This window comes from Meles meles, chromosome 9 (genome assembly GCF_922984935.1).
Source record: "Meles meles chromosome 9, mMelMel3.1 paternal haplotype, whole genome shotgun sequence".
NCBI classification, from domain to species: Eukaryota; Metazoa; Chordata; class Mammalia; order Carnivora; family Mustelidae; genus Meles; species Meles meles.
The window spans coordinates 12936109-13216264 of record NC_060074.1 but is presented as its reverse complement, the minus strand read 5'-3'; the positions used below and the strand labels follow the sequence as shown (position 1 = coordinate 13216264).

The 280156-nt window shown below is 40.0% G+C and overlaps 7 protein-coding genes and 1 long non-coding RNA gene across 47 annotated transcripts; 5 read left to right on the top strand and 3 right to left on the bottom strand.

The window, feature by feature from the left end:
• Nucleotides 1-10985: 10985 nt before the first annotated feature.
• CFLAR (CASP8 and FADD like apoptosis regulator) lies at nt 10986-54528 on the bottom strand. Of its 10 annotated transcripts, none has more exons than XM_046018314.1 (10): nt 54213-54516; nt 36239-36736; nt 33613-33718; nt 31943-32078; nt 31058-31143; nt 26924-26981; nt 23197-23246; nt 22376-22457; nt 13147-13657; nt 10992-11758 (listed from the first exon to the last, which is right to left on the bottom strand). In XM_046018314.1, the coding sequence occupies exons 2-10, from the start codon at nt 36517-36519 to the stop codon at nt 11620-11622; spliced, it is 1449 nt and encodes a 482-aa protein (XP_045874270.1). In that variant the 5' UTR covers nt 36520-36736; nt 54213-54516; the 3' UTR covers nt 10992-11619. The 10 variants fall into 10 exon arrangements, with proteins under 10 accessions (XP_045874278.1, XP_045874277.1, XP_045874270.1 ...); XM_046018319.1 differs by lacking the exon at nt 54213-54516 and adding an exon at nt 53543-54198; XM_046018315.1 differs by lacking the exon at nt 54213-54516 and adding an exon at nt 53102-53529.
• On the top strand, nt 22451-23142 carry LOC123950502. The gene is made up of 2 exons (XR_006820240.1): nt 22451-22567; nt 22646-23142. It is a non-coding gene; the product is annotated as an uncharacterized LOC123950502 (long non-coding RNA).
• A 25837-nt stretch (nt 54529-80365) lies between the features above and the next one.
• On the bottom strand, nt 80366-89181 carry NDUFB3 (NADH:ubiquinone oxidoreductase subunit B3). 4 transcript variants are annotated; one of them, XM_046018295.1, is made up of 4 exons: nt 89043-89100; nt 88334-88389; nt 82691-82832; nt 80366-80657 (listed from the first exon to the last, which is right to left on the bottom strand). In XM_046018295.1, exons 3-4 carry the CDS (start codon nt 82828-82830, stop codon nt 80501-80503), a joined length of 297 nt encoding a protein of 98 aa, XP_045874251.1. In that variant the 5' UTR covers nt 82831-82832; nt 88334-88389; nt 89043-89100; the 3' UTR covers nt 80366-80500. The 4 variants fall into 4 exon arrangements, with proteins under 4 accessions (XP_045874251.1, XP_045874250.1, XP_045874253.1 ...); XM_046018294.1 differs by lacking the exon at nt 88334-88389 and having other exon boundaries at nt 89043-89181; XM_046018297.1 differs by lacking the exon at nt 88334-88389 and having other exon boundaries at nt 89059-89177.
• Nucleotides 89150-164957, top strand: FAM126B (family with sequence similarity 126 member B). Of its 13 annotated transcripts, none has more exons than XM_046018289.1 (16): nt 89150-89263; nt 90251-90284; nt 90467-90532; nt 107569-107679; nt 114676-114775; nt 122686-122763; nt 123679-123780; nt 129095-129274; nt 133841-133921; nt 135704-135819; nt 140838-140933; nt 144131-144247; nt 148545-148632; nt 151784-151943; nt 152696-152863; nt 157108-164957. In XM_046018289.1, the coding sequence occupies exons 6-16, from the start codon at nt 122713-122715 to the stop codon at nt 157704-157706; spliced, it is 1758 nt and encodes a 585-aa protein (XP_045874245.1). In that variant the 5' UTR covers nt 89150-89263; nt 90251-90284; nt 90467-90532; nt 107569-107679; nt 114676-114775; nt 122686-122712; the 3' UTR covers nt 157707-164957. The 13 variants fall into 13 exon arrangements, with proteins under 13 accessions (XP_045874245.1, XP_045874240.1, XP_045874241.1 ...); XM_046018287.1 differs by lacking the exon at nt 89150-89263 and adding an exon at nt 89449-89498; XM_046018290.1 differs by lacking the exon at nt 89150-89263 and adding an exon at nt 89513-89651.
• A 6829-nt stretch (nt 164958-171786) lies between these two features.
• Nucleotides 171787-213213, top strand: ORC2 (origin recognition complex subunit 2). 2 transcript variants are annotated; one of them, XM_046019120.1, is made up of 18 exons: nt 171787-172149; nt 175216-175264; nt 176487-176590; nt 177051-177194; nt 185350-185439; nt 189807-189899; nt 190445-190476; nt 192807-192867; nt 194635-194828; nt 196432-196530; nt 199887-199996; nt 202243-202375; nt 203217-203313; nt 205753-205899; nt 207270-207441; nt 209612-209673; nt 210379-210497; nt 213076-213213. In XM_046019120.1, exons 3-18 carry the CDS (start codon nt 176494-176496, stop codon nt 213160-213162), a joined length of 1737 nt encoding a protein of 578 aa, XP_045875076.1. In that variant the 5' UTR covers nt 171787-172149; nt 175216-175264; nt 176487-176493; the 3' UTR covers nt 213163-213213. The 2 variants fall into 2 exon arrangements, with proteins under 2 accessions (XP_045875076.1, XP_045875077.1); XM_046019121.1 differs by having other exon boundaries at nt 171788-172149; nt 176487-176526.
• Nucleotides 185456-257899, bottom strand: NIF3L1 (NGG1 interacting factor 3 like 1). 10 transcript variants are annotated; one of them, XM_046019131.1, is made up of 11 exons: nt 242161-242307; nt 240367-240824; nt 239133-239295; nt 234753-234879; nt 231930-232068; nt 223761-223844; nt 218840-218973; nt 191769-191888; nt 190569-190624; nt 186622-186684; nt 185472-185660 (listed from the first exon to the last, which is right to left on the bottom strand). In XM_046019131.1, the coding sequence occupies exons 2-8, from the start codon at nt 240797-240799 to the stop codon at nt 191874-191876; spliced, it is 1095 nt and encodes a 364-aa protein (XP_045875087.1). In that variant the 5' UTR covers nt 240800-240824; nt 242161-242307; the 3' UTR covers nt 185472-185660; nt 186622-186684; nt 190569-190624; nt 191769-191873. The 10 variants fall into 10 exon arrangements, with proteins under 10 accessions (XP_045875086.1, XP_045875087.1, XP_045875088.1 ...); XM_046019130.1 differs by having other exon boundaries at nt 185456-185660; nt 190569-191888; XM_046019125.1 differs by lacking the exons at nt 185472-185660; nt 186622-186684; nt 190569-190624; nt 191769-191888; nt 242161-242307 and adding exons at nt 202314-202355; nt 203195-203287; nt 203418-203546; nt 257825-257899.
• On the top strand, nt 242417-253225 carry PPIL3 (peptidylprolyl isomerase like 3). 5 transcript variants are annotated; one of them, XM_046019135.1, is made up of 8 exons: nt 242417-242543; nt 243303-243381; nt 245090-245164; nt 246445-246538; nt 248424-248491; nt 250595-250713; nt 251064-251199; nt 252594-253225. In XM_046019135.1, exons 2-7 carry the CDS (start codon nt 243379-243381, stop codon nt 251188-251190), a joined length of 486 nt encoding a protein of 161 aa, XP_045875091.1. In that variant the 5' UTR covers nt 242417-242543; nt 243303-243378; the 3' UTR covers nt 251191-251199; nt 252594-253225. The 5 variants fall into 5 exon arrangements, with proteins under 5 accessions (XP_045875091.1, XP_045875089.1, XP_045875093.1 ...); XM_046019133.1 differs by lacking the exon at nt 252594-253225 and having other exon boundaries at nt 242418-242543; nt 251064-251484; XM_046019137.1 differs by lacking the exon at nt 252594-253225 and having other exon boundaries at nt 242421-242536; nt 251064-251484.
• A 126-nt stretch (nt 257900-258025) lies between the features above and the next one.
• CLK1 (CDC like kinase 1) lies at nt 258026-267892 on the top strand. 2 transcript variants are annotated; one of them, XM_046019272.1, is made up of 13 exons: nt 258026-258156; nt 259553-259713; nt 259951-260179; nt 261169-261259; nt 261653-261719; nt 264287-264403; nt 264492-264658; nt 265486-265580; nt 265678-265807; nt 266428-266510; nt 266952-267031; nt 267296-267386; nt 267515-267891. In XM_046019272.1, the coding sequence occupies exons 2-13, from the start codon at nt 259553-259555 to the stop codon at nt 267656-267658; spliced, it is 1455 nt and encodes a 484-aa protein (XP_045875228.1). In that variant the 5' UTR covers nt 258026-258156; the 3' UTR covers nt 267659-267891. The 2 variants fall into 2 exon arrangements, with proteins under 2 accessions (XP_045875228.1, XP_045875229.1); XM_046019273.1 differs by lacking the exons at nt 258026-258156; nt 259553-259713; nt 261169-261259 and having other exon boundaries at nt 260041-260179; nt 267515-267892.
• The last annotated feature ends 12264 nt before the right edge of the window (nt 267893-280156 follow it).

Sequence of the window (280156 nt, the reverse complement as noted above, 5' to 3'; positions counted from 1 at the left end):
TCATACACTTAAACATCGTTTGAACAGTAAATTTTATGTTATATATATTTTGCCACAATTTTTTATTAAAGATTTTTAGTTATTTATTTGAGAGAGAGAGAGAGCATGAGAGGGAAGAGGGTCAGAGGGAGAAGCAGACTCCCCTTGGAGCTGGGAGCCTCAGGTGGGACTCGATCCCGGGACTCTGGGATCATGACCTGAGTCGAAGGCAGTCGCTTAACCGACTGAGCCACCGAGGTGCCCACAATTTTTTTTTTTTTTTTTTTTGGAAAAGACAAAGACACACAAGCCCTAAGTCTTAGTCTTCTTTTCTATTTAATTCCTTGAGGCATTTCAGAAGGTAGTTTGGGAAAACTATCACTCCACACCCTGTCCGTAAAGCCACATTAGCTTTTTCAACCTTTTTTTAAATTTAATTTTATTTTCTCAGTGTTCCAAGATTCATTGTTTATGCACCACACCCAGTGCTCCATGCAATACATGCCCTCCTTAATACCCACCACCAGGCTCACCCAAACCCTCACGCCTCTCCCCTCCAAAACCTTGTTTGTTTTTCAGAGTCCACAGTCTCTCATGCTTCGTCTCCCCCTCTGATTTCTCCCACCTCACTTTTCCTTTCCTTCTCCTAACGTCCTCCGTGTTATTCCTTATCCCCCACAAGTAAGTGAAACCAAATGATAATTGACTTTCTCTGCTTGATTTATTTCACTCGTATAATCTCCAGTTCCATCCATGTTGATACAAAAGTTGGGTATTCATGCTACAGTATCAAATATGAAGCAAGCCCTTTCTAGGTGTACAGCACGAAACTGGGCACAATTAGAAAGGAAAGGTGAATAAAACACATCTGCCTTCAAATAATTATGGCTACTCCCCCTGCATGGCCCCTTCTTTTCTGATGAACCATCTATAGTCCATGTTATTAGCTCTACTCAGTAGGTGAGGAAATCAAAGTTCATGGATGCAAAGGACCTTGCCATCATCCCAAAGCTAGGAAGAGATGGGGATTCTGGGTCTCTCTGATTCCAAATCCTATGCTCTTGATCCCAAGGCTACGGACTGCCCTTACTTCTAGATGCCATGGTGTCTATCACCACCAGCCAAGAGTGTGTTGATGCGGCAATGGGGCTTCACCTAAGTGCCACGGAGTCCCCAGGAACAAGGGATGAAGATGCCTTGGGGAAGGAGCAGGAGGTATTTGAGCTAAGCTTGGAAAGTAGAAGTAGAGTAGAGACACACGAAGTAAACCTTCAACTTTTATCCTAGGACCCAGCGGAAACACTCGAACCAAGTTACAGAGGTGAGATGGTGCGCCATTTTATTTGTAGTCAATATTTCATACTTCTTCCAGTTTAGAGCACCGTAACTGAGGACACGCTGATGGTAAGTTGAGAGTGGTGGAAAAAATAGATATTTCTTACAGCACCTTTCCTGATTGGCTGCCATCAACTTGGTCTACATCAAAATCTACGCCAGTCAAAACCTTTAGAGCCTTTTACAGTGATGGGAGTCTGCCACTGCCCTGGGGACCAAAGGGAAATACTGGACTGTTTCTCTGTGGTTGCACCTTCAGAGTGCCTGGTGGTGGTGTTAGTAGGCTTGCCTGTATATCCAGGCTTTGGTCCAAGTTCTCCACCCTCTAAGTTTATAAAGGGGAACTTTATGAGTGTAGACTCGTGACCTAAAGAATGAACACAAGTGATGGGGAAGATGAGTAGATGAGTAGTATGCCAGCTGGAGAAGAGCTCTGTGCCTTGAAATTTTTAGTCCCCCTGCCCCGGGCCTGAGGTAGCAGGTTGTTTTGATTAGCCATTCCCTCCCCAACTTCCAGGCCCTCTCCCCCCACTGACGCCACACCTTATCCACACACTCCAGACCTTGCCAGAATCAGTTTCATTCTCAGTATATGGGAGCACGGTGAAGCCAAGAACGCAAGGGAAAAATATTTTTTAAAGGGGGGGGCACACCTGGGTGGCTCTGGGTTAAGCCTCTGCATTCGGCTCAGGTCATGATCCCAGGGTCCTGGGATCGAGCCCCACATCGGGCTCTCTGCTCAGCGGGGAGCCTGCTTTCCCCTCTCTCTCTGCCTGCCTCTCTGCCTACTTGTGATCTCTCTCTCTCTCTCTGGCAAATAAATAAATAAAATCTAAAAAAAAAAAAAAAAAAAAACAAAACTGAAGGGGAAGACTCTCTCTGGTAAGGATCCCAGTAGAGATGTCCAAATAGTGAACTGGCAGGAGACGGTAGTTAGACAAGTAAAGTGTGACCCATTTTGGATTCACTGTACTACCAAGTGATCTGTTTTGGTACCAAAGTGGTAAAAAAGGAAAAAAAAGAAAGAAAGAAAGAAAGAGAGAGAAAGCTGGTGAATTTCCAATATTTAATGTAGAAAAGCTGAAAAATGGAGAAACACAGAGTCACTTGTGGTCTATACCTACCTTAACATTTTAGTATATGGGGCGCCTGGGTGGCAGAGTCAGTTAAGGGTCTGGCTCTTGGTTTCAGCTCTGGTGGTGATCTCAGGGTGGTAAGATGGAGCCCTGCGTTGTGCCCCATGCCCCAAGTCGGGCTCCACACTAAGCATGGAATCTGCCTAAGACTCTCTCTCTCCTTCTCCCCTTCCCCCTCAATGCACTCTCTCTCTAAAATAAATAAATAAATCCTTCAAAAAGAATATCTTAGGGGCACCTGGGCAGCCCAGTCAGTAAGCGTCGGACTCTTGATTCCGCTCAGGTCATGAGCTCAGGGTTATGAGATGGTATGAGGCTTTGCACTCAGTGCGGAGCTTTCTCGAGATTCTTCCTCCCTCTCCCTCTGCCCTTCCCTCCACTCACGTACTCTCCCCTTCTCTCTAAAATAAATAAACAAAATCTTAAAAAAAAAAAAAGTAAAGAAAAAGAAAATTTTAATGTCTATCCTTCCACTTTTCTATCTGTATACTATTTGCCGAAAACTGAATTGAGCTGTACGATTTTCTTTTTTCACTTAATAACACTCACGTATTTTTCTCCATGTCATTAAATAGTCTTTGAAAACATGATGTATAGTGGTTAAATGATATTCTCTTCTATGGGTGTACCATATTTATTTAACCAATTTCTAATTATCAGACATTTAATATGTTTCCAAAATTTTTTGCTCTTGTGAACAATGCTGCATAGAAGATAGTTATAGATGAATCTTAGTACCTATTTATAATTATTTTCATTGGGTGAATCCAACTGTGGAATTAGTAAGCTGATCTTTAAATTCACCCTTCCCCAGCCTGTGAACCCTGAAGGTTTTTCGTCTGACTTTCTCACTTAAGTGAGTGTGGGACAAGAAGCGAGGTGAATCTCAAGTGACAAAAGCTCAAATTTCTGTGATGATATTTCCTAAAAGCCTAACAAACTAACAATACGTTGTCTAGGAAACTGAGTAGATGTGGTTAAAAGAGTAAAAAAAATTTTTTTTAGATTTTATTACTTATTTGACAGAGAGAGAGAGAGAAAGCTGGCAGAGGGAGAGGGAGAAGCAGGCTCGCCCGAGCGGGGAGCCCAGTGCAAGAACCGATCATCATGACCTGAACTGAAATCAGACACTTATGACTGAGCCACCAAGGTGCCCCAAGAGTAAAATATTTTAATGCTGTTTAAAGAAAATCAAAAATAGCTCAAAATGTGTCAGAGACCTAAATGTAAGAGCTAAAATCATATAACTCTTATAAGAAAATACAAGTAATGAATAAGAATGAATACTGTTATGCTGAAAAAATAAATAAAATGGAAAAAAAAAAAAAGAAAATACAAGTAATCCTTCATGACCTTGCATTAGGCAATAGTTTCCTACATATGATGCTGAAACTTTTAAGCAACAAAAGAAAAACAGATCAATTTTGGACATTATCAAAATATACACATTTTGTGCTAGAAAAGACCCTATCCAGAAAGTGAAAAGAAAACACCTAGAATGGAGGAAACTATTTGCAAATCTTGTATCTGATAAGAGACTAGTACTCAAAATATATAAAAAATAATTATAGGACACCTGGGTGGTTCAGTCCGTTGATCTGAGCATCTGCCTTCAAGTCAGGTCATGACTCAGGGGTCTTGGGATCAAGCCCCACATCAAGCTCCTGTACAACATACATTGGGCTCCCTGCTCAGTAGGGAGCCTGCTTCTCTCCCTCCCTTTGCCTGCCCCTCCCCTTGCTTGTGCTCTCTCTCTCGGTCAAATGAATAAATGAAAAATCTTAAAAAAAGAAAAAAAGAATTACACCAGAATAGAAAGACAATCAGTTAAAATGGGAAAGAATTTGAATAGATGTTTCTACAGTGAAGATAGCCAATATGCAACATTAGTCATTAAGGCCACGCAATCAAAACCACCATGAGATACCACTTTATACACAGTAGGGTGGTTATAATAATTAAAAAAAAAAAAAGACAAACAAAAACAGGGATGTGGAGAAATTGGTACCCTTATACGCTACTGGTGGGAATGTAAAGTGCTCCAGCCCCTTTGAAAACCAGTCTAGCAGTCCTCAAAGAGTTGAACCTGGAGTTACTATATGATCCACTAAGTCCACTGGACTTACATACACCCAAGAACCAAAAGCATACGTCCACACAGAAACTTACATGAATATTCAGAGCAGCATAATTCAAAAAGGCCAAAAAAAGTAGAAACAATCCAAATTTCCATCAGTGGATGAACGGATAAACACAACGCACTATATCCTATACAAGGGAATCTTAACCAGGCATAAAATAAAATGAAGTACTTATGTATCCTTCAACATGGATGAAACTTGAAAGCATTATGCTTAGTGGAAGAAGTCATATACAAAAGGAAACGTACTGTAGGACATGAAATAATATATCCAGAATAGATAAAGGTGTAGAGATAGAAAGTGGATTTGTGTTTGCTCAGGGGCTGGGGAGAGGGGGAGACTAGGGAATGATGGCTAACAGGTACAGAGGTTCTTTTTAGGTAGATGAAATGTTCTGAAATTAGATTGTGGTGATGTGCACAACTGTGCACATATATATATATGAATATATATTCAGTGAATATATATTGTGACTTGTACACCTTAAAAGGATCGTTTTATTAGAGATGAATTATATCTCAATGAAAAAAAGAAATGGAGATCTGGAATATGTCTGGAATATGTGATGAAATGTCACAGACAACCTTCTGATTGTTAACTGGGTGTGTCAACTTGACCGCTAAGGGATACCCAGAGAGCCAGTAAACATTATTTCCGGCTATGTCTGTAAGGATGTTTCTGGAAGGGATTAGCATTTAAATCAGTAGACTGAGTAAAGACAATCTGCCCTTGCCATTGGCAACATCTAACCCATTAACAGTCAGGAAGAATAAAACAGTAAGAAGGGCAAATTCTCTTTTTGAACTGGATTGGTCATCTTCTTCTACCTTAGGACATTAAAGCTCCTGGTTCTCTGGGCCTTTGGACTGCAGAACTTACATCAACAGCCCCTGCTCCCTTCTTCATCCCTCGCCCCATCCCCCAGCCACACTCTTACTGTGTATGCACTGGAGAATCTTGAAGGTTTCAAAGGAGGGAGGTAACAAAGCTGTTCGGGAGGTTCTTCAGGAGGCCAGGTCTGAAGGAATCATAGAATTAAGAGGCTAGAGGCAAGATTAGTGAGAAAGCTATTACCATAGTTCAATGGAGAGATAACGAAAGCTGGGGGAATTGTAATGATGGAGAGAGATGGAAAAGACATTCTGGGTACAGAACCAACCGATTTGGAAACTAGCTGAAAAAACACAGGAGAGGATGGGTCAGGGCAAAATGATATTCTGGAGGGGCTGTTGACTTCAAGTGGAGACACGGGCAGAAAGGCAGATTTGGAAAGGAGCTCTTGTTTATATTTGGAGTGTACTGAGTTTGAGGTGCCAAAAGGAAATGAAGTAGAAACATTTCCCAGGAAGTTGCAGGGTGAGATTTGAAATTGAAGCATCTAGACTAGAAATATCTTACGAGTTAGCAGCATAGGCGTAGTAGTTGAAGCTGCAAGGTTGTCAAAGAGAACATATAAAGAAAGGCATGATCGTTGTGCATATCCACATCTACAGATCTGGAGGAGAAAGATACTAAGACTTGGTCAGGGAAGTCCTTGATCAAACTCTAGGGTGGGATAGCCTGGAGAAGTAGGAAAGGGACAATGATCCCATAAAATCTATGGACTCTCCTAGTTTGGAAACTCTGGTGCAAGTCCCCCTTGGATCTTGTAGATCTGGCAGAATGATTAAGGCGAATCCAGATAGCAAGGAAGAATGGAGTAACTAGATGAAAGGAGAAAGAATATAGAGTAGTCATATGTAAGACAGTGACTCAAAAGAGAGGGACTTTATTTGATGGGGAGTCAGAGCCTGTTTTTGGACAGAAGGGTCAAAAAACACAGAGAGAGAGATTAAAGATGCAAGACAGTTGAAATAATGCTCAGGAGTTATGCTAGAAGAAGCATGAAGAAAGGGATGGGAATCCTAGGTTTGGGGCAAGAAGTCCTTACCAAATAATGAAGAAAAGATGTTACTTGTATCATCATTTAAAGAGGGAAGAATTGTAACTTAAATATGAGAGAAAGCATAGATATAGACATGACTACTTGAATGAAAAGAAAGAACAGTGTTAAATATTATGACATTTATGTTTAAAATAAATACATTAAGGGTGTTTATATATTACACAAATTGGACCCTTTTACAATATGTAATTTTTATTTCATGTTTTAAGTCACACGTTGTGCTTTGTATACAAAGAAACAAATAATATAATTGTATTGATTTCAAACTCTCTACAGGTTACCTATATCAGATATATTGGTGTATTCAATATAAAGCTCTAAATATAAGGATCAAAATAAAAGAATGAATACAGGCAAAGACTTTACACCTTTCACAACAAGCAACTAAAAATGATGAGGCTTAACTGCAAAACTCTAAAACTTCTGGTTAATAACATAGGAAAGGGGTGCCTGGGTGGTTCAGTGGTTAGTGGTCTGACTTTGGCTCAGGTCATGATGTCAGCATCCTGCGACCTGGCCCCATCTTGGGCTTCATGCCCAGCAAGGAGTCTGCTTGTGATCTGCACCGACACCCTCCACCGGCTTATGGGCAAGCACACGCACATGCTCTCTCTACCTCTCGAATAAATAAATAAAATCTTAAAAAGAAATAACATAGTGTGACCTTGGGTTTGTATGTTAAACATACAGGTAGCTCGGGATGATTTTTGAAATACACACTAAAAGCACAATCCAAGAAAAACAAACAAATGAAAGCAACTGTAATTTGAGTATCATTAAAATTATAAATTTCTACCATAGACTGGGAGAAAATATTTGTAAAACATATCTGATGAAGGACTTACATCCAAAATATACATTCTTTTTTTTAAAAAAAGATTTTATTCATTTATTTGACAGAGATAGAGAGAGAGCACACACGCACGCACAGCAATACAATAGAGGAAATGGAGAAGCAGACTCCTGACTGAGCACGGAGACTGATGTGGGACTCCATCCCTGGAATCAGGATCGGAGCCAAAAGCAGTGGTTTAACCAACTGAGACATCTAGGCATTCTATATAAAAAACACCTAAAATTCACCAAGAAGAGGGCTGCTTTGGTGGCTCAGTTGGTTAAGCATCCAGCTCTTGGTTTTGGTTCAGGTCATGATCTCTGGGTCATGAGACCAAGCCCCAAGATCGTCTCTGTGCTCAGCAGGGAGCCTGCTAAAAGATTCTCTCCCTCTCCCTCTGCCCCTCCCCCTGTTCTCTCTCTCTATCTCTCTCTTTCTGCCTCTCTCAAATAAACAAATCTTAAGGAAAAAAAAAAAAACCCTCACCAGTAAGAAAACAAATAACACAGTTTAAAAATGGGCAAAAGATTTGAACAGACATCTCAACAAAGAAGATATACAGATATCAAATAAGGATATAAAAGAGATACTCACTATCATGCCATTAGGTAATCAAAAATTAAAGCGTGTTATCACTATACATCTATTAAAATGGCTAAAATCCAAACCACTAACAGTATCAAACACTGGCAAGGATGTGAAGCAATCGGCACTCTGCAAAATGATGTAGCCACTTGGGAATATAGTCTTGTGTTACTTCCAGAATTAAAGATAAGCCAACAATTCAACAATTTTTCTCCTAGATATTTACCCAAATGAGCTGGCCACTTATATCCACACAAAAATGAACACACAAAAGTTATCACACCCTTTTTCACAATGCCAAAACTTAGAAGCAACCAAGATGCATGTTAAACATACAGGTAGCTCAGATTTTAAGTGTGCATATATTTTTAAACAATAATTGGAAAATTTAAATCATCTGGACAATTTGTTTACACTCATAATATGTATAAACATTATAAATATTTTAATCCTATAATAATGCATCAGTGGACTGTGTTAGGTTGAAAGAAATATAATTTCCCTCTCACATAAAAATCCAGACTCTGTCCTCATCCAAGGAGGCTCCTTCCTGCTCACCACTTAGCTATCCCTACAGTGTAGCCCTTATCCTCACAGTTCAAGATGGAAGCTAAGGCTCCAGTCATCACATTCACATTCTAGTCAGCAAGACAGAGGAAGGGATGAAAAGGTGATGGACAATAAACAACTGCCTTTTGAAAATTTTAATTCTAATATAGTTAATATACAGCATTCTATTACCTTCAGGTATACAATATAGGGATTCAACAATTCCGTCTATTACTCAGGGCTCATCATGATAAGTGTACTATTAATTCCCATCACCTATTTCACCCATTCCCCCCCTTGCCTCCCCTCTGGTAGCCATCAGTTTGTTTTCTGTATTTAAGCGTCTGTTTGCCTCTTTTTTTCTTTTTTTTTTAATTTTATTATTATTTTTTAAGATTTTATCTATTTATTTGACAAAGATGACAAGTAGGCAGAGAGGCAGGCAGAGAGAGAGAGGAGGAAGCTGGCTCCCCGCCGAGCAGGACCCTGGAGTCATGAGCCGAAGGCAGAGGCTCAACCCACTGAGCCACCCAGGTGCCCCTGCCTCTCTTTTTCTTTGTTCATTTGTTTTGTTTCTTAAATTCCACATATGAGTGAAATCATATGATATTTGTCTTTCTCTGACATATAGTGTTTTATTCGTTTCAGTGGTAGAATTTAGTGATTGGTTGGTTGCATAGAACACCCAGTGCTCATTTCATCATGTGTCCTCCTTAATACCCATCATCCAGTTACCTCATCCCCTCACTTTCCTCCCCTCCAGCAACGCTCAGTTTGTTTCCTAGAATTTAGCGTCTCTCGTGGTTTGTCTTCCTCTCTGTTTCCATCTTATTCTCCCTCCCCATCCCCTATGTTCATCTGTTTCGTTTCTTCAGTTCCACGTGAGTGAAATCATATATTTGTCTTTCTCTGACTTACTTCACTTAGCACGATACCCTCTAGTTTCATCCATGTCTTTGTAAATGGCAAGATTTCATTGGTTTTGGTGGCTGGATAATATTCCATTGTGTGTGTGTGTATCAGATATATGTGAGATAGATATATATACATATATCTCACATCTTCGTCATCCATTCATCTGTCAATGGACATCTGGGCTCTTTCTGTGTTTTGGCTATTGTGGACATTGCTGCTAGAAACACTGGAGTGCATATGCCCCCATGAATCACCATGTTTGTATCCTTTGGGAAAATACCCAGGAGTGCAATTTCTGGGTCGTAGGGTAGCTCTATATTTAACTTTTTGAGGAATCTCCACACTGTCTTCAAGAGTGGCTGCACTTCTTCTCTTTTTGATTTCAGCCATTCTGACCCATATGAGTTGACATGTCATTTGGTTTTGATTTGTATTTTCCTGGTGATGAGTGATGTTGAGCATCTTTTCATGTATCTGTTGGCTTCTTCCTTGTCTTCTTTGGAGAAATGTCTCTTTGTGTATTCTGCCCATTTTTAGTCAGATTGGTTTTTGGCTCTTGAGTAGTATAAGTTCTTTATATATTTTGGATATTAACCCTTTATCAAACATGTCATTTGCAAATATCTTCTCCCATTCTGCAGGTTGTCTTTTATTTTCTTGACTGTTTCCTTTGCTGTGTAGAAACTTTTTAGTCTAATGTAGTTCCAGTAGTTTATTTTTGCTTTTGTTTCCCTTGACTCAGGAGACACATCTAGAAAAATGTTGCTACAGCTGATGTCAGAGAAATTAGGCCTGTGCTCTCTTCTAGGATTTCTATGGTTTCTGGTCTCACACTTAGAACCTTAATCCATTCTGAGTTTGTGTTTGTGTACAGTGTAAGAAAGTGGTCCAGTTTCATTCTTTTGCATGTAGCTGGCTAGTTTTCCCACCACCATTTGTTGAAGAGACTGTCTTTTTACCATTGGATATTGTTTTCACGGAGCTCTTTTGCAGGGAGAGGATTAAATGAGATAATCCATGCAATTTACATAATGAGCTAATAACAGCTCAATGCAAGCTTTTATTATTTAGAAATGTAATTTTAAGGGTTATGTAAAATACCGGCCAGTAAATATATCATCATTACTATACCCTTATTACTGAGTACTTGGTGAATTTTCAATTAGGGGCTATTATAAGATTTGAAATATTTTGCTACCTTAACACATACAGATACACCCAACTTAACACCAAGTCAAAAATATAAAACTAAGGGGCGCCTGGGTGGCTCAGTGGGTTAAAGCCTCTGCCTTCGGCTCAGGTCATGATCCCAGGGTCCTGGGGTCGAGCCCCGCATCAGGCTCTCTGCCTACTTGTGATCTCTCTGTCAAATAAATAAATAAAATCTTTAAAATATATATATATATACATAAAAATAAATATGTTTTCTAAAAACTTTAAATGCAATTTTATTTTTTTATTTTTATTTTTATTATTTTTTTTTTTAAAGATTTTATTTATTTATTTGACAGAGAGATCACAAGTAGGCAGAGAGGCAGACAGAGAGAGAGGAAAGGAAGCAGGCTCTCTGCTGGGCAGAGAGCCCGATGTGGGGCTCGATCCCAGGACCCCGGGATCACGACCCGAGCCGAAGGCAGAGGCTTTAACCCACTGAGCCAGCCAGGTGCCCTAAATGCAATTTTAAATAATGGTTGCCTTTCATGTCATCCCACCAAACGTGAGAAAGAAAAATGTATGTGGTTAGCCGTGAACTAGAACTGGAGTCCTAGACAGACCGACAATGTCCAATTACAAAGACAGGGCTATGCACTGAATGTTCGTATCCTTCACTAAATTTATAGTACTAGAAGTATTATAGTGGTAGATGTGTGACTACAACCCTATCTCCACGGCTCTGGTTTACTTAATGGCACGAAGGAAGGCAACATAATCCTGAGGCGCCCAACTCAACCAGCATTTGGTTTTTCAAGTGTCACAGCCATTTCCTTCCTAACACGGGCTTCAGATGCTTTCAGCAAGAGACCAAAGCCTTCCACCCAGAGGCTTTCGTTCAAACACGCCTCCCCGATCGCAGTCCTCACAGTGGCTCATTTCGGCACATACAGGACCTCATGTTCCCCACACGACACATACCCTCGCTTGAGAACTACTTCTGGCCTAGTGGTGGAGACGGTGGGAATAGGAAAGGCTTTGGGCTGTTCATTCGCAAGAGAGGATGAGTTTCTTTCTCAGCGTGTGCTGCAACCAGACAGAGTACCTCTCCTTAGCAGACGCTCTGCTGTTCCAATCATACACGCTGCCGTTGAGTTCAATGTGGAGTTCTAGGAGCGGGCGTCTTCTGGAGGGAACAAGAAAGGCAAAAATTAATGCCATGCAAATGTCAAAGAGGAGACAGGTCGCCATTAGGTTGAAAGAAGCCAACAGAGGTACCAGTGCATTGAAACTGTTCCTTTTTTAAACGCTCTATGAGCTGCTTAGTGAGTGATCCAAACCAGCCGGCAGCAGTCTGGGCCAATGACCACAGTCCCCTCACCCAAGGGACAACTGACTCTTATCCTAGAGACACGCCAGCCGGATGATAACACACCTGGATCCCCTACGCAGAAGCAGGTTGGATGCCAAGAACACCGCTGGCATACGGAAGGCTGAGTCATTTCTACTACAGTCCCTTCCTCGCTGCTGTGACCGAGCAGGGAGGGAGGCGGGTGTCACAGGCCATGGAAATAATCTTCTTAAATGAAAACCAGATCACCAAGGTTTCCCTTAGAAAAGTATTCTTGGCAATCAACATCAGATATGTCTGTGTAAGAGTTGCCGAGGTGGGGAGTCAGGTATCGGTTTCCATCCCTGAAACTGTCAAGACAGGGAAAGAAAAGAGCATGCGGTGTCGGGCAGAATTCGCAGACACAGGCACTCTCGTGCAGAGCAGGTGTCCTAGAGGGCAATCTGATGAGATTGAAAGGCATCCCAGCCTTTCAAAATGCATGTCGTTTGACACAGCAATTCTTCTTCTGGGAATTTTCCTCAAGAAAACAGTACAGATAAGCACAAATACTGAGCCACAAAGATACTGAATGCTTTCCTTTTATGGAAGCAAGACACCTCCCAGTGACCAAAAATGGGTCAAGTATGCCATAGCCTTCTTCTGGACTGTTCCATGGACATTAAAATGATGTTGTCAGATACTGACATGTAAAATGCATGTGATGTACTGTTACACCAACTAAAGGCAGGTTATAAAGTAATAGTAGATGATGATTCCATTCTGGTTTGAAAAACATTTAGATATGATTATGCAGGTATCCGAGAAAGATCTGGAAGGCAATACACCAAGATGTGGCTAACAGAAATTGATTCTAATAAGTAGGACTATCACTGCTTGTTATAGTCTGCTTTTGGCATTTAAATTTCATGGGTTTGTTTTTTTTTTTCCAGTAAGGAGAATGTACTGCTTTTGTAATAATAATTTTTCAAAAAAAACAATTAAAAATTTATTTACTTTGAAGAACAAGATCCAAACTACAAGCTGCCTAGCAAGTGACCTCCTGGAGCACAAAGCATTCATAAAACATGTCTCCTCCTAAGGCATCCCCAGGAGGGAATGAAAAATCCTTTCCTCCCTGAAGAGAAGAGCATCAAACGTGGCACAGCGGTCGTCTCCATCATGGCAACAAGAAAAGAGACAAGTGGTCCAGGGATGGGCCACAACCCACCCAGGTGGCTCACCTTTCTTTCCCCAGTTTCTGGGAGAGGCACTGCAGGTACAACGATGGAGAGCTGGAGGACCGTTCCAACAGGGACACGTCCGCCTTGCACAGGCTCCAGAGGAAGTCAGCTTCTCGGTGAATGGTGGACGGCCTAGGCTGCTTGGCTTTCGATTCCAGGTTGTTGACCGCCGGTCCATCCACTTCCAGCAAGCTGCTGTTGTCCAGCGGGTCCTCTGACTCCACATAGTTCTGAATAAAAAAGACCTTTGGCTTCCCTAAGAGAGAAGGGCACACGTCTCCCATGAACATCCTCCTGATCTGATCCAGAGGGAACCCTGAGTTTGTCCGATCCACGCCAAACACACTGTGGGAGCCACCTCGGCTCACCAGGACGCACACAAAGCTGTCGTAGTCTCGGTGTTGAGGCATGCAGGCAACTCGGCGAAGGACCTGGATTATATCGTCCACACTCAGATACAAGAAAGACTGAACTTCATAGCCCAGGGAAATAAAGGTGTCCCGAAGAAATGCTGAATAAAATAAACAAACACACACAGAAAACAACACGAGGGTGAGAAAAGTTTAAGAGGCACCAGGTAGCAATTCTAATAAACACAGTCGATCTCCACTACATAACTCATTTCTGCTTTTGTGCCATAATTTTGAGGTTTTGAGGGAACCTGAGCTCGGGGCAGGAAGAAATCAACCTGAAACACACGACCTTCAAGTCCTAGGTTCTCAGTTACAATCTGTCCCTTGCTGGAGGCTAGCTCCACATCTGGCCACGGGCACGGACTGAGCCCACTTCTAGTCCAATGCAACCAAAGGGGACCAAAAATTTTTCTCTTCCACCAAAACAAAGCTTGGATTTTTCAAAAAAGCTCTTTCTTAAACTAACACACAACTATGTAGGAAATGGATGCGTTTGCAGAGCGTAGATCCAAATCTAGATCCAAACGGCTGCAGAGAGGACGGCCCGGGTCACAAGTTCCCTCACGTCCACAGGCTGTGGGCTGATTCAGAGGCCTTTACATCTAAGCTGCGACCATTTCCAGACTCTCCAGTTCCTCTCATGACCTGCTTCCTAGTGTTTCCTCTGACTGAGCAGTGGGAGCCCTTAGCCAAGATTCCCTCTGGTGCCCCCAAGAATTCCTCTCCTACTTTCCAGGAATCCCGGATTCACGTTGCCTGCAGGAAGATTGAAAGGCAGTGGAAAAGGCAGACTTTATGCCAGACAAGCCTGCCTTCTAACACTGACCTTTCCACACCTGTGGGCTGCGTGACTTTAAAGAAGTGACATTGAATGGAGGTGACAATACCCACCTTGTGAGCACGCGGGGAGGATTAGATGAGATAATACAAATAAAGCTCCTGGGCTCTATTCCCTTTTTTAAAAAATCTTGTTTCCATTTTCTAGAAATTTCTATAGCCTACCCAGTTCATTTCTTTGCCATCTGCTCAGCTTGCCTTCATCAGAGAAATAAATACAATCTCCTGCCTTGTTATTTCTTTCTAACAGTAGAAACAGACATCTTTCTCTTCCTCATGAAAAATCCCACATCCCTTTGAGGAGTCCAGTAAGTTTCTGTTCCTTGTCTGAGGGATGCCTACATTTCTTCGTTCAGTTGTAGAGCAGAAAAAAAATGTTATTCCTTAAGCTAAACAGACATCTCCAATTTCAGGTTGTTACCCAAAACTCCTAGCCAACTTTTCTGGATTTCTCTCCATGTCTCATGACTCTGGTCATCCCCTTCATCCCCTGAGCTATGGTCTTCCAGAAGCCCAGCACTGCATCCAAACCAAATTAAACAACACACAAGTTAATTGGAACAGACAGAACTTCTACCCAGGAACAAAAGGGCCCCATCTCATACCAGTGCAGGCATCACAGAAAGGAGAGGTCAGTAACTCTCCTGAAATTACCACATTAACTGTCTGCCACAAATTGTCAACTCTCTGCATTAAATGGAAACAACATGATGTTGTTCAAAGACTCACAGCTTCGGGGCGCCTGGGTGGCTCAGTGGGTTAAAGCCTCTGCCTTCAGCTCAGTTCATGATCTCAGGGTCCTGGGATCGAGCCCCATATCGGGCTCTCTGCTTGGCAGGGAGCCTGCTTCCCTTCCTCTCTCTCTGCCTGCCTTTCTGCCTACTTGTGATCTCTGTCAAATAAATAAAATAAAAATCTTAAAAAAAAAAAAAAAAGACTCATAGCTTCAACCAAGAGTTTCAGCTTTCTTGCCCTACAAACTTTACCAACCCCTAATAAACTATAAAAGTGAAAGTTCGCTATTGTAATTTCTCTTCCAGCTTCTCAATAGGAAATAGGAAGAGAAAGATAGAAAAAGAAACACAGCCTTGCGTGAACAAAAAGCTGGGAAAAACAGCCACTGGACAAAGAGGAGCTCTCTTGAGTGTTCTTAATTTAATTCACCCAGCCCACGGGCAGTACCCAGGTATGTTCACATTGGGCCTAGTAGAACTGCTCCCTCAGAAGAGCTGGGGTTAATCATGGCCCCATATTTTTCATATATGGCACTTTTAAATATGTCCACAAGTTCTTTGACACTCCTTCCTTAAAAAGAGTGGAATTCCCTTCCCCTTGAATGTGGAACATGCTTGGTAACTCATTTCTTTTCTTTCTTTCTTTCTTTATTTTTTTTTTTTTGGTAACTCATTTCTAATCACTATGGCAAAAGGGATACTATGGGACTTCCAAAGCCAGATCATAAAAAGAATACAGCCTCTACCTGGCTCTTTCTCTCTTTTGAACCGCTCACTCTGGGGGGAGCCAGCTATCACATCACAAAAACACTCAAGCAGTGCTGTGGAGAGGCTCACGTGAAGAAGAACTAAGGCCTTGCACGAACTTCACAGCCACCTGAGTGAGCCTCCTGAGAGGATCCTTGGATCCCAGTCCCGCCTTCGGATGACCCCAGCTGAGATCCGACCACAATCTGCCGAGAGACTCTGGGCCAGAACAGCCCAGCTAAGCTACTCCTCAATTCCTGCTCCACACAAACTGCGAAAGATAGAAATAAATTCATACTGTGGGTTTAAGCCACTAGATTTTGGAGTAATTTGCACACATTCTTAGATAAATAATTCACCAGGTAAATCTGGAAAAGGGAATGATAATAACCGTTACTTAAGGATGCAGTTAGGGTACATACGTAAATGAGGGGGGGATTATATATCATGTAATAATGGAGACATATAAAGAAGGTGCCGATCTCCTTTAAACCCTATGATAAATAAATATTAGGAGGGACATGAAGGACAGTATCCACAGGTGGTTGGAGAACGTAATAATAGCTCGCTCATCCCCACAGGATCTCAGTGTGGTAGAAAAGGCGCTGCCCCCTGGCCTGCCCCTCAGCAGGTGTAGGCAAGCCTTCCGCACCCCGTACTGGGCTCAGCTGGAACCCAGGACCGGACAAAGAGCAACCAGACAAGGACCCCAGTTCCATCACTAGTTTCGTTCCCAAGTCTTCGCTTGAGGTCCCACATGTCATGGCGTATTCTTTCCTCCAGGGGGCAGAAGCGAGCAGGGAAACACCAGACTCCAAGTGATTGTTTACTTCTCTCAGACTGCCTGCCTGCCCTCAAAACCCTCTCCTCACTGACAGATTGCCTGCCTTACCAAAGTCCCCAAAACAAAGCCATAGTCTGTCTTGCCAAGCTGATGGGCAGGAGTCAGGGACAGAACAAGGGCTCTCCTGTGCCTTCTATCTCTTTCCCTTTTCTGGGTTCCCAGTGGGTTCTGGCGGGAGTGGGGGCTGTCACAGCAGGGAGCAGGCAGCTGCATGGGGCCAGCAAAAGAGGAACCAGTCTTGGAATCCCAAGATCTAAGTTTAAATCCTGGCTCCTGGGGCGCCTGGGTGGCTCAGTGGGTTAAGCCTCTGCCTTCGGCTCAGGTCATGGTCTCAGGGTCCTGGGATTGAGTCCCGCATCGGGCTCTCTGCTCAGCAGGGAGCCTGCTTCCCTCTCTCTCTCTCTCTCTCTGCCTGCCTCTCTGCCTACTTGTGATCTCTCTCTGTCAAAAAAATAAATAAAATCTTTAAAAAAAAAAAAAGTCCTGGCTCCTCTCCCTACGTGCTGGGTCTGAACCTTACCTGGTCCTAGAAAAACTAACTTAGGCCAACAGAGGGACTAGGAAAGGGGCAGGAATCTGACGTCTGGGGCAGAAAGTGCTTACCTCATAGAACAGGAGAAAGAAGAATAAAGAGGAGGTGAAGCCAGAAATGGGACAGTCCCCCAAAGCCAATAAAGACAGCAATTTGGAGGGACCTCAGACCAAGATGGAGCCGCCATTAAATATCCCTCCGGTAGCCCAGTCGCCTCAGAAGACACAGCATGAAGTCCTCATCGTCGAGATGTCCCATAATGTCACATCGTTCCTCTATCTTACAGGGAGGGTTGATGCTAGCTGGCATTTCCAACTTTCTTGCTTGGGCCAGCAAGAGCATGGATAGAGCCCAGTCTGATTTATAAGATCAATGGAGTAATGACAGTGGGAGCTTGAACGAACTAACTGTCTTAGTTTATTCATCTCTCATTAATGTGATTACTACTAATGCCTGTACCATGTTCTTCAAAAGGTGCCCGTGACCATCCAGGAAGATGTCTGTAAAGACACTTTGCCAGCTATGGGTCCTTACTCAAATGTAAGATATTAATTTTATTTTTTATTTTTTTTAAAGATTTTATTTATTTATTTGACAGAGAGAGAGCACAAGTAGACAGAGAGGCAGGCAGAGAGAGAGAGGAAAGCAGGCTTGCTGCTGAGCAGAGAGCCTGATGTGGGACTCGATCCCAGGACCCTGAGATCATGACCTGAGCCGAAGGCAGCGGCTTAACCCACTGAGCCACCCAGGCGCCCAAGATATTAATTTTAAAAAGAAAATGAAGACAGCCCCTCATGGAGCCTGCAGCGCCTCTCTCTCTCTTGGAAGCTTCTCCGCAGACAGGACCTCCACAGGGAAGTCTCTCTAGCCTACCCTGAAACGCGTGGGGGAGCAGTCAGAGTCTGTGTCCCATTTATCACAGAAATTGCCTTGTCATTTCCCTCAAATGAGGAAGAAGAACTTGGAAGCTGAGTTTGGAAAATAAAACTTCAGCAACTGCAGAAGTCACACTTCTCCCTTCCACCCTCCCTGGAAACCCCAGTCCTGACCCAACCCTAACTCCATAAACCTCAACTTCCCAAAAAGATGAGTTTTATGTGGCCTTGCAGTTAGGACAAGGGTTAGGGTCAGCACCAACCAGAAGGTCTGGGGGCTATTGAGATGAAATCCAAAAAAACTAAATACGGTAAAATGACACCATTCGTTTAGAATTTGTTTTCATCTAAAATGAGTTCACATTGGGGTGCTGGTTGGCTCAGTCAACAGAGCATGTGATTGTGAGTTCAAAGCCCACCTGGGGTGTAGAGTTTACTTAAAACTAAAATCTTAGGGGCGCCTGGGTGGCTCAGTGGGTTAAAGCCTCTGCCTTCGGCTCAGGTCATGATCTCAGGGTCCTGGGATCGAGCGCATCGGGCTCTCTGCTCAGCAGGGAGCCTGCTTCCTCCTCTCTCTCTGCCTGCCTCTCTGCCTACTTGTGATCTCTGTCTGTCAAATAAATAAATAAAATCTTTAAAAAAATAAAATAAAATAAAATCTTAAGGGGCGCCTGAGTGGTTCAGTTGGTTGAGTATCTGCCTTTGGCCTAGGTCATGATCTAAGGGTTCTGGGGTCGAGCCCCACATCAGGCTCCTTGCTCAGCAGGTGGTCAATTTCTCCCTCTCCCTCTGACTGCTGCTCTCCCTGCTCATGCTGTGTCTCTCTTTCTCTCTGTCAAATAAATGAATGAATAAAATCTTAAGAAAAAAATATCAAAACAAAATAAAATTAAATGAGTTTGCATTAATCTTGACACAATCTGTAAAAAGAAGTCCATTAAACCAATGTATAGAATAAGAAAGACGGAGTGCCTCATCATTCCATTTACCACTACTTAATGAGCACCTTGTACGAGCCCCGTTCTAATTATAGTAAAGCATACAAATGCGGGCACCTGGGGGGCTCAGTTGGTCAGGTCATGATCTCTGAGTCCGGGACCCAGAGCAGGGCTCCCTGCTCAGCAGGAAGCCTGCTTCTCCCTCTCCCTCTGCCTGCCACTCCCCCTGCTTGTGCTCTCTCACTCTCTTCCTGCCAAATAAAGAAAATACAATCTTAAAAATAAAAAGGGCATACAAATGAGAGCCAAGTCGGGCAGGGTATTCTTAGTGACAAGGGGAGTTAAGTTTCTTTACAGGAGGACTGCTCAGTCTTTCAGACCAATATGCAAATCTCAAAGGAGGAACAGACTATTCATCATTTCTCAAATTATCTTGACCCCCAAACTCGTGTTTTAAAAAGTTCCTCTTTCTATGTTGCAGAAACACTGTATTTCATGCTGGGAAATCAAGATGAGCCTATCAAGGAGCCTATCATCTGGGTGGCGAGCTTATAAATGGGCACAGAACAATGACTGGGATGTCACACAGTACGGTGGGGTTTTAGGTAAAAGAAGCGGTCAGAGAAGGGATCATCAGTGCAGTCCCAGACACCTGGAGATGAGACTGCGGTAAAGATATTAATTTAGGCGGGGGCCCGACAAAACAGAAGACAGGGGACACCTTCCCCGCCCCCAAGTAGGGGGATGATTATAAACAAAGACAGAAGAATGAGTGAGTTGGGAAGTGGTGGTAGAGTCAGCTTTGCCTAAGTCTGACCGACTCTGTATAAGTCTTTCATTGGTTTCCAGAGACCAATCAAGGCGTTTTAGTGGACAACCCACATTCACTCAAAATTATAAACTACCTTTTAGATATCTTCTTTGTAAGTACAAACAGTTACTAGTCATTTCTTCTGGACTAGCTTTTCTTAGCAGAAAACAGTATCAATAATAAGCCTGTCTACTGCATGTCAAAGAGGCTTGTGGCGCACCTCAGGCAGTCCCAGAGCTCTCTTCCACGTATCCGCAACTCCTTATCCACAATTCAGAAAACCCAAAAGCTCTGAAAACCTTAAGTTCTTTTCCGTGATTCATTTTGTGGCAAAACTTTTCCTGAACTGGTGAGAAGCTGTTGATAGCCTTTATTCCACTCAGGGTAACTATCCATTCGTCTTGCTGTAGAAATGGTCATGTAAGGGCTCTAAGACCTTTACAAGTATGAACTCATTCACTTCTCCCAACCTCCCCATGAGGTATCTCCTGTTAGTGAACTATTTTATAGAAGAGAAACTGAGGGGCGCCTGGGTGGTGCAGTCAGTTAAGTGTCCCACTCTTGGTTTCCACTCAAGTCATGATCTCATGGGTCATGATCCCATGGGTCATGATCTCATGGGTCATGATCCCATGGGTCATGATCTCATGGGTCATGGGATTAATCCCACAGGTCAGCCTCCACAATCAGAGGGAGTCTCCTTAAATTCACTCCCTCTGCCCCGCCCCCAACTTGTGCTCAAGCTCTCTCTCTCTCTCTCAAATTAATCTTTTAAAGAAGAAGAGAAACTGGGGTTTACAGAGGCTAGGAAAATTGTCCAAGGTTGCAAGCCAGGACATGACGGAGCCATGAGTCAAAGCCACACAGTCATATTCCAGGACCCACCTGTGACTGTGCTCCTAGTAATAGAGGAAAACATAAATACACATTCATTCCTGGTGCACAAGAGGCCTATAACTCAGCAAGGAAGTAGACACAGACACTGAGGCTTAGTCACAAATTCACAGCAGGTCATGGCGTTATGATCTCTTCATACAACAGATATACATCCTGCAGTTGGGAACTTTTTGCTAAGGAATGAAACAAAACTGATTATAATAGAAAGTGAAAGCAAATACTTTCTTTTAAAGCAGGAAGTTACTCACTGAAGAAATATTTTCTCATTCTTATACTGGTACTAATGGTTAAGAGAGAAAGGACACTTCTCTATAGCCGAGGAGACAGCATGTCTCCCATCTAACCAAAAATAGGACATGAGGAAAATGAGATCATATGTGAAATCCTGGGAAATTCAACCCAATATTTGCTAATCTGACCTTCTCTTAGATTCTCTTCCCATAGAACTCACCATGGTAACATGTTCAGTGAGCCTAAAAGACAGCTCTGACTCATTCCAAGAATCTGAAAAGCAGGAAACCTGTGGAAATGTGCTAATCAACCCTTCTGAGAGACAAATAATTAAACATGTTCTTTCACGATGAGATTCTTATTCTCTCTGACACTCCCCCGTGCCTGCTCCAGTTTGAATAGGACACCAACAGCTGAGCAAGAGAACCAGTTCCGATCCCAGCGAGAGTAACGCACAGGTAGCACAGACCAAGGCCGACCAACCAAGGCCAGGGAGGCAGAACTAAGTAAGGAACACACGGCCTCTAAGTGAACACACTTGTCTAATATTTTTAATTTTTCTCCAGAAAAGCTCTCATAATCTAGTTACACGACGTGCTGGGACATCTGGTAACGCTGGAACCAGAAAGCCTTCCGTTTTAAACCCCCACTCTGGATGCCAGGACTCCTCCTGGCTGCAGCATCCAGCATGAAAAAGCAAGACGGGGGGCGCCTGGGTGGCTCAGTGGATTAAGCCGCTGCCTTCGGCTCAGGTCATGATCTCAGGGTCCTGGGATCGAGCCCCGCATCAGGCTCTCTGCTCCACAGGGAGCCTGCTTCCTCCTCTCTCTCTGCCTGCCTCTCTGCCTGCTTGTGATCTCTCTCTCCGTCAAATAAATAAATAAAATCTTTAAAAAAAAAAAAAAGCAAGACGGGAGCTCCCTGGCTTTTAGCCAATCACACCTTTGTGCCAGAGACAACGCCATGTGCTCCCCAAATCCCTTCCTGGCACACAACCAGGCTGAGTTCTTGTCTCCTGCAGTCAGGTGAGGGCCCACGAGGGAGTTCGACCAATGGATTGTGAGTGGGAATGAGGCACCACACCTTCAGGACCGGTCTCTAAACTCTCTGGGGAGACTTTCCATGCGCTTCCTTCATCCACCACCCAGACACAGAGAATCCTGTGCAAATCCCCAAGGCTTCAGATGATGGTGTCACTGAAGGATCCCGTGGAATGAAGCTCACTCCAGCCCGATCCAGGCTGTGACATGAATGAGAAAGCACCCCTCGCCATGGAAGCCACAGACTTCCACCGCGGCTTGCTGTGAACAGCTTGTCTGGGCCGTGACCTCACTGTGGGCCTTCGGGTAACCCGCAGCATCCATCCCTACCTGCGTCGTTGCCAATGCAATCAATTATCAGGCAGATTCCCAGGGGTTTGCTCCGCATCCTGTATCTCTCCTCTGGAACGTGCTGGAAAGGAAAGCAGGGATGGTTAAAGACTCTGGACACTGCTCTGTCTCCATAAGGTCCCACTGCATACCATCGTTTCTTTTGGAATTCCTCAAACTTCCTGTCGCCAGGTGAGTCATTCAACAGACACAGCCTGAAGTGACCACAGCTGACTTTCCCATTAATTTCACATTTTTTTCTCTATTTAGGTAATGTGCCGAAGACAAGCTGTCTCAGTTTTTAATTTTAATGAAAATCACAGTCTCTTTGCACACGACTCAGCTCGGCAGGATGAAGACAATTTAAAGCCGAGAGAAAGGATGGGTCATACGTTTCCACAGTAACTTGAGGTTATACAAGTGGTATCTTTCCAAACCAGTACAAAAGGAGCCCTTCTACGGGCTCCTTATGGAAAAGGCTTTCAGCCTTTAAAAAAGAAGCCAGACCAGGTCGAGTTTCAGTGTCATTGGTTACTAATAAATTCAGCAATCACTCAGCTAAGAGGAGAACTGCCACTCTGGAATTTCCCCACATTCCAAAGTTCACGAATGCAATCCACATCAACATTTTTCTCTTTGCTCTACCCAAGCTTCTCCCTTAGGAGGAAGAGTTCCCAGGAGAGTCCCCAGGAGAACGGCACTTGCAGCGTCCTCCTCTTGTCCCAGAGAATTATTAACGGACAGATATCTTAAAGAAACCAGCTTTCTGCACAGATACTGTGCATACAATACAATACCACATCAGATCATTTATTCTGTACCCGCGGTAGGAATGCTTCTGACTCCTGGATGGACGCCTTCACTGATTCTCCTGGAGGATGAGAGAGAAATCACTTACAAAGCTGAAGGAGAACTGAGCCCACTCCCATGCTGTCTGGGTTCCTCGATTTCTCAGCTGTTCTCTTCCCTTATTTTTTTCCCCTTACTGTCTCTTCTTTGCTCAGCTCTACTCAGCCCCAAGGTTCCAAACTCACACCGAAGAATCTGACAGATAAGAAAACACAGGGGGTAGGTAGAAAAATTGCTTAAATAGCAAGGGGAAACAAAAGGTTCTCCCTTGCCTTTCTCCAGAGGAGGGCCAGGTGACTGATGAATTTTTAAAGGGATAGGGAGACTCCAATAACCTCACAACCCGACAATATCGATAGCTTTCTTCCCTGTGCTGAAACCGTGGGCAACGCCTACAGGGGACAGCCTTAGAGACTACTGAGTGGGAAAATTGTGCTTGTATTTGTCACTCATGCAACAGATGGCCGTGTTTTCTTAGTCCAGTGATATTGAGAAGTCATAAACTAAAATGGCAACGGCAAGATAGAGGACAGTGAGCCAAGCAAATGTAGATAAGCCTAAAGCCGATCATAGAAGGCAAAAAATGACTTCATTCGCTCAGAGAGGTGGAGAAACCACTAGTTTTGAAGTCATGAATGTCTGCCTCAAACCCTAGCAGCACCACTGGGGAGCTCTGTGATCTCGGGCGAGGTTCCTCTTAAAATCTCAGGGTGTTTCGCTTTGTTTTTAAATCCCTAAGATGAACATACCAACATCTACTTTATAAGATTGTTACCAAATGAGACCATCTAAAGATAAGCAAAGAAAATGTCAGTATTTGTAAGGTTTGGAGGAAATGAGTATGTTCAAGTGTGTAAGTTGAAATAGTCCTTTTGGGGGGCACCTGGCTGGCTCAGTCAGTAGAGCATGTGACTCTTGATCTTGGGGTTGTAAATTCAAGCTCCACATCAGATATAGAGATTACTTCCAAAAAAATAAAATACTTTAAAAAAGAAAGTCTTTTTATTTTTTTTTTTACGATGTTTATTTATTCATTTGAGAGAGAGAGAGCGCGCGCGCATGCAAGTAGGCAGAGCAGCAGTTGAAGGGAGAGGGAGAAGCGGGCTCTCCGCTGAGCAGGGAGCCTGATGCGGGACTTGATCTCAGGACCCTGGAATCATGACCTGAGCGGAAGGCAGACGCTTAACCGGCTGAGCCACCCAGGTGCCCCAAGAAGTGGTCTTTTTAAAACACAACTGGCAATACCTTTTACACCAACATTCTGGTTCTAGAAATTTATCCTAAGGAAATAATAGAGCAAGGATGCAAACATATCTACCGAGTAATTGTTCATAATGGCCTCAAACTAGAAAAATACTTAAAAAATCCTTCAACATGAGATGGACTAAATAAATCATGGGACGTATGATGGATACTATCCGTGTTAGGAAGGATAAGAAAGATCTTTATGTATTTGACATGAGAAGATGCAGGATATATTAAGAGAAAATGGATTACTGAATAACATGGATAATACTAATCCCACGTACTTAAAAATATGTGTGTGTGCAAATGCTTACACATGTATGCTTAAAAATAAGAGTCTAGAGATACATAAATCAAATGTTAACAGCGGTCATCTGATACTTGGGATTGAAAGGAAATTTCTCTTTTTCATTTTGTATTTAAGCAATCGGGGATTAAAAGAATAAAAAAAATAACTGTAATATGCCCATCTAGGGTTAAGGCACTTAGTAAAAGCTTAATAAATTGTAGCGATCATCATCATCATCCAATCCAGATCTATTTGGAAGTCTAAATTAGTATGAATGCTTTTTTCTTTACTAGCAAATAAACCAGATCCAGGCAAAAGCAGGTCCCTAGCTCTCTGAAGGACTACCATGGGCGCTGGGAGCCTCGCCCATCTCACCTGTGTCATTACTTTTTTTAAAAAATTTAAGTTTAATTAGCCAACATAGAGTACATTGTTAGTTTCAGACGTAGAGTTCAGTAATTCATCCGTTGCCTGTAACGCCCAGTATCATTACAATGAAGGAGAAGCCTGCATCAGGGTGCGCTACGGGAAGAACACCAATTTGTTTTTCATTCCTGTCCAAATCTACCAGGTCTCCTGCTTTCCTTTTAAACAGCTTTCGGAATGCTAATTCTTGCCACCTCACCAGTGTTTTGAGAAACATGCTGTCACTTCAGGAATAAATTCACTTCTCCGTGGCTTTTGCTGGAGAGCAGAATATTAGGTGGGGAATGACAGGCATGAGCAGTACCATCTGGTGAAATCTGGGCGAGCTTCTCAGTTTCTAGATGCAGGCAGACAGCATGGAGGCTGACTCAGAAGATTTTGGCAAGGGGCCTGCCACACAAAGAAGGTTTCCATCAGGCCACTGCTCTGCTGGAACATTCGCGATCGCCATTGCACACGGGACAAATTCCAAGCTCCTTGGGAAAGGCTGAGCCCTCCTTCCCTGCCCATGGATCCCTGACTCCTGGAGTTCTGAAGCACCCTCAGCTACAATCCAGTGTGAGACCAAGTCTCAGCCTTCACTTCAGGGAGGCCTCAAGTCACGCAAAAGAAATACACCTTTAAAAAATGCTGTTATGGGATCAAGTGCTGATGTTTAAGAGAGAAGACAGAGATCGTGTGGGTTGAAATGACTAATTTTTTACTGTATTTTTTGTTTCTTCTTAGGAGTAGAGGGATGTCATCTGTAGAGTATCTAGATTTATTAAATGAGCTCATTTAGTTAAGCGTAGCTCATTTGGTTAAGCGTCTGCTTTCAGCTCAGGTCATGATCCCAGGGTCATGGGATCAAGTCCTGTATCGGGCGGGATCTCTGCTCAACGGGGTGTCTGTTTCTCTCTCTGCCTTCCACTTCTCCTGCTGACAAGTAAATAAATAAATTCTTTTTTTTTTAAAAACTGAGCTAGGGGCCCCTGGGTAGCTCAGTTGGTTAAGCAACTGTCTTCAGCTCAGATCATGATCCCGGAGTCCCGGGATCGAGTTCCGCATCAGGCTCCCAGCTCCATGCGGAGTCTGCTTCTCCCTCTGACCGTCTCCCCTCTCATGCTCTCTCTCACTCTCTCTCTCTCAAACAAATAAATAAAACCTTAAAAAAATATATATATAAAAACTGAGCTATAAAACAATATCCTAGTAACCTTCCTTCTTCCTGTTGCCGGATATTTGATTTAACATGGTTTGTTATCATGGCTGGATTAATGTTTAACATAGCCTGGTTATAGTTCCGTTTCAGGAATAAATAGCACGTCTCTTAAAAATATAGCCAAGATGATGAAGCTGTTGGAGTAGGAGATATTTACATTCAAATGAGCTAATTCATTAAACAATTACAAGTGCCAATGGCTACATTTTAAGAATTTAACTGCTATCTATTTTGAGAGTTTAATCAGAATATGTAGATAAAGGAAATGGTCAACTCCAAAAATGCAACAATTTGTACTTGAGTTATCAAGCATTTATAAAGAATGAATATAAAGAAGGGCGCCTGGGTGGCTCAGCGGGTTAAGCCTCTGCCTTTGGGTCAGCTCATGATCTCAGTGTCAGGCTCTCTGCTCAGAGGGAAGCCTGCTTCTCTGCCTACTTGTGATCTCTCTCTCCTTCTGTCAAATAGGTGAATAAAATCTTTTTTTAAAAAAGAAAAAAGAAAAAGAAGAATGAATATAAAGAAAAATTGGCCTTACTTTGAAGGTCAAGTTGTCCCACATTGAGTCTTTGTTCTTTACTTCTCCCATTCTGGAGCTTCAAATATAAAGAATAAGGTCACATCCCCTGTTAGTTTTTTTCAGAGCCACTTTGTATCACACCTCTTTAAATATCTCCATAGAATTCTTACCCAGGAAAAAAATAAAATTATCACATTCACAGTTAAATTATCTAAAGAAGAGCTAGAATGGTTAACTCCATAAATCCCGTATTCTATTGCCAAAGAACAAGGCAACTCTTTCTTTTAAAAAACAAAAATACAGTGAACATGCAACATGCTAAATTAGCTTATTAGAATGTTTGGAAACAGCTCAATAAAGTGCGATGTTATGATATTGTAGAGTAGCTTCTAGTTAGAACAAGCTGACTGACAACAAGATCAGACTGACATTCTACCTGACCCTTTAATGCAGAGGCAAGGTATGGTCTAATTAAGAATGGGAATTCTGGGGTGCCTGGGTGGCTCAGTGGGTTAAGCCACTGACTTCGGCTCAGGTCATGATCTCAGGGTCCTGGGATCGAGTCCCGCATCGGGCTCTCTGCTCAGCAGGAGCCTGCTTCCCTCTCTCTCTCTCTCTGCCTGCCTCTCTGTCTACTTGTGACCTCTCTCTGTCAAATAAATAAATAAAATCTTTAAAAAAAAAAAAAGAATGGGAATTCTGAAGTGCTGTGGAGAATGTGGAGAAAAAGGAACCCTCAGGCATTGCTGGTGGGAATGTAAATTTGTTTAGCCTCTGTGGAAAACAGTAGGGAGGAGTTTCCTCAAAAAGTTAACAATAGGAATACTGTTTAATTTAGTAATTCCACGGCTGGGTACTTATCCAAAGAATACAAAACACTAATTCAAAAAGATACGTGTACCCCATGTTCATTGTAGCATTACTGACAAAAACCAAGACATGGAAGCAACCTAAGTAAGTGTCTATCAGTAAAGAACAAATATGGAAAATATACACATATATACACACACCATATATATGTAATATATTATAAATATTGAAATAATTACATATGGAGTAGTATATATATGTATTGGAATATTACACAGCCACAAAAAGGATGAGTCTGTACCATTTGTGACAACATGGATGGACCTAGAAAGTATTATGCTAAGTGAAATAAATAAGACTGAAAAAGACAAAAACCTTAATATGTGGAAACTTAAAAAAAAATGAATAAACAAACAAAAAGCAGAATAAGACCTATAACTATAGAGAACAAACTGATGGTGGCCAGAGGGGTAGGGGGTGGGAGGATGGGCAGAATGGTTGAAGGCTTCCAGCTACGGAGTGAATAAGTCACAGGAATAAAAAGCAGAGCCCAAGAATATGGTCAATGATATTAGCTTATATGGTGACAGATGGTTGTAGCTACACTTGTGGTAAACATAACATAATGCATAAATTTGTCAAATCACTATGCTGTATACCTGAAACTAAGGTAACATTTTTGTGAAACTATACTTTAAAAAAAAAAAAAAGGGAAGAAAAGAAAAAAGACAGTGGGGAGCTCTAGACCAGACAAACCTAGTTAGTGGCTGATTCAGCCACTAACATTGTAAGCTTAAGCAAGTTATCTAACCTCCATGTCTGTTTCTTTATCTTCAAAATGAGGATAATAATAGTAGCCATCTTATAATTTTTTGTGAAGATTAAATGTACACAAAGCACTTACCACAGTGCTAGTTATTGTTTTTCTGTAAAGTCTAGTTATTGGGTTTCTTTAATGCCTAGCTGCACATAAGCCATATGTGGGCTTGGTTCTTAAAAATCAGCTACCAAAAAAAAAAAAAAAAAATCAGACACCAAAAATAAAAACAGATATCCAAAAAAAAAAAAAAAAAAAAAAATCAGATACCAAAAAAAAAAAAAAAAAAAAACCAATTCGGAGGACTAGAATGAAATTAATCAGAAAAAGAAATATTGAACCGACCCTTTCTCTTCTCAGATGACAGGTCCTTTGTAAGGTACATGTACCACATACTGCCAACCATCTGATAGGTTCAGCTTTCAAATGACAGTTCTCCTCTGAAGCTATCCTAGCCGAAAGAGAGAAGTATACTATTCATTAAGCTGTGTCTGTAGCTGTCTTTGTGTCTAAATGAAAGAAAAACAAGTAAGTTGCTTTTATCACTAATCACAAGTGACTTAGCCAGAAGCTGACAGTACTATACAGAAAATTTGGAACCCCACGTGGATGTGCGTTCACATGAACATAGCTATTAAAGGAACATAACGTCAAATCAAAGCTCGATTTAAAAAGCATCGTGTTGCAGAGTGACCAACTTTCTTATTCTCTAATATGTTATATCATGTGTCATTTAATGCCCCTGCAATTTTTAAAGCACTTTGCATTCTTGGATGCACCTCCTAATTTTATGAGAAATTCACTGAATCCATATGCCACAGAGCCTGCAGACTAAGCAAATTAATGACCAGGGTCATGGACCAATAGAGCAAATTAAAGGAGAAATTTAAATACAGAACACTTGGGTTCCAAATAGGCTACATAGACAGTGAATTTAATTGCTTTCATCAACAAAATTGAAAGGCAGTAGTAAAAATATGGCAAGCTTGTAACCCAGAGTGGCAGCATAATTTCTATCAGATATTCGCTAGTAGGAAAAGCTCAGAAAATCTGATCTTGAATCCTAAACCAATTTTGTTTCACGACTTGGTATCATAGAGATTCAGAAGAACAAAAAGGAAGTATATTTGATTCTTTTTTAAAAAATGACAGATACACTTAAGTTATGGCATGACTGGCATGTAGCTGATTAAACTCAGCATGGTATAGAGGTAAGAACATGGGCCCGGTTTGGTGGTGCACAGAGGTGGGCAATCACCTAATGCACTTTAGGCTTAAATTTCGTTTTTTGTTCAATGAGGGGGTTGGACAGTATAATCCTCAACACCCAATTAGTTCTGAAATTCTAGTGCTCAGCGTTATCTCACAGCTCACATTCTTCATGGAACTATTTCTATTACAGGGGTAGTTAATGTTTTCCTCACACATGTTTATGAGAGCTTTTATAATTTAACCATGAAATTGCACTGCGACCTAAGCCCTAACTACAAATTCCACAGATCTTTACGAGGATGAGGCTATCCTACTAGGATTAACTTCTCAAGATAAAAAGCTAACCAAGGATAATCATGAGAATACACTGCACCACTTAATAACACAACAGTCTGAAGTTACTATGTGATATTTACGGTCACAAATCAATTACTCAGTAATAGAACTCAGAAACAAAAACACTTCTGCTGAAATTGTTAAAATAAGCACAATAATAAGCAAATGCACAGAGAGGTAAATATGAGGATATTTATTTTGAATCATTGCAGTAACAAAAGGTTGGAAATGATCTAAATATACACACCCAAGAAAGGGCTATATACATATATTGCTGTAGACATATTAGATCCATATGAACCCATTAAAAACAATGGCCAAAGAGAGGGGATCCCAAATGGTTCATTCATATGGAACAATTTCCAACAATTTTCAGCTCAGGATAATGGGCACAGTGGTCTCCCATTTGCACAAAAGAAAAAAAACAAAAGTGAAAGATGGTATGCGTAGACTATTTCTGGAGGTTTACAGAAGAAAGTGGTTCACCACAGCGGTCTCTGGGGAAAGGAACTGGGATAAGAGAAAACATACTTTGAGAATCCTTTTAATACATCTTGAAATTTTTGTTCATGAGAATGTGCTACTTACTTAAATTTAAAAAGCTAAATTTTCTAGAGAACAAATGAACAATGATTAAAAATGTTCAGCTGTACATGTGTAGGTACACACACAAGCATCGAAAAAAGACTAGAAGGAAATCTGCCAAGATATTAACAGTGATTATCTTTAGTCCTACTTTAGTTAGTAGGACAGAAGTGATTTATTTTCCGTCTCTTCTATTTCTCTGCATTTTCCAAATTCTCTCAATGAACACAGGTTGGCTTTGCAATCGTAAAAAGGTACACGTATTTTTTTAATGTATTTTTCTACCACATTTTTTTCAGACATTAAATGAAGTACACGCTATGAGAACATGCGTACTTTTATCAGCATTCTGAAACCGTTTCTGGAATTCCATACATTTGCTCCAGACTCACCCTTAAGTTACATGAAGGATCCTTAAGACTCAAATTTGGGAATGATGCCTGGAGTGCATTTGTATGACTTGTTTCAGGCCCCTGAGCTGTAAGCAGAAGAGAGGTATTAACTTAAGATGTGAAAGTTATTGTCAAATGACTATTCAACAATGGCTCAGTTCGGTCCATTATCCATCTTTCAGAAGACCCTGAACTTGATCTAACTACCTTACCAAATTCGAAAAATCAGATCAGATGGTTCCCCCACTGTCATCAGGAAAGGACTAGAAATGCTACACCAACCCTTGATATTTTATTGGGTTGCCTGGCGGGAGGGGAGGTCTGTAGACCCCTGGGTCTCAGCTATGCCCCCGAGGGCTGTGACCCTATGGTGGGAGTAGACTGCTAACAGAGCCCGCAGGGGAGGCTGAGTCTAAAAGACAACGGGGGACGGGTGGCATGAGAAAGCAGGCCACTGTGAGTCTGGTCCCATTTGTGGAGGGAACTGCAGCATGCAGGATGCCCCCCGGAGTTGGATGGGGGTCAGGCCCAACACTGGAACAAGACAGCAGGGCTTGGCACGCACTCGGAAGCCCTGCATGCCCATGATGCTGCCAGCCTGCGCAGAAAATCAGACTCCTTCCTGAAAGCCAGAATGTTAAGAACTTATTGGCAGCGTTCTGCAGAGGGCTGAGACTCTGCGATCATGGGTATGGGCTGATGAAGTCAGCAGATCTGGGATAGGAAAGCTAGGAAGGGGTATGATCTCTAGCCACAGACGAGTCGGGGCTGTGGACACTCGGGTTCTGCTCCCTCCACTCCACCAACAAATGAGTCTTTGCCAACCAAACCTCGGACGCACAGGGTACTTTCCTTAGGCCGCAGAGAGGCCAAAATCCTACTCACCTGACTGCTTGTATTTCTGGATTTTTGTCTTCAGGTCTACTCTGTGGATGTTCTTCAGGCATTTTTCTAGTAAATCCAACTGATCGGGAGCAATCAGATTTAGTTTCTCTAATTCGATCACGAGATCTAGGAAACTCTGAGAGAGCAACCAACAAGAAACAAATGTCAGGAAGGCAGACTCTGAAACCCCAAGTGCGAGTCTCAGGCTGTGTGATTTGTAGCAGCAAGAAAATGTGACAAGGGGAACCCCTTCCGTGATCTTCCGTGATCTTCTGTGATCCTAAACCAGACCTCTCTTTTACAGGCCCTCCAAGGCCAGGAGCAAACGACACTCCTAGATTTTATTGAGAAAGAGGTAGGGAGGTCTTTTGGTGGACAGCCCCTGTGGAGGTTGGGGATAGACACGTGGGCCATATTATGTCATCAAGAAATACCACGAGGGGGCAGGCCAAAAAAATAAAATCCTCCTGATGTCATTCTCTTCCAAAAGGCCTTTTATACTGAAAAACTCTAAGGGCTTTCCTAAAAAAAAGGGGAAGAAAGAAGATAGCTGGAGGCAAGTTTCTACTAGAAAAATTCCAGTGATGTAATTCTGAAGTACCTAAAATATTTTAGTCAATGCTGGACATTCCAACTCAATCTGACTCAGGAGGTATGAAGGGGTAAAATTGAAAAGTTAGGGTATAAAGCAGCTCACTTGTCCTGGACTGAAGAGATTCAGAAAGAACTGAATTTCAGAAATAGGCACCGCTTTGGGTTTTACTTCCCTTCTGTTTAACATTTGACTACTGAGGCTCTATGTTTATTTTTTTTTTTAATAACCATCAGCATGAAATTGTTATAAATGATTGGCAGATAAGTTGATGTGGGGATACCAAACAGAAGTTCTATTTTTTCATTTTCTTTCCTATTCGATGCATTTGATGACGGGGGCATCCGGCCACCCTGTCTGCCTAGATTTCAGAAACAAAACTACAATGATTAAAGAACATGAGGAAATTCTCAAGCAACACCTCACCAGAGTCCTCAAAGGCAGGTCCTTTAAGAACATATTGTCATAATCTAGAGACCAGAGACAGGACAGCCTGGCCTGTCCCTAGGCCACCAGGCTCACACAGGGCCACACGGAATTTAAACACTTTTCCAGAAATTACAACATCCCTGAGATCTTGACTGCTACTGAGCTTCCAGCCCCAAATCCCTACTTTTGCCATTCCCTGAATCCATGAGTCACTAGAACCTTCCCCCACCCCATCTCCATATGGAGCCTAATGACTTCACACTGACCTCGAGCTCGCTGAGGGGAAGCAGATGCCGTGGGAGGGCAAGACGGGAGTGGACTCGTCCTTCCCACCTGTTTGCACTCAGCACAAGCAGATGGGACTTCCTAACCCTCCCAGATGGTCTGTCAAACGGGGGAGAGAAACTGATGCCTAAATCAGGCCTCTGACTTTTATAGAAATAAGGATAAAATACAAGGATGAGAGAACACCCAGGGCCACCCTATTTCCTCTCAACTGAGAAACCAGTTCTCTTCCTATCAATGGTATTAAGGAAATAACTTCCTCTTCTCACTTCCTACCTTCACCCTCAACTTGGGCCTTCTGTTCAAGGACACCCTACCTTCTGATAGGCTCTTGGGAACATGAACCAAGAAAACGAAAGCTTACCTTATCCTTGGCTACCTTTTTCCGACCAAGATAATCCCTCATGAGGAAAAATAATGAGGACAAATCAGATTTTTCCAAATTGCCACCAATCTCTGTCATCAGCACCCTACAAACCAGACAAGTTTCTTTTTTAGTAAATTCAGATACCATCCTAGTTAAAAAAAAAAAAAGAAAGAAAGAAAGAAAGAAACAGGAGCCTATGCCTCCACTACGCCAGTAACTGGTTAAAAGGCTAGTTCAGGGGCACCTGGGTGGCTCAGTGGGTTAAGCCGCTGCCTTTGGTTCAGGTCATGATCCCAGGGTCTGGGATCGAGCCCTGCATCGGGCTCTCTGCTCAGCAGGGAGCCTGCTTCCCTTCCTCTCTCTCTGCCTGCCTCTCTGCCTACTTGTGATCTCTGTCAAATAAATAAGTAAAATCTTTTTTAAAACAAAAGGCTAGTTCAGGCCCCCATTTGACATATAGCCCCATAAAACAGAAAGCCTAGGCCACACCAGGAAGATATCTTAAGGGAACTCAAAATGGGAATTTGTCCTTCCCCTGCTTTCAATAGGAAAGAGTACCTTTCTTTCCAACTAACTGCTCTAAAAACAACTCAGAGAATGAAAACTTCCCTAAAGAATCCCCTAGTTCCCCCAGACGTTGTGATGAAATCAGTGAAGAACATAGATGACTAAGACGGAAGACAGAAATAGAATTCTAAGTGATCTCGTCTTCTCTGCTTTACAAGCTCCTGGGGGATGCCGATGCTGCAGACCCAGGGACCATACTTTGAGTTGCGAGCTTCTAAAGGAAGTCATCCCTGGATGTCCTGGCCACTCTTGAACTCGAAGGGTAAAAGGCATCTAGAGCCTGGGGATTGTGACCATACGTGTCTTGGTCTAAAGAGCTCCTCCCGAGTCAGTCACCTCTGCGCCGGTGGGAGCCACCAACACACTTCATCTGGGCTCCCAGGACACCCTGTGGTTGGCATTATTGCCTTGACATTGTCCTCACTGCTTCAGAAGGCTGTTTTCCCCATTATGCTCTCAAATTCTTTTTTTTTTTTAAGATTTTGTTTATTTATTTGACAGAGAAAGAGAGATCACAAGTAGGCAGAGAAGCAGGCAGAGGGGGAGGGGGAAGCAGGCCCCTTGCTGAGCAGAGAGCCCGATGCGGGGCTAGATCCCAGGACCCTGAGATCATGACCTGAGCCGAAGGCAGAGGCTTAACCCGCTGAGCCACCCAGGTGCCCCACGCTCTTAAATTCTTGACAATGGAAGAGGCTTCGTCCATTTGGCTCTAGTGCTTACCAAACACCTGGCATGTGTTGACCCAAAAGAAAGGCCACAGAACAGATGCATGGATGAATCTAGCATGCCAATGCCCGGTGTCTCTGCCCAGAGGCTCTGAGGAACTGTCCACACTCGCCATAGCAAGGAGGCAGGAAACGGAGAGTGCCCTAACTTGTTCACTGAAACCCAGTGCCTCCGAAAACGTGTCAAGAGCATCACTGACATCGTATGATCGTTGAAGAGAAGATGATGAAGACTAACCAGAGCAGGAATACTGAACATCTGCGTCTGGAGAGGGCCGCACAGTTCTAGAAGTACCTCACCAATTCTGTTAGTGCAACTGATCGCCATCAACAAACTTGCGAAATCGGGTTGCGTCATTTTTTTTGCTTTACACGTGGGAGAAGGGAGACCCAACCGATGTCAGAGACAGGCTCAGCCCATGTGGTCTGTCACTGGGACTTGAAACAGGCCTCTAGACCTCAAGCTGCAGACACTTCCCAAGGCCTACACCGCTTTCAGCTCTTCTTAATATTGTTCTTGATAATACACATCTTCTCCAAATAATGTGTCATTGGTACAACTGAAGGCTGTTGGTCTGGAGAGGAAGGAACCATTAATTTAAGGTTATAGGGTATCTATCTTTCTCCAGAAATGCAGCCTTTCTTATGGCTTCTGTGCTTCTGTGAACGTCCCAAGAGAGTAGAAGGTAAACAGGAGGAAGGAAAAACGGAACTAAAGAGGACTCCTGGTACTACTCCTCTCAGAACTGAGGGGGGCCTACAGCTGGTTAATTGGCAGGATGCTCGTCCCATACCCCTGAACCGCTGAGTGTCAGGGGACAAGGACCTCAGAGGACCTCACAGAAAGGGAGCCCACCCCACTAACCGCCTCAGCAGGGGAAAGACCAAAGCGACCTCAGGCGGGATCACAGAGCTCTACAAAGGTCAGGAAGATCACTGTCAGACTTGTTATTTCCTTTCTCAGAATCTGCCAGTCTGACATCACAGAAAATAAGCTAGGAAAGACCACTGCAGATCGCACATTCGGGGGACGGCAAGAATTACTACCTCTGAGTCATTCTTCTCTCTCTCATTCTGTCCATCAGGCAAACACATGCTACCCAGCCCCTCCACTTTCTTTATGATCTTCTACCCAATTACTTCAAGCAAACACGGTCTAAGAATTCGAAGACTTCAAAGGAATGAAGTAACATCATAAGGCAGTCAAATCTGTGGGTCAGGGAGGTCACAATCCCTGCATTTTCTTACTGTCCTCATTCCTCTTGTTCGTAAGCTGGGACCACCTCACTCCCTCTCACCAGGTCCAGCCTTGGGAATTGCTGATCAGTTACCTGTAGTCTGAAATAAGGCCAGGGTGCCTGAGCAGGTGGGCCTCCACTGCCCTTCTGTCCATCTTGAAGATCCGCTTGAGCAGGTCAAACCGCCTCACTCTGTAGAGCAGCTCAGCCAAGCCCATGGCAGACAGCATTCCTCGCTCACTTAAAATATCCAGAAGGTCCCTGACGTTAAGTGGAGTAATATCGGCAGCCACGTCCCGGCACAAAAAAAGCAGCATTTTCTTCTCGTCCTCATCAAGGGCCTCCTCAACCTGATGGATGACCTCAGTAGACATCGTGCACAGTGTCGTTCCCAAAAACTGCCGAAATAAAACTCCACTCTAGTCAGTAAGAGGCCGTGAGGCTGCTGACTTCATTTCTGATGGTTTTCTTCATGTCTTCCAAAATCCCTTCCAATGGAGTTCTGTGGTTAAAAAGGATTTACGTCCTTGTAGCAAAGGAACTTCTGTCTCCAATTCAAGGTCGAGGTTCTTGCTTGCTGGTCTCTCTAACCTAGCAGATTAGATATACCTTGTTAATGTCTATTTAAGGTAGACAGAAGCAACTGATTGAAACACCAAGCCAGACAAAGAAGATAACCTAAATTTTAGAGGAAGTGAAACCAGAAACAGATTATCCTCCAAAAATCCCACAGGCTTTATCAGAATTTATGAGAATGTCAAATACGGTATGAAGAAAATCACACATGAGAGTGGTTAATCACTAAATGGAATATGAATAATCTTGGTGGGAGGAGAAAGAAGAAAAAGCCCAGTGACTAAGCAGCTAAATGGACTAGAAAAACTGGTGTCACAGGGTTAACTCTCAACTGAAGTGACATGGACCAGGTAGGTTTGAACAAATACGAGTCTTGACAAGAGACCTTCTACAGGGGATCAGAACTACTCCACCCCTCCTCTCCCAGTAGTCTCCTGCTCTAAAACTCCTCCTGAGCAGAAAGAAATCTCTGCAGAGTCCAGGGTCATTTTCACAACTTCATCAGGAATGCTCACTGGACGGGGCCCCTTTAGCTGAACAAAGGCCCTTGTCAAGTTTTGATCACGGCTTCAGGCCCTGAGCCCCTGGAAGCGGCAGAGGCCCCTTAGTCTCCAACAGCGCTTCTGGCCAGCAATTATCACAGGAGTTCCTGATGGTATTAGCGGAAGGAAGGAAATAGAATGGAAACTCTACAGAAGGTTCTCGCTCCCAGGGCAGGACTTGGGTGGGAGCAATGGGAGGTAATGCCATAGATGTATTCTTAATTGTTCCATTGAAGCTCAACCTACTCTTTTTCAAAATTTAAGTTGCAAATGGCAGCCGCTGTTTATTCTAAAGTTTCATAGCAATAAATAAAATAATAAAGTTTCATTGCTATATTTTAAGTTAAATAATCTCTTGTGCTCTGAGAAAGTACCTTGTCTATTTCTATTAGAGAATATTTCAGCTTAAAAGTTTATCTTAGCGGGCGCCTGGGTGGCTCAGTGGGTTAAGTCGCTGCCTTCGGCTCAGGTCATGATCTCAGGGTCCTGGGATCGAGTCCCACATCGGGCTCTCTGCTCGGCAGGGAGCCTGCTTCCCTCTCATTCTCTCTGCCTGCCTCTCTGCCTACTTGTGATCTCTCTCTGTCGAATAAATAAATAAAAATCTTTAAAAAAAAAAAGTTTATCTTAGCAAAAAAAAAATAATAATAATAAGAGTTGCAAACAGAACCCCACTGTAAGTTGCTGTTACTACGTATTTATTTGTGTACAAGTGTATTTATGTATCTATCGAGCTATATTTAATGAAAGGAACACTGAAGCTATTTTATTTATTTATGCACAATTCTAGTCCACAATAGATTTGAGGCATCTTGTAATATCAACACTAAATACAAGAAAATTTTTCTATGAGATGAGGGGGAAAAAATAGGTTAAAAAATCATTAGGTTAGAAAGTCGAAATGGCGTGGAAAGATAGAGAAGACAAAGCAAATATGCAGGCCAGAAAGGCCTAAACAAATTTTAGCAGACTATGAATTTGTCCCTGAGTTTCCTGGCAGTCAAAGCAAAAAGTGGTATATGGGACTTAAGTAGTTCTTGCTGTCAAAGATAAAAAGACAAAATAGATTCTTAGAGTAAATACAACTTTCTAGAGATCCATAGTTCCCCATCAATGAAAATATTAATGAGCATTTTAGTGTCTGAAAGTAACAAAATCAAATTTATTTTAAATTTTATTTTACTTTTCAAAAATTTAGAAAGTATTTTATTTTAAAGTAGACCGTCTGGGTCGCCTGGGTGGCTCAGGCGTTAAGTGTCTGCCTTCAGCTCAGGTCATGATCCCCGGGTCCTGGGATCGAGCCCCTCAATCAGGCTCCCCACTCAGAGGGAAGCCTGCTTCTCCCTCTCCCACTCCCCCTGCTTGTGTTTCTCTTGCTATGTCTCTTGTCAATTAAATAAATAAATAAAATCTTAATAAATAAAGTAGATCATTCATTTATGTCTTTCACATTGGCCTTCCCACAATCAGGTTAAATGGGTGAGTTCTTCATAAAAATAGACACTTTACCTTATGTCTACTTGCTAATCAGTATTGGTGTGTCTTTGCCAATCCCATGCCCATTCATCCAAACCTCACTTCTATACAGCCATTCTGAGTAACTGGAGAAATGGAATTTACTAAATGACTGCTCAATCAAAGTAGAAAAAGTGGCCCTCAGACTACTTTTATTTTTTTTAACTCTGAAAGCTTAATAACAATTTTACACATTCCAGAGACTCTACATTCATACTTTATTCCCAGGCTAACGATAATATAAACTATTTCCATGGAAGGAGGTCAAGTACTTATTCTATGGACCCAAAGTCACAATTTTGTTAGTAGTCATTATAAATCCATGTATAAAATATTCATACCCACCAGACGGTATAAAATAAGTAAGAGGTCATTAAACACAAGAGGAATAAATGAGACATTATCCAAATTCACAAGACTTATCTGAAAAAGAATCAAAGAGAAACCAAGTGTTCAATTCCTTATTTTTATTTATTTTTTTAAAGATTTTGTTTTTTTTTTATTTGAGAGAGAGAGAGCACAAGCAGGGGCGGGGGTAGAGGGACAAGGGAGAAGCAGACTCCCGGCTGAACAGGGAGCCTATCTCCCCACAGTGGGACTCGATCCCAGGACACGGGGATCATGACCTGAGCAGAAGGCAGACACTTAACCAACTGAGCCACCCAGGCGCCCCTAATTCCCTATTTTTAAAAAGAGTAGCCACCTTTGGTGATTCATAGTCATCAATGATATAAAAATGCCGTCAAGAAGTTAACAACATTAGATAATCATTTTTTAAAAATATTATCTGCTCAAAAAAAGAAAAAATCATCTGCTCCGTTTGTTCCCTCCAACCTCAATTATACCAGGACTTTCTGCCAGTCACGCACACTCGGCAAGAGAACTGGCATGCTATCTTCCCTCTGTACTAATGGAGGTATAGTTTGGCAGCAAAGTCCAAATTACTCAGTGGTAGCATCTGGCATATTCAGAAAAAATATGAAAAGGAAAACTACCGATCCCGTGCTGAGTCAGTCCAACCTCCAGCCAAATACCAATATCCATGTCAGGGTGTTGTCAAGGCGGCTACTTATAGCTAAAGGTGGCAGGCACTTGAGAAAGGGGAGCACGGAAGGGAGAAGTAGGGCTAGGGTCCAAGGAATCACTACTGTGTTGGTGTTTCTTTCAATCCCAAACCAAGACATTCACATAAGAATCACTCTCAAAAAGGTCTCTATAAGACCTTCAGAGGCAAACTCAAAACCACCCCACAAGGCTGCTTTCATAACCCGGGCACAGAAGACATCCATTCCACAGGAGGCAAGTTCACGCTTAAAAACGTGTCATGCCCAAAAATAAAAATCACCATGGCAGTAGACAACACAAATAAATCCCCATTTGAGGAACCTACATCTGAAAGAATTTAAATAAATATGAAAACTTTCCAGAAAATAAGGGAAATTTCTGCAACAGGACAAATCAATGTTTCTGGATTCATGGCAGTTTTGTCCGTCAGGGGACATCTGATAATGACATGACACATTTTTGGTCATCAGGCCAGGGATGGTGCTGGACATCCCTCAACGTACATCCTCCACAACAAAGAATCATCCAAGTGCAGACACCAAGAGTGCCAAGATTAAGAAACCCTGCGCTAGACAATCTGAAAAAACTTGCTGTAATAGACACTCAAATCAATTTATAAATTTACTAGAAGTCCAATCAAAAACTTAAAAATAATTTGCCATGGACTGTGGCAAGCTGATTTTAAACCTAGGTGAAGGAGGAGGAGAAGGTTCAGAATAGCCAATATAAGTTGTTTTTTTTTTTTAAGATTTTATTTATTTATTTGACAGAGATCACAAGTAGGCAGAGAGGCAGGCAGAGAGAGAGGAAGGGAAGCAGACTCCTCGCTAAGCAGAGAGCCCGATTTGGGGCTCGATCCCAGGATCCTGGGATAAGGACCTGAGCCGAAGGCAGAGGCTTTAACCCACTGAGCCACCCAGGCGCTCCGCCAATACAAGTTTTAAGAACAACCAGTTGAAGGAAGTTGCCTTATCAGACATGAAGGTTTTATACAAATATAATATAGTACCGGCATACATAATATAGCAGCCAATACACAGGTGAGAACTCAGAAATCCGCCCACACACAGAGGACTGAGGGGGTCCTGCCAATCAACAGAGAAAGGACACTGACATTCAGAAATGGTGCTGGGACAACTGCTTATTCAATACATATGGGGGGAAATAGGGATCCTTTCCTCCCATCATTTATAAGTCAATTCCACTTGTATTAAAGTTCTGGATATGAAAGTCTAAATGAAAACCTATAACCTCCAATTACAAAAAGATTTTGTAAGACATAAAAAGCAGGCACCCTTTTAAAAATGAAAGAGATTTAGCACAGACAGAGAAGACAAATGCGTCCTATTTACTTAACAAAGAATTTGTATCCAGAGTAGAGACAGCATTTCTGCAGGGGCACCCAGCTGGCTCAGTCAACAGAGCATGTGGTTCTTGATCCAGGGTTGTGGGCTCGAGCCCCACATTGGGTGTAGCAATTACTTAAAAATAAAATCAGGAAGAAAGAAAGAGTGATAGAAAGAAAGAAAGGGAGGAAGAAAGAAAGAAAGAATTTCTGCAAATCAGTGAGTATAAGACAAGCAACCCAAAGAGAAAACAGGCAACAGGCACTTCCCAGAAGAAAAAAACCCAAATAGCTACTAATGATATGAAAAGATGTTTGAGCCATAAGAGCAGTCAGAGAAATGCAAATTTAAACTACAATGAGGTATTATTTCACATCAGTTAAATGCTAGTATCTGTTACCAAATGTCAAGAAATATACACTCTCCAATGTTACTGGAGGAATCATAAATCAGCACAGCTACTTTGAAGAACAATTTGGCAATATCTGATAAAGATAATAAAATGTTATAGTCTTTAATGAAACACTATACATCCCTGAAAAATGAGTGAACTAGAACTACATGGATCTCACAAACAAAACACAAAACAAAACAAATACTTTTCTGAAGCAGAAAGCAAGTTGCTAAAGTGTACATACCATATGACTAATTTACCTTAAAATCCTAAATGTGAAAATTAATAACTATATTGTTTAGCAATGTATGTGTGGTAAAAATATGAAAACACACATAGTAGGGGCACCTGGGTGGCTCAGTGGGGTAAGCCACTGCCTTCAGCTCAGGTCATGATCTCAGGGTCCTGGGATCGAGTCCCACATCAGGCTCTCTGCTCAGCGGGGAGCCTGCTTCCTCCTCTCTCTCTGCCTGCCTCTCTGCCTACTTGTGATCTCTCTCTGTCAAATAAATAAATAAAATCTTAAAAAAAAAAAAAAGAAAAGAAAACACACATAGTAATAATAAATGCTGAATTCAGAAAAGTGGTTTCCATTATAGGATGAAGAAAATATGACTAGATAAAAATGCACAGGGGAAATGACTGAATTTATAACATTTTACTTTATAAGCTGAGAAATAAGTATACAGATGTCAAAATAAATGTAACTTATACCACATTCTCTGACCACAGTACAATAAAATTTGAAAACAGGGGCACCTGGGTGGCTCAGTGGGTTAAAGCCTCTGCCTTTGGCTCAGGTCATGATCCCAGGATCCTTGGATCGAGCCCCACATCGGGCTCTCTGCTCAGCAGGGAGCCTGCTTCCCCCTCTCTCTGTCTCTGCCTGCCTCTCTGCCTGCTTGTGATCTCTGTCTGTCAAAAATAAATAAAATAAAATAAAATTTGAAAACAATAATAGGGGCATCTGGGTAGCTCAGTGGGTTAAGCCTTTGCCTTTGGCTCAGGTCATGATCCCAGGATCCTTGGATCGAGCCCCACATCGGGCTCTCTGCTCAGCAGGGAGCCTGCTTCCCCCTCTCTCTCTCTCTGCCTGCCTCTCTGCCTACTTGTGATCTCTGTCTGTCAAATAAATAAATAAAATGTTAAAAAAGAAAAGAAAAGAAAACAATAATATACCAAAGAGGAACCTTGTCATTCCCTTTTTATTTTCTTTTAAAGATTTTATTTATTTATTCGAGAGAGAGAGAGCGAACACAAGCACGGAGGGGCAGAAGGAGAGGAAGCAGCAGACTTTCTGATAAGCAGGAAGCCACACATGGGGCTTGAACCCAAGATTCTAGGGGCAAGACCTGAGCCAAGGGCAGAAGCTTAACCAACTGAGCCACCCAGACTCCCCACCCTATAGGTTTTCAAACTAAGAAATTTAACTTGTCTTTTCCACACCCAGCCTTCACCGGTTCAGTCAACAAGTATCGTATAAAGAAAATACAAGGGGCGCCTGGGTGGCTCAGTGGATTAAGCCGCTGCCTTCGGCTCAGGTCATGATCTCAGGGTCCTGGGATCGAGCCCCGCGTCGGGCTCTCTGCTCCGTGGGGAGCCTGCTTCCTCCTCTCTCTCTGCCTGCCTCTCTGCCTGCTTGTGATCTCTCTCTCTGTCAAATAAATAAATAAAATCTTTAAAAAAAAAAAAAAAAAGAAAATACAAGTGTGGGGGAGAAGAGGAGAGGCAGAGCACGTCCAAAAAAGCCTAGAGGCATCCCACAGTTATCCTCCAAAAGAATACATCAGATTTTATTTAACGCGGTTCAAAAAATGGGGCAGAGTGGGTTAGCAGGGGGTGGCAGGTAGAAAGTTCTTTAGACGTTCTGAGAAAAGAGGGTGTTTGCCACTTCCCAGCACCCCCTCCCTGAGTTGCCCAGCTCCACACTCCACTCACCTCCTCAGAAGTCACTTGCTTCACCTCCCTCCGCTGAAGGACATAGGAGTAATCCAAGCCCAACTCTTTCTTTCTTGCTTTCAAATACCCAGTCCTCCTGACTGATCAATATCCTGTCAGTTTTGTTTCACTGCTTTAAGCAGCTCACCTTCCCTCACCAGATAAAACTGGCATCTGGGTATGCTTTCTAAAATTTGTAAGCAATCCCCCTTTCCTTCCTGCCCTCACTGGAAAATTCTAGTTTGATCATTGTCTCCCTTTTCTTTTCCACACCCACACAAACTCTCCACAGTGCTTCAAACTGTCCCCAATCTTCACAGGCAAAGCAACTAAACCCAAGACCAGTTCTAGTTTCATTTCTCAAGCAGAAGTCATGGAACAGTTGCTATTTAACACCAAACAAAGACAATGTCTTCAGTATTAATATCCACGACACCGTCTAATAAAGGAGCCGTGTCAGGTTCTAGGTATTTTCAACAGAAATAAATTTAATATGGATGCCTACAAAACTGTTCCAAGGGCTGGGTAGAAAGTGTTCTTGCCTGGGCTTCTGAGAAAAGTTCCTACAGCACCCGGAAAGATCTCGTCTCAGCCGGGGCAATGGGGAGTGCACTGGAGTGCTGGGCTCACCTGCATAAAGTGACCCAGAGATCAGAAAGCAGTCGATTCCACCTGCTTCCAAATCTCCAAAGCTGGTGACCGGACACTGTAACACCGCTGCCCAAATCCCTACCTCACCACCATCACACGTTTCAACAGAGAAACTAAGAAAAGCAGTCAGCTCTTGGCCTCTACCCACTTCTGTGTACAAATCTTACCTGAGTGCACGTAGTTGGCAGAACTTAGGTCACATGCCAGCTGCAAAGGAGTCTAGGAAATGCAGTTTGTACATTTCCATCCTCTAGACAGAGATGAGAACGGGTCCTGAGCACCGGCTGACCTTAACCATCAAAGAAGGATGATCTACGCAATTCCTGTGCATGGACCCTAGGGCCTGACTCACAGCTGGCATTTCATCAGTATTTGTTGAATGAATCAATGAATAAACGGAGTTTCACAAGTTGCTACCAGATAATGACCTCACTTCCTTTCCAAGCCAGACTAGACCTAGAGCACGTGGGAACTCTCTCTGGCCAGCGTCTGCAGTGGTCTTGCCCTTTGCCTCCTGACCACCAACTCTGCAAACACCTCCAGTACAGGACTGGTCCTGGCTTGCCAGAAGTCCTGTCTGTGTTCTCAGGATACTCCTCAGTTGCCGGAGTCTCAGGATGGTTGGCTACCCCAGCATCCCACCTCGGGACGGTGAGCCTCCGCCACTCACACACTGAGAGTAGCAAGTCATGCTGAGGAGAGGGGGAAAGATCACACCAAACGCTGGTGGCCTTCAAGCTAAGCTGGCCCCTTACTACTACTCCACAATGGCTTTTACAGGACCTTGGTCAGCTCCTTCCCACCTCTGCCTAACTGCTCCAACCTTCATGGCTTTCTTGTACCTTACTGGGGCCATTTCTTAAGGGTGGAACTTGCCATTTATCAGGAGTAAGTTCCCATCATCTCCCACCTTCCCACCGTGGGGCCAGCACCTGCTGCTCCTCGCCTTGCCAGAACCATCCCCTCCCCGTGTGCCCTCCTGTCTCCATGAGCCCCTACAACTACTCTTTCAACAACCCCTCTCTACCTCCAGCTTATAAACATGTTAAGTCTCTCCTCTCTCAAAAAGAGAAATAAAATGAAAAAACAAAAACAAAAACAACAACAACAAAAAACTCTTAAGCCTGAGATCCCAAGGCCAACCACCCTTTCACGTTATTTTGATTCACATGAAGCTGGAACCTCACGAAGGAAGTCTGCACTCAGTGCCTCAACTCTCACAATTCTGATTCACTCAATATGCCCTACTGTACCCTCCCTCTCACCGTATCCCTTACAAAATGACACTCAGTACACAGCCATACTGCAACTGAGGCCGAAGAAAAATCTGTAAACTGATGCTGTGTCTATTTTAAATTTTGATAGTTTGCTTCTTGTGAATTTTTTGCATGAATGTCGATTTTTTTCAAAATACTGCTCTAAAATATTATTTGTCCTGATTACTGAGTTGAGCACCCCCTTAAATGCTGTGCCTAAGGTGAGTGCCTCGATCTGCTCGCCCTGGTGTTCCAGTCCTGCCAACAGTGCTCTTGTAGGGGACTTGGTGACCTAGTAGCCTCGTCCAAGTCACTTGGCAGTTCTCTTTTACCGAGGCACTCGATCCCATATGATGCTGCTGAGTAATCCCTACTGGAAACTTCTTTGGCTCACCTCACCACCATATCCTACTCAGTCTGTCCCTAACCTTCTCTGACTCCTCAGCACCCTCCTTCTGAAACTGTTCCCTAAATGAGGGTGTACCCTAGCATCTATCTCTCACTCGGACTTTTCTCCTGGCCCTTCTGTTTTTCCTACCTATGGTCTCATCCCTTCCAAATCAATCTTCTATCAGAATGAACTTTCTGAAGTCCATACTTGAACTAAGCCATTTTCCTAATGCAAACCTTCCAATGATTTCTCATCTCCCCTTGCAGGTTCCAATTTTCTTTGCATTCAAGCCTCTCGTGGTCCAGCACCTGCCCTCATCTCTCATTAACACACACTTTGCACATTTAGTTCCAACCTAACCTCAATACAGAGTTCTTCCCCATGCCTCTATGCCTTTGCTGGGACTACCCTCTTGCACTTACCTGTCCAGAAAAACCCTTCTCAGCTTTTAGGGCCAGCTGAAGCATCTCTTACTATGTAAAGCTTCCCTGGGAAGTGTCTACACAGACTTGGCCAGTGACTTCTTTGTATCATCACAGCATGATGGCCATACCTCCCTGGGAGCTGGCATCGGCCCCAACAGGTGACAGTAAAATGTGGTTGACCGAAGTCGGGTTTCTCAGTCTTTCTCACACAATGTCAACTTTGCCTACAAACCATCTGGTATCCAAAGCACATGACAGTCTCTGTAATCAGTAACACAGCCACCAGCATGACTGGTTCCCGTCACACCTCAACTACTCAAAGATACACTGAACCGCCCATTCTTTGTGTTGCTTCTCTACCTGAAGCAACGTCACGGGGTGGCAAGAAAACAAGCAAGGCCACAGTATGAAAGCAAATGTGACTTCCCAGGACACCACCAAACTCGGTGGTGATGGAGGACAGCCTGCCTCGCCAGCTGCAGGAAGCATCAGGCAAAGCCGTAACTTTCAGGTGCCTGGAAATCCCCACTGAGACACGAAGATCAAGTCCCTCAGAGAGTCGCCCAGGAGACTCTGAAAGGATCAGGAAGAAGGGGTTATGTGATCCTGGGCAAAAGAGGATGTAGCTGTCTCACGGGAGTTCCATGAAGTCATCCTGAACCCAAGAAAAGCCGCCTTCCTCCTCCATGCATGTAAAGAATCGGTGGAGGTGGGCTGTGCGTGTAACGATTCAAGCAGCTAATGCAATGAACCCATCTTTCCTCTTCCACCTGAGTGAGGCATTTTAAACCTAGAAGGGTACATGAAGTGCCATTTGGCATAACACCCCCCAACACACACACAGATATTTAACGTGACGTTTATAAATAATCGGTCTATAAATAATAATCATCCTGTGGCCCTTGCTACTCAAACATAGTCTAGATGACCGTGTTCCAAGGCTGAGCCATAAACACTTTCCGATTGCAGGTGTTACTGACCATTATTATGCACTGGGAGCTAAAAATAGACATTAAACCATTATTTGGCTTCACAAGCCATGCATTTCAATTGTAGCAAATTGCCCACAAACAACAGATAATCTCAATTATAAAATGACATCAAATTTGAAGATATTTTTATGAAGTTCTTTAATGGGGCTAAGTCCCATGACTCTCAGGGTAGCTCCCACAAATGGGAACATAGGATCACCTCCCATCACCTCCCTGGTTTGTAACAGTTGCATAGAGGTGGCAGAAAATGAGGGAATGAAAGAACCACAGAACAAGAAAGGATCTAGATGGAGAGGAGAGTAAGAATCATCTAATTAGATACAACAATGTAAGCAGAATCACCAAGGTCAATAAAAGTAAACCCATTCAATGCAATAGCCCACTCCATCTTTTTTTTTTTTAATTTAATTTATTTATTCATGAGAGACACACAGAGAGAGAGGCAGAGGGAGAAGCAGGTCCCCCAAGGAGCAGGGAGCCCAATGAGGGATTCGATCCTAGGATCCTGGGATCACGACCCAATCAGAAGACAGAGGCTTAACCAACTGAGCCACCTAGGCACCCAATCTTTTTTTTTAAAGCCTTTATTTATTTATTTATTTATTTATTTATTTATTTATTTGAGGGAGAGAGAGCGAGCGCGCGAGCAGGAGAAGAGGTAGAGAGAGAGGAAGAAGCAGACTCCCCATTAAACAGGGAGCCTGACACAAGGCTTGATCCCATGACCCTGGGATCCTGACCTGAGCCAAATGCAGACACTTAATCGACTGAGCCAGCCAGGTGCCCGGTGGTCCATTCCACCTTAACCAAAGTTAAATTTCCACGAGGGCAAAGTTCTCCTACCTAGCCCAAGTACCTAAGAGTATCTCCCCAAGAAGACCTAAGAGTTCTCCCCAACTCGTGATTTAACTCATAGACAGATATCTCAATGTTCTCTGGACAGGGCTTTTCTGTCCCAATCTCTCTGCTCAAGCATTTGCCTCCTTTTGAAAAGCTCCTTCCCTCTTCCCAGTCTCTGCCCATCGAAATTCTATCCCATCTTTCAAGGCTTCTCTTCCTTAAGCTTATCTTGATCCCTAAGTCAGGGTCATTTCCTGCTGCTTCTTCCTAAGTCAGGGTCATTTTCCACTGCTTCCCAGCACTGTTTGTACTTTCTTCTGACATTTGTCTTACTCTAGCTGGGTATCTATCACAGGGAGTAAGGTCTTGAAAACAAGTAGGTTCTCACCCATCTTCATTAGGCTGTGGTGAGCCCTGGTCAGGCCTGCGAGGTCCACCGTCCCAAGAACAGCCCGGCCATCATTACACAACTCCAGCAGGCCCACACATATGTGATACCTACTCACCTTTTCGTAAGCTACGATGAAGCAAGAAGGAGCTGGCGTAGATATCATACCAGGAACCTGGCTGTTAGATCCAGGAAACAGATTGTGAAAGCAAGGTTTTGCAAACATAAAGGATAACAACACTATTGTTTAAGACTGGCTTACACTGGGATTGTAAGAGGCCTGGTGCCCCTCCATGAAGGGCTTCCTAAGAGCCGGCAGGACCGCACCTTGAAAAAGCAGAATACAATGTCTTGAGCCAAACTCAGCGGACATCCCCTGGCCTTTTAACGTAAGGTCTATCTCACCATACCTTTAGCTCAAAATTTATAAAACTCTAACATTTACGCATCAGGATTTTCATTTTTGTCAAACCTCTAGGCCAGTCCTCTGCATGTGGTATAATTCTCTCAGGATGGCCTTAAAATTGCCTGAATTTAAAGAATTATTGCATCCAACAGGACACCACCAAAATTACTGACACCTTGTATGAGACAGTGTAAGTTTAAGACACAACTAATTGTCTATGAGCTAACAACCTCTTTACGCATGTGACTGAGAAATAGGCATAGGACAGTGTGAAACATTTATTGAATTTATCTCTTTATCTGAGGTTTCAGTTTCCTGAACAACAAAAAGCAACAGGCAAAGCTGAGTTTTAATGCTGCAGCAAAGCCCGAGTTCGAACACCAGATCTTAGTTCCAAGTAGAGCAAAGGAGGGCTGTGACTTAGCCTCGGTTCTTTGTAGTGACGTCATCTTTATCACCAGGCAACCACAATAGGAAAATACACAATCCTTCTCCTCAAGGTTTTCATCAAAAAAATCCTAACGGTCTCAAGAAACAACCCTATCTGGGGCGCCTGGGTGGCTCAGTGGGTTAAAGCCTCTGCCTTCGGCTCAGGTCATGATCCCAGGGTCCTGGGATCAGGCTCTCTGCTCAGCAGGGAGCCTGCTTCCTCCTCTTTCTCTCTGCCTGCCTCTCCGCCTACTTGTGATCTCTCTCTCTGTGTCAAATGAATGAATAAAATCTTAAAAGAAAAAGAAAGAAAGGAAAAAAGAAACAACCTTATCTGTCCAAGGTATCCATTATGCCACACTAAAATAAAATATTTAGCAGACATTTCTCTGCACTGAAGCCCATTTATACAAGATGAGCTTGAACTAAAAAGTCAACCTAGCAAGTCTATTTGCTCAGTTCATACAATGGATTCTCCAAGGTTGGCCCGTTAGGAGATAGACCTGTTCAAAATCATGAGTTGTGCATAATACTGGAGATATAAAGCCCTTGCCATTCTTTCTGTATAGCATTCATTTTTCTAATTATTAAAGCACTCCTTGCATGCTATAGGAAAATCTGGAGAATGGAGAAAAGTAAAGAAGAAAATAAAAATTCCCCATTTGCTTCAGCCCCATCACTATCTCTGGTACCTATTTAACTGTTCTGATCTCCTTCCCACTCCCTCTTTCTAGGCTCCTAACATTACTGTTGACAATCCAGCTGGAAAAGATAGACTCCGTAAACGCAGGTGCTCAGTACATGCCGAATGAAGGCATTTACTTATTACTGATTTATTTTACTCAACTCTGAGTCAAACTTTGGTCATTCTTGCAAGGAATTTGGTTCATTCGCCAGACAGTATCCAAGCCAGATTTGTCATGTGTCCACTCTTTAAAACAAATATCACTGATTTTAAAAACTATACTTTTTGAAAGCTTCAAGTAAAATCTAAAACCAAAAACAAACAAAAGAGATATAGTAAGCTAAAGGGAAGATCCAAAAGATTTTTTAAAAAGAAAAGAAAAGAAAGCTCAAGAATTTAACAAGTAGATGAGGAAGCTTTGGTTCCCACTTGTAAAATCAGATGATAGACTGAAGACAGGAGTCTGAGGAACATTTTAAATCCTGGAGCAAGTAGCTGCAAGGGAATTTTTTAAATCATACTGAAAAATTAAGTATATAGATATTAACGTAAATAAAGTGGGTTAATTTCTCCAACTGGAGAAGACACGAACCATCTTGAATATACAGATGAAAGTGGTATCCCATGGGTGAAGGTTCATTCTTTCATAAGCACTGGATTACCAAAGATGACACCCAACCCAATGTACAGAATAAGAGGAAAACAACGAAGAAGCCGTTGGTCTTTTTTGCACAAAAACTTAAATGGCCAAATAAAGACAAAGTGGCTAAAAGCAGAGACCAACAGGGAAAGAAGCAGTTTTATCTGGAAAGAAAATTATATACATATATATTTTTTTCATATGTACATGGGGTCAAAGAAGAAATGACTTCTCTAAACCCAGAACTGAGGGAGAAAAACACTGGAAATATATAAACAAGCAAAAGAATTAAGTGTAAATTATGGATACACACATTCTCAAAAACAAGAAAAGTGGTCCTTAGGAAAAAAATCTTTCATTAGAAACATTGACGCCAGAGGGGAGCGAAATTCCAGCTAAGAAAACAAGAGATGTTAATAGGAAAAAATAAACATGGCTGAGATGCAATTGAAGAAACAGCACCATACAAATAGGAATATATATATATATAAACATTTCAAAGTCTGTATTTATGTGCATAAAATGTCTGGGAAAAAAAACATTAAACATCAACCTTCCATTATCTTAGGGAATGGGGGACTCCTAAGGGCTTTCTCTATTCACTTGGCATATATTTTAACACAGATAATTATATTACAACTTAACTGAAAAGTTTTTGAAGAAAAGCATTACAATACAGAGTGTTATTTATGGTAAGTGTAAAGACAGCCACCAAATGTATGGAAGTAGAGAGGAAGGGAACATATGGTAATGGGTTATTAAGTCCTAGAGTAAGTGGCAGGAACTGAACATAGAGGAGGAACAGGGCATTGCCCTAATGATAGTTTCTTAACCTCACTGATGTATATAGTAAGGAAAGCAAAAATGAGCGTGAGTACACGCTGCTTGTTACCTGTCATTACTTCTCCAACGTGGTCTTCCTCTCATTCTTGGCTGTCAGTGGCCCCTGTCTAGGCTGCCTTGAATCTAAGTTACCCGCGGAAGTAACTTTGCTCATCTTCCCCAAGCACTCTGTGGGCTTCTGGGGGAAGGAATCAAGTTCTGACGCATCTCTACGTCCCCAGCGCCCAGAACTCAGCCTGGCCCATAGGAGCTCAAGAAATGTTGGCAGGATTACACTGAATCAAAGGAAAGGAGGCAGTTCCGTCCATAAGCACGAGTTTAATTAGCCTTGGCGGCCCTACAAGGAAGAAATAATCACACGGAGTCCATTCCTGAGACTGACTCGGGACTGCTGTTGGCAAGTCCCCCGGGGGGCCAGAAGGGCTAAAAGCGGCTCAATCCATTTCTGGCGGCGAGGGGAGGGGGACCGGGACCAGTGCCCTTCCACCCCGGGAGCCCAGGTGACTGCAGCACGGGGCGCAGGTGGAGAGAAGAGACGCGGACAGGATTCTTGGTCTACTCACGCGCGGGCAGCCCCGGCTCTTCCCGCTGGGTCGCGGGCGGGAGCGAGACCCACCCGCGAGGGACCTGCAGCTCCGGGAAACCGGCTTGGCGAGTACTTCGGAAACGGGAGGGGAGCGTCGCACCCATCAACAGGTGGACGCTCCAGGTGGCTTCCGGGGCCCTCCTCCTGCTAAGCCCGGGGCGCCTCTTCCAGGCAGTCCACCAGACACTTAAGACTTAAGAACCCTCCGCCCCCGCACCTAAAAAAAAAACTCCGCAAGGGTACACCCGCCACTGTCCCGAAACTTCCCCTCGGGTAAGCAAAGGACCACGTGGAGCTCGGGGGAATTACGTGCTGCGGGCGGAGAAGGAGTGGGCGCTGCGACCGAGACGAAACCTATTTCCGCCGCGGCTTCCAGCAGGGCCCCCGGCGCCGCGGACCGCGGGGACCACGCTGCCGCCCGAGTCCCGCCGCGGTCGTGCGCGCCTCCGGGACTGCAAGGGGCTCCCCAGCCGCTGCGGACTCACCTTCGAAAGCGGATGCCAGCTAGTAAGTAATACCGTGTTAAAGAGAAGTGCAAATGTCCGTTAAAAACAGAAAACAGAAAATGTTTAGTCATTAGAAAAAGCCATTTTAATCAGGACGTCCATCCTAGAAGCTGTAAGAAAGACAGGTGTTAACATGAAACTCCTCTAGGGCAAACGTTCAAAATTCCCCTCCAGGCCTGAGGCTTTTCTTTTCTTTTTCCTTTGTAATTTTGGAGTTAAGCCAAATTTTCTCCCAATGAAACTTTTTTTTTTTTTAAAGATTTTTATTTATTTGACACAGAGAGAGTCACAACGAGAGAGGGAACACAAGCAGGGGGAGTGGGAGAGGGAGAAAAGCAGGCTCTCCGCTCAGCAGGGAGCCGGATACGGGGCTGATCCCAAGACTCTCCCAGGACTCTGGGATCATGACCTCAGCCAAAGGCAGATGCTTAAGGACTGAGCCACCCAGGCGCCCCCAATGAAACTTTTTTGTAAAATTATTTAGGAGAACCAGTAGAGGGAAAATACCAAACATTCTGTCCCTCTTCTCTGAAATGTCTTACCTAAAGTAGGTCAAGCCCACCAGAGCCCAGTCTTAGTTTTAGATTATCCAGGTTTGTCCGTGTCCAAAACGCGCGACACAGCTCTCTCCCTATTGGGACTGAAGTCTCATAGCGTAAATAAATTTCAAATGTCAACAAATGAAAATAATTGGAGAGGGCTTTAGAGCCCTTACTAACCTACGCCCTACTCATTTCCTGTTCCCTAGAACAAAAACAGACCTCCCTGGCCTTTGTTCTACTGCATTCCCCCGTTAATGTTTAAAAAGAACATGTCCTGTCCAAATACGACACCATTAAGCAGGAACATCTTGAAATCAACTTAACGTTTCCCAGGTTTTTCGGTTTTTGTTTTGGGGTTTTTTGTTTGTGTGTTTGTTTGGAAGAAGGGGAAAGGCCAGGAGCAGGGAACGAGTCTATGTTAAGGCTTTATAAAACTCTTACCAGTCATTCCAAAGTTTAGCAAAGAAGTTTCCCTGCAGTTTGCTGAAATACATCTTACACTACTGTGCAAAACGACCCGGCACTATCTGGCCCGGCTCCCGCAGTAGAGTAAAAATCGCAGGCCAGGCCAGCTACCACCGTGGAGCAGCAGCAGTCTTCCTTCTCATCAGCTTTTCGAAAGGCCGCTGCCAAACCTTTGAACAGTTTGCCCCAGGAAGTGAGGGCGCCCCAGGAACTCTCAGGGTGATTTTAAGCAACGTTTACGTCCTCCGGAGCTGCGGTGTGGGGCAACAACCCGGTGCGCGAGGGGGCGGGGGGGCGCTGGACAGCACCCGGGCTCCCTGCTGCCTCCTGGAGCCCACCTGGAATCTGGGGTGGGGGGAGCCTGTTTGTCTGGAGGTTTGTCCCGGGGCCGCCCCTCCCTCCGTCTGCACCTGTCCCTGCCCCACAAACAGCAAATGAGGACCCTAGGGACTGAGTCATCACCTCCTGGAAAGCCCACTTCTCCCCAGCCCCTGCCTGGCACCGCCCGCCCCAGGCCAGTTCCGGGAAGAGTTACTGCAGGAGAAGCTGGGAGGGGCGTGAAAGGCGACGCCAGGGCCCCGCAGCGAAGGTTCTGGGATGGGGGAGAGTTGGGAGGGGACCCAAGGGGGCAAGTCTGGACACATACCGGTCGTGCTCACCGCGGGACTCTTCTTAAGCTTCGCTGGCAGTGACGCCTGAAAATCCCCGGCAGGATGGGGAAAAGGAAACTGAAAGCCTAAGCCTGCTAGGGGACGTGGCGCCTCCTAGCCCAGTCCCGCCTCCCTCGGCCTTTCTCGTTTAAGACTTCTCTCCAAGTTCACGCCGAGAAACTTTGATGACCTACCCTCACTGTGTCAGGCCCCGAGGTCGCCCCCCACCACCTGATGAGGGAGGACAAGGCTAGCTGAGGACAAAGTAGAAGGCGACACCCTACCACCCCCTCCCCCAGATGGGATAGGTGTGACATTCCTCAGACTCGTGGCTGCCCTGAAGATACGGAAAGGAAAAACCAATGGTTGACTTATAGAGATCACAATTCTGCTAGGCAAGAGTCTCCCTCACTTTACCGATGTCTTAGCAATCTACAAGAGCAAAGCACTTCCAATAACCTAGTTTCCGGAAGGAAATGTAGGTGCAGTTAAATGTCCGCATAACCAGCAACTCATTGGCAGATACTTGAAGCGGGCGGGGCAGAGTGTAAGGTTCGGCCAGGAACCTCTCCAACCTTCTTCCTGTTACTGCCTCGCTAGAGGAGAAAAACAACTTTGACTCTACCATGGCAAGGCCTCCGGGTATACTGTGAGTCTTCTTAGCATAAGAAAATCCTTTCATTTATTATTTTTTTAAAGATTCTACTTATTTATTTGTCAGAGAGAGTGAGCACAGGCAGACAGAGCCGCAGGCAGAGGGAGAAGCAGCCTCCCCACCGAGCAATGAGCCCCATGTGGGACTTGATCCCATGAATGCCGGTATCATGACCGGCTTAACCAACTTAACATGGCTTAACCAACTGAGCCACCCAGAGGTCTCTAGGAAAATCCTTTAAAAACCCTTTAAAACCCTTTTAAAACCCTACTTGTCCTTAGTATAGTGTGAGCTCACCAACCTGGTAGTATATAATCAGCCACCACTCACAACCCCGGGACAGGATCTCTCTCTGCCCCTGGGTCCTGTCCCCGGGCTTTAATAAAACCACCATTTTGCTCCAAAAACATCTCAAGAATTCTTTCTTGGCCCTGGGTTCCAGACCCGCACTCTGCTGAACCTCATCTACCTTCCAAAACCCCATCCCTCCCACTCCCCAAATGAGTCCCTTTGAATTAAAACAGTCCTGTTCCACAGCCTCTCTACTATGTACGAAAGAACCCCAATATGTGTCCCTTTAGCATGGGGATTACTTTAGGTGATTTTTTAAAAATTTTTCTTATTTTTTATTTTTATTTTTTTGGCTCTGAACATTTTATGTCCCTGTCACTGTGTAGAAGAACATAGGTCTAGGACCTGCTCTGGGCAGGAAGGTGTCTGACCATAGTCAGCTAAAGTATAATATGAACTAGGTGTTTTAGACAGGGAAGAATTTAGCAAAGTCTGTTTGTTAAAATTCTCTTAAAATTCTGCTTTTCTCTAGGTCCCATTGTTTCTGTGCAACCAGCAAACATTTGTTTACCAAACATTTACTCTTTCAACTTCCTGTGAACCATCTTCCTTCCCTTTGAAGTCCCAGAGCTCTGACCCCTTCTCCTGACCTCTGGATAGCAGATAAGCCTCAAATGCCTGATTGCCTGATAGGAAGGCAAATAAATTTTATATTCTCCTGTTAATCTATCGTGTGTCAATTTAATTCCCAGGCCAGACAAAAGAACTCCGAAGGGTAAAGTAAAATTGTCCTCTTTCTCAGTAACTGGATATGCTCTGAATTCAGGATGTTTGTTTGAAGTAGTTGTGGTTGTCTTAAGGAGCAGGCAAGCACTCCTACCTAGTGTTTGTTATCAATGCATGGGAGTAAGAAAAAATAGCAAATGTAAAAGCACTTTATATTTTAATCTATTTATTCCTAATAACCATTTTCTTGCCTTTTTTTTAATTTCCTAACTTTTCAATTCAATTTAAGCTCATGGGAAAGTTACAAGAGATTAACTACAGGCGTGACAGCATGAGGAGCTCAGGTGACCTACTCCCTAGTGAAACTGATGAAAATTAATCCCTGCTGAGGAGACAGCCTAGGGCTTGATCCCAATCATGACTTGAGCTGAAGGCAGAGGCTTTAACCCTCTGAGCCACTCAGGCGCCCCTGTTTTTTATTTTTTAGAGCCAGAGCTCGCATATGCGTGGGGTCGGAGAGGGTAGGGGATGAGGGAGAGAATCCCAAGAGAGAGCCCCATCTTGGAACTCCATCTTATGACGCCGACTGAGATCATGACCTGAGCCCAAATCAAGAGTCCTACACTCAACCAACTGAACCACCCAGGCGCTCCTGATGAAGATCATTTTAAAACAAGCAAACAACAATCATTTAACGCCTTGGAAATAGTCCTAAGAGAGAAGAGCAAACGAAAAAACATCTATTCAAGAAAATCTATGAACATCTGATAAGAAAAGTTGAGTGAGAATCTGTGGTATTTCGATCAAGACCACTTGACCACCCCCACCCCACCTCAGCAGAGACCCGTCTGCTGCAATCAAGAACACAGGGCCTCCTCTCCCCACAATCCCAGTGGGAGGAGCAGGATGTCCGCAATTCTCACCCTGCCCCTACCCGCCTGAGGCTAAATCCAAGGTTAAATGCGGTTCAGAGATGGTGGATCCTTTTTCGCAGAAGACCTACGTTGGCCAAGAGTGCTGGAATACTAGGGTCCTAAATCACCCTTAAATCAGCTTCTGAGGTGGTAGTTCTGTTGCAGGATTTCTTTTCCTTTGGTGCCCTAGGTTCTTGCTCATGCGGATTGGAAAAATAAAGAGCTAGATCAGGGAAAGAACAGTGGGCAGCAAAGCCAAGTTTATTGACAGTAGGAAGCTCACGAATAGGGAGGGAACCTGAGAACTCTTTGGTATTGGCTGTTTTGATCTGATAAGCCCCTCCCCCACACTCCTGTCACCCAATCAGGCTTTTATCCACGTGCCCATCTACCTATCAGGTAGACGTCCAAGTGAGAAAAGGTAGCGGGCTCCTCCCAGACCTGTGTTCGGTAGCCTGGGGGACCAAGCCGGGTGTAGGCCCCCAGATCTAGCTCCTTATTTAAATATCCCACGGCTATTGAGATGCTCCCCCCACCCACCACCTGGGTTAAAGGGAGCCTGGGTGGCTCAGTCAGTTAAGTGTGTCTGCCTTTGGCTCAGGTCATGATCCCAGACTCCTGGGATCGAGCCCCATGTTGGGCTCCCTGCTCAGCAGGAATCCTGCTTCTCCCTCTGCTCCTCTCCCCGCTCATGCTCCCTCTCTCATAAATAAATGAAACCTTAAAAAAATAAAATAGCCTCGGAAAAACATCAGTTTCCTAAAGCTACAAACAGGAATGGCTCACCAAACCCTGCAGCTATATCCTGATACTGGATGGTATCTGTCTTGCCTAGTCCTAAACTGGTTAAAGTAAAACAGTTCTACTGTCCCAAAGGCACCGCTGCCAATATTGCACATGCTGCCGCTTTTGTTCAAACCAGATGTGTATTCACTGGGTGTTAGAAAACTCCTGATTCCTTCCCCCAAACCCAACATGCCTAGTCCATCCTTTTTTCCCCAGTCACATCCTGGGATCCAATGCATAAATTCAAGATTGCATCTACTGTACCTAACTGGGCTAAAGGATCCGATTCTGTGTACTATGTCAGAATACAGTGTATATTGCCATATAATATAACAAAACTATGCAACCAACTATCTAAGTATCATACCAGCTAAAATACCGAATAAACTAGGAACAGTGAAAAAAAACCAGAAATAACATAATATCCAGTAATTCCACTGCTGGGTAGTTACTTAAAGAAAATGAAAACACTAATTCAAAAAGATATATATATTTTTATATATTTGTTGCAGCATTATTATTTACAATAGTAAAGATATGGAAGCAACTCAAGTGTCCGTCAATAGATGAATGGATAAAGAAGGTGTGATACACATATATACATGCATACAGATATACACGTTTGTACACAAAATGGAATACTGCTGATTCATAACAGATGGACCTAGAGGGCATTATGCCGACATAACTCGGATGGTAAATATGCTTATCACGGTGAGCATTTCATAATGTGTATGATTGTCAAGTCACTATGTTGCATACCTGAAACAGATATAATATTATATGTAAGCTATAATTCAATAAAAAACAGAAAATAAAAATGAGAAAGCAAAAACAGTATAAATTATTTTTCTCAAAAAGATTTGAATCAGAAAAAAATAAATAAATAAAATCTTTAAAAAAATTATTTTTCTCTTCCTTCTAATGGATTTGAGAAGTAAATGCATAAAGTAATATAATTGTTGTGACTATAACAATAGAAATTAAAGTATGTGAAATATATCTGCCCATAATAGCACAAAGGAGGTGGGTAGAAGCCAAGATATACCGGGATAAGGAAATTACAACAGATGGTAAAGCAATAATTGTACCAATGTACTTTGGGATGTGTAACATTAATTGATGTAATATATATAACAAAATACCACAAAGTGGGGAAGAAGAAATAGAACTCTGCAGGAGTAACATTTCTACGTATCATTGGAACTATGTAGTGTAAATCCCAGCTGCTTCTGATCAGTTAAGTTGTATATGGTATATCCTAGAGAAATCACTAAAACAATAACTCAAAAACATATGTTGAAAAATCATTAAAGAAATTAAGATGCTGCATTAAAAAATGTTCACTTAATGCAAAAGGAGTCAGTAAAAGAAAAACAGGGACAGAAAAGACACAAGGCATATAGAAAACAAAAAGTGAAAGTAAAATGCAGATGCAAATCCAGCTGTATCAATAAATGGAAATGTATTAAATAATCCAGTCAAAAGGAAAGCTTGTTAGACTGGACTAAGACTCTGACTAGAACTGTCTATAGGGAAATCACTTTAGATTCGAAGATATAAGTAGACTGAGAATAAAAATATGGAAAAACGATAGACCAGGGGAAAATATTTCCAATATAGATCTCACCATGGACATAAAACTTGAATATATGAATAATAATAATAAAATAAATAACCCATTTTTAAAATGTGCCAAATATTTGAACAGACACATCACAAAATAGGATACACAATGGCCAACAAGTACAGGAAATGATACGTGATATTAATAGTTATTAGGGAAATGCAAATTAAAAGCCTACTGGAGGGGCACCTGGGTGACTCAGTAGGTTAAGCATCCGCCTTCTGCTCAGGTCGTGATCCTAGGGTTCTAGGATCAAGCCCCAAATCAAGCCTTGGCGGGAAGCCTGCTTCTCCTTCTCCCACTGCACCTGCTTGTATTCCCTTTGCCGCTGTCTCTTGTCAAATAAATAAATAAAATCTTTAAAATAAATGAATGCCTACTGGAATGGCTAAAATCAAAAGAACTGACAATATAAAGTATCAGTGGGAATAGAGATCAACCGCAACTTTTTTTTTAAAGATTTTATTTATTTATTGACAGAGAGAGAGATCACAAGAGGCAGGCAGAGAGAGGGGGGAAGCAGGCTCCCTGCTGAGCAGAGAGCCCTATGCGGGGCTCAACCCCAGGACCCTGAGATCATGACCTGAGCCGAAGGCAGAGGCCTAACTCACTGAGCCACCCAGGAGCCCCCTGCAATTTTTTTTTTAAGATTTTATTTATTTATTTGATAGAGATCACAAGTAGGCAGAAAGGAAGGCAGAGAGAGAGGGAGAAGCAGGCTCCCCCCTGAGCAGAGAGCCAGATGTGGGACCCTGAGATCATGACCTGAGCCAAAGGCAGAGGCTTAACCCACTGAGCCATCCAGGTGCCCTGGACCAACTGCAACTTTAAAACAGTGCTAGAACAAATGTAAAATGGTACCACCCGGGAAACAGTTTGGCTATTTATCATAACGTATACTTACCGTAGGACCCAACATATATACTCTTCAGTACTTACTCAAAATAAATGAAAGCATATATCTCTACAAGACTTGTATATGAATGGTCATAGCAGCTTTACTCATAATAACCCCAAACTGGGAATAACTTACATATCCATCAACAGGTAAATGGATAAACCACTGTGCTATATCCATGCAATGGAATACTACTCAGTAGTAAAAAGGAACAAGCAACAGTTTCATGCAATAACGTGGATAATTATGTCTGATATGCATGCTGAAGTATTTAGGGGAAATGTACTGAGGTCTTTAAAATACATAAAAAAAAATAAGATGGGTTGATAAATGGATACAAGGATGTATGAAAGCAAGGATAGTAGAATCTAATACAGTAAACCCTTGAACAACATCTTTGAACTGTGCAAGTTCACTCTTATGCAGAAATTTTACAGTACTGTAAATGTATTTTTCTTCCTTATGATTTTCTTTTTTTTTAAGATTTTATTTATTTATTTGACAGAGATCACAAGCAGGCAGAGAGGCAGGCAGAGAGAGAGGGGGAAGCAGGCTCCCTGCTGAGCAGAGAGCCCGATGCGGGGCTGGATCCCAGGACGCTGGGATCATGACCTGAGCCGAAGGCAGAGGCTTTAACCCACTGAGCCACCCAGGTGCTCCAAGTCTTCAGATTTCTTTTTTACATTTTGAGTAAAAGTATTTTATCAGATGTGGGGTTTTTTTTGCAAATATTTTCTCTCATTCTGTGACTTCTCAGTCTCTTGGCATTGTTTTTCACAAGAAGGAATTTTTAATTTTAGTGAAGTTCATCTTATCATTTATTTATTTTATAAATTGTGCCTTTGGTCTTGTATCTAAAAAGTGATTGCCAAACCCAGTGTCACCTAAGTTTTCTCTGATGTTTTCTTCTAGGAGTTTCGTAATTTTGCATTTTACATTTAATTCTATGATCCATCTTGAGTTATTTCTGTGAACAGTGTAAGATCTGTGTCTAGACTTAATTTTTGCCTTAAATGATCCAGTTATCTCAGCATCATTTATTGAAAGAACTAACTGGTCCATTGCATTATCTTTGCTCCTTTTTCAATGATCAGTTGACTGTCTTGATTTTATTTATTTATTTATTTATTTAATTTGAGAGAGAGAGCAAGAGAGGGAACATAAGCTGGGGGAGTGGGAGAGGGAGAAACAAGCTTCCCACTTAGCAGGGAGCCGATGCAGGGCTTGATCCCAGGAATCTGCGATCATGACCTGAGCAGAAGGCAGACACTTAATGACTGAGCCACCCAGGAACTCCCAGTTGACTGTCTTTATGGGGGTTTATTTCTGGGCTCTTTATTCTCTTCCATTGATCTATTATTGCCAATACCACACTGTATTGATTACTGTGGCTTTATAGTAAGTCTTGAAGTCAGATAACATCAGTCTCCCAACTTTGTTCTTCTTCATTATTATGTTGGCTATTCTGGATCTTTTGGCTCCCCATATGAACTTAGAATCAGCTTATCAATATCTGTAAAGTAATATGAGCTGGGATTTTGTTTGAAATTGCACAGAGTCTATGGATTAAGTTAAGATTGGTTAGTTTTGGAGAGGACTTATAATTATTGGGGAGCAGAAGTATTATTTTGGAGATAAAGGGATAATAAATAATTAATAAAAATCAGCTATAGGCAAATGGGATTTTAGCATAGGTTGTATATTAGCTAATATTATGTATTTATCTTAAATTTCTTGGGTGTGATAGTGGTGTTATGATCTTGTAGGAAAATGTTCTTGTTCACAGGAGATAAATACTGTAGAATTTAGGGATAAAGTATCATCATGCCTGAAAATTACTTTCAAATGGTTCAGCAAAGTGTGTGTGTGTGTGTGTGTGTCTATATGTGTGTGTGTGTTCTTGCACATGCCTGAGTGTTTAGAAAGAGAGATATAACAAATATATCTGATTGTTACCAATTGGTCACTCTGGATGAAGGTACGTGTGTTCTTTAAACTTTTCTGGTTTTCAGACTTGAAATGTTTGAAAATTAAAAGTTGAAAAAAATATCTATTTGTGATTCTGATATTTTACCAATTGTATTTGACATAAAATGCAGGATATTTTATACACATCATTTTGTTTTAAATGTATTGTGGGGGCACCTGGGTAGCTCATTGGGTTAAAGCCTCTGCCTTCGGCTCAGATCATGATCCCAGGGTCCTGGGATCAAGCCCCGCATCTGGCTCTCTGCTCAGCACGGAGCCTGCTTCCTCCTCTCTCTGTGCCTGCCTCTCTACCTACTTGTGATCTCTGTCTGTCAAATAAATAAATAGAATACTTAGAAAATAAATAAATAAAATGTATTGTGGGTATTATGGAGGGCACGTATTGCATGGAGCAGGGGGTGTGGTGCATAAAAAATAAATTCTGGAACACTGAAAAGAAATTTAATAAAAATAAATAAAAATTTTTTAAAAATAAAAATATATTGAGTTTGGAGGAAGGATATAAATATAAACATTTCCTGTACAAATATTAGTTAAACACTGTATCAAGGGAAAAATATGTTCTCTGAAGTTTGGTTATTAAAAAGCAAGATACAGGGGTGCCTGGGTGGCTCAGTGGGTTAAAGCCTCTGCCTTTGGCTCAGGTCGTGATCCCAGGGTCCTGGGATCGAGCCCCGCATCGTGCTCTCTGCTCGGCAGGGAGCCTGCTTCCTCCTCTCTCTGACTGCCTCTCTGCCTACTTGTGATCTCTGTCTGTCAAATAAATAAATAAAATCTTTAAAAAATAATAAAAAATAAAAATCTTTTAAAAAAAAAAGCAAGATACAGGGTGCCTGAGTGGCTCAGTCATTAGGTGACTCAGGTCATGATCCTGGGGTCCTGGGATCAAGCCCTGCATGGGGCTCCCTGCTCAGCGAGAAGCCTGCTTCTTCCTTTCCCACTCCCCCTGCTTGTGTTCCCTCTCTTGCTTTCTCTCTCTCTCTCTTTCTCTCTTTCTGTCAAACAAATAAATAAAATCTTAAAAAAAAAAAAGAGAGAGATTCTACATGGAAGACAGGAATCAGGGAGGTGTTTTGCAGGAAGTGACTGTATATATATATATTTTCTTGTTTATTTTTATCCTTCATGACTAACTTTTAAGACTCATGAACCAGGGGCACCTGGGTGGCTCAATCGGTTAAGTGTCTGCCTTCAGCTCAGGTCATGATCCCTGGGTCCTGGGATCAAGTCCAGCATCAGGCTCCTTGCTCAACAGGGAGCCTGCTTCTCCCTCTGCCTGCCATTTCCCCTGCTTGTGGACACTCTCTCTCTCCTGATAAGTAAATAAATTTTTAAAAAATATTTAAAAAATAAAATAAATAAAATAAAAAAATAAAAAGACTCATGAACCAGGGACCATGATTCCTTTGCTTCTCATCATACATCCAGCACTTAGCACAGTGCTTGGCATATAGTGGGTCCCTGTCAAAGCTAGGTAACACTCACTGCTTTAATGAAGGAGTCCCAAAATAGTAGTGGTTTAGTACCAGAGAAATTTACTTCATCATCCCCTTGCTAAACAACGCAGGTATATGTGGCAGGCAGGTTCCTGCCGTGTAGTGGTTTCAGAGACCAAGACTGAGATTCCTTCCATATTTTGGCTTCATCATTCCCGAGGGATTTGTTATTCTCAGCAGCCAGTCAGTAGAGGGGGAAGAGTGTGAAGCAGGCATACCTGCCTGCTTCTTAAAATCCTTGTCCTAGAAATCATACATCTCATTTTCACTCACGTTCCGTTGGTGAATACTAAACATATGGCCATACTGAGAGGCAAGATGTGTGTGTCTGTGGGTGGAGGGTAGGGGGTGTCTGGAAAACCACAGTGCCTGAGCTGGCAACCACTTCCCAAGGACAATTCTATACTATGGAAAGAAAGTGGATTTTAGTAGACAGCTAACCATCTCTGCCATGGTGTTTGAATGTTTGTTGAGTGAATGAATAATGTTTCCTGGACTGTGTTATTCTTGCCAATATACGACCATCTAAATCTCAGAATGTGGAGAAGCTCAGATGCAGTTCAAGCAACCCCTGCTGGTTCTGTTGATTTTATAGTTCTTCTCTGGCAAGATGTAGTAGGAAGGCCTAGAGTACCCTCCCATCTGAAACAACTTAGAAACCAGACGAACAGGGGTGCCTGGGTGGCTCAGTGGGTTAAAGTCTCTGCCTTCGGCTCGGGTCTCGGCTCGGGTCATGATCTCGGGGTCCTGGGATCAAGCCCTGCATCGGGCTCTCTTCAGCAGGGAGCCTGCTTCCTCCTCTCTCTCTGCCTGCCTCTCTGCCTACTTGTGATCTCCATCTGTCAAATAAATAAAATCTTAAAAAAAAAAAAAAACAAAAACAGACGAACAAAATGTGTGAAACAACGGTGCAGACACTGAACATCAAGCAGGGTAGGACAGCGATCTTTGAGAGAGGTGAGCGCTATGATTTTCTGAGCTTGCTGCCTGGAAAGAGTTTCCAGGTTGTGGCACAAGGAGAGAGAACTCAGGCAAAGCCTAGTCATCTCCTTAAACTGTGGAGGCACAGTTTTGGGAGGCTAAAGTGGTTAGAGTTTGCAGAGCACAGTACCAGAGGTGAGAGCAATGCACGGAGAGACAGCTCTAGGGGTCTTTAGCGAGCTCCCCTGAAGTTTTTTCCCCTGAAGTTTCCAGCTAACTCCTAATCAGTGCACATGAGGGGAGAAACCATCCAAGTGTGAAGAACTACCTGAAAGAAGCAGAAGAAACAATTCTCAAAGTTCATCCAGAGACAAGGATGACTCAAGTTTGTACCAGACAGTAGAAAATCTTGTAATTCATGGATCACTGAGTGGTGGAGGAATACTAGCCCTACACTCAAAGCTGCTCTGGATTCATATAAGTTAAGAGCAAGCCTCAAAAAGATTGAACTGCTTATAAATACTTTAACGGCATCTCAAGACAGAACTCAAAAATATTTATAGGGTGCCTGGGTGGCTCATTTGGTTGGGCAGCTGCTTCCAGCTTAGATCATAATCCCAGAGTCTTGGGTTCTAGGCCTGCACAGGCTCCCAGCTCCATGGGGAGTCTGCTTCTCCCTCTGACTTTCTCCTCTCTCATGCTCTCTCTCACTGTCTCTCTCTCAAATAAACGAATAAAATCTTTTTAAAAAACTATAAATACAAATATCTGGCACCTGACAAGGTAAAGTTCACACTGTATGGCATTTAATTTAAAAATTACAAAAGCAGGGGCACCTGGGTGGCTCAGTGGGTTAAAGCCTCTGCCTTCAGCTCAGGTCATGATCTCAGGATCCTGGGATCAAGCCCCGCATCGGGCTCTCTGCTCAGCGGGGAGCCTGCTTCCTCCTTTCTCTCTCTCTCTGCCTGCTTCTCTGCCTACTTGTGATCTCTGTCTGTCAAGTAAATAAAATCTTTTTTTAAAAATTACGAAAGCATAAAGAACCAGGACAATACAACCCATAATGAGGATAGCAATCAATCAACAGAATAACTCCAGAAATGTCACAGATGATAGAATTAGTAGACAAGTATATTAAGATGAAACTATAACCATATTTCATATGTCCAAAAAGACAGAGGTAAGATTGAGCATATTAAGCCAAAACATGAAAGATATAAAAGGATCCACAATAAATTCTAGAGGAAAACTTCAACATCTGAGGTGAAAAATGTACTGTATGAGGGTAGCAGTAGATTAGCTACTGAAGAAGAAAAGACCACTGAATTTGAAGACATAGCAATAGAAACTAGGCTAAATGAAACACAGAGAGGAAAAACACCAAAAGAAAAAAATAACCACAATCAGTACAACTTTTTTTGAAATTTTATTTATTTATTTGACAGAGAGAGACACAGTGAGAGAGGGAACACAAGCAGGGGAGTGGGAGAGGGAGAAGCAGGCTTCCCACCGAGCAGGGAGTCAGATGCGGGGCTCGATCTCAGGATCCTGGGATTGTGACCTGAGCCGAAGGCAGATGCTTAACAACTGAGCCACCCAGGTGCCCCATCAGGAAAACTTTAATATAATTTTAATCAGTCTGGCATATATGTCATTGGGGTCCCTGGAGAAATATGTGAGGGACAGAAGAAAATACTTGAAGAAATAATGGCTGAAAACTCCAAACTAGATAAAAACTACAAATCCATAGATGAAAGAAGCTCAATGAACCCCAAGTACAAGAAGCATGATAAAAGTACACAAAATAGGGGTGCCTGGGTGGCTTAGTCATTAAGCGTCTGCCTTTGGTTCAGATCATGATCCCAGGGTCCTGGGATCAAGCCCTGCATCAGGCTCCCTGCACAGTGGGAAGCCTGCTTCTTCCTCTCCCACTCCCCGCACTTGTGTTCCCTCCCTCTCTGTGTCTCTCTCTGTCAAATAAATAAATAAATAAAATCTTATAAAAAATACATAAAATAACATGATAAATTGCCTAAAACCAGGGATCTGCTCCTGGATATGACTGACTTCTCAATCTCTCCCATAACTTGCCCTTTGGACAGGAACTGAGCTAACGACACAGTATCTCTAGAACATTGCCAGAATATGAAGTCTAGTATCTTCTCCATTCCAGAGTCCTTAAATGCATCAGAACAGCCCTAAAATGTGAGATCCAGCCCCAGGTGATACCAGTTGTCACTAGTGTTCATCTAGATAGCAGCCATTTACTGCCCAGAATTGTTTCATTTATCTTCTTTGCCTACTTGGCTTGGTGGTTCCCTTGAGTTTTAATCTATCCTCACATCGTTTTTACTTGCACAATTCATTTGGACAGGATTTTTTGCCTTTGGCTTTCAGTACTCCTTCCAGACCTGATTGGGTAATGCCCTCTGCCCCAGCCCTTAGGGCCAGATAGATCCAATGCCAACCTACCAGTTTTCCTGTGAACATTTCAAAGAGTAGATCTTAAAATTTCTCATCACCAGGGGCGCCTGGGTGGCTCAGTGGGTTAAGCCTCTGCCTTCAGCTCAGGTCATGGTCCCGGGGTCCTGGGATAGAGCCCCGCATCGGGCTCTCTGCTCAGCGGGGAACCTGCTTCCCTTCCTCTCTCTCTCTGCCTGCCTCTCTGCCTGCTTGTGATCTCTCTGTCAAATAAATAAATATTAAAAAAAAAATTTCTCATCACCAGAAAAAAAAATTTAGCTATGTGATATGATGATTCTGTTGATCATTTTGCAATATAAATGGATTCTAGTGATCATTTTACAGTATATGCATATTGTAAATCATTATTTCATATACTTAAAAAAATACCATGTTGTATATCAATTATATCTCAGTTAAAAATTTTACCAAAAATAACTTTAAACTTTCTGACTATGTGGTCAAACTCTAGGTAAAATTGGGATCTACCTGCATACTATGAAAGTTTTATCAAGTTGAAAATTGAGAATTTCAATTATAAATATGCAGCCTGAATTAAAATACACCTTCACATCAATTATGTCTTAAGACAAATAGCTATATTCTTACTGCCTCATTCAAAATTGAGTGATAACTACCATGGCTAATGACACATATACTAACTCTATAACAAGACGCTTTTATGTAAGTAAAGTTGAATAAAGTATTTTTTAAGGTTTTTTACTTATTTATTTGACACAGAGAGATCGCAAGTAGGCAGAGAGGCAGGCAGAGAGAGAGGAGGAAGCAGGCTCCCTGTTGAGCAGAGAGCCCGATGCGGGGCTTGATCCCAGGACCCTGAGATCATGACCTGAGCCAAAGGCAGAGGCTTAACCCACTGAGCCACCCAGGCGCCCCAAATAAAGTATTTTTTCATATCTTTTGTATTACTGCAAAAATTTAATTTCGGAGGGGTTGTTTGCTTCTAAAGCTATCGTTGAAAAACTAACCTCCATACAAGGCTATCAGATCATATTGTTCTTTGTTAAAAACACTGGGGCACACTTTTGCTGTACAAACAATGTTCAAGTATTATTGTAGAGTCGTATGTGGCTTATGTGTACAATCCTAAAATAATCCAGAATGGATGGAGTGAAAACGAGTGTGGGAATTCAGAGAATATAGCCTGGCCTTCAACAAGTTGCTAGATGGTGAGCTTTGGAATTCTTATGGCATTGCAGCTAACCCTATGTGATTTGTGGGTTAGTCAATGGACGTAATTATGCACAAGAAGTTTAAATGAGGATTCAGACTCTTCATGTAAAAAGAAAAACTGATGCATAAATATCTTTTGAAGAAAATATAGAGATGGCCAACAGGTACATGAAAAGATGCCCAACATCGCTAATCATCAAGGAAATGCAAACCAAAACTACAGTGAGAAATCCACCTCATATTTGACGTGGAGATGCAACATGGGGGGTTTGGGGTGTAGGAGAAGAATAAATGAAACAAGATGGGATTGGGAGGGAGACAAACCTTAAGTGACTCTTAATCTCACAAAACAAACTGAGGGTTGCTGGGGGGAGGTGGGGTTGGGAGAGGGGGAGGGGGTTATGGACATTGGGGAGGGTATGTGCTATGGTGAGTGCTGTGAAGTGTGTAAACCTGGCGATTCACAGACCTGTACCCCTGGGGATAAAAATACATTATATGTTTATAAAAAAATAAGAAATAAAAAATTAAAAAAAAAAAAAGAAAAAGAAACCCACCTCATATTTGCTAGAAAGGCTATTATCAAAAAGACCAAAGGTAACAAGTGTTGGTGAGAATGCAGAAGAAAGGGAACTCTTGTACACTGTTGGTGGGAATATAGATTGGTGCCATCACTGTGGAAAGCGGTATAGAGGTTTGTCAAAAAAACTACAAGTAGAACTACCATATGATCCAGCAATTCGCCTTCTGGGTGTTTGAAGAAAATGAAAACACAACTTTTGTGCACCCCCATGTTCATTACAGCCTTATTTACTATAGCCAAGGTGTACAAACAACCTTTGTCCATCAGCAGATGAATGGATAAAGAAGATGTGGGGTGTGTGTGTGTATTTAAATAATTCACTAAATATTAAGTGAGTGAACAGAAATTTAAAAAATGAAACAGATATCTGCCTCTTTTTTGTTGCAACTCTTGTTGACTTGGATCTTCAAGGAAGCTTGAACAAGAATCCACCATTATTTGCACTTAGGAGTTCTGTTTCTTGTGATTCTGACGAAAGAAAGCAAATGACCATTGTGTTAAAGGAGAAATGTTTATTCCACGCAATGGCCAGAGAATAATTGGTTGCAAGCAGCAGAAATTGGCCTTGATCTCTGATGGTTAATATTTGTATCACCAACTCAACAAATAAGAAAAGATTATATAGCATGTGTCAGAAAGCTTAGCCCTAGCTCAGTTCTAATGTCCTTGCCATGGGTTTGGGGAAGGGCCTTCTGATCCCAGAACACATGCCCAGGTCACCATCACAGGTTTTTCTGTAAATAATGTGAATTTTCTGATAGGCAGCTGGAATCCTGGAAGCCTCTTAGACATTGGAAAATAGGTGAGTCTCCCCATCCTTCATTCCCTAAACCTTTATAGATTCATAAATGAGGTGTTACTCTGTGACAAATTACTCCTATCACATCACTTGTATTTTGGGGTCTCTAATGAATTCATTCACTCAATAAATATTTCCTAAACACCTATCACACAGGTATAGTCCCTGTCTTCAAGGTTTAATGAGGGAGTCAGGCAAGTAAATGAGTAATATGACGCATTATAAGTGCTATGAAAGAAGTATGCATAGGGTTTAGGCTATGAAAGATTTCTTTCATTGTCATAAATTTAGAAATTGATAGACTAGACTTATAATTCCTGATAAACTCAGATGAAATATAAGGAAGCATTTACAGGTCATGAATTAAGGAATTAATACCTTGAGTTTAATCCCCATATTGTTAAATATATGGATTGTTGTTGGGTTTGGCCAGCAAAGCCTGAGGCAGCGAATGAAAAGATCACTCCAGACATCTAAGTAGGAGAAAGGGGAAGGTGAGGGGGGACAAGATGCTCTAGTGGAGAAAGGTCATCTGCCCAACTTTGCTTCCACTTTCATTGTGAATGTTATCAATACCACAAGGGAAAAAGAAAAACAAATGGGGGGTGCCTGAGTGGCTCAGCTGGTTAAGCAATTGCTTCCGGCTCAGGTCATGACCCTGGAGTACCAGGATCGAGCCCCAAATCGGGCTCCCAGCTCCGCAGGGAGCCTGCTTCTCCCTCTGACCTTCTGCTCTCTCATGCTCTCTCTCACTGTCTCTCTCTCAAATAAATAAATAAAATCTTAAAAAAAAAAAAAACACACAAAGGTGGGAGAAGCCTTAATAATCAGGACAGTGACAGAGGGAGTATCGTGCGATTGGAGCAAGCTGTGCTCATGACACGTGGGCAGGCAAGGGAGTACAGGGTGTACATGACCTCCCAAGATAAATGTTTCTGCCCTGGATGAGTACATTGAGCCATTATGAGGTCCTGTTTTCAGCCCAGAAATGACAAAGGAGGGCCTGTTTTCTGGACACTCCTTCTTGGCTTTTCAATTAGCCTCATCCAGGGAGGCATGTGTTTATTAAATCTTATTTAGCCCGGCATTATGAATTCCCATGAATTGTGACATGTTTCTTTGTTAGAATTTAATCAGCATCCACAGATAAGAGTTTTAGTTTTAATTTTGTTTCACTAGGAAGTCTGGTCTCCACATAAGATCTAATTTTAAGACTTTATATCTGTGTTAAACCCTCACGCTTTTATGTTACTGTGATGCGGGATTCCCAGGCCTAGGTGCTACCGCTGTCTGTGGACCTGATTCTTCCTTGGTGAAACGATCCCATGTGTGCTCCCACAGGCATTTTTTATTTTCAGGACTCTTAGAGTTACTGTGAACCACAAAATTGGCTTTCAGTACTACGTCCCTGAACGGTTAGTTTTTCCCACGGAAATTTGGTAGCAAGAAATGAAATAAAATATACCATATGTATAGCACAAGAAGAGCTACAATTACACAACATTCACTCAGTTGTGTAATTCATTGAAATGTATAATGCAGGGGCACCTGGCGGGCTCAGTTGGAGGATCTTGGGGTTGTGAGTTCCAGCCCCATGTTGAGTGTAGGGATTACTTAAATAAAACTTTAAAAAAATTAATGTATGAAGCCAACATTTTTTCCCCAATCTCTTTGCTCTTTTACAACAAGGTAAAAATGTCTGATTAATGTACTTAAATAACTAAATTGAGAGAGATGTTGGATTATTACCAGGTCAACAGGAAGATGTAGGCTTAATGCCCTTATTATTTCCAAATTCAGTTTGGGAATTGAGTAATTAAAATTAGAGTAGGTGGAACATTTGTAGGAGGTATAAATGCTTTATTTATAATGAGATTAAATTAATTTACAACTAATGTAATTGGTAAAAATATAAAAGCAAAATATTTCTTTTTAGCCATTATTTGCTTTGAGAACTGTTTGGAATATTACTAAAAATTATTCCTGGGGTGCTGGCTGGCTTAGTCAGTAGAGTCTGAACTCTTGATCTTGGGGTTATGGTGTTAGAGCCCCATGTTAGGGGTAGAGTTTACTAGAAAAAAAAAATGATTCTTTCAGCTTTAAAACACAGGATGAAAAGGGGCACCTGGGTGGCTCAGTGGGTTAAAGCCTCTGCCTTCGGCTCAGGTCATGATCCCAGGGTCCTGGGATCGAGCCCCACATTGGGCTCTCTTCTCGGCAGGGAGTCTGCTTCCCTTCCTCTCTCTGCCTGCCTCTCTGCCTAGTTGTGATTTCTCTCTGTCAAATAAATAAAATATTAAACAAACAAACAAAAAAAAACCCTCCTCTCTCTTTGCCTGCCTCTCTGCCTAGATGTGATTTCTGTCAAATAAATAAAATATTAAAAAAAGAAACACAGGATGAAAATGTGTGACTTTTCCAAATGGCAGAAAACCTGATTTATATTACATTTGAAGTGTATGTAGTCTTCTTATTTTGTAATAAATTCCCAGAAACAGAAGTCTTTTGCAAAGACCAACATTCTTTTCAGTTAGTTTTGTAATTTGGGGGCACATTTCAAGAGTTACTTCATTTTCCTTCTCCTCTTTCTTTCTTTCTCTTTCTTCCATGAAAGATCAAACAAAAACACACAGACCTTGAGACAAGAGATTTTTTTCTTTTTTCTAAGATTTGTTTATTTACTTTTTTTTTTTTTAAGACTTATTTATTTATGTGACAGAGACAGAGAGCACAAGCAGGGAGAGCGGGAGAGGAACAAGCAGGCTCTCCACTGAGCAGAGAGCCCTGGGCTCAACCCCAGGACCCCAAGATCATGACTTGAGCCAAAGGCAGATGCTTAACTGACAGAGCAACCCAGGTGGCTCTTATTTATTTACTTTAGAGAGAGAGAGAGAAAGAGAGAGAAAGCAGGGGGAGGGGCAGAGGAAGAGACAGAGAGAATCTGAAGCTGACTTGGCTCTGAGCAAGAAGCTGAGGTGGGGCTGGATTTCAGGACCTCAAGGTCACGTTCTACGCCAAAATCAAGAGTCAGACACTTAATGGACTGAGCCACCCAGGTGCCCTGATTTTGTCTTTTTTTTTTAATGGCTGAAGCTATGATTTAAATTACATGTATCAAAGGTAATTCAATCTAAGACAATATACAGCATTTAATAATTTAATCTATATCTGGTTAACATTCTGAATATTTTATTATATATAATATTTATAATATATAATGTAATACAACGTAAAAATAAAATATTATATACTTTTACATATAATGCAATATATAAAATTATCTTTGTAGTATATCCTTTCTGATAGAATCATTGGCAAGTAAATGTATTTTCCATTAAGTGTTTTAGTTTCTGAAGCTGATTTTCCAACACACATACAAAAAAATTTTAAAGCAAACCCCCCCCACACACCAAAACCCTCTTTCCCCACTTTCCAAACTGATACTGGAGGTAAACCAAAACTCACTAGGAGGATTCCACTTCATTAGCATAGTTATTTGAATTTAAATACCTTGCAACTCTAGGGATTTAGAAGATTCCAGGATTATATCAAATTTTGAAGCTCTTGTTGCCGACCGAATGAGAGTCGTCATGAAAAAACATTCAATTTTTGTTGTAAACTACCTGGGTTTTATGTAATAAACTGTACATTGAAAAAATACCTTAAAAATTGGTGAATTTTTTAAATGCTTTTTTAAAAAATATTTTATTTATTTGACAGAGAGAAATCACAACTAGGCAGAGAGGCAGGCAGAGAGAGAGGAGGAAGCAGGCTCCCCGCGGAGCAGAGAGCCTGATGCGGGGCTCGACCCCAGGACCCCAGGATCATGACCTGAGCCGAAGGCAGAGGCTTTAACCCACTGAGCCACCCAGGCGCCCCGAATGCTATTTTTTAATGATAATGACTATTATAAGGAGAAATCACATTAAACTCCAATCTTTGTCTTAACATTTTATGCATAATATGTAAATATTATCATCTATGTACTTTAAAAATACACAAACGTAGAAGTTAAAGTTAAGGCAAAGATCAGGGGCACCTGGGTGTCTGCCTTAGGCTCAGGTCATGACCCCAGGGTCCTGGGATTGAGCCCACTTTGGGCTCCCTGCTCAGCTGGGAACCTGCTTCTCTCTCTGCCCCTCTCCCCTGCTTGTTCCCTGTCTGAAATAAATAAAAATTTTTTTAAATAAAAGATTAAGCATTTTAAAATATGTGCTTATCACAATGACTATGTGTTATTATTAGTTAATATATCAGATCAGAGTACTCTTCAGGTTTCAAGTTTTTACTTAAATTTTAGTTAGTTAACATATAGTGCAATATTAGTTTCAGGAATAGAATTTAGTGATTCATTACTTACATACAACACCCAGTGCTCATTATGACAGGTGCCCTCCCTAATACCCATCACCCATTTAGCGCGTCCCCCTGCGTCTCCCCTCTACAACCCTCATTTTGTTCTCTATGGTTAAGAGTCTCTTATACTCTGCCTTCTTCCCTCCCCCCCCCTTTTTTCTTTCAGATCAATGTACTCTTAGGGCAAGGTCCATTGTACTGATAGTGGGTCCAAGTCCATATTTCAGTCTTCTTGCCTTTTTTTTTTTTCCAGTTGGCTGTTTTCATGATTAGATCATTGTATTTACCTAGTAATGTTGCTGACAAGAGTTCATAGCTCTGCTACTTTCTTCTTGTCTCTTGCTTTTGCATTATCAGTATTAGCTTCAGTCAGCACTTTCTTTGTAAAAATCTTTCTAAGCCACTTATCTACTTCATGAAGATTAGTTTAGTTAAAACTAGTAGATAATAAATTCCACAAACCAAGCACATACAACGTGCAGTCTGTAGCAAGTTGGTGAAAAGTTCCTTTATTTTCTCCTTTGGAGGGTAGAGCTCCTGCTTTCCCTTCAGGATACCCTATTTACTATAAATTCTATGTGACCACTTGGAATCCACCAAAGAAGGGAAAAGCTCACTGTTAATCTGTACAATAAACTTCAGCAAAATTGAATTCATTTTTATTAAACATGAAAAAATATATATGTATGTTTAAATATTTTCTCTTATCTCCCTGAGTTGTATGCATCCCATTTGGGGGGCATCATGTTAGAAAATGAGTCTATTCTCTGATAACCAAATTTTTAAAGGAAAAATGGTAAATATTACCAGAAACAGGGAAGAGAAAGAGAAGAATGAAGGGTAGGACTCAAATTATTTTTCCTGAACTACTTTTCTCTACCCCCTAATTAAGTGGACCTTGCCAATGTTTTACGTCTCTACGAAGCTAAAAAAATTTACTTTAATATGCAGACTGCGTATTTCCTTTAAGGCCCAATATAAAGCATCTTCCTTTGGGGGCATCTGGGTGACTCAGTTAGTTAAGTGTCTGACTCTTGATTCCTGCTCTGGTCATAATCTCAGGGTCATGAGATTGAGCCTGGCCTCAGGCTCCGCACATGCTGGAGTCTGCTAGAGATTCTCTCCCTCTCCTCCTGCCCCTCCCCCGTTCACATGCGCTCTCCCTCTAAAATGAAAAACAAAAACAAAAACAAGGAAAGCGGGTGCCTGGGTGGCTCAGTGGGTTAAGCCTCTGCCTTTGGCTCGGGTAGTGATCTCAGGGTCCTGGGATCGAGCCCCACATCAGGCTCTCTGCACAGCGGGGAGCCTGCTTCCCCCCTCTCTCTCTGCCTATTTGAGATCTCAGTATGTTACATAAAGAAATAAAGAATCTTAAAAAACAAAACAAAACAAGGAAAGCATCTTCCTTTCCACAGTATCATTAAAATCTACATTTGACTGAAGCAGCAAGTGGATGCTATACACCCTATGGCTGTAAATATACACCAAAGACTAAGTTCCGCTTGTCTCTACAGCTTCCATCATGCCGATATGCTTCAACCCCTTTACCTTTTTTATTTTCTTCTAACTTGTTTCTTTTATCATATTGACCATTCACATGTATAAATACTAATTGTTCCCATGTTTTTGTCTTTGCGCACATTTTCTACCCCACCTTGTCCCCTGACGTCCTCTATGTTACTTTTTTTTCCTCTCATGTTTTTAAAAAATGTATGAATCTGTTTCAGTAGGTGTATCAAAATAGTTTTGTTCAAAGTACAGAAAGACCATGAAATTACTGTAAAATTAGATAGTTTTGACATAAGATCTAAAAGAATAATTTTATGGCATCTTATAGTACTTATCACATACAGCATGTTAGGTAACTCAATATGGTGGTTACTATGGAGTCAGACCTGGATTGAAAATCGAACTCTGGAATTTACTAGCTGTGCCATCTTAAGATTCGTTACTTTACCAAGGACTTACATACAAAATGGAGCTAATAATATTTTTACATGTAGTCATCTACAGTGTTTATTTATGAGGCTAGCAAACACATAATTAACATTATTTCCAATTGTACTTCAGTCATACATTTTAAGAATGAATATTACATTTAACTGGTTCTAATCCAAGTAATGGCCAAGAGCTAAGATGACAGTGGTTTGTATTCTCTGCAGCTCCCAAGGAATTCAGGCAATAGTTTTCAAATAAAGAAAATATAAGGAAAAACTTTACTCCTTGCTTCCAGAAAAAATTATGATGGATAAGAAATACTCTAAAATAGAAGAGAAAAATTATTGTTATTCTCTGTTATAAACATGTCAAGCGCTGCACTTTCCATCTTTTTTTCACCTAATCCAACAAATGAGTTTACTTATGGGTATTCAGAATATCTACTGTTTTTATTTAATGTTTTAACTAAGTTCTATACCTAATGTGGGGCTTAAACTCATGACTCTGAGATCAAGGCTCACACTCTGCTGACTGAGTCAGCCAGGCATCCTGGGTTATCTACTTCTTTTTTTTTTTTTTTTAATATTTTATTTATTTGACAGAGAGAAATCACAACTAGGCAGAGAGGCAGGCAGAGAGAGAGGAGGAAGCAGGCTCCCTGCGGAGCAGAGAGCCTGATGCAGGGCTCGATCCCAGGACCCTGGGATCATGACCTGAGCTGAAGGCAGAGGCTTTTAACCCACTGAGCCACCCAGGCGCCCCAGGGTTATCTATTTCTTGAGTGAGCTTTGGTAGTTTTGTCTTTCTAAGGCCATTGTCAATTTCATCAAAATTCATTGACATAAAGTTGTTTGCAAAATGCTATTATTGTTTTAATGTCTCTAGGATCTGTAGTAATGTCTCTACTTTCATCACTAATATTCTTTTTTTTTTTTTTTTTTATCAGTTTGGGTAGAGGTTAAGTCTTATTAGTTGCATCCCACACATTTTGGTGTTTGTGTTTTCATTTTATTCAGTTAAGAATTTCTAAATTCCTGAGATGCCTGGGCGGCTCAGTCAGTTAAGCTTCTGCCTTCGGCTCAGGTCATAATCCTAGGGTTCTGGGAATCAGTCCCACATGGGGTTTCCTGCATCACTGGGAGCCTGCTTCTCCCTTTGCCCCTCCCTCTCCACTCTTGTACTCTTGCTTTCTTTCTCTCAAATCAATAAAAAAAGTAAGATCTTTAAAAAAAAAAAGGAAAAAAAGTATTTCTAGTTTCCCTAGACCTCTTTTTTGAGCAGGAGGTATTATAATTTCCAAATATGGATGGATTTTTCAGATACTTTTAACCTAATTTCTTTGTGATCTGAGAATATGTTTTCTGTAATTTAAGTCCTCCTAATTATATTGTTTTATGACCCAGAATATAGTCTGTTGTGATAAATGGTCCATATGCCCTTGAAAAGAATGAATGCTGTTTTGGAACAGAATGGTCTATAAATATTACATCAAGCTATAGTGTTTTTCAGGTTTTCTATAGGCTAGATAATTTTCTACTTTTTCTATCAATTACTGAGAAAGGAGTGTTGAAACTGTCAACTTAGTTGTGGATTTGCCTATTTCTCCCTTTAGTTCTATTTGTTTCATATAATTTAAAGCTCTGTGCAACTTCAGGAACCCCTTCTATCTTTTACTTCAAAATTCCTGTTGGCTGTCATACTTTATTGTAATGGCCTGGTTTCAGATCACTAATAAACAAATCTGGACATATTTTTTAAAAAATAAAGCTCTGTGCATATACATTTCCGATTTTTATGTCTTAATGGACTGAATCCTCCATTATTGAGTGAGAATAGTCTTTATTCTGAAATTTGTTTTGTCAATATTCTTTTTTTAAAGATATTATTTATTTATTTGAGAGAGAGAGAGCGCGCGCTTGAGATGGGAGAAGGCCAGAGGGAGAAGCAGACTCCCATGGAGCTGGGAGCCCAATGTGGGACTCCATCCTGGGACTCCAGGATCAGAACGAGCAGAAGGCAGTCGCTTAACCAACTGAGCCACCCAGGCGCCCTATTTTGTCAATATTCTTTTCATTACTGTCTGCACAGTGTATTTTTCTATTACCCTATGTTTTAAAGGAGGTTTCATGTAAACGGCTTATAGTTGGGTCTTACTTTTTTGCCCAAGCTGAAACTTTTAATTGAAAGATTTTACAGTTTCACTTTTAGATCATTCTATATTTAATGTAATTATTCATATGATCAAATTTAAATCTAGCATCTTGCTATTTGTATTTTCATATTGTTTTTTACCGCCTGTTAAACATTTTCCTTATCTTTTGCAGTCTTTTTTATTATTCCATTTTCCCACATCCCATTTACCACTATTAGGAATTCTTGTCTCATGTATTTAGCCATTTCTCCAGTTTGTTTACAAAGAAGAAATTTATAAAGAAAAAAATTCACTCTAAGTTTTGTATTAACTTCGTTATTCAAGCAATAATATAACCACTTCAGGAAGTTGAGTTTATGCCTCAACTTAACTTATAATCAAAATTTAAAAATCTGGGGCAACTAGGTGGCTCAGTCAGTTAAGCTTTCAGTTCAAGTAATAATATCAGGGTTCTGGGATAGGATCCCACACTGGGCTCTCTGCTCAGCAGGGATCCTGCTTCTCCCTCCCTCTCTGCCCTCCCCGCCTCCCCCCCAGCTTGTCCTCACACACTCACTCTCTCTAGTAAATAAATACCAAAAATCTTTTTTTTTAAATTTTTTTTAAAGATCTATTTATTTGACAGAGAGAAATCACAAGAGAGGCAGGCAGAGAGAGAGGAAGGGAAGCAGGCTCTCCGCTGAGCAGAGAGCCCGATGTGGGACTCGATCCCAGGACCCCGAGATCATGACCTGAGCTGAAGGCAGCGGCTTAACCCACTGAGCCACCCAGGCGCCCCAAAAATCTTTTTTACGTTTTATTTATTTATTTGACAGAGAGATCACAAGCAGGCAGACAGGCAGGCAGAGAGAGAGGAGGAAGCAGGCTCCCTGCTGAGTAGACAGCCTGATGCCGGCAGATCCCAGGACCCTGAGATCATGACCTGAGCCAAAGGCAGAGGCTTAACCCGCTCAGCCACCCAGGCACCCCCCAAAAAAATCTTTTTTAAAAAATTTAAAAATTCAATGTGGGAAGAATGTGTAGTTTGTTGTTAGAGATGCAGAAAAAAATGTCAAACTTTTCAAATCATTGGGATAATGAGGACTTTAGGTAAGAGTAGATAATATCACAATAAAGACAAATGAACATGATATGGATATGTCAGTCAGAACTGGGCAGCAAGTGTTTTACAGCATAATCTAAAGGACTTGCAGCGGATGGTTAAAAACAGCAAGGCTGATTCCCATTTAAAACTCAGAGTACACCCCTGTTCATAGTAGCATTATTCACAATAGTTAAAATGTGGAAGAAAACCAAGTGGTCAGCAATGGATAAATGGAAAGAAAAAATGTAGTGTATACATACAATAGAATACTATTCAGATTTAGTAAGAAATTCTGGCCATGCTACAGTATGGATGAAACTTGAGGATATTGTGATAAGTAAAATAAGCCAGTCACAAAGAGACAAATACTGTATGATTCCATTTATATGAGGTACTTTTGAGTAGCCAAAATCAGAGAAAGAAAGTAGAATGGTGGCTGCCAAGGGCTGGGAGAAGGGGGAATGAGTACTTACTGTTTAATGGCATAGACTTTCAGTTTTAAAAGATAAAAAGAGTTATGGGGATGAACGGTGGTGATGGTTGCACATTTGAATAGTATTTAGTACCACAGACTGCACACTTAAAAACAGTTGACAAACTTTACCACACTAAAAAAAACTTGAAAAGTAACAAAACCTTTTTAAAAAAATTTTTTTTTTTAAGATTTCTTATTTATTTATTTGACTGAGAGAGATCACAAGTAGGCAGAGAGAGTGAGAGGGAAGCAGGCTCCCCGCCGAGCAGAGAGCCCGACGCGGGACTCGATCCCAGGACCCCGAGATCATGACCGGAGCCGAAGGCAGCAGCCCAAACCACCGAGGCACCCAGGCGTTTTGAACATATCCATTTGTTCAAATATATGCTGGCTTTCTGCCATATGCAGAATCCACTACCGCTGGTACTGTCTCCCTACATATTTCAAACCAATTTTACACGGCTTAACGCATTTTTTAAAAAGTAATCCCCACAGTTAACATGGCACTTGAACCCATGACCCCATGATCAAGAGTCTCATGCTCTGCCAGCCATGTGCCCGAGACATTCTTTTTTTTAAAGATTTTATTTATTTATTTGACAGAGAGAGATCATAAGCAGGCAGAGAGAGCGGCAGAGAGAGAGGGAGAAGCAGGCTCCCTGCTGAGCAGAGAGCCTGATGTGGGGCTCGATCTCAGGACTCTTGAGATCATGACCTGAGCTGAAGGCAGAGGCTTTAACCCACTGAGCCACCCAGGTATCCCCCGAGACATTTGTTTTTTTAAAGAATGATAAAAACAGACTAGCACGTGTATTCTTACTTTATTAAATCTTACTTGTATTTTTTAAGGGAAAAACAAACAGAGTAGGTTACACTGAAGAAAGCTTATTTTTATAAGAGAGCTAAGAAGCCTTTAAGATACTTCCAGGTACTATCTTCAGTGATGCTTCTTCTCTTTATTCTTGGACTCCAGGTAATATTCAGCCCCTACAGCTACCACAAATGCCGCAAATCCCCATTTGAATCCTTTTAATAATGCACCAACAAAGGAAACATTGTGTGCAAAGCCACCCATGTATCTCCAAGCTTCATTGCTAGAGGGGAAAAAAGGAGAAAATTATAATCACATACAAATTACATACATTCACTAAAACAGATTTAATTTTCATCTTTCTAATAGACTTAAATGCAACCTTATGTAAGATAATCTAAGTGGATCATAGTACGAATCTTTCTGTGACATAAGATAATTAGGTCCATATGTCCACATTTCACACATAAACAGAAGAAAAAGACTTGATCATTTCATAGTCATTAATACCTAGGATTTTACAGAATTCCTAAATGCAAGACTCACTTCAGGCTACTCATGAGAGGTCAGCTGTGTGAGTTTGCCCGTACCAGTCATTACAGCACCGTTTAAAGAGGAAGTTCGAAACTTGGGTATTAAACCTTGCTCTGTCACTTACATTCACAACTTTTTCGGGTAGTCAAGTTACTTAAGATGTTAGGGCTTGCTTCCTCTCTTACTCAATGCTGATTACTATCTACCTTAGAGTGTTATTATAAAGATTCAACAGGGTAATGTATGATATATTTTGGCACAGAAGAGTATGTAACACTTAATATTACTATTCTTCCAGAGAATCAAGAGCTTTTCCCTGTCATAGCTGCCTGAGCTTTAGAAGACTTCTTAATAAAAAAAAAAGAGGACTGACTTTCTGCTCTGGCAATCATTCTTCTGAGTATCCTGAACACAGAAGTAAACAGAATTCAGAGAGCTCTAGTAAAAAAAAAAAAAAGTCTACTCTCACAGGTAGGGATAAATGAGTGGGGAAAATTATGTTATATAGAAAAACCCCCACTTAACTCTAAAAATCTGGCTTACTAGAAAATATGAGAGTTAATCAAATCTAATTCAGATACCAAAACCAAAGATATTAGAAGAAAACTACGGGGTAATGTCCTTCATGAACACAGATACAAATATTCTCCATAGAATTTTAGAAAATTGATTCTAGCAACATATGAAAGGATAATATATTATGATGAGGGGTTTCCCTTAGGAATGCAAGACTGAAAAAAAAGGAACTCAAGATTGGTTTGATATTTTAAAATCAATAAGAGTAATTCATCATATTAACAGAATGAAAAAACTATGTGAGCATCTCCATAGATGCTGAAGAAGCATTTAAAAAAATTCAACACTCAGGGGAAACTCCACAATGCCCTACAACAAATATACTTAGTGGTGAAAGACTGAATGCTTTCCCCCAATTAGGAACAAGGCAAGGGCTCCTGGCTGGATCGATCAGTTGGTTGAGCATGTGAGTTTTGATCTCAGGGTCCCACAATGGGAGCAGGTATTACTTAAAGAGATAAATTAAAAAAAAAAAAAAAGAAAGAACAAGGCATGGATGTCAGCTAATGCTTTTATCCAACATTATACTAATAGTGTATAGTACTAGCCAGTGTAATAATGCAAGAAAGAAAAAGTTTACGAATTGAGAAGGAAGAATACTGATTTTAGACAAAATGGTCATCTAAGTAAATTCTAAGAATTTTGTAAAAAAAAAATCTGCTAAAACAAAAATGTGAATTTACCCAAGTAACAAGATAAAAAGTGGATGTATAGAACTCCATTGTATTTTCACATATTAGCAGAGAAAATTGGCAATTTAACACTACCATTTAGCATAAAATATGGAATAATTCAGGATAAATTTAACAAAATAGATTGGTTTTTTAAAGCAATAAAACACTACTAAGAAAACCCAACGGAATCTAAACTATCCCTTGACTGGAAGATTCAATATTGTTAAGACATGAATTGTTTTAAGTTTCTATTTAAATTCCAGTTAGTTAACATACAGTGTAATATTAGTTACAGGTATACAATTTAATGATTTAACTTGTTAAGACATCAATTATCCTCAGTTTGGCTCTGAGTTGTTGTGATCCTAATTTAAAATTCGAGCAGCTTTTTTGTAGAAACTGAAAAGCTTGTTTTGACATTCAAATGTAAATACAAAAAACCTAGAATAGCTAAAACAATAAAAAAAAATAAAGGAACATAGATACTGATCCTTTAGAATAAATTCTATCTAAATTATTTAATTATTCTTACCGGCCCCATGGGTCCCTTAGCCCTCGTGCAGCCAGCTTCTCCTGGACAGTTTCTAATGGCGTCCCTTCTATCTTCCATTGTCTGTAATCTGGAAGTTCCAGTTTACCATGGCCATGTTCATGCCCATGTCCATGGGCCATGTCTAAAGGATAAGATTAACACAAAAGAAAACTATGCCAATCGTAGATATTAAATACCCAAACACTGTTAATGTTTTGAAAGGAGAGCTAATATAAATACTTGAAAATTCTGAGTTAACAGGTTTTATAAAACAGTATCCTGGGGCGCCTGGGTGGCTCAGTGGGTTAAAGCCTCTGCCTTTGGCTCAGGTCATGATCTCAGGGTCCTGGGATCGAGCCCCGCATCGGGCTCTCTGCTCAGCGGGGAGCCTGTTTCCCCCTCTCTCTGCCTGCTTCTCTGCCTACTTGTGATCTCTGTTGAACAAACAAATAAAATATAAAAAAAAAAAACACAACAAAACAGTATCCTATTACATAAGTAGTGTATATTCACACAGAGTATACATATACAAAATATAAAAAAGAAAAAAAATCAATAATCCTACCACTTGGGACACCTGGGTGGCTTGGTTGGTTAAACATCTGCCTTTGGCTCAGGTCATGATCCCAGTGTCCTGGAATCAAGTCCCACATCGGGCTCCTTGCTCAGCAGGGAGCCTGCTTCTCCCTCTACCTTCCTCTTCCCCTGCTTGTGTTCTGTCTCTTTCTGACAGATAAATAAAATCTTTTAAAAAAATAATCCCACCACTCAGAGATAACCATTTACTATTTTGTTCCTTTCTTCATTGTAAGAACAGCTAATATTTATTGGGCCCTATGTGCCAGGTGCACCAGAGTGCTTTAACATGTATTAAATCCATTACTCCTGAAACAACTCTTTGAACTTAAATTACAGTTATTATCACCCTTTTACACATGAAGACAATGAAGCTCCTACAAGGTAAGGAACTTTCTGAAGGTAACAAAAACAGTAAATGGTACAATTGGTTTTGAACTTCGTAGTTTGATTTCAGAGCCCTTGCTCCTAACTTCTTTTTCCCCCAAAGATTCTATTTATTTATTTATTCGGCAGAGAGAAAGACAGAAAGCAACCACAAGCAGGAGAAGGAGCAGGTAGAGGCAGAGAGAGAAGGAGACTCCCCAATGAGCAGGGAGCCCAATGTGGGGCTCCATCCCAGGACCCTGAGATTATAACCCAAGCCTAAAGCAGACTTGTAACCGACTGAGCCACCCAGGCTCACCTGCTCCAAACTTCTAAGCAATACTGTTTCCTTCGCTTTAGTCCTTTCACAATGTGTAAATATGCATAATGAAAATGTACATACTATTTTGTTGCCTGCATTGTTCAGAAGATTCTTTTTAAAAATGCAGTGTTATTGTATTTAAATATCTATGATCACAAGAACTTTTTCTGTAAAGAGCCAGAGAGTAAATATCTTGGGCTTTGTGGACCAAGAGGTAAAATCAAGGATATCTTGTAAGTAGTTACATAACAAGAGAAAAAAACTTTACTGATAAATTCAAGATATAATAATAAATGAGTACAATTTTTTGGTCATATAGGTCAGATGAAACAAATGAAATTCCCTTTTCTGGGGATAACATTTTGCTTAACTGGGGCTCAAAGTTAGGGTTCCTTAGTTAGCAAATTCATTCCAAATGTTCATCTGTAAAAACCATTCTTAGTTCATGGGCAGTATAAAAACAGACAATATGCTGGATTTGGCCAGCAGGCTATGGTTTGCTGACTCCTGAACTATACCAACAGAGACCTTAGGACCCCTAAGCCTCCTTAAATAAAATATGCCTGTAATGGTTATAATAAAGACTTCCATTTTACTAAGTGTTATTTTTTAAGTTTATTTATTTGTAATCTCTACATCCAACATGGGGCTCGAACTCACAACCCAGGGATCAAGAGTCATGTGCTCTACCGACTGAGTCAGCCAGGCACTCCACTAGTGTTATTTGCATAGATAATGTAAAAATAAACTTCAGATCAGTCCCGAGTTAAATTGCTATGAATTTCAAATTAAGGAGGTATGAATTAATACCCCTTTTGTATAAGGTTAGCAGTAGCAAGTCTATAATCACTGCTCTCCAGAAATAAAACCAAACCAAATAATTATTACCATTATGTCTGCATTTATAACTCTGAGCAGGCCCAATAATAAGGCAGGGCTCTTACACTGCATTTTAGAAGACAGAGGTAATTATTAGACAATGTATACTAAAGATACATCATGTGAAATGTTCATTCCATTAAACAATAGCTCCCAGAATATTGGAGGGGGGTGTTATACATAGTCATTCTGACAAATTAACCAACACTTTATATTTAAATATATTAAGATAATCACAAAACATTATTTTGATGTTTTTTACATTTAAAAAAGAATGAAAACCAATTCTCACCAAACACAACTTAAAACAACATTCACAATTTCAGTGAAACATTTGATTATTATTTGGTGGATTCAATAATAGAGGGGAGGGGTGCCTGGGTGGCTCAGTGGGTTAAAGCCTCTGCCTTTGTCTCAGGTCATAGTCTCAGAGTCCTGGAATCGATCCCCGCATCGGGCTCTCTGCACAGCGGGTAGCCTGCTTCCTTCCTTCTCTCTGCCTAACTCTCTGCCTACTTGTGATCTCTGTCTGTCAAATAAATAAATAAAATCTTAAAAAAAAAAAAAGAGGGGAAAAAATTACCATTTCAGATTTCAAGCTGATTTTGAGATTCAATACATTATTATAAAAGAAATACTTTAAGAAGTGTTTAATTAGGATATCTTGGTTTCTTCAAACCATGTTTTAAAAAAAAATTTTTTTTAATGTTTCAATACAAAAATCTTTAAAGAGATTACAAGACAAACCCTTATTTTGGCAAATTTCAGTTCTAGAATGCTAACCCTAATTGAGTATCAACATACCTGGCAAAGAATATGAAACAAATGTCAAAATCTTTTGGCGAAATAGTTTGATTTTGAGAATAAAAATGGAGGGGCTCCTGGGTGGCTCAGCTGTTAAGCATCTGATTCTTGATTTCAGCTCAGGTCATGATCTCTGGGTTGTGAGATGATGCCCTGCAACAGGCTCTGCGCTGGGCATGGAGCCTGCTTAAGATTCTCTTTCTACCCCCTACCTCCCCTTTAAAAAAAAAAAAAAAAGAAAAATGGATGTATTACCATATATGAAGGCTATTTTTAAATTACAATATTACTATGTTCAAAACATTTAAGTAAATTGGGAGAAATTTTTTGAAAAAAAAAAAGAAAGTATACATATTAATTTCTCTTAATTTCCTTTAATAAATTCGATGCATTTTCTCTTCTACCTCATTAAAATATTTCAGAGCGCGTCCCTTTAAAGGCATTTATTAAGTAGAATATTTCAATGACTTTTCAAATAGCGGAAGAACACAATTTCTAGGGAACTTTTTTTTTTTTTTTTAAAGATTTTATTTATTTGTTTGACAGAGTCACAAGTAGGCAGAGAGGCAGGCAGAGAGAGAGGAGGAAGCAGGCTCCCTGCTGAGCAGAGAGCCCGATGTGGGGCTAGATCCCAGGACCCTGGGATCATGACCTGAGCTGAAGGCAGAGGCTTTAACCCACTGAGCCACCCAGGCGCCCCTCTAGGGAACTTTTCATTTTCTCTTTAAAATTATTTCTGTTTCAAAATAGCCAGAAATCAAACAATGATATCCTGATCTCTTGAAGGAAGTTTGGAATTCTACTTCAGTGCAGACTTTGTTGCTATAGAGATTGAATCCTGGATGCACCACTGATAGCTCTAAACTTCTGGGCAAATAATTTAATCTCTCTGAATTTGTTTCCTCATATGACATGAGGATAAAACCTACCTTGCAAGATTGTGAGTTTTGTGGGAAACACATCACATTGTGTTTTTACACCCAGGTGATGAGACTGTGACTTAGCACAACCATTGTGAAAAACTGGTCTGAACTAGAAATGTCCAACATTTGAATACCTTATGGTCTAGATCTGCACTATTCAATATGGTTTTCACTAGCATATGAAGTGTGACTAGTGCAACTGGGAATCACAACTTTCTAAAAAATTTTAATTAATTTAAATTTTAAGTTGGGTTCTCAAATCAGTTATTGGAAAATTTTAGTGTGTTTGGAACAATTTAGGCTATGGATTTATTTTCTCAGTTGTAAATTTTGCAAATATAAACATAGATCAAGTGTTTATATTTATGAAAACTTACCACACAAACATACTTAAGTGTAAAATACATCAATTTTGAGAAAGTATCAAGAAAATGTAAAATATTTCATTAATAACTTTTAATACTGATTACATCTTGAAATAATACTTTGAATATACTGGATTAGACAAAATATATAATTAAATTAACTTTGTTTCTTTTTACCTTTGTAATATGGCTACTACAAAACTGTAAATTACCTATGAGTCTTGCATTATATTTCCACTGGACAGCACTGTTATTAAAAACTCTTATGTAACTATACACACACACACACACACACATATATAAACAATAGATCTATTTTATAAGAATCTTCTTAGGGGTGCCTGGGTGGCTCAGTGGATTAAGCCGCTGCCTTCGGCTCAGGTCATGATCTCAGGGTCCTGGGATCGAGCCCCACATCGGGCTCTCTGCTCCACAGGGAGCCTGCTTCCTCCTCTCTCTCTGCCTGCCTCTCTGCCTACTTGTGATCTCTCTCTCTGTCAAATAAATAAATAAAATCTTAAAAAAAAAAAAAAAAGAATCTTCTTAGACAGATTGTTTATGTGGCTAACCCCAAACTAAACAACTCAAATATCCAACAATAATAATGCATCATTTGTGGAAGTCACGCTATGGAGTACACAATGAAAAACCACGTGCAAAAGTATGAACAAATCTCACAAATAATGAACAAGGGCTGAGTTTCAAAAATACATACACTTTCATCCTATTTATATAAACTGAAAAACCAGACAATTCTTTTTTTTTTTTTAAGAAATGCACCACAGATGGAAAAATTAAAGCAAAAAAAGTGAATGTTTATCACAAGTCAGGATGGTGGTTACTCTTGGTGGAAGAGACAGAATCACAGAAGCTCATGCAGAGAGCATCTAAGGCAGTACTTTTCAGTCTATTTTTAATTCTTGCACCCCAAAGGAGCTTTATCAGATACTTTTTTCCTGCCCCAATGAAATTTTAATACCACGGATATACCGTACTTATCTGCTAAGGTACCATGGCTCTTTGGAGGGCCACCACCCATTGTCGTCTTTAAGATTTTTTTCACCTCTCCTCCAAGAGCCAATTTTCATCTCTTTGAAGGATAACCACCTCTGCTGAGAATGCAAGTTCTAAGTTATTGGCAATGTTTTATTTTCTAACCTGATGGGTGGTTACATAGGGTTTGCTTAATTGTAACTCTTTAAACATATTTATATTTTATACACCCTTTTGCTATGTATATGTCACAATAAGAACTAAAATCAGATAAATGACAGATTATGCCAAAGATTCAACATCGGATAATTATTTTAGTTTCAGAACGGTTCAGACAAAAAAACAGTAAGTTTATTAGTTCAACAACAACAACAAAAAATACATATAATCATGAAACTTTTAAAAAGCTAGCTACCTGTGTTTGGGGTGAATCTCCACCTCCACTAGTGGGGGCTGGCATACTTTCCCTAACTAGAAAATAAGAGGATAATGCCACTCACACACAGTACACGTAATTTTATGGTTTACCAACGACCTTCAAGTATATAACCCAACTAGCCTTCATTTTTAAAACTGTGACTATGGGCATTAAAAAAATAAAAGACAAGTGAACTTTTAGTGTGTCCTCCAGTCCCTGCGCCTAGTTATAGGCAATTTAAAAATAGTAATCACTCTAAAAATGGATGGGATTTTGTACCCTGCTTTTTTCACTTTAACGTTATCATAAACATTCACACCAGAAAAGCCTTACTTGAAACCATACATGATAGTTGTGAGGCAGGCATTGCAATTATTCTTATTTTAGGATTTTTCGATTTGGAGCTGTTCTGCCTTTATTCGATTCAGAGGTAAACCAGAAAACACAGGGCGGGGGTTTGCGGGTGGGAAAGGACGAAAAAAGCGTACGGACCTAACCCCAGTAACTCTCACCGCATCCTCCTACAAAGTACCCCTCACTCTCCCAGGACTTCATTGCTCTCTATTGCCACTTCTTCGATCCCCTTCCCTCGAGGTACATACTCTCAAGGGCCATTCTCCATTTAGCCTCACCCTTTTCTACAATCCCCAGAACGGAGCCTCACTCTTATTCCTGACCAAGAGGCCTCCCACCAACTCTAATTTACCTGACAGCAATCTGACCTCTCACGACACTCAAGAGTCAATCTTCCAGCGGCGCCAAGCGGAAACGGAAGTTGTCCCCTGCAGTGCCTTACGGCAGGAAAGCGGAGGGGCCATTTAACGTTCCGCACTAGGTTACAGATTCCTGGACCGAGTGCGGAGGACATGAAGGGTGCTGGAAGTCGACATTTTTTCCGCGCATCTGTGCATAGGGGGTCCGACTGAGGTAAGAATAATTGTAGAGGACAGAACGGCAGGGAAGAGGCGATGTTTTCCTTGCTGGGAGACCGGAATCCTTAGACACTGCACAGAGGGGAGGGCCGCGAACATGCTCCAGCCAGTAAGTGAGGCAGTTGTTAGAGCGTGGAAGCGGCCAATGGGAAGGCTGGTTGTTGCGCTGCAGTTGGCAGGCTGCTGCGGGAGGCGGTGGCGGTGAGAAGCCGGAGGCAGCGGGGTGACAGGTAGGCGGCGGCGCTGTCTTTGGGGGACGCGGAGTGCTAGATCGGGAGAGATTTTCTTCTGGGGCTGAGAGAACCGTAGAGAGGATGTGACGAGGGTGGTCTTGGAAGGCGGTAGCTGGAGTGTTGGTGGTTCCGGAACCTCGCGCAGACCAGGTAGCAGCTTGGGAGGGTCGTGAGGAGAAAGCCGCTGGGGCTGGTGGAGGCTGAACCTTGCGGGGCGACGTGGGGGCCTAGGGTGTGAGGGGCTGCGGTGGCAATGGCAGAGAGAGGAGAGAGGCGGGAGCCAGACGACATCGTGAGGGATGGAGGAGTTCCTTGCACGAAGCTCTAAGAAAAGGACGCGGCATTGCAGGCACGGGAGAGAAATCCTGGAATTGCTTCTTATGGCCATTTCTCGGGGTGGGAAGGGTGTGTGTGGAGAAGCAGCATTAATTTTCTGGCGGTCAGATCCTTCAGACTCTTTATAGCTATACATTATGTAACCCTTGGCTGTTATTTACCCAAACAACTAGGTTGTCGCCCTTGGAAGAGGAGGTCTTGCAACCTAGTGATGTGTTAGAATAGTTTTTTCCTTGGTTTGAGCGCTTGCCGGTGAGGAAGCATGAAGGATAGTCAGGAAGCTTATCCCAAATACGGACTTGGGTTGAGAGAAATGTTGGTTAGAGACTAGCAGCCAGGTTCATGTTTTGTAGTTCATGAATTTGTTTTGAGGGTGAGGGCGGATTATAAATATGTTTCTTTTTAATCTTCAGGAAAGTGGAGAGCCTCAAAAATCTATTGTAGGAGGTAAGTGCAAGTTGGAAAATGACTAGAAAATTACTTGTTAGATCCCCCCCCCCCATATTGTGGATGTTAGGGACTGTGAAAATAAGGTGGTGATTTGAAGGGGGATAGGGTGGGGAGAAGAAGTCATCTTTTAAGTAATTTGCTTATTAGGTCTGATAAACTAGTTATGAATTTTTTCTTAGGTTTAGGAAGTATGCTCTTTGAACCTCTCCAGCTGAGGTAAAATGTATTTACAGACACAATGAACTGTAAATGATTTATCTTTTTTTCTGAGTTTTTATAATTGTTTGCACAATGGAATGTAGAGTAAAACAGGAATTTCATTCAGTATTTGTACGGAAGGACGAACTACATTTAAAATTAGATTTTATAGCGCACTGGAAAACTTTAAAAGAAGCATTATAAATTGATAATGTGGAAGCTGATTGAAATGTAGCCTTTACCTGGGAGGATGAGGACTAATGAAGTATGAGCAAGTGTGTAATTTTCCTTTTTGTGTTAATGATAATTTATATTAGTATATCCCAGAACCTAAATTAAAAGATTCATTTTGTTGTAAGTATCATTTGGCAAAAAGAGGTGGAGTTTGTTCTGAAATGTTAGTACGGAGATATTTATCAAGACTTAAGTTAAAAATTTTGATACTTGGTGTTTCACTCTTTGTCTTCCTATCTTTTTGCAAGAGTGATACTATCTAGTCACAAAGAATACTTTCTGTTTTAGGTAGAATTCTGTAGTGAGTGCCTGTGAACAAATCTCTGCTTTTGTGCAGGGTGGTGTGAGTGTGTGTGTGTGTGTTTCTGTGTGTGTTTCTGTGTGTATGTGTTTCTTCTTATGTAACCAGCCTACTAGGGCTGTCTTAGAGAACTAATGGCTGATTTTGAATGGCCAGTAGGTGTCATTGTAGAATGCAACAAAGTTGCACATTGAGTGGGAAATTACCCAGTGATTTAAGAAACCCTCGTCAGAATTAGAATATAATAATAATTGGCTTATTATTTATGCATCATTAGAAGCCCAGTTTTCTGACACATTTCAGTATTGGAGTTGTTTATAAGGAATTTGAAACACTGGCTGTAAAGAAGTATCATTTTTTGCTTTAAAATAGACCTTATTCAAACCTTCTTAAATCCACCTCTTAAGCCATCTTGACATGCAGTAGGGACTTGAGATTGATTATTTTTAATTCTCAGCTTTGATGTTTAACAGTAGTTTATTAAATTCTATAATGATTAGGATTTTCAGCTTGACTGAGCTTTATAATAGAAAAAAAACAATGCTGTTACATAATAAAAAGCTAAAATGATAAAACATGGACAGAAAGTCTCTAAACAAGTTATCAGCTGGACCAAAAAAAGTACTTTGCTGTTTTCTTTTAATTCAAGAACAGAGGAATTTCTGTCTTTCATTCCCTGTGGTTTAGTTTTTTTGATGTCCAAAATAGCTTTTTTATATTTTTATCTGGCTAGTAGACTATGTGCCTTTCTCAGGATGATGAACTGAGTATTTGTCATTGTCTAAAATATAACATCATGAATTCTGGAGGGAGCTGACACAGAAAGCTCTTAAGGTGGCTGACAACTGGTGTGAATATAGCCCTTAACCTGCAGAGCCTTCTAAGCTCTTAGCTCTTTGTAGCTCTGGTCCTTTGTCTGCTGGTGATACAGTGTTAAAAATAGAGTTGGACCTAATTCACAAATTCTCCTGAAGGTGGAAAGTTACATATGTATCAGAATAACCTGGGAGTTAAAAAAAAATAGGCATACACATATACCTATTATATCTCCTCCACTTCCCTTCAGAATCTTAATGGTAGGAGGAATGTGAAGGGAGGTAGATATATCGTGAAGGAAAAAAAGATCTCCTAGGTAATATGGTTCATCACTGGCTTCCACTTTAGAATTAGTGATCTAATTTATGGCTCTCATATTTGTGGGATGAAATAGCAACAGTATTCACTTGAAAGAAAGGGCTTCTAAATCTATCAATATTTTTATAGTTCAGTAAAATTTCACCATTTAAGGTCATAGCCAGGCTAGATTTTCTGACCAGCAGCTAAAGTTGTCAAAATAAAAATGGTCCTGAATGTTTTGGATTAGTTTTTACTTGACAGCTGCTTTCCATAAACCAAACTAATTTCTTCCACAATTCAGACCTGTGCTAATTTAATTTGTACAGATGTTGAGTCATATCTTGTTCTCTTAATGTCTCTGAAAGCTATCTAGCTGTAGAATTAAATAGCACTGGAAAATACAAATTGAAAGTTTTCTTGCTTAAAGTTCTTTTAGGATATTGCTTTGATACAATGAAGATACACATTTATCTTTTGTGTAAATATTTACTAATATATATATTAATATATGTTAAAGCTTGAAACTGTGAGTGTGTTGAAAATAGGCCCTGTTTAGAAATTCATGATCCAACTGGGAAGGGTATGTGCTATGGTGAATGCTGTGAATTGTGTAAGACTGATTCACACACCTGTACCCCTGAAGCAAATAATACATTATATGTTAATTTTTAAAAAATAAAAGAAATTCATGGTCCATCTTTAACAAGGTCTAAACTTTTCTGTTTGGGTCTCTGCCATGGAGACAAGTATAAGAAAAAGTAGATGAGTAGACTAATTTTGCAGAAAGATGTAAAAACTCAATTATGTAATGTATTAAGAGGTATGACTTTGATCACTTATAGAATTATAGTTCTAGGTTTGAAATATAACTGCTAAAAAATTCATAAAATATGGTAAGTGACACCAATTTATTGAATGGCAAAGCATGGGTTACAAAATACTTATTTTTTTATATGTAAAACACTTAACTCCCAAAAGTGTATGCATTCAGTTTATCTGTCACTTTTGTTATTATGGCCCCTTAACTCTTTTTTTGTAAATTGAGGTATAATTGACATAATCCTTGATTCCTGATAGTGCTTGGTTCTTAATTAATACAGACTTTTGTTAGCTACTGAGATTTGTCATTTTACTTCTTTAAATACCTTTCCCCATATATTTTTTAAAAAAATGTGTGGAGGGAGTTGGATGCTGAGTGGTGAATGAAACTGATCTTTTTATATATTCTTTTGTATGGAGGCTTAAAAACATTTTTTTAATCCGACTTTATATTTCAGGGCAGTTTTAGGTTAACAGTGAAATTGAGTGGGAGGTACAACAATGTACCACATACCCACCCCCCACACATGTATAGCCTCCTCCATTATCAATCTGCCCCATAGAGTGGTGCATTTGTTACAGTTGATGAACCTAATTGATACATTACTATCACCCAAAGTCCATAGCTTACAGTAGGGTTTGGTCTTGGCCTTGTACATTGGACAAATAAAAAGTGACATGCATCCACCATTATGATATTAAACAGAGTAGTAGTGAGGCTTTTTAACCAGCAAATATTCCTTTTGTAGTTCTTTCCTTTCTAAATGAAAGAGAGTGGGGAGTGTACCTCTGTACTTTCTACTTGATGATTGTAAAATCTAAAGTTAGTATGAACTTGTAGTGTGTCACAGCACTTACTATTTATTGTTTTTGGAAAAAAACTAGGAAGAACAAATGTTTTTGTTCAGAATTCTGTGGTCAAATCTCTTCTCATTCTGTACCTTGTTCCTCTGATTTTATTTGCTCAGTTAGCATCTAAATGTGATGATACTTAAGTCCGTCTTTAATCCAGAGCTTTTCCTTGATCTCTGGTTCCTGTTCTATAAGCTAATTGCCTGCTGGATGAGGATGACTTGCAGGTCCCTCAGACATAGTGTGTCTTAAAGTGAATTCATATTTTATCTTTTATCATCTGATGTGCTGAAGCTGGAACCTGGTATTATCTTTGACACTTTATTCATATATCTTTCATCTCAACAATGCTGGCTTCTGTTGACTTACCTTCTTAACTACTTTTTAAATTTCGTTTACTTCTCTCAGTTTCTACAGTCTTTAGAAGTACGAAGAGTTAGGACTTAGAGGTGTACTGTCTAGATTAGAATTCTGGCTTCACATTTGTACCCTCAATTTCTTTGTCATTAAAAACAGAGTAGTACAACTGCACAGTTGCATTCTTGGGCATTTACTCCAGAGAAATTGAAACTTATATTCACATAAAAATCTGTACGTGAGTGTTCATAGCAACTTAATTCCTAATAGCCCTAAACTGGAAACAATTCAGATGTTCTTCAAGGGAATGGTTAAACAAACTGGCACATTTTATACCATGGACCACTGTGCAGCAATAAAAAAGAATGAACGGTTGATACTTGCAATTTGGAAGAGTCTTAAGTGAAAAAAAGCCACTCCCAAAAGGTTATATACTCTATGATTCCATTTAAATAATGTTCTTAAAATAACAAAATTATAGGCATGAAGACTAGATTAATGATTACCGGGAGTTAAAGATCAGGGAGAGGGGAGTCTTTTGATAGAACAGTCTGTATCTTGATTGTGGCAACAGTTACACAAATATAAGTATATTATAAAATTGTATAAAACTGCACACACAAGTGAGTGGTTTTATAACTGCTGGTATCTGAATAACATCTGTAGACTGTGCCAGTGTGAATTTCCTGATATTTTACCATATTTATGCGAAGTGTTACCATTGGGGGAAATTGGACCAAAGGTACCTGGGACCTCGTGGCACATATTTTGGAAACTTCTTGTGAGTCTGTTTATTTAAAAAAAATAAAAATTTTATTAAAGGGTAATTAGATTAAATGAGCATATGTAAGTAAGGTTCTTATTACAGTATTTAGTGCATCATAAATACACAGTAAATGTAGTAGTAGTGGCCCCAGCAGCAGTGATAGTTCAGGCCTCTCATCTCTTTCTAGGCCTTTCACCAGGACCATTCCAGCAGTCTTATGGGTCATCCTGGAGTCAGTCTTACCTCCTGCCAGTCCATTCTAGAGTGCAACCAGAGTGTTCTTTCTGAAGTACCTATCACATATTACTTACTTCATGCAAAATACTTCAGTGGCTCCCTGTTGTACTTTCATACATAATTTCTTTTCTTTTTTTTTTTTTTTTTAAGATTCTGTATTTATTTATTTGACAGAGAGAAACACAGTGAGAGAGGGATCACAAGCAGGGGGAGTGGGAGAGGGAGAAGACGGCTTCCCGTGGAACAGGTAACCTGATGTGGGGCTCCATCCCAGGACCCTGGGATCATGACCCAAGCTGAAGGCAGACGCTTAACGACCGAGCCACTCATGTGTCCCTAATTTTATTTTTTTAATCATAGTGGAATGAAGCGTTGGAATCAGCATTCCCTCCGGGATACTACAATAGGTGAATTGAAGATAAAAACAGAAAAATCTTCAGTGATTTTTCTCATCTTAAGGAACTATTAAGTATTGGTTATTTTAAAGTTGGAATTTTGTTTGTTTTAGTTTTTTGTGGTTTTTGGTGTTGGTGCCCAACACACTACACCAAAACTTAATGGCTTAGGGCAAAGAGATTTATGGTTTTCATTGTCTTTAGGTTGACTGAGAAGTTCCTCCGTTGGTTTCACTTGGCTCTCTCATGTAGTTGATCTGCCTGGAGAATTGACTGAGGTGGAAGGTCCAGGGTGTCCTCACTCACATGTTTACACTTGGTGCTAGCTGTCCGTTAAAGTGTGGCTTCTCATTCTCTAGTAGGCTAGTCTGGCAATCTTACATGGCATTTTCAGGGTAGCAATTTTTTTTTTAAAGATTTTATTTATTTATTTGACACACAGAGAAAGATCACAAGTAGGCAGAGAGGCAGGCAGAGAGAGAGGGGGAAGCAGGCTCCCTGCTAAGCAGAGAGCCCGACGCAGGACTCGATTCCAGGACTCTGAGATCATGACCTGAGCCGAAGACAGAGGCTTAACCCACTGAGCCACCCAGGCGCCCTTTTTTTTTTTTTTAAGATTTTATTTATTTAAAAAAAAAAAAAGAAAAGATTTTATTTATTTATTTGAGACAGCACAAGCAGAGGGAGAAGCAGAGGGAGCAGCAGAGGGAGAGGGAGAAGTAGGCTCACTGCTGAGCAGGGAGCCCAGTGTGGGGCTCGATCCCACGACCCCGGGATATTGACTTGAGCCAAAGGCATACGCTTAACTGACTGAGCCACCCAGGCGCCCCTCAGGGTAGCATTCTAAAAAGGTGAAGGTAGAAGCTGCAGGGCTCCAACTCTTTAGGGCTTAGCCTCTGGAACTTACATGATGTCCCTTCCATCACATTCTGTTGGTTAAAGCAACTTGCAAAGCTAGCCTAAATTCAGGGGAATGGAGAAATAGAGAAAGATCTCTGTCTCTGTAAGTTTGGGCTGCTATAATAAAGTATGATAAACTAGGTGGCTTAAACAACAATTTATTTCTCATAGTTCTGGAGGCTGGGAAGTCCAAGATCAATGTGCCAGCAAATTGTTTTCCTACTGAGAGCTCACTTCCTGGTTCAGAGATGGCTGTCCTCTCATTGTGTTGTCAGATGGCAAAAGGGGTAAGAGAGCTCTCTGGGGTCTCCATCCCATTTATGAGTGCTCTACCCCTCTGATCTAATCACATCCCAAAGGCACCACCTCTTAATATTATATTGGAGGTAGTTAGTATTTCAGTATATAAATTTTGGTGAGACACAGACATTCAAATTATTTTCTATTTTCTTGATGTAAGAATGGAAAACAGTCCAAAGAAAATGGTACATTCACCAAGAATTTGAAACATTGAGACTTAACAAGTACAAATAACATAAGTATAATATAAAGTTGTTAAATGGCAAGCGAGGTAGGGGAGGTTCAAAATATTTATGAAGTACAGCAGTCTGTATAATATATGGGAAATCAACCTTATTTGATTGTTGTGCATACAACAATATTACCTGAAAACTTGAAGGGTTATTCTATAGAAAGGTTACTGAACAGTTTTTAAACAGCTGATTTAACATCTTCCATCAAAATATTTATTTTTCCTAACCTCTTATTTTCATATAATTTGGTCTTGGCAGTGACAGTTTTATAAGCCACGTTACTTTTCTAGAACATAACTCCTAAATGTTGGCAAGAAATTACCGTACTGCATTATGAAATCTTGTCACTGTACCAAACTACTATAAACACCCCTCCAGCTGAGCTATAATGGTGCTGTACCTTCATAGAGTATAGGCTCCTTGTTTTTTGTTTTTTTTTTTTTGTTTTTTTTTTTAAAGATTTTATTTATTTATTTGACAGACAGAGATCAAGTAGGCAGAGAGGCAGGCAGAGAGAGAGGAAGGGAAGCAGGCTCGCTGCTGAGCAGAGAGCCCGATGCGGGACTCGATCCCAGGACCCTGAGATCATGACCTGAGCCGAAGGCAGCGGCTTAACCCACTGAGCCACCCAGGCACCCTAGGCTCCTTGTTTTATCTTGCTTCCTAGTCTGTCCCGTTTCTGTGGAAATGTCTTACATTTTATCATCATCAAGTTGAAGCATAGCTGAGATGGCTGTTGGCATCTCAGACCACAGATTGTTGCTGAGTCTCTTTTTCACCTTATCAATGAGGAATTGTGTTTAGCTGCTAGAAACAGATAAGAAATAATCATTGCTTAAACAAGATAGAAGTTCATTTCTTTGTCTTATGGAAAAAAAAATCAGAAATTGGCAGTTTAGGACTAATAAGGCACGTCCACAAAGTTATCAAGGGTCCAGGCTCCTTCTGTCTTTTTCCTATGCCATTTTTAGCCTGTGGCTTCCATTCTCAAGGACACAGGATTGGTTACTGGATATCCTGTAATCACATCCAAGTTCATGGCAAAGGGAAGGAAGAAAGGCAGAGAACAAAAGGGCGCACCTCTCATCTTTTAAGAAGCCTTTCTAGAATTATTCAGACAGTACTTCCTCTGATCTCATTTACCAGAACTTAGTCATTTGGCCATATTTGGTTACAAGTGAGGTTCAGAAATAGCTGAGCATATAGACTATATCAGTGGGGGTGCAGGTAGGCATCTGTATTGGGCGGGAACTAGGAGTCTTTGTCGTGCTCGCTTCTCTCTCTGCCGAGTCTGCTGCTGACTGCCCAGTTGTTGCTGTTAAGGGGTTCATCCAGTATACTTGAATAAGTGCTATGTGCTAGGCCTTGTTAGGAACTGGAAATGTAAACACAACAGAGGAGTAGTCCCTGCCCTAGAGAAGCTATAGTTTAAGAATAGGACTAATAAGCCTGTACACAGGTTTCTGGGAATGAAAAGTATTAAGTACTGTGTACTGTTAGGACTAGTTACCACTGTGATTCTGCCTACTGCATCAATTTATAAGACTTAAGATGGAGAGGGACCGGTCGTTGCTTTGAAAGAGTAATAGTAATGAAAAGAAATCAGCTGTTCTCTGCTTCCTAGGGGAGAGGAATTAAGGCTGTTTCCCTTCTCCATGGGCCAGATTTGAAAGAGGTCCTAAAGGAATAGCTCTAGGGACACCTGGGTGGCTTAGATGGTTAAGCATCTGCCTTCGGCACTGGTCATGATCCCAGGGTCCTAGGATTGAGCCCAACGTCGAGCTCCTTGCCCAGCAGTCTCCCTCTGCTTGCTACTCCCCCGACTTTTGTGCTATCTCTCTCTCCCTGACAAATGGATGAATAAAATCTTTTAAAATTAAAAAATATAAGAATCACTCTTGATATTTTGTGTGCTTAAGAAGAGAGACTGTTGTTGGAAACTTTTATTTTTCCAGCATGAGGCAGAAGCTCTTTAGCCAGAGATATGTGGCATGAAGTAGTGATGAGTATCAATGATATTTTGGTGTCTGCAACAATTGTAATTTGATGTGAAACCACCTGTGATACCGGTTTGTGCCCCAAGACACAGAAAATGCTGTGCATTTTTTTGTTTTGTTGTTTTGCTTACATTTATAATAAAATGAAATGATAAATTCTAGAGATTAATAATAAGAATGGCATGGGGTGCTTAGGTGGCTCAGTTTGGTTAAGTGACCAACTTTTGGTTTTGGCTAGGGTCATGATCTCTGGGTTGGTGAGATGGAGCCCCACGTCAGGCTCCATGCTCAGTGGGGAGTCTGCTTGAAGATTCTTTCCCTCTGCCCCTCCCCCCACTCGTGCATGCTCTCTAAAATAAATACATAAATCTTTAAAAAAACATATAAAAATAGAAAGAATGATAGTTTTCTTCCTATCAAAGTTTATGAGTTTGATTCAGATTCCAGGGGGTCTGTGGATTCTAGGTTGAGAATTTGTGAATGAAGGGGAAAGAAGGGCTTTGAATGGATACTAGGTTGTATGCTAAGAAAGGCCTTGAAGAGAAAGTGACTGTCTATCTGAGTCTTGAAAGAGTAAGGTGGTTGGCTAGAAGGTAGTTGAAAGGCGTTCTAGAGAGGAGGAGAGTAGCTTAAAATGCATGGAGGTGTGAGATAGCTTGCCATGTCATGGAATTGTAGGTTAACATTGATGAGAGACATCTGTGTCGAGCCAAGGGCATAATTTCTGTTCCTACTGACTGGGCCAGTTTTTTCATGAGCAGATTAAGCAAGTACAGTGACAGAGCCTGTGTAGCCAGTCCTTAGATAGGTACCTCTGGTCGTCTTTCTGCTCAAGCATGGTGAACATGTAAATCTGCCTCCCGGGAGGATTTCCCTTTTCTCATGTGTTTCAGGACCACCTCTGTGTCAGGGTAATGCCTGCCTCTCCTATGCAACCATGTGTAAACCAGGCCAGAATTTTTCTTTCTTGATCATACAGAACTCTGCAAGTTCATAGATTAAGGGAACGTTGACATTTAATAGGGTATTTGAGCCATTTGTGTGCCATGGGATTTGAGTAGGGTATTTGCTATTTGTTTTTAAGGTTTATTTGTGCTTTCAGGGCCTGTGCTAACTTTACGTATAACCTTTCATAGTCAGAATCAGCATCTTCTGTAGTGGTAGTAACTGGTTTCAAAGAATGACTTAAAATTGTAAAAAAAGAAAGAAGAAGTGTGTTTTCTCATGTAAAGCGTTGCAAGTCTGGGTGACTTGAACAGCGATTTTCCATATGATGGGTCTGCAGTACAGCTTTGTAGTTTTCTCTGCTTCTGTTGTCGTAGTGCCAAGGGAAGAACAAGCTGGAGAGTACCTACTGGCAATTAAGTGCTTCCACAGGAATCATTTCTGCTCTCTGGTCAAAGCCAAGTCATGGGGTCACATCTGACTTAAAGAAGGTGGAGAACTATCATCTCATGTGCCCTAAAGGACAGGAAGAGCTCATGTCCGGTACAGTGTGACTTCCCCTTGATGACGGAAATGCTGCTCGCACGTTCCACTGTATGACTTGGTGGGTTAGAACACCCAGTTCTTTAGAATAGATCAGGTCGTATGGCCACTTTGGTGCCCCATGGTCATTCTCTATGAGGACCCAAAAGTCAGGCAAGTTCTTTCTCAAAAGTAGCATAATCATCTATAGAAGAGGGCAAAGCTTCATTCAAAAGCAGTGATTCTCAGGGCGCCTGGGTGGCTCAGTTGGTTAAGTGTCTGACTCTTGGTTTTTGGCTCAGGCCACGATCTCAGGGTCATGGGATTGACCCCCTGTCAGGCTCCACACACAGCATGGAGTTGACTTGGGATTCTCCTTCTTCACTTGCTCATGCTTTCCGTCTCTCTCTCCCTCTCTCTCTCTCTCTATATATATATATAATATTTTTAAAGCAGTGATTCTCAACCAGGGGCAATATTGCTTCCCAAGAGATATTTGGCGATGTTCGTAGACATTTTATCATAACTTGGGAGTGGTACTACTTGTATAGAGTGGGGGAAAAGCCAGAGATGCTGCTAAACATCCTGCCACAGGACAGCCCCTTAACAACGTTAGGAGTGACCAATCTGCCAATTGTACCAGTGTTGAAAAACCCTCTTCTCTGTGGGGCTTTATGCCTAATGGTTTGTGTTGTGATTCTCTTATCAGGGCCTATTGGTAGCTTCATACAGCTGCTTTATCATCTACCAGAGACATTTCAAACACCACTGAGTTTGCTAGATCTTAAGGCCCAAATAACAGAGTGTCTTGCCCTGCCGCCTTGGCCTGCGTTCAGTCCCTTGTTTGTCACATCCTGGGCCCCATTTAAAGCTAGCAGCTTTATTGGCTATTCAAGGAATGGGACAGAGCACCGCTTTAAAACAATGGCTTTGGAATTTAAAGAGGTCCACCAGGGACCATGCTTCTTTCTAAGTGGTGGTGATGGACTAAGTCATGGCAGCATGTCCTTAATTTTAAAGAGAATGTCTTGGCATATTCTAGACACTAGATCCCTAGAGACTTCATCAAGGTCTCATGGTCTTAAATTATTGTGTGATTTTTCCACTCTCTGGCATGCATATATCTTTCTAAGGTATCTTACTAACTAGGTAAAATAAGCATGATGTTCTCAGTGTAATGAACAAGTATAATATCCTATGGGTTCATGAGATGTTCAGAGTTCTTGTAGTCTAGACTGATAAGACATGGCTTCACCACTACTAGCCAAGTGCCCTTGTGCAAGTGATTTAACCTGTCAGTGACAGCTTCTTCATCTAGAAGTTGGGGATAAGGACAGTGCCAACCATATGGGGTTTTTATAAACAGATGAATTTTTAAAAATGCTTAGAGGATGCCTGTCTGGCTCAGTCAGTAGGGCATGTGACTCTGGATCTCAGGGTTCTGAGTTTGAGCCTCACATTGGGTGTAGAGATTACTTAAAAATAAAATCTCCTGGGGCACCTGGGTGGCTCAGTGAGTTAAAGCCTCTGCCTTCTGCTCAGGTCATGATCCCAGGGTCCTGGGATCGAGCCCCACATCGGGCTCCCTGCTCAGTTGGGGAGCCTGCTTCCCCCTCTCTCTCTGCCTGCCTCTCTGCCTACTTGTGATCTCTGTTTGTCAAATAAATAAATAAAATCTTTAAAAAGTAAAGTAAAATAAAATCTCCTCTCCTAAATAAAATCTTAAAAAATAAATATGCTCTTAAAAAATAAATATGCTTAGAATAGTGTCCCGCATATAATAAATGCTGTATACGTATTAACTAATAAAATAATACTAGTAATAACAAAATCTTTATGGAAAAAATGTAAGTGGGTATTTTTTTTTTTTTTTTTAAAGATTTCATTTATTTTTTTGAGAGAGAGCAGCGGGCAGGGGTAGAGGGAGATGGAGAAGCAAACTTCCTGCTGAGCAGGGAGCCTGACATGGGACTCGATCCCAGACCGATATGGGACTCAATTCCAGGACCCAGAGATCATGACATGAGACAAAGGCAGATGCTTCACTGACTGACCCACCCAGGTGGGTATGTTTTTAACCTAGCATAGGGAAGGATTTCATTAAAAAGTAAAAAGCAGGGGTGCCTGGGTGGCTCAGTGCGTTAAGGCTCTGCCTTTGGCTCAGGTCATGATCTTGGGGTCCTGGGATCGAGCCCCACATCCGGCTCTCTGTTCGGCGGGGAGCCTGCTTCCTCCTCTCTGCCTGCCTCTCTGCCTACTTGTGATCTCTGTGTCAGATAAATAAATAAAATCCTAAAAAACAAAACAAAAAAAAGCATAATGCTATAAAGAAAAAAAGATTGACAGGTGTGATTGTTTTCTTTATTTGTAAATCTAAATTTTAAAGATAAACTCCTTTGTATACATTTAATTATATTTAAAATTAGAAACAGTACATCTGTTTTCTTATAGTATTCAAAAGAAGTAATGGTCATGATAAGAAGAAAGGAAGAAATATTTAGGCACTTAGATGCCCACCTCTACTCTATCCTCCTTTACCCAATTTCCTGCTTTCTCTTTTTCCTGATAGTAGCTCTGGATTATAGTTAAAAATGATTAACTCATGGGGTGCCTGGGTGGCTCGGTCTGGTAAGCCTCTGCCTTCAGCTCAGGGTCCTAATTCCAGGGTCCTGGGATCAAGTCCCACATTGGGCTCCTTGCTCAGTGGGGAGCGTGCCTCTCCCTCATAGATTTTTTGCCTTCAGGAAGAGCTTCTCTTGAACTTTGTCAGTTAACTAGGTAAGGCAGAGAATTATTTAGAGGTAAGAATGCCACCAAACCCAGATACTACTGCCTTCCTTGACTCTTTAAATACCAAGTATTTAAAAAAAGTTATTTGGTATTTGAAAGATTTTTTCTAAAATTCAGCGTAATTTCCTGGAATAAGTTGTATTTAAGGTATGCCCATCTTTACACCCAGAATATGGTCTCTCTTAGTTCCCACTGAAACGAGCAAGGCTTCCTTGGAGAAGTGTTTGATCCTAAGTCTGGGGCAAGAACTGTACAAGATGAGCCTGTGACTTCTAGTCGTATCAGGAGGTTAGAAGACTATTGTTATTTACTAGGTTTATGTCAAAAGAGCTTTTGAGCTATGTTGGGGGTTCCCACGACCAGGTCCAAGTTTCATGATTTGTTAGAATCACTCATAAGTCATTATACTCAGTTATACTTTATTACTGTGAAATGAAAAAATCGGCAAAACAAAAGACATACGAGGTGAAATCTGGAGGAAACCAGGTGCAAGCTTACAAGAGTCCTTTCCCAGTGGAGTTGAACAGGATGCTCTTAATTTCTCCAGTAATGAGTTGCCTCCTAGGGAAGATTTTTTGAGCCTAGATGTCTGTGGTTTTTATTGGGGTATCAGTCATACATATCATAGTTAATGAAGTTTCAGACCTCCTAAAGAAAACCTGATTTTACCATAGTCCTGTTGTTCATATAGACTACTTTGACAGACTGGTGCAGTTTGATTCAAGGCCACAAGAATGTGGAACACTTAGCAGAACGTTTCAGAAGTTCATTTTCTAGGAGCTGTTAGAGTTAAATGTGTTGACCCAAAATTATGTTGAAGGCTAACCCCCGTTCCCTCAGAATTTGACCCTATTTGGAAATAGGGTCGTTGCAAATGTAATTAGATAAGATGAAGTCATACTGGAGGAGAGTGGATCTTTAATCCCTATGAGTGGTGTCTTTCTAAGAAGAGGAGAGAAGACGCGGGCACAGTAAGAAGATAGCAGTGTGACAACAGAGACAGCGGTTGGCCAGGGAATACCAAGGATTGTTGGCAACTCCAGAACCTGAAAAGACAAGGAATGATTCTCTGCAAGTTTCAGAGGAAGTATGGCCCTGCTGACATGTTGATTTTCGATTTCTAGCACCCAGCAGAACTGTGAGATAATAAATTTATGCTGTTTTAATCCGTGCAGTTTGTGGTACTGTGTTATGGCAGCCTTAGGAAAGTAGTACACTAACCAGTGGCCACAGTAACAAACCCTTTTTGGGAATGTGCAAAGTTTGAACAGGTAGGCTTGCTGAATTAACTATTGCCTTGACAGGAGTCAAGCATGAAAAGGCTTCCACTGGGCAAAGATGGGACAGTTTGAGTATTGGTAAGAATAATAACTACAGTGGGTTGAAACATACCAGGTATATTTAGCCCATGAGTTTATAATGATACTTAAAGCAAAACTAATTGCCTATCAGTAGAGGATCCTTGTTAACCAACTCATTTTGGAAGCTGGTTAAAAAAAAAAGGGGGGGGGGAACATTAAGCATTTACCCCATCTTTCCTGTAAAAATGCTATTACTAAGTAACCAAATGCTAGATAGAGAAATTTCTCTTTCTAGAAATATTCCAACTAATTAAAGAAGAAAGAATAATAGAATTAGGTAATTATTTATAACCATTTGGTAATCTCTAAGGAACCTTAGGCTGCTAATATCACAGAACGTGACAACCAGATGTTACGAAGCTACAGACAATATGAATGGTTCCCACTCCCCGAAAATAAACCTAATCTGGTCAAACTGCTATATCCAACCACAATCTTAAAAGAGCTACAGAAGGCAGAGGAATATATTAAATCATCATAAGGGTGTAGTCAGCCAAATCCAGACATGTGGAAAATGGTAAATAACTGTTTTCTTCCACAAATAAATTACAAGATAGACACACACACCTGTAGATTAAAAGGGATTTAAGAGATGTCATCCAGGGGCGCCTTGTTGGCTCAGTCGTTAAACGTCTGACTTCAGCTCAGGTCATGATCCCAGGGTCCTGGGATCCAGCCCCGAATCAGGCTCCCTGCTTGGTGGGAGGCCTGCTTCTCCCTCTCCCACTCACTCTGCTTGTATTCTCTCTCTCTCTGTCAAATAATAAATAAAATCTTTAAAAAAAAAAAAAAAATGTCATCCAGTCCTGATATGTGAACTTCATTTGGATACTGATTCAGTGTTTAAAAATATTGACATAATTGTAAATTTGAACATCAATTGGGTATTTGATTATATTAAGGAATTACTTTAAAATTTCTTATATGTAATGATATTGTGGCTATTAAAAAAAAATTTTTTTTAAATTTTACTTGAGAGTGCATGTGAGAAAGCAGAAGTTGTGGGGAGGGAGACGGAGGAAGAGGAGTAAATCAGGCTTCCCACTGAGCAGGGAGCCTAACATGGGGCTAAATCCCAGGAACCTGAGCCGAAGGCAGACGTTTAACCAACTGAGCCACCCAGGCATCCCTCTTTTTTTTTTTTCTCTTGTTTTTTAATGTAAGCATTTATAATTCCAAATTTCCTCATTAGCACCACTTTTGTTGCATCTCATAAGTTTTGTATATTGCATGTTTATTTTCATTTGTCTCAAGTATTTTGCAATTTATTTTGTGATTTCTTCTTTGACTTCTTGGTTGTTTTAAAGTGTGTTGTTTAATTTGCACAGTTTTGTGGATTTTCCCAATTCTCTTCTTTTCTGACTTCTTCCTGTTATGATCACAGGAAGTACTACGTGTGATACCTGTTTTTCTTAAATCTACTGAAACTTAACTTGTGGCCTAGCATGTGATCCATCCTGGAAAATGACCCAGTTATACTTGAAGAATGTATTTGCTTTTGTTGGGTAGAGTGTTCTGTATACATGTGTTAGATCTTGTTGGATTATTGTGTTGTTTACATCCTCTGTTTGCCTTATTTCCTTTTGTGGGGTACTGAAGTCTCCAGATATTTTTTTTTTTTAAAGTTTTATTTATTTATTTGGCAGAGAGAGAGATCACAAGTTGGTAGAGAGGCAGGCAGAGAGAGAGAGAGAGAGAGGGAAGCAGGCTCCCTGCTCAGCAGAGAGCCCGATGCGGGACTCGATCCCAGGACCCTGAGATCATGACCTGAGCGGAAGGCAGCGGCTTAACCCACTGAGCCACCCAGGCGCCCCAGAAGTCTCCAGATATTATAGAACTATTTCTCTCTTCAGTTCTGTCAGTTTTGCCTCATATATTTTGATGGTCTCTTATTAGGTGCATAAATGTTTGCTATGTCTTTTTGCTGTATTGATCTTTTATAAGTCCTCCTTCATCTCTTTTTTGAATTTAACGTTATTTTATCAGATATTAGTATAGCCATCTTTGATCTCTTTTAGTTACTATTTGCATGGATTATCTTTTTGTATTCTTCTACTTTCAATCTGTTTGTGTTCTTGGATCTCAAGTGACTCTTGTAGACAGCATATTGTTGGATCATGTGTTTTTATTGTTCTGCAAAACTTGTCTTTTTGAAGAATTTAATTCATTTACATTGATTGTAATTACTGATAAGGATTTCTGTAGTTTTGCTATTTGTTTTCTATATATTTTATCACTTTTTTGTTTCTCATTTCTGTATTACTTTTGCATTTAGTTGATTTTTTTTAGTGAAATGTTTACATTTCTCATTTTCTTTTGTGTATATTCTGTAGCTCTGTGTGTGTGTGTGTGTTTGTGGTTACTATGGGGATTGCATTTAACATCCTAAAGTTAAAACACTGTAATTTGAATTTATACTAACTTCACTAACATACAAAAATTCTGCTTTACTGGTCTGTTCCCACCCCTTTCAGTTGTTGATTGTATCTTTGTACATTGCGTGCTCCAAAACATAAGCAAATTCTTTTACTCTATGCAGTTGACAACAAAGTAAACATCAAGGTTGGTAACTGTACATTACCTCTCAAATTACTCATATCAGAGAGATCCTATGATAATTGTCTTTCTCTGATTGACTTATTTCGCTTAGCAAAATACCCTCTAGTTCTGTTCATATTGTTGCAAATGGCAACATTCCTTTTCTTTCTTTCTTTTTTTTTTTTTTTGGTGGCTGTGTAACATTCCATTGTGTATATACCGCATATTCTTTATCCATTTCTCTCTTGATGGACATCTGGGCTCTTTCCATAGTTTGGCTCTTGTGGACATTGCTGGGTGCAAGCGCACCTTCAGATCACAAAGATATAAATGTTATATCTTTGGGGTAAATACTTGGTAGTGCTAGTGCTAAGTTGCACTATTTTCAACTTTTTGAGGAAGCTCCGTGCTATTTTTCAGAGTGGTACACCAGCTTGCAGTTCCATCAACAGTGTAAGAGGAATCTCCTTTCTCCACATCCTGACCAACATCTCTCATTTCCTGACTGGCTAATTTTAATCATTCTGACAGGTATGAGGTGGTATCTCATTGTGGTTTTGATTTTTATTTCCCTGATGCCAAATGATGAGCATTTTTTCATGTGTCTGTTGACTGTTTGTATGTCTTCTTTGGAGAAATGTCTGTTTGTATCTTCTACCCATTTCTTGATTGGATTATTTGTTCATGGGGTGTTGAGTTAGATAAAACCTTTATAGATTTTGGATACTAGCCCTTTATCCGATAAGACATTTGCAAATATCTTCTCCCATTCTGCTGGTCATCTTTTGATGTTGTTGACTGTTTCCTTTGCTGTGCAGAAGCTTTTTTTTTTTTTTTTTTTTTTTAAGATTTTATTTATTTATTTGAGAAAGAGACAGAGAGAGCATGAGAGGGGAGAAGGCCGGGGGGAGAAGCAGATTGCCTGTGGAGCTGGGAGCCTGACGTGGGACTCGATCCCAGGACCCCGGGATCATGACCCGAGCTGAAGGCAGTTGCTCAACCAAGGCGCCCTTTGTGCAGAAGCTTTTTACCCTAATGATATCCTAATAGTTCATTTTTGCCTTTGTCTCCCTTGCCTTTGGAGATGTGTCTATCAAGGAGTTGCTGCAGCCAAGGTCACAGAGGTTGCTGCCTGTGTTCTCCTCTAGGATTTTGATGGATTCCTGTCTCATGTTTAGGTCTTTCATCCATTTTGAGTCTATAAAGCATATGATGTAAGGAAATGGTCCAGTTTCGTTTTTCTGCATGTGGCTGTCTGAATTTTCCCAACATCACTTGTTGAAAATATTGTCTTTTTTCCACTGGATATTGTTTCCTCCTTTGTCAAAGATTAGTTGGCTGAATAGTTGAGGGTCCATTTCTGAGTTCTGTATTCTGTTCCATTGATTTATGTGTCTGCTTTTGTGCCAGTACAATACTGTCTTGATAATTACAGCTTTGTAATAGAGTTTGAAATCCAGAATTGTGGTGCCATCAGCTTTGGTTTTCTTTTTCAACATTCCTTTGGCTACTCAGGATCTTTTCTGGTTCCATACAAATTTTAGGATTATTTGTCCCAGCTCTGTGAAAAAAGTGCATGGTATTTTGATGGGGAATGTATTGAATGTATAGATTGCTCTGGGTAGTATAGACATTTTAACAATATTTTTTCTTCCAATCCATGAGCATGGAGCGTTTTTCCATATTTGTGCCTTCAATATCTTTCATGACTGGTCAATAGTTCTCTTAGTACAGATCCTTTGCCTCTTCGGTTAGGTTTATTCTTAGGTGTCTTATGGTTTTTGGTGTGATTGTAAGTGAGATTGACTCCTCAATTTCTCTTCTCTCTCATTGTTAGTGTATATAAATGCAACTGATTCCTATGCATTGATTTTATATCCTGCCACTTGCTGAATTCCTGTATGAGTCCTAACAATTTTGGTGTTGCCTTTTGGGTTTTCCACACAAAGTAACATGTCATCTGCAAAGAGTGAGAGTTTGACTTCTTTGCTGATTTGGATGCCTTTTATTTATTGTTGTTGTCTGATTGCTGAGCCTAGGACTTCTGGTACTATGTTGAGCAACAGCAGTGTTAGTGGACATCCCTGCGGTGTTCCTGATCTTAGGGAAAAGCTCTCAGCCTTTCCCCATCGAGAATGATATTTGCTGTGGGCTTTTTGTAGATGGCTTTTATGATATTGAGGTATGTTCCCTCTGTCCCTACACTGTGAAGAGTTTTAATCAAGAAAGGATCCTGTACTTTGTCAAATGCTTTTTCTGCATCAATTGAGAGGTTCATATGGTTCTTGTCCTTTCTTTTATTAATGTAGTGTATCTCATTGATTGATTTGTGGATGTTGAACCACCCTTGCAGCCCAGGAATAAATCCCACATGGTGGTGGTCAATAATCCCTTTAATATGTTGTTGGATCCTATTGGCTAGTATCTTGTGAGAATTTTTGCATCCATGTTCATCAGTGCTGTTGGTCTGTAATTCTCCTTTTTGATGGAGTCTTTGTCTGGTTTTGGAATCAAGGTGATGCTGGGCTCATAGGAAGAGTTTGGAAGTTTTTCTTCCATTTCTATTTTTTGAAACAGCTTCAGAAGAATAGGTATTAGTTTTTTTTTGTTTTGTTTTGTTTTTTAGGATTTTATTTATTTATTTGAAAGACTGAGATCACAAGTAGGCAAAGAGGGGGAAGCAGGCTCCCTGCTGAGCCCTGGGATCATGACCTGAGCTAAAGGCAGAGGCTGTAACCCACTGAGCCACCCAGGCACCCCTAGGTATTAGTTCTTTAAATGTTTGGTAGAATTCCCCTTGGAAGCCATCCAGCCCTAACTCTTGTTTGTTGGGAGATTTTTGATTACTGCTTCAGTTTCCTTGCTGGTTTTGGGTCTGTTCAGGTTTTCTCTTTCTTCCTGTTTCAGTTCAGGTAGTTTATGCGTCTCTAAGAATACATCTATTTCTTCCAGATTGCCTAGTTGGTTGGCATATATTTGCTCTTGATATATTCTTATAGTTGTTTGTATTTCTTTGTGTTGGTTGTCATCTCTCCTCTTTCATTCATGATTTTATTTATTTGAGTCCTTTCTCTTTTCTTCTTGATCTTGGTAAGTCTGGATAGGGGTTTATCAATCTTATTCTTTCAAAGAACCAGCTCCTAGTTTCGTTGATCTGTTCTACTGGCCTTTGCCTTCTATTTCATTGATTTCTACACTGATATTTATTCATTCATTCATTCATTTAAAAGATTTTATTTATTTATTTGACAGAGAGAGAGAGAGAGAGGTCATAAGTAGCCAGAGAGGCAGCAGAGAGGGAGGGGGAAGCAGACACCCTGCTGAGCAGAGAGCCCGATGTGGGGCTCCATCCCAAGGCCCTGAGATCGTGACCTGAGCTGAAGGCAGAGGCTTAACCCACTAAGCCACCCAGGCACCCCTCTGCTCTGATCTTTATTATTTCTCTTTTCCTTCTGGTTTTAGGCTTTATCTGCTGTTCTTTCTCTAGCTCCTTTAGGTATAATTTTAGGTTGTGTATTTGAGACCTTTCTTGATCTTGACAGATGTTTGTATTGCCATATACTTCCCCCTTAGGACTGTCTTTGCTGTATTCCAAAGGTTTTGAACAGTTGTGTTTTCATTTTCATTTATTTCCATTCTTTTTTAAATTCTTTAACTTTCTGGTTGACCCATTCATTCTTTGGTAGGATGCTCTTTAACCTCTATGTATTTGAGTTCTTTCCAAATTTCCTCTTGTGATTGAGTTCAAGTTTCAAAGCATTGTGGTCTGAAAATATACAGGGAATGATCCCTGTGTTTTTATTCTGATAGAGATCTGATTTGTGACCCTGTATGTGATCTGTTCTGGAGAATGTTCCATGTGCACTTGAGAAGAATGGGGATTCTGTTGCTTTTCGATGGAATGCTCTGAATATATCTGTGAGGTCCATCTGGTCCAGTGTGTCATTCAAAGCCCTTGTTTCCTTATGATCTTCTGCTTAGATGATCTGTCCATTCATTGCAGTGAGGGGTTGTTAAAGTCCCCTATTACTATTGTATTATAATCAGTGTGTTTCTTAAATTTTGTTAGGAATTGATTTATATAATTGCTCCCATGTTAAGGGCATAAATACTTACAATTGTTGGATCTTCTTGTTGGATAGATCCATTAATTATGATATAATGTTCTTCCTCATCTCTTGTTACAGTCTTTGGTTTAAAATCTAATTTGTCCAATATAAAGATTGCCACCCCAGCTTTCTTTTGGTGTCCATTAGCATGATATATGGCTTTCCACGCCCTCACTTTCAATCTGGAGATGTCTTTGTGTCTAAAATGAGTCTCTTGCAGATGCCATACCTATGGGTCTTGCTTTTTTATCCAGTCTGATACCCTTTATCTTTTGATTGGGGCATTTAGCCCATTTACATTCAGAGTTACTATTGAAAGATGGGAATTTAATGCCATTGTATTACCTTTGAAGTCACTATTTCTGTATATTGTCTACGTTCCTTTCTGGTCTGTGTTATTTTTGGGCTCTCTCTTCTCTTAAAGGATCCCCTTTAATATTTCTTGCAGGGCTAGTTTAGTGATCACAAATTCTTTTAGTTCTTTTTTGTCCTGGAAGGTCTTTCCTCTCTCCTTCTATTTTGAATGACAGCCTTGCTGGATCAAGTATTCTTGGCTGCATATTTTTCTCATTAGGACCCCTCCACCTAAATTTTTTTTTTAAAGATTTTATTTATTTATTTGAGAGAGAGAGAGAGAGAGACTATGAGAGGGGAGAAGGTCAGAAGGAGAAGCAGACTCCCCATGGAGCTGGCAGCCCAACTCGGGACTCAATCCCAGGACTCTGGGATCACAACATGAGCCGAAGGCAGTGGTTTAACCAACTGAGCCATGCAGGCGCCCCCCTACTCCCTAAATTGTTAAAGGATGTTTTTGCTAGGTAGTTAGAAGATATTTACTGTATTCTAGATTAGTAGTTATTTTCTTTTGTCCTTTAACTGTCATTCTGTTATGTCCTGGTTTCTTTTGTTTCTGTTGAGAAATTTGCTATCAGTCTTAACGGTTTCTTTGAAGGTCAACTAAATTTTTCTTGAATTTCTATGAATTTTTCTTCTCCTTCACTCCTTCCTTTCATAGTTTAATTATGATATTGTAGGCATGGTTTTCCTTGAGTATATTCTGCTTGGAGTTGGCAGAGTATCTTGAATCTCTGAATTGATTTCTGTCATCAGTTTTGTAAAATTCTGTTATTCTCTTTTTGAATATTGGTTATATCTCTTCTCTGGGACCTCGGTTGTATGTATATTAGACATTTTGAGCATGTCTTCCATTTCTCTTAAACCTCTCCTCTAACTTTTCCCCTACCTTCTACTCTTCTTTCTGTCTTCTTTCCTACTTTCTTTCTCTAGCTATAGTTCGGTATTTCTTACTGACTTAGTTTAATAATTGTGTGGTCTGCTGTGTCCAGTTTGCTATAAATCCAATATATTGGGTTCTTAATTAGTTCTGTTTTTCAGTTCTACAATGTACATTTAATTATTTCTGTATATCCTAATTCATTGGTGAAATTTTTCATTTCGTCAGTTTTGTCCATTTTCTCCTCTATTTTCTTTAGTATGTTATTCCGAATTATTTATAGTTGTTGTCCTTGTGTGTGAACTCTTACTTGATCATCTGTGGATCTGACTCTGTGTAGTTTTCTCTTAATTATTGGTCATATATTTGTCACTTAGCACATTTAGTAATTTTTTATTGTATGCCAGACCTTATGTATGAAAGAACATTGAATATGAAAGAACATATTTCGTAATTTTTTGAAAGTAATTCAAAAGAATATGAAAGAACATATTTAGTAATTTTTTATTGTATGCCAGACCTTATGTATGAAAGAACAGTAGAGGCTTCAGATAGTGTTACCTTCCTGATATGTTTTTTTCTGTTGTTCAAATGACTGAGGGGCTTATTTTTTCCAGTTTATCAGGAGTTGAGCTGTGTTAAAGTATAATAATACTCCATTTCCTATACTTTTTTTTCTTTCTTAAATTGAGAACCTAGTGAATATCTGTTTCATTAACCCTGAAAGATTGTTGGAGACCCATCTCTACAGATTCCTACTATAGCTTTTAAGACTGCCAGCTTATACTGCTTCAAAATCTGACAATTGTCTTGGTGGCTCAGAATTCTCAAGGTACAAAAAGAGTTTCCTTGGGGTTCCTGGCTGGCTCAGTTGGTAAAGCATGTGACTCTTGATCCTCAGAGTTGAGTTCAAGCCCCATGTTGGGTGTAGAGATTACTTAAAAATAAAATATTAAGAAAAGGGAGACAATGAGTTTCCTTGAAATCAAATATCCCTTCTCAAGGTATGACCAGCTCCTGGTGTATCTTTCCAGAGATACTATATTAGTCCTTTTCAAGTTTTTTAACCCACAGAAATCAGGAAATGAAAATCGTATGTGACAGTCAGTAGATAAGAGCTAACAAGTCAGCTGCTATCATTCTATTCGGAGGCCCTAGTGCATCTTTAGTTTGAAAAACATCAGAGACTTTGCAGATGATAATGTAACTTAACTCCAAGAGAATTTTATTGCATTATTTGTATTTTTTTAAATCACATTTTGTTAATGAACATTTTGGGGTATTTTAGAATTTAAAGTTGTGATACAGTTCTGAATCAAAATGGTAGAGCATAATGTCAGCAACTACTTGAAAATAGTTTTTACTTTATGAGGAAACTATACTTTTAGCAATTTGAAAAGGATTCTCTCTGATCAAAAAAGCTTTCATATGTTTTGTACTCAAATTTCAAGTAATAGCATTTTCTGTGTTCTTTTAAAAAAATGATAAAATTTCAGTTCTGTTAATCTTCTCCAAAATGATTTTGTAGCCATTGATACTTCTTTTTTTTTTTTTTAAGATTTTATTTATTTATTTGACAGAGAGAGATCACAAGTAGCAGAGAAGCAGGCAGAGAGAGAGAGAAGCAGGCTCCCTGCTGAGCAGAGAGCCCGATGTGGGACTCGATCCCAGGACCCTGAGATCATGACCTGAGCCGAAGGCAGCGGCTTAACCCACTGAGCCACTCAGGCGCCCCCAACCATTGATACTTCTTAAGTTTGATGAGATACTGCATATTGAAATTTTAATGAGTGTTTGTACATGTATGTATGACAGTGATCTCACTGTAACATGTTTCAAAAGTTGAATTCATAGAATTTTTGACTGAAAAGGACTTAATTTTGTAGATAATTCAAGTGAAGCTCCAGTATATTTAGGTTACCTACTTAAGGTCTTATGGATAATTAATGGGAAATTTGAAACTAAAAGTGGGACTCCTTTTCCCAAAATCTAGTGTTTTTAAAATTAGGTTTTGATGATGGTACACAAGTATATGCTGGTTATTATAGAAAGTTTTTTTAATCCCTCATTATTTCTAAAAGTAGATAATTGTGTTATAAATGTTTTTTATTAAAGTTGTTTTTGTTACATTTCTAAGAATACCATCTCAGTATTTCATAGTTTTCCATTTTTTTTTTTTTATAGTGCTGGAAAATATTTAAGTCTCAACAAATGAATTCCACACTTGAATTCTGCCGCATTCCTGTGCCGCCTCCTCCTTTAGAAAACTGATCACAGAACAGAGGTAAAATTACGGAATTTAACTTTTTAAAGGATAAAGAATGAGTTTTCCATGCACTTAGACATGTTAGAATTTTTGGTTATCTTGGGTGGGTAGCTTCTGTTTATTTAGCAGTTTTACCTAAGAGACTGGAAATAATCGCATCTTAATTATTGCCCTGAGTTTTACTTTTGAAAGTGTTTCCTTTTTAATAGTTGTGCCTTTTAACCTTGTTGCCAGATCTTTACAGTCATTGAATAATTGAATATCTTCAGCATAATCACATTATGTAGCTACACTGAGATAAGTGCTGTCCAGTAGAATTTCTGTGATGATGTCCATGTTCTATGTTGGTGCTCTCCAGTATGGCAGACAATAGCTACATGTAGCTGCTGAGTACTTGAAATGTAGCTAGTGCAATGAAGGAATTGAATCCTTCAATATTATTTTATTTAAATTCATTTAAATTTAAATAGCCACGTGTAGCTAGTGGCTATCATACTGAATGGTGCACTGTAGGTTTTTTCTTAAAGAAGTTGTTATTTATAATAATCATGTGTCTTTGAATGCTTAAATTTCAGAATTATGCCTTGAAATATTTTCATAGTTGTTGGCCTAGTTTGTCAAACCACTTTTTACTATTTCATGTGTTTCCCTGATAATTGTATAGCTTTGTTTATCCAGTAACGTTGGTCTACTAGAAACGCTTGAGAGCAGTTTTCATAATTAGTTTTTCTCACTGATGTATTATTTAGTCTTTAAAAAAAAAACCTTTGAGAAAAATAAAATATGATGAAAACAGGGAGGAAGGCAAACCATAAGAGACGCTGAACTCTAGGAAATACACTGAGGTTTGCTGGAGCAGAGGTAGGTGGGGGAGAAGAGGTAATTGAATGATGCACACCCTGGTAACTAGTAATAGACTATATGTTAACTAAATTGCTTTTAAGTAAAGAAAATAAAAAACCTTTGACGTAGGTACTTCTATTATTCCCTCTTTATTATTTTTTTAAATTTATTATTATATATTATATATAATATAATCTCCCACTCCCCCTGCTTGTGTTCCCTCTCTCTCACAGCGAGAGAGAGGGAACACAAGCAGGGGGAGTGGGAGAGGGAGAATCAGTCTCCCCGCTGAGCAGGGAGCCTGGTGCAGGGCTTGATCCCAGGGCTCTGGGTCATCACCTGAGCCGAAGGCAGATGCTTAATGACTAAGCCACCCGGGCGCCCCATTATCCCCTTTTTATAAATGAGGAATTTGAGGCCATAAATCAGTAAAATTAATATAATTAATAAGTTACTTTTCCTCGGATACATAGTTTGTAGGTCATAGAATTGTAATTCAAACCCAGGCAATCTAGTGCCCATACTGTAACCATTAGGCTGTACTGCCTCTTATGATCTCATTTTCTGTAAATTGACAGTTTCTTGGGGAGAAAAAAAAAATACATGCTTACTGTCAGCTAAGACATAGTCTCTACACATGTAGGCAATGGAAAGCTTATTATACTTGGATGAGTCTCTGATTTTGCTTTCTGGCAAGTAGTTATTGACTTCTTTCAGAGCATGTTCCAGCAGTTTATTATTTTGCTCATTAGGATGTCTTCAGGGCTTGCTAATAAAAGTTGCCATTACCATGGTCACCAAAAGGATAACTGTTTTCTGTGATATCTTTTTTACTTTGTTAAATACTATGAAATTGAGGCAGTATGGCCTGAATTGAGCTGTAAGCTGGAATATTGGCTTGAATTTTGCTTTTAAGGTTTTATTATTTTTTGGGGCACCTGGGTGGCTCAGTGGGTTAAAGCCTCTGTCTTCGGCTCAGGTCATGATCCCAGGGTCTGGGGATCGAGCCCCACATCGGGCTTTCTTCTCATTGGGGAGCCTGCTTCCCTTCCTCTCTCTCTCTGCCTGCCTCTCTGCCTACAAGTGATCTCTGTCAAATAAATAAATAAAATATTTTTAAAAAAAGATTTTATTATTTTTTTAAGTAGTCTCTAGGCCTAACATGGGGCTCAAATTTGTGACCCTGAGATTGAGTTGCATGGTTTACTGACTGCACCAGTCAGGCAGCCCTTAATGTTTGCTTTTATTTTTTTATTTTTTTAAAGATTTTATTTATTTATTTGACAGAGAGAGATCACAAGTAGATAGAGAGGCAGGCACAGAGAGAGAGAGAGGGAAGCAGGCTCCCTGCTGAGCAGAGAGCCGGATGTGGGACTCGATCCAGGACCTCGAGATCATGACCTGAGCCGAAGGCAGCAGCTTAACCCACTGAGCCACCCAGGCGCCCCAATGTTTGCTTTTAAATACAGTTTTTATATCCCAGGTAAGGGGATGGATATAATATGCAACAGAAAAAAACTTCAGAATTATGTGTTGTATGGATAAGTAAAGAGAAAACCTGCAGTATATCTGTAACTGTATTCATAGCTACCTCTAGATACTAAGATATTGGGAATAGTTCAGAAATCCGTATTTAAAATTTCTCTGTAACTATACAATTCTATTTTCAAATAAAGGTACTAAAATATATTTTTAGGATTTTAAATGTAGTAAGTAACTTACCCTTGTAGAAAACTGAAGCCCAGAGGGTTTAAGTGATTTGTCCAAAGTCATATAAGCCATGTGGTTCATTGATTAAATAAACACGCATAATTATCTGCCATAAGTCCAGATACCTTAGTGTGCTTGTTAGCTTTGAGTACATAGTGAACATTTCAGATGTGAGTGAAACCGACATGGATCCTGTTTTCATATAACTTGCTATCTATCTTGTTGGGGAAGATAGACAATAACTAATAAGTAATAAGATCTAAGAAGCAAGGTACAAAATCCAAAGCACTAGGAAATGAACATATTTGTTGGAATGGAAAATACTAGAAAAGGGAGAAAGGAATGCTGTTTAGATAAAGTTGTTAAGACTGGCGGGCTGAGACTGACAGGACTGGAAGAAGCCAGCTATGTAAATAACAGTAGTAGGACAGCACTCTAGGCTGGCACAGTCTATACAGAATCCCTGTGGTAAAGGGGTGCACAAGCTATGGAAAAAATGGAAAGGTGAGTATGGCCAGGATATAGGAGGCTGTGTGGAGAATAGTATGAGTTATAAGAAAGGGACCAAGGTACATTTTTCAACTGTTGGTTTTAGAGTAGACATTAAATTGAAATCTGAGTTCTGCCAGTTAAACCGTGTTACCTTGTGTGGGTCATTTGACCTCTTTACACTCTAATTTTCTTGTCTATTATTTGGGAATAACAGAGGCCATATTAATAGTAGCATATAGTATCAGGAAAATTAAGTATATAATACTTGTAGCAAACATTTATAGTGGTTATTTTGTGATAAGAACTGTTCTAAGTATATAATAATTGTATGAAATTAAGTACTGTGCTGCTGTTTTCCTTTTTGAACTAAGAGAAAGGAGGCACAGAGGAATTAAGCATAGCTAGGAAGGAGGGGTGGGTAAGAGGGCTTACACATAGCTGTAGTAAGTGACCTTAAACTTAGTCTGTTTCCAGAGTCCATGCTCACCAAAGTGTGTTCTAGAGATCCCTTAAGTAGGTTTGTAGGGTCAAACAGTATTTGCTGCTTTCATTGTCATTCTCTGATAAATAATAGAATGAAGGTTTTCATCAGCCAGTTAAATGCAGAAGTAATTATGAGATTTGCAAAATATGTAAAACAATAAACACTACTTTCCTTACCAAATTTGGTTTTTTGGTTTTTGTTTTTTTTTTTTTAAGATTTTATTTATTTGTCAGAGAGAGAGCACAAGCAGGCAGAGTGGCAGGCAGAGGCAGAGAGAGAAGCAGGCTCCCCTCCGAGGAAGGAACCCAATACAGGATTTAATTAGAGGACCCTGGGATCATCACCTGAGCTGGAGGCAGCAGCTTAACCCACTGAGCCACCCAGGCATCCCACCAAATTTGTTTTTGCTATGGAAAAATAAAATTTCGATTTAAAACATTTATATAAAAAAATATGGGGCACCTGGGTGGCTCAGTAGCTTAAGCCTCTGCCCTCAGCTCAGGTCATGATCTCAGGGTCCTGGGATCGAGCTGTGCATCAGGCTCTCTGCTCGGCGGGGAGCCTGCTTCCCCTCCCCTCTCTCTGCTTGCCTCTCTGCCTATTTGCGATCTCGGTCTGTCAAATAAAATCTTTAAAAAAATAAAAAAGAGAAATCCAGTAATAGAAATACAAGAGTTTATTTTTCAGTTCCATTTTGTCTATTGGAAATAAGTCCTTTTTGTCACCACTAAAATGAAATTATGCTTTTCTTCCTTACATGGTAATAAATTTATCATTAAGTATTTACCTCCTTTTCTGGAGCACTCTTCAGAGAGTGTGTAAAGTACTGTTTTTCCCCTTAATCCTGTGGTCCACTGAGCTTGTTGGAAATAATGAAGTGATAAAGAGACTTACAAGTTATGTTAACAAAACAACCTCTTTTGTTTATACCTTCATAAGAGACTTGAGAGGAATGGAAATGTTAGCGGGAAAAACCAACGTATGTTTTGCTTTACTATACTTCATTTGAAGCTTAATAAAATTGTAACCCAGATTACTTATCTTCTAGGTACTTTGTAAGTAAAAAACATTTTTATTGTCAGTATCTGTTCAGGTGTTTTAATTTCCAGAGACTTGGTAGGAACTCTCAGAGCAAATACTGTAGCAAGCCTGGAATTTTTAGTCTTCATACTATCGGGAAATTTGTATCTAGCTTTGAAAAGGGATACCAGTCCTTTCTCTGCATTGTAGCCAGATGAGCTTTTCTTTCTTTTTTTTTTTAAGATTTTATTTGTTTATTTGACACAGAGAGAGAAAGAGAGCACAAGCAGGCAGAGTGGCAGGCAGAGGGAAGGAAAGAAGCAGGTTCCCTGCCGAGCAAGGAGCCCGATGCGGGACTTGATCCCAGGACCCTGGGATTATGACCTGAGCCAAAGACAGCTGCTTAAGCGACTGAGCCACCCAGGCATCCCAGATGAGTTTTTCAAGCCTTGAATCTTATTATTCATCTGCTTAATAACCTTAGCCCTTTCCACACTTAATGCAGACTACAAATTCCCACTTATACCATTTTCCCACTCTCAGCTCTCGTCCCTTGCTTTCTGTGTTCCTGGTCTTCTTTTAGATTCTATAACTTCTAGGTTTCTTCTTGTGACAGGGCCTGTATATAGGTCATTGCCTTTTTCTAGAATGTTCTTTTCCAAATTCCTTAACTCTATTGATCTTTGTTATTTCAGCTTACCTTAGAGAAGTCTTTTTTGATTCCTTCATCAATATTAGGTTCCTTTTATTATGCTTTTGTGTGTCTTTTCTTTATTCTTCATCTCTTTCCAAAATTTGTGTTTGGTCTTCTACACTAGATAAATGACCTGTTATATAGTGAAACTATGTCTGGTTTTGTTTATCATTGTATTACCAACTATTAGCATAATGGCTGTTATAGTTGGTGTTTAAGAAATATTTATGGTATGGATCAATGAATTTCTGACTGACTCTTGCCTTTGCTTTTTAGTCAGTTGCTTCCTTGAGTTCTGAGAAACTATCAGAGGCAGCTACCTTAGAATATTTAGTCAGTTCATAAAAAATTTTTTATTGAGGTATAATTTGCATAGAGTAAGAAGCACATTAATCATAGTTATATAATGGAATACATTTTTAGGTGAAGAACTAGGTTTCAGAAAGTATTTACTACCAATTAGTTGGTGTAGAAGAAAAAAAGGAGTTCTGACATTGATTTGAATAATCATTGTAATAAATGTATGAAACTTAGAAAATGACTTTTTTGAAGGGCATTATCTTTTGGATGTATGGTTGTGCTGTTTTGCGAAGTTATTTTTTTAATTTTTTATTTATTAACACATAATGTATTATTAGCCCCAGGGGTACAGGTCTGTGAATCGCCAGGTTTACACATTTCACAGCACTCACCATAGCACATACCCTCCCCAATGTCCATAACCCCCCCCAACCCTCAGTTTGTTTTGTGAGATTAAGAGTCTCTTCTGGTTTGTCTCCCTCCCGATCCCATCTTCTTTCATTTATTCTTTTCCTACCCTCCATCAACATCCTCATAACAGGGAGATCATATGATCGTTGTCTTTCTCTGGTTGACTTATTTCGCTAAGCATAATACCCTCTAGTTCCATCCACGTTGTTGTGAAGTTATTTCTAAGAGTCTCATTTATTCAGCAAGAGTCTGTAACTTGGGTGTCCATGTCTATTAATAATGGGCTTTAGTTGATCTGAACTCCCAGAAATTGCTTGCAAAAGTGAGTATGTGTAGGTATGGCATTTTTCTTTTTATGTAGTGTTCATTAATCCTTTTTGTCTTAAAGCTTGTTGTGGAACATTTCAAATTTATAACAAAGTGATGATAATAGTGTACCAACCTGAAATTTGTGTACCAACCAATACCCAGCTTGATTGGATATTAATTCATGGCCAATCGTATTTCATCTATCCCTAATTCACTTTCCTTACTTGGCTCCCCCTACCCCTGTCCTGATTATTTTAAGGCAAATCCCAGACATTATTTCACCAGTAAATATGTTAGTATGTAACTCTAAGAGACAAGCACTGTTTAAAAAAAAAAAAGTAACTATAATACATTATATAATACATTATCAAATATAAAATAGCCTATAATAATTCCTTAATATAATCAAATAACCAGTCATGTTCAGCTTTTTCCAATTGTGTCATGTTCTTTTTAATTGTTTGAATCAGAGTCCAAAAGAGATTCATTCTTTGGCTATTGATTTTTTTTTAATCTCTCTTAATCTCTAGGTATCCCTACTGTCTCTTTTTTCTCTGACAGTTTATTTTGACTAAATTCATCCATCGTCTATCTTTACAGCATTTGCTACTTGAAAATAAGGGACATATCTTACTCCTCTTTGTACTCCTCCCTTATATATATTACTTGGTATAGTGCATTATATAGAGAACATTGAAGATGTTTCCTTCCCCCTCAAAGAAGTTCTTTATTTCATCTAGTTCTTTGAGCCTTTAAGTCTAATTAAAAGTGAAGACCTTTTAATTGTCTTCCTCACTTTAAAAATAATACATTTTTTTCTATTCAAAGTTACATGATGAGAATATCCTCAATATTCCTTCTCTCAGAGGTAGACAATTTAATTTAGTATATATGTGCCAGGCTTTTTTCACATTTTCACATTTTATATGTATCTTTAATGGAATTCTAGTTTATATAATTGTACAACTTGCTTTTTGTACTTGGACATCTTTCCGTTATAGAAAACATATAAATCCATTTTCTTCAAAGGCGTTATTCGTATAGTAGATATACATTTATAATCAGTTTCCTGAATATGTGACCCTTGATTTCTAGCTTTTCTGTCTTTGTCATTCATAATCTGTCACACGGTTTGCTCTGTGATATATAACTAATTCCAGTTGTATATTTGGTAGAGGCCCTAAAGGTAGACTTTTCATTTGTCTTGGGTAACATACGGTTTGATTTCACTAAACTTGTTTTTGCCACTTTGAAATATGATTGTCGAGGAAAATATAAACGTGTTAGGGACCGGGCACTTGGGTGACTCAGTTTACGTGTCTGCCTTCCGCTCAGGTCATGATCTCAGTGTCCTGGGATGGAGCCTCGCACAGGGCTCCGTGCTCAGTGGGGAGTCTGCTTCCCCTTTTCTGCCTACTTGTGATCTCTCTCTCTGTGTCAAATAAATAAATAAAATCTTAAAAAAAAAAAAGTATTAGGGAACTAGGTTTCAAATGTACCACCAAAAATAGAATTTATTTCTTAAATATAAATTTGTTTTAACTGAGCTCCAGTCTGAATTATGTGCTAGGTTAGTTTCTTTGTTGAAAAAAGGTGTACATCGTTTACCTTTGGTAGTTTAAGTACCCAATGTTATCCTCAAGTTCAGTGCTTTTTTTCTTTCAGAAATAAAAGAGGAATAGAGGGTAGAAGATGCTGGGATCTGAACGTGGTGTTGTGGAAGAATGGTTATCAGAATTCAAGGTAAGTTGGATTGGGGATAAGAATGTGTCATATGGGGGCGCCTGGGTGGCTCAGTGGGTTAAGCCGCTGCCTTCGGCTCAGGTCATGATCTCGGGGTCCTGGGATCGAGTCCCACGTCGGGCTCTCTGCTCAGCGGAGAGCCTGCTTCCCTTCCTCTCTCTGCCTGCCTCTCTTGGGATTTCTCTCTGTCAAGTAAATAAATCTTTAAAAAAAAAAAAAAAAAAGAATGTGTCATATGATTCTGTATGTCAGTAATTCAAACAAATACAAGTGTTCTGTGGAGAAACTGAAATAAATTCTATGATATGAAGTAGAAATGGCACAATATGAAGTAATGTGTTTCTATATTTGTAACTCTTTTTAAAGGCACTAAGGTGAATAATGACTAGAAGGTAATATATAAAAACGAAAATAGGATTGCTGAGAGGTTATATGAATTTTTAAATACATTCAATAAAAGGGGAAGCTTCCAAGCTTTAATAAGGCACAGATGTAGGATTTGGGCCTTACATTTTTATTTCCTGTAATTGAAAATCACCCATTGATTTGATTTAAAACTGTAATTTCTGAATACTATAGAAATAAATGTTTTGTAAACATAAAATCCAAGAATTAAAATATATCCTATAATTACTTTTTTTAAGAGTAGATTATTTGGGGTAACCTGTTTCAGCAAATCTTGATATAATGTGTGATTTCTAATCATTTTTAATGGTTGAGTAGTTTGAAGAACTATATACTATAACATTCTAAGTTAATTTGTTTTATTAATTCTCTTGGTTATTTCTTGTATTATTTTTACTTTTCTTAGTTGACTCTATCATAAATCTTTTCAAGAGGAACTGGGGTAAAAACAAATTTCCTCATTTCCCAAATACTAAGTTTGCTTTTGATTTCCTTGGATGTTTCTTTTAGGCATTACCTGACACTCAGATCACCAATTATGCAGCAACTTTACACCGGAAAAAAACACTGGTACCAGCCCTCTATAAAGTTATTCAAGATTCAAATAATGAGGTAGGAAAGTTTGTAAGAAAAATAATTTTAACATAGTAAGATGAAATATGTGTACTAAAATGCATATGTAAGTTTTGTAGTTCTCCCTTCTCTTTTTAAAAATCCTTCTTATGGGACTGGAAAACTTTCTGCTGTGTTTCATTCTGATAGTTGCTTTGGCTTCCCTTTGCCCTCCCTCTTATTATTTTAAATGTTTTGATCAGGTTTGTTTCTGTTTAGGACTGTATGTTTTGATTCTTGATTTGAATGACCATCATCTCATTGGGTTACTTATTTAATTTGAAACTTCTCTGTTTCCTGTTTGGAATGCTTCCTTTTCTGGAATCCGAATTTTAGCCATACACTGATTCAAAGTTTTTAAAGTATTGTTTGCAGTTGTTTTATTGACGATACAGAACTGTGTATATTTCTCCTATCTGTGAACTCAAGCTGGTGACATGAAATGATACTGCTAGTAAATTTAGCTTGAAATGATTGGAGAAAGCACTATTTAGTGTAAGTAGTAAAGATCAGTAAACTTAGAAAAAGAGTTTCCTATTACTCAACTTTGAGATTGAAGGGGGAAATGCAGCTGTTTTATCTATATGTTAATTTATGCAAAATACACACATTATCTTTCCATTAACACAATAGTATGACACAGTTTTATCACCACTGGATTTGTGTATGCTTTAAAATGAAAATGAAAGGAACACGCGGGAAAGTAGCTTCTTATCTTCCCAGATACAGCCTCCAAGAGTGCCTCTGCTGTGTACTGGAATGAGTTTGAAGAAGTTCAGGTAATCATCTCCTAACCAGCAGCTTAATTTAAAGTGCATCTTAATTTTTGTCCTACCACTAAAAGCTTGCTTATTGACCTCCTTCTCTCCTGTCTCCTAAACTTGGATTGGCTCTCAGTTAGGCTTGCATCTGTTGCTATTTGTAGCAGCAATTGCAGGATTCATTTGCTTCTTTTTCTCTTGCGGTGTATTTATGAATGTTTTATAACTTTAGGTGTGGTAGTATGTATTATATATATATATTCATACCCTTTTTGGTTAGGAGTTTTCAAAATTCTGTTTGAATAATGAATGTGTGTATTTCCTGCCCCTTGTTTTGCACTGTCTTAACATTTAAGCTTTGCTTGTTAAAATTTGTTTTATGCTCTCTCTTTAGATTGTAAGCTCTTCACGGGCAGTGGTCTTATATTCTATATTTATTACTTTCCTAGAATATATTTTGTCATGTACATGATAAACACTTAAATATTAATTAGAAGAATAGTAAAACACAAAGTGACATTCTGAAATGCTATTGTATTTTTAGGACTCATAAGTATATAAAAAGGATTGGTTTCCTTTTTTCCTTTATACTTTAGAAGATATGACATTAAAAAAGTTATTCACATTTCTTTATAATGTAATACTTCGCAATACTTACATGTGAGACCTTGTCATGGCTAGAACTGGGAAAAATTACAGCTTGAGCGGTTCAGGCTCAACAGTAGTCACTGTAATCATCCAGTTACCAGAGCAGATCCTGTCTTTCCATGTCTTCTCTTGTCGGTTCATAAAGTTCTAACCATGTCATCCTGTTTCAGAACAGCAGAATGTTTAGCTCTATAGCATCACAAACCAATTCTGGACCTTAGTCCTAGAAGGAAGCCCTTTTAGTCCTGATTTTGTTATATTCTGAAACAAATCAGCTGTTTTATTTAGTTAACAGGAAATTATTTCAGAAAATTGTCACATGCCATATATAATATTAATTGAAACATATGACAGTCCCGTGAACAGTTTTGCTTTAAAGACCTTTAAAGTTCTTCAGAAAGTGAATTTCCTAGTTTAGTATTATATATCATGTCCAACCTGTACTGCAGCTGAAGTTTTAATCTCTAGACTAATGTATTGCTTAGTTTTTCTCCTTTCCCTTGTTCCAGATCCGTTGGACACTCTAGCAGTTCTTCCATTTCAGGGAGCTCTCCATCCAGTCTGTTAATCCTATCACTTTTTCCTGATTTGATTGCCTTTCCTTCTTCCCTCACATACCTCACTTCTCTCCTCACCCAGCTAAATTTTCATGGTATATCATAGTCTGTTTCCTTCAAACATTCTTAGCTCCTTTGCTTCTCATTCCATTAATTTTTCTTTTTTGGGAAAATCTCAACACTGGATAAAACCCAGCTGTTCATCTTCACGCTTGTACCTGAGCAGCTGAACATACTTGGAGAAATCAGCTGCACCAACAACTTTGTTGACTTTCTCCACTTTTATCATTTATTTATTTAGTTTTTGAGAGAGAGGAAGAGAAAGAGAATCAGAAGCAGACTCTGGCTGAGCAAGGGAGCCTGCCACGGAGCAGATACGGGGCTCATGACCTGAGCTGAAATTAAGAGTCAGATGCTTAACCAACTGAGCCACTCAGGCACCCCTAGTCCTGCATTTAAAATGCATAAAGTTGGGGTGCCTGGGTGGCTCAGTTGGTTAAGTGTCCTAACTCTTGATTTTGGTTGAATTTATGATCTCAGGGTGCTGGGATTGAGGCCCCTCCATTGGGCCCTGTGTTCAGTGGGGAGTTTGCTTGAGGATTCTCTCTTTCCATTCCTTCTCTCTAAAATAAATCTTTTTTAAAAAAACAGAGGACTGAAAATTTCAGTCACATAATACTGTCCCGTAGTCTTGCTTTACCTTCTTGGTACCCTGTCCCCACTGTGGATTTTACACATTCCCTTTCCTCATTAGTCTTACCCTCCTTTCCGTCATCTTCAGCTTGTTTTCTGTATCATTAAAAAAGAAGGAGGTAATTGGGAATTCTCTTTTCATATCTACCACTTTACCAGCTTCTCCACCTACATTCTCCTGCCTTTTCTGCTGTGATGGATGAAGTGTCCAGGTTTGCATCGAAGACTGTCTTCCACTTAGGCCTGGATCACAGCTTCTCTGGCCACCTCAAAGATTGTTCTGCAATTACACCTTTTCTTTCCCTCATCATTGATTTCTCACCAAAAGTTATTGGATTGCAGCTACTCCTCCTCCCCCTTTAAAAAAAAAAAAAAGCAGAGTAAAAATTTTGGTTTTGCTATGCCTAATTAAAATATCGTTTCTTACATGCCACTGTGGTTCTTGCTACTGAGGAAGGGAACTTAAGGTCTTTATAACAGAAGCAAATTGTACTTTGGGTGACTGGCTGACTCATTCGGTCAAGTGTGTGACTCTTGATCTCAGGCTCATGAGTTTGAGCCCCACGTGTGGTGTAGAGTTTACTTAAAATAACAAGGGAAAAAAAATTGTAGTTGTACCATGGCTAATAAAATTTAGAGACAGCAATTTTGGAGTCTCTACTGAAGAGAGAAATAGATTTGAAACGCGGATATATATTTTTAATAAATTTATGAGAGCAGTGATCTTTAATTCCCCAAAAGAGCTGTTTTTTTTTTTTAAGATTTTATTTATTTATTTGACAGACAGAAATCACAAGTAGGCAGAGAGGCAGGCAGAGGAGGAAGCAGGCTCGCCGCTGAGCAGAGAGTCTGATGCGGGGCTCAATCCCAGGACCCTGAGATCATGACCTGAGCCAAAGGCAGAGGCTTTAACCCACTGAGCCACCCAGGCACCCCAAGAGCTGACTGTTTTTGTCAGTACTTTAAAAATTACTTCATCACTGACACTATGTGGAATATGCTATCTGTAATTAAACAATCTTCACCTTCTACTCTCCACCTTTATTCTAGTATAAGAAATGTGGTATAGTGGGAGTCAGCTTGGTGTCGGAAGACCTGAATTTTGGTTTTAAATTTTTTAAAAGATTTAATTTAATTTAATTTACAGAGATCACAAGTAGGCAGAGAGGCAGGCAGAGACAGAGAGGGGGAAGCAGGCTCCCCGCTGAGCAGAGAGCCCGATGCGGGGCTCGATCCCAGGACCCTGGGATCATGACCTGAGCCGAAGGCAGAGACTTAACCCACTGAGCCACCCAGGTGCCCCGGAAGACCTGAATTTTAAGTGTCTTCTTTTATCACTACTTCTGTGACTTTGGGAAAATTGTCTGGCTGGTCGAGATTTCTGTGTAAGGGGAAAATTGGAATTTTTTAAAGAGTTTAAATATTACTGGGGTGCCTGGCTGGCTCAGTTGAAGAGTGTGTGACTCTTGATGTTGGGGCTATAAGTTCAAGCCCATGTTGGATGTAGAGATTACTTAAAAATAAAAAAATCTTTAAAAATATACTGTAGTAGTGATTTCAAATAAAGAGCCTTAGTAGTTACTAGATACTAGGGTATGTGTATTTGTAAGTTTTTTTTTAGCTTTCCTTAAGAGCTGAGCTTAATTCCTCTAAATATATTAACTGTATGATTAACTTTGGATTTATTTTTAATTTACAGTTGTGAAAATATTGACTTATTCTAGAACATTAGATTATTACAGACATATATAACTACACTGAAGCAGATTTCCAAATATGTATGCATTATTTAATCATTCAGAATAGAGTTAAGCATAGAAATACTGAATGATTCATTTTTTAAATTAAAATTTAAACATAATTTTATAGTTTCCGGTCAGCATTTTGTTTGCACTGTAAAATCATACCGAGTTTTGTATAGACTGTAGTTATTTCAACAAAACCGTCTAGATTGGTAGTAGGAAAAAGGGAGAGGTTTATTTAAACGACTTGTTTTCTTTAGTTTTCAAGATGATGAAGATCCTGATAACTAGGGAAGCTATATGAAAAATTAAACACTGGAAAAGCTGTTTCTGTATACTTGCCTTCTTTTCAAAAATCTTTCACGTACATGTAATTAAAATTTAAGTCAGTCTTAAAACATAAAAGTAATTTGTTTGTTTTACTTGTATTTAAAATATTAGCTAGCATTTTGGATGTCTAAATATTACATATTGCAAAATCCCTTTCTTGATTTTATTTAAATGATAGTCTATGTTGAGATTTAAAGGTTATTTCCAACAAGAGCATTTGAAGTTATTTTCTTCCAATATGGAATATCCTCCAAATGGAGGATAGGAAGGGCTAGTAATAATAGAAAAGGAAACTTACTAAATACAGATGTAGTACATTGGTGAAATAATTGATAAATTTAATGATACAGTGTATTGGAAAAACATGTTGATATGAGCACAAAATTCTTATAGCTAGTAGATTGGTCAGTTTAATATGTAGTCTGTACATAGAAATTAAGGTTTGGGTCCCATTGATTCAACAATGCAAAAATTAATATTGAGAATTTATTTTTAGAATACACATGTATATATGCATCGAAAACAAAAACACAATGACAGCCAAAAGAATGGAAATAGCTAATGCACTTTATTTTTCTTTTAGCTTCTGGAGCCTGTCTGCCACCAGCTGTTTGAGCTCTATCGTAGCTCTGAAGTTCGTCTTAAGAGGTTCACACTGCAGTTCTTGCCAGAATTGATGTGGGTTTATTTACGGCTCACAGTTAGCCGAGACAGACAGAGTAATGGTTGCATTGAAGCACTTCTGTTAGGAATTTACAATTTGGTAAGTTGAAAATGACAGTTTGTGAAATTTTAAGTATATTTTATTTAAAGTCTTCTGAGGTAATAACTTTAATACTTACAGGCATCTGGGTGGCTCAGTGGGTTGAGCATCCGACTCTTGATTTTGGCTCAGGTGATGATCTCAGGGTCATGACATCAACCCCCACCTCTAGGATTCTCTCCCTCTCCCGTTGTCCCTCACCTCCTCACTTATGTACATGCATTCTCTGTCTCTCTCTCTCAAAAAAAACCAGACACCAAAAGAATACTTACAAAAAAATGAATTGAGAGGTTTACTGAATAATTTATTTAAGTTAATATAATTGAGTCTAGAGAGACTTAATAAGTACTTGCTGATAATGCTATTTTATAAAGTAGGTGAAATTACTAGAATTGATAGTGTTAATATTTTGTGACTTTACGTTTCTTTATTTGACCAATATTTCTGAATGTGCTGCGTTTAAAATTTTTGAAATTATTTCTAATAATCATTTGATAATATATGTTTTTTGATACTCTACTGCTTGAAACTCTTTTTCTAAGAGATTCTTAGTTACCATAAACCTTATTCTGGGTTTTTTTCTTCAAGTGTCCAGTTAGAACATTGGCATTGAAATTCCTGCTCTTTTTCTCTGTATTTAGTACTCATGGTAAACAAGCACTCCACATAATAAAATTAAGTTTACTAGTTGAGAGGTAATAAAGTACCTCACAAAACATTAAGTCTCCCAGTAAATAAATATTCTTCTATACCACTGCTTAGTCTTCAAAGCATTATCCCTTAAAAAGTCATTAGAGAGGCGCCTGGGTGGCTCAGTGGGTTCAAGCCTCTGCCTTCGGCTCAGGTCATGATCCCAGGATGCTGGGATCGAGCCCTGCATTGGGCTCTCTGCTCCGCAGGGAGCCTGCTTCCTCCTCTCTCTCTGCCTGACTCTTTGCCTAGTTGTGATTTCTCTCTGTCAAATAAATAAAATATTTTTAAAAAAGTCATTAGAAAACATTTCTATCACCGTAACATATATCTGGAGGAAGCAGTCTGGCCTTTGGAATCACTTGTATTTTGTTTAAAACCAGACCTAGCCATTTATTGGCTGCATTAAATTTGGGCATGCTACTTAATATCTTCACTTCAGTTGCCTCATTTGTAAAACAGAAATAAAACGTTGCTAGTTGAATTAAAAACAAATAGAATCCACATGTTGCTTGAGGAATTTAATAAATGTCATTAGCAGCAGCAGTAGTAGTAGTAGTAGTAGTAAAGGGTGAGTTTTTTAACATGAAAAACTACTCTAGGTATAAAAGTCTGTTTCTAACTTGCCTGATTGTTTTTTCTTTTAAAGCAGGAAATTTAGGGGTGCCTGGGTGGCTCAATTGTTAAGAGTATGCCTTTGGCTTGGGTCATGATCCCAGAGTCCTGGGATTAATCCCCACTTAGGGCTCCCTGCTTGGTGGGAGGCCTACTTTTTCCTCCCCCACTCCCCCCTGCTTCTGTTTCGTTTGTGTCTCTCTCCCTCTGTCAAATAAATAAGTAAAATCTTTAAAATAAATAAATAAAGGAGGAAATTTGTTTCATATATTACCCTCTAGTGTTTAGCACAGGCACTTAATAGATGTTTTTTGACTTAATAATTAAATTTAGTGTTTCAGATTATGCTGAAAATTAAGTTATCCTTTAATTTGTTAGTGTACTAAAATTCACTAGTGGGACAAATGAAGCAAATACTTTTTTTTTCAAGAGAATATTAAATCGTTTATTGATTACACATGATAATGGATGATACACAAGCTTTAATGCCATCTATAATTTTATCTGATACCATAATTCAATTTAGATATATTGCATAGGATGTGCCAACAATCATATTAATAACCAGATAAACTCCAGGACTTTGCTTGGGTGACCTTTTAATGGTGAACTCCAGGTCACAACACATTAACTGTCAGTTCAACTACACCAAGGTTTGTGGAGACAATGGCTTCTGTGCCCAAGCAGGTTGCAAATAAATTTCGAATGGAACCTGGCATCACCCTGAAGGAATTCTAACTTCACACTCTTGGGGTAGTATACCAAGATGGCTTCAGAGTAGCCTAACTTTACACAGCACATTTAAAAAAAAGACACATTTATTCAGCGTCATGATCAGACTATTACATTTAGCAATCAACAGCATGGGTGCAAAAAAAAAAAATCTACACTAAAACCCTTTATTGGAATGCTTTACACTTTCCACAGAACAGAAACAAAAATAACCTGTTATACAATTAGTCACAAATACAGTCCTCGAGTTTTTTTTTGCCCATACACATGAGTATTGTCTAAAACATGTCTTCTTTGTAGCAGCGAAGACCTGCCACCACTGTGCTTGGCTGAGTTCACAAATCTGCTGTAACCTGTCGCTTCCCTGTCCCGCTTCCCTGTCCCTTCTCTGGCTCTCCTCTCCTGCTAAGCTTTGTTTCCTGGCGGAAATTAAAACCTCCTGCCACTGCCGTAGCTCCTGCTGCTGCTGGAACCACCATAGCCACCTTGGTTTCGTGGTTTGGCGAAGTATTGGCCTCCACCACCATAAGGGCCAGAGCTTCTGCCTCCAAAATTGCCTCCTTTCATGGGTCCAAAATTTGAGGATTGATTGTTGTAATTGCCAAAATCATTATAGCTTCCGCCACCTCCAAAGTTGCTTCCATCATTACCAAATCTGTTCTAGCCATCCCCACTGCCACCATATCCACCCCCACCTCGACTGCCACCAAAGCCACCTCGACCACTGAAGTTTCCTCCGCGACCAAAGTTGTCCTTCCCACCAAAACCACCTCCACGACCACCACCAAAGTTTCCCGAACCACTTCGACCTCTTTGGCTGGATGAAGCACTAGCCATCTCTTGAAGCAAATATTTTTATAGCAGAGTACTGATAAGTTCTAGATAGTGCTTGTTGGTGCTATGGTTTAATTATCTTTTAGCATCTTAGAAATAGGTACTATAAAGTAAGTGCCCAATTATATCTCAGAAGTATAACCAGGCTTCTTTCTTCTGTTTCCCTTTCAGTCTGTGTTCTCTCTCCTCTGTGGCCCTCAGTTTTTCTTAGTGCACTGGGTTTCTTTCATGTATTTCTTTCTCCTCCTGCCCTCCCCAGAACTTCTCCCTTGCCTCACATAGCCCCAGGGGAAGTTTTATATTGCCCTCAGCTTAAACAAATATCAGAACATCCTTCTTCAGAGATATACATAAATATAAATAAAAATTATTTGGTTTAATTTGAAATTTAGGAGTAAAAATTAAAGTTTTATTGCCTAACTTAAAGTAGGTCCGTTCACCTTACTGTAGACTTTCTCTGAGTCATAATGGCCCAAATGTGGTAGTAACTAGTTTGACTATGCAGTGGTAAAATGATCTCCCTAAGGAATTTTTAAACCCATTTTCCTGCCAAAATTGGAGGTATGGCCATTGTTCACATATAATTGGTACTCTCCTGTGACATAGTGAACTCAGAAATGAATCCTATAGGGAAGTTCTTACGGGTTTGTGTTTTGTTGACTAGTTTTTATTGTTGTTTCTTCCTTTTGTGCTGTGTAACTGCTCAGTCTCTCTCTAACTTCTAGGTACACTGAGGAGGGCAGCCTTCTCTTTCTGGGTTTTATGCTAGTCATGTATACTAATAAAAGTTGTCAAAAAAACAGACTAAAGTGAGGCAGTGGAGAAAAGGAGTGATGCCAGAGGATTTCAGCCCTCTATGTGCTAGTGTCTGCAGGCAGATCTTTACTGGTACTGTAGAAAGCTGGAAGTGCCAGAGATTGTAGAAATGAAGGACACCATTGTCCTTTTCATTGAATGATAAAATGCCCTTTTTTTTTTTTTTAAGATTTTATTTATTTGTCAGAGAGAGTGAGCACAAGCAGGGGTAGCAGCAGACGGAGGGAGAAGCAGGCTCCTCGCTGAGCAGGGAACCCGATACAGGACTTGATCGCAGGATCCTGGGATCATGACCTGAGCCAAAGGCAGATGCTTAATGTACTGAGCCACTCAGACACCTCAAGCCTGAGTATTTTTATACTAGGTTTGATGAAGAGTGGAAAGTTGTGGGAAAATATGATGGGACATAAAGGGAATGATTAAGGGTAAACTTGGGAGAAACTTAGTAAGGCCTGTTTGTTTGGATTCCTCTTAAGTTTCTTGTTCTTCAGAGAAAAGGATGCATCTTTCTTCTTGGGGGGCACCTCTCAAATGAGGGTCTTTTTTTTTTTTTAAGATTTTATTTATTTATATGAGAGAAGACAGGGGGAGGGGAAGAAGTAGCCTCCTTGCTGAGCAAGGAGCACCTCCCCCTCCCATGCAGGCTTGATGCAGGCTCCATCCCAGGGCTCCATCCTAGCACCCTGGGATCGTGACCTGAGCCAAAGGCGGATGCTTAACCAACTGAGCCACCCAGGTGTCCCTATTCTTTGTATACCACTGTTTCTAAAAATTTTCCTTAGTTGCCAATGATATATTAGGTAAATTAAGAAAGAAGTTATTATTTTTTACAATATAGTCCTGTAATTATTTATCTTTGTATATTATTTTTCACTATAGGAAATTGCCGATAAAGATGGAAACAATAAAGTTCTATCTTTTACTATCCCTTCTTTATCCAAGCCTTCAATATACCATGAGGTAAGTAAGATTAGAAAGGTAGAATTATTTAAAATTATGTTGAGTAAGAGATGAAAGTCAATTTTTTACCAGAGATAAATGCTCCTAACACATCTTTATGAATTTGCTTTTTTTAAAGTAGTTGTTTATAACTAGTGATCTAAAGCCAAGCTCTTATCAAGAGAGGTAGAAAGTAACTAGTGGAAAAATTTTCCTCTAGTTCTTGTTTCTTCTTCTTCCACCGCTGTCATTTTCACTTTTTTTAGTAGTCTTTTATGAATTCTTAAAAATATTCTTTCAGTTTTTAAAGTCTCCCATAATTGGAAATTTGTTTTAGATTAATTTTTTATTATTTTTTAGGAAAATGTCTACTTAGAAGGATATTAACACTGTAATTATTTATATATATAATATATAATTGTAGCTATTCATTAACATTATACATTATACTTCTGAGTTTTGCTTATATTTATTTGGTTGAAGAATGAGAGAACATTAATAATCATATAGGTAGGAGACTCCTGTTGAACTGAAATCCCAGATCTAAGGGTGTATGTTTATATTTAAGGATATATGTTATGAATCAAGTTTCTGGTGTGTAGTGACTTTTAGTGTATAAAGTATAAGGAAAGCATTTAAAGAAACTTTACCAGTAATTCAAAAATTATATTCAGTTTTCTTATTAACAGTACCAGACAGTATCCAGTTGTCTTACAGTTCCATGCAGCTACTTATTTACTTAATTATTTCTCCTGGGACTTCATTTTGTATTGGAAATAGAATGCCTCCAATAGAATGGGCTTGTTTTAGCATAGTATATTTCTGAGTAATAGATTTTAATTAAGTTCTGTGTATCATGTTATGTAATAAAATGGAGGATAGTCAAACAGTTATGAATGGATACTTCTAAGCTCAGAAACATGAAATTAGTTATGTCACTATTAAACATTTGATCATAGTCTTCATTATTGTTTGTGTTAAATAACTCCCTGTGCTTTTCTTTTTTCTTTTAAGTTTTTTTTTTTTTTAAAGATTTTATTTATTTATTTAACAGAGAGAGAGATCGCAAGTAGGCAGAGAGGCAGGCAGAGAGAGAGGAGGAAGCAGGCTCCCTGCGGAGCAGAGAGCCCGATGCGGGGCTCGATCCCAGGACCCTGAGATCATGACGTGAGCCGAAGGCAGCGGCTTAATCCACTGAGCCACCCAGGCGCCCCTTCTTTTAAGTTTTTATTTTAGTTCCAGTTAACATACAGTGTTACTAGTTTGAGGTGTACAATATAATGACTCAACAGTTCCATACTGCACCCAGTGCTCATCATGACAAATGTACTCCTTAATCCCCTTCACCCATTTATGCACCTTTCTTTTTCATTATTGAATGGGATTAATAAGAATATCCACCTACCTGAAGTTAGACAAACTACAAAATTTAGATGCGCAGTCTCAAAACTGCTGTGTGCTCTGGGGTACAGATAAAATTGATGTATTTGAGAAAAATAAAAAATAATGAAAGTGGTATATTTGTAACCTTTAGTCCTTCCAGCAACTTTTCTTATTCTTTGTCCTAAATATAGATTGATCCTGTAATCTTTCAAAAAATAAAGCAGTATATTTTTAGTTTTATATATTAAATATAATTTCCAAAAGGAACTATGGAATGTATGCAATTGAAAAATGGAAAGGGTTTGAGCAAGAAATAGGCTCAATGTTAAAGCAAAATTAAATGTCCTTACATGATACAGATTTTTACTTCATTTTAGAGATACTGTGTCTCTTAAAGATACTTTATCTTTTTTTTTGTAGCCCTCAACAATTGGATCCATGGCTTTGACAGAAGGGGCTTTATGTCAGCATGATCTCATCAGGGTTGTTTATAGTGATCTTCATCCTCAAAGGGAAACATTCACTGCACAAAACCGGTAATGGTCAAAACTATAGACTGTAATAATTATTAATCTGTGCTTAATAGTTAACTATAATTATTTTGGTTCAAGTTTGATGAGATGAGGCAAGAGGTTTAAGATGTCATGCTAGATAAAATCTTTAAAAAAATAAGATGTCATAGTAGTGAAATACATTATAGTCGTTAAATACCTGTCCATCTAATGCATGGTGCTGCGTGTGATCATCTTACATAAGGTAATGTAAAAACTAAAACTGGGGGCATAAAGTCAGCTAAGCCAAGGTTTGTTTTCTAGCACTACAGCTTAGAAGCTTGTCCTCTCAAGGCAATGTATCCACTTTCTACACTTTGCTTTCTCCATTGCAGAATGGGTGAATGAGAGTACCTACCTTGCCCTCAGTTCTGACACCAACTGCAGGTTTGGGGAGTTCCCATAACCACTCCTAGGTTTGATAACTTGCTAGAAGGACTCAAAACTCACTGAATGAAAGCTGTTATATTCAGAGTTAAGGTTTATTACAAGGAAAGGATATAGATTAAAATAAGCCAAAGGGAGAGATAAGACAGAATCTGGAGGGTTCCAAATGCAGAGCTTCTGTTGTCCTCACCCATGGAGTCAGGATGCACTACCCTCCTAGCATCAACGTGTGACAGTATGCCTAGAGTCAGGTTCAGTGTCCAAAGTTCTCACGGGGCTCCATTATTGTAGGTACGATTGATTAGACTGATTGCTTGCAAGGTTGATCTCAGCCTCCTGGTTGGTTGAGGCTGTATGATCCACCCTAAATCACATGGTGGTTTGTTGGTTGTTTGTTTCAAAGATTTATTTACTTTAGAGAGAGAGAGAGAGAGCACGGGGCAGGGAGTGGGGGGGGGGGGTGCGGCGGTGTGCAGGTAGAAGGAGAGAGAGAGAGAGAGAAAATCCTAAGCAGATTCTTCCTTGAGCACTGGGCTCAATCTCAGGACCCTGAGATCATGACCTGAGCCGAAATCAAGAGCTGGCCACTTAACCAGTCAACTGACTGAGCCACCCAGGCACTCCATGGTGGTGTCTAGTGTGGCTAGTCCTTACCCTAAGCAAAGATACTTCTGTCAGGTATGACATAGGTTTCTTCCTAGCAAGGGGTCAAAGGCCAGACTTCTTTGGGCAAGGCCAAATTCTTTACTATACAGATAATGCCCTGGCTTTTGACCTGGGCTCTTTAAAACAAAAACAATTATGTTTACCTGAGTATCTACTTTTAGTATAGCATTTCTGTGACAGATAACAGACATCAGTATGATCATTATGAATGTGCCCAACATTTGAAGAGCCAGTGTATGTTAGGAATAGATTTGAAGAAGCAATTAATTTGTTCTATAAAGCCACTATGTACATTTTCATATTTTTGTACCATTTTGATTCTTTTCCACCCCATCCTATCCCTCATCTACTACTATTTGTACCTTATGATCAACTTGAGCAGAAATACTGATCATAGAAATTAGCTGATGATAAACTAGGTGCAGTCCCTCAAGCCAGTCATTTTCTTAGCATTCATCCTGAGGAGGCTTTAACTCAATTTACCAGTACATCAATGTGAGTATTAAAGCTTACCAACCATGCCTGTGTTACAGCATATCACAGAATGGCAGTAGGTGTGACCTGAAGAATGAGTCAGAGACGCTGGCACATAACTGAAAGTCTCAGTCATTAACTGTTACTGCAGTTTGTTCTTATCTCAGGTTACCACAATGTCTCGTAGAACAGTGCCACTCAGATTTGCAGGCTTCTGTTCGACTTTTTCAGGTTTAAAAGCAGGACTGGTCTCACCAACAAATGGTTTCATCCTTTTAAGAATCTGACATAGAGGTGCCTGGGTCGCTCAGTGGGTTAAGCATCTGCCTTTGGGTCAGATCACGATCTTGGAGTCCTGGGATCAAGCCCTGTATCAGGCTCCCTGCTTAGCAGAGAGCCTTCTCCCTCCCCCCATTCTGTGCTCTTGCTTGCTGTCTCTCTCCCCCTCTCAAATAAATAAAAACAAAATCTATAAAAAAAAGATTTTATTGGGGCGCCTGGGTGGCTCAGTGGGTTAAAGCCTCTGCCTTTCGCTCAGGTCATGATCCCGGGGTCCTGGGATCGAGCCCCGCATTGGGCTCTCTGCTTGGCAGGGAGCCTGCTTCCTCCTCTCTCTCTCTCTGCCTGCCTGCCTCTCTCCCTACTTGTGATCTCTATCTGTCAAATAAATAAATAAAATCTTAAAAAAAAAAAAAGATTTTATTTATTTAAGAGATAGAGAGCATGAATGGGGAGAAGGGGAAATGGGACGAGCAGATTTCCCACTGAGCAGGGAGCCTGATTCAGGCTTGATCCCAGGACTCTGAGATCATGACCTGAGCCGAAGGCAGAAGCTTAACCTGCTGAGCCACCCAGGCGCCCCTCTAGGTAGACTTTTTTGACTTAGAAACTCATGTCTTTTAGACAGGAAAATTTTCTTGAATTGTTTTGTTAATTAGTTCAGCCTTTCCGTTTTATCTGGTCTTTTATTATTTGTCTTTTATTTCTTTGGTCTTACACTATCTGTCTTCTGGTGGTTTTATTATTTGGATGTTGGAACTCTTGGAGTGATCCTCTTTTCTATCCCGTCTGCTGTATTTTTTTCCATTTGCTTTATTTTCTGTGATATTTCCTCAACTTCATCCACCAGTCTTCTTGAGTTCTTAATTTTTGACATTATATTTTGTATATCTAGCTTTTCTGGTTTTCTGAGTGTTCTTTTAAAATAGATCCTGGTTGTTGTTTTTCCCCAAAACAACATCTCTTACATTTTTGAGACTATTAATGATTATTTTACTTTGTTTAAAGTTTTTTGTTTTTTTTTTTTAATTTATATACCTGACAGAGAGCAAGAGAGCGCAGCAGGGGGAGCAGGAGGCAGAAGGAGAGGGAGAAGCAGGCTCGTTCTAAGCAGGAAGCCCAACACAGGGCCCAATCCCAGGATCCTGGAATCATGACCTGAGCTGAAGGCAGATGCTTAACCGACTGAGCCACCCAAGCACCCTGTTGAAAGTTTTTTTTCCCTTTTTGTATTTCTTTATTTTGATCTCATTTTCATGTTAGTGGGGTTCCTCAGGTGTCTGATAATCTTCACTAGACATCCCCAGAAGATGAAGGAAAGGAAATAAAATATGCACAGCTCTGACCTTGTGAGTAGTGCCAGTCGACCATAAACTTCACTGAGCCATTCAGTTGGAGAACTTCCCAAAACTCTACCTCTTAAGTCTTTCCTCTTAGGGTGGTAAAATTCCCGAGAGAAAACCCTTTCTGGTATCTCAGAGGGCTTGCCTAGCATTCTGGTGGTCAAGAAGGGAAGGAGAGCTTCAGGTTTCAATATCCAGTAAGAAATATTTAATTTTCCTGTTTTCAGCATGGTATCCCTTCCCCCAACCCTCACTCCAAACCACAATTGTGCTTGGTGGTTCTCAAGTAGAAACTTCTTTTATCCTTTAAAAAAATAAATCTTAAGTAAACCTTACAGCATAGAAAAGAGATCTGAAGATGTGACTGCTTCCAAGTCAGACTTTCAACTCAGTTTTTAACTTTTGATTTTGAAATAATTTCAGACTTACAAAAAATGTTTCAAAAATAGTACAAAGAGTTTCCTTTTACTCTTTACCACCTATGGGAAGCTTTTTAGAAGAACACCTTTCCTGGGTCATGCCCTCAAAGATTCTAATTGGGTCAGTCTGGGTTGAGGCACAGGAATATATCATTCCAGAATACCCTTAAGTAACAGTAGTATGCATCCAGGTTGAGAAATCACTTCCTTAGAGACTGTATAGATTAAGAAATCTTTACTCAGGGACACCTGGGTGGCTCAGTCAGTTAAGCATCTGCTTTCGGCTCAGTTCATGATCTCAGGGTCCCTGCTCAGGCTCAGGGAGTCGGCCTCTTCCTCTCCCCTCTGCCCCTTCCTCTCGCTAATGTGTGCACGTGTGCTCTCTCTTTCTGTGTCTCAAATAAGAAAAAAAACCCTGGTTTAAAAAAAAAAAAGAAATCTTTACTCATTAAATAAAATAATTTATTCATTCAATAAAAGTTTATTGAGCAATTATAATGTATTAGACACTGTGCTCGATACTAGAGATAGAGGTGATAAATGAGTAAAGTTGCTATTATTAAATAGGTAAAACATCAGTAAAGACAAAGATATGATTCCCTGCCATAAATGCTGTATCTAATACACATTGGATACACAACAAAGGGAACTCTTCCTTTTAGTCAGGAAAATTAAGAATGATATTATGTCTAAGTTAAAAATTTGAGCCAACACTTGAAACCTAAGCCAGAATTTCCCAAGTGAAAAATTAAGTTCTAGTAAGAAAGGGCAGCCTCCGTAAAAGCAAGGAGTTATGAAAAGTTATGATATATTCATAGAGTGGTAATAAGATTGAGCAGTGTGCTGTATGTGGTAGGCAGTGGAGGGAAGTAAGGTTGGAGAGGTAGGTTGAGGGTGGATTTTATATTTTTTAAAGATTTATTTACATATTTTTAGAGAGTACAAAGAAGAGGGCAGGGAGAGAGAACCTCAAGCAGACTGCGTGCTAAACATGGAACCTGACATGGGGCTCAAGCTTATTACCCCAAGGCCATGACCCAAGCCAAAATCAAGAGTTGGACGCCCAACCAGCTGAGTTGGCACAACTCAGTCCAGGCACTCACAACCAGTCCAGGCACCCCAAGGGTGGCTTTTAAAGGCCTTCTGGGCCATGATGAGTTTGGATTTTATCATGTAGTCAATGGGAACAGTGGATTAATGTAATAAGGGGTCATCTGCTCAAGCACAATGTTTATTTTTGGATGAAGAAAATCTAGATGGTAGCAAGGAATGTGATCTTTAATAAGGAAAATGAAAACAGAGAAATCATTGAGGAGGATATCACAGCAATCTGATTGAGAACTCAGGAAGGTCACTATTATGTGCATTCTTGTTATAACTACCCAGCAAAGAAATCAGTTTCCAGTAGAAATAATTTTCCTTTATTTTTTTCTAGGTTCGAAGTCTTGAGTTTCCTCATGTTGTGTTATAATTCTGCTATTGTGTATATGCCTGCTTCATCTTACCAGTCTCTTTGTCGGATGGGCTCCAGGTGAGAGGAATAATTATCATCAGCTTTCATATTAATTTATTTGACAAAGAGTTATTGAGCACATATTCTGTGGTTAAGTGTTCTAATTTGTTGTGATGTAACAGTAAATAAAACTCTGGAAGCTTACATTCCTATAGGAATCCTTTCATCCCTCATGTATCATGACTTTTGAAAATATTTCAGCATTAAAAAAGTATTTTTTAGCTGAACATCAATCCAAGATGTTTTAAGTTTAGGGTGGTTGAGTGATATACCTAATCACTGCCTATATGCCAAGTTTTATAAATCACTTGGGAGTGTTTTGAATACATAGTTCCATATATGGAGAAAGTCTAAAGGAATGTGAATTTTTTCATTTATAGATTTCACAAATAACAATGCTCTGGATAAGATTAGCAATAGCACCAATTATCTGTATGTCTCATTTGTATTTGTGTGTTCTAATCATTCCTAAATCAGAATTTCTAATAATTTGGACAGAGCTAAGCTGAGCTGAAAAGTAAACATCCACTATAGGAAAAAAAAAAGTTAAGTAATATAAATTAGTTTGGAGTCAGAGTAGCATTTGAGTTAGAGAATTTCAGTTATAGAAGGAACCCTTAGTTCATTCCGTCAATTGGTTTTTTTTTAATTAACATATAATATATTATTTGCTGCAGGGGTACAGGTCTGTGAATCATCAGGTTTACACATTTCACAGCACATGCCCTCCTCAGTGTCCATAACCAAGCCACCCTATCCCTACCCGACCACCCGCCGGCAACCCTCAGTTTGTTTTGTGGGTTTAAGAGTCTCTTATGGTTTGTCTCCCTCCCGATCCAATCTTGTTTGATTTTATCCCTCCTTACCACCCAGGAGCCCCTGCCCTGCCTCTCAAATTCCTCATATCAGAGAGATCATATGATAATTGTCTTTCTCTGATTGACTTATTTCGCTTAGCATAATACCCTCTAGTCCCTTCCACGTTGTTGCAAATGGCAAGATTTCATTTCTTTGGATGGCTGCATAGTATTCCATTGTATATATATACCACATCTTCTTTATCCATTTATCTGTTGATCGTCCCGTTGATTTTTACTTAAGGAAACTGAGCCCCTCAAAAAAGGTCAAATGCTGTATTAGTTTCCTATTGCCTCATAACAAGTTGCCACATACCATGAACTTAGCAACTCAAATAGCGCGTATTTATTATTTCCACAGTTTCTGTGGGTGAGGAGTCTAGGCATGCATTAGCTGGGTCCTCTGCTTAGGGTATTAGAAAGCTGTGGTTAAGATGTCAGTGAGAAGTGCAGTTTTATCTGAGGCTCAATTGAGGTGTGTATATGCTTTTGTTAATAGAATTCAGTTCTTTTAGTTGTAGGATGGCTGTCTGCTGAAGGTCAGCCTCAGTTTTTTGTCTTCGAGCACAGGCAACCTACGATGACTTCAGTAAGACCTGGCAGTACAGTCTTGTTATATAACATAATCATATAATCATGTACATGTAGTCATGGAAATCCCATTATGTTTGCCATATTCTGGCTGGAAGCAAGTCACAGTTCCCACCCATACTCAATACTAGGGGATATACAAGGTATGAATACCAGGACAGAGGGATCATAGGGATTCATGGCCACCCTAGGAGATTGTCCACCCCTAAGTGCTTTGTTCAAGTTCATGCTATTGTGTTAACTGGGAAGAGAGTATGGTCCTATTTATAATAAAACTATTTTTGCTAATTGGGGAAAAGCCAATTTAATTAGCTGAAAGTTTGATTTTATTGATTCTCTTAAAATAGCTGTATTATTTTCACTTGCCTGTAATAACATGATTAATGACTAACAAAATTTTTGTCTCTAACCTGGTTACTGTTATCAAGAGAGTACACTATTTAAGCACTTATTGCCTATCTACAGTTAGGTCTATAAGGGACTATTGTTGATTCATTAAAACAAAACCTGCCAAATCTATAATTTTTGTGGCACTTAATAGACTTTTAAAAACAGATTTTCTTAATAGGAAAAATGATGATAGAGTTTAGTGATCCTCCCACTTTTGTTCATATATCCCATAAAGAATTTTAAAAATCTGTGTAGCTCTCACACATTTTAAGTTAATATTTAAATTTTTCATTTTATCTTAAATAGTTGCAAATGGTATGATTGCTAGTATGTAAAGATCGACATAATAAAATAATTGCTAGTATTTTAAATGTGTATAATGTAAAAACCAACCATCATCCATATGAGGAATAGGTGGACAGGCTTTGAATAGTCTGACATTATATTATTTCTTTTTCTCCTTGAAATTGAATTCCGTACCACTTTACTCACATTTTATCTTAATGCTGTATTAGGCTTTACAAGTCTTTTTTTTTTTTCTTCAATTTAACCATTGTTGTAGGTTTTATTTTGTACCTTTGGGGTTTTTTGGTGGGTTTTTTGGTTGGTTTGGTTCGGTTGGTGTTGTTTTTAAGTAGACTCCACATCCAACATGTAGATTGAACTCAAAACCCTAGGATCAAGAGTCACATGGTCTACTGACTGTGCCAGCCAGATGCCCCTATGCTTACAAGTCTTTTATTGATCTTTTCATTGTCTATTTCTGCTACAAAAATATATATGTAAATTAGATCTTAATTTTATTTATTTATTTATTTGACAGATAGAGATCACAAGTAGGCAGAGAGGCAGGCAGAGAGAGGGGGGAAGCAGGCTCCCCGCTGAGCAGAGAGCCCGATGTGGGGCTCAATCCCAGGACGCCGGGATCATGACCTGAACTGAAGGCAGAGGCTTTAACCCATTGAGCCATCCAAGTGCCCCGTAAATTGAGATTTTAAAAAAATTTCCAGAGGGGCACCTGGGTATTTTTAAATGTCCCTTTATTTGTTTTGAGATTTCTGTATCTCCCACTCATTCATCCTGATGAAATTTGGGATGTATAAAAGTTATACATTTTTTAAGAGGGAGAAAGATAACAGACACAGCTATTTGAGAAAAATTATTGCTTTTATTGAAACAGGTCTTTAGAGTGTATACTTTGTGAGGGCACAGATTTTATTTTTATCTTTTTGCCTGTTGATAACTATATGCCTAGGCCCAGGACAGTGACCGGTGCATAAGCAGGTAGTCAATGAATAACTGAATGAATGAATTTATGAAAGGAAAAATGTTTAATGAATCAGGAAATTACACATGGCAAATGCTGTATTTTCCTAGGGTTTGTGTGAGTGGGTTTCCACGGCAACACGAAAAACACTGGAAAGAACTCTGTGGTCGAATAGTATTGGATCCTGAATTCATGGTGCAACTTCTCACAGGGGTTTATTATGCCATGTAAGTAGATAGACTATGAAGCTGAGTGAATTCTTGTAATGTTTGGAAACTTACTGTTTCTCTTTTTCCTTATCAGCTGCACAACACTGAATCTTGTTCCATGGTGGACCTGTTATCTTCTTTTTCCAATATGAATTCCTTTTAGTATTTTTTTAATGAATATATACTTGTTATTTGAAAGCAGTATGATGATGATTAAAAACAATTTTTGAATTGAGATACAATTGACATATAAGACTGTTAATTTGGGGTGTACAATATAATGATTAGATAATTTTATATTGTGAAGTGATCACCACAATAAGTTTAATTAGGATCCATCACTATGTATAGTTAAAAAATTTTTTCTTGTGATGAGAACTTTTTTTAAGATTTTATTTGTTTATTTGACACATAGAGATCACAAGTAGGCAGCAAGGCAGGCACAGAGAGGAAGGGAAGCAGGCTCCCTGCAGAGCAGAGAGCCTGATGTGGGGCTTGATCCCAGAACCCTGGGATCATGAGCTGAGCCGAAGACAGAGGCTTTAACCCACTGAGCCACCCAGGCACCCCGTAATGAGAACTTTTTAAGATTATTTTTTAATTCATTTGTCAGAGAGAGAGCACAAGCAGGGGAGAAGTAGGCTCCCTGTTGAGCAAGGAGCTTGATGCAGGACTTGATCCCAGGACCCTGGAACCGTCACCTGAGCCGAAGGCAGATGCTTAACCTACTGAGACACCCAGATATCCTGAGAACTTTTTAAAATCTACTCTTAGCAACTTCAAATATACAGTACAGTATGGTTAACTCTAGTCACCATACTGTATATTACGTCCCTAGACTGATTTATCTTACAACTGAAGTTTGGACCTTTTCACCACTTGCACTCTTTATACCACCCCCACCTCTGGGAGCCACCAGTCTGTTTTCTGTATCTGTGATTTTGGGGTTTTTTTCTTTCAAATTTCACATATACGTGAGTTCTGATAGTATTTGTCTTTCTGTTTGACCTACTATACTTAGCATAATGCCCTCGAGATCTGTCGATGTTGTTGCAGATGGCAGGATTTCTTTCTTTTTTGTGGTTGAATAATACTCATGTGTGTTTGTACACAATATATTTTCTTCATCCATTGATCTGTCAGTGAACACTTAAGTTGTTTCCATATCTTGGTTACTATAAATAATGCTGCAAGGAATGGACTACAGATCTTTTAGAGTTAGTGATTTTGTTTCCTTTGGATGTATACCAGAAGTGGAATTGCTAGATCATACAGTAGTTTCATTTTTTTTTTTTTAAAGATTTTATTTATTTATTTATTTATTTGACAGACAGAGATCACAAGTAGGCAGAGAGGCAGGCAGAGAGAGAGAGAGGAGGAAGCAGGCTGTCCGCAGAGCAGAGAGCCCGATGTGGGGCTCGATCCCAGGACCCTGGGATCATGACCCGAGCCGAAGGCAGAGGCCTTAACCCACTGAGCCACCCAGGCGCCCCCAGTAGTTTCATTTTTAATTTTTTGAGGGGCCTCCATATTGTTTGCCATCCTGTCTATACCAATTTACATTTTCACCAGTAGTGCACAGGATTTCCTCTCTCCACGTCGTGGGCATCACTTATTTCTTGTCTTTTTTTTTTTTTTTTAAAGATTTTATTTATTTATTTGACAGAGAGAGATCACAAGTAGGCAGACAGAGAGAGAGGAGGAAGCAGGCTCCCTGCTGAGCAGAGAGCCCGATGCGGGGCTCGATCCCAGGACCCTGAGATCGTGACCCGAGCCGAAGGCAGCAGCTTAATCCACTGAGCCACCCAGACGCCCCTATTTCTTGTCTTTTTGATAAAAGCCATTCTTACGGGTATGAGATCATACCTCATCGTGGTTTTGCTTTGCATTTTCTTGATGATTAGTAATGTCAACTACGTTTTCATGTACTTGTTAGCCATCTGTATGTGCTCTTTGGAAAATGTCTATTTGGGTCCTCTGCCCATTTTTTAATCAGATTATTTTTTTAAATGTTAAGTTGTATTGCCTGAGGAGAGTCATAGGAGAGTGTTGCTGAGGCTGGTGTCTGAGAAGTTACTGCCTGTGATTCTTTTTAAGAGTTTTATGGTTTCAGGTGTCACATTTAGGTTTTTAATCCATATTAGGTTGATCTTTGTGTATGATGTAAAATAGGGGTCCAGTTTCATTCTTTTGTATGTAGCTGTTCAGTTTCCCAGTACCATTTATTGAAGAGACTCTCCTTTCCTGGATGTATAATCTTGGCTTCTTTGTTGTAAATTCACTGACCATGTATGTGTGGGTTTATTTCTTGGCTTCTGTTCCATCTGATCTACCTGTGTTTTATATGTCAGTACTATCCTATTTTGATACTATAGCTTTGTAATATAGTTCAAGATCAGGAAACGTGATGCCTCCAACTGTGTTCTTTCTTTTCAAGATTATTTTCGTTATTCGGGGTCTTATGTGGTTCCATACAAATTTTAAGATTATTTCTATTGCTGTGGAAAATACCATTGGAATTTTGATGGGGGTTACAGTGAATCTGTATATTGCTTTGGGTAGTATGGACATTTTAACGTTATTAATTCTTCCAGTCCATGAGTACAGAGTCTCTTTCCATTTATTTGTGTGTTTTTCTATTTCTCTCATCAGTGTCTTTATGAAAATGTCTGGTGTACAGTACATGATCTTTCATTTTCTTGTTGAAATTTATTCCTCGGTGTTATTTTAATGCAATTGTGAATGGAATTTTTTTCTTAATTTCTCTTTCTAATAGTTTACTATTAGTGTATAGAAATGCCACGGATTTTTGTGTATTGGTTTTTCTGTTCTGCAACTTTACTGTATGTATGAGTTCTAATAGTTTTTTAGTGACATTGTTAGGGTTTCCTGTAAATATCATATTATCTGCAAATAGAGAAAGTTTTACTCTTTTCTATTCTGATTTTGGTGCCTTTCCCCCCTGCCCCTTTGGCCTTATTTGCTCTGGCTGGAATTTCTAGTACTATGTTGAATTTTTAGAATTGGGAGAGTAGGCATCCTTGTCTTGTTCCTGATCTTAGAGAACCTTTCAGGTTTTCACCATTGAGTATGTTGTTAGCTGTGGGCTTGTCATATATGACCTTTATTATGTCAAGATATGTCCCCTCTACACCCACTTCACTGAGTTTTTATCATGAATAGATGTTGAATTTTGTAAAAAATGTTTTTTTCATCTGCTGAGATACATGCTTTTTATCCTTCATTTTGTTAAAATGGTGTGTCATGTTGATTGAATTGCAGATTTTGAACCATACTTGCACCCAAGGGTAAATCCCACTTGATCATCGTGTATAATCCCTTTAAAGTATTGTTGAATTTGATTTTGTTGAGGATTTTGCATCTGTTCACCAGGGATATTGGCCTATAATTTTATTTTCTTGTAGTGTTCTTGTCTGGTTTGGTATCAGGATAATGCTGACCTTGAAAAATGAATGTGGAAGTATTCCCTCCTCTTCTGTTGTTTGGAAGAGTTTGAGAAGGATTGGAACCAATTCTTCTTTAAATGTTGGTAGAATTCACCTGTGAAGCCTTCTAGTCTTCTGGACTTCTGTTTGTTGGTAGGTTTTTGATCAGTGCTTCAGTTTCCTTACCAGTAATTGGTCCATTCAGATTTTCTATTTCTTCATGATTCAGTCCTGGTAGGTTGTATGGTTTCTAGGAATTTATCCTTCCTCTACCTTGTCCAGTCTGTTTGTCTATAATTGTTCATATTCCTTTTAGTACTTTTTAAAATAGCCAAAATATAACTAGTCAATAAATTGGAGTCTGGAAATTGGCCAGGCTTTCTTTCTGGAAAACTGTCTTTATACATAGTTCATAACCCAAGTTTTCATGAATGCATTTAAGTAGATTACCCAGAATATCAACACATGATAAAAACTAGTTTGTGAAGAGACATTTGTAAACGATTTTAAACATTAGTATTTGAAATCTTCACTTTGTTGTTTTTTGTGTGTGCGGTTTTTTTGTTTGTTTGTTTTTAAGTATGCTCCACACTCAGTGTGGAGCCCAGCTGGGACTTGAACTCATGACCCTGAGATCAAGACCTGAGCTGAGATCAAGAGTTGAACTGTTACCCAACAGCCACTCAGGGTGCCCCTCTTCATTTTGTTCTTGTAACCAAAAGTGGGATAGTTTAGAAATGAAATGATGTAAAACTTAGTGGGAAAATCTCATTTTAGAACCAAAATAGTAGGGCTTGAAACAATGAAAACGTTATTGTTAAATATTAGAAAAATTTGCTAAAGATAATAAACAGTTGGCTTCTCCACAGGTATAATGGGCAGTGGGACCTTGGCCAAGAAGTCCTTGATGACATCATTTATAGAGCTCAGCTAGAACTCTTTTCTCAACCACTGTTGGTGAGTTATTATATTTATTCTTTATTAAACATACCTGTGCCTGAAAGCGGCACTAGTGAGTGAAAATATTCAGTATATAACATACGAGGCAATCTAAATCATTGAGAGAGAAAGATTTATTCCATAACAGGTGGTTAACTATTGGAGAGAAAACAAAATTGATTTAGATCCTCTACTACCACATATAAAAATAAAAATAAAGTTCAGATAAATTAAAGAATTAAATGTTTAAAATCCTTTAAGAAAAGAAAGAGGAAAAGGTTAGAAGCATTTACTCAAATTTCTAAAGATGGAAGGATTTTCTAAGCTTAAGTGATAGGACAAGTCACCAAAAAAGGGTTGGGCTCTTTTTTTTGACCACATCAGTATCTAAATTCAAAACCCCCAGTTTGCAGTTTGTTTGTTTTTTTTAGAACTCCAGTTTTTTAATATATTTTATTTTGTTTTTTTAAAAGATTTTGTATTTATTTATTTGACAGAGAGATCACAAGTAGGCAGAGGCAGGGAGAGAGGGAAGCAGGCTCCCTGCTGAGCAGAGAGCTCGATGGGGGCTGGATCCCAGGACCCTGAAACCATGACCTAAACCAAAGGCAGAAGCCTAACCCAGGTGCCCTAAACCTCCAGATTTTTTAAAAACAAAATTAATATGCAGGGGCGCCTGGGTGGCTCAGTGGGTTAAAGCCTCTGCCTTCGGCTCAGGTCATGATCCCAGGGTCCTGGGATCGAGCCCCGCACCGGGCTCTCTGCTCTGCAGGGAGCCTCTTCCTCCTCTCTCTCTGCCTGCTTTTCTGCCTACTTGTGATCTCTGTCACATAAATAAATAAAATATTTAAAAAAAAATTAATATGTATTGCACAAACCGAGAAAAAAATTCTCAATAGGCATGACAAGAAAGCCAATTAATATTTTGTTCTAAATAAAAAGATTTTGTACTCTTCCATAAAATAAATATATTTCTAAAAAAATCTTTCTATTACCAGTAGCAGTATAACACAACTCTGAACATTCCTTTGCAGAAGTAGTTCAGTAATGTGTTTTTTTTCTTTAACCTGCCATCCCATGTCTAGCAACACATCCCAGAAAACTACTTTAAATTTTTTTAAATGTATTATAAGCACAACATTAGTCTAATTGCAGAGGAATCAAAACAAAAGGTGTTTCACAGCAGAGAATGATTATGTTTACTTGATGAAATTATATATTCAAAAATTTTGTACTAAAGAACAATGCTAGCTTATGTTACGTGGTCAAGCAGTTTACAACTATTTTTTAACCTGGACAAGACAGAAGCAACATAGAAATGCTTACGGTTATCTAGGTGGTTCAACTCTGGATGGTTTTTCTTTGTAAGTTTTGTATTTTCTAAGGTTTTTATAGTATAATAATGGTATTTTAAGAATATTTATGTTTTCTCATTTGTAAACTTTTAAGAGTACAATTTTTAAATTAAGTTTATTTCTAGATTTTAATTGCAATTATGTTAGTTTACACTTTTTTTTTAAGATTTATTCACTTATTTTAGAGAGAGCACAAGCGGGAGGGTCAGAGGGAGAGGGAGATGGATTTTCAGGCACACTCTGCTGAGTGCAGAGCTGTGAGATTGTGACCTGAGCTGAAACCAAGAGTTGGGCACTCAACCAAGTATGTCACCCAGGTGCCCCAAGAGTACAAGGTTTTTTTTGTTTTGTTTTGTTTTAAAGATTTTATTTGTCAGAGAGAGAGAGAACAAGCACAAGCAGGCAGAGTGGCAGGCAGAGGCAGAGAGAGAAGCAGGCTCCCCAGTGAGCAAGGAGCCTGATGGCAGGACTCAATCCCAGGACTCTGGGATCATGACCTGAGCCAAAGGCAGTGGCTTAATTGACTGTGCCACACAGGCGTCCCCAGGAGTACAAGTTTTAAAGCCATTTTCTTTTTATTATTTTTTATACTTTAACTATTAATTTATTGAGGTAGCATTTACAATAATTTGCTAACAAACAACACTCCTTTCTTAAAGTCTAGAGCAGGTGATAACAGCTAAAATAGTTGGCAGGTAGAGAAATAGGCTTCATCTTTATTCTTGATGAAAGCTAAATTGAAAGACTTACCTCCCCACCTCTTGGTCTGTATGTTGGAACAGCCCTCTGGAGAAGTTTGAGTTGGCAGAGCTGGCATACTTGTCCAGGTTGCTGCATTTTACTTGTCCTTTCCATGTGGAGAGGAAAGAAGAAAGTTCTCCAACTCAAGATCTTTGCTAGATTAACACTGCCCAATTAAGAAACATGCATCAGTTGATGATAGTTACTTTCCAGCCAGATATTTTCCTTTTTTGTGGAGGGAGCAGAAAGCAAAATCCCAGACATGTTCAGGGAAAATTTCTCCTTTTGGAAACAAAGGAGTGGAAAGAAGGCTAATTTTTTTTTTAAGAGAAATAAAATTTTGCATGTTATATTTCATTTGAAGAATCAGAAACTTCTAAATTTTCTTTAACAGGGTTCAGAGGTTAGACAATTTTTCTTTCTTTGGAATGCCTTTTCTCTTTGAAGATTTTATTTATTTATTTGACAGAGATCACAAGTAGGCAGAGAGGCAGGCAGAGAGAGAGGGGGAAGCAGGCTCCCTGCTGAGCAGAGAGCCCGTTGTGGGGCTCGATCCCAGAACCCTGGGATCATGACCTGAGCTGAAAGCAGAGGCTTTAACCACTGAGCCACCCAGGCGCCTCAGAATGCCTTCTCTCTTTGAAAGTGAACAAGTGTAAGGAATCTGTGGGGTATATAACTCAAATTTTAAAAGTAAATTCTTATTTTAAAAGCCTGCCTGAAAGAATACAGAACAGGGGTGTGGGGGTGGCTCACTTGATTAAGCTCACTTGATTAAATGTCCAATTCTTGATTTTGGTTCAGGACATCAGGGTTGTAGGATTGAGCCCTGTGTCTAGCTCACATGCTGGGCATGGAACCTGCTTAAGATTCTCTCTCTCCCTGCCCATTTCCCCCCAATAAAAAACAAAAACAAAGGAACAATGGAGGTACCTACTTTCTAACACATTGTGTACTTTTATATTTTATAGTATCATTTTGTATACATACTCAAAAAATTATGGAAACGTGAAGTGTAAAGCATAAATTATATATTTGGTGTAAATATGTATAGATTTTATATTATATTTTAGGTTGCCAATGCCATGAAGAACTCATTACCATTTGATGCTCCTGATTCTTCACAAGAAGGCCAGAAGGTACTTAAAGTGGAAGTCACTCCAACAGTGCCGAGGATTTCTCGGACTGCGATTACAACAGCTTCAATCCGTCGTCATAGATGGAGGAGAGAAGGTGAGTATAAAATTCCTATGGCCCATTCATGGATTCTAGCAAATTTATCACTGTTTTTATAAACTAGGTTAACACATGATATTTAGTATTCTATATAATTAAAGTAAAATTTAATTTTTAAATATAGTGCTAGAAATGTGTTTAAATGCCTGAATTTATTTTGATACAGATACTTTTTTTTTAAATAAAGTAGAAAAATGTTATTTAGACTGCTCTGGGAATGTTAAAACAAAAAATAAGATCAAGTTAATTTTTGTCTTTTTTTGAACTAGGAATAAGAATAGGGAAGAAATTTCTTTAAGCCTTTATCATAATGGGAAAAAAGGTGCATGTATGAGCACTGTGGGAAAAAATTATGTAACTGACCAAACCAATGGTGAAATATAAGCCATCTATAAAAGAGTTGATTATTATATTTTCGATCTTTATCTTTGCTTTTCCTTTTTTTGGAGGTGCTGAATCCAGCAGTATTTCATAGGCATATGGTACTTGAATAGTCAAGCTGTCTTGCCTAAGATCTATTAATTGCCACTTTAATGATCCCTATTTTCCTGTGCTATTCATTTGCGAACCTCACATTGTTCATCTGCCGCCTTATGTGTGTGCATGCTGTGCACACACATGTAACTATATAAATAGTGTTTGTGTTTTTATCATATCCATATATACATTCTCTTATCTGCCTGGGTCAAAATGCTCAGAAAAGAATAGAGCAGCACAAAAGCACTAAAATTTTATATGTTGAATCCCAGATGGCTTTGACTTCTCAAACGAGGCTGACTCGAGTATTCCTGGCTCCCCGATCCAACACGGCTCCACTGACCTAGGGATCAAACGTGTTCAAGAGGGGGAGGTGCTGGTGCGCAGGACCCCTGAGCACGGCTCACCGGAGCCCAACTCAGCAGCAGCCACAACAGAGGGTAGGACAGAGATGAGGAGGCAGAAGTCAGTGAGGCAGTTGCTGGAGAAGGATCCTGGCTCTCTATCCCCAAGCAGAACATCTTTTCATTCTAGTGTGTGTTTCCACTATCCCAGGGTGTATTAGCTCCTCCTTGCAAAGCACACCTCCCCATATGCCTAGCGCCAGGTCAAATACGATCTTTCGTTACCATTTGTGCTGGCCTGGAGTCTGCATTCTGTGTAATCAAAGAACAGCTTGGCATGGCTACTAACAAGGCAGAGGCCTGTCTCCAAAAGGTCTGCAAATGCTTGGGATTTTTTCATTACTGAGCATGTTTATTCTAACATTAGGAAAGGAAAAATGCACCCAATGGACATGAGCCTTTAGTCAATATAAATTGATTTCGATTATATAATAATTTCCTTTAAAATACATGAAGAAAGTTTTAAAACATAAATACATTATCTTTGAGAAATTGGATTAACGAGGAGCTGGCTGATTTACTTCTAATTCCAAGTTGGTCAGTTAACAAGAATTTCTTACTTCTTTGACAGAGTAAACCAGTATTTATCACTTTATATAATCTGTGGGTCAAGTTACTTGGGTCTGACTAATGAACTACTAGCTTCTTCCCTCTGTAAATGTGCTATACTGGTCCACACTACATTTTGTCATTTATTGTAAATAATGATTGTTTTCTACAGCTCTCAAACAGAATTGAAATATATTAGAGTTCAGGTATCCTAGTAGATCCTTGTTTCTACAATGTAGGTATCTCAAAATGAGAATTTTTTTTTTACTCCCAAATCACTACCACCACCATCACCACCACCATCTGTAAAAGAATACTTCTCTTCAATAGAAAACTATTTGCTGTTTTACATGGGATGCCCATAGGAGTTGACTTTGTGAAAGAGCGAACTGTGGCCTAATGGTTTTTCATTATTTAATGTATTGCTACTATGGAAACTTCATACTAATTAATAAAATATAGCCAATAGTTTAAAAATAGGTTATATATTTTTACATAAGACCAAACATACATGAAGCAGTTACCTTCCACCTTAAGGAAGTATCTTACTTTTGCTGCACTGGAAATTTGAGCATGCTCAGTAAGAATCTAAATCTACCGTCTGTTCCCTTGCCCATTTGCCCCCATTGACCTTAACTTCATTTAACAGTGTTGCATGTGCATGATCTAGGGACGCAAAGGAGTTGATGCTGTTTTACAAGATCCTGTGAAAGATGTAACCTTCCCTTTTTCATTTTCTGTCTTTCTCTGAGGTAGTCAGAAGGCATAAAAATAGGTATGTGAATAGATGCCAAACCCAGAGTTGGCCTAAATTGAACAAAAGCCTGTTTCTCAACATTCCTGATGACTAAATGAGCCTCTTGCTATATCCACTACCATTATTAGAATGTTGGATTATTTGTGCTAAATGTAGTACTATGTTATGATAATTAAGACTTGATAAAATTCTAGAGTGTGGGATTAGGTTGAAACATTTCTTCCAATTCATCAAAAGTTACATAGTTTGAAAAAGGAACCAAAATAGTAGTTCTTTTAAAATATCCTATTAAGGGGTGCCCGGCTGGCCATGTAACTCTTGATCTTGGGGTTGTGAGTTCAAGCCCCGCATTGGGTATAGAAATCACTTAATAAAATCCTTAAAAAAAAAAAAAAGTAAAATATCGAATTTAATATTAAAATACCATATTTTAATATCTCCTATTACTCATAAAAATTTCAGTTTGTGAAGGTGGGGTATCACCACAAGGAAGAAGGAGTAATTTCTTTCAGTGTGTTTGAAATTTCTCAAAAATTAATTTTACTTTTAATCTGGATTAATTGTATCATTGAATCAATATTAATAGGAGCTAAATTTATAAGGAAAGGCAGACTGAATAGAAAAGTTCACTACAGGGGTGCACGGTGGCTCAGTCGGGTGAGCATCTGGCTCCTAATTTTGGCTCAGCTCATGATCTCAAGGTCCTGAGAACGAGCTCTATATCAGGCTTCCCATTTCGTGAGGAGTCTGCTTATCTCTCTCCTTTTGCCTCTCCCTCCACTCACACACTTTCTCTTTCAAATCTTTAAAAAGAAAGAATGAAAGTAAGTTCATTAAAGATCCTTTTTTGTTATCTTCCCTATAGATCATGAGTAGTAGTATCACCCAGGGAGAAAATTAGAAAGGAAAAAAGTTGTAAGACATAATTACCTTTTTATTTCTTGAGGTTTTTTAAATGGTAGGAAATTACTAAAACCTGTGAAAAGTTTTAGCGATTCTGAAGTCAGCTGGAGCTTTTGTATTGGCATTAATATTTGGCCTTTTAAAAGAATTTTCTAGTATGATGGTTTTAAATCAGTTTACAATTAAAGTTATATTTGTTATATGTTGAAATTGAAGGGAGGCTATACGCCTATCACCTGCCCTTATCCTGATGGTCTAGTCACGTTTTATTTGTGACTTTTAGGATTTAAAATTATTGCTAAACTGAGGACAATGCCTGTGATTAAAGTATAGTCAGTATTCCACTGTATTGAAACAACATTTCTGAGTGTATAAAATATCAGTAGGTTCTTTTGCATGGTGGCTTTTATGTTACTATCATCTCTTTTATGGCCATACTGCTTGGGCATCAGACCTGCATGAGGCAAGATTTAGACGCTAGCACTAAGTCTCTCAGTCTCCTTTCCTCAGTGTGTATAGATAATATATCTGATGATACATTTCTGTTCACTCCAGTTTTCTGTTACTCATGCCAGTTGTGAATCAGTGAATATCTTTTCTTGGGCATTTCTGAGTTCTTTATAGTAACTGTGAGTAAATTGCTAAGATGATAACATGTAAATATAATTTAGAGTTTCATTTTGAGTTACATTATATACTGTTTCGAAGAAGGGGTTGAGAGAAGTGGTGTCGGCTGCATTTTCATATGGCTTTGCATGATGGTTGAAGATTTTAAACTGCTGGATAAAATAACATGCCTTTTGCTTTAAAGATAGCCTATTTTGTTCTTTCAAAGGAAGGAAATAACTAATCCATATAAGAAAATATTTTTATTTTTCCAGGTACTATGTTAAATAAAGATTGTGTTTAAATATTTTATGTATATTTTACTTAGATAACCTGTATCTCAAAGTAATATTTGTTTAGAATTCTTTCCTAATATTTTACCTTATCTGTAATATTGATATCTGTGTATGGATTCAGATTAAATTTTCTTGCTGTCTGGCAAACATACATAATATAGTGAACTGCTATCCATTTTGAAAAAAGCAAGTGTATTACTTTCCAAGAGAGTGTTGATCATACTTTCGATAAGAGAATTAGGCTTTCTGGAAAACCCAAATTGAATGTATTAGATATGCTTCTCCCCTTCTAACAAAAATCCCAAGATAAGGATTATTTCATTAACTGTAGTTTCTGCATAAAATGTAATGGGACACCATTGTATTTTGTGATCATGACAATAATGCTTCTCAAGATGAAAAATCCAAATTATTACAGCTGCATAATATAGAAAGTAAAAACTCTTCTTAACTATCCCTGCTAGTTACTCTCTGATAATCAGATATTTTCTTCACATTAATTGGTCATGAAAAAATGGAAACAAGTTGAGTAGATATCTCCAAAAGACAAAATATAAGTATGAAATTACTAGAAGCGATGTACAGTTTTTTGAGTTAGAAAATCTAGTAATTCCATGTTAAAGGTTTTTAAGCCATATGGAAGCACTTGGTTGTTGAGTAAATGTAAAATTGTACTATCCTTGAAAAGGGTTTGGCTTGTAGGGATAATAATGAGTTTGGCATTATTCTGGGTGACTGAGTCAGAAGGACGTTTCTTTTGTATGGTCTTTTTTGTGGTGGGCAAAGGAAGATATGAGGAAAATTTTTGATTTTTTTTAAATAAATATGGTCACCTCAAATAGACAAGGGTATATTATAAAGATTTTGTAACGAATTGTACTTCACCTAAAGTTGTTTGATATGCCTAAATATAGCGATACTAAGTTCGTTTGTGGGTAGTCTTACAAAAGCTGGACTAATTAAAGCTGAACGAACACAGTGAATAACATACTAGGATTCTGTGTAGATTAAGCTTTCTTCCCCTAAGTTATTTAGGAGAAGCATTGACAACAGGGCCTTTGCCAAACTATAGCGAAGATTACCCAAGAGATAAGGTCAGTTGAGTTTTTATTCACAGTTCCTTCTTTTTTAATTTAGCTACTGCTGAGTCTGTCTGATTTGTTTTTTAGGTGCTGAGGGTGTAAATGGAGAAGAGTCCGTAAACCTAAATGATGCAGATGAAGGATTTTCATCAGGGGCTTCCCTCAGCAGTCAGCCATTTGGGACCAGACCATCCTCCTCTTCTCAGAGGGGAAGCTTAAGGAAAGTAGCAACGGGGCGTTCAGCTAAGGATAAAGAAACAGCTTCTGTCAACAAATCCAGTGAGAGCCCTCGAGATGCAGTCATTCGCAGGCAGTATGTACAGCAACCAGCTGATCTTAGTGTAGATTCGATCGAGCTGACACCGATGAAGAAACACCTGAGCTTGCCTGCTGGCCAGGTGGTGCCAAAAACCAATAGTCTAAGTCTAATCCGGACAGCCAGTGCTTCCTCAAGCAAATCATTTGACTATGTGAATGGCAGTCAAGCAAGTACCAGCATTGGGGTTGGCACTGAGGGAGTTACTAATTTAGCAGCTAACAAGGTTAATCGGTACTCAACTATCAGTCTACAGGAAGACCGGCTAGGTCAAGCTGGAGAAGGTAAAGAGCTCCTCAGCCCAGGAGCCCCCTTAACCAAGCAGTCTCGATCCCCAAGTTTCAATATGCAGCTAATATCCCAGGTGTAGTTCTGACATCCTCTCTCATCTTTCTGCTTACCCTTTAAACTGAACATTTCAGTGTATAAGAAGACACTTCATCCCACATTGTGAAAATATTGGTCATCATAATCAGATCTGATTTAGTTTAGGTATCTTCATACTGTATTTTGTATGGAAACAGCAATAAGGTTTTCTTTTTCCTCCTTTATCTTCTCTTCACCTTATTCCTTGTAAATGCGTTTGTGAAGCAGTATAAAATGTATGCATTTTCCATGCCTTCCTTTCTTGGGTGATGTGCAATCCATCGTAGGCTGATCGGTCCCATTTCAACACTGTGAGACTGAGGATATGTTAGAGGAAATGGTGTATATGATCCCTATGAAATGATTCTTTGGCTTTCGTTTAAAAAAAAAAAAACAAAACGGGTTTGTTCTCATAATCTATAGAATTATGGAGATTACTGGATCATATTTTTTTCTCTTTTAACCAGGAGTGCCTCAGAGATTCTGCTATGACTTTGGATTTCTCTGAGTCTGTGCAATCATTTTCTTGAGAAGCATGGGGAAAGGTGGTAGACTGCTGCACTTTTTCATTAAAATGTGGGTGGTTCTCCCCCCCCCATCTCCTTTATTTCGAAGACACAAATGTTCAATTACTGAGGCATTTAAATCAAGTTGTAGCCCCCTCCTTTGGAGGGCAGGGCTCAAAGTTGTTTGTGTAATTGATAATGCACTTTCTCAATGGCTCTACAGTCATTATTAACATGTCTTCCCTCCTCCCCTCAAGGACATAGGTCATTTCTGTCCTTAAAGTTTGAACAACTAACAAATCAGAGAATCCAAGGGGCATGTTCTATTTCCCAGGAATGATTGACACTTTGGTGCTGGGGTTTTGTGGCGGGGGGGGGGGAGGGGGTGGTTTTTGTTTAGCTTGTGTGGGACTGTGTGTGTGAGGGGAAGTTTTGATAGGTTTTTTTTCTTTTCCTTTGTGAGCTGATGATGACTGAAGTAGTACAAGTACGTCTTCAGGTAAAGAGAGGGATTTCTCAACCCACTTTCTGTAATGTCAGACTATTGGAGAAACCCTTTCAGCTGCTTTCTAGATGTACCTAAATTCAGTCAGATATTTTGGGTTAAGAAACCTGAAGTCCTGATAGATCATATACTCCAAGGAAACACATCAGGGACAGATAATTGGCTGAAAACACTGATGCTTCAACGTGACACACTTTTTTAGAACATTTCTACCAGGGGGTACTGACTTGATTTCTCCTACAAGGACCACACTGCCTTTGTGTTTAATGTAATGCAATTTGTGTACCTTCTAATCATATATCTGCAGAAGTTTCTCATTTTTATAAAACTTTGAAATCATGCCAGTAAGCTAGATGTTGAATGTATGTAAGTAGCATTTGGTAACTGTGCTAAGAGGCTACAAAAATGCATTACTAGTAAAAAAATTTTTTTTTTAGTTCTGATTTGGTTGGGTAAGATTTCATTATAAGTTCTTTTGTGTCTCAGGCTCTAATGCTTGATTGAAAAAAAGAAAATATATCAGTTTTTGAAAATCATTTTGTGACTTGAACTGCTATACGTTATCCTTCCACAAAATACATCAGAGGTATCAGCGCTTTGTACATTTAGACATTTTTTATTTTATTATTGTGAAAGAAAAATATACTGAATTTATAGAAAGCAAGTATTCTCCTAATTAACAAAGTTTAAAATATTATCTCTATCAATTAAAATTACAGTAGATTTTGATAAATAAAATAACCAGAAAAATGCCTCTTGTTTTTTTCCACATGAAGAACCTCCCCTCTCCTCCTCTTATTTTATTGTAAGAGGGTTTGTTTTGGTTTGTTTTGGAGGGGATTTTCTTGAGAATCTTTTTAAGAACAATGAGATGCTTATTTGAATTTGGTGGTCTGTAACACTTTTCAGCTCTTAGAAAATGGAAAACTAGAACCTGAACTAGTACAACTAGTACTACTACTACAATATTGCCAAAGTTTGGGATAAAGTGAAAAGTTTATAAGTAGAAATGTATTGGAGTGTGTGTGTGTGTGTGTGTGTGTGCGCGCGCATGTGTGCGTGTGCATGGTGTGTATATGTATATATCACAAAAACATATGTTAGATGTCCCTTTTAATTTAAGGGATGTCAGATAGATGAGTTTGAAAGCAGCCAAAATAAATGAGGTCTAGAGATCTCTAACATACTGAGAAAAGCAAAGTTTCAGGTAGGAAAAGAAAAGAGCATTGTTCTTACCAAGGGGTAAGAGCTTGGCCATGGCTGGAGGTCATTCATTTTATGGCAGAAATGCCTGGTTTACTTAGGAGGCTGGCAGGTTGTTTTGAATTCAAGTTGTGCGTTTATTGGCATCTAAATCTAACATGATTTAGTTAAAGCACATACAAAAACTCCCTAAAATAATACCAAATTACAGCAAAAGCTGTAATAAATAAAATAAATCTCTCTTGTTTTGTTAAAAATCTTAAACCTGAAAAGTTGGTTTTGGAGAACTTTCGACTTAGAGGATATCATTTATCTGTGTATATACGTACATATTTTGTAGGTATGCATACCCATTAATGTTTCATAACCCTGTAACATTTTGTTCTTTTAAGTTATTTGATTTGGCCTTAATGAAGTAACATTTCATTTAGCTCAAACTGTGCATTCAGGGTCTTAGAACAGGTTTCCTATGTAAGATACATCAAAATTTAGTTCAGTGAACCATAAGTCAAATTTTTAAAGGGCTTTTTAATATTCATTTGCATTATTTATTGTTATTCAAAATAGTTTTCAGATCTTTAACAGCTATTACAAATATTTGTCGCAATATTCATACTTTATTCTTTAACAACCTATTGTTCTATACCTATAAGAAAAGGTCTTTCCCTCTATGGAAGAGCTTATTACAGAGGAAATACTTGTTTTCTATAATAAATCAATTTGATTGATGCCTCTATGCCAGGTTGAATTAAGAAATAGAAAAATACCTGAAGCTTTTGGTAACTCTTCTCTATTACATTAATTTTAAATTATGTTACTAGAAATCAACCTAAAATGTAAAGTGTGCAAAGCTAACCTAGAAGTAAGATTTTTAAATATAAAACTATTTTGAGAAGCTGAAGGGGGAAGTGGTTATAATTTAAAACCCTGACCCTTGCCACCACTCTTATTCTCCCAATTACTCTTCTGTGCCTGTTTATTATAGAGTCAGAATTTTTGTGCTAGATGAAACCCTATAAATAATCTAGCTAGTCGCCCAGTGCTCCCTCCTCCAATAGCTGTCCTCAGGAAACTGAGGCTCAAAAGGTTGTGACATGATCAAAATCACATAACTAAGAAGCAGAGCCAGAATAGAACTCCTGTCTCCCGTCAAATGCATATTAACACCCCACTGCCTCCCTGTACTCGTACTATGGTAAATGTGGTATGTAACACTCTCCATTTCTGCAGTTTCTTTACAGTTCTGGTCTAGTAGTTGGTGAATACAGCACATTAAGAAAGGTACTTAATCCAGAAAAAATGTAGAGTAATGAACAGATGGGGAAGTGTTAGAAATGTAGGTATCTATACCACACATGTAAGGATAGGTACATTTTTCTTATTCTAATTTATGCCTTACTATTTTCTGCCACATAGCAGTTGTATGCTGCCATTTTGTAGTTGATTATATTTCTGGGGATTTATTTAAATGCAAAAATAAACCCAAAGAAATGGCTTTGATCAGTGTTTCTAGGTATTTTTAAAGTAATTGAATCAGCCAGCTTTCACAGTCACCTGGGTAGCAAGTTAATTGTGTTGCACAGTGGAGTATTGCAAAGTAAAGATTAAATAAATTTTATTCCATTAATTTCTAATGTTGAAAAAAATTGAACGTTACTTGTTCTTTAGAATAGATACAAGCAATATTTCCTTATGTGATTGATAAAGGTTTATAGTGTGAAGCTTATGATTCCAAAATGGAATGCTGACCATTATGTCATTTAAAGTGTATATACCATATAAAATGTCTTAAATGGGGTAGTCTCAGCTATATAAGCTCAATATTTCCAATGTATATTCTCAAATTCCACTTAATAGCTTTAAATTAATTGTAACTATTTATTAGACACTGGAATACTGAGAATAACTTTCAGATTTTTTTTTGCACTATTTTTGTGACTATTTTAATGAAGTGAGGTGTTTTCTGCTACCTCACTTTGTGAGGTTTGTGTGGGTCCATTTTTGAGTACTTCAGTTGACAGTTGTCTCATTTAATTCTCTGCATGTTCATTTGTAAATTAAAAAAATTAGTATCTGTCATTAGGGGTAGTTATACTATTTATATAAACACTGGCAAGGAGGAGCTCTCCATTTTTGATCTTGGATTACAAAGTAAGTTTTTATTTTAATCAGTATTCCAGTTATATATTTGTTTTTCAGGTTAAAAATGTTTAGTAGGTCATACCAGTGGTCAGAAAACCTGTAAGAATTTTAGAGCAACTTTTCTATACTATGGCTGTGTTAAAGTCTGAATATGAAACTTTCTTTCTTTCAAGTTGAATGATTATTGTCATGTTTCAAACCACTAAGTTGGTTGAGACACTTATTTGTAATGCTTTAATTTTTTTAAAGTGCTTTCTAGAAACAAGTTATTTGAAAACCTACTAGAAGTTACTGATAAACTCTCAAAAATTAGAATATTTGCAGATTATAAGATGGAATGCAGTGTAAAATTGTTGACAGTGCTCATAAAATCATGAATCACCAGATTGGTACAATTTTCCATTTCTAGGTGGTCATGTTGATACTACAAGGCATACATTTTAATATTACCTGCATTGTGTACCTAACGGGTAGACTGTATTGGCACTGAATATACATAGGAAATAAATTCATAAAATCAACCAATGTGCACTTAAACTATATTAGATTTTTGGTGGTGCCAGAAATCTGTATGATGATCCTGCCATTAGAATTAGAGGAGCCCTCATTATCCAAGCCTTCCCTACCCGTACAGGCACATTCCTTCCCAACCTGTCCACACAACTACAGACTTTTGGAAACTTCAATCACTTCAGTATTTCTTAACCACTAGTCACATGAGAAATACACACAAGAGCAAACAGTTCAGAATAGAAGTTAGCAGACAGCTGGGAATGATGTGAAATAAGTGGCAGCATCGTACAGAAATGCAGGCTCTATGTTTTGTTTTGGATCTTGAGAAAATGTTTACAAATTAAGGCACATGCAGATGTCTGCTATTATGCTATTAGGCTTATAGGTTTTTAACCAAAAAAAAAAAAAAAAAAAAGAGTTAAGTGTCACAATATATAGGAGTCTTTTTTTTTTTTCTTTTAAATAATTGTGTATCTGGAGGTAGGTTCAATAAGGAAATTATTTTATTTTCAAAGAGAAATGAACTTAATTGGACAATCCATCCCCAACTACAGAATTGATATCAAACTGGTTTGCTGTATTTGAGTGTCAACAGCTCAGTGTTAATTGTATCAGAGAACATTCTTTACAACTTTGTTGGTTATAAAATTTACCAAAGAAAATGTCTCAACCAAATATAATTTTTAAAGTACCTAACTGCGAAAGAGTGAGGTCCCTTTAACATAAGATTGCTTTCTAGTCCTAGGGGGAATAAATACTGTAATCTTTGCTCTGCAACATAGGTATACGGTTCCTACAAGATTCCATTTGAGGTTTTCTTATGTCAACATTTTGCACCTCCGGCTAAAGTACCAGTTGAGAAGGCCAAATATTATTCCTTACGGCACATTTTCAGGTCTCCTTAACTCAAATTAAGGGTTCTACTCATCAGTATTGAATTAAAAAGAGGGGGAAACTTCTAAAATTGGTATATTGTATGTATGAGATCATGGATTTTTAAAAATAAAATTGAGGGGAAAGTTATGGAACTGCAGCTTTTAAGTAATGGCAGTTATTTCCAGTAAGTGTGATATTGGCTAAAATGGTATGTTTTTACATAACTTATGTACATGATCACTCTGGGTGTTTTTTTTCTTTGCAGCTAAAGTACTCATTTTTTTAGATGTATAGACCAATAAGAACAATGGATTTACTTAAACTATTAAGTAATGATTTCTTTGGGGAAGCAAAATGCAACTAATGTTGCAAACATTTTTTTTGTGATTTTTGTGATTTGTGATTTTTTTTCGTTCATATCAGGTGGTAGTTAAAAAGTAATGAATGTATTGATCAGCTATCTTGGAAAGAGAAGATTGGCAGGTTGGCTAACAATCACTAATGTAGGTTTTGGTTTTTTTTTTTTTTTTTTTTATCATCCAGACTGAATTGAGAGATAAGCTCAATGCTCCATATGTTGTATAAAAATATTTGTGGGGTGCCTGGCTGGCTCAGTTCTTAGAGCATGTGATTCTTGTATGTTGTAAGTTCAAGCCCCACATTGGGTGTAGAGATTACTTAAAAACTATTTTAAAATGAATAAATACTTGTAATAAGTTCAACTACTTTCAATGAATCTTTTTGATTCTCATTCTAAAAATTATGCTGACTCTGCGTTCATTGTAACTGGTTAAGAGAAACCATTTTTATGGTGCAAGGATTATTTTCCCACTATTTTTTTCATAATTTGGCTCTTAGCTACAACTTCTGAAGGGTTTTTATTAGAGCATTATATAGTCTGATCTCTGTCACAGCGGACAAGTAAACAGGAGATATCCCACTTTGACATATTTGCTTATGAAAGGATATGGAATGTATAGATCAGCTCTTCTTTTGTTTGGTTGTTTTTAAAGACCAGCATCAGCCTGCAGCTTGGTATAAATATCCCAAGCATTCACAGAATTGTGCTGGTGAATATTTAAATAGGATAGGCATGAGAAAAATACGATTTCTATTGACTGATGTCCTTTCAACCTAGGACTAGTGAAAACGTTCATTTTTTCAGAGCTGAAGAAAAAAAACGCACATTTAAGATCATATTTATTGGTGCATGTAAGCCATTATCTTAACTGTCTTACTGAATTGGTTAATGCTGTTGATTGTTGAAATGTGAAATGTAGTCCTTGTTGACTTTGTAAATATCTGCCAGAGATAAAAACTATTTTAATTTATTGTAAATAAAGATGTACAAAATTCATTATCAGTCTGCAATGCAGAAACATATCTAAGATGTTAAATATTGTGTTTCTTGAGAGATGTGTAATTTTCCCCTAGATGTATCTAGTTACATTGAGAATGTAAATTTTCTTTTGTACAGTATAAAAAATACAGCTTTATTTGGCTTTTGACCGGATTCCCCTGAGTTAATTTTATATCTTACCTGAATTTTATACCTTAAAATGATCCTTTGTTGTATTTTTTTCAAAGCATGCCATTTTATTTATGTATGTCTGAACTTTTTATTTATAGGACACCCTATTAAGGCAATTTATAGAACTAATTAAAGCAAAATATAAAATTACATATACTCCCATAAAATAATAAATAACATGAAAGCAGAAGTGAAATTAATACATAAAATATGTGCCATATGTTTCTGTTTGTTATTTTTGAGATACGAATTTATCTCTGAACTTTAAAGCAGCCAAATGTATAGAGAGATTTATTACATGCCCTTCAGAATCCTTAATATAAAACAAGTCAGTTTCTCAGGTGAAGCACAACTGTTTCTAAAACTGAAATGTTAGAAAATTTTCTCTCCTAAGGTCCTTCTAAAGGAGCCAGCATTACTGCTGTCATTTACACCCTTTTCTGCAATGTGTGAAAGTGCCTGTTTCCCCTGTCATCTTACCAGTAGTTAGTTCTCCAGTCAGTGAACTTTTTGGTCCTTTCCACGGTATGTTTTCTAAAGATACTTGTCCTAGAATAGGGGTTGAATGAAGAGCTCAGCCCCAGGCCCTCTCTTCTTTCTTTACATGTACTTTCTAGAAAAGTCTCAGGCCTCCCTCCGTCCCCATAGGTCTTATTCTTTGTTTATGGACCAAGGCTTTATTCTCCCTTCTGTTTCTGATCCAAGCAATATAAAATGCATTTTAAAAGTTTGTATTATGCCTTAATCCAAGATTGCTGATAAAGAATAGCAGTTCCAGAAGAGAATGGGTTAAGGCAACGTATGAAGCCTGGATTAATTTGTTTTTGCCTTGACTCTGGGTCTGCATTAGTTAGGGAGGATCAGATTCACCAGATTGACAGTTTCCATTTTTCCCTTTTACTAAAAACGTTATTTGCCCATTTTGAAAACCTTAGAAAATACAGGGCAAATACAAAGGGAAAAGCCACTTTAAGGTACTGTAATAAAATAGTGAATATTAAGATAGTAGAGACACCGCCCTGCTAACACATACACAACTGTGGTCCAGGTCACAATTTATGGTCCAGAGATTCTTCTCATGTGAGTTAAACAGTAACATTTACCGGGTTCTTGGACATCCCAAGCACCATTCTAGCCACTTTAAAGGAAATGCAATAATTCAATAATATAATGGTGCCTGGTAAGTACTGTTATTCTCCTTTTATAAGAAAAGGAAGGTTCATCTGTTTAAGGTCACAGAGGTAGTAAGTGGTACAGCTAGGACTGAACCAGACACTCAGGCTTATGGACTGGTGCACTTAACTACCACAGGATGCTGCTTCATACAGTATTGCTTATTCTCAACTACTGGTATACTTGTCCTATCCCCATAAGGCCAAGGCCCCTATAGGGGATAAGAAGGAAGGGGAGATGGGATCTCAGCAGAGCTAGATTACTAATAGACAAACTAAACTCACGAAAGAGTCAAGCCCTAATAACTTAGGAATGCACGATTATAAATTATCTCCTATGTATATTATCTCCTATGTATAGTTCCACTTGTGTACTATCCTTGAGTACCATTCTTTTTTTAAAAAAATATTTTATTTATTTATTTGACACAGAGAGAGAGAGATCACAAGTAGTCAGATGGGCAGGCAGAGAGAGAGGAGGAAGCAGGCTCCCCGCTGAGCAGAGAGCCCAATGTGGGGCTCGATCCCAGGACCCTGAGATCATGACCTGAGCCGAAGGCAGAGGCTTTAACCCACTGAGCCACCCAGGCGCCCCATCCTTGAGTACCATTCTTAAGAGGAAAATAAAAAAATAGTCTTTCTGTGGTTTATATGAGGAACCTAAGTTGAGAAAACCTGGTTTATAGTATAATAACGCAGAGAAAGCTCTCGAAGAACTTAAAAATATTTTACAGGTCCTTACCTGCATCCCTCTCCTGCAAAAAATGTTGCCAGGTGGCTTGGGAGGAAATCTGAATTTTGTTGGACTTCCTTATAATTATTTTATGATTTAATACTGTTTTGAACAACACAGGAGAGGGTACAAGTACGGTCATTTGTGTTGAGGGTTTCTAAAGGTCTAAATCTGGCCCTGGGTCCTAATCCAAGTAAAATGGATAATAATCCGTAGTTATACCCCGACTTTTCCTCACCTGTTACATCAGAAAGGGCTGGGGCTCTTTCCTAAAACTCACTTAAGGGGCGCCTAGGTGGCTCAGTGGGTTAAGCCTCTGCCTTCAGCTCAGTTCACGATCTCAGGGTCCTGGGACCTGAGATCGAGCCCCGCATCTGGCTCTCTGCTCAGCAGGGAGCCTGCTTCCCCCTCCCTCTCTGCCTGCCTCTCTGCCCACTTGTGCTCTCTCTCTGTCAAATAAATAAATAAAAATCTTTAAAAAAACTCACTTGAAGGACCAATCACTTTTAGCACTTTAACAATATTTAATACACATTAGGAATGAAAACTTTTTTACGGCCAAATCATGCTACCCAGTACAAACTTAAATTCTGAATCATTGTATATTTTAACTAAAAACAATTCAAAAATATTTTTTATTCTCTCCAATCAGTATTCAGTAGGAAATATCATTTCCTCAAAATCATAATTTCAAGAAATCTACTAACAACTACTATAAATAATGGCTTTATGAACATGGTAAAACTTTCTGTATTGAAGATTAGATTCTAAGACTCATTTCCCAGAGTTTGAATTATTATGTGTATTTTTTTTTTAATATTTTGTTTATTTGACAGAAAGAAATCACAACTAGGCAGAGAGGCAGGCAGAGAGAGAGGAGGAAGCAGGCTCCCCGCGGAGCAGAGAGCCTGATGTGGGGCTAGATCCCAGAACCCTGGGATCATGACCTGAGCCGAAGGCAGAGGCCTTAACCCACTGAGCCACCCAGGCACCCCTGTGTATGTTTTTAACGGAGTAATCTGCCAAATCTTGTATTACTAATTTGTGCCTTAGAAGGGGCTCCTCATCATCCCTAGCATGAGAAAATCCTGGAGATAAAATAGGATTTTACTACTGTTCTCTTTTATTCCTAAGTGTTTGGATAGAAGTACTCACTTTCTCCTGAGCAGGATTGAAATCAAATTTGTACCTTAAAAACTCTGGATAGATATTATTTGCTGAGGCATTTGCCACTGCCATTCTAGACCTATCATATCCTTAGCAAGTAGGTGTTTAATGCATAGCATCTAGGTGATTTCACATTTGACAAAAATTTTCATTCTCCCTGGCTCAGTGGTTCTCAACGCTAGCTTACAAGTTAAAATCATCTGGGAAATTTCTGATGACCACATTTAAGGCCACACTCACATTCCCTGGGATTGGGATCTAGCATTAGCAATTTTATCACCTCCCCAGGTAATTTTCATGTGAAATCAGCACTGAGAACTCTCTTTAGTCCTGTAACAATCTTTTGCCTTCATAGGTAAGCTTTCCTCTTCCACCCGGAACCACTGACTCAAGAATTTTTTTCCCAGAGAAATACATAAAATAGTAAATGCCAGTATAAGAGATTAATGCAGTGTGTGTGTGTGTGTGTGTGTGAGAATAACTCGTCCATCTCAATGCTACACACCACCTTTTCTCTTCCCTTACTCGGTTCACTGAACGCTATAGGCATCAGTACAACTTCACTGGTCCCAACCTTAAGCCCCCAACACTTTGAGTCCTTCTACTTCTTGGCCTGCTTACTTTCTCATTCCCTTCAGTTTCTGTTCCAAGGCTTCATCACTTGAAGTACCACTTCCCAGGAGCCTCAGCTCTTTTTCATCAAAAGGAGGCCATAATGCTAGAAGGTTTTAATTTCCTGTTTCTCCCACCACTTCAAAGAACAACTACATCCACAACTATATCCACAACTCTACTTGCTGCGTGTCTCAGAAGATGAGGTACCTCATTTCATTTTATCTTTTATTCATCATCCTAAAGCAATTCTTTTTTTCTCCCTTTGGCTTTAATCTATACACTGGTGACCCCTAGATCTCTATCGATCTCTTGGATGAATTTCAAACTCTTAAAACCACTGTTTGCAGGATAATTTGGTCTCTCTTTCAAAGGGATTTCAAAGTCAAGATGCCTCAAGCTAAACTCTTTCCGTCTATCTGTAATCTTTCGCAGAACACTGGGGAGCTGATACCCAGATAACCATGCCAGAAACCTGGGACTTATATTTTCCTTCTTCCTTACTTCTATATCCAGTTTCCAAATCCTGCTGACTTTGCCTATTTTTTTTTTTTTCAAAGTCATCCTTTCCTTTCTGGTTCTATTACTACATCTCACGCTCCTATCTTCATCTTCATATCCAGAGTTCTTTGATAGCTTCCTAACTAGACCCCTACCCATCTCAAATTTACCTTCATTAGTGATTAATATAAAACACCCATCAGTCCCTGGCTACAATTATTCAATGGTTCTATTATAGAGGATAAAGTCTATTCTTTAGCCCCAGACTTCTCCCATTCCATCCCCTACCATTCTTAACTTAAGGTTAAATTAACACCGAACTTCTTTGTACTATTGCACCCAGTTTACCACACTCTTCCTGAAATCCCTTTTCCATCCCTATTCTCTGTCATCTGTAGTTGGATAGGCTTTTCCTCTGCTGCCTTTTCTCTGCTTAGCTAAGCTGAACTAAGTGGTCATTGTCCTAGTAAATCTCTGCAATTTTAAAAAATATTTATTTATTTATTTGACAGAGATCACAAGCAGGCAGAGGGGCAGGCAGAGAGAGAGGGAGGAGGCAGGCTTCCTGCTGAGCAGAGAGCCCGATGCGGGACTTAATCCCAGGACTCTGGGATCATGACCTGAGCCGAAGGCAGAGGCTTTAACCCACTGAGCCACCCAGGCGCCCCAATCTCTGCAAATTTTAAACTTGCACTTAAACCTCATTGTAATGAAATTGCCTGATTCTTTCTACCAAACAAGAATTTAAGTTTTCTAATGGTAAGGAACATATCTGGGCACTATGTTCACAATACAGGTAGGTGCTCAAAGTTAACTGAGTAAATTGAACTATCCAAAGAAAAAGACTGAGGGGCACTTGGGTGGCTCCATCGCTTAAGCGTCTGCCTTCAGCTCAGGTCATGATCCTGGAGTCCTGGGATGGAGCCCTGCATCAGGCTCCTTGCTCAGTGGGGAGCCTGCTTCTCCTTCCCTCTGTCCGACACTTTCCCTGCTTGTTCTCTCTTGCTCTCTTTCTCTGTCAAATAGATAATCTTAAAAAAAGAAGAAGAAAAAGAGATGTGAACACCCATCCCCTTCCCTCTATTTTCCACAAATATACCATAAAAACATACTCAAAACCCACCACTCAAACAAGGCCTCTGAGTCTATAGACTTTTGTGTAGATCTGAAGGGGAGACAAAAGAGAGTTTACATCATAGAAACAAAGAATACATTAGTTAAACAAAGAATATATTAGTTAAATATTCAGTATTCCTAGATCTTCACATTTTTAAAAACTTATCAAGTACTTTATTGTTAACTGTTGACTATATCCTTTACTCATTTTTCTGTTCACGCTTCCCCAGATTCTTTTTTTTATTTCCAATGTAGAGAAAATTATCTTTATCTTTTGTTTTCTTAAATTCTGGCAACCAAAATGGAATATTGAGGTATCCAGGTTGTCATCATTTCTCCTTCTCAAGTGGATTTTCTAAACGTCTTCTGAATGGTGATTCCATCTCTTCCTTACCTATGCTTCCACTCTTACCTGCTTTATCCAGTGATCTTTTAGGACAGCACTGACTAATGCACCAAGGGCCAAACTAGCCTTCAAAACAACAGACCCAACTTTGGCACTTGCCTCTTGGCCGTTTATGCACATGCTATATTGATTTGGGCTTTCTACCTGGAAAATTTTACGCTTCCTCTTTGCCTGGCTTAAATCTACTCAACTCTCAGTTGAAACATCTCTTCCTCCCAGGAAATTGTTCCTGACTTCTTCTGTCCTTTGGTTAGATACTTCTGCAACGTGGTCCAATAAACACTGAACTTCTCATATGGTAGCATTTTTCTCAGTAGAGGAAGCTGTCTGGTGACAGCAGAGACGGTGTTTGTCTCACTCAATGGTCTATCATTATCTGGTACGCAGGGGATTCTGTAGAGTTGTTGAATCCAAATGAAATAGTATTCTGTGAGTGGGTAAGACTGTATCCTAATAGGTTCAATCTTTTCTTCTTCATTAGCTCTTTGTACATCTGCTCGTTCTTAGTCTTTCCATCCCCTTAGCAGCCTGATCCCATTTCCATATTCTCTTGTTTCCAGAGAGGAATATCGCCCTTCTTCCCTACTCCAAACCCTTTAGATGTATGGAATCCTACCTTTCACCCCAAATAAATAAATTAACCAAACCAAACCCGGGATGCTTGGGTGTCTCAGTCCGTGGCTCAGTGGGTTAAGCGACTGCCTCCGGCTCAGGTCATGGTCTGGGGTCCTGGGATCAAGTACCGCATAGGGCTCCCTACTCAGTGGAGGCCTACTTCTTCCTCTTCCACTCCCTCTGCTTGTGCTCTATGTCAAAAAAAAAAAAACAACAACAACAACAAAAACACAAAAACGAAAACAAGTCACAAACGCAGATTCATTCGCATTATCTTCTTCCTCAAAAGAAGATGCGTAGAGAAACTAATGAAGACTTCTAAGATTGCCTAAAGACACACCAGCTGCACCTCTGCAAATTTCCCCAGGTGTAACCAAAACTTCCTTCCCCGTTCCCCGGAAACGAAAACAGGACCCGAAAGGCCCAGAACTCAGGGTTTAGGGATTCGTTTTCCTCAGGTTTCTTGATGGGCGGGGCCGGCAGGCGGAGACCGACTGGCGGGCAGCGACGTCGCTCTCGACTGGCTCCGCTTTTCATTGGCTTTCCTGGACTCCGCCCCCCGAGCAGGGCGGGAGATTCGGTGTGCAGCAGGCAGGCCTCCCATCCCCCGGCCGGCTTCCGGGCTTCCCTACTGGCTCCTGAGACTCCACGAGCCTCTCCCGCTGTGCTTAAGCCGGAATTTGGCCTTTCTTGCTGGGACCCAAGCACCTTGCCTGCGGCGCCCAGTCACCGGAGTACCGTCCGGCAGGCGCGGGGAGGCCGGAGCGGCTCCTGCCCGAGACCTAGAGGTGCGTGGTGGGACAACGCGGCAGCCGGCTTCCCTCTCCCGCTTAGCTGGAGGTTTGTGAGGTGAGTCCGGGGGCACCCAGCCCCGCGGCCGAGCTGGGCCCGCGTCTCGGAGAGGGCTGCCTCCCTGCGCTCCGGGCCGGGTCGCTGCGCCTGCCTCTTCGCCCTCCCCAGGCTGTCGCGGCCCCCGCGGGCCCGAGGACCCTCGGCTGGCCGAGCGCGGCCAACTGGTCAGCGGCGCGAGGCACCCGCCAGAGTCCGTAAATCCTCGTCGGGGTTAGAGGCTCCTTCTGGAAGCACCGTTGGGGGCTTCGCCAGCCCTGCGAGGCCTTCCGTGCAACTGACGCGCTAGCGGCCTGTCAGTCTCTCGGCTTGAAGCGCCTCGTGCTTGTAAAGAGAAAACGGAACCTGTGTAGCCCAAGTGCAGGAGTGACCCGAGGGGAGCGGGCACAGTGAGGCTGCGGAGGAAGAGACTCCGTCCCCAAACTACCACGGGAGTGAGAACGTTACATGCCATCCCCGCCCGAAGGCCGCAAACGAAGCATCCTCCCCGAGCAGTCCCCCTGCGAGCAGGCTTGGCTGTGCCATGTGGATGGATGAACCAGGCTCTGCAGGGAGAGCCTTTAAATGAAAGGGATGTGGATGCGTTCCTCTCCGTCTTACAGCTGAAATCCTGGTAAAACCGTTATACCTCCCCACTGTAGTTGCGAAATCCGGAGAAGAATAGCGTGGCTCCACACCTTCGTGTACGGCGCTGCACGCGTGCGTTCATCTCCTGGGCACCTTTTGTGTTAGACGTAGAGAAATGCAAGAGCTCTAGGTGGTTAAGTGGAAGGTTAAAGAAGCTGACGATAGCAAACATTTAATTAGCATTTTCTCTGGCCAGGCATATGATCTCGTGCAGTCGCCACAGTTTTGTCCAAAATCACACAGCAGTGAGGGTGGCGTTAAGATCAGAACCCAGCGCTATCTGATATTAAAATTGGTATTTAGCTTTTTTTTTAAAAAATGAGGATTATATTTTTAAAAATTGTAGCCATCTCTTTGCTCTCCAAGGAGGGTGTGTTGCTGCTAATACTCTTTTGGTGCTGCTGTATTATTACCTGTCTTGTTAACTCCTTGAAAGGAGTCCCCCTTAAAAGTAAGCACCCAAAGACAGTGCCTTGAAAAGTAGATGATCACTAAAAATTTGCATTTTATTGTGTGGCTGTCAAGTTAGTTTTTTTGTGTGTTTTGTTTTCCAGAAATTGTTGAAGAAGAAAGGAAAGGTTTCTTTCAAGGTCTTCGTAGAAGTTTCTTCAGTTTGCTGGTTCTGCACTGTAATAAGATGCCTTAAAATCTAGAAAAAGAAATTACGTATAAATGCGTTCAACTGCAAACAAGATTAAGTTATGGTGCCTCTGTCCAGGCAGTTCTTATGTAAAATACCATAGGGAAATTGGATAATATTCAGTTGTCTGTATTTTCTGTTTTTAAATTTTTCTTGAAAATCTTTCCTCAAAGGAACCACTGAACTTTCGCTCATGTGAATCATATAACTGAGCTTTACTCCTTTTTCACTTCGATTGTCGGTTAGCTCAGAGCCCACATTCTTTGTATGGTGTATTTTCTGCTTTCTTTATGTAATTTCCTGGATCCAGACTGCCTATTAATATTATAGTTTATTTTATTGCATTTGCTTATTGTCACTACTTCATATCCTTTGTAGAACATAGCTGTTTATATTTTAAAACAAGGTAGATTAGATGGAATCTGGCCATGCTTTTAAAAGTATGCTTGATAGAACTAGACATGTTTAACTTAATCAACTGGAAACACAGAGGAACTATAGAAATCTTTGGATGTGTAAACTGCCAGGTGGGAAAATGATTAGATATATTATGAATGATATCCAGAGGTCAGAACAAGCATTTAGGATAATGGATTTGGGGGTGCCTCGGTGGCTCAGAGGTTAAGTGTCCCAATTCTTGGTTTTGGCTCAGGTTCTGGTCTCAAGATCTTGGGATCTAGCCCTGAGTCCTGTTCTGTGCTCATCTAGGAGTCTGCTAGAGATTCTGTCTTTCTCCCTCTCCTTCTGCCCCTCCCCCACTCTTTCTTTCTCTCTCACTCTCTAAAATAAATAAGTAAATCTTTAAAGAAAAAAAGCGGGGGGGCGCCTGGGTGGCTCAGTGGCTTAAAGCCTCTGCCTTCGGCTCAGGTCATGATCCCAGGGTCCTGGGATGGAGCCCCGCATCAGGCTCTCTGCTCGGCGGGGAGACTGCTTACCCCTCTCTCTGCCTGCCTCTCTGCCTGCCTGTGATTTCTGTCAAATAAATAAACAAAATCTTAAAAAAAAAAAAAGAAAAGAAAACAAAAAAAGGTAGCAAATTTGTATTTAATGGCAGGAGAAGTGTGTAGTAGAATGATTAGGGACTTTGGAATCAGTCAGACTTGGGTTTTCGCCCTAACACACTTTCTAGTTGTATAAATTTGGATGAGTAATTTCATAGTTAACCTAAGTTTACTCATCTGTATACTGGGGGAATTATATATATTTTAACCACCTCAAAGAATCCGAGGATTTAATGATCTACTATGCATGAAAGTACGTAATAGAGTGCCTGACAAATAGCCCCTCAGAAAACAAATATAAAGAAATCAAAGTTCCTTTATCATATACAAATATCACGTATATGCATCAAACTTTTTCTCCAATACATCCAAATTCCCCATAATAGAAAGCAGTATCATGACTAGAAAGATGGCCCAAAAGGTTATGTTCTGCTGGCAGTGGTCATATAAATTATAGATGAAGTATTATCTTTATACACAAAACATAAGCCTTAATAGAGTTGTTATGAGGGTTAAATGAAAATAACATAGAATATTCAAAATTCTGTCCAGCATATAGTAAGTGCTCAAATGTTCGCTTCCTCTTTCCAGCCACTTGCCCCCAGTGTCCAGCTTTTCTCAGTCTCTAGTACTTCCTGGCCAAAATACTGATGGTTGTTTTGTCCTTTACTATTCCATCGTGAGAACTTTGTAAGAACTGCATTTATCTCTTCATCTTGTTTATTAAACTCATGAACTTCTTTGGTTGCTTTCATTTCCTATTAGCCGACTTTGACCAAGTTCTTTTTATAATTGCAGGTGACTCTACCTGAATTTTCCAGCTGCAGAATGTGTAGTGCTTTTAAAGGTAAGTGAAAGTAAAGATAAGCCATTTAAGTGTCCTAGTTTTAGGGGCATCTGGCTGGCTCAGTTGGAAGAATATATGACTCTTAATCTTTTTTTTTTTTTTTTAATGACTCTTAATCTTAAGGTTGGGTTTGAGCCCTTTGTTGGGTGTAGAGATAACTAAATAAAACTTTTTAAAAAGTTTTTTTTAAAAAAAGTGTGGCAGAAGGGAGGTATGTGGCTCAGTTGGTAGAGCATGCAACTCCTGGTTGTGAGTTTAACCCCACATTGGGTATAGAGATTATAAATAAATAAACTTTAAAAAAGAAAAAAAGTACACTAGTTACAAAAGAAAACTTGACAACATTTAGTAAGTTACATGCATGCAAATAACTGACTCACAAGTGACATAGTCCGTAGTTCCTATTATTAGTAGAAAAAAGGAAAATAGGATTTATAGGAGAGAGAGGGGAGAAAAAATTCATTTTTTGGGTAAACAGTTTAGCTGGGAGCCAGCTGGGATCATCCTTATTTCATTTCAAGCCATTAGTAGTATAAGTTCAGAAACAAAATTTTTTCAGAGTAGAAAGAGTTGATCAAGTTTTTGTTTGCCGAATTCTGAAGTCTGTTTAGTGAAGAACAGTATTGTAAAAGTAATGGAAAGATGCATGTTTACTGTTTGGTTACCAGGATACCCAGAAAGCCTTATTCTAACTGTAAAATTGTTTGGTAAGCATGCGATAATTGTAAAGGGGGGTGCTTGAGGATAATTTGATCCAGGTTTGGTATACCAGTGAAATGCATGGACTTCCCCCAATTGACTATTTATTTCTAGTGAATAGATACTAAAATCTACCAAATTATTATTCTTTGCTTGTCTGCCCCTTCTCTAAACTCTCATGTATTAAACACCTCCTTTCTGGTAATGTTATCATTCTGCAGATTGGTTAGGGCTTTCTTTACAGGAAGAATTGCTTTCCTGTTATTATATTTTAGTTTGCCTTGATTGAATTTGGCTTTTTCCAACTCTCAGACACCACTTCCTGTCTTTTCCATTTTTCAGATAAAGAGTTGATCTACCTGTTATCAAAAGCATAATATTAATGCAATAATGCACAATATATTTTTCATACTTGAGACTTTTAAAAATGTCATATAAATACATGGATGTATTATATGAATGTTTCTTTCATTGTTGAGATTAATTTTTCATCATGTTTGTGTTCTTTATTGCTTTTGTTTAGGTTGGCAATGATGAGTAAACTGGAATTAAAGAAAGACAAGGTGATGGAGGTTCAGTTTGTGGGAGATGATGATGTCCTTAATCACATTCTTGATAGAGAAGGAGGTACTGATTATACAGTTATAAAACTGAAGAGATGTTTATGTGATGGTTATGGATTATCTCACTTTTTAAAATATTTTAACCTACTTAAAAAATATAGCACAAAGTATCTCATCTAGTAAGACTAAATAAAACTACTTTTTTTTAGCTTACCCCATTCAAACTTTTGAAAATTAAAAATAATAAAGCCTTATCTGAAATGAAGTAGTATTAGGGGTAAGTGATAACTATCCATTGTAATTAAAATGTGACACCCCTTCCCCCACCAATAACAAACTTTCAAGGTTTTTCTTTATATAAACTGTGGTACAGAATGGTACATACATTCATCAAAGAGAAAACACTGAATTTTTTTCCTGATTTTAAATAATGACAATATAAGTATTACAGTTTATTTACTTAAATGTAATATTTGGAAATACTGTATACCTATCATGTTCTAATTCTTTGGATGTTCTTACAGGAGCTAAATTAAAAAAGGAGCGAGCTCAGCTTTTGGTCAACACAAAAAAAATAATAAAAAAGCCAGAATATGATTTGGAAGAAGATGACCAGGAAGTCTTAAAAGATCAGAACTATGTGGAAGTTTTAGGACGAGATATTCAAGGTATTTTGGTGGTTGGGATGGGGAAATTTTCTGCTAGAGCTGAAACTGCTTTGCTGGATTCGGAGCCGTAGTCTGGTAGGTTAGGCAGCAGCAAACTGTATTTTTTTTTTTACTGTAAACGACATATAAACTTACCATCTTTAACATTATTAAGTGTGTACTTGAGTTGTGTTGCATATATTCGTTCGTGATGCTGTGCTGCTGTTGCCGTCCATCTCCAGAACTCTTCGTCAGGCGTGCTCTGTGACTGTCTCTCATCGGAAAAGCATGCGCTTAAGGTTTTTATGTATAGTGGGAAAGGTTGGAAGCACTGATTTCAACTACAGTTTTTTTTTTTAATTTTAAAGCTTTTATTTATTATTCTGACAGAGAGAGATCACAAGTAGGCAGAGAGGCAGGCAGAGAGAGTGAGAGGGAAGCAGGCTCCCTGCAGAGCAGAGAGCCCGATGCGGGGCTTGATCCCAGGACCCTGAGATCATGACCTGAGCCGAAGGCAGAGCCTTAACCCACTGAGCCACCCAGGCGCCCCTCAACTACAGTCTTTTTCTTTTTTTTTTGTAAGCGACCAATCCTGCACTTAGTTATTGTTAGAGTCTACAGCCCAATCTAAAGTTATTTGTTAAGATATTTACACTTTTAAGTAATTTGAAATAATTTCATAAAGCAAATCACTTCATTATTACTTTGGTTTTTACAGAAATATTTAGAAAGGGAGCACCTGGGTGGCTCTGTTAGTGGGGCATCTGACTCTTGATTTCGGCTTGGGTCATGATTTCAGGGATGTGGGATTGGCCCCATGTTGGGCTCCATGCTGGGTGTGGAGCCTGCTTGAGATTCTCTCCCTCCCTCTCTGTCCGCCCCTCTCCCCTCCTTGCCTCAAGCTCACCACTCTCTCTGTCTCTTCCTGAAGGAAGGAAGGAGTGAGTGAGGGAAGGAGGGAAAGAGGGAGGGAAGGAAGGAAGGAGGGAGGGAGATAGAAGGAACATTCCAAGAAGGAATATTGCTTCAACCTAGGCATGCTGGTGTTGTTTTTCTTCTTTTTACACCTAAGCCAGATTCCTGCCGGGTTATATTTAACATTTTTTTCGGTTTATTATGTTTTAGATAGGGCTCAAGGAACACAGATTTACTTAAGTTGGCTTAAAAAAATAGAGACCAAGGAATAAAATGGGTATTGTTGGGCAGTAGGGACGTTGGAACTGAGACCACATTAAAAACGTAGGGACTTCGCGGATCTCCTAGTCTTCCTCAGTCACCTCTGTGCACCTATTCTCTTTCTCTCTTACCTATTTCTGTCATGTATGTGCTTTTTACTCATATTTGACCTATAAATGGTCATCATCGCTGCTCCTGACCTTTTTGTCACTTGAGTCATAATGCTTCTGGTTTAGTTCCTGGTGTTAAATGACATGATATTAAAACAAAAACAAAAAAAAAACGATTATCCCTTAATAGACTAAGTGGGCAGAGTGGATTTTTTTTTTTTTAAAGATTTTATTTATTTGACAGAGATCACAAGTAGGCAGAGAGGCAGGCAGAGAGAGTGAGAGGGAAGCAGGCTCCCTGCTGAGCAGAGAGCCCGATGCAGGACTCGATCCCAGGACCCTGAGATCATGACCCGAGCCGAAGGCAGTGGCTTAAACCACTGAGCCTTTTTTGACAGTTGACATTTTTTAGGGCATGTTCTGAGTAGGATTTTGGATTCTTCTTCTTCTTTTTTTTTTTTTTTTTTCTAAGATTTTTATTTATTTGAGAGACAGCAAGAGCAAGCATGAGCCAGGGGGAGGGGCAGAGGGACAAGCAGACTTGTCAGATGCTTAACCGGCTGAGCCATCTAGGTGCCCCAGAACTTTGAATTCTTCATTCCTGTTATGGTAGACCAAAGAAGAGATTGAAAACAATATATTTGTCTTTAAACTGTTTTTTGGGTCCCTGGATGGCTTCGTCGTTAAGCATCTGCCTTTGTCTCAGGTTTTGATTGCAGGAACCTGGGATCCAGTCCCACATCGGGCTCCCTGCTCTGTTGGGAGCCTGCTTCTCCCTCTCCCTCTGCTGCTTCCCTTGCTTGTGTGCTCACGCTCTCTTTCTCTTCGTCGAAGAAATAAAATCTTTAAAAATAATTTTTTTAAGGTTTATTTTTTATTTGAGAGAGAGCATGAACAGAAGGAACAGAGGGAGAGAGAATCTCAAACAGACCCCTCACTGAGCTCAGAAACTGACATGGGTGTCAGTTCCATGATCCTGAGTTCATATTCTGAACCAAAACCAAGAGTAGCATGTTCAACTGATTGTGCTACCTGGGCACCCCTAAAGTGTTTTTGGTTTTTTTTTAATTGTTTCTTTTTGTAAAAGAGGCACCTGGCTGGCTTAGTTGGTAGAGCATGTGACTCTTGATCTTGGGGGGTTGTAAGTTCAAGTCCCATGCTGGGTGCAGAGATTACTTAAAAAAAATAATAAATCTTAAGAAAAGAGTAATATATATTTGGGGGCACCTGGGTGACTCAGTGAGTTAAGCCTCTGCCTTCGACTCAGGTCATGATCTCAGGGTCCTGGGATTGAGCCCCACATTGGGCTCCCTGCTCAGCTGGGAGCCTGCTTCCTCCTCTCTCTCTGCCTGCCTCTCTGGCTACTTGTGATCTCTGTCTGTCAAATAAATAAATCTTTAATTAAAAAAAAAAGTAATACATATTTGTAGTAGAAGTTCATTGCTTCCAACCTTTCTCCCATAATAGCATTCACAGCAAATGATATTTGGGGGCATACTGGAATAAATGGAGGAGAATGCTCCAGACCGATAAATGCCCTCGGGCTTCTGACCCCTATTCCTGCCCCTTCTGCAAGCCCTGACTGCCATGCTCAAAGGCCTAAGAGGATCGTTACTCAGCACATCTATAACCTATGCCTTTAGTTTTGCACACCTTCTGGGTAACTGCCTCAGACCAGTGTTCCTCAACCTATTTTTTTTTACAGTCATCCCCTCAAGAGCCTTCTTTTATACATTTTCTCCTAATTGCCCCCACCCACAAAATTTTAATACTACATATATGATACATATCTGTTTATATATCAGTGTACATATCTGTGGCCATCGGGAAGACCACAGACCGTTTGTAATATCTCAGATGTTTTTCACATTCTCCCTCCTCCCACCAGGAGCTATTTTTTAATCCATTAAGAGCAATATAATCCTGTTGAGAATGCATGCTTTAAGAGAACATGGGTGTGCATTTTCTGTCTGAATGTGCATGCACATACATGACCTTGTGTTGACAGTGTCTGAGTCCAGGAAATGGAGCTGTTCATTTGGCTGTGGGCATGTACTACAGATGAGCTCATAACTGACAGTTGTCTCACAGACGTGACTCTTACTATTTTGATTTGTTTTTTCTTGTTTGCCAATAGGTGGATAGGATGGAAAATGGTGTTTCAGTTAAGGTGTAGGAAGAAGAGTTTTCTTTTAATGTTTTTTTTTACAGAAGAAATGGTGACATCTATTGCAATCTTTTTTAGCCTCATTTGAAATAATGAACAATAAGCTTCTGCCTAATCTTTTATTATGAAAGAAAACAAATATGCATTATTTTTAAGACACAAAGGACATTTGGCAAAGAATCTTTGGAATAGTTAGAAAACAACCTTTTAACAAGGACCTCTAAATACTTTATTGATTAATCCCTTTACTTATCAAATTGTTATATGATATTTATTATTATAAGCTACTGCTTATAAGCAGCACGCATCTTGACATACCTGGTTTAATTTTCATAGTCTGTTAATCCATCTAGTCTGGAGAACAATCATTGCACGGAAGTGCTTGGTGATCTCAGCTTTAAATAGAAGATTTTTCCCGAGGCAATTAGATAGGTGTTCTCAAGAATGATTTGTCTTATTGATGTTTCTCTTGAACAGTTGGTTTGTTTTTTAGTCTTATGAACAGTGTAATTCTATACTTGATTCTTTGTAAGTTAGCTGCTAGAAAATTCTGTGACAAATATGTGGTTTGTTCGTTCTTTCTAAGATTTTATTTGTTTATTTGAGAGAGAGAGCGTGTGTATGCACGAGTGGGAGAAGAGGAGGAGGAGTAGATTCTCTGCCGAGTACAGAGTCTGAAGCGATGCTCCAACCCAGGACCCGAGATCATGATGTGAGCTGAAGTTAGCCGCTTCACTGACTGAGCCACCCAGGCACCCTATTCATATTATATTTAATTTTGCCTTATTCACAGTTCCATTTTTGAACTCAAGGATTATATCAGATTTTTTATTGTGTTTAAATAAAATCTCTTTAAAAATTATGAGAGGGATACCTGGGTAGCTCAGTCATCTAAGCATCCAACTCTTGGTTTTGGCTTAGTCATGATCTCAGGATTGTGGGATCGAGACATGCATTGGGCTCAGTGTGGAGTTTGCTTGAGGTTCTCTCTCTCCCTGTCCCTTTGTCCCTACCCCCACTTTCACGCTCTTTCTCTCTAAAATAAATAAATCTTTTTTAAAAAAATTATGAGAAATAAAACTTGTGGTAAAATATATGTAATATAAAATTTCCCATCTTAAAGTGTGTAGTTCAGTATTAAATACATCATTGTTTAGCAGTCTCCAGAACTCTTTTCATTTTACAAAACTGAAATTCTACCCATTAAAACTCCCCAGTCCCTTTTCCCCACAGCCCAACAACCACCATTTTACTTTCTCTCTGAATTGGACTATTTTAGGTACTTCATGTAAGTGGAATCATACAGTATTTTTGTGTGGGACTGGCTTATTTCACTTAGCCTAACGTTCTCAAGTTTCATCCATGTTGTGGCATGTGTCAGAATTTCCTTTTGGAGGCTGAATACTACTGCATTGTATGTATATACATTTGTTTATCCATTCATCTGTCAATGGACATTTGGGTGGCTTCAGCCTTTTGGCTACAGTGATAATGCTGCTATGGGCATGGGTGTACAAATACCTTTTTGAGACCCCGCTTTGAATTCTTTTGGGTGTATTCCCAGAAGTGGAATTGCTGGATCATATGGTAATTCTACTTTTAATTTTTTGAAGAGCTGCCATAATGTTTTCCACAGCAGCTACACCAAATTAGGTTTCCACCAACAGTGCAAAAGCATTTCAATTTCTCTGTATGCTTACCAACACTTTTTTTTTTTAGTAGCCTTCCTAATGGGTGTGAAATGGTAGTGTTATTTCTGTAATACCAATTCAAATTTATAAATAATAGAGTTGGCCTCTATTAGGCTTTTGGATTATTTCTAAATTTTCATTGTAACTAATGCAGTAGTGATAATCCTGGGGCAGTGCCGTATGATCTAGCACTTGTGCTTCTTCCTACTTTCTTATATGAGTTGAAAACTCGTGTTCACTCCAAAAAAACCCTGCATGCGGATGTTTACAGAAGCTTTGTTCATAATTGCAGTGATTTGGAAGCTACCAAAAAGTTGACAATGAATAAGTAAACTGAGGGGGGCCTGGGTGGCTCAGTGGGTTAAAGTCTCTGCCTGTGGCTCAGGTCATGATCTCGGGGTCCCGGGATCGAGCCCCATGCCGGGCTCTCTGCTCAGTGGGGAGCCTACTTCCCCCTCTCTAAGTACTTGTGATCTCTCTCTCTGTCAAATAAATAAAATCTTTAAAAAAAAAGAAGAAGAAATAGACTGATAGATCCATACAGTGGGATATTATTCAGCACTTACAAAAAGGTATCAAGACATGAAAAGATATGGAAGAACCTTAAATGCTAGTATGAATTGAAAGAAGCCAGTCTGAAAAGGCAGCTACTGGCTATGATTCCAACTATATGACGTTCTAGGAAAGGCAAAACCTCAAAGACAGTGAGGAGATCAGTAGTTGCCAGATGTCAGGGGATGGGAGCTATGAATAGGTAGAGTACAGAGAATTTTTAGGGCACTGAAACTATTCTGTATTATATTACAGTGGTGGATACAGGTCATTATACTTTTGTCAGAGCCTATAGGAAGCCATCAAAAAGAATGAAATCTTGCTGCCTGCAACCACATGGTTGGAGCTAGAATGTATTATGCTAAGTGAAATAAGTCAGGGAGACTAATACCTTATGATTTCAGTCATGAGTTCACAAAACATGAACATAGGGGAGGGGGATTAAAAACCATAAGAGACTCAACTGTTGAGAACAAACCAAGGGTTTCTGGAGGGGAAGTGGGTGAGGAGTGAGCTAAAGGGTTGGTGGGTGTCAAGGAAGGCACTTGTGATGAGGTCTGGGTGTTATGTGCAAGCCTGTATCGCAAAGTTCTACCTCTGAAACCAATATTAACTATATTAGTTAACTGTATGTTAACTAACTAGAATTTATTTTAAAGATTTTATTTATTTGAGATGCACAGAGAGAGAGAGAAAGAGAGAGGGAGCGCACGAGCAGAGGGTAGAGGCAGAGGGAGAGGGACAAGCAGACTCCCCGCTGAGCAAGGAGCCGGATGATGCGGGCCTCGATCCCAGGACCCTTTAATCATGACCTGAGCCGAAGGCAGACGTTTAACCGACTGAATTCTGGCATCCCAGAATTTAAATAAAACTTAAAAAAAAAAAAAAGCCTATAGAATGTACCACACCAAGAGTAAACCTTAATATAAGCTGTGGACTTGGGATGTTAAAGAGATGTCAGTGTAGGTTCATGATTGTAACAAATTACCACGCGGGTGTGGGTTGTTTCTAGCTGGAGGAGGCTGTGCATTTGTGAGGGCAGAAAGTCTATAGGAAATCTCTGTACCTTCTATTCAGGTTGGCTCTTACCTAAAACTGCTTTTAAAACATAAAGTCTTTGAAAAAAAAATTTAGGACTTCTTTTCATGAAATGTCATCATAAAGAAGTAAGATGACAAGTGACAGGATAAAGAAGATGTTTCTTCCTTGGAAATAAAGTTGGGGAAGGATGTTCAACCTCATTAGCGATTAAGAGAAGGGAAATTGAAACAGCTCTCCCCATGAGACTCATTTTTACACTCACTCGATTGGCAAAGATTAAGGAGTCTGGATAATGCCACGTATTAGTGCCTACATAATGGGGACTCAAACAGTAAGGATAGTGAGCACTGACTTTGGACAAGTCTGGCACTGTTTTGTAAGAACAGTAATAAGCCCATTACATACTGACAGAAATTATGTATACTTAGATGAAAAACAACATTTTTCAAAAAAAAATAAGTGAAGAAGTCACTGTTTTACATTTTTGCAGATCTCTTTAACGTCTGGCTTAACGGAAGACAGCTGAGTTTTCATATCTGCTTCACACACTCCATTAACCCACAGGATGGTGCTGATATCACACATCATCACACATCACACATCTAGAATACCTCACTCTCCGCTCTTTTTTTTTTTTTAAGATTTTATTTATTTATTTGACAGAGATCACAAGTGGGCAGAGAGGCAGGCAGAGAGATAGGGGGAAGCAGGCTCCCTGCTGAGCAGAGAGCCCAATGCGAGGCTCAATCCCAGGACCCTGAGATCATGACCTGAGCCGAAGGCAGAGGCTTTAACCCACTGAGCCATCCAAGCGCCCCTCACTCTCCACTCTTGATTGAGAAAAAGTCAAATAATATGTTAGTGTTATGAAACAGTTTTGGCCTCGGGGACCTGGGATACCTGACGCCACCACACTTTGAGAATTGCTGTGCTGGAGAATAGGCTACTAGCCATGAGCATCTGGTATGTTGCAGGTAGCAGTTTCATTTATGGGAATGATTGCATGAAATTAAGTCACTGTCTTGATAGGGAGTAAGAGAGCTGCTACCATGTACCAACTCTTCAAATCTCAGCGTCAGCTCCGTTGTACTTTGTGTGTTTGCTTCAGAAAGAAAACATAATAGAGTCTTCGGTTTTCCCACCTTAGGGGCAACAGTATCATGAATTGAATGTATATCCCTCAGGGGGTTTTTGGGAGGGGAGCTTTTGGGAGGGGAGCTCTGTGTGTGTGTGTTTATTGTGAAAAATAGTATGTTTTCTGTGTTTAAATTTATATAAACAGTTCTTTTGTATTTCTAAAAATACTTTATGTGTAAATATGTATTGTTAAACCTTTATGCAAAACAATAGGGGGGACAAATCTTAGGTTTTTAGTAAAGATTTTTTTTTTCTGTTATTATTGCTTATTTTTCCAAAACATACTGCATTTTCTCTTTCAGAATCCTTGAAAAATGGCTCTGCTGCAGATGGTGGGAATAAAGTTTATTCTTTTCAGAACAGAAAGCACTCTGAAAAGATGGCTAAATTAGGTAAGTTGCTTTTCTAAGAAGGTGTACTTCACCACATTCCCCACAGTTATCATCTTATTGCATTCCCTAGAAGAATGAGGGATGTCATTTTGTAATCACATTTTCAAGCATGCAGAAAGTCAGATTTTCATGCTCATATATGTCTTCTGTTCTCAGCTAGGTTTTAAGCTTCTCATCTTAGGAATCCTGTCTTCATCTTCTTCCCACATGTAGCACAGGCTCTGAGCAAATTTTTAAGTATATGAGTCGCTTAAATCACAAATATTTTGAGTTTATTAAATAAGAATTTTATACTATGTATAGAAAAATGTTTATATTGTAGAAAACTATAAAATTGTTACAAATGGGCTATTGTGACATTTTCTTACTCAATTACCACTTACACTAATTACACATGAATTACTGATTTTTAGAAAACTAGACTAAAATAAATTACATACAACATTCAAATTAAACTTTATTTGGGTTCTGTGGTATGGGGGTTAGATTTGAAAGCTTTGAGGAAGGGAAATAACATGTGAAAGCAGTTTGAAAATTAAGGAGGCCCGTAAGTATGTGAAGGTTTGGGACACCAAGAAGTCAAGAGTAAGGGAATAATAATTAACTACCCAGTAAAATGTAATAGTGGTATAATAGGGCTCTTAATCTGTAATTATAGAATACCAACATACATTTCTGAAGTAGTGTATTTTTATGCAGTCATTCTGGCCAGTAACCAGGTAAACATTCAAGATCAAGTGAGAAACTTAAGTGTTGATACTGATGAGGGACATATAAGAAATAATTATAAGACCTGTGTAATAGAACATAATAATTAATTATTTGCAAAATGCAGTTTTTCTAAAAGGTATATGAAATTCATTATTTTGAAGCTAACATGGCAAGTACAATAATTTACAGTAACTGATCTGTTTCTTAGTGTTTATAATCCACATCAAGAAATTGAAAGTTTTTTGATTTGTAAAAATGACTGTGTTCTGTGTAGGATCGCTGAGAAACCAGAGAATAAATGCTAAAACAATTATTACAGAAAGGATCAGATAGACACCAAGACTAACCTGAAACCCCAGAACTGTGAAACAGGACAAAGAACATTGGAGAAAGAGAACTAATAGTGGAGAGGAGCCCCAGAAGAGTAGCCACGTAGACGTTCTAGTAGATCTTCAGCATGCATGTACTAACCATGATGTAGGTCTTCCATTGTATGGGCTGCAAGATGCTCGAGCATTGTTATGTTGTACATTTCTGTCAACACAAATGAAAGAAATATAGAGTCATGGGGGCGCCTGGGTGGCTCAGTTGGTTGGCCGTCTGCCTTTAGCTCAGGTCATGATCCCAGGGTCCTGGGATTGCGCCCCACATCGGGCTCCCTGCTCAGTGGGGAACCTGCTTCTCTCTCTCCCGCTCCCCCTGCTCGTGCTCTCTTTCCCTCTGTCAAATAAATAAAATCTTTAAAAAAGGAAAAAATATATATATATGCAGTCATGAAAAGATGGTTTTCTAGATAATTTGAAATTGATCATACTTTATAAAATCCGTGCTTTAGTTAGGACTAATGTTTAGTTATAATGGTCTTTATTTTTTAATTTTCATTTAATATATTTTTTAAGGATTTTATTTATTTATTTGACACAGAGAGAGAGAGAGATCACAAGTAGGCAGAGAGAGGGGGGAAGTAGGCTCCCTGCTGAGCAGAGAGCCCGATGCCAGGCTCGATCCCAGGACCCTAAGATCATGACCTGAGCTGATGGCAGAGGCTTAACCCACTGAGCCACCCAGGCTCCTCTGTAATGGTCTTTAAATAGTTTCTTTGACTTATTAAGTATTGTCACTAATTGTGTTTACATCTAATTATATCAGTGAAGTAGAAGGCCTTGGTATGTTTTTCTTTTTTAAAGATTTTATTTATTTGAGAGAGTGAGAGAGTAAGAGAGCAGGGGCAGGGCCAAGGGAGAGGGAGAAGCAGACTCCCTGCTGAGCACAGAGCCCCATGCAGGGCTTGATCCCAGGACGGTGAGATCATGACCTGAGCCCAACTCAGACACTTAACCAACTGAGCCACCCAGGCACTCCAGCCTTAGTATTTTTTAGATAACTCTAACCTGCCATAAAATCATATATTACTGCGTATAAATGGTTAAATGTAATTGGGCAAATATAGGACGAGAAATACACTAGGAGTTAGACTGGGTGGCTTTTTAAAATACATGTCTTCGATAAGTAAATGAATGCGAACAAAGGAGCAAATAAAGAGCAAACTTGGTAGAAATACCCAATAGAGAACAGGAAGGAGTTCAGCAAGCTTGTAGAAAGGGATGACTTTAGGGAAATTAAAAATAGATTGGTTGATAGGATAAATAATAGCCTAATGAGAAAGCAAAGAAGATTTTACAATTTTATTTTTAAATTTCCAGTATGTTGCAGGCCAGCTGTGTAAAATACAGTACAAACGAATTACTAGAAAAATGAAAAAGACAAACAGTATATGCCTCAGTTTTTTATTAGTAGAGTCAAGAGCCATATGTGGTTAACTGTCTTTTACTCTTCCTCTTCAATTCTTCCTTTTCCTTCCCTTTTGTGGTTTAATAGTTACTTAAAAACAGAATTTTCCCATGTTGCAACATATAACCAAAATGATCCCAGCTAAATTACTTTGTGCTTAATGTAGCTTTCTGTTGGGGTAAAGCTTCTTTTCCTATCCTTTAGATCAACAGCCTTTAATCTAAACATAGTACATTCTTCTGGTGTGAAGATAAAGCAAAGGGCTGGTTTTTAGGAATACTTAGAGATAGACTATGCAAAGGAGAAAGCAGAGAAATGATGGAATAACTACCAACAGTAACTGTGGGCCAGAATAATGTCATAGAACCCAAATGGAGGAATAATTTCAAAGAGAGATAAAAAAAAAACCAAACTCCTAGTAAGTGATACAGAAGACCAAGGAGGTTAGTTAAGAAAAAAGAAGGCAGTTCATTTGTGGGGACTGTCATGGGTATTCTGGATCAATTTTAAATTTGGAGGCTAAAACTGTGAAACAGGTTAGGAAGAATTTGAGTCAGTAAAGTGTCTTTAACTTACACAAATTCAGGGGCGCCTGGGTGGCTCAGTGGGTTAAAGCCTCTCCCTTCGGCTCAGGTCATGATCCCAGGGTCCTGGGATTGAGCCCCGCATTGGGCTCTCTGCTCAGCAGGGAGCCTGCTTCCCTTCCTCTCTCTCTGGCTGCCTCTGCCTACCTGTGATGTCTCTATCTGTCAAGTAAATAAATAAAATCTTTAAAAAAAAAAAAAACTTACACAAATTCAAGTATACTTACTCCTTTAAAAGTAAAAGGGGGCAAGGATATAATTTGAATAGCATATCCCTTTTTTTCTCAGTGAACAATGGGCCAGTGTATGTTAAATTGGGAAATAAAATCCATTCCTTAGTTAGGCTCCATTCCGCATGGCTCTCATGCTATTGAGAATGTAAGTATCTTTAAAGGTAAAGATTATAGTTTTCATTTAAAATGGCCCTATGTTTTAGAAGCCAACTATTTAATCTGATGCTCAGTTGAAGAAACAGCCATCTGTTCAGTGCTCTATTATAGTTTATATATTATTCACATGTATTACAGAACTTTAGACACAAAATAAAATATACCACATGTGGTGGGAGAGTTAAGAATTTTTAAAGCATAATTTTAAATATACACAGCTTCCATTTGATTCTAGATCCTATTTTCTGGCCATTCTTTCTTACCCCTAGCAAAAGTATGCCTCAAGTATGTATGCTAAAGAAATGGAAAGACTGTAAAATTGTCGATGGAGAGGAGAGGGAGAAAGAATGACAAGTATAGAAAGCAGTAAGGCCGAAACTGTTTATTTGTATTTTCTTGAGACACCTGTAGATAATTGAAAGAAGACTTAAGATGTTTGGAACATTGCAAACAAAGGTTAGAGGCAGTGCTCTTAATATGGGTAGGTTTGTTTATCTTCCTCGTAATAGTAGCAGGCAGGTTCTTTTTTTGTTTTTCCCTAAGAATTTACATAAGTGAGGGGCACCTGGGTTGCTCAGTTGGTTAAGCAACCACTTTTTTTCCTTTTCTTTTTTTTTTTTTTTTTTTTTTTTAAGCAGCCAACTCTTGATCTTGGCTCAGGTCTCATGGGTCATGGGATTAAACCCCACATCAGGCCCTGCGCTTGGTGGGAGTCTGCTTGAAGACTGCCCCTCCTCCTACTCTCTAGCACATGGGCGCTCTGTCTCTCTCTCTAAAATAAATAAATGAATCTTTAAAAAAAAGAACTTATGTAAGTGAAATAAAGCTATTTCCCCCCTTCATCTGCTGTCATCCATTAAAGATTGTTTTATATACTTTTGTCTGTTTACAGCTTCAGAACTAGCAAACACACCAAGAAAAAATGTTTCGTTCAGTTTGAAGAATGATCCTGAAATTATGATAAACATTCCTCAGTGTAGCAAGGGTAAGATACTATCTTAGCTCTTTGAATAGAGTTCTCATAGTTGCTTCAAGTTATGCTTCTTTTTTTTGTCTAAACGCATTGCTATGCACTCTTTACTGTTCTGAAAATTCATTCAACAAAATATAGTTAATACCCAGTTTGTGCCTTAGTATGCCCATATTTAGCTCTCAACAAAAGGGGGAAATAATTGTGCTGATGGAAGTTGTGCAAATTGACAGGGTCAACTAGAACTATACTCTTCAAACCCTGTGATCAGAGGGTATGTGTTACGGTGAGCTCTGTGTGTTGTGTAAGACTGGCGAATCGCAGACCTGTACCCCTGAAACTGGTAACACATTATATGTTAATTAAAAAAAAAAAAAAACCCTTGGCTTGAGTTAGCCAAATGCTCATGGAGGAACTGCTTTGCCACGTTCTATTTGAAATAAGGCTTTGGGTGTTTGGAAGTCACAGTTTATGGAGAGTGTGGAGCAGTTTATCGAAACTAGACTGTGATGAAAATTGAAGTACTGTGGTAAGTAATGCCTTTTTGTTTTATTCTTCAGGGCATTCTGCTTCGGACAAAGTTCAGTTGAAGGTAAGCAGTTGATCGAAAACATGCAAAAACGTTAGCGTTACAAAGACTTGGTGACAGCTAGGCACTTCATCTCAGTGTACAGGACACCTTACCTTAGATGAAGGATCTGAAGTTCAGAGAGGGGAAGTGATTGTCTGAGTCCATCTAACTGGGAAGGAAAAAAGACGAAAAACGAAGCCAGGTCTTCTACACCCAACCGCTGCGCCGTTTCTGTGAGAACTATCCCTGGATATTTTCACCTTAGTAGAACTGGCCTGGCAATTGTATGGGTTTTGTTTGGTTTTGCTTTGCTTTGCTTTTATACATAATGTTCTGTTGTTTCTTGAGGGACTGACGCCAAGATCCATTAAATCCATTAGGATATCTTTCATAATTTACATTTGAATACCAGATTGGTTTTGGTAAATTCGTTCCAGGGTAGCTGAAAAGAATTGACAATTTTTATTCTTCCCTTTGTGTTTTTGTTTTTTCATTATGCTTTGTCACGTGGCCCTCTCTGGATCTGAACAAGCCCAGATGGGCATGAATGAACCCATCACGATGAGTATGTGTGAGTGTGTCCAGGCTTGATGGCTATAAATTTTGACATGCCTAGAATTGTGCATATGTTAAGTTTGGGGAACTCCGTATAAGAATGTGAGTATACACATTCAGGGTCATGGTTATGGCCTGTGTACAAATGTCCGATTTAGGCAAGTCTAGATGGGAGAGTAGACACGTTAGAGCCTCCTTTTGTCTTTGATAATTCTTTCTTCCTGTATTATATCATGCATACTGTATGACCATGAAAGACTAAAACTCATTCCCCTAATCCAGTCAAGAATATAGATATATTAGCACATTCCTTTTCAAAGTGCGGATCACAGCACATAAGTGAATCTTGTCAGTTCCCCCAAGAAACCATCAGAAGACCTACCACAGTGAGAGACAGCGTCACAGTGGCAGTCTTAGTGCATCGTCTTAGAAGGGGGGGGTTCAGGAGAGAATATATATATATATAGGGCTTGGGGATCTGGACTCAAAAGGCTAATGCACTGCTATCAAGATGGGAAACTGGTATGTATAGACAAACTCATTATATGGTATTTGAGGACTGGTGGACACAGAAAAGAGAGGGTCTTGAACTGAGTCCTGAAGAATGAACTGTTGTTGGATAAGCTGGTTGCCCTGTGGAATAATCTGTTACCCTGATGGGAGACCAGGTCGCCCAAATGAGCAAACTGTCTAGATGAGGTAGTTTGCAAAAATTTCTGTAGCAAACACTGACGTTATTTATCAATTTATAGCCTTACCTTTTTGAGCAAGAATTTTCCACAATGGTTATTTTGACACAGGTGTTCCCATCCCTGGTAATTAATCTGTATGGAGGCAGGCTGTCTCAACTTTCAGTCTTGAGATTAGTAGGCTATGACCTGCGGTTTAAAAAACGAGAGAATAAAATTGAGAATGTCTATTTTGTAAGTCTTATTTCAGTATAATTTGTTTCCGTTGTATGCTGTGTGCACACGCGGATCAAGATGTGCAAAACGTAAAAATGTTTTTTAAGGATCTGGATCAAAACAGTTCATATACTTTATAAATCCGTCGGGCTCAGTTCATTCATTATAGTACTACTTTTAATATCCCAAATCAGATTGTGTTCACATTTGAAACTCGCACCAACAACCTATTACAAGACAACAGACGTGGATTTTTTGTCCTAATTTCATATTGCCAAGATAACACAGGGACTTTATCTTTTTATCAGTACTGCTAAACACTAACATTATACAACAGTGGGCATTTTAATGTGCTGTAGAAATTTATTGGTGTTAGAGTATCATGTTCTGTGAGGAAAAGGAAAACGGACTACTTCTGTGAAGTGCTTAAAAATCTTAACGTAATGGAGTAAAATGTAGAGATCTCATTCTCTCTTCATTAAAAGGCCAACTGCCATAGGCATATGAGTGCCCGTTTCCTCACTTACTCCTCACCATTGGATATTATCAGTTTTTTAAAAAGAAATATTCTGCTAATCTGATGGGTGAAAGTGGTTCAAAAGGCTAATTCATATACTTTTGTTTTTTCTTACATTATAAAAAATACTTTATAGATGTCTGCAATACAACTTCTAGAATCACTGTAGGAATCCTCGGATTTGTTGCATTGTTTTTGTTGGCTTTCTGCTATTTTTTCCTAACAGAGTAATTTGTCATTGTCTTCTAATTCAAAGGTAGTCTAATGAAAACAAAATGTTTTTCTTTTCTAGCCTCTTCCACTCATCCATCATTAATTCACATGTCATCATTATTATTTGATTATTGAAACCGTACTGCTTTATTTTTAAACAGAACAGCGATAAAAGTGAACTTCTGTCAACAGCATCTAGTGGTCTGAGGAAAAGATTAAGAGGTATGAATTTCTTTTGAAACTGAGTTTTTACAAAAAGCACCTAAACAAGGGGCAGTAATGGTTTACGTTGGTTGTAGTCTTAGGCTGCTTGTTTTTTATCTTTGGCCTGCCACTTACAGAGACCTCTCTGTGGCTCAGGCTTTTCATTTACAAATAAGGATGAAAATTTTACCAGCCCCTGAGTTGATCTGAGAGGAATGGAAATAAAAGATGTCAAAAGTGCTTAGTGTAGTGCTTGACCTTGATGTGTGTTTTTTACCGGTGTTAGCTGCTATTATCTTTTAAATTTATTTTTATTTTTTTATGTATATGTCCATCTCTTTTAGATTTTGCCACATTTTTTTTTTTGAAGTGGTTGTGCCAGTTTTGTTTTGTTTTGTTTTAAAGATTTTATTTATTTATTTGACAGAGGTCACAAGTAGGCAGAGAGGCAGGCAGAGAGAGAGGAGGAAGCAGGCTCCCCGCGGAGCAGAGACCCCGATGCGGGGCTCGATCCCAGGACCCTGGGATCATGACCTGAGCCGAAGGCAGAGGCTTTAACCCACTGAGCCATCCAGGCTCCCCAGCTGCTATTATCTTTTAAATTTATTTTTATTTTTTTTAAGATTTTATTTATTTATTTGTCACAGAGAGAGAGATCACAAGTAGGCAGAGAGGCAGGCTAGAGAGAGAGGGGGAAGGAGGCTCCCCGCCGAGCAGAGATCCTAATGCGGGCCTCGAACCCAGGACCCTGAGATCATGAGCCGAAGGCAGAGGCTTAAACCGCTGAGCCACCCAGCTGCCCCGGAAGTTAACTTTTTATAAAAGTTTTATACTTACTTTGTTGAATGTAAAATAGTTTTATTCTTTCTGAGTGTAAAACTAGCTTTATTATTTCTGGGGAGTAGTGGAGGTTGCTATGGTTTGTTTAAAAATAAAATGCTTGTATCAGCTCTGGGATGGAATGTGCCTGTCTGTTAGTAATACTTAGAATAGTAGCTACCATTTATTGAGTCAGTTAGGATGGCATTTTTTGTATAGGCAGCAACAGAAAATTCTACAGGAATGGCTTAAGCCGTAGACATATACTTATGTCACATCATGAAGAATGTAAGGACAGACCAGTCTGGTGGCGGTAACTCCAGGGTCAGAAAGACCCAGGTTCTTCCTAGCTTCTTGTTCTGACACCAGCATTTTTCCTCTTTAGGTTTGATGCTTCATATTGCAAATGGCTTTTTTACCTTTAAGCTATTGGTATAAATAAGGGGCTTTCCAACTCCATAAGTGAGGGAAATATTTCCCAGAAGCTTCTAGCAAATTTTCCCTCAAGTGTCATTGATCAGAGGGTTACATAGCCAATGCTAGTTGCAGAAGAGGCTGGGAAAACAAGTGTCTGACAGAAGAAAAGATATTACCGTGATGATTTACTCCTTAGGGTGAGACACATTGCCACATTTTACAAAATGGGAGTGCGTTGGCAAGGAAGAAGAAAAAACGATCCTAGGCATGATTGATAGTTCCTGGTTGTCAGGCATTGTTAGTTGCTTTGCATACCTTTCGGTGTGATCTTCACAATGGTTCATGAAATTAGGCACTGTGAGCTTCATTCGAGAAATGAGGAAACTGGTGCTCGGAAAACTTTATGTAATAACTAGCTCTGGGGAAATCAGAAAGTAATGACAAAACCAGGAGTGAAATTCTCTTATTTCAAAGTCCACGCTCTTTCCATTACCCTCCAGTGCCTCTCGTCAGACTCTCAAATTTTCCCACTTGGTTTCCCCCCGCCAGTTCCAAGGTCTCATTCTGACAGTGAAAGTGAATATTCAGCTTCCAACTCGGAAGACGATGACGGGGTTGCCCAGGAACATGAAGAGGACACTGACGAAGTCATATTGAGCCCAAAGAGTCCATCTCAGAATAGAGCTACGTCAGCTTCTGTTTGCAAAGAAACACCTTCTAAGAAAATGAAAAGAGATAAAACAGTAAGTGGAGACTTTAACCTTAAAGAAAAATTGTGTAATAGCTTAAAGCTAAGCTACCCCAAAGAGATGCACTTGGGGGATCAACATAATTTTTTTTCTTTACTTCTGTATTTTCAGTCTTTCCCATAAGTATGCCCATTTGTATTTGTGTCTGTTTCCGAACTTTCTGTTTTGCCTGTCTGCATTCATACTCATGTATTAGTGCCCATGCTAAAGGCGACATCTCAGTTCAGTTGTATCAAAATGAGCTTTTAAATAAATTTCGATTGGAGGGCGCCTGGGTGGCTCAGTGGGTTAAGCCGCTGCCTTCGGCTCAGGTCATGATCTCGGGGTCCTGGGATCGAGTCCCGCATCGGGCTCTCTGCTCAGCAGGGAGCCTGCTTCCCCCTCTCTCTCTGCCTGCCTCTCTATCTACTTGTGATCTCTCTGTCAAATAAATAAATAAAATCTTAAAAAAAAACAACAACAAAATTTCGACTGGAAAATTGGAAGCAAGACTTCGCAGTGAGTACCTTTTTAGAGAGCTCGGTTTTTATAACATCGCTGCTGTATTCAAGTCAGTACAAGCGGTAAGCGAAGTGGCCGTGGGTCGTGTTGAGTTGTTGGGAAGAACACTGTAGGCGCCGTGGCCTGAGAAAAGGCTCATTACCTGGTGTTGTGTGTAAAGATTCAGGGGAGTCTAGGAAGCCTACCGCTTTGAAAGGTTTTCCATCCCTTCTCACCCCCGGGGCGGTGAGTCCTGCCCCACGTCCGCAGAACAAGTAGCGAGCCATTGCACTGCAACGGTAAGCTGGTCTTTGACTTGACTGTCCATATCGTCTTCATTTCCAGTCCTTCAGCTGTTAAAGGATTTGTAAGAACTGTGTGAAGCAAAATGAAGGTCCCGATAGGAGTCCGAATGGAAATTTTATGTTGGAACTTAGGAATCGTTTCTGTGAAAAGATTACTTCCATCTAGTCATTTCTTTAACTTTTATGATGCTAAGTGTTACTCCGTTTTACTACTAGAATTAGATGTCCTTGGTCCTTAATCTGTGGTGTTGCTTCAAAAAGAAAATAGTGCCAAATAAAGAATTTCACGTATCCTATTTTATGCTAATGTTACAGTCTAGTTTTGATAGAAACAAATATCCAGGGGCACCTGGGTGGCGCAGTCGTTAAGCATTTGCCTTTGCCTCAGGTCATGACCCCGGGGTCCTGGGATTGGGCCCCATGTTGGGATCCCTGCTCCGTGGGAAGCCTGCTTCTCCTTCTCCCACTCCCCCTGATTGTGTTCCCTCTGTCACTGTCTCTCTGTCAAATAAATAAATAAAATCTTTAAAAACGAAACAAAATAAAATCAAATATCTAGGGATGCCTGGGTGGCTCAGTGGGTTAAGCGTCTGCCTTCAGGCTCAGGTCATGATCCCAGGGTCCTGGGATCAAGCCTCACATCAGGCTCCCTGCCCAGCAGGGAGTCTGCTTCTCCCTGCCCTGGCTCTTGGGCTCTTGCTTGTTCTCCCCGCCGCCACCCCAGTAAATAAAATCTTTTAAAAAATTAAAAATTCTTCAGAATTTTAAAAGTATCTGAAACTAAGAATTGATTTTGCTGTATCTGCTTTCAGAGTGATTTGGTAGAAGAATATTTTGAAGCTCATAGCAGCTCAAAAGTTTTGACCTCTGACAGAACGCTGCAGAAACTAAAGCGAGCCAAACTGGATCAGGTATGTTGTAAGGAATGTTGCTTCTATATTTTTTTTAAATTGTGAACTGAAAAGTACACCACATAAACAACAAATTTGAAAGGTAAATTTACACAAACAGAATTATTGTCCTGATAAAATGAAACACTAATGTGACCCAATAGATACTTCATTATATAAAATGGTAAATGGTTAACTTGAAATCTGTTTGACGTACTATAATTAAATTGTTTTCTCTAAGTACTTTATTATTTCTTCAGGATTTATGATAATCATCAGGGCCATAGTTTCTTGGTTATCCATGCAGCATTAATCTCTGTTATTCTTGAACTCACGTATTCATCGAACTTCCCACTGGTCATAAAGTAGACTGTGACTGGCCTCTTAGTTACAGACCTTGCAAAGAGCAGAGTGAGTCTGCTTCTTGACATTATGGCAAACCTGCTCAGTACCGTAAGGTAACAAGGTTACTGTATACTATGGTTCTGGTATCTTAGTTTATAAAAAATACCAGCTATACTCAGGGTTTTGATTGATCACCCCCCAGGAAAGAGAGAACCCATTTGAGTGAGAAAATCTTTCAGTAGAAAGTGTGGTGGATGATCTGGGTCAAGAAGAGATTGTTACTGGCTCCAAGAGCATGGAGACTTACTATCTTTAAACTAGAATTTTTGCAGTTTTCTAGGGAATACAGGGCTTCTCACAGACACAGAAAAGAGGAGAGAGATAGAGGATAAGCTGCTATGACCTAGAAGACATGAAGCGATGTCATTGTGTCTGTTTTTGTCAGCTGGCTTATTGGTATTGAGACTCAGATCGAAGACTAACTGAAAACACATCAAGAAACCAAACTCCTTCCAGGGAGGAGATGGAACTAACATCTGCATAGTGCATCTGTTTCGATACAAGCAACATGGGAGAAGGGGGACTGAGTCTAGAGTCAAAGCAGTTTTACAGGACGGAGATGCCGAAAGAGCTTAAATGAAAGGAACACCTGTTACCAGGAATGAGGGAAGGGAAGGTCTTGCACTGGCTGCGGACATAGCTGACCAACTCTACCCTTCAGTATTAAAAAAATATTTTACTTAAGGGATAGAATCATGGGAAAATGGTAGTCCCAAGGTCAAATGCATATACAGCTTTTTGCTAGAGTTTTCTTTTCAGACAGAGAGCTATATTTTATTCACCAGCATGAATTTCTAAGTTTTGGATACAGGGCAATGTACGTTCCGCAGTTTATTTCCGTTATTGTTTAAAATACTTTGTCATACTGGGGCATCTGGCTGGCTCAGTCAGAGCATGTGACTCTTGATCTTGGCATTGTGAGTTTGAGTCCCACATTGGGTGTGGAGATAACTTAAAAATAAAATCTTTTTTTTTTTTTTAAGATTTTATTTATTTATTTGACAGAGAGAGATCACAAGTAGGCAGAGAGGCAGGCAGAGAGAGGAGGAAGCAGGCTCCCTGCGGAGCAGAGAGCCCGATGCGGGACTCGATCCCAGGACCCTGAGATCATGACCTGAGCCGAAGGCAGCGGCTTAATCCACTGAGCCACCCAGGCGCCCCTTAAAAATGAAATCTTATTCACTCATTCATTTATTATTTTAAGTCCTGTCCATGCTCTCACAACCCTGAGATCAAGAGTTGGATGCTTATCTCACTGTGCCACCCAGGCACTTCTTTAAAATCCAGGAGCACCTGCGTGGCACAGTCGTTAAGCGTCTGCCTTTGGTTCATGTCATGGTCTCCAGCTCCTGGGACCGAGCCCCACATGGGGCTCCCTGCTCGGCAGGAAGCCTTCCCACTCCCACTCCCCCTGCTTGTGTTCCCTCTCTCCCTGTGTCTGTCAAGTAAATAAATAAAATCTTAAAAAAAAAAAAAAAAAACCTGAAAGAAAAACACAAAACTTTGCTGTACTTGTCAAAGATGGATTTGTTAGAAGAAGCTTTGGGGGTGCCTGGCTGGCACCTGTGACTCTTGATCTTGGGGTCGTTGTTTAGAGCCCCTCGTTGAGGGTAGAGATATTTAATAAATAAAAAATTGTTTTAAATTAAACGTTAATGAGGCATCTGGGTGGCTCAGTCCGTAGAGCGGGATTTACTGACTCAACCTCAGGTCTTGATCTCAGGGTCAAGAGTTCAAGCCCCGTGCTGGGTGTGGAGCCTACTTTAAAAAAAAAAAAAAACAAACAGCAGCAGCTCTTGGTAGAGAAACAATGATACAAGTTTATTTTACTAGTGATAGTGGTAAATTATAAAGAACCCTTAATGTTTTCTGAAAATTCATATTTCACTGTTACCATAAGCTTTCACATTTCTTCAAATTCGTAGGTTTTTTTTTTTTTTTTAATAAATGTTGTTGCCTATTGATGATTTTTTTTTTTTTTTAAAGATTTTATTTATTTATTTGACAGAGAGAGATCACAAGTAGGCAGAGAGGCAGGCAGAGAGAGAGGAGGAAGCAGGCTCCCCGCAGAGCAGAGAGCCCAATGCGGGGCTCGATCCCAGGACCCTGAGATCATGACCCGAGCCGAAGGCAGCGGCTTAATCCACTGAGCCACCCAGGCGCCCCACGTAGGTTTTTAAAAATCTGTTTGGATGGGCACCTGGGTGGCTCAGTGGGTTAAGCCTCTGCCTTCAGCTCAGGTCATGATCCCAGGACCCTGAGATCGAGCCCTGCATCGGGCTCTTACCCCTCTATCTGCCTGCCTCTCTGCCTACTTGTGATCTCTCTCCCTCTGTCAAATAAATAAATAAAATCTTAAAAAAAAAAAAAATCTGTTTGGATTTGTTGTAAAAGCTGGGAGGCAGGTTTAATCATCTACTTATGGTAATGATCTTTTTAGAAATTAAAGCCTTATATTTGGAATTTATAATCATGGAAATGGTTCTAAACAAAACTTGGGAAATTCTTTACTGTTATATATTTGTACTGAAAACGATGCTTAAAATTTTTTAAGAAAACAGGAGTGCCGGGTAGCTCATTTGGGAGTCTGGCTCTTGGTTTTACCTGCGGTCATGATTTCAGGGTCATGGGATCGAGCCCCATGTTGGACTGTGCTCTGCACTAGGCAGGGGGCCTGCTTGGGATTCCCTTACTCCCTCTGCCCCTGCCCCTCCCCCTGCACTCATGAACACACTCTCTCTTGCTCTCAGTCTCATGCTCTCTAAAAATTTTTTTTTTTAAAGAAAACACTTAAATCATACTTGAAATATTATGTTTATTCCGTTAATGCACTCATTATGAAACCTGATTACAGTAATATTTCTACCACTGTCCTCTTCCAACCTCTACCTCTAGTGAAATATTTTTAGTTTGGACTGATTTTGATGTTTATGATTTGAGAATGATTTTTTTTTTTTTTTTTTTTTTGAAAGCAAACTTTGCGTAACTTATTGGGCAAAGTTTCTCCTTCCTTTTCTGCTGAACTTAAACAACTAAATCAACAATATGAACAATTATTTCATAAATGGATGTTGCAGTTACGGTATGTACTATCAACATTTCATACCCTTGTAAAATAACATATATGTGTGTGTTAAAGCAGTTTAACCTTGAATTTTCTTTTTGCAATCAACTTGATATACTTTTCATATATAAAAATTTGAAAAAATAGGAATTTTCTAATTTTATGACTCACATGTAGAAATTTCATATTGTATGACTCATCTCAAATTCTAGTTTTCAAGAAATGTGTCTAAATTTATCAGATGTGAAGCCAGTGGTAAAATAACTTAGAATTCCTAAGGAATAAGTTACTACTTATCTAAGTATTTGAAAATCTAATTTGTCAAGATTGATATGTTACATTTAAGTCCAGTTTTCTACAGCAAAGTTCCTAAAAAGGATATAATACTTATTTTGATCTCATTCTATTTTCATGTACTATATATCTTCAGAATTTTGTGATATCTGTCCTATAAGCGTTACTTTATCATTTTAAAATTGTTTCTTAGAATATTTTTTCAATTTTACCATTTTTCAGATACTTCAGTTTAAAATTTAAATTCCCATTAAAATAACTAGAAGAATTATTAAAACGTTTTTTTGCTATAGTTACTTTTATACTTTTATTAAAAAGGATCTTAGTATAAGGAAGTAGTTAAAAAGTGTGCTGTTGCAAATGTATACTCACAGTTACATGGTCACTGGAATAAGTGAGAAGGCAGGTCCACCAAGCAGTAAAAACAGAAATCGACACAATTTTCCCCATTGATCCTGGTTTTCTTTTGCCAATAATACATCAAAGGGTCACGCTTGTCTTCCTGCTTGGGGCCTCAGCTTCTCCCAGTAAGTGTTTATAGATTTGTTCATTATAAATTTGTAAAGTAGCTCTTCACTCTGATCCCATGCCCCACAGACCAGTTCCTCCTTCTAACAGGTCAGCTCTGATAACTTGTTCAGCTTCGCTTCCCAGCCGAGACCTCAGTCAGCTACTTCAGCAGAATTGCCAACTCTCTGAATTCTGCTTTTTTCCGCTGCTGCTACCTTGCTGATCTGTGCGTGGGGGTCATTGCTTTTCTTCTATTTCTAGGCTCCCCTGCATTGCTACAGGGTATCACGTAAATACTGTTCCCGACTGACCTCTGTGAACAGTCATGGAGTCGAGCTTTTGCTTGACCCGTAGTGCTTGGTGTTTTGGATCTTCTGACTCTCTTGGCTTTGGTTGCTTTTCGCAGTGAAAAACTCCCATAGTTGTGTCTCTGGCCCAGCCCAGGTATCACTCCTCAGCAACAGATAAAGGTATCTCAGTGTATGTTGGGGGTTTCCAAGTGGATGTCCCGTAAATAATTCAGTGTACCTAAAATTGAATTCCTCCTAAGCCCATTTCACCTGCCCCAGCAGCTGGCAAGGAATGTCACCCCATCCGTGTCACTGCCTATGCCAGAAAAAGTTACTGTGAAATAAGCCCTTTCCGTCACTTTCCACATCTAACCACTCCAGATCCTGTTGATTGGACACGTAAAGCTCCTGACAACTACGATTTTTCTCCATAATACCTAATTCAAGTCCATAGTCTTTGGCGGTCTGTCTCTCCTGTCCATTCCCCACGTTTAGCCAGTACTGTCTTCCTAAAAATATCATGCTACTTTCCTACTTAGAACATTTCAGTTAACACCTGAGTAGTTGCTTTTAAATGGTCATTGTCCTTGAAATAAAGTCTACTTAATGTCTTAGTTGACTTAATAAGACCTTTGTGGCCTGGTCTCTGCTAACCTTTCCTGTTTAATCTATCAGTTAAAACTCTGCTTCAGCCTCGTCCCTGCTGTTCTCCCTCGCCTCTGGCCAGTCATCCCTTGAAAGGTAATAAAGAGCTGGAAAGAAAGCTCCCGAAGCTGGAACTGAAGTGTGGCATGTACATAGTAAAGCTGTGCTTCTCCCGCGTATAAACTGGGAATCGGTGTAGTTACTCAGTCATCCAGTCCTTTCCGTGTTCTTCATCGACTTAAAGAAACTAGTTGAGGGCGCCTGGGTGGCTCAGTGGTTTAAGCCGCTGCCTTCGGCTCAGGTCATGATCTCAGGGTCCTGGGATCGAGTCCCGCATCGGGCTCTCTGCTCGGCAGGGAGCCTGCTTCCCTCTCACTCTCTCTGCCTGCCTCTCTGCCTACTTGTATCTCTCTCTGTCAAATAAATAAATAAAATCTTTAAAAAAAAAAAAAAAAGAAACTAGTTGATTATAAAAAATTAAGAGGTACCGAACTTTAATGTCATGAATGCTATCTTTCCTAACAGCCTGGGGTTCAACATTGTGCTTTATGGTTTGGGTTCTAAGAGAGATTTACTAGAAAGGTTTCGAACCAGTGTGCTGCAGGATTCCATTCATGTTGTCATCAATGGCTTCTTTCCTGGAATAAGTGTGAAATCAGTAAGTGTCAAAAATGTTAAAAGGAGCAACATTATATCCCTGCCTGTCCGTACCCCTACATGCACGAGGATGCTTCTCATTCTGGCATGTTCAAATTTTTTTAGCCTTTACAGTAGTAGGATTGCTACTTAAGATCATGTGTTTGACGTCATGTGCTTAAGATCATGTGTTTGGACTCAGGGTTCTAGCTTTGAGTCCTTGTCTCTGAATTTTCTACTTTGTAACTGATAAATGTATTAAGTCCTAGAGAAATGTTATTTTGTTTCCTATACCAAATAGCAACTGTACTTCTCTGAAAGACAGGAGTATGGAAGACTTTAGCTTTATTATGCTTTTGTGTCACTTTGCTACTCTGAAAGTAGTAATAATAGTATAAGTAATATAAGTAATAATATAAGTAGTAATAATAATAGTTTGTAGTTTTACAATGCATTTATTATAGATCATTTGTGTCTCTTCCTCATTTGAAAACTAAACCTTTCAGTGCTGGATATTAACCAGTGCAGTATTCCTTTTTAAAAGTGTCTTTAATGCTTGTATCCTGTTTTCTTTGATAGCTCTCTGGTATTCTAACGTTTGCCATACTGGTGGGGGGTGATATTTTTGCTACCCTCTTATCTGTACATCTTTATTGTTCTCCCGTGTTCCATTTTAGCTATAACTTGGGCCAGAAAATTAGATATACTTAAGCACCAGAAGGATTTTTAAGTGGTTTTTCAGACTTGATGGGAAATCTAAATGCATTTTTAACTTATAAAAAAGGATTGATTTCTTAGTTGTATTTCTCCTATATGACAGAATAAGTAGTAATTGATGTACCTCTTGCACTTTTATGACACAGATCCTGAATTCTATAACAGAAGAAGTCCTGGATCATATGGGTACTTTCCGCAGTGTATTGGATCAGCTAGACTGGATAGTAAACAAATTTAAAGAAGGTAACAATGAAGTAGATGCTGTAGTTTTAGAGTGAAGCTAAGCGTACATGTCTGCTTATTCATGTGCAGACAGATGGTCCCCAACTTAAAATGGATTGACTTACCATTTTTTGACTTCGTGGTGGTGGAAAAGCAATATACATTCACTAGAAACCATACTTCCAATTTTGAATTTTGATCTTTTCCTGGGCTAGCGATCCGTGGTACTGTACTCTTCTTGTGATCTTGTGATGCTGGGCAATGACAGAGAGCCAAGGCTCCCAGTCAGCCACACGACCATGGAAGTAAATAACCAATAAACTTGTAACTATTCTGTACCCATACAACCATTCTCTTTTTGAATTTCAGTACAGTATTCAATAGATTACATGGGACTTTCAACACTATTATAAAATAGGCTTTGTGTTTTTGCCCAGTGGTAGGCCAACGTAAGAGTTCTGAGTACAGTTAAGGTGGGCCAGGCTAAGCTATGATGTTTGGTAGGTTGAGTGTATTAAATGCATTTTTGACTTATATTTTCAAGTTAGGATGGGTTTATTGGAACATATCCCCATCTGAAACCAAGGATTATCTGTATTATTGTATCAAAAAATGTGGGTTATTTCAATAATAATACTTCTCGCGATGCTGATTAGGTTTCGCCGAAATAATTTGTCCTTTCTGTGAAGTTTTTCTGTGAACTTCACTAATACCTAACGGGAAAGAATTGCTCGTACTACCCTGAATTTGTATAACCCAAAGCCTGTTATTTCAGAATAGTTCTCAGGTTTTACTTGGTCCATGTGAAATGCCCCCAGGTGATAGATGCATCTTTGGTATTTTTATATTGTTTACTATTTTTATGAGACATTTTTATCTCTTTATTTGGAGTAAATATCATTGCATTTGAACAGTGTCATACACTAAAATCGGTGGAATGGAAAGACACATTATTGTTTTTCCTTTGGTGTGAATGTTTTGGCCATGTGAGCATATCAAAACATTACAAATAAAATTATTTAGGGTCCAACAGTTGCCACTTAGCCACTACAGAATTAAAAGGAGTGGGGTGCCTGGGTGGCTCAGTTAAGTCTCTAACTCTTGGTATCAGCTCAGGTCTCAATCTCAGGGTGATGAGTTCAAGCCCTACATTAGGCTTCACACTGGGCATAGAATCTACTTAGAAAAGGAAAAAAAAAAGTAGTAACTGATCTGACGGAGAATTTTGATATTGTTTATATGCTCATGAAAATAGGTGCCTATTCATATGTAATGCCTATTTTATATATTGTTTCTATAAAATATACTTGCAATTATATAAATTATAATTATATAAGTTAAATAAAAGTTTTTACATATGGGTATATAATTTGGATATATAATTACATAATTCAGAATTATGTAGTATGCATATGATATAAATGTAAATATATCAACATTTAAGTATAATTCCGTTCTAAACTAGAACTATGTTTATATATAATTCAGGTACTATTGATTTTGGTGGCATCTAGACTTTCAGAATGTTGTCAGAGTCTTTGTTGCTATATTGTCTCTCTTGTCCCTCTAGCCCCAGTGAGAGAGAGATTCACTTACTCTCTCGAAAAGGCTCATCCTCCATTGTGTCCTGTTTCTTAACTCTGGAGAGACTTGTCAGTGGCTTTCGAACATGTGTAGGACTTCTTCCAGCATAAGGAGAGGTTTACCTGACTCCACTGCCCTTCCACACTATTTGATTTGTCCTAGTTCAATGATTTCAGATTGTTTGAAGACATATCCCGGTTCTACTTTTTTCTTAACTTACTTCTGTGCTACCTGAACTATATATGCTTGAAGATCACCTGTAATTTTCTTACTAAACACAGGTGGCCTTGGCTCATCCTTCTTTTATCTTGATCTCTGCAAGTATTTAACGGTTTCGACAACCCCATCCTCCAAGTGCTGCCTTCATTGACCTTTAAGACATTTTTTACCTCTCTGGCTTTCCCGATGCCTTGAGCAATATCCTAAATTCCACCCCCTCCCCTTTTTTGTCTTCTTTGGCTTTAGTGATAATCAGGGTTTTCTGTCTCTTAATGCGGAGAGAGAACTTCTGTGTGTGCGTGTTCCCTCTCCCCTCCCGCCCTGCAATGCAACGTGTACAGATTTACCTCCAACCCAGAATGCATGGTGCCTTATTTCCTGTGCCTTACTGAAACTGCCCGACGGTCTGATTCCTGTGCTAACCATTCCAGTTAACGTTCAGTCCCGACTGATTTTCAGTGAATTTCCTTAAGACTTCAATAACCTGTTGCCTCTTTTGAGAAACTCTTATCTTCTCAAATAAATTACGTACCTCTATGCAATAGTTACTTTGTCCCGTACTACTGCGACACATCTTTTAATACACGGGCATCGTGTGTGGTTAAGGACTTTACAAATACTCCTTATAAATAATAATTGAATAGTCTTTCCTTTTAGATTCTTCTTTGGAACTCTTCCTTCTCATCCACAATTTGGATAGCCAAATGTTGAGAGGAGACAAAAGCCAGCAAATTATCGGACAGTTGTCATCTTTACGTAACATATACCTTATAGCATCTATCGATCACCTCAATGCCCCTCTCAGTAAGTATTACCATTTTTCTTTCTCAGGATATCAGTCTTTTTTTTTTAAGATTTTTTTTTATTTGACAGACAGAGATTACAAGTAGGCAGAGAGAGAGGAGGAAGCAGGCTCCCTGCTGAGCAGAGACCCCCCCCCCCCAACGTGGGGCTCGATCCCAGGACCCTGAGATCATGACCCGAGCCGAAGGCAGAGGGTTTAACCCACTGAGCCCCCCAGGCGCCCCTCAGGATATCAGTCTTAAGAAATTTCTTAATGTTGTAAATCATAACATTTTTATTGTTTTTCAGTACACTTTTTCTTTTGTTGCATGCATAAGGTCACAGATTGCTAAAAGTAAAAGTGTCCTCAGTCTGATTCAGAACATAATTCTTGGGGAAAAAAATTCAGATTCTAAAGGGGGTGTTTTACACCTGAAGTTTCACAAAGAGAAGAGCAGCCCAACTATTATTTTGGTCTCTTTATACCCTTTGTGGTATTGCAACATTTATTTTGTGCATTTAATTCTGAGACTTTGTGAAAATCTCTATGCCCTGGTAACACTAATATATTTTAAATTGTAGTTAATAGACAAATAAAAATCCACACGTTGATTGACGATGAAATTAGGTTGTGAGGTGATATGGATGGGGAAATGGCAAAAATGAAAAATTTTCAGGATTTTTTTTTTTTTAAATAAAGATCTTATTTATTTATGACAGAGAGAGATAGTGAGAGAGGGAATACAAGCATGCAGGAGCTGGAGAGGGAGAAACAGGCTGCCTGCTGAGCAGGGAGCCTGATGTGGGGCTTGATCCCAGGACACTGAGATCATGACCTGAGCTGAAGGCAGATGCTTAATGACTGAGCTACCCAGGTGCCCCCAGGATTTCTTTTTTTTAAGATTTTTTTTTTTTTAAAGATTTTTATTTACTTATTTGACAGAGAGAGATCACAAGTAGGCAGAGAGAAAGGGGGGAAGCAGGCTCCCTGCTGAGCCAGAGAGCCTGATGTGGGGCTCGATCCTAGGTCCCTGAGATCATGACCTGAGCTGAAGGCAGAGGCTTAACCCCTGAGCCACCCAGGTGCCCCAAGATTTTATTTTTTAAAGATTTTATTTGACAGAGAAAGATCACAAGTAGGCAGAGAGGCAGGCAGAGAGAGAGAGGGAGGGAAGCAGGCTCCTTGGTGGGCAGAGAGCCCGATGTGGGGCTCGATCCCAGTACCCTGAGATCATGACCTGAGCTGAAGGCAGAGGCTTAACCCACTGAGCCACACCCGTGCCCCCAAGGTTCATTTTTTATTTCACACTTTGTTTCCTAGAGTGGACTCTAGTAATATGATAATATGACACTAATTAGTAACTCCGGTTTTCTTTAATCACATACTATAGTGTGGGATCATGCAAAGCAGAGTCTTTATAACTGGCTCTGGTATGAAACTACTACATATAGTCCTTACACTGAAGAAACCTCCTATGAGAATTCTCTTCTGGTTAAACAATCTGGATCGTTACCACTTAGTTCCCTAACTCATGTCTTACGAAGCCTTACCCCTAATGCAAGGTAAGAATGAAAACTCTAATTTCTTTTTTTAAAAAACTCTACATTTTTATGATTTTCATGAGTAGGTTTTAATGGCAATTCTGAAATTCTAAAGTCTCTCCTTAGTTTGCAGGATTAAGAGAGGAAAAAATTGAGTTGCCGGTGCTGCGTTATGCAGTAGGCAGACTCCTTAACAGGAGCGTCAGCGTTTTTTTTCTTAATTTTTACATTTCTGAATAAGAGCATCTCAAGATAATGGTCATTGTGGAGGAAAAAGAATTTTGATGGGTTTTACTTCAATCTGATGGTTATTTTTAATTATACATTGAACACCGTGATACAGACATAGGGCCTTTGACACAAAATAACTCCTTTGATCCTCACCACCACTATAAGGTAGATAGCGAAGGGCACAGAGATTTTGATCCGAATCTGCCTGACTCCCAAACTCTTGGTTTTAAACATCTCTGTAATGTCTCCAGTGAAGCCCTTTCAGCAGCCTCGCCTAGAGGAGTATCTGAATTAATAAAAGCTAAGAAAAGCTGAATATAGCATAAACTGGCAAAACATAAAGGGCATGATAATTAACCTGTTGAAAAAGTCTTTCAGTAGTAGATTCTCCCCTCCCAAGCACAGAATTCTAGAACAGTTAACAGGATGAATTGCTTAAAAACAAGCCCTGTTGAGAATTACTAAAATTTGAAAAGATGAAGAAAAATACTGTGTTCTTGGATGAGTGGACTGAATATTATAAAGGTAGTGTAACTCCTCCCAAGTTAGAATGTATTAGACCTATAAATTAATGCAAACATCGATGCTTTTTCTTGTTTTAAGTTTCTTTAAGAAGCAAGTGAGACTAGCAAAGTCTTTTTTTTCCTCCCAAGAGCAATGGCACTTCTAGCCAAATGGTAAAATAATTTTCACATTTTTTTTAAAGATTTTATTTATTTATTTGACAGACAGAGATCACAAGTAGGCAGAGAGAGAGGAGGAAGCAGGCTTCCTGCTGAGCAGAGAGCCCAATGTGGAGCTTGATCCCAGGACCCCTGGATCATGACCTGAGCCGAAGCCAGAGGCTTTATAACCCACTGAGCCACCCAGGCGCCCCCTTTTCACACTTTAATGATCAGTTTTTTTACTCTATAAAGCTGCTTTGTATACCTGAAGGTTAGCATTGCATTAATATTGAAATGTGCGTTAAATGAGTAATCAATTTCTATGGAATTGCTACAGAAAAAGTCTCTTTCAGTCTTAACTGTGCTCACTGTTAACGGACTATGCAAGCTGCTACGTGGGAAGTCGGGAATCCGTGCAGTGTGCGTACTCTCAACGTTAGAGATGACTCTGACTGCTCTAATGCGAGTAGTTTGTAGTTTGGCGAACCCTAAATGTCTGCGTACTAGCCTCCACTGCTTTTTTTTTTTTAAACTATGAATTGTGTTTCATTCTGCAAACGCCAATATTATGTAGTCTTTCCTTGGTATGAATGTGATCAAAAACTTTAACCAACATTTAGCTGCGGAGTCACTGGCAATATCTAGTTATAATGTGGCCATTCAGATGATCCAAATATGCTGATAGTAATTATTGTCTAGATTATCTTAAAAATATAAAGGTTTAAAGTTTCTGCCACACCAAAGGACTCCTGGAAATCTTAGTGTAGCATGCCTTCAGCCCTGTAATTCCGCTTTGTACACTTCTGTAGAAATTGATATGAAAGATTTAGGAAGACTTTTTAATGATGGAAAAATGAGTAAGTAGAAGGTGAGATATAAAATGGTGTAATAGTATACATAAATGCATGAATTAATGTGTTTCCACCTGACTTCATTCCACGAAGATTTGAAAAGACAGCACACAAATATGATTTCTACATCAAATGTTAGTGGCTGTGATTTTAGGGTTATGGCATTAGTATTCTTCTCTGTACATCTTATTATATATTCCACATTTTCTAACTTGAACAACCTGTAGCCTTAAAAAACATTCTGAGATTTTCCTTAAAAGGAAATTTTTAAAAGCTTCTCCTTTTAAATTGGCCAGGATAGGATGTTCCCTGGAGAAGGGAACAGAAGAAAATACAAAAAGTTTAAACCAGGTAGTTCACATTATCTTTGTCTGTTTTACTGTTCTCTTTTGATGTTAACATTCTGGATTTGAATTGTTTTTTGTTTTTTTGTTTTTCCCTTAGGGGGATTTTCAGGCTACTGATAAAGTATCAGCTGGATAACCAGGATAACCCTTCTTACATTGGTATCTAATATTTATGATATTAAATTGTGTGTGACTTTTGTTTCACCCCATAAATTCCTTTTTCTGGAATCTAATAATAGCACTGCAGTGTTTCACAGGAGCAAATAAATGGTTTGCTCTGGGATCAGTTTATCCGCCACATGGCACATTTTCAAGAACCCCACAGAGATACTGCTGAATAGGCTGCTGGCCAGTGCACTTTGAAAGACATGTCTGGCCCATTTTTCCTATTCCTGTGTAAAATGTCCTAAGTTCCTATGGTAACTGTGGACATGTGTCTACCAATTACATATATTTCACGTGCTGGGCATCTTAGCAGATTTTCTTCCCCTTGGATAAAAATAATGTGTTCATTTAGATGAATATTTTAATAATCGTACAGCTCTCTTGACTTACTAGTAGTTCCTTCTTTAAAAGTCCACTTTATTCATGCTGTTTAAAGCTCCCATAAGATTTATGTTTTACTTGGTCACAGATGAGTATTTTCAGCCAATCAGTTCTCTTTAAAATGTAAGCCACAGTGTTTAATACTGACGTGTTCTCTAGTTTCGCTTCTTCCAGAGGTTGGTTGGTTGGTTTTTTAAAGCAATACTTAACAGACTGCTTTGACATACCATGGCAACAGCACTTTTTTTGTGTTCCTTGATGTGTGGGGTCATGTCTTCCATGCTGACTTATGTTCACATCTCCTTCTGAACTCTCTAGGATTTTCTTTTCAAGACTTTTACCAACAGTGTCGGGAGGCATTCCTGGTCAATAGTGATCTGACACTTCGGGCCCAGTTAACTGAATTTAGGGACCACAAGCTTTTAAGGACAAAGAAGGTGAGAGTTTTCTAGGACAGCATTATATATGTTAGGAACACCTTATCTCTTGTTTACTTAAGGACAAGTATGCCTTTGACTCAGCTTTGATAATAAAGTGCAGGTTCCGGGATGGGTCACAAGGATCCATTTAGGCAGTGTGCCATCTGAGTTCTGCAGAAAGGGATAAAGTTAAAAGTACTCAGCCCTTTAAAAGGTTCTAGTCCAGGGTAATAGGCCCTTAGAAATTACTCCCTTTTCCCTCTCTTCCTTCTACCACATTCATTTACTGGGTCTGTATGGAGCACTAAGTATTAACGTACAGTAGTAAGCAAAAACCGGACTCCTTTCTGATAGAGCTTAAAGTCTAATGGAGGAGACAGATACTTGTCAAATAATCACACACATCTAAAGCTTTTACTACGGTGTCCTATGATCAGAAAAGTACATGCTTCTGAAAGAAGTTGGGCTCACATGTTATGCTAATTATGGTTATCAGACCACTGAGCTGAGATCTAGAAGGAAACTAGGAGATAACTGGTCAGAGAAAAACATAAAGGCCAGTGTGCCCCAGGACAAGGCTGAAAAGACAGATGTAAGGGCTAGCCCATGCACTACTTGTAGGCCAAGGAAAGGATTTTAATCTTCATTTGAAAATTAAGGGAAGTCTTTAAAAAAATTGTTCTGGCTCTGGTATGGAGAATGGAATGGGGCAGAGTGGGGTAGGGACTGCTCAATGTCAGTGCGCAGAGACCGGCTAGGAAGGTGTGTTAGGAGGAGTAGTTAGACCTGCTTCCCCCTCTCTCTCTGTGCCTGCCTCTCTGCCTACTTGTGATCTGTCAAATAAATAAAATCTTAAAAAAAAAAAAAAAGAGTAGTAGTTAGAGCTGAGGATGAAGAGATAAAAGTGGTTGGAGTTCAGATACACTTGGGAGGCAGAACCAATGAGAACTGAGGGATGGACATGAGCACCAAGGGAAATTGTCAAGAATGATTTCTGGTGTCTGGCTTGCATAACTAGAGAGTTGGTGAGATTAGATGAGAAACATTTTTGGGGAGACAGATCACGAGTTCCTGATTGTAGTATATTTGGACTTACTCTGAGATTTCCAAATGGAGACGTCAGCTAGGCAATTGGGTTTTCCTAGGATAAGAAACCAGGGGAAAATCTGGGCTAGAGATAGATCAGTCCCTGTGTATTTAGGTTGTAGCAAAAACCAGGCATTGGTGGGAGTGAGATTTGAAGGCCAGGAACTACTAAGCCTAGAAGTGTGACATGTAATGGCCAAGTAGAAGGTAAACGTGTAGAGACGGGAGAAATAGCCAGACAGGCAGGAAGAAGACCAGAATATGATGTCATAGAAGCTAAGAGAAGCATGTTTTAAGAAAGAACAGTCAGGGGGCGCCTGGGTGGCTCAGTGGGTTAAAGCCTCTGCCTTTCGCTCAGGTCATGATCCTAGAGTCCTGGGATTGAGCCCCACATCGGGCTGTCTGCTTGGCAGGGAGCCTGCTTCCTCCTCTCTCTCTCTCTGCCTGCCTCTCGCCCTACTCGTGATCTCTATCTGTCAAATAAATAAAATCTTAAAAAAAAAAAAAAAAAAGAACAGTCAGCAGTACAGGTTCTGCTGAGAGGCCAAAAAGATGAAAATATGTATTGGATTTAGGAGTAACGAGTTTCAGGTGGTCCAGACAGAAGCTCTGCTAACGACGTGACGACGGTGGTTGGAGCTAGGTCGGACTGGGTCGAGTGAAGGGTGAGGAAATGGAGACCAGCGATTACTGACAATTCTTCTGGAAAGGTACAGAGGTTGGGGATAGAAATGAGAGTCTAGTGAGGGTTATTTAAAAGGGCAGGACCTGGCTGACTCAGTACAGCATGTGACTCTGGAGCTCAGGGTCATGAGTTCCGGCCCACATTTGGTGTGGAGATTACTTTAAAAAAAATTTTTTTTTTCAAGTTTTTAGTTGAGAGAGAGTACGAGCAGGGGAAGGACAGAGGCAGAGGGAAGCAGACTTCCCAGAGTGGGGCGTCCAGGACGCTGGGATTACAACCTGAGCAGAAGGCGGATGCTTAGCTGACTAAGCCACCCCCGTGCCCCTAGGGATTTTTTAAAGGGAGGGGTATGTGTGTTGGCGGTGGAGATACCTGGATAAAAGGACAGAGAAATCAAGAGCAGAGCAGGAGCAGGGGCGTAAAGAGATCTACTGACCTAATTTTTCCACTGGGAAGTGGTTTAACTATAAACTCAGTGTATTTAGATAGATAAGCCTATATACTCTTTTGCCTTAATCTTTATGTTTCTGTATTTATATAAGATATTCAATCCATCTTTTTTTTTTAAAGATTTTATGTATGTATTTGACAGACAGAGATCCCAGGTAGGCAGAGAGGAAGGGAAGCAGGCTCCCTGCTGAGCAGAGCCCGCAACACAGGGCTCGATCCCAGGACCCTGAGATCATGACCCAAGCTGATGGCAGAGGCTTTAACCCACTGAGCCACTCAGGCGCCCCTCAATCCATCTATTTTGTTTAACTTACAACAGGGTTCACCTTCTACCTCTTTACAAATGACTAACATCCAGGGTCTTCTCACTTTCAGGGAACCGACGGGGTGGAGTACCTATTAATTCCCGTGGACAGTGGAACGCTGAGTGAGTTCCTGGAAAAGGAAGAAGAGGAGTCTTGAAGTTGTCCTTTACTCTCGAATCTTCTGTGGAAGGAAGGGTTGTACCCCAGCTGCCACTCCTCTAGTCTGAAGTGTTGTGTTTACATCTAACATTAGATCCTTCCAGTGTACAAGACTTCAAGTTGGGAGGGGAGGAATGTCGTCGCTGAGAACCTTGATTTAGCCTGGCTGGTGTACCATCTCTCGTACTATGCAGTGGTCCTCAAGTCGGAGAAAACGTGCCTTTCATTCATTACCTCTCTGGAGACTTCGTGCTGGAATGAACTGTGTGCTCAGGGACTACTTGGAGCTGGATGTTTTTGGATTCTTTTATACTAGAGATGATATTATTCCCAATTTTTTGAGGGCCTTTTAAACACTCCCAGAGCGGACTGTTTGCAGATGTGTTTGTTCCGGAGCATGGAGGTACACGAACACTGACATCACATAAATCTACTTGCTCCTCTGTCAGAGCTGACGGTGTACAGAAGGCAGATCAGCTTACTGTTCTCGAAAGGTGTGTAACAGTGGGGAAGAGTAGGTGATCTAGCTTTCTCCTTGGACTTAGACTCCAGGCTGGTGGGACGGAGCAGGCGGGCATGACCCTCTTCAGCTGGGTTAGTGGGAAAAGCATCATGAGCCTACGGGGTGCAATACCCACCTTAGAAAGCGCATGAACAACAGTCACGACCCTTGCAACGGCCAACAGCCGTGCCGTCACCTTCATGACACAAAGAAGCCAGGCGACAGAAGCAGCACAGTCCTGGACTACAGTTGAGTCATTGTTTTTAAGACAACAGAAAATAAAAATTCAATTATTCTTGTATTGACATTTTTCTTCAATAACTTACAAGTGAGTAGCGTATTAATGGCAGATTTTAATCTCAATTTCTCCATCAAGTAGACCCAGAACTCACTGTAAGACATTTCAGTTTTTTTCTTTAACAATTTCAACCCCTCTAAATATTTACACAAGCCTTTTTCATTAGGAAAGAGAAAAAGGCTAACTTTGGCCACTGGCCGGCTTATAGTCTTCACATATTGTCTAAAACATTCCACACTTGGAAATGAAATCCTTCATTAAAATATCACTGTCACGAACAAGTGGAACTGCTGAGGCAGTACCTACTTTCTCTGGTAAACCCCTTTCATGAAACTGTTTCCCAAAACGCTCAGAATTTAAGTCCTTTCTCTTTGGTGCATATAATTTAAATCCATGTGTGAGAATTCAGTCACATAAAATCAAAATATTTAAACTAGTACATGAATCTGATTCTAAAAATTGTTGTTACCCAAGGATATTCACTAAAAAGTGAGTTTCCTTCCCCTTCACCAATCCAGTCCCTTATACAACCGGCGACAGGAGCTCCCTCCTGCAGAGGTTTTCTATGCACATGGAAGGTATGTCTGTATCTCCTTTTAAAAACACAAATGGTAGCATATGATATGTGCTCGTTTGCACCTTGCTTTTTTGGCTTAATATATCTAGTTTATAACTTACAGTATAAAAAAGTATATAAAATCTTAAATTACCTAATACGCAAATTTTGCATTTGCCCTTAAATATCTACTGGTTTATTTTTGTAATTTTTGTGTCCATACTATCTGCAAACAGTATGTATCAACAATCTATCAATAAATAAAAAGCCAATTTGGATAGAATCATTTTTTCATAGTACTGGTTTTTTACTAAAAATATATATTTTTAGAGATTTTATTTGAGAGAGATCACAAGCAGGCAGAAAGAGAGGAGGAAGCAGGCTCCCTGCTGAGCAGAGAGCCTGATGTGGGGCTCGATCCCAAGACCATGACCTGAGCCGGAGGCAGAGGCTTTAACCCACTGAGACACCCAGGCGCCTTGTACTAAAAATATTTTTAAGTCCTTCAAAAATCTTGTAAGTGCATCTTACAGCTCCGAAGGTCCGAGCAGAATTATCCTTTGCCCTGCATTTACTTGTTTCAGTATCAGGGCTCCTCGTACTCTTACCAGTTAAAGCCCGACTGCTAAGACTCCCAACTCCTACTCCTTGCTTCTGACAAGAGTGAACAAACCTGAAAATCTTGAAGGATTTTTTTGGCCGCTCTTAATAAAATGGCCAAATAAACAGGCCCCAAAAAGGCACAGGGGAGGCAGAATAAGCATTCTTACACTCTACCAAAGTTGACATAACACTGTATTCCTGACGCGAAGAGTTCTAAACCAGCTCTTCTGATACTCTAAGAAACAGATTTTCCTAGCATGTTCATCAGTTTAACACATGAACATTTCATTCATATAAAAGATCAGTGAGTTTAGGGGATGGTTAATAGATAATGCTTATCTTTGAAAAACAAACTTTAGAAGTCTACTTTTTTCCCCTTTAATTCATTGTGGAGCCAGCAGCATTGTTCAGAATGTTTTTTTCCTACATTCTAGGACGTGAGAAGACTCTTCCAGCTTACTACTGAGTAACCATCAGAGATGACAAATCGGGAGGGTCTGTCTTACAAAAGACTGTGTGGCTCCTAAAACTGAGGAATAAAAAGAAGTATTATGCAAATGACTTTGCTTTTGGGCTTTCTGTAATTACCTGACTACTCCCTAGGAGAGTCCTACCTCTTGAGATTTCAAATTGCTGTTAAAACATTCTCATTCATGTTTGTTGAACCTTTCCCATGTAGAAGGCTCTGTTCTAGACAGAGGAGTTGTAAGGAATGTGAAGGAAGAAATATTATGGGCTGTTAACAGCATTAAAAGTTACAGTAGTCTTTTTTTTTTCTTTAAAGATTTCATCCATTTATTTGTCAGAGAGAGAGCACAGGCAGACAGAGTGGCAGGCAGAGGCAGAGAGAGAAGCAGGCTCCCCGCCGAGCAAGGAGCCCGATGTGGGACTCCATCCCAGGACGCTAGGATCATGACCCGAGCCGAAGGCAGCTGCCCAACCAACTGAGCCACCCAGGTGTCCCAAAAGTTACAGTAGTCTTAATACGTTGGAAATAAGTTTGAAATAACCGATGCTAAGGAAAATGTGACTTTAAATGTGAGTTTAAACAGAAAGCTAATTATCACACTCTCCTAACAATCTTGGCATATAGCAGCACACTCTGGCCTTGAGCCTGCCTACATGTTTAGGTCACGATCTTTACTTCTGCTACCTAACGTGTGGTCCTTGATGATAGCAGCATTCTCTTGGGAACACAGAAGTGCTCGAGCCCCACTCGAGCTTCTGAATCAGTCTGCATTTGTAAATCATGTCTCTGGGAGCCTGGGTGGCTCAGTCGGTTAAGCATCTGCCTTCAGCTCGGGTCATGATCTCAAAAGTCCTGGGACTGAGTCCTGCATCGGCTTCCTTGCTCAGTGGGGAGCCTGCTTCTCCCTCTCCTTCTGCTCTCTCTCCATCAAATAAATAAGTAAAATCTTAAAAAAAAAAAAAAAAAAAAAAAAAAACTCCATACATTCTCCTGCACATTAAAGTTTAAAAATCAATGAGATATATATCTAAACAATCAACACCTTAAAGTTAACAGTTCAGAAAGTTTGACAAGTGAAAATAATTCATCTTTGGTGATACTTTAATTTTTTAAAACTCCAGAGGACATATTTGGGGGTACTTTTAGTTATTTGGAAATGTTAGCAAGCCAGTAAATAAACTTTAAAAATTGTGGTAATAATGGTATTCTTTAAGGAAAAACAAACGACAATTTGGCAATAAGCATGTCCAATCATAAATTTTTAGTCCACAACCTTCAGGACTAATAATTTTAGTTAAAGGTGAAATCATGTCTTACCTTCAGTGTGCCATAAAGGGAAAAAAAGGTTTAAGAATCACTGCCCCCAAGCTATTAAGCAGCATCTCTGACCATATCATTTCTGCCTCTGCTTTCTGTCCAAACACTGTATGACTTACTTGGGCTCTTTCAATGCATTGTGCTGTTTCTCTACACTAGTTTTGTACAAGCTCTGCCTCTTGACCGAATTCTACCTTCCCCACGTCCCCAGGAAACCTTCCCTATAAGCCCTCTGCATATCTTTAGCACAGGTAATTACAATAAACTCGTCGGTATCATCCAAACTTCTGTCCTACACCTGCATCTTCATGGGCCCAGCACAAAGAACACAAACACTGACTGAGGAAAATGCCATCAAGAGTCTCGAAGCTGTCTGCTCTCCATTGGCTCGACTTTTGAGGTCGGCCATCCCTCATCAAAGCTTTCTGCTTGGCTTCTGATGCTTTACTGATTCTCCTCCCACCTCCTGTCCTGGCTCCTCCTCCGACCCTTGAATTGGGGGGCATTTCTAAAGGCTCAGTCCTATTGGTTTTTTCTGTGGTGAATCAATATTACAGGTGAACCACCAAGAATAATTTGTAAGTTAGGATCCCAAATCCTCCAGGAGATGACTGGTAGGAAAAGGGTCCTACAAAATAAATGTAAAATTCTTTCCTTTCTCATCTTAGACAGTATTTTATTTTCTTTTTAAAACTTATTTATTTGACAGACAGATCACAAGTAGGCAAAGAGGCAGACAGAGAACGAGAGGAGGCGGCAGGCTCCCCGCGGAGCAGAGAGCCCGATGCAGAGCTCGATCCCAGGACCCCGGGATCATGACCTGGGCCAAAGGCAGAGGCTTTAACCCACTGAGCCACCCAGGCGCCCCTTAGACAGTATTTTAAAAGACTGGCTCTTGTCATTACCAAAGGAAAAAGCTCTCAGAGCAACTGGAAATCTGACAGAATTCAAAAGAAAAACCTCCCATACCAGCCAGAGAAAGTCCCAGCTAAAACGGATTTCTCCTTCAGGGTTTCCTGCATATTTCCTCTGTCAGGTCTGTCGTCACGGTTCATTAAGAAGCAGTTAAGAGCACAGGCTCTGGAGCCGGACTGCCTGAGTCTGTGTCCAAACTCCCATCACTTCCTGGCCACGTGGTCTCGGGCAAACTCCCTAACCTGTTTCAGTTTAGTCATCTCTAAAATGGAAATCATAATACCCACATTCTTGTATCTACAGATTGAAAGTGTTTATAACATACCTGAGAATGCCTAGCATGAAATTAATATTGCATGATAACTGGGATTATTCTAAAAGCTATCTTTCTGTATTACTAATAAAATTTCAGGTAAGTTACCTAAAAAGCAATAAAACAGTCATGAATAATGATCATGTATATTAAAGAACAAAAAAACATAAAACATCCTGATTCTGAAATTTAGGTCAAAGATAAGTGATTTACAAATGGGAACATAGAGACTAGACTTTATCACCCCCTAGAGGCCACTACCTAGAAATAAGCGTTCCAATCTCAAGTGTTTTAAAGCATATTTCTAAACGATCCAAGGGCAGAGATACTAGAACACATCCCATCTATAAGTAAGCTAATGAGAAGACTGCTTGAGCAACTTCCCCAGGAAGTTAAGTAAACAGACTTTAGTGGATCTTTCCTGGATGATTTACACTGGATAATCATCTTAATTCCTCTTATAATGAATACTTATTCCTGAATGGTCACTGTTATGATTTTTACCATATGAGCTATGGAACATCTGATGAAGCAGATTTACAAACCAGAAATAATGTACATTCTAAGACATTCTTCCAGGAGGATTCTAGCTGCACTGATTCACGTTATGCATTCAGGCTGGGGCTGTCCTCCCGTTACCACCGATAGGCGCTATACCACACAGAGAGGGTCTCTGTCTGCCTCTGACAGGATAATATCAACCTTGTTTTCCAAGTGAGCACGCAGCGTATCTCGAAGATCAGAGAGAAAGCCTCGTTCGGTGTTGCTGTGTTCACAGAGGACAACAGTTATCCCCTGGGACGCGGCGTCCAGAACATCATGGTGGGACATCTCACCTGCCACCAGAGGAAAGGGCAAATACGTCAATACCAGACGAGCCGTCTGCCGAGTGCCAAACCACCACTGCAGAAACACCAAGTTCGCGCTGTGTGAAAAGCAGAACTTGACACACAAATCTAGAAAGTTAGGTACAGGTTTTCTTTCATGTCCTCCAAATTAGAGACAGGCCATCCCACCGAGAATTCCAAATTCGTTCTCCGTGGCCCGCTGAAGACAAGAATCTGAAAGCCGCATATGCAACAGTATCTCCTACTGCCAGACCCGGAAGAACGTCCGTTCAAAATGCTTCCACTTGGGGCCCCTGGGCAGGGGGAGGGGGCCTCACTGATTAAGCTTCTCTGACTCTTCAGCTCAGCTCAGCTCAGGGTTATGAATTTGAGCCCTGCATTGGGCTCCATTGCTGGGCCTGAAGCCTACTTCAAAAAAACCCAAAAAATACAAACGTTTCCATTATAAAATAAACGACCACTGTTAAGTGAAATGGGGCTTTCAGAAAACTCTCTCATATAAATATTAAATAACAAATACCTCCAGAAAATCCTAGGTATACTTCCCAAAGACTCCTTTATGCTTTGTGAACACCAAATTTTTCAGTATCAACTCTAGTCTAATTCATAAAGATGAAATGAGTTTTAGGGTTATTTCTAGATTAAAGACAACGTAAAAAAAAAAACACACACACACACAAATAAAAATAGGGCATTTATTTTCCTTTGACTTAGGCAAAATTTCTAGAAATTCTGAAGTTACTGGTAGAAGAGGAGCTCATCTTTTATAAACAGATTTTGGGAAAACTCAAGTGTTCTGAATTTTTAAAAACCCCATTTGTGAATCTGATGACTTCAAATTTTTTTTTAAAGATTTTATTTATTTAAATGAGAGGCAGAGAGACAGAAATAGTGACAGAGACCATGAGTGGGGAGGAGAGGGAGAAGCAGGCGCTCCACTGAGCAGCGAGTCCAATGCAGGGCTCAATTCCAGGACCCTGTGATCATGACCTGAGGCAAAGGCAGACATCTGACCCACTGAGCCACCCAGGCACCCTGATGACTTCAAATTTAACAGCAAAAAGACACTGCACAATTTGGCTTTCTCATAATAAGCATACTTCTGAAATATGTTTAGAGCCCTAAAAGCATAAAAAATTGAGAGAAGGTTCTTAAGGGGAAAAAAAAACTTTTTTTTTTCTCTGAGAAATTTCCAATTCCCCACACTTCACCCTGCTCCTCAATACATGAATTTCATATATAGAATAATTCCTATTCAAGCACTTTTTTAAACGTATTTTTAAAGATTTTATTTACTTCTTTATTTCAGAGAGAGGACACGAGAGCAGAGGGGCAGAGGGAGAGAGAGAGTCTCACGCAGACTGCCAGCTGAGTGTGGCGCCTGCCTCGCAATGCCGAGATCACGACCTGAGCTGAAACCAAGTGTCAGATGCTTAACCCACTGAGCCACCCAGGGGTGCCTAAAACATCTTCATCTGTAATAGTAAAGTATTTTAATCTGCAATAGAAAGAAGACCCTAATGGGCCCACCTAGAAGCTGTGCTTCAGGAGAGACAAGTCTGGTGGCCTGGACTATTACAAAGGCTGTAAGAAGGCATGAAAGCGGAGACTCTGCAAAGACTCCACAGTACAGCCGAAGGCAAGGGGAGGAGAAGCCTAGCTCGGAGGGTCACTGGGGAAAGAAAGAGCAAATGAGAGGATTTATACCTGCAAGGAACAAGCTCCCAATCTGCTGGTCTTCCCACAATATTACCCTAATGACCTGATACTACCATGCTCTGCTCAAAGGCAGAGGGACAAACATCAGCGGAGGCCTGTGTGTGTGGTCTCAGAGCTGGTGCTTTTCACCCCTAAAGTTATGCAGACGCTGAGGTATTTAGGGATAAGACAAAAGGTCATGTATACAATTTATTTTAAAGTGGTTTGGGGGGAAACATGTACGTAGAAATAGATTTGTACACACACCCACAGATATTTATACACACACACATACATGCAGACATATGTAATGTGTATGTGACACAGAACGTGCAGACATGGCAAAATATAACCGTTACTGATCTTTATTATTCATTTACTTAAGTAGCTCCTTGCCCAGTGTGGAGCCCAGCGTGGGGCTTAAGTGACTGTGAAATCAAGACCTGAGCTGAGATCAAGAATCGGATGTTTAACTGACTAAGCCACCCAGATGCCTCTATAACCATTAGTAATCTTAAGTAAAGGGCATACGAAAGTTCATTTTACTATCCTTGCAACTTTCTACAGGTCTGAAATTCCTTCATAGTAAAATGTTATAATTAATATCATTTTTTATTTTTTTTATTTATTTTTTTTAATTTTTTTTTTAAATATTTTATTTATTCGACAGAGAGAAATCACAACTAGGCAGAGAGGCAGGCAGAGAGAGAGGAGGAAGCAGGCTCTCCACGGAGCAGAGAGCCCGACGTGGGGCTCGATCCCAGGACACTGGGATCATGACCTGAGCCGAAAGCAGAGGCTTTAACCCACTGAGCCACCCAGGTGCCCCTTAATATCATTTTTTAAAGATTCACTTATTTATTTAACAGAGAGAGAGAAAGAGAGAGTAAGGGGAAGAGCAGAGGGAGAGGGAGACAAGCAGACTCCCTGCTGAGCAGGGAGCCTGATGCGGGGTCTGATCCCATGACTCTGAGATCATGACCTGAGCTAAAACCAAGAATCAAACACTTAACCAGCTGAGCCACCCAGGCACCCCCATGACTGTTTTAAGTCAGTTAAACACTCAGTTGGTTAAGCGTCCAACTCTTGGTTTCAGCTCAGGTCATGATCTCAGGGCTGTGGGATGGGGCCCCAGGTTGGTCTCTACGCTCAGCAGGGTGTCTGCTTGAAGGTTCTCTCCTCTACCCCTCCCCCGCTTGCTTTTGCCCTAATAAATAAATATATATATATTTTTTAATTATTTTTATTTATTTGACAGAGAGAAATCACAAGTAGGCAGAGAGGCAGGCAGAGAGAGAGAGAGGAGGAAGCAGGCTCCCGCGGAGCAGAGAACCCGATGCGGGGCTCGATCCCAGGACCCTGAGATCATGACCTGAGCCAAAGGCAGAGGCTTTAACCCACTGAGCCACCCAGGCGCCCCCTAATAAATATTTAAAAAATTAAAATAAATATTAAAATTAAATAGTCATATAATGCTATAAGCTATTTTGTCAAATTGTTTATACTCTGGAAGTTTATTTCAATCTGATACAAGTTTGAGGGCTTATAAAAATTTTATGTCTTTAGAAGAATAGAAAACGGGTAATGGTTGTGTATGTTTTGAATAAGCTCAGATACTGCTCCGCTATACTTCCAGATGTGACAGTATTAAGTCCAGCAGCCTCTGAAGGAGGGTGTGCTAGACAGATAATAAGGGGCATTGGACATGGTGGGCAGGAAAGGAGTAATAATGCAGAGGCCTAGGAAGTAGCCATGGGGGTTAAGACCCTCGATTCCGGTCCTAGAAGTCAAAAAGTAACTTTTTAAAAAGATTTTAAGTGGGGCACCTGGGTGGCTCAGTGGGTTAAGCTACTGCCTTCGGCTCAGGTCATGATCTCAGGGTCCTGGGATCGAGCCCCACATCGGGCTCTCTGCTCAGCAGGGAGCCTGCTTCTCTCTCTCTCTCTCTCTGCCTGCCTCTCTGCCTACTTGTGATCTCTGTCAAATAAAAAAAAAAAAAAAAAAAAAAAAAAGATTTTAAGTAATCTCTGTACTCAACGTGGGGCTTGAACTTAGAACCCTGAGACCAAACGTTACATACTCTTACTGACTGAGCCAGCCAGTGCCCTGGAAAAAGTAATTCTTAACTCCTGCTCTCTTAACCCTAAGGAGGAACAGAGGTGGAAATGCAGCTGGTATCAGGAAGTGTACAAGGTGCCTCCAAATCCTCTGAATGAGAGGCCAGGTCACCTGTCAGATGCTCTCCCCTACGGCAGAGAATAACGCCTGGGTGCCCAACAATGACTGTCCGACAGAAATGTATCCTAGAGCTGAAGGACAAAGCGACGGGGACTAGAGAGGAAGGCGTGACCATCAGGGCAGGAGTCAGTGACAGGAAATGTTTCTCTAAAGAGGTATCTGAGCTTACCACTGGAGGTATAAAGGAAGGGGCCAGAAAGATATTCTAGCCCGAGAAAACCGCATAAGCAGAGGCCACATGGGAGAGGACGAACGTTTAGGCTCGCCCGAGACACATAAAGGAAATGGACGAAGGCTTTGTAGCTAGGATAGCATCATACCCCATAAATTTACACTTGGGGAGAACAGTTCCTTTGGGGGGCATACGTGGAAGACTAAGATCAGGGACCTGATGAAGTATTTCAAGTAGGCGATGATGCCTGAGTAGAGAGAAAGGAAAGGCTCTATGAAGATTCTGGAGCGAGAACTGATAGGAGTTAACGACTGGCTGTAGGGCTGAGTAAGAACCATTTTCTGGCTAAGGTGGAAGGGTAGAAAGCGTCCTATTAACTGACATGATTCATGTGTAGGAAAGAAGACAGGTTAAATAAATGCTCAACATCAGTCTTTTATATAATCTAATATTAAATTCCTAAATGATGTTTTCCCCTCTACAAAAAATATGGCCTGTCTCCAATTTCAGTGTAGTTCCTGGTTAGTTTGGGTTCAAACAATAGTTATTAGATCCCTTTACCTACCAAGTGCTGCTGTAAAATCCATGCTTTATCTCGTAAAATATAAACCAAGGTTGGGGAAGGATACACACATGAAAAGAAAAGGAGACCCAAAGGCTGTCCTACCTGTGAGGTAAAGGTCGGCCTCCGTCCCCTGCAGCACCTTGCTCCCGGAACCAGCGCACAGGGCCACGACTTTGACTGGAGACTCTTCAAAATAAAAGAAACAAGAAGACCAATACTTTACAATTCCTCTTCATTTTAACATTATAATTTGTACCAAGAATCTTTCACATAATGCAGACTTCAGTCCTGGTCTCATCACCAGTACAAGAACTTCGCTTACTGAGTTTTAAAAAGTAACAAAACATGTCTTCACAGAAGCAAGCAGATTATTTTTTGAAATTGCATAAACTGCATAAATAACCCAACAAAGGGCTGTTATTTCTTCAGACATACGCGGCTGCACAAGCCCACGTAAGGCACCACTGAACAGTGCTAACTGCGCGGCTCTAGGCTTTGTCCCTGCTGCAAGGTAAAGTGACCTCTCCTGGGCCTCCAGGCAACAGTGAGAGGTAGGCAGGTACTGTCACTGTTCTCAAGGGAGGAACCAAAACAGCTACTTAAAGGAATGCTACCAAATTGACTCGACATATATTTTTAAACAGATTTACTCTAAAAGAACAACCTTTGAAGAGTTGGAGATTAAAATGACAGAAGCGTTGAAGCCCAAATCCACAAGTATTTCACCCTTACGGCTTCTAGAACGGATACTTCATTAGCGGTCACTCTATTAGAGGTATTTTAGACTTACTGATTTGAAAGAGAGAGAGTGCATGCACGTGTGCGCAGGGTTGCGGCGGAGGGAGAGAGAATCCTCAAGCACACGCCTCACTGAACAGGGAGCCTGACACGGGACTCCATCGCAGGACCCTGAGATCACGACCTGAGCTGAAATCTAGAGTCAGATGCTTAACTGACTGAGCCACACAGGCACTCCTAGGGGTGTTTCAAAAAAGAGTGGCTGAGGGCACCCTCTGCACGGAGAGTCCCAGGATCCCCAGGCCTGTACCCACCTCAGCTACAGCTCTCCTGCTAGGGTGCCCCCTGCATAAAGCCCCTTGGGACCTCCCCAGCCCATGCCCCACCTCCACTCCAGCTGCCCCTCCGAGGCACCCCCTGCACAGAGCGCCCTGGGACACCAGCCTTATACCCACACTTCAGCTTCAGTTACCCTGTTGGGATGTCCTCTACACTGAGAGCCGAGGGACACCCCAGTGTGCACCCACTTCACCTTCAGCTGTCCTGTCAGGGCATTCTCTGAGAGCCTCAGACCATCCCAGTCCATGCCCACTTTAGCTCGTGCCATCCCACTAGGCCAGCCTAGAGAGTGCCCTGGGACTCCAAGCCCATGCCAGACACCGCTCCAGCCAGCCAAAGCCATTGGGCACACACAGCCCACACAGGGATGATCATACACAAGACCATCTCTTCAAGGTTAGAAGCAGCTGTTCCACCTAATTCATACAAATGAACACAGAAAGTCAAACAGAATGAGAAGATTAAGGAATAAATTCCCAATGAAAGAACAAGATGAAACCTCAGAAAAAGAACTAAATGAAACAAAGTAAAATGCCAACCAAGTTTAAAGTAATGGTCATAACGAGAGGAGAGTGGAAGAACTCAGTGGAAACTTCAACATAGAGACAGAAACAAAAACCTATCAGGGTTGAAAAATAGAACTGAAATGAAAAATACACTCGAGGGAATCAACAGATTAGTGGGTGCGGAAGCATGGATCAGCGATCTGCAAAACAGGGTGATGGAGCGCATCCAACCGGAACGGCAAAAAGAAAACCATTTTTTAAAATGAGGATATGGTAATGGATCTCTTCAACAACATCAAGCTAACAAACATTAGCATTATGTGTGTCCCAGAAGAAGAAGAGAGAAAGAGAGTCAGAAAACTTATTTGAAGAAACAATAGCTGAAAACTGCCCTGACCAGAAGGAAACAGACATCCAAGTTCAGGAAGCACAGACAGTTCCAAACAAGATGAACCCAAGGAGGCCCATACCATGACACATAATAATTGAAATGTCAGACTAAAAGAGAATTTTATCAGCTGATTTCCAGCAGAAATTTTGTAGGCCAAAAGGGAATGTTGATGACATAAAGTGCTAAATGGAAAAAAATCTACATCAAGAATAATCTACCCAGCAAGATTATCATTCAGATTTGAAGGAGATAAAACAAGCTTCCCAAGGAGCCCATCACCACTAAACCAGACTTACAAAAAATGTCAAAGAACTTCTTGAGGCAGATAAGAAAAAGACACAGAAGAAAATTATTAAGAAAAATATGTAAAATAAGATAATGTATACAAAAAAACATGGAGGAGGGAGTAAAGAAGAAGTCCTTTTAAAATGAGTTCCAATGGGGGCACCTGGGTGTCTCAGTCAATTGGGCAGCCAATTCTTGATTTTGGCATGACATACATCGAGAAAGCACAAGCAGTGGGAGCAGTAGAAGGAGAGGGAGAAGCAGGCTCCCCGCTGAGCAGGGAGCCTGATGTGGGGCTCCATCCCAGGACCCTGGGGTTATGACCTGAGCTTAAGGCAGATGCTTAACCACCTGAACCACCCAGGTACCTCCGGAAAGTCTCAATAAATTTGAGAAGAATGAAGTTGTATCATCCATCCTTTCCAACCACAAAGCAAGAAACTAGAAATCAACCACAAGAAAAAAACTGGAAGAAAACACAAACACGTGAAACTTAAACAACCAATGGGTCAACAAAGAAAGAAGAAAATAAAAAAATACAGAGAGACAAATAGAAATGAAAGCACAATGGTCCCAAAATCCGAGACACAGTAAAAGCAATTCTAAGGAAAATTTACAGTGATACAGGCCTACCTCAAGAAACAAGAAATATCTGAAGTAAACAATCTAACCTTATACTTAAAGGAACTAGAAAAAGAACAAAACCCAAGGTCAGTAGAGGAATGAAACAAAAGATCAGAGCAAAAATAAATGAAAAAGACTAAAAAAAAAAAAAAAGGCTCAAACAATAGAAAAGATCAATGAAACCAAGAGGCATCTCTTTGAAAAGGTAAACAAAATTGATAAAACTTTGGCCAGACTCAAGAAAAACAGAAAAGGATCCAAATTTTAAAAATCACAAATGAAAGAGAAGTAAAAACTGACACAACAGAAACACAAAAGATGAGAGGCTACTTTGAAAAACTACATGCCAACAAATTGAACAACCCAGACGAGATGGATGAACTTCTGGAAATACACAATCTTCCAATATTGAATCAGGAATAAATAGAAAATCTGAACAGACTGATTTACTGATAATGGAACTGAATTGGTAATCAAAAAACTCCCAACAAATACTAGTCTACCTGAATTTACAGGTAAATTCTACCAAACACTTAAAGAAGAGTTAATACTTAATCTCCCCCAAACTATTCCAAAAAATAGAAGAGGAAGGAAGTCTTCCAAATACATTCTACAAGGCCAGCATTACTTCGATTCCAAAAACAAAGACACTCCCAAACTAGAGGCCAAAATCCTCACTGAACGTAGATGCAAAAATCCTCAATAAAACATTAGCCAACCACACTCAAAAATGCATTCACTACAATCAAGTAGCGTTTATTCCAAGGATGCAAGGATGCTTCAACAGTCATAAAATCATAAAGTCATAAAATAACGTAATACACCACGTTAACAAAGCGAAGGATAAAAATCGGATGATCATCTCAAGAGGTGCAGAAAAGTCAATGGACAAAATTCAACATCTGCTCAATAAAGTGGGTTTAGAGGAAACATTCCTCAATATAATAAAAGCCATATATGAAAAACCCACAACTAACCTCACACTCAGTGGTGAAAAACTAAAAGCTTTTCCTCTAAGATCAGGAATAAGACATGAATGCCCACTCTAGCCACCATAAATTGTAGTCAGAGCAATCAAACAAGAAATAAAAGATATCCAAATTGATAAGGAAGAAATAAAACCCTATCTGTAGGTGACGTAATAGTATACATAAAAAAAACCTCAAGGGGCACCTGGGTGGCTCAGTGGGTTGAGCCTCTGCCTTCGACTCGGGTCATGATCTTGGGGTCCTGGGACTGAGCCCTACATCAGGCTCTCTGCTCAGTGGGGACCCTGCTTCCCCCTCTCTCTGCCTGCCTCTTTGCCTACTTCTGATCCGTTCTCTGTAAAATAAATAAATAAAATCTTTAAAAACAACAAAAAACCCCCAAGACTCCACCAAAAAACCATTAAAATCATAAATGAATTCAATAATGTTGCAAAATACAAAATTAATATGCAAGAATCTGTTACATTTCTATACACAAATAATGAAGTAGCAGAAAGAGAAATTAAGGAAACAATTCCATTTACAATTGCACCAAAAAGAATAAAATAGGAATAAACTTAAACAATGAGGTCAAAGTCCTATACTCTGAAAACTATAAAACACTGATTTAAGATACTGAAGATGACACAAATGGGAAGATATTCCATTATCATGGATTTGAAGAATACTGTTAAAACATCCATACTGCCAAAAGCAATCTACAGATTCAATGCAATCCCTATCAAGATACCAACAGGATTGTTCATGAAACTAGAACAAATAATATTCAAATTTGTATGGAATCATCAAAGACTCGAATAGCCAAAGCGTTCTTAGAAAGAACAAAGCTGGAGGCATCACACTTCCCAATTTCAAGACATACCACAAAGGCTTAATAATCAAAATAGTATGGTACTGGCACAAAAACAGACACCTAGATCAACGGAACTGAATAGAGCCCAGAAATATACATTTATATATGGTCAATTAATCTTCAACAAAGGAGGCAAGAATATGCAATGAGAAGAGGTCTGTTCAACAAATGATGCTGGGAAAACTGGACAGTTACCTGCAAAAGAATAAACTAGACCCATGTCTTACACCAACACAAAAATAAACTCTAGATGGATTAAAAACCTAAATGGAAGACCTGAAACCATAAAACTCCTAAAAAAAGACATAGACAGTAATTTCTCTTACATTGGCCTTAACAATACTTTTCTAGATAGCTCTCCTGAAGCAAGGTAAACAAAAGCAAAAATAAACATTGGGACTACACCAAAATAAAAAGTTTTTGCACCGGCATGCCTGAATGGCTCAGCTGGTCAAGCATCTGCTTTCGGCTCAGGTCAAGATCCTGGAGTCCAGGATCAAGATCAAGCCCCATATGGGGAAATCCCTGCTCAGCAGGGAGTCTGCCTCTCCTTCTGTCCCTCACCCTGCTTGTGCTCACTCTCCTGCTCATTGTCTCTCTCAAAAAAATAAAATCTTGGGGCGCCTGGGTGGCTCAGTGGGTTAAGCCGCTGCCTTCGGCTCAGGTCATGATCTCGGGGTCCTGGGATCGAGTCCCACATCGGGCTCTCTGCTCAGCAGGGAGCCTGCTTACCTCTCTCTCTCTCTCTGCCTGCCTCTCTATCTACTTGTGATCTCTCTCTGTCAAATAAATAAAAAATAAAAATCTTAAAAAAAAAGAGCTTATGACCCCAACCATTTAAAAAAAATAAATAAATAAAATAAAATCTTAATTAAAAAAAAAACAAACTTTGCACAGCAAAGGAAACCATCAACAAAATAAAGAGGCAATTTACTAAAAGAGAATAGATACTTGCAATGATAAATCCAATAACAAATTAACATCCAAAATACATAAAGAACTTATATAACTCAACACTTAAAAAAAAACAAAACAAACAAAAAAAAACCCACATAATCAAATTTAAATGGCCAGAAACCCTGAACATTTTTTTCAAAGACATACAGATGGCCAATAAACACATGATGAGATAGTAAACGTAACTCATCATCAGAGAAATGCACATCAAAACCACAAGGAGGCATCATTCACATCTGTCAGAAAGGATGAACTCAAGAAGACAAGAAATAACAAGTGTTGGTGAGGATGGGAGAAAAAGGAACCTTCACGTACTGTTGGTGGGAATGCAAACTGGTGCAGCCACTGTGGAAAACAGTATGGAGGTTCCTCAAAAAAATAAAAATAGGAATACCATATGACCCAGTAATTCCACTACTGAGTATTTATGCAAAGAAAACAAAAACACTAACTTGAAAACACATATGCATCCCTATGTTTACTGCACCATTATTTACAACAGCCAAGCTAAGGAAGTAACCCAAATGCTCATTAATAGATAAATGGACAAAGGTGATGTGGTAAGTATACATAATGAAACATTACTCTGCCACAAAAAAGGAGATCCTGCCACTTGCAACGATATGGATGGACCTAGAAGGTATTAACGCTAAGTAAAATAAAACTCAGACCGAGAAAAACAAATACATACCATGAGGAATCACATATAGAATCTTAAAAAAAAAAAAAAAAAAAAAAAGAGGGGCCCCTGGGTGGCTCAGTCGTTAAGCATCTGCCTTCGGCTCAGGTCATGATCCCAAAGTCCTGGGATGGATCCCTGCATTGGGCTCCCTGCTCTGCGGGAAGCCTGCTTCTCCCTCTCCCACTCCCCCTGCTTGGGTTCCCTCTCTCACTGTCTCTCTCTGTCAAAAACAAATAAATAAAATATTTAAAGCAAACAAAAGAAATAAACAAAAAGAAGGAGACCCATAAATACAGAGAACAGATGGCTGCCAGAGGGAACCAGGAATGGGCAAAGTACGTGAGGCGGGCAGGAGACACTTCCAGTTATAGAATGAATAAGTCACGGGGACAAAAGGTACAGCACAGGGAATATGGTTAATGACTACTGTGTGGAGACAGATTGGTAGTCACACTTTGCGAGCACAGCGTAATCTAGAGACTTGTTGAATAATTATGTTGTACACCTGAAACTAACGTAACATTGTATGTTAAGTATACTTCAATTAAAAAATAAATAAAACAGGGGCACCAGGGTGGTACAGTTGGTTAAGCATCCGACTCTTGGTTTTTAACTTGCTTCATGATCTTAGGGTCATGAGATCAAGACCCACATTGGGCTCCACTTTGCTCAGTGCAAAGTCTGCTTGGATTGTCTCTGCCTCTCCCTCTGCCCCTCCCCACATTCCAAGCACACCCATACGCATACATGCTCTCTCTCCCCCAAATAAAGAGATAAATCTTTCAAAAATTAAATCAATCAAGAAATAAATACAATAAAACTTTGAAAGAAAAAATTTTAAAAAGCAGCTTTGGAGTTGGATCAGAAATCAAATCCCATCTCTGCCATCCATTTTCTTTGGACACTAACTCCCACGAGTTGTTTGTGGACTAAGTTACCTATTTGTCTGAACCTCAATTTTATCACCTGTAATATGACAGGAATAATAATACCTTCCACATAACTAAGAGCTAGCATGTACTATACTTAATGTACGCAGTCACTGTGCCCTGTCACATGGATTATACGAACTCGATGAGTAAGGTTTTATTATTATTACTGCAGTTTTTATAGATGAGACTACCATGACACAGAGGTGTTCACTGACTTGTCAAAGTTATGCAGCAAACAGGACACAGAAATCTGAACCCAAGGCATTCCGGATCCACACTCATAACAATTACGCTTTACCCCCTGCCTTCGCAGTGGGAATTCACATACGTAGGACACTCAGTACACTGCTAAGCTCACTGCAGGAGGCCAATAAATGTTCTTTGTTCCCCAAAATACTGGGAAAAGTCAAAAGACAAGACACTGGCTACAAGACTCAAACTGCAGTGGGCCACTCTGCACCTCACTATAAAATATCACCATATGGAAAAAAAAAAAAAAAAAATCACCATATGGTAAAATATAACATTTGCATTGTTAATTGGAGCAATAACAATTTCCGGCTCTCCTCTTGGCCCATGGTAGGACTGCATTTCATGTCTTGACTTGTACTGGCAATGTGATTAATTCTGGACAATGAGTTGACCAGAAAATGGATCATTTCCATGCTAGACTATGGTTTAAGACCCTCTAAAACTAGCCCCCTGCAACAGAAATCAGTCTGCGGTGAGGAGACTTCTGCTGACGTGAAATGAACAGCAAATATGAGAGAGACATAAATCTTGTTTGAGCCAATAAGATGTTTACCACAGCACAATCTAGTCTACCCTGACTGATAAAAGAAACCAGTCATCTCGCATGAACTAACATGTCTCCTGTCACTTATATTAATATAACCAAGAACTTCAACTTTTGCCCAAACACTACATAATACTACATTAGTAGATACACCGGACAAATAAACGGTACATATTTACCTAAGGTCCTTCCTACCCCAAGAGCAAGGCGAACATGACGTAGTTTAAGGTGCCTTTTGATTCGCTCAATCATGGTAGCCAAGGAAACAGATTCATCCAGTGTGCATAAGCGTCCCATTCCAGCATGCAGGAGCAGAGGCTGAGGAGAAACAGAAGTTAGAAAAGCTGTTCACCTTCGTCCTAGGAAACAAACACACGAGATGAGAAGAAAACATGCACACTGGGCGCTTAGTATGTCAGAGCCAGGCTAAAGCCTGAGGATGGACGCCTGACGAAGACATTCTCGACTTCTATGAGCTCAGACTTCTGGAAAGGCAAATGTTTAGATAACTAATCACAGTAAAAGTGTTTAAATACAAGTGAGGTGCTATTTTATGGGAGCCCAAAGAAACAACAAAACAAATGAGCTGGGTCTTGGGGTGGGGGTACTTGGAGGAAGTGCAATCAAAAGGGGTTTTTTTTTTGTTGTTTTTGGGGGGGTTTTAAAAAAGATTTTATTTATTTGTCAGAAAGAAAGAGAGACAGTACAAGCAGGGGGAGCAGCAGGCAAAGGGAGAAGTAGGCTCCCTGCTGAGCAAGGAGCCCAATGTGGGATCTGATCCCAGGACCCTGACGTCATGACCTGAGCTGAAGGTAGCCACTCAACCAACTGAGCCACTCAGGCGCCCCAGAATCAAAGGTTTTACAGATACGTGGGTCTCCCAGACCAGAAAAAAAGGTAAACAAAGGAGTGGTGGTAAGTGCAGTGTGGTAGGAAAGGGATAGGGTGAAATGTGAAAGGCATGAGCTCTGAGTGGATCCAAGAGCAGACACTCTAACTGGTGTGCAGAGCAAGGGCTGGGGACAGAAGGCATGGCCAGTCACGAAGGGCTTTGTACACTCTGCCAGAAAGCACGGACTGTCTCCTGTAGGTGCCCACTAGGGAGACTACTCATCTCCCAGGTGAGGAAAGATGAGAGTTTCAACCACTATGAAGACAAAGCAGAGAGAGAAGAGAACAGTTTAGATTTGGGGATAGAATCAGCAGGGCTTGCATTTATGAGAGGCAAGGCAGAGTTGTGGAGACTTGGAAAATAAGGTAGATGATGATGCCACCAATGAAATAGAAAAAATATTTAAAGGGGTGAGGCAGGGGCGCCTGGGCCGATCTCTTGGTTAAGCATCCAACTCTTGACCTCAGCTAGGGTCATGATCGTGGGCTGGAGCCTGCTGGAGATTCTCTCTCCCTCTCTCTGCCCCTCCCTCCAACCCCTGCTCTCACGGGTGTTCATGCTGTCTCTAAAAAAATAAAAATAAAGGGGGGATACAGGGAATAAGGTCAGTAATTGTATATACTGAAGTACCTGTGGGATCCATTAAGAGGAAAATGTCAGAGAGTCCCTGGAAATATGGGTTTGTTTAACTTTTTACCTTAAGAAAGCATTCTGAGCCAGAAAATCAAGATATAGGATTCATTATACAAATAACAATCAGGTTAAAGGAGCAAAGAAAATGGTCCAGGCAGAGAGTTTTATAAAAGAGATAGAACCTGAAACCTGTAACTGTCTCTAACCCTAGAAAGTAGTGCTCTGTAATACTGGGTGTCAACCGCACTAACCATAAAAAACAGAAACTTCAGGGGCATCTGGATGGCTCAGTCAGTTAAGCATCTGTCTTTGGCTCAGGTCATGATCCTGGAGTCCCGGGATCGAACCTTGCATCCAGCTCCCTGTTCAGTGGGGAGTCTGCTTCTCCCTCTTTCACCCTGCTTGTGTGCTCTCTCTTGCTCTCTCAACTAAATAAATTTTTTTTAGTCTTAAAAAAAAAAACCAGAATTGGCGCCTGGGTGGCTCAGTGGGTTAAGCCTCTGCCTTCGGCTCAGGTCATGATCTCAAGTCCTGGGATCGAGCCCCACATCAGGCTCTCTGCTCAGCGGGGAGCCTGCTTCCCTTCCTCTCTCTCTGCCTGCCTCTCTGCCTACTTGTGATCTGTCTGTCAAAAAATAAATAAAATCTTTTAAAAACAAAAACAAATGAGAATTTTAAAAATTACTTTATATTATTTTATTTCTTTTTTTTTTGAGAGAGCGTGGATATATGAGCTTGGGGGGGAGGGGGAGTCTTGAGCAGGATCCACACCTAGTGTGGAGAGGCACCTCATGACCCTGAGATCATGACCTGAACCAAAAGCAAGAGTTGGACACTTAATGGACTGAGCCACCCAGGTGCCCCCACATCAGAACTTTTTTTTTAAAGTCCTGCACTGCTATGACCCAAATGTTTCTGCCCCCACACAAATTCAAATGTTGAAATCCTAACACCCAAAGGTGATGGTATTAGGAGGTGGAGCCCTATGAGGAGGTATCTGGGGGGTACTCAAGTCATGAGTGGGGAGCCCACATGATGGGATTCGCTTATACAATAGCGCTCCGAGAGGTATCCCTAGTCCTTCCCTTTACGTGAGATCGCAGAGAGAAGGCGCCGCTGATGAACCAGAAGTAGGCCCTCACCAGGCACCACTCCAAATCTGTTGGTACTGTTATCTTGGACTTCCCAGCCTCCAGAACTGTGAGAAATAAAATTTCTGTTGTTCATTAGCTACCCAGTCTGGGGTATTTTGTCAGAGCAGCCCAAATGTGCTACAGCAGCCCAAATGGACTAAAACATCTACCAATGGTTTTTCCACTCCTGGCATGTCCCCCTTTCTCAATATATTTTTTCAGGATGTTTTACACACCCTATACCAGCTTGTGCTTCTTTAAGTAACAGTTATGATAGCCTGTCAATCTAACAACCTACAAATGAAACTGTCAAACAAAAATGCACAGTAATGTATTTTTATTACCTTCTCCAGTGACAGAATTTCGGTCTTCTGATAGAACTGTCTGCTCTGGGAAAGAAAAGCCACCACTTGCATCAAAGCCTCCTGACTACAATTCAGACTAATCCGTGTTTGTTCCTCACCATCAGTCCTATAAAAGAAAAAAAACACTTGCTCCTTTAGGATAAATGTAAGTAAAATGTATTTTATTTTTTGTAAAGATTTTATTTATTTATTTGAGAGAGAGCACACACAAGCATGTGCTCACAAAAGGGACAGAGGGAGAGGGAGGGAGAATCCCAAGCAGACTTTGGGCTAAGCTTGGACTTCGCTGCCAAGAGGCTCAGTCTCATAACTCTAAGATCTTGACCTGAGCAGAAACCAAGAGTCAGATGCTTAACCAGGCACTTAACTGACTGAGCCACCCAGGCGCCCCATGAAATGTATTTTTAAACAATCCATTTTACAACTCCTATAAAAGAGATTAGATTCCATGAAGTTTAAGATTCAATCCCAAACCAAACTATTTTCTAGAACAGTATTTCTCAAACTTCCGTATGCATCAGGGGCGCCTGGGTGGCTCAGAGGGTCAAGCCTCTGCCCTTGTCTCAGGTCATGATCTCAGGGTCCTGGGATCGAGCCCCGCATCAGGCTCTCTGCTCAGCAGGGAGCCTGCTCCCCCGCCTCTCTCTGCCTGCCTCTCTGCCTACTTGTGATCTCTCTGTCAAATAAATAAATAAAATCTTAAAAAAAAAACAAACTTCTGTATGCATCAAAATCTTCTTGTAAACTTTTTTTTAAAAGATTCATTTATGTGAGTGAGAGAGAGAGAGAGAGAGAATCTCAAGCAGTCTCTGTGTTCAGTGCAGATCCCAACACAGGGCTTACTCTCATGACCCTAAGATCACCACCTGAGCAGAAACCAAGAGTCAGATGCTTAACCCAGGAGCAACCCAGGCACCACAAAATCTCCATGTAGACTTAATAAAACACAGATTGCTGAGCTCTACCTCCCAGATTCAGTAGTTCTAGATTGTGATCTGAGAATGCACCTTTCTAACAAGTTCCAGGTGATGCTGATGTTGCTGACCCAGGGACCTCATTTTGAAACCACTGTTACAGAACTATTGTGTGGTTTTTTGTTTTTTTTTTTTTTAATTTTATTTATTTGACAGGGAGAGGGAGGGGGGAGAGAGAGAGAGAGGCAGCACAGAACAGGAAAAGCAGAAGAGGGAGAAGCAGACTCTCCACTGAGCAGGGAGCCTGATGCAGGGCTTGATCCTGGACCCCGGAATCATGACCTAAGCCAAAAGCAGATGCTTAACCCTCTGAGCCTTCCAGGGGCTCTGTTACAGAACTACTCTTAATTCCAGGTGTGCACCAGCAATCTGCTACCTTCTTAAAATGATAGCTGCTGGACTCGTCTACAGATCCAGTGAAAAAGAACTTTTATGAATGGGACTACAGCAAACTGCATCTTTTTAAGGCCCTACGGAAGTTAACTTTCAAGTATCACTGAATACAAGATTCTCCAGAACAGATTTTTGAGCAAACTCTATTCTAGTTACATAGATCTAGGATGAAAAGCCAAAAATATGCATTTTTCATAAGCAGCCCACTAACATTGATGTAGGGGCTCCCTGAGTCACCCTCTGAAAAGTAACGGCATAGAGCCTCTCCAAAAAGACTGGCATCAGGAAAGTTCTCTATTTAACCATAAACTCTAAATATAATCATAGAAGTCTAGAACTAAAAGACACCTTAAAAGAATCTGGAAGAGGGGGCGCCTGGGTGGCTCAGTGGGTTAAAGCCTCTGCTTTCGGCTCAGGTCAGGATCTCAGGGTCCTGGGATCGAACCCCACATTGGGCTCTCTGCTTGGCGAGGAGCCTGCTTCCTCCTCTCTCTCTCTGCCTGCTTCTCTGCCTACTTGTGATCTCTGTCAAATAAATAAATTTTTTTTAAAAAGTTTTAAAAAAAAGAAAAGAAAAGAAACCCGGTACATCTAAAATAAGAAACATTACACATCAGGCAAAGAGATCTTCTGTAACTATATGGGATGATTTCTAAGACACCCTGGTAATAAGAAAGACAAATACAGCATTTCATTTAATTAAGTGGGGGAAAACAACCAAAAAACTATACACTTCTTCAGATCCCTGTATATGTATGGAAAGATACCCACTTCTCTGAAAACAGGGAAAAGATGATTTGCACTAAAGATATAGGACTTGAGTAAAAGGAACAAGGAGGACTGCTGTATTGTTTGAAATTTTCATTATTTGTATCACTGTCTTTTAATGTCAGTACTTACACAGTATTTCAATAAGGTACAAGACCACCATTACTGGAATCTATAAAGTCCTATAATTTCTCTTGAGAGTCTTTAAATTCCTCAACACTATTAAAAAACATTTTCGGGGCACCTGGGTGGCTCAGTGGGTTAAAGCCTCTGCCTTCGGCTCAGGTCATAATCCCGGGGTCCTGGGATTGAGCCCCGCATCGGACTCTCTGCTTGGCAGGGAGCCTGCTTCCTCCTCTCTCTCTCTGCCTGCCTCTCTGCCTACTTGTGGTCTCTGTCTGTTAATAAAATAAATTAAAAAAAAACAAAAAAACATTTTCAATTATAAAAGGTCTACATTTAAAAACCTCTCTTAAGAAGCACCTGTTTGGTTCAGTTGATTAAGCATCTGACTTTGGCCCAGGTCATGATTTCATGGTCCTGGGATTGAGCCCCACATTGGGTTCCTTGCTCTGCAAGGAGTCTGCTTATTTCCCACTCCCTGTTTATCTCCCACTCCTCTGCCCCTCCCCGCTTGTGTGTGCACACACATGCTTACTCATTCTCTCTCAAATAAATAAAATCTTTAAAAACAAAACAAAACCACTTATGAAAAAATCATTTTTGTTGTAGCTGGATATAGATTTCCATTTTATTAAAATCTTTCTTTAAGATTTTAGTTATTTATTTGACAGATAGAGATCACAAGTAGGCAGAGAGGCAGGCAGAGAGAGAGGAGGAAGCAGGCTCCCTCTTAGCAGAGAGCCTGACGTGGGGCTCGATCCCAAGACCCCGAGATCATGACCTGAGCTGAAGGCAGAGGCTTAACCCACTGAGCCACCCAAGCGCCCCTTTATCTTTGTTTGTTAAACAATTATTAAATTCCAGCTTTGTATAACTTGTCTTTTAACATGTTTCAAAAGGCATGAGGATAAATTAGCTTCAAAGGAAACCTATGAGGCACCATTTTGGTATCTCTGCCCTAAATAATGATTGGCCTTATAAGAGACACCTGAATGGTCTGTTTTTCCCTTTAAAGTATTCAAAAGGACTTGGAGAAAGGGGAACCCTCTTCACTGTTGTTGTGAATGCAAACTGGGTGCAGCCACTCTGGAAAATAGTATTGAGTTCCTCAGAAAGTTAAAAATAGAACTCCCCTACAACCCAGCAATTGCACTACTAGGTATTTATCTAAAGGACAGAAACATAGTGATTGGAAGGGGCACATGTGCCCCGATGTTTATAGCAGCAGTGTCCACAGCAGCCAAAATACAGAAAGAGCCGAGATGTCTATCAACAAATAAATGGATAAAAAAAACATGGCACATATATATAAGGGACTATTACTCGGCCATCAAAAATAATGAAATCCTGCCATTTGTACCTATTTAGATGAACTAGAATATTATGCTAAGCAAAATAAAAGATAAATACCATATGACTTCACTCGTATGTAGAATTTTAGAAACAAAACAGATGAACATAGGGGAAGGGAAGGAAAAATAAAATAAGATGAAAACAGAGAGGGAGGCAAACCATAAGAGACCTTTTTTTTTTTTTTAAGATTTTATTTATTGTTTGACGAAGAGAGACACAGCAAGAGAGGGAACACAAGCAGGGGGAGTGGGAGAGGGAGAAGCAGGCTCCCCACTGAGCAGGGAGCCCAATGCAGGGCTCGATCCTAAGACCCTGAGATCATGACCTGAGCCAAAGGCAGATGCTTAATGGACTGAGCCACCCAGATGCCCAAAAATAAATAAAATTTTTAAAAGTGCTTGGGAATCACTGATTTACTAGAAACTGAAAGTAAATCCATGTAATCAGTGTTATCAATAGGGTTTATCTATTTACTCTCAGGTAAAAAACCACCTTTCAACGTTATCAGGAGAATTAGAAATACTCTAGGTAAAAGGTGTAGCACAGTCCCTCCAACATAGAAAATAGTGTTACTTGTCATTTTTACTGTTTTGAAAAGACCCCATGGGACACCCACATGCACATGAGAAGTATGCTGCCCTAGAAACCCACTCTGGGGGAAAACAGATCTAAATAGCAGGGTTACCAAATGCATAAGGAAGATCCATACAGATAAATATACATAAAAAAGGAGAAAAATATATCGTACCTTGTAGAAAAAGAAGTGACAGAAACATCTGCAATTTCTTTCACTGCAGAAATGACTTTGTCCAGGTCTTCGGTGCCATTAACACTGAATTCGACCCTGTGCGTCCCCGCTGTGGGGTAGGTGGGAGCTTTGGACGGATGTATGGGTCTGGAGGTGCAAACTCCTAGGGAAAAAATGGTGGGTTTTCTGTTTTGGGGGTTTTTTAAATTAAAAAGATAAACTGTTATGGGCAAAATTTTTAAGGAAATGAGTTTTTAAAGATCAATTCTCAGATACTTATTAACACACATGCACACATATCTCTTACATATACACCTAAATCCTATACATCTAAATCCCCGTAATGTAGGATTTCGTACATACAAAACCAATTTTTTTTTTCAGAATTATTTTCCAGAAGAGTCTTAAATAACACAAAAACTTGACTCATGAATACTTAGAGGATATACGGAATTTGTGACTGCTTCCTAAATTTGTTCATGTAAGCCATCGTTCTGGTTGCAATGCTCATAGCCTACTTGACCATATTAATCCAGCTTGTATCATCGTAAAAGCTTCAGCCCCAAACGAGTAAACGAAAGTAACTTACTAAAAGTAAACCTAAAACGCATGGGCTAAAGTCCTTCATTGTACTGGGCAGGAGTAAGCATTCGATAAAACTCTGAGGTCTATTTAACTGACGCATGCAGTATATTCTGGAGAGGCCTGAGCTCTGGACTCAACTGAACAAGCACTTCTCAAACTTCTGGGTGCCAGGCACTGTGACGCTTGAGTGCGGACTCCCAAAGCTCAGTCCAGCCATGAAGATTGCCTATGCTTTCCGTATTCATTAAGGACAAAAATTTCTTTTTTTTTTTTTTTTTTAAAGATTTTTATTTATTTATTTGACAGAGAGAGATCACAAGTAGGCAGAGAGGCAAGCAGAGAGAGTGAGAGGGAAGCAGGCTCCCTGCCGAGCAGAGAGCCCGATGCGGGACTCGATCCCAGGACCCTGAGATCATGACCTGAGCCGAAGGCAGTGGCCTAAACCACTGAGCCACCCAGGCGCCCCCAGGACAAAAATTTCATTTATCAAATACGGTTGCCAGATTCCACAACATTATTTTTGAATATATAAAAATAAGATAATGGTACTCACGGCTAAAGCAGTTGAAATTCTTTTGGAAAGACATTCTAAAATTTCAAAGCATTTGTAGGGGAAATAGTAAACAGGAAAGAATAAGCGCCTTCTCACCAAGCCCTTTAGCCAACCAGCTGTTGACTCCCTGGGGTGAAGCATCATAGGCTGTGTGAGGAGAGTAAACACCGACTCTGTTTTCCAGAGCCCGGATCACCAGGCGCTCCTTCCAGGTTTTCCAGGTTATGCGCGTCAGGGGTCGGAAGATGGGCGGGTGGTAGGAGAGAATGAGATCCACCTTCTTCTGCAGCGCCTCCTCCATTACTTGCTCGGTCAAGTCATTGGTAAGAAAGAGAGTGTGTACGGTGTGGGGTGGGCTTGGTTCCACCAGTAACCCAACATTGTCCCAACTCTCAGCGAGTGAGAGGGACGCAAAGTCATTCAAGGAAGAAACGAGCACCTTCAAATCCATGAAGGAGCGGGAAGGACTGCAGACTGGGGACTGAACAAGCCGGACTGTTCTGCGAATGCAGCGTACAGATGACAACATACAGAAATCAGGCAAAACTGAGTATCTGAAGTCAAAACACAGGAAATGGTACACAGACACACTTTAGGCCTGGACCTTCAAGGGAGCAAAGCAAAAGCACTGTAGTCACATATTCCTGGGTTCAAATACTAATTCTGCCACTTATCATCACACGGCATCTTAGGTAACTCATTTAACCTGAGGTTATTTTCTCATTTACAAAATGGGAGACACTATAACCTACACCAGAGGCCATTCACAGGAGCAAGCGAATTAATATGTGTAAGTCACCTAGCATGAGCCTGGTACATAATACACAAAATGTTCATCCCTACTTCCTCAACCTCACACAAGCCCTGATTCTTGTTCTCCCCAATCTTGCTTCAATCACTCTCCTCCCTTCTCCAGTTCTTTAAATACCACCCTTTCTTCCAAGACTCCTTCAACTTCCAAAATAAAGCTTCTCAAATAACCTTTTCAGGGTCTAGGCTCTATACAAAACTAACACTCAACTTCAATTAGAATCCAGGAACATTTCTATTTTTGAAGAAAAGCATTCATAGTATGCATAACTGACAATAAGCATAGCCAATTGTAAATTTAACCAGATATTCGTAATTTCAAAACCAAATTTTTCCACAAAAATATTTAACAAATTTGTTGAAAAATGTACTCTTTCGGGGGGGACCTGGGTGGCCCAGTCGTTAAGCATCTCCCACTCTCTCTCTCACTGTGTCTGTCAAATAAAACCTTTTAAAAAAGAAAAATGTACGTTTTCAGAAAAAAGTATTTACTACGACATGTGTGTACGTTTTCAGAATCCGATTTGAAATGATGCGGAGCCTCCAAAACCCACTGGAGCCTGGGGTCTTGGAAGATCTTCTGAAGGTCCTTACACACGTTCCTTCTCGGGATTCCAAGTACTGCTACCGCCCCGCTCTCCAGACTCTTCTAAATCTGACAGGCGTGAAAGTAAAGCCCTAGGGGCCCACTAGTTTTGAGTTATTTACTGCTAAATTTGAAAGAGCCCTTCAAGATAACAGAGAACACCCCCCATTTCACAGATAGGAAACTGCGAGGCTGTGTGGCTTGACGCCGCCATTAACCCCGGGAGGCGGCACAGCGGGTGACTCCCAGGCCGACTGCCAGGGCCGCAGCCGTGTAACCCATCTCCCATCTCCTAACGTCTGTTGTTTCGCCCACCTCAGAATAAAAATAACCGTGCCCCGCTTACAGTGTGGTCGAGATGTAACCGTACAGCGGGGAACAAGGCCCAGTGTCAGCACTGGTTGTAAGCACATTAGTATGGACCACTTTCCGGCCTGCAAACTGCACTCGGCTCCGTGACTTCAGATACCTCCCCTGTCAGTCCCACTTCAGACCTTTTCCAGGACAATGAAGAGGCGAGACCCAGCCCGAAGCTCCCGAGCAGGCACTCCTACCCGACTAGCGCCCTATGCCCTCAAGCCACAGACAAATTCCCTGCCCGTCTCCTCCTCCGCCTTCCTTCCCAGAAGCACCCGCATAATCTCCACAGCGCGCACTAACCACACGCCCGCCACGGACTGCAGTCACTACTTCCGGTCCTGCGCAGGCCTCCTGGCACTGCAGGATGGGATGGGAAGGAGTCGGGCGGAACTGGTCCTCCCCGTTTTACGTCGGAGCCCAAGGCACTGCTAGAGGTTGCGCGGAATGGTTCCGGTTTACGTTTCGTGTCCTTGTACACTTATTAAAAGAGCTCTCTTTCGCTGTCAAAAGGTACCAGGTGAGGATAAATTACATTGTCTTCCTAGCTGTAGTCATTGTGGTTTGAAATAGGAAGGAAGGAGGAGGTAAAACGAAGCGAGGGGGTGAGGGGCGTTCTTTCTAATGGGTCCCGCGCTCGACTTCCGGTAGCCCGAAGACTCTTAACTTCGAAACGTGGGTATATGCAAGGGGTTTTTTTTGTTTGTTTCAACAACAACTGTGTTAGCTGAAGTGGTAAGAAACATCACTCAGTCTCATTCACTTACCAAGATTCTTGCTAAGCTCTTTGTTTTGGTTCTTGGGCTGCTTCAAATGAGCATACCGGGCAGGGAGGGTGGTGTTGGAAGAGACTCAGTTAGAAAAATATATAGCGTTATTATTGGTAAGTGCTATAGGAGAAGATAATTGGGCAGGTCCTAGCGTGAAGGCAGTTTTAAATAGAGTTATCAGGCCAGTGAGAACTGACTTTTGAGCAGAGACTTGGACGTGAGGGATAGAACTGTCCAGACGTCTGAGTTTAAGTGCTCCAAAGGGAGAACACTCCGTGTCTAGACCCCACGGCGGAAATGCACCTGACTTGCAGGAGTTGCAGGGAGGCTTTTGAGTAAGAGTAAGTAAGAGACTGAAGGGCTTGAGTCGGGAAGGTTCTCATCGTTTCCATAGTCAGATTTTTATTACTTGGAGGTGCTGTTCGAGACGTTTTCTTTTAAATATTCAGTAAAAATGAGCATGTGTGAGTTGAGAGGAAAATAAACATAGTTTTCTCTTTTGGGAATAGAGACACGTTTTCCAACTTGTCTTGGTAAGACTGAAAAATTAAGCAGTAGTACTTCCTGAAACCATCAAGAAGAAAAATGGTAAGCTTTGTACAATTTTTTTTTTTTTTTTTTTTTTTTTTTTTTTTTTTAAGATTTTATTTATTCATTTGACAGAGAGATCACAAGTAGGCAGAGAGGCAGGCAGAGAGAGAGGAGGAAGCAGGCTCCTTGCGGAGCAGAGAGCCCGATGTGGGACTCGATCCCAGGACCCTGAGATCATGACCTGAGCCGAAGGCAGCGGCTTAATCCACTGAGCCACCCAGGCGCCCCTGTACAATTTTTTTTTAAAAGATTTTATTTGTCGGAGAGAGAGAGAGAGCACAATAGGGGGAGAGGCAGGCAGAGGGAGAAGCAGACTCTTCCCCGCTGAGCAAGGAAAGGAGCCCAATGTGGGACTCAGTCCCAGGACGGCGGGATCATGACCGGAGACCAAGGCTGACGCTTAATCTACTGAGCCACCCAGGCGTTCCCAGTTTTGTACAGTTCTTACTCTTTCATTATAAATAATTTTTAGAAATTCAGTTAAGGGAAATAAAACTGCATGGACTTTAATGGCAAGACAGAAATGGTAAGACAGAAGCACACAGCGGATTACCGCTCTAAACAAAACCAGAAGCAAAATTACTTTTAAATTCTTCAGTGTTTTCACTTAAAATGCACAGAATTTACCTTTTACAGAAAAAGACTGATTACAACATATACATGGAAAGAGAGAGGTGCAGAGTATACCCAGGTGTGATAATTTTAACTGAATCCTTTTGTTCTGGATCTAAGGTGGCAACCAGAGCTTCACATAGAAGAAAAGCAATGAGAATAATGCTCTGTCTCCCTCCAACCCTACCCCCAGCTCACACACTCCTGCCCTCTGTCAACCCGACCATACTTTCTGACTGCTAGAAACTATTGAGAGAAGAGAAATGAAAAAGGAAGCCTCAGAGTAACGCCCCACCCCACAATGTAGTAACAAAAGGAATGTGCAAGTTACTGGAACATCAGATAAACAAAAAGCAAGCAAGGAATAATATGGTTACCTTTGCACATTTAGGATCTAGAAACACAGAAGATTGTTGTCTTTAATGAAGAAAGGAATTTTTAACACTGTCACTCAGAATTAAACTACATAAGGGAAATGGTGGAACCTCTGTTTTGAAAAGTCATTTTCTTACTATTTTTCAATATAAAATATTGATGTTGGTATGTTGCCACTTAAATCAGTGTTACTAACATGACCATTGTTTTCATTTTTTTTTTTTAAGTTTTTTTTTTTTTTTTAATTTATTTGACAGAGAGAGATCACAAGTAGATAGAGAGGCAGGCAGAGAGAGAGGGAAGCAGGCTCCCCGCTGAGCAGAGAGCCCGACGCGGGACTCGATCCCAGGACCCTGGGATCACGACCCGAGCCGAAGGCAGCGGCCCAACCCACTGAGCCACCCAGGCGCCCCTGTTTTCATTTTTATTGATGAAAAATTCACACTTAAGTGTTTCCATTATAGTATTTAGTATCAAATGTTTAGGGTAGATACCATTTTACATTAACATATTTATCTTCTGGAGTTTTTTTTTTTCTACTGTTGAAATAAGTTTTGAAGAAGTACAGCTTACTCTCAGCTATGAGGACAGTTTGTCTCTGAAATGTTGTTTTTTGTGTTTTCATTCAGATTGTCATCTTTATCCTAGTTTGGGAAATAAACACAGTGCATAAAGTCATGAAGAAATCTCATTTGTTATTTTTTTTTCTCGTTTTTAGTCAGTGACACTGCATACAGATGTAGGTGATATTAAAATAGAAGTTTTCTGTGAGAGGACACCCAAAACTTGTGAGGTGAGTACCATTATGTACCTATAAGTTAATGAGTTAATGCAGCAGGATAACCATTTTGAAATTATCTACCCTAAAAAACAATGAACACTTGTATATAAAACCAGTGTCAGGAAAAACTAGGCATCATAATTTCTCACTTAGTTGCTACTTACTTTTTTTTTTCTTTTTTTTTAAAGATTTTATTTATTTAACAGAGAGAGAGATCACAATTAGGCAGAGAGGCAGGCAGAGAGAGAGAGGGAAGCAGGCTCCCCACTGAGCAGAGGACCACCCCCCTCCCCGCCATGCGGGGCTTGATCCCAGGACCCTGAGATCATGACCCAAGCCGAAGGCAGAGGCTTTAACACACTGAGCCACCCAGGTGCCCCACTTTCTACTTACTTTTGATGTTAAAGGTGGAGCAAAGAAAGGATTGATAATTTTTCTTATCATTTTATAATGATATAATTGATATAATTGATTATTGATATATTGATTATTGATCATTAAAATGATATCATTTTATAATGATATAATTTCTTATAATTTTAACTGTAGAGTGGTGGGTATCTTTTTCTTTTCATTTTATTAGGATATTAGGTAAGAGAACTGTTTCTTACATTATTTTAATTATTTAAATGACAAGGAAAAAGTTAGCTCTCTCTATATATTCATTCAGTAATTATTTATGAAAGACTATCTTGCCAGGGTCAAGGAATACTGTAATGAACAAGAGATATTCCTTGCCCTTACAGAGCTAATACTCTGAGAAAATAAGTTGGGGCGCAGGAGAGTCATTCTAGAAAAAAAGTGATTCCAGATCATGATAATGCATTGTAGGAAACAAAGCATTGAAATGGAGACTAATGGAAAGGAATTACTTAAAAGAAGTTGAGGGCAGGCCTAGCCAAGAAAGTGATACTTAAACTGAGTGCAGAAGGTAATGAAGGCATTTCCATGGAAAGAGATAAAAAGAATATTCCAGGTATGGAGATAAAAGTACAAAGGCCTTAGGTGGGTAAGCCTACCTCTTTCAGATGAATTTTCAGGATGATAATGGGGTTAACATAGCAACAGAAAGAAATTATTAACACATGAGATGTAGAGGTAGGATTGTGTATTCTATTCCAAGAACAAAAGGAAGCCATTAAAGTATTTTAGGCAGAAAAGTGAGATCCAAAGTAATGTCTAAAAACATAAATGCATTGTTATGGTGTTTTTAGTAAATAAAACAGTTTGCTCATTACTTTAAATGTGTTTCTGTTACATCATTTCCCAGTCATTATTTTTACTCTTTTCAGAATTTTTTGGCTCTTTGTGCCAGTAATTACTACAATGGCTGTATATTTCATAGAAATATCAAGGGTTTCATGGTTCAAACAGGAGATCCGACAGGTAAGTTTCTCCATTAATATCTAGAGAACTGGGTATATAGTATGAAGAAGAGAGTAGACAAAGAATAAAAAAATATATAATGTAACATTGTATATCAACTATGCTCAAATGAAAAATATTTGGCGGGGGGAGTGGGGGGCTTGCCTGGGTGGCTCAAAGAGGTTAAGTATCTGACTCTTGATTTTGACCCAGGTTTTGATTTCAGGGTTGTAAGTTCAAGCCCCGCTGGACTTGGAGCCTACTTAGAGAATATATATAAAAATAATGTTTTTTAATAAATAAAATGTATTTAATTTTTTAAAAATAAAACCAAAAATATAAGCACATAGGGTTTTTATAACCCGGCTACCTTACCATAGCAAGAAATTTTTTAGGTAGAAGCTACTGGCATCTAGCTTTAAATTAAAATATGACAGGGTGCTTGTGTGGCTCAGTGGGTTGAGCATTGGACTCTTGGATTCGGCTTGGGTCGTGATCTTGGGGTAGTGAGATCAAGACTTGCATTAGACTCTGTGCTGGGTGCAGAGTCTGCTTCAGTTCTGTCTTCCTTTCCCTCTGCTCCTCCTGGTCATTACACTCTCTCTCTTTAAAATAAATAAATAACATCTTAAAATATGAACACTATTGACAGTGAAAGGATTTCTTTTTTTGTAGAGATACTTTATTTTTCTGGTCTGTGAAGTGAAATTTTGAGAAGAGAGGACATATCAAATTTTATTTTTTTTAATTTATTTTTGAGAGAGAGAGTGCGTGCACAAGCATGGGGCGGGGGGGGGGGTGACAACAGGGGTGGGAGGGGGAGGAAGACTCCCCACTGAGCAGGGAGCCCAGTGTGGAACTCGATCCTAGGACCCTGGGATCATGACTAAAGCCGAAGGCAGATGCTTAACCAACTGAACAACCCAGCCACCCCAAATGTTATTTATATTTAAAGAATTATTGGGGTGCCTGGGTAGCTCAGTTGGTTAAGCATCTGCCTTCAGTTGGGATCATGATATTAGGGTCCTGGGATTGAACCCCATGTTGGGCTCCCTGGTCAGCAGGGAGCCTGCTTCACCCTCTCCCTCTGCCTCTCCCCAAGCTGTGCAGTCTTTTTCTCTCTCACACAAATAAATAAAATCTTTAAAAATAAATAAACAGGGGCACCTGGGTGGCTCATTCGTTAAGTGTCTGCCTTTGGCTCAGGTCATGATCCTAGAATCCTGGGATCGATCCCCACATCGGGCTCCCTGCTAAGTGGGAAGCCTGGTTCTCTCTCTCCCACTCCCTCTGCTTGTGTTCCCTCTCTCGCTGTGTCTGTCAAATGAATAAATAAAATCTTCTTAAAAATAAATAAATAGTTATAAAATAGCCCATATGTTTTAGAAACTGAACCTTTTCAGGCACTTGGGTGGCTCAGTTGGCTAAGTGACTGCCTTCAGCTCAGTTTATGATCCTGGAGTCCTGGAATTGAGTTCTGGCACCAGGCTCCCTGCTCAGTGGCTAGCCTGCTTCTGCCTTTCCTCCCTGCTCCTGCCCTCTCTCTGCCTCTCTCTCCAATAAATAAAATCTTAAAAAAAAAAAAAAAAAAACAAAGGAAGAAAAGAAAATCAACCTTTTCAACTTTTAATTAGATACTTTGGTTTCTGTTTTTTCTTTTTAAATATTTTATTTATTTATTTGACAGAGATCACAGTAGGCAGAGAGGCAGGTAGAGAGAGAAGAGGAAGCAGGCTCCCCTCTGAGCAGAGAGCCCGATTTGGGGCTTGATCCCAGGCTCAATCCCAGGACCATGAGATTATGACCTGAGCTGAAGGCAGAGGCTTTAACCCTCTGAGCCACCCAGGCGCACCGATACTTTGGTTTTTTTAATTAGATACTTCTTTTGATTTGTCTTGTAATATAGGTACCGGAAGAGGAGGTAACAGTATCTGGGGCAAGAAATTTGAGGATGAATATAGTGAATATCTTAAGGTATATCTCTAGTGCTTCAAAATTTGTTTTCTCATGCCTTGTTTACACTTGAAAACTTTTAGTACATATGTTGTTAATGTCATTAGTATACAAACATACTTTTTTTGTTGTTTTAGTATACTTGATAAATGTCAGGGAGAAAATGGCAAGAAAAAATTGCCTTAAATATATTTTGGAATATATAAATGTATTTTGGAATCTCACAATCACATGTATCTTAATATTAAGTGAGCTTATCTTTGGATCCAATCTGAAATGTTTAATCAGTAATGTACCAAAAGGGCTAAATGTCTCATTAGGTTAAAGGGAAGGGCATAGCATGGTGAAATTAGAGATTTTTATTTTCCTTCCTGTTTGTGTTTTTCTTTTTTTAATTTATTTATCAGAGAGAGAGAGCGAGCACACAGGCAGGCAGAGTGGCAGGCAGAGGCAGAGGGAGAAGCAGGCTCCCTGCTGAGCAAGGAGCCCGATTCAATCCCAGGACGCTGGGATCATGACCTGGGCCCAAGGCAGCTGTTTAACCAACTGAGCCACCTAGCGTCCCTGTTTTTGTTTTTCTTTTCACATTTTTCTTTCACATATTCTTGATTTTTCAGACTTTCTAAAGAAACTTTTTAATTTTGTATAAAAAAGAAAAAAAATTATTTTTAAGTAATCTCTACACCCAGCATGGGGCTCAAACTTACAACCCCAAAATCAAGAGTTGCATGCTCCATCAACTGAGCTTGTCAGGTACCCCACGAAACATTTGTTGTTTGTTTGTTTTTTTTTAATAAAAAACTAATGCATGCCTGTTTTTTAAAAAAGTTTTTTAACTTAAATTAAAAAAATTAAAATAGTATGATACTGTCTTAGCTCAAAAACAAGCAAAAGAAAAAATATATTGTTTAGGCATATTTAAAGATAGTAGAATAGAGGTTCTCGGAGAGGTTGAGGTGATAGATAAGGAGTATACAGGCATACGCAACAGTTTGGTCAGTTGGATTCTTAAATCTTAGAAATAGATTAATGAGTATTAAGTTCTAAGGGGTACATTACACTCTTGTGTATGTATCAAATGTAACATTTGGGAGTCACCTTTTAGGAAGACAATAAAGCATTAATATCTTTTTTTCACATTTTAAAAATTCAATTGATTAACATATAATGTAGTACTGGTTTCAGAGGTACAGGCCTGTGATTCATCAGTCTTACATATAATACCCAGCGCTCATTACATCACATGCCCTTCTTGATGTCCATCAAAGCATTAATATTTTGATGTAGCTATATTTCTGTTGCTTGTCTCACTAGTGTTTCCTGATGAATAGCTAAAGAGAGAGTAATTGTTATTTATTGGCAGCACCTCCTTATATAACACAGTTCTGTCATGTGTTCCATCTTATCAGTAGAGTCCTTTTAATTCTTTAAATAGTTACTTGTATAACAAACACTATCATGAAATTAGAGCTGTAGGAAACCTTCCCTTAGATCATACAGTCCTGGGTCATGAACTGACTGCCCTTGGGTAGAAGACCCAAGATCTATTCTCAATGGCCATTGGCTTAAAAAAAAAGTTTAGTGCTATCAGGCAAGAGAGAACACCATTCCTTTTGCCAGACTCCCATCACTCCCCAATGTGTACATTCTGTCCAATTAATTTATTACCTGCTGACCCTTGCGAGCATTTGAGTTATGAATAAACCCCTGAACTAGTCCAACCACCCTCCCTTGTTTTACAGATACAGAAACTAGCCAGAGTCCAGTGTATATGTGAAGAGATTATGGGGATTTTGGTTTTGTTGTCTGCCTGATCGTTTCATGCCAGCATGTTCCTTAATATAAATGTAAGGATTTCCATTATACCTTGGTATTGTGAAAAATGTTTGTGCCTGTACTCCTCCAAAGTGAAAATGAAATTAACTGCGGCATGTGATTTGATACATGACCAATTTACATACAAGTTTTAGAAATACAGATAATACAAAAAGTGAACATTTGGATTAGCCCTAATAGAAGCTGATTAAATGTTTTCTTGGTCTCTTAAAAAGTACAGGTCTTGTTTCAGTCCTATATTTGGAATATTTATATTAAAACACAGGTAAATATTTTGGCCTTTTACAGCACAATGTTAGAGGTGTTGTATCTATGGCTAATAATGGCCCAAACACCAATGGATCTCAGTTCTTCATCACCTATGGCAAGCAGCCACATTTGGACATGAAATACACAGTATTTGGAAAGTGAGTATTTTGGTGTCATCCTTCCGTACTTTCTCTGGGCTTTCTGATAGCAAAGAAAATCTTACGACTGGTTTCTATTAGATCCATTTGTAGCTGTGCTGCGGGAGTACTTGGATGGTAGGATTCCTACCCATTGCTGTTGTCTAAAGGCATAAAAATGAATTTTTGTTTCTGAATTTTGACTCATGTCCATGGCAGAAAATCAGTATTTTTTATTGTCCACCGAACTAGGGAATTCAAAGAACTATGAGTATGGTCCTTTCAGGAAACTGTAATTGTTATAATAGGTATTTGGATATTATGTTTCAATCTAAGGAAATTTTTATCCATTTATATTGTTTCTCTTTCAGGGTGATAGATGGTCTGGAAACTCTGGATGAATTGGAGAAGTTACCAGTAAATGAGAAGACCTATCGACCTCTTAACGATGTACACATTAAGGACATAACAATACATGCCAATCCATTTGCACAATAGCTATAATAGATCTGGAAGAATATTTGGCAGACTATTCAAGGAACACACCTATTGTGGTTTACCCAGTTTTAATTATGTAGAAAGATTACATCATCTGCCTTCCTGTTTATAGCTAAGATTTTCTAGGAGTTGGTGGTACCATGAGGGCCCAAACAGCTTTCATTTCCATTATTACAGCATATTTTTTACTATAAACTATTATCTAATGTATTTAAGTTCAATTTTTTTAAAAACTCTTGTAATTTTTTGTTACACATAAACATTCATATATAAACAAAGCCTCAAATCCACGCATTTTTGAGCGCTCTGATTACATATTCCTGCCATATCTTGTCCACATCCTGGAAGTAGTCTTTTCCATTAATTATTCACTTTGTGCAGTTAGAGTAAGGGCAAGATAGAGATGACCTAGAAAAGCTAGCCAGTCCGTTTTGCTATTTTCTCTAGTCTTTAGATTTACAGTAAAGGCTCAGAGAAGTCCTCGAGTACAGTTTAAGTACTCAATTTCCCAACTCATTTGCCCATGAAACATTTTTTTGAAAGCTTATCATTTACAGTATTGCAGGATAGAATTCTACAGGTGATCCATTTGAAAAATGCAATTAGATGGTTAAGAGCATCAGTTGTAGAGTCCTGGACTGTGTTTGAATCACAGCCCTACCTCCTACTAGGCAGGTTAACATCTCCCAAGTTTTCTCATCCCTGAAGACTCCTCCCCCTCATAAGACTCATGAGGATTGAATGAAACAATGTGTGTAAAGCTTCTGGCATGTGATAAGTGTTCTGTAGTGAGTAAATGGAAGCTGCTCTCCTGACCTTTCCACCATAGGCCTCTCACCTAATCAGGCCTCACTTATCAAGCTATACTGTTGATCTCATCAAGATCCATATTCTTCGGGGCGCCTGGGTGGCTCAGTTGTTAAGCATCTACCTTCAGCTCGGGTCATGATCCCAGGGTCCTGGGATCGAGCCCCCACATTGGGCTCCCTGCTCAGCAGGAAGCCTGCTTCTCCCTCTTCCACTCTCCCTGCTTGTATTCCCTCTCTGTGAAATAAATAAAATCTTTAAAGCAGAAACAAAACAAAACATATTCTTCAATCTGCTTCAATCACCTTAATAGTATTCCTAAAACTGATGCCCAGCATTTCTTGGTTTGAATCATTTCTGCAGATGGCTGATCTAAATATTTTCTTTCTTAACTACAGTTTGGATGTTAGCTTACAATATCCTCTTAATCACCATCTATACCTTTTACTAAACTAATGTGCCAGTTATACTAACATCCTCACTTTGGTTTTTTTTTTAAATGAGCTCTATGCCTAATGTGGGGCTTGAACTCATAACTCTAAGATCAGGAATTGCCGACTCCACCCACTGAGCCATTTGCACAATAGCTATAATAGATCTGGAAGAATATTTGGCAGACTATTCAAGGAACACACCTATTGTGGTTTACCCAGTTTTAATTATGTAGAAAGATTACATCATCTGCCTTCCTGTTTATAGCTAAGATCTTCTAGGAGTTGGTGGTACCATGAGGGCTCAAACAGCTTTCATTTCCATTATTACAGCATATTTTTTACTATAACTATTATCTAATGTATTTAAGTTCATTTTTTTTTTAAGATTTTATTTATTTATTTGACAGACAGAGATCTCAAGTAGGCAGAGGTAGGCAGAGAGAGAGGAGGAAGCAGGCTCCCTGCTGAGCGGAGAGCCCGATGTGGGCCGATCCCAGGATCCTGGGATCATGATCTGAGCGGAAGGCAGAGGCCTTAACCCACTGAGCCACCCAGGTGCCCCTAAGTTCAATTTTTTAAAAAACTCTTCTACTTGTCATTTTTTGTTACACATAAACATTCATATATAAACAAAGCCTCAAATCCACACATTTTTGAGCACTCTGATTACATATCCCTGCCATATCTTGTCCGATATGGTACCATATCGGACAGCCAGGTACCCCTAAAGTCTTCACATTTTGATTCAGCCTTTTAATCATTTAAACTTCTAGACTTTTTTTTTTAAGATTTTATTTATTTATTTGACAATAAAATAACAAGCAGGCAGAGAGGCAGGCAGAGGGAGAAGGGGAGGCAGGCTCCCCACTGAGCAGAGAGCCCAATGTGGGGCTTGATCCAAGGACCCTGAGATCATGACCTGAGCCGAAGGCAGAGGCTTGAACCCACTGAGCCACCCTAGCGCCCCTAGATTTCTAGACTTTAATATTAGAGCCTCTTTTGGGCCAGAATTTATTTTGACACATAACTGATACTTTTCCTTTCCAACTGAATGGCACTGGGTTTTTTTGTCATTTCTCTTAAGAGGCTTTCACTGATTATCAAGATGTTTTGGTACTGACTGGCACTCCCTCAATTTTTATTCTAAACTCTGCTTTTGTTTTTTTTTAAATGCTAGCAAATGGTGGGTTTTGGGTTTTTTAGAGCTCATTCTTACAATGTCTGTTTAGTTACAGCTATAAAGATCGACAGAGGGATAGTCTGGCTGCCCACCTTGGGCCTATTAGGAGACATCTTGAGATCAAAATCCGTAACACTATCTCTGTCCATTCATACTGAGTTGACTGGTTCACACAGATCATATTGGCAGTTCAGTGACTGATATTTTGTTCCATGTATTAATTGATAGTATGTATTACTAAGACTAGAATATTGTTGATCAACCAAATTCTCTTTAAAAAGAAGAGTAATATGGCTTCCCTCTTGGACCAGAGGTTAGCAAACTACTGCCCTCAGGCTGGCCACCTGTTTCTGCAAATAGTCTTCATCGATCCCAAGCATTCCCATCTTAGATGTTTTCTGACTGCTTTGTGCTTACAGCAGCAGCATAGATTGGTTGTGACAGAGAATAAAAGGCCTACGAGCCTAAAATACTTATTATCTTGCCATTTAAGAAAATTTGCTAATCTTCGATCTAGAATAGCAGAAGTTGCCAGATAATCATTGTTGCATAGCAAAGGGAGCTTGATGAGCTTAAGGGATAATGTAATCAATAGATACCTTGATAGTTCCTTCACTACTCTAAAATTACCTTCCTGTACCTATCCATTAGAATGGCTCAGTGGTTTGGGCCACTGCCTTCGGCTCAGGTCATGATCTCAGGGTCTTGGGATCGAGTCCCGCATCGGGCTCTCTGCTCGGCAGGGAGCCTGCTTCCCTCTCACTCTCTCTGCTTGCCTCTCTGCCTGCTTGTGATCTCTCTCTGTCAAATAAATAAATAAAATCTTAAAAAAAAAAAAAAAAGAATACCTAAATCCTGTTAGTTCTTGGTTTGGAGCTCTTTGAAAGAGCTTTTTTTTTTTTTTTAAGGTTTTGTTATTTGACAGAGCGAGAAAGTACAAGCAGGGAGAGCAGCAGAGGGAGAGAGAGAAGCAGGCTCTCTGCCAAACAGGGAGCCCTCTGTGGAGCTCGACCCTAGGTCCCTGGGATCATGGCCAGCGCCTAAGGCCGATGCTTAACCGACCAAGCTACCCACGCACCCTAGGAGAGCTTTCTGTAGGCTTTTGGTTAAAGGTGAATTGAATAGTTACCATTTATACCTTGGTTAAACTTGGCAGTTTCCAAATCCATTTAGCAATATCTAAGCTATGTTGGGTATTTCTAAAGATACGTATTCTCATCTTTTTGTTCAAAAAAACTAAAACTAGAAGTTCCTGGGTGACTCAGTCTGTTACAAGTCTGCCTTCAGCTCATCATGATCCCAGAGTCCTGGGATCAACTCCTGCAATAGGCTTCCTGCTCAGTGGGGAGTCTGCTTCTGTTCTCTCGCTCTCTCTCTCCTATGTCAAATAAATAAAATCTTTTTTAAAAAAAGAAAGACAAGACAAGACTAAAACGAGTAAGTAATTTATTGAGTTTCTTCCAGACTTGTATGTAAAGGTGCATAGGACACTGCTTATTCCATGGGAGTGCGCTCTAGGAAGCTAACAGATGCATAAAGAGATCAATTTTAATACAAAGGACTCAACTTTTAATCAGTTTAGCAAACTGAATAGAGTAGCTACCATTTCACTAGCGAATTTAAATGAAAACAAATGGTTCTTTTCAATTCAGTTCATACCAACTATAAAGGTAGGGGTGGGAACTCAATATAATAATAACTCTAAGCAAATCTAGAATAAATGATAATATACATTTTTAAAAGCAAATTACAATCAGGTGCACCTGACTGGCTCAGTTGGTGGAGGTTTGTGGTCTCCTGACCTCAGGTTTGTGGTTTTGAGCCCCAGATTGGGTGTAAAGACTATTTAAAAAAATAAAATCATGGGTGTCTGGGTGGCTCGATTAAGCGTCTGCCTTCACCTCAGATCAAGATCTTAGGATCCTGGGATAGAGCTCCGCAGAGCCCCACACTGGGCTAGCTCAGCAGAGTCTACTTCTCCCTCACTCTCCAGTAAATTAAAAAAATAAATAAATTTTAAAAAAGCAATATCTGAAATCCTTAAAAAGAAAAGTTATTTCATAAAATGTATTAGGATAACCAGTAAATTATATGAAGAAAAGTAGCAAAAGAATTTTACCCCACATGATGTACCAAAATTGCAGATGCCTTAAAAAAAAAGGAAAAAACACCTCTGAAAAGGAAAGAATTTCAGTTTACAAACATGACAAAGACAGAACAAGTTTAAGTACATAAAAATCGAAAATTTGATTGCAATTTAAAAACTGCAAGAACTGGGGTGTCTGGGTGGCTGAATTGTTAGGTGTCTGTCTTTGCCTTCGGCTCAGGTCATGACCCTGGGGTCCTGGGATTGAGCCCCTCGTTGGGCTCCCTGCTCAGCAAGAAGCCTGCTTCTTCTCTCACTCCCCTTGCTGTGTTCCCTCTCTCGCTGTGTCTCTCTCTGTGTCAAATACATACATAAAATCTTTAAAAAACAAAAAACAAAACCAAAAACTTCAAGGACAAATGAGAGCTGTATATTCCAAGAAAGCAATGAGATATGAATGCGCAAGTAATGAGAAAAGGGAAAACGTTCAACTTCACTAATTAGGGAATAAAGTTGCAAGTGTCCTCCAAATAACCATTTTTTTAAAACTCTCACTATGTTTGTTAGGGTTGTGATAACGAGGTAACAGAGACTGGGTAACTTAAAATTCTCTGTTAAACAGACTAGAAATTTAAAAAAATCAAGATGTGAGCAGGTTAACTCTAAGGTCTCACTTTGGCTGGCGGAAGACCATCTTCTATCTTCACACATCAGTGAGTGTCTGTGTCCTAATCTCTTTACAAAGAAAGATCAGTCAGACTGGATTAGGACCTGCCCTACTGACCTCATTTGAACCTCAGGTAGGTCTGTAAAGGCCCCATCTACAAATGACTCACAATCTTGGGGCAGGGGAAGCGGCAGTTAAGACTTAAACAAGAACTGGAGGGACATAGTGCCACCCTAAAACAACCAATAACATGCACTAAAGAACACAGAAAATAATCTCATAAATGAAAATACCGAGTTAGTAATTGTTTAGGTATAAGGGTTTGCTAAATTTAAAACCATTTCGGAAACTAATTTTGGAAGCATATACCAGACTTATTCAAAGTTCATCGTCTTTCACCCCTGTAATCTTACTGTGGGGATTTCCAAATTGCTCTGTGTCCTTCACTGCAAATTTTACCTGTAATAGAATATAGTTGATGCCCATCTCCTAGATTGTTAGGCTTGAGAACGTATATACAGGGCTTAGCACAATAACTAGCTCTGTAACTATGAATACCTATTATCCTTCAAAGATGGGGATTCCCTTGGCTTGCTTAACATTCAGAAGTGCTAAATACAACCTGAATTTCACAAGTTATTGTGATGAATTTCTCCCTCTGTGAAATATTTACCTCCTATTTGGGGACCTTGACCCCAATGTAAAGATTTAAGTATTAGTGGTTTTATAAGTATTAATGGCTTTAAAACCATTAAGTTTATGAAATGCAGACTACCATAGAAATTTGGAAATTCGTATTCCTCATCAGTTTTTAACCCAATAATTATGCATCTGTGTAGGGCTGGCTACATTTGTTGCTCTCCCGTGCAAGTGTGAACAGTAAAATTATGCTTAGTTGTAATGTTTAATTTTATACGTTTTCCCCTAAGTTTGGGATGAGTAAACAAGAAACAAAATGGAGGAAGGACGCGGGGTCAGGACTGGCAATTACTTTGGTCTATTAATATGTAGTCTGATGATTTTGTTGTTCGGAGGCTGTTTCCTGATACTTTCTTCACGACCTTCCATTTACCGATTTAGAGTTCATCTGGCCTTGACCGAGGAGAGGACTGGCTCAATGTCAAAATGTTTAATTACGAAGGGTTCTCATTTCCCGTTTCCAAGCTCTTGCCCGCTCATTTCCTTGAGAAAAATCCTTGCAATCCAATTTCAGTGTGTGTGAGTCCCAACCACTAAAGACTCAACCAGTTTAAATAGGTCTCAGAACCCTAGCAAAGTCGAAATACAATTACTAATTTGGAGCTACCTGACGGAGGTGGTGTTTTTTTAAAGGATCGTTCGGTGGCTGCAGTCAGTGCAGAGGCTATTTAGTATCACGGTCTCTCACTCTCTCTTGTACCCATCGCTCCCAAACACCACTTTTAACGAGCGCGTTCGAGACTCGCCTCTCCAGTACTTACATTGTTCCCTCAGACCTAGACGGTCCCCAACATGGCCGACACGACTCCCCACCTCCACCTTCCTTCTGCGGGCTCCCCACGCGGCGCCTGCGCACACGGCGGCCACCGCTGTCTCCTTCCATCCCTGGGTGCAGGCGCCGCCCACCCCGCCCCGCCCCGCCCCGCCCTGCGGCGGGACGCGTTCGCCGCGTCACCCTTGTTTTCGAGTCGAGTCCCGACGCTGCGGCTGTCAGCTCCATTTTGTTGTTGGAGCCCGTGGCCGCCAGTTGGGCTTTTCCCGTTTTCGCGTTGCAAGCTTTGTCTCCTTCGGCTTGGACTCTTTGGCCTGGACGGTAAGACGCAGAAGGGAGCGGGCTAGGCAGTCAGGGCCCTTTTTCTGTGCCTCGGAGCGCCTGGTGATGCCAACTTCTCGCTTGTTTGCTGCCTGTAATCCCCGGCACGGCGACCCCTTTTTTTCCTCTCACCCCCGAGTTGCAGGAAGGCGGCTCGCTCGTCTTCCCCGCGCTGCAGAGCCTGTTGCCGCGAGTTTCTCCTTGAACCGCGACGCCCTAGACACTGGCGAGGGGTAGTGAGGGAGTGCTGGGCTGGGAGGGCCGGGCCGAGCGCCCCTGGGCGCCATTTTGTTGGCGACGGCCTCGGCCACCTCAGCGGAGCTGTAAGATGGCGGCGGGGCGGAGGAGGCGAAGCTTCCTGCGGTGGGTGGTGTTTACTTGGGTCCTGGAAGGTGCGTGTCACGCTCGGGTAAGGAGCTGTGTTTGTAGCAAACGAAGAGAGCACACTGACCTGATAGAGGCGGTATCCCTTAACGTCTGTTCCAATCTTGAAAGATTCGAGTGAAAATCGCTAGTGCCTTTGCCCTCGGTGGCGTTCGCAAACACCAGATCTGGAAACCCGGAGAAGCCGAAATGGTAGGGTGTGTTTGAAGGAGCGTTGGCATTTTGGCGCCCCTTTACCCCCAGACCCCTAGCGAACGATTGGAGCGCTTTGATTCAGAGTGCGAAGACGTGGCGGAGACTCGGCAGTTAGGACGAGTAAGAACGGTAGTCGATGAAAAGTCAATTCCATATAATGTTTTTTTTTGACGGCCATCGGATTTTTTTTGTTCGAAACATTACTGGAAGGAAGGTGCTCCCCCTCCCCTTAATTACGTAAGATTGCTTTTAGAAAAGCTAGGTTTTGTTACGTAGTGTGCTGGGTACCTCACAAGGTGGTATTTCGTGGTTTCCTGATGGCACGGTTGACTTCCGTGTATAATAAAAGACCTTGGTCGCTTGATCGGTTTACCGATCGGTTTACCTGCCTTACGGAAGTAATAGGGTTCTGCTAAGGACGTTTATGACTGCGTTTGAGTTGGAGGCTAGTTTCTGATGGACGTTTTAACGGGGACCTGTAGTCCACATGTGTGGACCTATAGTATTTTTATGTTGCTGACAGGAAAGGGGGGGTTTTTAAGATTTATTTACTTGACAGATCACAAGTAGGGGGGGGGGAGCAGGCTCCCTGCTGAGGGAGCCTGTGTTCCTCTACCCCCTCTCTCTGCCTGCCTCTCTGCCCACTTGTGATCTCTGTCAAATAAATAAAATCTAAAAATAAAATAAAATCTTAAAAAAAAAAACAACAATTTAAAAAGTCACGGCTAGAGTGAATTCCCAAAGAAGAGTTTTTATTAAACTGCTCAATGTTGACAGATGGGATACGACTTAACTGGAAAAATGTGTCTTTATGTAGATGAGGCACTCAAAGAGAACTTACTGTCCTGATTGGGATGAAAAGGATTGGGACTGTGGAAAATGGAGAAGCAGCAGCAGTCATAAAAGAAAGAAGAGATCACATAGCAGTGCCCGGGAGAACAAGCGCTGCAAATATAATCATTCTAAAACATCTGATAGGTAAGGATGGTATTTAAAGTGTCTCAATATAAAAACACATTTCACTGCACTGCTGTACGTCAACTGTATCTCAGTAAAAGTTGGGGTGTATTTTCCTGATTAAAATTACAGTATCACGTAAGTAATGATGAATCACATTCGTTTCTGTTTCCAGTGAGGGCTTGTAATGTTTGTAAAATTGTGTGGATTTTTTTTGGTGGAGAAAGCATAAAGTCTTGAAATCTTTTTATTTTTTAGCCATTATTTGGAAAGCAGATCCATAAATGAGAAAGATTATCATAGTCGACGCTACATTGATGAATACAGAAATGACTACAGTCAAGGATGTGAACCTGGACATCGTCATAGAGACCATGAGAGCAGATATCAGAACCATAGTAGCAAGTCTTCTGGGAGAAGTGGAAGAAGTAGTTATAAAAGCAAACACAGGATTCACCACAGTACTTCACACCATCGTTCACATGGGGTATGAGCTCTTTTAAAACATTTTGTAAATTTTATTTCTCACGTGGAACAGGAATACTTGAATTTGTGTTTGATCATTTGAGAAAGTTCTGTTTTAAAAAAAGTCATCTCAGTTTAACTTGGATTCTTTATGTTTGTGCATTGAATAGGAAATTCCTGAAATATAGTGCATACTAAGTTATATAGCAGTAGATTTTATTATTATTGGCAACTAATTGTCATTCCAGTGAATCAGTGGAGGTAATTAGATTAGTTTATTTTTATGGTACTTCAGGAAATCTGATTTGTTTTGATAAATTGAAGCCTTGTCACAAAAGTAGAATAAGCATTTTATTTTTGTAAGGTTGAGGATTTAGGCATGTCTTTTTCCAATAAAGCATGCTCTAATTTTTTCACTAAGCAAATCACTTAACAGATTGAACATTATGGGTTATGGGTTAATTTGAATATTAGTTCAGATGACATTTTAAATGACATAGTGTTATTCTTGTATGCCAAATCTTTTTTTTTTTCCCCAAAATTAGGACTTTAATTTTATTTACTGTTTCAGTTACTTGTTTTCTTAGATTAGTTAGGAAATCTTAATTTGGCCACAGTCTAGTTTGACCAAGTAAATACTTCATCCTGCAGTTTTACAACATTAAATTAGAACACTAGAAACTTAAAATTATGTTTCAGTGAATGCTACAATTAAGCATTTTTTTTTTTTTTAAGAAAAACAATTGTATTATGTTTTGTTGCCTTGCCACTTTGAGTATCTTATCTGAAAATCTGTTCCTTGCCATGTTTTTCTCCTGTTAACATAAACTATGTGCCCTGTGAATTTCTGGGGACTGAATTTGAAATTGCTCCTGCCAACCGTTTGTGGCCTGGCGTGTATCTGAATGCCTGAATATCTCCCCGCTGAATGAATTTCGTATTCTGCCCTGAATTCACTCGGGTATATTGATTGGCTGGATGATCTTGGTGCCGCCCACTTGACGTTTCCAGAAGAGTCACCGAAGGAAAAGAACCAGGAGTGTAGAGGATGATGAGGAGGGTCACCTGATCTGTCAGAGTGGAGACGTACTAAGTGCAAGATGTATAGAATATTTTTCAACACTTATTAACTTTTCAGATAACATAATCTATATATAAAGATTTCAGGGATTTGGAAATCTTTTCTTTCTCTGTTTTTTTGTTTGTTCTTCATTTCTTTTGGTGGGGGGGGATTGTGTTTCTTTCTTTCTTTAGAAATTTAATATTTGTTAAGCAGAACTTCCAAAATAGTAAATCAAGTTAATAAAATGAGCTTAAGAATGAATTTAGACCTAAAAATAGTTATAAATGTTTTTTGACAGTGTTGACCAATAAAATGTCTAGTGATAAGGAAATTTGTAGCATCAACTAGAATAATCTGCATTGATAGCATTTATTATGATAAGTAAACTATTCCCACTTCTTGATATAACTGAGATTTATTTCTCTTTTTTAGATGAAATTGTTGATACTTTAGGAGAAGGAGCTTTTGGAAAAGTCGTGGAGTGCATTGATCATAAAGCGTAAGTTTCCTAGCCTGAGATTGCATTTGGGGTTGTCAGCAATATGGGAGAATTTTTTTAGCTTTAGAATATTGCCTGACCATATCCTTTCACTTGGTTTTTTTACTTTGATCTAGGAAACTAGATCAATAAAAGGTTCCAGCCCGATAGGGGTACTTGGGTGGCTCAGTTGGTTAAGCATCTACCTTTGGCTCAGCTCAGGAACTGAGGGTCCTACAATCAAACCCTGTGTTGGGCTCCCTAGTTACAGGGAATATGCTCCTCCATCTTCCTCTCCCCACACCTCTCCCTCTTTTGTGTGCTCTCAGATAAATTTTTTTTTTTTTTAAAGAATTTATTTGTCATAGCACAAGCAGGGGGAGTGGCAGGCTAAAGGATTGGCCGGCTCCCCACTAAGCAAGGGGCCCGATGTGGGGACTGGAACCCAGGTGTCTGCCTTTCGCTCAGATCATGAGCCAAAGGCAGACACCTAACCAACTCAGCCACCCAGGCGTCCCTGAGACAAACAAAATATTTTAAAAAGCTGGGGGAAGGGGGGATGACCAACCCTTCAGATTTTTTTTTTTTTTTTTTAAGATTTTATTTATTTATTTGACAGATCACAAGTAGGCAGAGAGAGGAGAGAAACAGGCTCCCCACTGAGCAGGGAGCCAGATGTGGGGCTTGATTCCAGGATCTGAGATCACGACCTGGGAGGAAGGCAAAGGCTTAACCCACTGAGCCACCCAGGCACCGTAGCCCTTTAGATTTTTAAACACTAGTTATTAATAGTGTATGTAGCCTTTGATTTTAAGTTGAAAATGGATTTTATTGTTTTTTTTCAATCAGATAAGCCCACTGGCTTTATTTATTTATTTATTTTAAAAAAGATTTTATTTACCTGACAGAGGGAACATAAGCAGGGGTAGTGAGAGAGGGAGAAGCAGGCTTCCCGCCCAGCAAGGAGCCTGATGTGGGGCTCGATCCCAGGACCCTCAGGATCATGACCCAAGCCAAAGGCACACTCAGGTGCCCCACATTTTATTATTTTTAGAAAGTATTTTGTTGTCCTACTGGGCACAGTTGTGACAGTTCTTGTGGCCTCCCTCCTTCCCCTAGTCAGTAATTTAAATCAGAACTTTCCACAGCCTTGGTTTTCTGTTAGGGGTGTTTGGAACTGGGCTTACCCAAGGCATATTGACACATTGTTCAGGGTAGTTGGATCCTGTATTCGTAGAAAATGCTGTAATTGATGACACAGCCATGATTGAGAACATGTTTATTTGTTTATGCCTTTTAAACTACTGGTGGAAATTTCTTGAGATAGTGCAAGACATTTTTCCTTTATCTTTTGTTTTCCTATTTGAATTCTGAATTGCAGAGCTTTTCTAAGTGAATTATTAGGAAAGGCTTCCTGTTACTGGTTAGTATGGCTCTGAGAAGTAGAGCTCCTTACTATACCCCTTCCATATCCCAACTTTTCTGGTAACCTAGACAAAATGAAGAATTTGATAAAATGGGGCACCTGGGTGGCTCAGTAGGTTGGGCGTCTGCCTTCATCTCGGATCATGATACCAGTGTCCTGGGATCGAGCCCCGCATTGGGATCCCTCCTCCACGGGAAGCCTGCTTCTCCCTCTCCTGCTTCCCCTGCTTATATTCCCTCTCTCACTGTCTCTTTTTAATAAAAAAAAATCTTCAAAAACAAAAAGAATTTGGGGCGCCTGGGTGGCTCAGTGGATTAAGCCGCTGCCTTCGGCTCAGGGTCCTGGGATCGAGCCCCGCATCGGGCTCTCTGCTCTGCAGGGAGCCTGCTTCCTCCTCTCTCTCTGCCTGCCTCTCTGCCTACTTGTGACCTCTCTCTCTGTCAAATAAATAAAATCTTTAAAAAAAAAAAAAAATAATAAAATAAATAAATAAATAAATAAAAACAAAAAGAATTTGATAAAATATTTGTCAGTGACAAGTGCTAAAGAAGAAACTGTTTTACGTATATGTATTGAGTTTTAATTAGACTGCGAGTTGAGTGGTGATACTCCAATAATCTTGTTACATTACAGTTATTAATACATAGTTTAGCTGAAGGACCAAAAAAAAAGAATTCATATGAGTGGTGGTTTGATGAAAAAAAATTGTGTCATTCAACATGTATTTGTACCAACTGATTGCACCATATACTTAAATATCATTCTCGGGATGCCTGTGTGGCTCAGTTGGTTAAGTGTCTGCCCTCAGCTCTGGTCGTGATCCCAGAGTCCTGGGATGGAGTCCCACATTGGGCTTCTTGCTGGGCAGGGAGCTTGCTCCTCCCTTGTGCTGGCTCACTCGCTCTTTCTCTGACAAGAAAAATCTTAGAAAAAAATGAAGATCATTCTTGTTGCTTACAATGAGTTGCTGTAGTCATATAAAACTGGGTTAATTTTGTTAGACAAGAGTACTTCAGTATAATCAGATGAAACTGAATGCTAGACTAAATTTAAGAAAACAAATACAGTGGGTCAAAGTAGAAGTAGTACTGTTTGAAAAGAGTAATAGGAAAGTGGAAGAGGACATAGTTTTTAACATTTTTTTTTTAACTTTCTCTAACAGAGGAGGTAGACATGTAGCAGTAAAAATAGTTAAAAATGTGGATAGATACTGTGAAGCTGCTCGCTCAGAAATACAAGTTCTGGAACACTTGAATACAACAGACCCCAGTAGTACATTGTAAGTATCAAAGTAGAACTCAGAAGATGCTCTCAGATAGATTTGAATTGTGAGAAGCTGTACTCAGTTATTTTTCATGTATTTATAGCCGCTGTGTCCAGATGTTGGAGTGGTTTGAGCATCATGGTCACATTTGCATTGTGTTCGAACTACTAGGACTTAGTACATATGACTTCATTAAGGAAAATGGTTTTCTGCCATTTCGTCTGGATCATATCAGGAAGATGGCATATCAGATATGCAAGTCAGTGAATTGTAAGTATTTGGCATGTCTTCAAGAAACTTAAAGTTATTGAGACTAACTTAATGCCAGACTGATTTGGATCTTAGTATAAACTATGTCACAATATTCTGGAGTTAAATTTTTCTGAAATGGAAAAAATTATTTAGTATGATTTGGATCTTTTAAGAAAAAAATAGGATCTAACATAAGCCTGACTTAATAGTAGGTGTGAGAAAGATGTTGATGACAAGCTATTGGTCAGTTTTGCATTTCATTCAGTAAGTAGTATATTGTCCATCATGTAATAAAATATTGTCATGTGGAAGAGTAGTTTAGCTTGGTTTATAACTGCGGCTTCTACTTCTCCTTGCTACTGTGGTCCTGATACCTGCTTTGATGGTCTCTATGGTGATGTCCAGATTCACATTCTTGACTGTCATCCTATCTATATTCATCAATGTAGCATCGCCTGTGATAATCTCTCATTTACAGATCTACTTTCCAAATAATGGCTGGAAAAAAAAAAGATTTTAAGACTTTCAAAAATACTTTAATCTTTTTTATTTTTGGAAAGATTTTATGTGTTCCCCACCAAAAAAAATCCACACAGTTTTACAAATGTTAAAAGCCATCATCAGAAACAGGCAAAACTCGGCTTCACGAATAAAAATACTTACTCAGTTTTGAGTGGTTAGCTGCTGGTGGACTAACTTTGAGGGTAGTAGGTAGTTTTCTAGCAGCCTCTTGAATGTTGAAAACTTTGGACATGTAGAAAAGGCATCAGAGAGGTTTTTGTTGTAGGACTTTTGAGTTTGGTTAGGTTTTTGATTTTCAAATGACAACTTTGTTTCATTCTCAGTTCTGCACAGTAACAAGTTGACTCACACAGACTTAAAGCCGGAAAACATCTTATTTGTGCAGTCTGACTATACAGAGGCATATAACCCCAAAATAGTAAGTCTTCAGTCTATCACTTTCATTTTTTGAAATTAATTAACATCTTATGCCTTCTTAATATTTTGCCTCCTTATCCCATCATTTGTGATTTCAGAAACGTGATGAACGTACCTTAATAAATCCAGATATTAAAGTTGTAGACTTTGGAAGCGCAACTTACGATGATGAACATCACAGTACATTGGTATCTACAAGGCATTATAGGGCACCTGAAGTTATTTTGGGTAAGTTGCTTAATTGTGCTTTAGGAACTTGTATATACCCTTTGTAGTTCTAGTCTTACTCTTTGTGGGGATTTTCTAAAATCTTTTTCCCTTTAAGAGATTAGTAACTTACACAGTATGGGTAGGTGGTGCGTGGGTGGCTCAGTCATCTGACCTTCTCTGACTGCAGTGCAGGTCATGATCTCGGGTCCTGGGATGGAACCCCACTTTGGGGGAGGCTCCACCCTTGGCAGGGAGTCTGCTTGTCCCTCTGCCTTCCCCCCAACCCAGCTCATGTGTGCAGAAGGACGCGCACGTGTGCTCTCTCTCAAATAAAATCTTTAAAAAAAAAACACACATTAGGGGCGCCTGGGTGGCTCAGTGGGTTAAGCCTCTGCCTTCAGCTCAGGTCATGATCTCAGGGTCCTGGGATCGAGCCCCGCATCAGGCTCTGCTCGGCGGGAAGCCTGCTTCCTCCTCTCTCTCTGCCTGCCTTTCTGCCTACTTGTGATCTCTGTCAAATAAATAAGTAAAATCTTTTTAAAAAGAAAATACACATTAAAGACATTAAGCTCATGTTTGTTTTTCATGTCTTCAAGAAATAAAGCTTTTTTCCCTAACAGTTTGCTTTTGCTTTGCAGCTTTAGGATGGTCCCAGCCATGTGATGTCTGGAGTATAGGTTGTATTCTTATTGAATACTACCTTGGGTTTACAGTATTTCCAGTAAGTGATCGGTTTCAGTGGCTTTGCTCAAAAAAAGTGCTTTTTTAAAAAAGGTGTTTGTTTATGTGAGTAAGCACTTTAAAGCAAAGTTTGCACATTTAGGCAGTTTTTTCCCTTAATTATAGACTTAATTGTTAAGTATAAAGGAATAAAAGTTCTGTAACTGATGCTATTGGATATTTGTATTTCCTTCATAATTTTATCATTTTACTTAAAAATTTTTCAAGTATATTGTAACAGTTTATCCTATTCAATTGGAGATAATCACTGGTGAGCTTGTTCTGTGGGCCTTAGTATTTATTGTCAGCTGTAACTTGCTAAAAGTTTGCCCTTTTTAGTAATCAACCTTCCTTTTGATTTCTGTGGACTAGAAATTTAGCAGCTGTGTTAAATGAGAACAAAGTACACAATGTGTTTAACAAGTTTTGTTTATTGTTTTAGACACATGATAGTAAGGAGCATTTGGCAATGATGGAAAGGATTCTTGGACCTTTACCAAAACACATGATACAGAAAACCAGGTATGTTTTTATTTAAGAGTAGGTGCCATCCTTCGTACCGTTTGGTCTTCTGTATACAGAACTTTATAAAAAGTCAGACTAAGGCTTTTTTACTTAAACAGATTCCTTTGTTGTGAAGCCAGTAGCTAGGCTTTTTCAAGTCTCTAGTGAAGTGTTAGTCTTTGATCTATAAAAGCATAATAATTGATGAAACCAGTCATTTTCACTAGATGTTTTAAGTTTTCATTGTCAGCATTATAAACATCAGTGGATATTGACTTTTAGGAAACGTAAATATTTCCATCATGATCGATTAGATTGGGATGAACACAGTTCTGCTGGCAGATACGTCTCAAGGCGCTGTAAACCTCTGAAGGTGAGTCTGGGCCATTACTTAAACGATTAAAACCTTGAGTTTCCCTTCTTTTTATGGTAGAGAAATAAAATTATGATAAATGGTAGTTGGAAATATTCAACTATTGACTGTATTTCTTTTCTTTTCAGGAATTTATGCTCTCTCAGGATGCTGAACATGAGCTTCTCTTTGACCTCATTGAGAAAATGTTGGAGTATGATCCAGCTAAGAGGATTACTCTCAAAGAAGCCTTAAAGCATCCTTTCTTTTGCCCCCTAAAAAAAGCTACATAGATCTATAGTTCTCTTGAAGAGACTTTATAGACTGTATCAGTCTAATTTTTAAATAATAAGTTATTTTGTATAGCTTTTGTAAAATTCTTACATTTTTGTATTGCTATGTTTATTTTGCTTGGATAATTTGATTTAAGTAAATTGCTGAAGTAATGAACATTTTTTTCAGTAATCGCTGTATAAAATGATTTATTCAGAATAAATTTTTTGTGCTTAAAATGAAATTTATAGGAATCTGTACAGTTTGTTTTTAGCACCATTTTCTTCTCTGTATTTCCATCTTTGGAGGTTTCCTTTAAGTCTTTGGAAATACTTAGCTTTGTTTCTATTTTAGGGATTGCCAGCATCTGCCTGCCTTCTTGAAACCAAACGTAATGTCCAAATTAATACAGAATACAAAGAACTAGAGATTAGTCCTCAGTTTTTTTCTCCCTTTATTCTCATTCAAGACTGTAAACAAATAACAGAAAAACTTCTACAGGGGCACCTTGCTGGCTCAGTCAGTGGAGCGTGCAACCCTTAATCTCAGGATTGTGAGTTCAACCCACATTGGGTGTAGAGATTACTTTTGGTGAGGGGGAGGGGAGTTTTTTGGTAGAGATTACATAAAAAGGAAAAAAAAGTGTCAAATACTAAGTAACTGTAGTGAGTCAAGCATTTGTCTATGGTTTTATTTACGCTTGATCCATTTAAGACTCTACGGTCAGGTTTTTTTCCCGTTCTGTTTTGTTTTTTAAGTTTCTCTAAGACTTTAGAGTTGTGGGTTCACAGCAAAACTGAGAAGGAACAGAGGTTCCCTATGTACTTCCTGTTCCCACACATGCATAGTTGTCTCTGTTATCAACATCCCTCACCAAGGAGTACATTTGTTAAAACTGAGTCTGTGTTGACATAATCACCTACAGTCCGTGGACTACTTTCTAGCTGACATTTGGTGCATCACATTCTGTGGGTTTGTACAAATGGAAGATGACGTGAATCCATCATTACATAATACCGAGCATTTTCACTGCTCTAAAAATCCTGTGTTCTGCCTTTTATCCTGCCCTGCCCTCCCATAGTCTGGCATCCACTGGTATCTTTACTGTCTGTAGTTTCAATTGGACTCCTGTAATACTTAGCCTTTCAGGTTTCTTTCACTTAAATAATGTGTATTTAAGTTTCCTCCATCTTCACAGCTTTATCATTCATTTCTTTTTATTATGAGTTAGTGTTTCATAGTCTGGACGTACCACAGCTTATTCATTCACTTAACTAAAGGACGTCTTACATGCTTGAAAAACAATTATGAATAAAGCTGCTAAAAATATCTGTGGACAGGTTTGTGTGTGGACATAAGTTTCCAGTTCTTTTTGGTAGATTACGGAGTGATTGCTAGATCAAATAGTAAGGCTATAGTAAGAGTTTTTTATATTTGGGATAATAGTTCTTTAGTAGATGTGTGTTACAAATATTTTCTTCCAGTCTGGCTTGTCTTTCACAGAGCAGAAGTTGATTCTTAGAATCTTGATTATAAATTCTAAATTCTAAGGGGTTATGCCTAAGTTAGTGTCTCAGAAGTCAGCATACCCAAGATCATCTAGGTTTTCTTTGTATGAGTTCTGCAGTTTTGTGTTTCACATTTAAGTCTAATCCATTTTGAGTTCATTTTTGTTGAAGGATTAATCTTTTTTATGTGTGGATATCCAGTTCCTGCACTGCTGAAGAGAGTTTGGGTCTTTTTAGAAATTTTAAAAATTAAGCATATTTGTAGGCCATGGTACAAATTCTTGTTGCTAGAATGAGGATCTCAACTCCAGAGCCAGACTGTCTAGTTTGAATATTAGCCCGGACTAGCTGCAGGACTTTGGAATGTCTCCTGGACAGAGCTGGGAGTTCTTACTCCGCACTGGGCCTCTGCTATCACTTGAGCGGGGAGCGGCAGGATTGCTTCATCACTTGTTGCCTCCTATGGCTCCACTGACATTGGGTGGAGTGGCCTCAACCCAGTTATCTCTGAACAGCAGGAAAGTTCTGAGATGCTCCACCTGGCCTCCTAAAATGCCACATCAGCAGAAAGAGGGAGGGGTAACTCATTACTGCGAATGAGGAGGAAAGTCCAGGCTCTCCAAGTGGAGACAACAGGAGACTGGAAGGAGTTATCATGCAGCAGGGATGAGAGTCCCAGTTCCCAAGCCTCTGACAACACTTTGTCAGGGGTTGAGAAACCTTGTGAGAGCCTGGCAAGGGTGGAAATCTGGGATCCCCACTTGATTTTTTGCTGGCAGGAGTAGAAGTAATGCCATGTTTTTTTCTGTGGTATTTGACTGGAGTAGAGCACTCATTGTCTTTTTAAAAGTTTCCTGTCTTGGGGTGCCTGGGTGGCTGAGTCAGTTAAGTATCTGCCTTCAGCTCGGGTCATGATCTCAGGGTCTGCTGGGATTGAACCCCACTTTGGGATCCCTGCTCAGCAGGGAGTCTGCCTCTCCCTTTACCCCTCCGCCCCGCCCCCAACTCATTCTCTTGCTTTCTCTCAAAGAAAATTTTTAAAAGTAAAAGAAAAGGAAAAGCCCTTTTCCTGGTCCTTTGGCTAGAAAGAACAGACTTTATTGAAGATTTTTGTCTTTACCTGTTGGTGTTTCCAGGTTGCCAACTTATCCAGCATCAAGTCTAGGATAGATAAAAGCCAAGGGGGCACCTGAGTGGCTCAGTGGGTTACGTATCTGCCTTTGGCTCAGGTCATGATACCAGGGTCCTGAATAGATTCCCCAATAGGGCTCCCTGCTCAGTAGGGAGCCTCCTCTCCCTCTCCTGCTTTCCTGCTTGCATGCTCTCTGTCAAATAAATCTTAAAAAAAAGAAAAGCCAGGAAAAACAACCGTGTCAGTCCTCAGATACAGCTAAGGTCCCCAGCTGCTCTGCCTTCTCTGAAACTCAGAGTCTTTTCTGTTTTATATGTAACGGGGGATTTTAGTTGTACTTAGTGGAAGGAGCAGGGAAAAATACTTCAATCTGTCTTTCTGGAAGTGTCTCTCGTGTTCTTTTTATATTTCCCATCTCCTTTTTTTTTTAAAGTTTTTTTTTTTGTTTTTTGTTTTTTGTTTTTGTCAGAGAGAGGGAGAGAGAACAAGCAGGGAGAGCGGCAGGCAGAGGGAGAAGCAGACTCCCCGCTGAGCAGGGAACCCAACGTGGGACCCAATCCCAGGACCCTGAGATCATGACCTGAGCTGAAGGCAGAGGCTTAACCGACTGAGCCACCCAGGCATCCCCATATTCTCCCATCTTTCAATTTGGGAATTTTCTTCTGGTCTGTTTCCTAGTTTATTGATCTTCTTTAGTTTTGTCCAGTCTTCTGTTAATTTCATCTATCGAAGTCTTAATTTCAGATATATTTTGGCTCTAGGATTTTTATAATGATTCTAGTTCATTGTTCCTAGTTTTTTTGCTAAAGCCCTCCATTGTTGCTATCTTGAACATATGGTCATAATCCTTTGAAAATAATCTAATCAGGTCTGAGAGTATTAAAGTCAGGAACCTCCTGGGGCACCTGGATGGCTCTGGTGGCTTAGGCGTCTGCCTTCCGCTCAGGTCATGATCTCAGAGTCCTGGGATCGAGCCCCGCATCACTTCCCCCCCCCCTTTCTCTGCCTGCTTCTCTGCCTACTTGGGATCTCTGTCAAATAAATAAATAAAAGTTTAAAAAAAAAAAAAGAACTTGGGCGCCTGGGTGGCTCAGTCGTTTGAGCCGCTGCCTTCGGCTCAGGTCATGATCTCAGGGTCCTGGGATCGAGTCCCGCATCGGGCTCTCTGCTCGGCAGGGAGCCTGCTTCCCTCTCACTCTCTCTGCCTGCCTCTCTGCCTACTTGTGATCTCTCTCTATCAAATAAATAAAATCTTTAAAAAAAAAAACTTAAAAAATATATGTATATATATTTATATTTATATATATTTATATATAAATTATATATATTTATATATATAATTATATTTAATTTATATATAAATATATATATTTATAATATAATATATATTATATCTTATATATTATATTATATTATATATATAATATATAATTTATAATAAATATATATATTTATATTTATATATATACATATATAAAAAATATATGTATATATATTTTTTAAGGGGGGGGAGGAACTCACCACAGGAAGTTCATTAGAATAAGCTGTAAAGACTGCGTTGCTGGCCCTGGGGTCCATACTGATATTTATCACCTCTCTCTTCTACCACACGTTCTAGATCTGTACTCTGCTGGTCTAGAAGGCTGCTCCTGATGGGATGACCATACCTTCATCCCTTCTGACAACTGAGTCTCTGCTTACCTTGCCCTTGTAAGGCCATGGTTCGTAAAATTGCCCACTTGTAATTATCAAGTCTTAGATGCACCAAGAGAGTGTGTGCCCAGCTCCGGTAGCAGCAACCCTGTCTTTCAGAAGATTCAGGCCAATTTCCCTGCCGATACGCTGCCATCTTTGGTTCACTGATGGTCAACCAGCAGAAAGAGCCCAGATACTCAGGCAGCAGTCACAGCAGCAGGTTTGATGGAACTCCTACTGGGAATCCCCCTGTGGAAGCTTCCTGAACAGAACCTCTAGTTCAGGACTGTTCCCAAGTGAGCTGCTGGAGCAATGGTGAATGAAGCAGTTACTTCCACTTACTGTTTCCTGGACACACGTTCTATCCAGTGGGGACATAGCAGCACACGATGACCACTGGTTCAAAGTATATACCACATCACCACATCATGAAAGATGCTCTCTCTCAGATTATCACCCCTGAGTTGGTGTCCTGACAGCACTTCTAAGAGGCTTTTACCGTATTCTATCTGATCAGTAGCTTGTGGGGTGAGGTGGTACGGTAGGACTGGTAAATCCCATGGCCATGTGCCCACTGTAACACCTCTTTTGCTGGGTGGCTCAGTTGGTTAAGTGTCTGCCTTCGGCTTGGGTCCCAGAGTCCTGGGATTGAGCCCCGTGTGAGGTTCCCTGCTCCACGAGGCGTCTGCTTTCTCCCTCTCCCTCTGCCCCTTCTCACACTCATGCTCTATCTCTCGCTCACTCTCAAATAAATAAAATCTTAAAAAAAAAAAAAAAATAACAGGGGCGCCTGGGTGGCTCAGTGGGTTAAAGCCTCTGCCTTCGGCTCAGGTCATGATCTCAGGGTCCTGGGATCGAGCCCCGCATCGGGCTCTCTGCTCCACGGGGAGCCTGCTTCCTCCTCTCTCTCTGCCTGCCTCTCTGCCTAGTTGTGATTTCTCTCTGTCAAATAAACAAAATTTTAAAAAAATTAAAAAAAAACCTTTTGTCATAAACTTTAAGATTTTTTATTTATTTGATGGATAGAAATCACAAGTAGGCAGAAGTAGGCAGAGAGGCAGGCAGAGAGAGAGGAGAAAGCAGACTCCCTGCTGAGCCGACAGCCTGATGTGCGGCTTGATCCCAGGACCCTGGGATCATGACCTGGGCTGAAGGCAGAGGCTTAACCCACTGAGCCAACCGGGTGCCCCGTCATAAACTGTTTTTGATATGACTTTTAAGCGAGATCCCACTATGATAAAGCAGACATTCCGTAAAACCCTAGATACTGGCTGGCCAAAGCCCTAGGGCAAGGAAGGCTGACCTGTATTTGGAGTATGTGTCAGATTCCACTTAGGGAAACTGTGGTCGCCTCCAGAGTGGAAGCAGTCAGATACAATAAGTTCACTACCAGATGGCTCACCGGTCTTCTCAAGGCCAAGTACCATAGTGGGAGGCATCAACTTCTGCGGCCAACAGGGCAGACATACACCAGTGGGGTGGTTATACCAGTCTTAATGTCCCCACTGGATGGAATACAGTTTTACTGTTGGGTCCATAGTCTCCATTCCTGTCACCCTGGTTTCAAGGCCCCCAGGGCAGGAAAGGGGGTGGCCGGCCTTTCACGGGTGGATCATCCCAACCACTTGGTTTTCAGTGCCTGCCGTGCTCTGAGTAAGGGGGTATCTTCTGCCCACACCTGTGGGTCTGTCTCCATGCTTTTTCTCCAGACCTTTTGTTTCCAATCTCTCAGTTGTTAGTTCTTTCAGGCCTCTGGCCTGGGGCTCAGGAGTCCATGGATATCTCCACATCAGGCCCCCTTTGTCCCTAAAACAAATCAATGGCCCAGTATACTTGTCCAAGCTCCACCTGCTCTTTCCCTCACCACAATCTTCGAGAGTCACCGCTGGGTGGGACTATGCTGCGAAAGCAGCCTATTTTCAGATACACCTACCTCCTGAGCCGTCCCATCCACGACAGGCCACCCCCTCCCCTCCTCCCTCCACTGCCCCAAGGCCTACAGTGTCAGATAAAGGAGAAAAACCTGTGCAACATAAGTACAAGAGGTGACCGACTCGTGCCCTCTGAACCTACCTGAAATGTACCCCATCAACAGGTTGTGCTGGGAGACAATGCTTCATGAACACTTGCGTGTCTCTGTACGGTTAGGGCTTCCTGCGCAAAAAGGACTGTCGTTCTGGGTTAAAGAATGACGGAATGACAAACATATCTTGGAAATCAGAGAAGGTGAACTACTCCAGAAATTTTAAATGTTCATCGGCCCTGGGGCCATTTGCTCATATTCTAAGAGTAATAAAACCTAGAGACCCTCAGGGTGCCTGGCCGGTTCAGTTAGTAGAACATGAAACTTCATCTTGGGGTCGTGAGTTCAAGCCCCACATTAGGTGTAGAGCCTACATAAAAACAACAACAAGAAAAGCCAACCTAGAGACTCTCCCCCTCTTCCTCCCAGAGAAAAGAGAAAGATGGAGAAGGCACAGATGTGCCAGCCACCCTATATCAGACATCTCACAGGCTGTGTGTGTGTGTGTGTGTGTGTGTGTGTGTGTGTGTGTCTGGTGGGCAGGGATGTCTGAGAATACTCGGATGAGAGTGGGGGGCAGCTCAAGTCACAAACTCACTTGACGTCTCACGGCCAGGGTTAGCTGCCTGCCAGAAGCTGTTTTCAAAAATGGTGAACAGATCTCCACTACAGACATCACAAGCCTTCCAGCAGAATCTGAGAGATCTGTGCAGCCGTACTTCTTTGGAGGCCTTCCCACAACATCCGTCTCTACATGGAAACTTCTAGTACCACGCAGTACTCCCTGACCCAAGAGGCAGGGCTGTTTGTACCACAGTGTGGCTTGCTGCATTGCTTGGTCTTGCACTGGGCCTCGCTCAAAATTGAGAGCCTCCCCAGTTACCTGATAAATGAGTAAGAACAGTATTTCTAAGTGGGATGTGCTATTTCCAAAAGCATAAAGAGGCCCACCAAGCACTGCTCCTCTCTCTCACTGGTAGAAGGTACAGTGGGTTCACTACTTGGCAGAGAATGTACTGGCCGGTCCTCTTCCTGAAAATTTCGCTGATACGGCAGACTCGATCTTTGAGGATTTACTTCTCATCCTCTGACTTACAGGTGTGTTTCCAGAACAGTCAGCGTACCTGCCACTTCCCCAGGTTGGATTTCAATGAGGTCATTGATCAAACGGGCTGGCATAATGTTCTGTGCAGTGTGCAGATCCTGTGGCAGAGAGTAGGAGAGCTAATAGGCTTTGGGACAAGACCGTGAGGAGGAATTGCTGGCCATTCCATGTAAATGTGACTTGCTTCTTTCCTCCTCCTCTATCTTACGTGAGTAGAAAGACTGCACCGGCCAAATCACTAGCTGCATTCCGTTTCCTTTCTGATTTGCATACTGCTTCATAGACTTTTGATCCGGTCTAGTAGATACTAAACCTGGCACAGCAAAGAAAATTGGCGCTACCGCTTGGTTAAATCGAGGGTCACCCATTGTTATCTACCATCTTATTTTTGTAGATGCCAAATGGGTGAGTTAAATGGGAAATAAAACCCTTCTCACATTTGTAAAGACCTTGAAGGTATCATTCATGGGTCTTTAATACTCTACCGGAGATGCAGAATTGCTTCTGAGTTACGATCTTGGCCGGGGTGGGGAAGCAGTTTTAGGGGTTTCCACTGGGCCTTTGCTACTTCCATATCTCTTATACTGCAGCTGGGGAATCAATGTGAGGAATTCGTCAACTGCTAAACTGTCCGTCCTTATTTCAAAGACTGGGGACATGACTGTAGAGTAAGACCTTGGGACCCATCGGACTCCCTGTGAGACAGACTCGGGCCAGGACTCCATTTACCATCTGGACTCTAACAGGAAGGCCATGGTGGTTATTTGGGTTTCCCCTTGGATAAATACCAATTCAGATCCTGTCTTATTTGGGGGCTGTTATAACAAAAATACCATTGACTGGGTGGCTTAAATAATATTTTTTCCTTGCAATTTTGAAGACTGGGAAGTCCAGACTTAGAGTAACTGATTCATTCGGTTCCTGGTGAAAGCCTTTTTCCTGGTTTTCAGACCTTGCTGCATCCTCACATATCAGAGAGAGAGAGACTGAGAAGGAGCAAGCTCTCTGGTATCTTCTTCAAAGGGCACTGATTCCATCATGAAGGCTCCTAATTACCTCCTACGAGGCCCTATCTCTAAAATACCACCACACTGGGATCAGAGTTTCAACATATAAATTTTGAGGGACATATGCCCCCAGTCTTATAGCGGACCCAGACTCAAAAGGCCCTCAAAAGAGCTTGATATCCCCCAATTTCCCCAGCTTACATTTTACTATAGTAATGGCCTTTGGGGAAAGCAAAGAAAGACCAGCACTGTATACGCTTGTGAGTGTTAAGGAGCCTTCCTTAAGGGAACCCAGCCTTCCCTTCAATCTATGAATTGTCAGTCTGAGAACCAACTCAAATCTGGCAACTGGAGATACACTGTGATTTTTTTACCATAGTAGCTGACATCAGTCTTCTGCTCTTTTTTTCTTGAACTTTTTTGGTTTTTACATACATCAAGCAACACTCTTAAATGCTATCTCAACACTAGGAGGGGTGACATAGCTGTCCCAGATCCCTGAAGGGATCGGTTGGCAACGAGGCTCCCCTAGTTGCCAACTTGAATTTGCCGACAAATTACATCCACCTCGCCCCTGATGATGAAATACTGGACCTTGACCTCTGCTATTCTGGAATCCATTTATTCCAACTGATGCTAAAAACCCAGTTCTTTAGTAACACCCCCCAGTGATAATCCTAGCCAATAGGAGAGATCTACCTCTAAGCTTCTTAGGGATGCTGGGTGTCCTGTTCCTTATTGATTTAGTGAAGAGAATATCCTGTGGAACATCGTCTTGTGGAGGTTGGTTAACTGATGGATTCTCTCATCTAACATCTTAAATTCATTTTAGCCTGTCTATTATTATCATTCTAAGAACTTTGGCCTTTTTCCTCAATATTATGTCAAGACAATTCCAGCATCTCCTCCTTATTTTATTGTAGGCCATCAGTTTTTCTGAGTTTCAAGTTATAATCTCAGCAGCATACTATTCAAGCTTCAGGTGCCCTTGGAATTAAGTCCTCAGCCAAGGGAAAATTCCCCCGTATCAACAAACTTTCCCTCACCTAGCCTTGTGTTACATCATTCTCTCCAGCCCTGGTTCAACACCTCCAAGTTCAATTCCAGTCATGTTCTTCCAGTTCCTGCTCTCTATATTAGCCAGATCTTGTGACATTTTTGGTAAATACCTTTCTTCCCAAAGCAGTCATAGGAATGATGAAAATCCTGATTATAATCTACAAGCAATGTGGACAGGCAAGGACGGATCTTCAGGAGGAAATAAATCATTTTGTGAGGCATCTGCTTTACGTGAAGGCTTTTCATGGCCATCTGGAGAACTGGAGACAATATCCTCTTGCAAGGGGTGGGGGGAATGGGCAACTTCAACCATGTCAGAGGGTTCAGGGAATCTGGAGGTTCAAGATTCTCAAGTATATCCCATCCCAGGTCAGAGAGCCCCACTCTCTTACCAGGGTCCAGATTTTAGCACTGAAGGGCTATAAATGTAGCTTTCTCTAGACCCTACTACTCTCACAGTCGTGTACAGCGTAGGATTTTTTAGCAAACTCACTGCAGGAGAAGAGGTTCTCTTTAAATGGTGCTGTAACCAGGGCCCAATTTTAGGAATTTAATATATTTTCTAGAACATTTATAGCATTTACCCATGCAGTATAACCTAAGAAAGTTTATCATCATATGTTTGATAATGCTTCCCACATAACTTAACACGCCAAATAAACAAGCCTAGTTAGTCAAAAAGACCTCATTTAGAATTCAAATCTTGGGAAGTTTGTTAAAAACCTCAAAAGGTTTTAAAGCATGTGCTTAAATAGGATTATACATCATTATAACACTCAATATTGAATTATCTGTTTTACCAAGGTGGCAGTAAGAGATTCTAAAGGCAAATACAGAAGGTTATGTACTTGTTGTAGCTCTTTTAATATTGATTAGTTTTAACTTTAAGTAATCAAAACCTGATAAAGACAACACAGAAACCTTGGTTCTCTGGAAACAGAGAACAAAAAACTGTTTACAATTTATTATCAAGAGCAGATGAACAATCCAAGAAAACTTTGTCTTTTTAATGGAGAGAAAAACCAAACCTCAATCTTACACCAATGTACTTTTAAAGCTCATTCATTCCAGCCCTGACCATGCATTAAATTATTTTCCAAAGATTTCCTTCAAAACCTACAACTTTCTTTTTCATTCAGATTTTGTTTTAAGCCTTCTCTCTCTAAATAACCAATCTCACTTTAGGAAAAAATTACATTCCTTTCCTTCAACAAAAATGTATTCCTATTCCTCATACTTTTCTTTTTCTTTTAAAGATTTTATTTATTTATTTGATGGAGAGAGAAATCATAAGTAGGCAGAGAGAGAGGGAAGAAGGCTCCCTACTGGGCAGAGAGCCCGATGTGGGGCTCGATGTGGGGCTCGATCCCAGGACCCTGAGATCATGACCTGAGCTGAAGGTAGAGGCTTAACCCACTGAGCCACCCAGGCGCCCCTCCTCATACCTTTCTTATAAAAAAACATATCTTACTTTCCTTGTATACAAAGTTTCTTTCTTTATTTTCTAGCAGTCTTACTTACATTTATTAGAATTTTTACTTTTATAAGTCTTAGTCTCAAACTTCCAACAACATAGGTTCAGAGGGAACATACCTGAACATAATAAAGGCTATATATGAAAAACCCATAGTTAACATCATACCCAAAGGTGAAAAACAGAGCTTTTCCTCTAAGATCTGGAACAAGACAAGGATTTCCACTCTCACCACTTTTATTCAACATAGTACTGGATATCATAGCCACACCAATCAGACAAGAAAAAGAAATAAGAGGCATTCAAATTGGTTAGGAAGAAGTAAAACTATTTGCAGATGACATAGTAACACATGTAGAAAACCCTAAAGACTCCATCAAAAAACTACTAGAACTGATAAATGAACTCAGTAAAGTCCCAAGATACAAAATCAATATACAGAAATCTTTTGCATTTCTATACACTAATAATGAAGTAGTAGAAGCAGAAATTAAGAAAACAATCTGGGGTACCTGGGTGGCTCAGTGGGTTAAAGCCTCTGTCTTCGGCTCAGGTCATGATCCCGGGGTCCTGGGATTGAGCCCCGCATCGGGCTCTCTGCTCAGCAGGGAGCCTGCTTCCTCCTCTCTCTCTGCCTGTCTCTCTGCCTACTTGTGATCTCTCTTTAAAAAAAAAAAAAAAAGAGAAGAAAAAAAAATCTTAGGGTACCTAGCTGACTCAGTCAATGGAGAATGTGACTCTTTTCTTTTTTAAAAAGATTTATTTATTTATTTTGAAAGAGAGGGAGTGTGAACACAGCAGGGAGAGGCAGAAGCAGAGGGAGAGAGAGAAAGAGAGAATCTCAAGCAGACTCCCTGCTGAGCACAGAGCCCCTATACAGGGCTCAGTCTCATGACTCTGAGATCATGACCTGAACCAAAATCAAGCATCAGATGTTTGACTGACTGAACCACCCAGGTGCCCCTGAATCCCGCAACTCTTGATTTTGGGGTCATGAGTTTGAGCCCCATGTTGGATGTAGAGATTACTCAAAAATAAAATCATAAAAAAGAAACAAATAAGTCAACAATAAATCTCATTTACAATTGTACCCAAAACAATAAAATACTTAGGAATAAACTTAAACAAGGAAGTAAAATACCCTAAAATCTATAAGACATTGATGAAAGAAATTGAAGATGACACAAACAATGAAAAGATATTCTATGTTCACAGGTGGGAGAACAAATATTGATAAAATGTCCATATTATCCAAAGCAATCTACAGGTATAATGCAAGCCCTATCAAAATACCAGTAGCATTTTTCATAAAAAGAGAATAAATAACACTCAAATTTATATGAAACCATAAAAGACCCCTAATAGTCAAAACAATCTTGAAATAGAAGTACAAACCTGGAGGTATCACAATCCCAGATTTCAAAATATACATCAGTGTAGTAATCAAAACAGTATGGTACTGGCACAAAAGTAGACACATAGATCAAAAGAACAGAATAGAGAGCCCAGAAATGA

What these genes read in the sequence shown, in the direction of transcription:
- CFLAR (XM_046018314.1), bottom strand. Translation starts at nt 36,519, where the DNA reads ATGTCTACTGAGGTCATCCATCAGGTTGAGGAGGCCCTTGATGAGGAC. An exon ending in AAAAGGTAGCCAAGGATAAG is followed by an intron (nt 32,079 to 33,612) that starts GTAAGCTTTCGT and finishes TTGCTCTCTCAG; the next exon opens with AGTTTCCTAGATCTCGTGAT. An exon ending in ATCCTTCATGTAACTTAAGG is followed by an intron (nt 26,982 to 31,057) that starts GTGAGTCTGGAG and finishes TTATATTTGAAG; the next exon opens with CTCCAGAATGGGAGAAGTAA.
- NDUFB3 (XM_046018294.1), bottom strand. Translation starts at nt 82,830, where the DNA reads ATGGCCCATGGACATGGGCATGAACATGGCCATGGTAAACTGGAACTT. An exon ending in CTAAGGGACCCATGGGGCCG is followed by an intron (nt 80,658 to 82,690) that starts GTAAGAATAATT and finishes TTTCCCCTCTAG; the next exon opens with CAATGAAGCTTGGAGATACA.
- FAM126B (XM_046018289.1), top strand. Translation starts at nt 122,713, where the DNA reads ATGCTGGGATCTGAACGTGGTGTTGTGGAAGAATGGTTATCAGAATTC. An exon ending in ACATTCACTGCACAAAACCG is followed by an intron (nt 135,820 to 140,837) that starts GTAATGGTCAAA and finishes ATTTTTTTCTAG; the next exon opens with GTTCGAAGTCTTGAGTTTCC. An exon ending in TCTTTTCTCAACCACTGTTG is followed by an intron (nt 148,633 to 151,783) that starts GTGAGTTATTAT and finishes ATTATATTTTAG; the next exon opens with GTTGCCAATGCCATGAAGAA.
- ORC2 (XM_046019120.1), top strand. Translation starts at nt 176,494, where the DNA reads ATGATGAGTAAACTGGAATTAAAGAAAGACAAGGTGATGGAGGTTCAG. An exon ending in CGGACAAAGTTCAGTTGAAG is followed by an intron (nt 190,477 to 192,806) that starts GTAAGCAGTTGA and finishes ATTTTTAAACAG; the next exon opens with AACAGCGATAAAAGTGAACT. An exon ending in TCTGAGGAAAAGATTAAGAG is followed by an intron (nt 192,868 to 194,634) that starts GTATGAATTTCT and finishes TCCCCCCGCCAG; the next exon opens with TTCCAAGGTCTCATTCTGAC.
- NIF3L1 (XM_046019125.1), bottom strand. Translation starts at nt 240,799, where the DNA reads ATGTTGTCATCTGTACGCTGCATTCGCAGAACAGTCCGGCTTGTTCAG. An exon ending in TGGGGTAGGAAGGACCTTAG is followed by an intron (nt 223,845 to 231,929) that starts GTAAATATGTAC and finishes TTTATTTTGAAG; the next exon opens with AGTCTCCAGTCAAAGTCGTG. An exon ending in GTGCTCACTTGGAAAACAAG is followed by an intron (nt 203,547 to 218,839) that starts GTTGATATTATC and finishes GTCATTGCCCAG; the next exon opens with CATCACAAGATCACAAGAAG.
- PPIL3 (XM_046019135.1), top strand. An exon ending in GGACACCCAAAACTTGTGAG is followed by an intron (nt 245,165 to 246,444) that starts GTGAGTACCATT and finishes TACTCTTTTCAG; the next exon opens with AATTTTTTGGCTCTTTGTGC. An exon ending in TCAAACAGGAGATCCGACAG is followed by an intron (nt 246,539 to 248,423) that starts GTAAGTTTCTCC and finishes CTTGTAATATAG; the next exon opens with GTACCGGAAGAGGAGGTAAC.
- CLK1 (XM_046019272.1), top strand. Translation starts at nt 259,553, where the DNA reads ATGAGGCACTCAAAGAGAACTTACTGTCCTGATTGGGATGAAAAGGAT. An exon ending in AGGCATATAACCCCAAAATA is followed by an intron (nt 265,581 to 265,677) that starts GTAAGTCTTCAG and finishes TTGTGATTTCAG; the next exon opens with AAACGTGATGAACGTACCTT. An exon ending in GGCGCTGTAAACCTCTGAAG is followed by an intron (nt 267,387 to 267,514) that starts GTGAGTCTGGGC and finishes TTTTCTTTTCAG; the next exon opens with GAATTTATGCTCTCTCAGGA.